At 45.2% G+C, this 288,358-nt stretch overlaps 1 long non-coding RNA gene and 1 pseudogene across 1 annotated transcript; one reads left to right on the forward strand and one right to left on the reverse strand.

Moving 5' to 3' along the window:
* Positions 1 to 14,763: 14,763 nt before the first annotated feature.
* LOC125524517 (uncharacterized) lies at positions 14,764 to 17,823 on the forward strand. The gene is made up of 2 exons (XR_015611692.1): positions 14,764 to 17,093; positions 17,240 to 17,823. It is a non-coding gene; the product is annotated as an uncharacterized LOC125524517 (long non-coding RNA).
* Positions 17,824 to 246,422: 228,599 nt separating this feature from the next.
* Positions 246,423 to 247,007, reverse strand: LOC125518731 (uncharacterized; annotated as a pseudogene).
* Positions 247,008 to 288,358: the final 41,351 nt, after the last annotated feature.

Genomic DNA, 288,358 nt, shown 5'->3' on the forward strand with positions numbered 1-288,358 from the left:
CCCTGGAGACCTACCGACTCCAACTCCAACTCTATATATCTGCTTTCGGGGAGAAAAAAATAAGAGAGAAGATTTCATCGCGTTTTACGATACGGAGCCGCCGCCAAGCCCTAAAACCTCTCGGGAGGGCTGATCTGGTGTCCATTCGGGGCTCCGGAGAGGGGGATTCGTCGTCGTCGTCATCATCAACCATCCTCCATCACCAATTTCATGATGCTCACCGCCATGCGTGAGTAATTCCATCGTAGGCTTGCTGGACGGTGATGGGTTGGATGAGCTTTATCATGTAATCGAGTTAGTTTTGTTAGGGTTTGATCCCTAGTATCCACTATGTTCTGAGATTGATGTTGCTATGACTTTGCTATGCTTAATGCTTATCACTAGGGCCCGAGTGCCATGATTTCAGATCTGAACCTATTATGTTTTCATCAATATATGAGAGTTCTTGATCCTATCTTGCAAGTCTATAGTCACCTATTATGTGTTATGATTCGTTAACCCCGAAGTGACAATAATCAGGATACTTACCGGTGATGACCATAGTTTGAGGAGTTCATGTATTCACTATGTGCTAATGCTTTGTTCCGGTTCTCTATTAAAAGGAAGCCTTAATATCCCTTAGTTTCCATTAGGACCCTGCTACCACGGGAGGGTAGGACAAAAGATGTCATGCAAGTTCTTTTCCATAAGCACGTATGACTATATTCGGAATACATGCCTACATTACATTGATGAATTGGAGCTAGTTCTGTGTCACCCTATGTTATGACTGTTACATGATGAACCACATCCGACATAATTATCCATCACTGATCCGATGCCTATGAGCTTTCCATATAGTGGTTTACGCTTATGTACTTTCCAGTTGCTATTGTTACAATCACTACATAATACCAAAAATATTACTTTGCTTTCATTACTCTTTTGTTACCGTTACCATCACTATCATATTACTTTGCTACTAAACACTTTGCCGCAGATACTAAGTTTCCAGGTGTGGTTGAATTGACAACTCAGCTGCTAATACTTGAGAATATTCTTTGGCTCCCCTTGTGTCGAATCAATAAATTTGGGTTGAATACTCTACCCCCGAAAGTTGTTGCGATCCCCTATACTTGTGGGTTATCAAGACTAATTTCTGGCGCCGTTGCCGGGGAGCATAGCTCTATTCTTTGAGTCACTTGGGATTTATATCTGCTGGACACTATGAAGAATTTGAAAGACGTTAAGACAACAATTTATCCCTCAACTACGAGGGGAGGTAAGGAACTGTCATCTAGCTCTGCACTTGATTCACCTTCTGTTATGAGTAAGCTTGCGACACCTAAACCTGCTTCTGCTATTCGTTCTGATATGTCGCATGTTATTGATGATGCTACTTCTGCTATACATGATACTTATGATGAAACTACCTCTATGCCTGATACTACTATGCAACTTAGTGATTTTCTCGAGGAACGACTTGCTAGGGCTAGAGATATTAAAAATATTGAATCTGATTATGATGATGAAAGTGATGATGAAGAATCACTTGTTATTCCTGAGGGTTATTTATTTGATCAAGAAGCTTCTTTAGCTATTTTAGCTTGCAAAGATATATATGAACTCAAAAGGTTATTAGCTAAATTGAGTAAGCAATCTCTAAATGCTAGAATGAAACCCGACCCTGCTTTTGCTACTTCACCTATCTTTGTTACTGATAAGGATTATGAATTCTCTGTTGATCCTGATATAATTACTTTGGTTGAATCTGATCCTTTTCATGGTTATGAATCTGAAACTGTTGTGGCACATCTTACTAAGTTGAATGATATAGCCACCCTGTTCACTAAAGATGAGAGAACTCGTTACTTTTACATCCTTAAAATATTTTCGTTCTCATTAAAGGGTGATGCTAAGATATGGTTTAATTCTCTTGATCCTGGTTGTGTGCGTAGTCCCTAGGATATGATTTATTACTTCTCTGCTAAATATGTCCCTGCTCATAAGAAACAAGCTGCCTTAAAGGAAATATACAACTTTGTGCAAATTAAAGAAGAGAGTCTCCCACAAGCTTGGGGGAGGCTTCTCAAGTTACTTAATGCTTTGCCTGATCATCCTTTTAAGAAAAATGAAATACTTGATATCTTTTATAATGGACTAACCGATGCTTCCAGAGATTACCTGGATAGTTGTGCTAGTTCTCTTTTCAGGGAAAGAACATCGGATGAAGCTGAAATCTTATTGAACAATATGTTGACAAATGAAAATAATTGGGCACCTCCTGAGCCAGCTCCTGCTCCAATTAATGAGCCTATTCCTAAACCAACTCCGAAGAAGAGAGGTGTTCTATTTCTCAGTCCCGAAGATATGCAAGAGGCAAAGAAATCTATGAAAGAAAAAGGTATTAAAGCTGAAGATGTTAAGAATTTACCTCCTATTAAAGAAATACATGGTCTTAATTTACCGCCTATTGAAGAAACATATGATCTTAATCCTTTATTTATTGAAGAACCTCCAGACCTCGATAACCCGACACAGGTAGTAAAGGTAAATTCTCTCTATAGATATGATAAAGCTGAAATCCCTCTTGCTAAAATTTCTAGTCAATGATTGGATGAGTTTGATAATTTTATGTTTAAGCAAGAAGATTTCAATGCTTATTTTGGTAGACAATTAAAACAAGATGCTGATATGATTAAGTACTTGGGTGATTATATGGCTAATATTAGAGGTGAACTTAAACTTGTTAGCAAACATGCTTCTATGGTTACCACTCAAGTAGAACAAGTACTTAAAGCTCAAAAGGAATTGCTCAATGAGATGAATAGTAAGAAAAATAATTATGCTGTTAAAGTGGCTACTAGAACTGGTAGAATGACTCAGGAACCTTTGTATCCTGAAGGCCACCCTAAGAGAATTGAACAAGATTCTCAGAGAAATAATATTGATGCACCTAGTTCTTCTAAAAGGAAGAAAAAGAAAAAAATGATAGAACTGTGCAAACTTCTAGTGAACCTATTGCTGAACCACCTGATAATCCAAATGATATATCTATGTCTGATGCTGAAACACAACCTGTCAATGAACATGAACCTAATGAAAATGTTAATGATGATGTTCATAATGATGCTCAACCTAGTAATGATAATGATGTAGAAATTGAACCTGCTGTTGATCTTGATAACCCACAATCAAAGAATCAACGTTATGATAAGAAATATTTTGTTGCTAGGAAACATGGTAAAGAAAGAGAACCTTGGGTTCAGAAACCCATGCCTTTTCCTCCCAAACCATCCAAGAAAAAGGATGATGAGGATTTTGAGCGCTTTGCTGAAATGATTAGACCTATCTTTTTGCGTATGCGATTGACTGATATGCTCAAAATGAATCCTTATGCTAAGTACATGAAAGATATTGTTACAAATAAAAGAAAGATACCATAAGCTGAAATTTCCACCATGCTTGCTAATTATACTTTTAAGGGTGGAATACCAAAGAAACTTGGAGATCCAGGAGTACCTACTATACCATGCTCCATTAAAAAAACTATGTTAAAACTGCTTTATGTGATCTTGGAGCCGGTGTTAGTGTTATGCCTCTCTCTTTATATCGTAGACTTGACTTGAATAAGTTGACACCTACTGAAATATCTTTCCAAATGGCTGATAAATCAACTACTATACCTATCGGTATTTGTGAGGATGTGCCTGTTGTGGTTGCAAACGTTACTATTTTAACAGACTTTGTTATTCTTGATATTCCTGAGGACGATAGTGTGCCTATTATTCTTGGAAGACCCTTTTTGAATACTACAGGGGCTGTTATTGATTGCAAAAAAGGCAATGTCACTTTTCATGTTAATGGTAATGAGCATATGGTACACTTTCCGAGGAAACAACCTCAAGTTCATAGTATCAATTCTATCGGAAAAATTCCATCGATTATATTTGGAGGTTTTGAATTTCCTCTTCCTACTATCAAGAAGAAATATGATATACTTATTATTGGGGATGTGCATATCCCCGTTGAGGTAACCTAGTGTTATTCAAAATTTCTCCGGTTTCATGTTAATCGGAATGAGTTTGTTAACAATACTTGATCAACCTTGTTAGTGGATTCCTTTTGATGAGCATGAGATGGATGAAACTAGAAGCACAACCGTCTGTACCCTCTCTATACTTTCTGTTATTTAGTTGAAATAAAGTAAACATAGTATTTTTCTGTCTGTTTCCTGATTATCCATGCAATATAAAAATGTCCCAAAAATAAAAGTCCTCAGAATGACATGCCAATTTAATATGATTTTTTTCGGGAATATTTGAGGATTTATGGTGCAAAAATTACCGTGGGGGGAGCTGCCACCTGGTCACGAGGGTGGAGGGCGCGCCCTACCCCCCTGGGCGTGCCCCCTACCTCGTGGGCCCACGGTGGCCCTCCTCTACTTGTTCCTGCACCCATCCTCTTCTTCTTCCTCCCACAAACACAGAAAACCAACTCAAGCACGAGTTCCAGCCCTCTTTGCTGCCATTTTTGATCTCCTTGCTCACAACACCTCTCACAAAACTGCTTGGGGGAGATTGTTCCTTGAAAATGATGCAGAGACTTTTGAGGGGCTCATCGAGCCAAAGCTTGAAGGAGAAGGCACCGAAGCCTAAGTATAATTTTCCTCGCACCGCGGAGGTTCGGGCGTGTGAATGGCCTTCCGAGGATTTCTTAAGAGCAGCCGGGATTTATGAATATTTTCATGAGTTGGCTCAGACTACAGGCCTTACCGCTTTCCTCCACGACCAATGCGATCAGTATCTCTTGCTCACAAATACCTTTGTGCAAAACTTTCATTTTCATTCTAAGAACTCACCACCTACGGTGGAATTTCATTTATATGATGAGCATAAGGAGATGTCACTTTATGATTTCTGTCGGATTTGTTTAGTCCCTTTTGGGGGCAAGACAGAAGAACCACATCATGATGATGTGGAGGGATTCATTGACACTATCACTGTAGGGGAAACAAGGAAGGTTTCCGATGCACAAATCACTAGCATACATTTTCCTGTTTTACGCTACTTTGCATTATTTGCTAGTCATTGCTTAATTGGTCATGGAAACTGTGGAAACCTGAGTATCCCTGATATTATCATTTTGCATCACGGCTTATACAGTGATAACTCTTTTAGTATGGGTGGCATTATTGCTAGACAGTTAAGTATGAACCGTACTAAGGGTCCCATCTTTGGAGGTATTTATGCTTCACGCCTCGCTGCACATTTTAACATACCTATTAGGCATGCTAAGAAGGAAGAAAAAGTGCTGCCCCGTGTTTATCTAGATTATAAAAGTATGGCGGCACATGATTTCATTGTTAAGAATAGGGAAGGAGAGCTTAAATATCAATTATTCTTTAATAAACATCATCCTGAGACTATTACCTTGCCTGCTCCTTCTTTGTTTGATTTGACTGTAGGCACGTACCTTGTTCCGTTGACGGCTATCCACGCCTACCGGAACCCTGCACCAGCCGAGGAGCCAGAGCCAGAACCACAATTTGATCCTTCACGATAGTCTAATTACCAGTGGGATCCGAAGATGATTGTCAGCCAGTGGCAATCTGAGCCTTCTTCTTCCTCATCACAGTACGACCCCAACAACTATTATTATGGATATCCGCCAGGCCAGCCGTGGCCATAGACCAACTTAGGCCAAAAGCCTAAGCTTGGGGGAGTACGTATTTCCCACCGACATTACATTTATGTTCACACACTCATTGCTAGATGTCGGTGCTCATACTTTTTCATTGTATCATCCATGCTAGTTTATTTCCTTTTATGCTTTCTTCTTGTGTGTTTGATAAACCTTAAGAAAAACCAAAAAAATTAGTAGTAGTTTACTTTTCTCGCTGTAGTAATAATTAAAAAGAAAACCCAAAAATAATTCCTGTTCTTCTTTTGCTTGTTGGGAGCTTTCTCGTGTAAATAGTTTTATTTCTTTTCTTTTCTTTGGGGGTCAGTAGGAGAAGACCATGATGAAATTGTTGAAGTGGATCTTATATGCTTTATTGTTGATTTAACCAAGAGCCCATATTGCTTTGTCTTCTCCTATTTATTGAATGCTCGCAGATTCCAGCTTAGTCCAATGCACGTGCACTCTTATTATTATTCACATCGTTCGGTCGTGCAAGTAAAAGGCAATTATGATGATATATGATTGACTGACTGAGATGAGAAAAGCTGGTATGAACTCGGCCTCTTTTGTTTTTGTAAATATGATGAGTTCATCGTTCTTGATTCAGCTTGTTATGAATAAACATGTTTGCAATGACAATTAGAGATCATAGTTGCTTGTGCCATGCTTGATTAGCTATGAGTTATAATGGTTTACCTTGTGTGCCAACATGCTATTGAGATGGTTATGATGTGGTATGATGGGGTGGTATCCTCCTTTGAATGATTTAAGTGACTTGACTTGGCACATGTTCACGCATGTAGTTGAAACAAATCAACATAGCCTTCACGATATTTATGTTCATGGTGGATTATATCCTACTCATGCTTGCATCCAATGTTTATTAATTTTAATGCATGTACATGGCTGTTGTCGCTCTCTAGTTGGTTGCTTCCCAGTCTTTTGCTAGCCTTCACCTGTACTAAGCGGGAATACTGCTTGTGCATCCAATCCCTTAAACCCCAAAGTTATTCCAGATGAGTCCACTATACCTTCCTATATGCGGTATCTACCTGCCGTTCCAAGTAAATTTGTATGTGCCAAACTCTAAGCCTTCAAATAATCATCCTGTTTTGTATGCTCGAATAGCTCATGTATCAACTAGGGCTATTTGTATCTTCCATGCTAGGCGGGTTATTCTCAAGAGGACTGGACTCCGCTCCTCACTCACGAGAAAATGGCTGGTGACCGGGATGCCCAGTCCCATGCTTTATGCAAACTAAATCAAAATAATTGCAAAACAAAACTCCCACTGGGACTTTTGTTAGTTGGAGGCACTCGTTGTTTCGAGCAAGCCATGGATTGATGTTTGTTGGTGGAGGGGGAGAATAAACTTTACCATTCTGTTTGGGAACCGCATATAATGTGTGTAGCATGGAATATATCGCCATCTCTTGGTTGTTATGTTGACAATGAAAGTATACCGCCCAAAATATTATTCACCTCTATTTCAAAACCGAGCTCTGGAACCTCTATAAATCCCCGCTTCCCTCTGCGAAGGGCCTATCTATTTACTTTTATGCTGAGTCATCATCCTCTTATTAAAAAGCACCAGTTGGAGAGCACTGCTGTCATTTGCATTCATTATTGTTAGTTTACATTGGGTGTGACTATGATTGGATCTCTTTTACCATGAATTACAATGTCTAGTCGGTCCTTGATTTTTAAAGGTGCTCTGCATTTACGTTTTGCAGTCTCAGAAAGGGCTAGCGAGATACCATCTTGTTATATCATATTATGATTGTTTTGAGATAGTGTTGTCATCCGAGATTTATTATTATGGCTTGCTAGTTGATTATGCTATTGATATGGGTAATCATGAGACCTGAGAATTATTGCAAATATGGTTAGTTATAATCTTTGCTGAAAACTTGAATGCTAGCTTGACATATTTACAACAACAAGAGCAAACAGAGTTTGTAAAAGTTTTTCTTTATTTCTTTTAGTTTGTCAACTGAATTGCTTGAGGACAAGCAAGGGTTTAAGCTTGGGGGAGTTGATATGTCTCAGTCGTATCTACTTTTCCAAACACTTTTGCCCTTGTTTTGGACTCTAACTTGTATGATTTGAATGGAACTAACCCGGACTGACGCTGTTTTCAGCAGAACTGCCATGATGTTGTTTTATGTGCAGAAAACAAAAGTTCTCGGAATGACCTGAAACTCCACGGAATATCTTACAATAAATAATAAAAAATCCTCGCCAAAGATGAAGACCAGGGGCCCACACCCTGTCCACGAGGGTGGGGGGCGCCCCCCCTAGGGCGCGCCCCTACCTCGTGGGCCCCCTGGAGACCTCCCGACTCCAACTCCAACTCTATATATCTGCTTTCAGGGAGAAAAGAAACAAGAGAGAAGATTTCATCGCGTTTTACGATACGGAGCCGCCGCCAAGCCCTAAAACCTCTCGGGAGGGCTGATCTGGAGTCCGTTCGGGGCTCTGGAGAGGGGGATTCGTCGCTGTCGTCATCATCAACCATCCTCCATCACCAATTTCATGATGCTCACCGCCGTGCGTGAGTAATTCCATCATAGGCTTGCTGGACGGTGATGGGTTGGATGAGATTTATCATGTAATCGAGTTAGTTTTGTTAGGGTTTGATCCCTAGTATCCACTATGTTCTGAGATTGATGTTGCTATGACTTTGCTATGCTTAATGCTTATCACTAGGGCCCGAGTGCCATGATTTCAGATCTGAACCTATTATGTTTTCATCAATATATGAGAGTTCTTGATCCTATCTTGCAAGTCTATAGTCACCTATTATGAGTTATGATCCGTTAAACCCGAAGTGACAATAATCGGGATACTTACCGGTGATGACCGTAGTTTGAGGAGTTCATGTATTCACTATGTGCTAATGCTTTGTTCCGGTTCTCTATTAAAAGGAGGCCTTAATATCCCTTAGTTTCCATTAGGACCCCGCTGCCACGGGAGGGTAGGACAAAAGATGTCATGCAAGTTCTTTTCCATAAGCACGTATGACTATATTCGGAATACATGCCTACATTACATTGATGAATTGGAGCTAGTTCTGTGTCACCCTATGTTATGACTGTTACATGATGAACCACATCCGGCATAATTATCCATCACTGATCCAATGCCTACGAGCTTTCCATATACTGGTTTACGCTTATTTACTTTCCCGTTGCTATTGTTACAATCACTACATAATACCAAAAATATTACTTTGCTTTCATTACTCTTTTGTTACCGTTACCATCACTATCATATTACTTTTCTACTAAACACTTTGCCGCAGATACTAAGTTTCTAGGTGTGGTTGAATTGACAACTCAGCTGCTAATACTTGAGAATATTCTTTGGCTCCCCTTGTGTCGAATCAATAAATTTGGGTTGAATACTCTACCCTCGAAAGTTGTTGCGATCCCCTATACTTGTGGGTTATCAGCATCGCAACCTCAAACTTTAAGAAATGACAGCTTTGGTTTCTTGCCAAACCATAGTTCATACGGTGTCATCTCAACGGATTTAGATGGTGCCCTATTTAATGTGAATGCAACTGTCTCTAATGCATAACCCCAAAACGATAATGGTAAATCGGTAAGAGACATCATAGATCGCACCTTATCCAATAAAGTATGATTACAATGTTCGGACACACCATTATGTTGTGGTGTTCCAGGTGGCGTGAGTTGCGAAACTATTCCACATTGTTTCAAATGAAAACCAAACTCGTAACTCAAATATTTGCCTCCGCGATCAGATCGTAGAAACTTTATTTTGTTGTTACGACAATTTTCCACTTCACTCTAAAATTCTTTGAACTTTTCAAATGTTTCAGACTTATGTTTCATTAAGTAGATATACCCATATCTGCTCAAATCATGTGTGAAGGTCAGAAAATAATGATACCCGCCGTGAGCCTCAACACTTATCGGATCGCATACATCAGTATGTATTATTTCCAATAAGTCAGTTGCTCGCTCCATTGTTCCGGAGAACGGAGTCTTAGTCATCTTGCCCATGAGGCATGGTTCGCAAGCATCAAGTGAGTCATAATCAAGTGATTCCAAAAGTCCATCAGCATGAAGTTTCTTCATGCGCTTTACACCAATATGACCTAAACGGCAGTGCCACAAATAGGTTGCACTATCATTATTAACTTTGCATCTTTTGGCTTCAGTATTAGGAATATGTGTATCACTACAATCGAGATTTCATAAACCATTCACCATTGGGTGTATGACCACAGAAGGTTTTATTCATGTAAACAGAATAACAATTATTCTTTGATTTAAATGAATAACCGTATTGCAATAAACATGATCCAATCATATTATGCTCAACACAAACACCAAATAACATTTATTTTTAGGTTCCACACTAATCCCGACGGTAAAGGGAGTGTGTGATGGTGATCTTATCAACCTTGGAATCATTTCCAACACATATCGTTACCTCGTCCTCAACTAGTCTTTGTTTATTTTGCAACTCCCGTTTCGAGTTACTACTCTTAGCAATTGAACTAGTATCAAATACCGAGGGGTTTGCTATAAACACTAGTAAAGCACACATCAATAACATGTGTATCAAATATACCTTTGTTCGCTTTGCCATCCTTCTTATCCGCCAAGTATCTAAGGCAGTTCCACTTCCAGTGACAATTTTCTTTGCAGTAGGAGCACTCAGTTTCAGTCTTGGGTCTAGCTTTGGGCTTCTTCATGGGAGTGGAAACTTTCTTGCCATTCTTCTTGAAGTTCCCTTTATTTCCCTTGCCCTTTTACTTTAAACTAGTGGTCTTGTCAACCATCAACCATCAACACTTGATGCTTTTTCTTGATTTCTACCTTCGCCGATTTCAGCATCGCAAAGAGCTTTGGGAATCATTTCCATTATCCCTTGCATATTATAGTTCATCACAAAGTTCTAGTAACTTGGTGATAGTGACTAGAGAACTCTGTCAATCACTATCTTATCGAGAAGATTAACTCCCACTTGATTCAAGTGATTGTAGTACTCAGACATTCTGAGCACATGCTCACTCGTTGAGCTATTCTCCTCCATCTTGTAGGCAAAGTACTGTCAGAGGTCTCATACCTCTTGACACGAGCATGAGTATGAGATACCAATTTCAACTCTTGGAACATCTTATATGCTCTGTGGCATTCAAAACATTTTTGAAGTCCCGGTTCTAAGCCGTAAATCATGGTGCACTAAACTATCAAGTAGTCATCATACCGAGCTTGTCAAACGTTCATAACGTCTACATCTGCTCCTGCAATAGGTCTGTCACCTAGCGGTGCATCAAGGACATAATTCTTCTGTGCAGCAATGAGGATAATCCTCAGATCGCAGACCTAGTCCGCATCATTGCTACTATCATCTTTCAACATAGTTTTTCTCTAGGAACATATATAAAAAAACGGGAGCTACATCATGAGCTATTGATCTACAACATAGTTATGCAAATACTATGAGGACTAAGTTCATGATAAATTAAAGTTCAATTAATCATATTACTTAAGAACTCCCACTTAGATAGGCATCCCTCTAGTCATCTAAATGATAACATGATCCAAATCAACTAAACCATGTCTGATCATCACGTGAGATGGAGTAGTTTTCAATGGTGAACATCATTATGTTGATCATATCTACTATATGATTCATGCTCGACCTTTCGGTCTCCAGTGTTCCGAGGCCATATCTGCATATGCTAGGCTCGGCAAGTTTAACCCGAGTATTCCGCGTGCGCAAAACTGGCTTGCACCCGTTGTATGTGAATGTAGAGCTTATCACACCCGATCATCACGTGGTGTCTCGACATGATGAACTGTCGCAACGGTGCATACTCAGGGAGAACACTTATACCTTGAAATTTAGTGAGAGATCATCTTATAATGCTACCGCCGAACTAAGCTAAATAAGATGCATAAAGGATAAACATCACATGCAATCAAATATGTAAAATGATATGGCCATGATAATCTTGTGCCTTTGATCTCCATCTCCAAAGTACCGTCATGATCTCTATCGTCACCGGCATGGTTCCATGATCTCCATCATCTTGATCTCTATCAACGTGTCATCACATGGTTGTCTCACCAACTGTCGTGGAATTGTCACGGAAGATGTCCTAGTGTGAGGACTTAGTCGTGAGGCCAACGCATCTTTGTAGTAGCTTGAGAGGGGTTGAACGGAATCGAGAGACACAACACAAGACAAGGATTTAGACAGCTTCGGGCCCCGGGAAACATCATCCGGTAATAGCCCTACATGTTGTTTGGGGCTAGATCTCATTATCATCACGAGAGAGTCGCCGCATAAGCTGGCTTCCCCTTTTGTGTCCGGCCCTAGAGATTGTTTCTTGTCGCTTGTCCCTCTTGGGGAGCCCTGCCCCTCCTTATATAAGTTAGAGGGGCGGGTTACAGGTGGAGTCCTATTAGGATTAGGACTAGTCTACCTTCTAATACAAACCAGATACAAGTCCAGGTCTTAACTACTTGTAAGATAAATATTCCTCACGCCTTTCCTCTTAAACCTGCCCACCATAACATGAGCCGACTTTCTGGGCCATGGGCCTTGTCATCCGTCTGTCCCGCCCGCCGAGTTACCAGTGAGTCATAATGTTCAGTCAGGTTGCTTGTAAACCGTCTGGTCAGTGCGGGTCGCCGGTGAATCGCCAAGTCCGGCCGGGTTATACTTCCGGCCGGGTTACACGCGGGGTATATCCCTGACATTAGCCCCCAAGTTCATCTTGGATTTATCCATGGTAAACTTATGCTGCAAAATAAACACAAGAACAAATTTGTCATAGGTTGTGCTCCGGGTTAAGAATTCTTGTAAACTGGCACCTGATCATCCTTAAGTCCTTGTCATTTCCTTCTTCTAGAAAATCCGGGTTAATAGACCAGCTTCATAATCAATTTTCTTGTAGAATAAATATTGTAAATAAAGAATCCATTTGAGTCGGCCTTCAATGCTCTAACTTGACCAAAATGTTGGTCTTTGAAATATTCAACTGATATCCAGTCGGTTTAAAACTGTAGAATTTGCCGAGCTATGACTTCCAAAATCGCCGGTTATAAAACTGATAATTCTAGGTTATGATTGTTGCCAACGCCGGTTCATGATTATTGATGACACCGGATTATGATTGTTGCAGACACCGGGTCAATCTGGTTTATTTAAAACTAAGAATTTGAAGATTTTTCTCCCTTATATCCATATTACCTGTAGCCCCCAAGTCTTGAGCAGAACAAAGTGATGGCTTAAGACTTGCTTCAATATAAATACTACCACTTAAGAAGAAATCCATGTTGTTCATCCCAGTCACTTAGTAAAAACTGAATACTCCATATTATGTAGCCCCCAAGTGCCGGGTTGTCATGCTTGTAGCAACCTGGGACTTGTAATTGCCTTATGCTCATAAAAACTTCAACTAGTGTAGCCCCCAAGGGCCGGGTCATTATGCAATAATGAGCAGGGACTTTATAAATATAATCATGCTTCATTGAAAATAACGTCATATGATGTAACTCCACCATGGGGCTTGAACCCACGTCCACAAGGTTAAGAGCTTTGTGCTTTACCAACTGAGCAGTGGACCCTTGCATATAATGGATTAATACTTGTGTACGTTGAATCATTGATAGGAGCAATTAGTAGCCCCCAAAGGCCGTCTCATTATGATGTGATGAGTCAGGTCTTCAATAAGGCCAAAAAATGACTTTGCATTAGCCCCCAAGTATCATGGTGCATGCTTGCAACGACATGAGACTTGCATATTTGATATAATCTCAACTTAAATAATGTAGCCCCCAAGTGCCGGGTCATAAGCCTGCAGCGACTCGGGACTATTCCTTCAATTGTAGAATAAATCATATCCATTGATAATATAATAGCCATTGCACTAAAGCGACTTCGAAAACCTTAATCATAATACTGGTTACTGATAACCATAATAAAATCCAGCCATGTTGGCTATTTGAAGATTTGAATAATATAATCCAATGATTTGTGAGCGCATGATTCCAATGGCGCAATCCAAATATATACTGGCAACTTATAATCCCAAGCCAGTCCGGGTTAATAAACACTGTATAATTTATCATCATACTGGCGACTTATAGTTGAAAGCCAGGCCGGGTTAATAAACGCCGGTTTATCATAAAATAGTATAAACCTCATCAAAGGAGAAAAAACTTGGCAAATAAAAGCATAAAAAGAACATGCGAGGCTTTTCATGGGCTGCCAGGGCCAAAATCAAGGCTTTTCATGGGCTGCCAGGCCACTGAGTTAAACCATTTCACAAAGCCTTTTAAGATGGACCTCAATCATTAACCAATGGTCGTTTTAACTTTGACAAGTTCAGGGCCTGTGAGATTGACTTGTCAAACGTTCGGCGGGTCATACTAGGTTTACCTGGACGGAGTGGCTTACTTAAAAAGGCAGGATAACCCGGGGTTTTAGGTGAATACACCTGGCTTCCAAGCCTGGCTTGATAGCCTATTACAAGTGTAGACTCTTTGTTCTTTGAGAAGTAAAGAGACCCCAAGCAATATTTTGAGCTGTTCTCAGTGGGTGCCTATGTTTGAGTTGTGCATTTGCAACACTCTCTTTGGCCCTCAAGTGATTTCCCTGGTGGCCTTACGCCGATCAAGAGGTGTAGTTATGGTTCGAATACGACCGAGCCCCCAAGTGATTATTGTGAGCTGTGCTCAAGGGGCACCTATGTTTGAGCTGTGCTTTTGCAACAGACTCTCTTTGGTCCCTTTAATTTTTCCAAAGAACTCGAACTTGCGAGAGATTATTCTTTTGAACCGGAAATTATTAAACCGGATACTGAGAGCTTCAAAGCTTTGTGGGAGACAGCTTTCCCTTGAACAGGATTTTAAACCAGAATCCTTCTTTTTAAGCTGGAAATTTTCCGACGGCCTTTAAATTTGCTCCAATATGGCGGTTTAGGGTCCCGCATTAGATAACTTTGCAAGCCGGAGTAATTGCTCTTTTAAAGAAAGCAATATACAATATAAAAATATACTAAATGGATTTCACCTAATATGTTAGGCCAGAAATTATCCACCGCGGAATTGATCATCACGACGGTGAAGGTATGTGTCCATCGAGCATCACGGCATGAACAAGCACTAGTGCAAACGTGATGTTGGCGCGCACCCCTTACACGACACCATTTTTGTAATAAATAATGGTCTTGTGGAAAACATTATAGACCAGAGTAATTATTCTTTGATAAAAACAATATGTGTCAATAAAATAAATTTGGATGGACATCACTTGATTTGTTTGGATAATCGATGACCCACAAGTGCCATCCGTAGATAACTTTTTCAATACAATTGATCCTTGTATGCTTTCGGGACATGGTCCATGGTCTCGGTCCTTACGCAAGAGTGATATCCACACACTCCAATTGATATGAGACTTTATCAAGTGGACCAGAAAAACTCCCAAGTCGGTCGTTTCTTTGATTGATCTGCTTCTGCCTTTCCTTTACTGAAAAAACAACTTGACCCGGCGGCGGGTCACTTGGCGACTGTAGGGGCGGCGGTGAGGCCGGGTCAACTTGACCCGGCGGCGGTTTAACACCAGGACGACAGCTCATCGACATGGCCGCGGCGAGCCACGGCGTAGAGGTGGACTGGCCCAGAAGCAAGGGGAGGCCGTAGCGGCTCCGGTCGAGCATGCCTCTGGCGGGTCGCGGTCCGGCTCGAGGAGTTGTGGCGGCAGCACGCAGCAAGGGCGGCGGCTCAAAGCAGCAGCTCGGAGGCGGCGTACAGCGAAGGCGGCCCGCGGCGACGGCTCGGCGATTTGAGGCAGGCCCGGGAGGCCCATGGCAGAGGAGGGCAACGCGGAGGCGGGTTGCGACCCGAAGTGCGGTGGCTCAGGGCGCCGAGAGACCGTGGGAGACGTCGACTGCGGCAGCAGCTCGGGGGCGCCGACGGGTCACAGCCCGGCAGTTCAACAACGGCGACTCAGGATAGCGACCGTGCCCGTGGATTGGCTCAGAAACACGGAGGCCCGGAGAAGCAGGGTAACTCAAGGCGACGGAAGAAGATGGCGGGTGGCAGAGCGAACCCGGGTCGTCGTAGCACGGCCAAGGGGCTCACGGCCCGGAGCAGGTCCGGCCGGGCGCGTACAACCATGGAGCGGAAGGAGAGGCGCCGGGCCCCTCGGCGAGGGCCACTCGTGATGAAGACGGGCAGTTCGAGGCGCGATGGAACGACTCGGAGATGACGGCAGGTGGTGACTCTGATGCCTTCCGGCGACTCGGAGCAAGGTCGAGGCGACCACAGAATGTGTATCCTTCTCCGGGTCGTGTCCGCTTTGACCCCTCTTCGTCCGCATCGTCCAGGTCACAGGTGTGGCTGAATCGGCGGTTTACACGCAGCAGAGGAGGCACCCGGCGGTGCGACGGCGGAAACACCGGCTTGCGGCGGACGGCCAGGCCTCTTGAGGCAGTCTGGGACAGCGTCGGTTTATCCAATGGTGACGAGGAGACATCGCCGAGGTGGTTTAGGCAGGCGGCAGAAGCAGAACGAAGCGGAGCCTGGCACGGGTGATGACTCGGCATCGGTGACTTGGCGCGCGCGTGAGCAGCGCGGCAATGGGCGGTTCAACGTGCCACAATGGCTCATTGCGGAGGAGACAAACAGAAACGGCGGCGACTCCCGCAGCAAGGCGACTCGAGGCTGTGCCAGCTCAGAGCGCGGGATGACCTGCGGCGAGGCAGCTCTGAATCAGTTGCAGCGGGTCATGATGGACCAAATTGGCTGTTTGCAGGTGAAACGACGTGACTCGGAACAGAGGCATGTCAGTTTGGAAACAGTGAGGCAACTTGTAGACGAGGCGAATTGAGGGCGCGGCGACTCGTACTGCCGCTCCACTGGTGGATGTGGCGTCTCAATCCTGGGGCAGCTCGGTAGCCTCAATAGTTGTGGTGTTTCAGAGCGACTTGGAGCAGCGGCGATTTGGAAGGCTGCAACAGCGGAAGCAGGGAGCCGCGTCTTGGAGTAGAACAGGCAGAGGCAAACTGCGGGTCAGCGACAGTCTGAGGTAACTCGAAATCAGACGCAACGCCGAGGTGGTGACTCGGAGAGGCGGCTCGCAGCTAGGTGGGCCCGCGACAGATCAGCAGCGAAAAGGGCAAAGGCACTGACGGGTCGAGGAAAAGCCAGACCGGGCGACTTAAAAGCACATCGGCGACGGCGACTCAGCCGAGGTAGAGCAAGGCCGCAACGGCGATTCAGAGACGGAGGTGTAGAATTAATCCGGAGCGCGGCGATTCAGAGACAACGGCGATTCACTGATTCCCTCTTCTTTTCATCGTAGCACGACGATTTGCTCGTGGAAGAAAACGGTTTAGGGACTCATCGGCGGCAGGCGGCTGATACGTCTCCAACGTATGTATAATCTTTGATTGCTCTATGCTATATTATCTATTGTTTTGGACTATATTGAGCTTTATTTTTCATTTTTATATTATTTTAAGACTAACCTATTAACCGGAGCCCCAACCCAGAATTGCTGTTTTTTTTGCCTATTTCAGTGTTTCGAAGAAACAGAATATCAAACAGAGTCCAAACGGAATAAAATCTTCGGGAACGTGATTTTCTCATCAAACGTGATCTAGGAGACTTGGACCCTACTCCAAAGAGTCAAAGAGGAGGTCACGAGGGTGGGGGGCGCGCCCCCCCTAGGGCACGCCCCCTGCCTCGTGGGCCCCTCGGTGCTCCATCGACGTACTTCTTCCTCCTATATATACACACGTACCCCCAAACGATCAGACCAGGAGCGAAAAACCTAATTCCACCGCCGCAACTTTCTGTATCCACGAGATCCCATCTTGGAGCCTGTTCCGGAGCTTCGCCGGAAGAGGGCCGTCATGACGGAGGGCTTCTCCATCATCCTAGCCCCTCCGATGAAGTGTGAGTAGTTTACTTCAGACCTTCGGGTCCATAGTTAGTAGCTAGATGGCTTTTCTTTCTCTTTGAATCTCAATACAAAGTTCTCCCCCTCTCTTCTGGAGATCTATTCGATGTAATCTTCTTTTTGCGGTGTGTTTGTTGAGACCGATGAATTGTAGGTTTATGATCAAGTCTATCTATGAATAATATTTGAATCTTCTCTGAATTCTTTTATGTATGATTGGTTATCTTTGCAAGTCTCTTCGAATTATCCATGTGGTTTGGCCAACTAGATTGGTAGTTCTTGCCATGGGAGAAGTGCTTAGTTTTGGGTTCGATCTTGCGGTGTCCTTTCCCAGTGACAGAAGGGGCAGCAAGGCATGTATTGCATCGTTGCCATCGAGGATAACAAGATGGGGTTTATTTCATATTGCATGAATTTATCTCTCTACATCATGTCATCTTGCTTAAGGCGTTACTCTGTTTTTAACTTAATACTCTAGATGCATGCTGGATAGCGGTCGATGAGTGGAGTAATAGTAGTAGATCCAGAATCGTTTCGGTCTACTTGTCACGGACATGATGCCTATAAACATGATCATGGCTAGATATTCTCATAACTATGCTCAATTCTGTCAATTGCTCAACATAATTTGTTCACCCACCGTAGAATACTTATGCTCTTGAGAGAAGCCACTAGTGAAACCTATGGCCCCCGGGTCTATTCTCATCATATCAATCTCCACCACTTTAATCTTGCTTTGCCTTTTACTTTGCTTTTACTTTTTACTTTGCATCTTTATACCAAAAATACCAAAAATATTATATCTATCAGATCTCACTCTCGTAAGTGACCGTGAAGGGATTGACAACCCCTAATCGCATTGGTTGCGAGTAGCTATCTCTTTGTGCAGGTACGAGGGACTTGAGCGTGGCCTCCTACTGGATTGATACCTTGGTTCTCAAAAACTGAGGGAAATACTTGCTACTCTGCTGCATCATCCCTTCCTCTTCGGGGAAAACCAACGCAAGCTCAAGACGTAGCAAGAAGGATTTCTGGTGCCGTTGTTGGGGAGTCTACGCAAAAAGTCAACATACCAAGTACCCATCACAATCCCTATCTCTCGCATTACATTATTTGCCATTTGCCTCTCGTTTTCCTCTCCCCCACTTCACCATTGCCGTTTTATTCGCCCTCTCTCTCTATCCTCCCTCTCTATTTGCCTCTTTTTGCCCGTTGGCCTTTTTTTGCTCGTGTGTTGGATTGCTTGTTTGTCGCGATGGCTCAAGATACTACCAAATTGTGTGACTTCACCAATACCAATAATAATGATTTCCTTAGCACTCCGATTTCTCCTCTTGCTAATACTGAATCTTGTGAAATTAATACTGCTTTGTTGAATCTTGTTATGAAAGATCAATTCGCCGGCCTTCCTATTGAAGATGCCGCTACTCATCTGAATAGCTTCGTTGATTTATGTGATATGCAAAAGAAAAAAGATGTCGATAATGTGTCGTTAAATTGAAGCTATTTTCTTTTTCGCTTAGAGATCGTGCTAAAGCTTGGTTTTCGTCTTTGCCTAAGAATAGTATTGATTCTTGGAACAAGTGCAAAGATACTTTTATCTCTAAGTATTTCCCTCCCGCTAAGATCATCTCTCTTAGAAACGATATTATGAATTTTAAGCAACTTGATCATGAACATGTTGCACAAGCTTGGGAGAGAATGAAATTAATGATACGTAATTGCCCTACTCATGGTTTGGATTTGTGGATGATTATACAAATTTTTTATGCCGGATTGAATTTTGCTTCTAGAAATCTTTTAGATTCGGCTGCGGGAGGCACTTTTATGGAAATCACTTTAGGAGATGCTACTAAACTCCTAGATAATATTATGGTTAATTATTCTCAATGGCATACTGAAAGATCTTCTAATAAAAAAGTGCATGCGATAGAAGAAATCAATGTTTTGAGTGGAAAGATGGATGAAATTATGAAATTATTTGCTACTAAGAGTGTCTCTTCTGATCCTAATGATATGCCTTTATCTACTTTGATTGAGAATAACAATGAATCTATGGATGTGAATTTTGTTGGTAGGAATAATTTTGGTAACAACGCTTATAGAGGTAATTTTAATCCTAGGCCATATCCTAGTAATCCTTCTAATAATTATGGGAATTCCTACAACAACTCTTATGGGAATTATAATAAGATGACCTCTGAATTTTAGAATAGTGTTAAAGAGTTTATGAATTCACAAAAGAATTTTAATGCTTTGCTTGAAGAGAAATTGCTTAAAGTTGATGATTTGGCTAGAAACGTTGATAGAATTTCTCTTGAGATTGATTCTTTAAAGCGTAGATCTATTCCTCCTAAGCATGATATCAATGAGTCTCTCAAAGCCATGAGAATTTCCATTGATGAGTGCAAGGAAAGAACCGCTAGGATGCGTGCTTCCAAAGATGCCTGCATTAAAGCGTGTTCTTCCAATTCCTATGAAAATCAAGATGAAGATCTAAAAGTTATTGATGTGTCCCCTATTAAATCTTTGTTTTGCAATATTAATCTTGATGAAATTGAATATGATCTTCCTTTACCTAGAAGGCGTTCTAAAAATTCGGAGTATTTAGATCTTTATGATGAAATTGATGAAAGTGGGATTGAAAGAAATAAAAATCTAGATGTTGCTAAACCCACTATATTGGATTTCAAGGAATTTAATTATGAAATTTACTCTTTAATTGATTGTATTTCCTTGTTTCAATCCGTGCTAAATTCTCCACATGCTTATAGTCAAAATAAAGCCTTCACCGAACATATTGTTGATGCCTTGATGCAATCTTATGAAGAAAAACTTGAGTTGAAAGTTTCTATCCCTAGAAAACTCTATGATGAGTGGGAACCAACTATTAAAATTAAAATTAAAGATCATGAGTTTTATGATTTGTGTGATTTGGGTGCTAGTGTCTCCACTATTCCCAAAACTTTGTGTGATTTGCTAGATTTCCGTAATTTTGATGATTGCTCTCTAAACTTGCATCTTGCGGATTCTACTATTAAGAAACCTATGGGAAGAATTAATGATGTTCTTAATTGTTGCAAATAGGAATTATGTGCCCGTAGATTTCATTGTTCTTGATATAGATTGCAATCCTTCTTGCCCTATTATTCTTGGTAGACCTTTCCTTAGAACGGTTGGTGCGATTATTGATATGAAGGAAGGGAATATTAGATTTCAATTTCCATTAAAAAAGGGCATGGAACACTTTCCTAGAAAGAAAATAAAATTATCATATGAAACTATCATGAGAGCCACTTATGGATTGCCTACCAAAGATGGCAATACTTAGATCTATCCTCGCTTTTATGCCTAGCTAGGGGCGTTAAACGATAGCGCTTGTTGGGAGGCAACCCAATTTTATTTTTATTCCTTGCTTTTTGCTCCTTCTTAGTAATAAATAAATTATTTAGCCGCTGTTTTTTTTGTGTTTTTTGTGTTTAATTAGTGTTTGTGCCAAGTAGAACCGTTGGGAAGACTTGGGGAAAGTCTTGTTGAACTTGCTGTAAAAATAGAAACTTTAGCGCTCACGAGAACTGCTGTCATTTTTATTTGAAGATTGATATTTAGTTAATTCTTTCTGTAGATGATTAATAGATAAATTCCTCACGTCCAGAAATTTATTTTAGAATTTTTGGGGTTCCAGATCTTGCTCTAGCTACAGATTACTACAGACTGTTCTGTTTTTGACAGATTCTGTTTTTCGTGTGTTGTTTGCTTATTTTGATGAATCTATGGTTAGTAAAATAGTTTATAATCCATAGAGAAGTTGGAATGAAGTAGGTTTAACACCAATATAAACAAATAATTATTTCATTAAAGTATCTTGAAGTGGTCTTTTGTTTTCTTTCGCTAACGGAGCTCACGAGTTTTCTATTTTGAGTTTTGTGTTGTGAAGTTTTCTAGTTTTGGGTGAATTCTTTTGATGGATCATGGAACAAGGAGTGGCAAGAGCCTATGATTGGGGATTCCCATGTCACCCCTAAGATAATCCAAGGACACCAAAAAGTCAAAGCTTGGGGATCCCCGGAAGGCATCCCCTCTTTCGTCCACTTCCATCGGTAATTTACTTGGAGCTATATTTTTATTCACCAACATGATATGTGTTTTGCTTGGAGCGTCTTGTATTATTTGTGTCTTTGTGTCTTAGTATGCCACAATCATCCTTGCTTTACACACCTTTTGAGAGAGCCATACATGAATTAAAATTTGATAGAATACTCTATGTGCTTCACTTATATCTTTTGAGCTAAGTAGTTTTGCTCTATGTGCTTCACTTATATCTTTTGAGCTAGTTAACTTTGCTCTATGTGCTTCACTTAGATCTTTTAGGGCATGGTGGTGGATTTGTTTTAAAGAAACTATTGATCTCTCATGCTTCACTTAAATTATTTTGAGAATCTCTTAATAGCATGGTAATTTGCTTAATAATATGCTTGGTATTCAAGATTTGTGAAACTTTCTTTTGAGTGTGTTGAATACTAAGAAAAGATTGAAGCATGATAATTGTTTTGAGATATGGAGGTGATAATATTAAAGTCATGCTAGTTGAGTAGTTGTGAATTTAAAGAATACTTGTGTTAAAGTTTGTGATTACCGTAGGATGCACGTATGGTGAACCGTTATGTGATGAAGTTGGAGCGTGATTTATTTATTGATTGTCTTCCTTATGAGTGGCGGTCGGGGACGAGCGATGGTCTTTTCCTACCAATCTATCCCCCTAGGATCATGCGCGTAATACTTTGCTTTGATAACTTCTAGATTTTTGCAATAAGTATATGAGTTCTTTATGACTAATGTTGAGTCCATGGATTATATACACTCTCACCCTTCCACCTTTGCTAGCCTCTCTAATACCGCGCACTTTTCGCCGGTATCATACACCTACCATATACCTTCCTCAAAACAGCCACCATACCTACCTATTATGGCATTTCCATAGCCATTCCGAGATATATTGCCATGCAACTTTCCACCATTCCGTTTATCATGACACATTCATCATTGTCATATTGCATATCCCGGTACACCGCCGGAGGCATTCATATAGAGTCATATTTTGTTCTAAATATCGAGTTGTAATTGTTGAGTTGTAAGAAAAATAAAAGTGTGATGATCATCATTTTTAGAGCATTGTCCCAAGTGAGGAAAGAATGATGGAGACTATGATTCCCCCATAAGTCGGGATGAGACTCCGGACGAAAAATAAATAAAAGAGGCCAAAGAAGCCCAAATGAAAAGAGAAAGAAAAGAGGTCATAAAAAAGAGAAAAGGCCCAAATAAAAAATAAATAAATAAAAAATGAGAGAAAAAGAGAGAAGGGACAATGTTACTATCCTTTTACCACACTTGTGCTTCAAAGTAGCACCATGATTTTCATAGTAGAGAGTCTCTCATGTTATCACTTTCATATACTAGTGGGAATTTTACATTATAGAACTTGGCTTGTATATTCCAATGACGGACTTCCTCAATTGCCCTAGGTCTTCATGAGCAAGCAAGTTGGATGCACACCCACTTAGTTTCTTTTTGAGCTTTCATATACTTATAGCTCTAGTGCATCCGTTGCATGGCAATCCCTACTCACTCACATTGATATCTATTGATGGGGGCATCTCCATAGCCCGTTGATACGCCTAGTTGATGTGAGACTATCTTCCCCTTCTTTTCGTCTTCTCCACAACCACCACTCTATTCCACCGATAGTGCTATATCCATATCTCACGCTCATGTATTGCGTGAAGATTGAAAAAGTTTTGAAAAAGTTAGAGTATGAAACAATTGCTTGGCTTGTCATCGGGGTTGTGCATGATTTAAATACTTTGTGTGGTGAAGATGGAGCATAGCCAGACTATATGATTTTGTAGGGATAACTTTCTTTGGCAATGTTATTTTGAGAAGACATAATTGCTTTGTTAGTATGCTTGAAGTGTTATTATTTTTATGTCAATATAAACTTTTGTCTTGAATCTTTCGAATCTGAATATTCATATCACAATTAAGAAGATTTGCATTGAAATTATGCCAAGTAGCACTCCGCATAAAAAATTCTCTCTTTATCATTTACCTACTCGAGGACGAGCAGGAATTAAGCTTGGGGATGCCTGATACGTCTCCAACGTATCTATAATTTTTGATTGCTCCATGCTATATTATCTACTGTTTTGGACTATATTGGGCTTTATTTTCCACTTTTATATTATTTTGGGACTAACCTATTAACCGGAGGCCAAGCCCAGAATTGATGTTTTTTTTGCCTATTTCAGTGTTTTGAAGAAACAGAATATCAAACGGAGTCCAAACAGAATAAAATCTTCGGGAACGTGATTTTCTCACCGAACGTGATCCAGGAGATTTGGACCCTACTCCAAGGAGTCAAAGAGGAGGTCACGAGGGTGGGGCGCGCCCCCTGCCTCGTGGGCCCCTCGGTGCTCCACCGACGTACTTCTTCCTCCTATATATACACACGTACCCCCAAACGATCAGACCAGGAGACAAAAACCTAATTCCACTGCCGCAACTTTCTGTATCCATGAGATCCCATCTTGGGGCCTATTCTGGAGCTCCGCCGGAAGAGGGCCGTCATGACGGAGGGCTTCTACATCATCCTAGCCCCTCCGATGAAGTGTGAGTAGTTTACTTCAGACCTTCAGGTCCATAGTTAGTAGCTAGATGGCTTCTTCTCTCTCTCTGAATCTCAATACAAAGTTCTCCCCCTCTCTTGTGGAGATCTATTCGATGTAATCTTCTTTTTGTGGTGTGTTTGTTGAGACCGATGAATTGTGGGTTTATGATCAAGTCTATTTATTAATAATATTTGAATCTTCTCTGAATTCTTTTATGTATGATTGGTTATCTTTGCAAGTCTCTTCAAATTATCCGTTTGGTTTGGCCAACTAGATTGGTAGTTCTTGCCATGGGAGAAGTGCTTAGCTTTGGGTTCGATCTTGCGGTGTCCTTTCCCAGTGACAAAAGGGGCAGCAAGGCACGTATTGCATCATTGCCATCGAGGATAACAAGATGGGATTTATTTCATATTGCATGAATTTATCTCTCTACATCATGTCATCTTGGTTAAGGCATTACTCTGTTTTTAACTTAATACTCTAGATGCATGATGGATAGCGGTCGATGAGTGGAGTAATAGTAGTAGATGCAGAATCGTTTCAGTGTACTTGTCACGGACGTGATGCCTATATACATGATCAGGCCTAGATATTCTCATAACTATGCTCAATTCTGTCAATTGCTCAACAGTAATTTGTTCACCCACCGTATAATACTTATGCTCTTGAGAGAAGCCACTAGTGAAACCTATGGCCCCCGGGTCTATTCTCATCATATCAATCTCCATCACTTTAATCTTGCTTTGCTTTTTTACTTTGCTTTTACTTTGCATCTTTATACCAAAAATACCAAAAATATTATATCTATCAGATCTCACTCTCGTAAGTGACCATGAAGGGATTGACAACCCCTAATCGCGTTGGTTGCGAGTAGCTATCGCTTTGTGTAGGTACGAGGGACTTGAGCATGGCCTCCTACTGGATTGATACCTTGGTTCTCAAAAAATGAGGGAAATACTTACGCTACTCTGCCACATCATCCCTTCCTCTTTGGGGAAAACCAACTCAAGCTCAAGACGTAGCAGCGGCTCGCAGTCAAACATTGGACAGAAGCGGCAGCAGTAGCTCGACGCGGGAGATGGCAAGGTGAATCTGGGGCGGTTTAGCGCGGAAGTGGCCAGCGGTTTTTCCATCCTGGTCCGTGTATGCTGATGTATGATACCTTGTACTATTTATTTGCTTGATGGATGTAGTAGCAGCATGATCCTGACGTGGCTTCGGGACTTGATCCATTGTAATAAACAACTGATGTTTTGGCTGTAGTGAAAATACTTTGTTGATCTCGCGATTTGTGCCTCGTATTGACTGATCTTGGTGATACTCCGACCTGCAGTGACAATGCAAATTAACCCGGTCTCGACGGATCATCTGATCGTGTGCGCTGGCGCATAAACGCAGCCCTAATTTTCTCTTGATCTTAAATCTTGTACATGTCACTTTGATTGCTCGTCGATGATGTTATCTTCTGCGCCGGCTCTTTTTCATCCGGCACCTCATGAACTTCTTGATCCCTGATGAAATCCCTCCAAGAACTCAACACCACTATGCGCAGGCCCCACGGTGGGCGCCAACCGTTGTGGAATTGTCACGTCAGATGTCCTAGTGTGAGGACTTAGTTGTGAGGCCAATGCATCTTTGTAGTAGCTTGAGAGGGATTGAACGAAATCGAGAGACGCAACACAAGACAAAGATTTAGACAGCTTCGGGCCCCGGGAAATATCATACGGTAATAGCCCTATATGCTGTTTGGGGCTAGATCTCATTATCATCACGAGAGAGTCGCCGCATAAGCCGGCTCCCCCTTTTGTGTCTGGCCCTAGAGATTGTTTCTTGTCGCTTGTCCCTCTTGGGGAGCCCTGCCCCTCCTTATATAAGTTAGAGGGCCGGGTTACAGGTGGAGTCCTATTAGGATTAGGACTAGTCTACCTTCTAATACAAAACGGATACAAGTCCAGGTCTTAACTCCTTGTAAGATAAATATTCCTCACGCCTTTCCTCTTAAACCGGCCCACCATAACATGAGCCGACTTTCTGGGCCTTGGGCCTTGTCGTCCGTCTGTCCCGCCCGCCGGGTTACCAGTGAGTCATAATGTTCAGTCCGGTTGCTTGTAAACCGTCTGGTCAGTGCGGGTTGCCGGTGAATCGCCAAGTCCGGCCGGGTTATACTTCCGGCCGGGTTACGCCACGGGGTATATCCCCGACACCAACTATTGCTCTTGCAACTATTGCTATCGCATAGCGATAAAGTTAAGCAATTATTTGGCGCTTGCATCTTATGCAATAAAGAGACAACCATAAGGCTTCTGCTAGTTGCCAATAACTTCAACAAAACATGATCATCTCATACAACAACTTATATCTCATCACGTCTTGACCATATCACATCACAACAAGCCCTGTAAAAACAAGTTAGACATCTTCTACTTTGTTGTTGCAAGTTTTACGTGGCTGCTATGGGCTGAGCAAGAACCGTTCTTACCTACGCGTCAAAAACCACAATGCGGTATAGAGATTGCTTTTTGATCTTCAGAAAGAACCCTGTTCATTGAATCCGATTCAACTAAAGTTGGAGAAATAGGCACCCACTAGCGACCTGTGTGCGAAGCATGTCGGTAGAACCAGTCTCGGGTAAGCGTATGCGTAATGTCGGCCTGGGCCGCTTCATCCAACAATACCGCTGAATCAAGAATCAACTAGTGATGACAAGCAATATGTATATACCCACGCCCACAACTCCTTTGTGTTCTACTCGTACATATAACATCTACGCATAAACCTGGCTTGGATGCCACTGTTGGGTAATGCAGTAATTTAAAAAAAATTCCTATGCACATGCAAGATCATGGTGATGCATAGCAATGACAGGGGAGAGTGTTGTCCACGTACCCTCGTAGACCGTAAGCGGAAGCGTTATGACAACACGGTTGATGTAGTCGTACGTCTTCACGATCGACCGATCCTAGTACCAAAACTACGACACCTCCACGATCTGCACACATTCGGCTCGATGACATCCCATTAACTCACGATCCAGCAGAGTGTCGAGGGAGAGATTCGTCAGCACGATGGCGTGATGACGATGATGATGATGCTACCGGAACAGGGCTTCGTCTAAGCACCGCTACGATATGACCGAGGTGGATTATGGTGGAGGGGGGGCACCGCACACGGCTAAGATCAATGATCAACTTGTGTGTCTATGGGGTGCCCCCTGGCCGTGTATATAAAGGATGGAGGGAGTAGGAGGCCGGCCCTCATAGGGCGCGCCCAAAGTGTGGAGTCCTACTAGGACTCCCTAGTCCTAGTAGGATTCCACCTCCCACATGGAATAGGAAAAAGGGAAGGGAGAAGGAGAAGGAAGGAAGGGGGCGCCCCCTTTCCCTAGTCCAATTCAGACCAGTCCATGGGAAAGGGGCGCAGCCACCCTTGAGGCCTTTATCTCCTTTCCCGTATGGCCCATTAAGGCCCAATACAAATTCCCATAATTCCCCGGTACTCCGAAAAATACCCGAATCACTCAGAACCTTTCCGATGTCCGAATATAGCCTTCCAATATATCGATCTTTACGTCTTGACCATTTCGAGACTCCTCGTCATGTCCCCGATCTCATCCGGGATTCCGAACAAACTTCGGTCATCAAATCACATAACTCAAAATACAAATCATCACAGAACGTTAAGCGTGTGGACCCTAGGGGTTCGAGAACTATGTAGACATGACCGACACTCATCTCCGGTCAATAACCAATAGCGGAACCTGGATGCTCATACTGCTTCCGATATATTCTCCGAAGATCTTTATCGGTCAAACCGCATAACAACATACGTTGTTTCCTTTGACATCAGTATGTTACTTGCCCGAGATTCGATCATCGGTATCTCGATACCTAGTTCAATCTCGTTACCGGCAAGTCTCTTTACTCGTTCCGTAATGCATCATCCCGCAACTAACTCATTTGTCACATTGCTTGCAAGGCTTATAGTGATGTGCATTACCGAGAGGGCCCAGAGATACCTCTTTGACAATCGGAATGACAAATCCTAATCTCGATCTATGCCAACTCAACAAACACCATCGGAGACACCTGTAGAGCACCTTTATAATCACCCAGTTATGTTGTGACGTTTGGTAGCACACAAAGTGTTCCTCCAGTATTCGGAGGTTGCATGATCTCATAGTCATAGGAACATGTATAAGTTATGGCGAAAGCAATAGCAACAAACTAAACGATCATCATGCTAAGCTAATGGATGGGTCAAGTCAATCACATCATTCTCTGATGATGTGACCCCGTTAATCAAATGACAACTCATGTCTATGGTTAGGAAACATAACCATCATTGATTCAACGAGCTAGTCAAGTAGAGGCAAACTAGTGACACTCTGTTTGTCTATGTATTCACACATGTACTAAGTTTCCGGTTAATACAATTCTAGCATGAATAATAAACATTTATCATGATATAAGGAAATATAAATAACAAACTTTATTATTGCCTCTAGGGTATATTTCCTTCAGTAACTTGATCTGAAGTTTCATGATCATCATCATTAGCTTCCTCACTAATTGGTGTAGGAATCACTGGAACTAATTTCTGTGATGAACTACTTTCCAATTCGGGAGAAGGTACAATTACCTCATCAAGTTCTAATTTCCTCCCACTCACTTCTTTTGAGAGAAACTCCTTCTATAGAAAGGATCCATTCTTAGCAACGAATATCTTGCCTTCGGATCAGTGATTGTACCCAACAACCTCCTTTGGGTATCCTATGAAGACACATTTCTCTGATTTGGGTTCGAGCTTATCAGGTTGAAGCTTTTTCACATAAGCATCGCAGCCCCAAACTTTAAGAAACGACAGCTTAGGTTTCTTGCCAAACCACAATTCATATGGTGTCGTCTCAACGGATTTAGATGGTGCCCTATTTAACGTGAATGCAGCCGTCTCTACAGCATAACCCCAGAACGATAGCGGTAAATCGGTAAGAGACATTATAGATCGTACCATATCTAATAAAGTATGGTTACGACGTTTGGACACACCATTACGCTGTGGTGTTCTAGGTGGCATGAGTTGCGAAACTATTCCACATTGTTTCAAATGAAGACCAAACTCATAACTCAAATATTCACCTCCACGATCAGATCGTAGAAACTTTATTTTCTTGTTATGATGATTTTCCACTTCACTCTAAAATTCTTTGAACTTCTCAAATGTTTCAGACTTATGTTTCATCAAGTAGATATAACCATATCTGCTCAAATCATCTGTGAAGGTCAGAAAATAACGATACTCTCCGCGAGCCTCAACACTCATCGGACCGCATACATCAGTATGTATTATTTCCAACAAGTCAGTTGCTTGCTCCATTGTTCCGAAGAACGGAGTCTTAGTCATCTTGCCATGAGGCATGGTTCGCAAGCATCAAGTGATTCCAAAAGCCCATTAGCATGGAATTTCTTCATGCGCTTTACACCAATATGACCTAAACGACAGTGCCACAAATAAGTTGCACTATCATTATTAACCTTGCATCTTTTGGCTTCAATATTATGAATATGTGTATCACTACCATCAAGATTCAACAAAAATAGACCACTCATCAAGGGTGCATGACCATAAAAGATATTACTCATATAAATAGAACAACCATTATTCTCTGATTTAAATGAATAACCGTCTCACATCAAACAAGATCCAGATATAATGTTCATGCTCAATGCTGGCACCAAATAACAATTATTTAGGTCTAAAACTAATCCCGACAGTAGATGTAGAGGTAGCGTGCCGACGACGATCACATCGACTTTGGAACCATTCACCACGCGCATCGTCACCTCGTCCTTAGCCAATCTTCATTTAATCTGTAGCCCCTATTTCAAATTGCAAATATGAGCAACAGAACCAGTATCAAATACCCAGGCTCTACTATGAGCATTAGTAAGGTACACATCAATAACATGTATATCAAATATACCTTTCACTTTGCCATCCTTCTTATCTGCCAAATACTTGGGGCAGTTCCGCTTTCAGTGACCAGTCCCTTTGCAGTAGAAGCACTCAGTCTCAGGCTTAGGTCCAGACATGGGCTTCTTCACTTCAGCAGCAACTTGCTTGCCGTTCTTCTTGAAGTTCCCCTTCTCCCCTTTTCCCTTTTTCTTGAAACTAGTGGTCTTATTAACCATCAACACTTGATGCTCCTTCTTGATTTCTACCTCCGCAGCCTTTAGCATCGCGAAGAGATCGGGAATTGTCTTATTAATCCCTTGCATATTATAGTTCATCATGAAGCTTTTGTAGCTTGGTGGAAGTGGTTGAAGAACTCTGTCAATGACACTATCATCAGGAAGATTAACTCCCAATTGAGTCAAGTGGTTGTGTTACCCAGACATTCTGAGTATATGTTCACTGTCAGAACTATTCTCCTCCATCTTGCAGCTACAGAACTTATTGGAGACTTCATATCTCTCAATTCGGGCATTTTCTTGAAATATTACTTCAACTACTAGAACATCTCATATGCTCCATGACGTTCAAAACGTCTTTGAATTCCCGATTCTAAGCCGTAAAGCATGGCACACTGAACTATCGAGTAGTCATCAGCTTTGCTCTGCCAGCCGTTCACAACGTCCGGAGTTGCTCCTGCAGTGGGTCTTGCACCTAGCGGTGCTTCCAGGACGTAATTCTTCTGTGAAACAATGAGGATAATACTCAAGTTACAGATCTAGTCCGTGTAGTTGCTACCATCATCTTTCAACTTAGCTTTCTCTAGGAACGCATTAAAATTCAAGGGAATAGTAGCACGGGCCATTGATCTACAACAACATAGACATGCAAATACTACCAGGTACTAAGTTCATGATAAATTAAAGTTCAATTAATCATATTACTTAAGAACTCCCACTTAGATAGACATCCCTCTAGTCATGTAAATGATCACGTGATCCATATCAACTAAACCATGTCCGATCATCATGTGAGATGGAGTAGTTTTCAATGGTGAACATCACTATGTTGATCATATCTACTATATGATTCACGTTTGACCTTTCGGTCAGAGTGTTCCGAGGCCATATCTGCATATGCTAGGGTCGTCAAGTTTAACCCGAGTATTCTGCACGTGCAAAACTGGCTTGCACCCATTGTATGTGAACGTAGAGCTTATCACACCCGATCATCACGTGGTGTCTTGACATGACGAACTGTAGCAACGGTGCATACTCAGGGAGAACACTTGTACCTTGAAATTTAGTGAGGGATCATCTTATAATGCTACCGCCGAACTAAGCAAAATAAGATGTATAAAGGATAAACATCACATGTAATCAAAATATGTGACATGATATTGCCATCATCATCTTGTGCCTTTGATCTCCATCTCCAAAGCACCGTCATGATCTCCATCATCACCGGCTTGACACCTTGATCTCCATCGTAGCATCGTTGTCATCTCACCAACTATTGCTTCTACAACTATCGCTACCGCTTAGTGATAAAGTAAAGCAATTACATGACGATTGCATTTCATACAATAAAGCAACAACCATAAGGCTCCTGCCAGTTGCCGATAACTTTTAAAAAACATGATCATCTCATACAACAATTTATATCTCATCACGTCTTGACCATATCACATCACAAAATGCCCTGCAAAAACAAGTTAGACGTCCTCTACTTTGTTGTTGCAAGTTTTACGTGGCTGCTACGGGCTTCTAGAAAGAACCGTTCTTACCTACGCATCAAAACCACAACAATTTTTTGTCAAGTGTGCTGTTTTAACCTTCAACAAGGACCGGCCGTAGTCAAAATTGATTCAACTAAAGTTGGAGAAACAGACACCCACCAGCCACCTGTGTGCGGAGCATGTCGGTAGAACCGGTCTCATGAACGTGGTCTTGTAATGTCGGTCCGGGCCGCTTCATCCAACAATACCGCCAAATCAAAGTAAGACATTGGTGGTAAGCAGTATGACTATTATCGCCCACAACTATTTGTGTTCTACTTATGCATATAACATCTACGCATAGACCTGGCTTGGATGCTACTGTTGGGGAACACAGTACTTCAAAATTTTCCTACGATCACTCAAGATCTATCTAGGAGATGCATAGAAACGAGAGGGGAGAGTGTGTCCACGTACCATCATAGACCAAAAGCGGAAGCGTTTAGTAACGCGGTTGATGTAGTCGAACGTCGTCACAATCCAACTGATCCAAGTGCCGAAGGGATGGCACCTCCGTGATCAGCACATGTTTAGCACGATGATGTCCCTCGAGCTCTTGATCCAGTTGAGGACGAGGGAGAGTTTCGTCAGCATGACGGCGTGGCGACGCTGATGATGAAGTTACCGGCGCAGTGGTTCACCTAAGCACTACGACGATATGACCGAGGTGTTGAACTGTGGACAGGGGCACCGCACACGGCTAAAAGATTGTCTGTTATGCCTTTGGGGTGCCCCCCCGCCTCCGTATATGAATGGGGGGAGGAGGAGGTGGCCTGCCTAAGAGAGGGAGAAGGAAAGAGGGGGGCCGGCCCCCTCCCCTAGTCCAATTCGGTTTGGGAAAGGGGGGGGGCGCCCTCTCACGTGGACTTTCTCCTTTCCTCCAATAAGGCCAATAGGCCCAATACTTCTCCCGGGGGGGTTCCGATAACCTCCCGGTACTCCAGAAAAATGCCCGAACCACTCGGAACCATTCCGATGTTCAAATGCAACCTTCCAATATATGAATCTTTACCTCTCGACCATGTCGAGACTCCTCGTCTTGTCCATGATCTCATCTGGGACTCCGAACAAACTTCGGTCATCAGATCACATAACTCATAATACAAATCATCATCGAACGTTAAGCGTGCAGACCCTACGGGTTCGAGAACTATGTAGACATGACCGAGACACATCTCCGGTCAATAACCAATAGCGGAACCTGGATGCTCATATTGGCTCCTACATATTCTACGAAGATCTTTATTGGTCAAACCGCATAACAACATACGTTATTCCCTTTGTCATCGGTATGTTACTTGCCCGAGATTCGATCATCGATATCTTCATACCTAGTTCAATCTCGTTACCGACAAGTCTCTTTACTCGTTCCGTAATGCATCATCCCGTAACTAACTCATTAGTCACATTGCTTGCAAGTCTCATAGTGATGTGCATTACCAAGAGGGCCGAGAGATACCTCTCCGATACACGGAGTGACAAATCCTAATCTTGATCTATGCCAACTCAAAAAACACCATCGGAGACACTTGTAGAGCATCTTTATAATCACACAGTTACGTTATGACGTTTGATAGCGCACAAAGTGTTCTCCGGTATTTGGGAGTTGCACAATATCATAGTCAGAGGAATATGTATAAGTCATGAAGAAAGCAATAGCAATAAAACTAAACGATCATTATGCTAAGCTAATGGATGGGTCTTGTCCATCACATCATTCTCTAATGATGTGATCCCGTGCATCAAATGACGACTGCTACCTCTCGAGCATGCATTGGTTTTCCCTTGAAGAGGAAGGGTGATGCAGCAAAGCAGCGTAAGTATTTCTCTCAGTTTTTTTAGAACCAAGGTATCAATCCAGTAGGAGACCACGCGCGAGTCACCTCGTACCTACACAAACAAATAAGAACCTCGCAACCAACGCGATAAAGGGGTTGTCAATCCCTTCACGGCCACTTGCAAGAGTGAGATCTGATAGAGACAATAATAATAAGATATATTTTTGGGGTATTTTTATGATATAAGTTGAAAGTAAAGATTGCAAAATAAAATAGATTGGAAACTTGTATGATGGAGAATAGACCCGGGGGCCATAGGTTTCACTAGTGGCTTCTCTCAAGATAGCATAAGTATTACGGTGGGTGAACAAATTACTGTCGAGCAATTGATAGAAAAGGGAATAATTATGAGAATATTTAGGCATGATCATGTATATAGGCATCACGTCCGTGACAAGTAGACCGACTCCTCCCTGCATCTACTACTATTACTCCACACATCGACCGCTATCCAGGATGCATCTAGAGTATTAAGTTCATAAGAATGGAGTAACGCTTTAAGCAAGATGACATGATGTAGAGGGATAAACACATGAAATATGATATAAACCCCATCTTTTTATCCTCGATGGCAACAATACAATACGTGTCGTTTCCCCTAGTGTCACTGGGATCGAGCACCACAAGATTGAACCCAAAGCTAAGCACTTCTCCCATTGCAAGAAAGATCAATCTAGTAGGCCAAACCAAACTGATAATTTGAAGAGACTTCCAAAGATAACCAATCATACATAAAAGAATTCAGAGAAGATTCAAATATTGTTCATAGATAATCTCGATCATAAACCCACAATTCATCGGATCTCAACAAACACACCGCAAAAGAAGATTACATCGAATAGATCTCCAAGAAAATCGAGGAGAACTTTGTATTGAGATCCAAAGAGAGAGAAGAAGCCATCTAGCTAATAACTATGCACTACTACAAAAACAGCTATAGCCAACATGGACACTAATGGCGCACTGTACATGTGGTGCGCCATTACTAAATACTAATGGCGCACCATGTGTTGGTGCGCCATTATTGTGCAAATACTAATGGCGCACCACATCCACGGTGCACTATTAGTAATTTTTTTTAATTTTTTCAAAACTATAATGGCGCACCACTCCCACGGTGCGCCACTAGTAATTATGTTTCAATTTTTTTTTTCAAATTTTATTTTTATTTTTATTTTTTAAACTACTAATGGCGCACCGTGGGAGTGGTGCGCCATTACTAGTTGAACTAGTAATGGCTCACCATCCCACGGTGCGCCATTAGTAATTTGGCCCAAACATTCCCCCGAATGCACCCCCCTGACCACCTTTTCAGTTTCAAAAAAATAAAAGAAAATGATAGAAATGTCAAAAAAATAAAAGAAAATAATATTCCCATGTGATATGTGGTCTAGTTGTTAGCAAAATTTACAAACATGAATTTTTGACTTTTTTGCAAAATCTCTCGAGAATTTGTAAAAATGGGCATAACTTTTGCATAGGAACTCGGATGAAAAAGTTTTTATATGAAAAATCATCTACTCCAAAAGTTACATCCGAATTTAACAGAGGGGAACCCCGTTAAACATTTTCAAAATCCTCAAAAACCTAATAGAAAAAAGATACGAGGCTTTTAAGATCTGGAGAGGCCAAAAAATTCAAAAAAATCCAAACTTACTAATGGCGCACCTGCCCATGGTGCGCCATTACTATCTTCCCGCCTTCAAAATTCAAAGTAAATAAAAAAATAAAAAAAGTTACTAATGGCGCACCTGCCCATGGTGCGCCATTAGTATCTTCCCACCTTCAAAATTCAAAATAAATAAAAAAAATAAAAAAATTAGTAATGGCGCACCTGCCCACGGTGCGCCATTACTATGCCGTATATATGGCTGGGCATGTCCTCTCCTCCTTACCTCTTCATTCTTCTCCTCCACTCCACCTCTCCTCCACTCCATCTCCTCCTCTCCTCCACTCCATCTTCCCTTCTCTCCTCCACCATACTACCCTCCTCCTCTCCGGCGACCTCCTCCTCCTCCTCCTCTCTGGCGACCTCCTCCTCCTCTCCGGCGACTGATGAAGCTATGTACCTAGGGTAGGGGCACGGACCCGTCCAAAGAGCCCTACCCAAGGACATCCCTAGAAGAAATCACCTATCAATCGACTTGAAGGTACTCCACTCAACAGGTTCAAGACACTCGACCGAGAAGCTACCACTCGACCAAGAAGCCAATCACTCGACTGCCAGGAGACCTACAGTCATTCCGTAGGCAAACGGTCAGCTGTTAAGTAGTCTTCATGGTCATCATAGCACTTTATTAGAGGCGTTACCAGTAACGCCCAATCTTAAATGTACATTAAACCCTGCATTACTGAGGGCAGGAGGGGGCCGGCGAACTCTATATAAGCCACCCCCTCCTCAATATGGAGGGTTCGCACCCCTGTAATCCATACACGCATAATCCAGTCGACCGCCTCCGGGCTCCGAGACGTAGGGCTATTACTTCCTCCGAGAAGGGCCTGAACTCGTAAACCTCGCGTGTAACAACTTCCCAATAGCTAGGGTCTAGCCTCTCCATACTCACCCCCCTACATCACTGTCAGAGTCGGAACCACGACAGTTGGCGCCCACCTTGGGGCAGGAATCTTAGCGCTTAGTTGGAGAAGTTGCGATCTTTTCCGATCCCTTTGATCATGTTTTCTTGCGGAGTTTTGGTGGAGGACCGCGAGATCCGTCTCGGCGCGCTCACCTTCATCGTCGATGACTCCGCCTGGCTTCAGGAGGCACCACTCGACATCGACGCGCTCCCAGTCCGCGGTGCGACACACTTCCGCGCATGCATTCGTGGCGTCCTCCTGCGGCAGCCATCGACCCAGTATCGGGCGGCCCCTGTGTCGTCTCCGCATCCTGTCTCCCACCAGCGCAAGCGCTCCGGTCGGTCAAGACTTCAGCGGTGGGTGAGGCATGCCGTGGCCCGCCAGTCGGCAGCCCCACAAGTCGCGGCAATCGAGCCCGTCGAATCCCTCTACGGCCTGTTCGACCTGTAGACTGGCTCCATGGAGACCGCATCCGAGTGCGACAGCAGCGACCTAGCGGCTGAGGTTCTGGCGGTCGATGGAACACAGTCCCCCCGGTTTCCCTCGCGCTGATGGAGGCGCGGGTGGGGGCGATCCGTCGCATCCCCACGATGAGTATCTCCCCGAACCTCTCACGTCATTATAGCGAGAGGAGCTTCGCCGCCGGAACATGGACGCGCTCCGCACTCCTATCGTCGGAGAGACCCCCGAGGCCCGGGCCTTGGAGGACGCGCGTTTGGCCAACTTGGCCGAGCGCACTCGACTGGAGAATCTCCAGCGAGCACTCGACGAGCAAGCGTGTCAGCGGGCTCCCGAGTCTAGTCGATGCCAGCTCTTCCCGCCGACGCAGGTAATATCGAACCCCAGTTCAGAATTTGGCCGCCGCGGCCCGTATAGCAGAATCGATTCAGCCCTCCCAGTCGGAGGCTGGCAGGGGCTTGTTACAGATCAGAGCATTGCTCCGGGCGGCGGGAAACCAGAATTCCGCTGTCTCTCAGTCGCGGAATAGGATCCACAGTCGATCTGTCGCAACAGATACAGTCGAGTTGGCTCACAGCCCGAGATCGCCCCCGAGGCGTGAGGGACGTGGTGACCGGCGTGACCAGTACAGGAGGAATGAGCAGTATGATCACCGATTCGACCGTGATGATCGACGTCGAGTGCCAACCCCTCCCCCGAGGAGTGGGTCGTATGCGCCTCGACGGCAAGATGACAGACGCCCTCATAGTGTTGGGCAGAGGATTCCAGTCGTCCCCAGAGACCCAGGCTTTGATGCGAGATCCATCCTCGTTCAAGGTTTGGTTGACAGGAACAGAGCTCACCGAGAAGGCCACAACAGAGATGCGCCTGCCAGCAGCGGAGTACGTGCTTCAGGGCCAGAGTGTTTCAATCAAGCCATCAGAGCCGCAGTGATTCCTCCCAATTTCAGGCTGGCGACTGGAATCAGCAAGTTCACCAGTGAATCTAAGCCTGACACCTGGCTCGAAGATTACCGAGTGGCTGTACAGATTGGCGGTGGCAATGATGAGGTGGCCATGAAGCATTTGCCTCTCATGTTAGAGGGCTCGGCCAGAGCATGGCTAAATCAGTTAGCACCCAGCAGCATTTACACTTGGGAGGACCTCTCTCGAGTGTTTATCACGACCTTTGAAGGAACATGCAAGCGACCTGCAGGCCTTACAGAGTTGCGGTCTTGCGTGCAGAAGCCGAATGAAACTCTGAGGGAATACATCCAGAGGTGGATCATGCTGCATCACTCGGTTGAGAATGTGCCAGACCATCAAGCGGTTTGTGCCTTCAAGGAAGGCGTTAAATACAGAGAGTTGAATCTGAAGTTCGGTCGAACTGGAGAGATGTCTCTGAATCGGATGATGGAGATCGCCACCAAGTACGCTAATGGTGAAGACGAAGACCGACTCCGAAGCGGCAAGCTCAAAGCAGTCGCCCAAGAAACTGGAGGAAACTCCACTCGGAAACAGAAGCGGAAGGCCGAGCCAGCTGCTCCCGGGGAGGCCCTGGCCGTTGCCCAGGGAAACTTCAAGGGAAAACCCAAGGGCACCTGGAAGCCCAAAAAAGTCAAGGATCAGGATGGAAACGATGTTTTGGACCTGTCGTGTCACATCCACACCAAAAAAGATGAAGAGGGTAATTTTATTTACCCAAAACATACCACTCGACAGTGCCGGCTCCTAATCCAGTAGTTTCAAAGCAAGCAGTCCAAGGACAAGGAAAAAGAGTCGGACAGAGTCGAGGACAAAGAAGACAGTGACGATGGATACCCCTAGATCAATTCCACCCTGATGATTTTTGTTGATGTTGAGAGCAAGAGTCGACTGAAAGTCATTAACCGTGAGGTGAACATGGTTGCCCCGGCAACACCCAATTACCTGAAGTGGTCGCAGACTGCCATCACATTCGACCAGTCAGATCACCCGACGCACATTGCTACCCCTGGGAGGCAAGCTTTGGTGGTCGACCCAGTTGTCGAAGGCACTCGACTGACCAAAGTATTGATGGACGGCGACAGTGGCCTGAACATACTGTACTCTGAGACTTTGAAAGGGATGGGCATTCCGATGTCCAGACTTAGTACCAGCAACATGAGCTTCCATGGAGTCATTCCTGGGAAGAAAGCCGAGTCGCTCGGCCAGATTGCTCTTGATGTAGTTTTCGGTGATTCAAAGAATTACCGCAAGGAAAGGTTGACATTCGAAGTTGTGGACTTCCAGAGTGCCTATCATGCCATTTTGGGTAGGCCAGCTTACGCACGCTTGATGGCCCGACCATGTTACGTGTATCTCAAACTGAAGATGCCTGGCCCCAAAGGCATGATCACTGTTACAGGCAATCGGAAGAAGGCGGAAGAATGCTTTCAGAAGGGCTCAAAGATTGCAGATGCTCAGATGGCAGTGGTCGAGCTGCAAGAGTACCAAAAGACTGCCGATCCAAGCGAGTTGCTACGAGCCAAGAAGCCTGCTTCAGAATCAGCTTTTCGGTCGTCCGGTGAAACAAAGACAGTCCACGTTCACCCGACCGAACCTGACGCTGCTCCGACTCACATCTCGACGACGCTCGACTCCAAATAGGAAGAAGCGCTCGTCCAGCTCCTCCGTGAGAACTGGGATATCTTCGAATGGAAACCCTCTGACATGCCTGGAGTTCCCAGAGAGCTGGCTGAGCACCATCTACGAGTCGACCCAAAATTCAAGCCTGTGAAGGAACATCTTCGACGGTCCGCCGTCCAGAAGAAGCAAGCCATTGGCGAGGAAGTGGCTCGGCTCTTAGCAGCAGAGTTCATCCGGGATATTTACCACTCCGAGTGGCTTGCCAATGTCGTCATGGTCCCCAAAAAAGACAAGTCGCTCCGCATGTGCATTGACTTCAAGCATATCAATCGGGCCTGCCCGAAAGATCATTTTCCCCTCCCTCGCATCGACCAAATAGTCGACTCGACTGCGGGGTGCGAGAGACTGTCTTTCCTAGACGCCTATTCCGGGTACCATCAGATCCGTCTGTATGGGCCCGACGAGATCAAAACAGCTTTCATCACTCCATTCGGGTGCTTCTGTTACGTCACCATGCCGTTCGGCCTCAAGAACGCCGGAGCCACGTTCATGAGAATGATTCAGAAGTGTTTACTCACTCAAATCAGTCGGAATGTGGAGGCATACATGGACGATATCATGGTCAAGTCCCGAAAAGGTTCCGACCTGCGGGCTGACCTTGCTGAAACCTTTGCCAATCTCAGGAGGTATGATATCAAGCTCAATCCATCAAAGTGCACATTCGGAGTTCCAGGTGGAAAGTTACTCAGTTTTCTCGTTTCCGAACGAGGGATCGACGCCAATCCTGAGAAAATTGGCACCATACTCCGGATGAAGTGTCCTGTACGCGTGCACGATGTCCAAAAGCTTACAGGCTGCTTGGCCGCTTTAAGTCGATTCATTTCTCGTCTCGGTGAAAAGGCGTTGCCTCTTTACCGACTGATGAAGAAGTCTGACAAATTCGAGTGGACTCCAGAAGCTGATGCAGCGTTTGCAGATCTCAAAGCTCTGCTCTCCACCCAGCCGGTGCTTGCTGCCCCAATCAGCAAAGAACCTTTGCTGCTTTACATTGCAGCCATAGGACAAGTTGTCAGTACAGTACTTACGGTCGAGCGGGAAGAGGAAGGAAAGGCCTTCAGAGTTCAGCGCCCAGTCTATTACGTGTCTGAAGTTTTGACCCCTTCAAAACAAAGATACCCCCATTACCAGAAGCTTGTATATGGGATTTACATGACCACAGAGAAGGTTGCACATTACTTCTCTGACCACTCTATTACAGTCGTCAGCGACGCCCCACTGTCAGAGATTCTGCACAACAGAGATGCAACTGGTCGAGTGGCCAAGTGGGCGATTGAACTCCTTCCCTTAGATATCAAGTTCGAGGCAAAGAAGGCTATCAAGTCCCAAGCAATCGCAGATTTCATCGCCGAGTGGTTTGAACAGCAACTTCCGACTCAAGTTCACTCGGAGCACTGGACCATGTTCTTCGATGGATCTAAGATGCTTAATGGTTCCGGCGCGGGAGTAGTCTTAGTCTCCCCCCGAGGAGATAAACTCAGATATGTTCTCCAGATTCACTTTGATTCCTCCAATAATGAAGCAGAGTATGAAGCACTTTTGTATGGGTTGCGCATGGCCATTTCACTCAGCGTCCGTCGCCTCATGGTCTATGGCGATTCGGATTTAGTGGTTAATCAAGTGATGAAGGAGTGGGACGTCAGAAGTCCGGCTATGACCGGTTACTGCAACGCAGTAAGAAAGCTAGAAAGGAAATTTGAGGGGTTGGAGCTTCATCACATTCCCCGACTGAAAAATCAGGCAGCTGATGATCTGGCAAAGATAGGCTCCAAGAGGGAAGCCATTCCCAGCAACGTGTTCCTGGAACACATCCACTCGCCGTCAGTCCAAGAAGATCCCTTCACAGAAGAAACCCCGCAGCCAAAAAGTGCCACAGATCCGACTGGAGTCGAAGTTCCTGCCGTGGTCGACCTAATCATGGAAGTCTTGGCGATCACTCCCGACTGGACGGTACCATACATCGCGTATATCCTAAGAAAAGAACTCCCGGAGGACGAAGAAGAGGCTCGACAGATCGTCCGTCGATCCAAGGCCTTCACAGTCATAAAAGGACAGTTGTACAGAGAAAGCGCGACTGGAATCGGTCAAAAGTGCATAACACCGGAAGAAGGTCAGATGATCCTTGATGAGATCCACTCGGGGACCTGTGGTCACCATGCGTCCTCTCGGACCATTGTGGCCAAGGCATACGGAGCGGGATTTTACTGGCCAAGAGCAAATGAGATGGCAAAGGAGATAGTCGACAAGTGTGAGGGGTGTCAGTTCTACTCCAACATGTCACGCAAGCCCGCATCAGCCCTGAAGACCATTCCACTCGTCTGTCCCTTCGCTGTCTGGGGACTGGACATGGTCGGTCCTCTGAGAACAGGCAGGAGCGGTTTCACCCATGTGCTTGTGGCAGTCGACAAGTTTACCAAATGGATTGAAGCTAAACCCATCAAGAACCTCGATGCTCGCACTGCTATTAGTTTCGTCAGAGAACTAACATTCAGATATGGAGTCCCTCACAGCATCATCACTGACAATGGGTCAAACTTCGATTCAGACCAGTTCAGAGCTTTTTGCGCCTCTCAAGGCACTCGACTCGACTATGCATCAGTCGCCCATCCCCAGTCGAATGGACAAGCTGAAAGAGCAAATGGTCTGATCCTCAAAGGACTAAAACCTCGACTAATGCGTGATCTCAAGCACGCGGCAGGTGCCTGGGTCGACGAGCTTCCGTTAGTTCTGTGGGGATTAAGGACCACCCCTAACCGGTCGACTGGAAGAACCCCATTCTTTCTTGTTTATGGAGCCGAAGCCGTTCTGCCAAGTGATCTCCTTCACAACGCTCCCCGAGTCGAGCTTTACACCGAAGATGAAGCAGAATAGGCTCGGCAAGATGCAGTAGACCTCCTGGAAGAAGAAAGAGAGATGGCCATGATCAGATCGATCATTTATCAGCAAGACTTGCGTCGATTCCATGCCCGACATGTGAAGAGTCGAGCCTTCCAAGAAGGAGATTTGGTCCTCCGAGTGGATCAACAGAAACCACACAAGCTTGCTCCTACTTGGGAAGGCCCCTTCATCATCACCAGAGTCCTCCACAACGGAGCGTATCACCTCTACAATGTTGATCGCCAGATCGACGAGCCACGAGCTTGGAACGCGGAGCTGCTCCGCCACTTTTACACTTAAGTTCCTTCCTATAAAGATGTAATAAGAGAAACTTCCGCAGTTCATTTTTATCAAAGTCAAGAGTGTTCCAATGATTGCTGTCACTTTTGTTTACATACGAAAACCCCCAGTGGGTGACTTAGCCGCGAATCCGTTTCGCCTAAGTTCAAAAAAAATCCTACCGAGTGGAGAGCAAACCTCCCACTCGGGGGCTTAGCTGCAGTCCAGCACTCGCCTAAGTTCTCCTACGAAGAGACTTAGCTGCAGTCAGCACTCGCCTAAGTTTGAAAAATCCTACCGAGTGGAGAGCAAACCTCCCACTCGGGGGCTTAGCTGCAGTCCAGCACTCGCCTAAGTTCTCCTATGAAGAGACTTAGCTGCAGTCAGCACTCGCCTAAGTTTGAAAAATCCTACCGAGTGGAGAGCAAACCTCCCACTCGGAGGCTTAGCTGCAGTCCAGCACTCGCCTAAGTTCTCCTACGAAGAGACTTAGCTGCAGTCAGCACTCGCCTAAGTTTGAAAAATCCTACCGAGTGGAGAGCAAACCTCCCACTCGGGGCTTAGCTGCAGTCCAGCACTCGCCTAAGTTCTCCTATGAAGAGACTTAGCTGCAGTCAGCACTCGCCTAAGTTTGAAAAATCCTACCGAGTGGAGAGCAAACCTCCCACTCGGGGGCTTAGCTGTAGTCCAGCACTCGCCTAAGTTCTCCTACGAAGAGACTTAGCTGCAGTCAGCACTCGCCTAAGTTTGAAAAATCCTACCGAGTGGAGAGCAAACCTCCCACTCGGAGGCTTAGCTGCAGTCCAGCACTCGCCTAAGTTCTCCTACGAAGAGACTTAGCTGCAGTCAGCACTCGCCTAAGTTTGAAAAATCCTACCGAGTGGAGAGCAAACCTCCCACTCGGGGGCTTAGCTGCAGTCCACCACTCGCCTAAGTTCTCCTACAAAGAGACTTAGCTGCAGTCAACACTCGCCTAAGTTTGAAAAATCCTACCGAGTGGAAAGCAAACCTCCCACTTGGGGGCTTAGCTGCAGTCAGCACTCGCCTAAGTTTGAAAAATCCTACCGAGTGGAGAGCAAACCTCCCACTCGGGGGCTTAGCTGCAGTCCACCACTCGCCTAAGTTCTCCTACAAAGAGACTTAGCTGCAGTCAGCACTCGCCTAAGTTTGAAAAATCCTACCGAGTGGAGAGCAAACCTCCCACTCGGGGGGCTTAGCTGCAGTCCAGCACTCGCCTAAGTTCTCCTACGAAGAGACTTAGCTGCAGTCAGCACTCGCCTAAGTTTGAAATCCTACCGAGCGAGAGCAAACCTCCCGCTCGGAGGCTTAGCTGCAGCCCAGTGCTCGCCTAAGTATGAAACACATCTCATTTCCCAAGGACGACGAGGGGCAGGTCGACTACCACCTCCTCCTAGAGAGCTTCGCCACAAATACAATGTGCGCTCCGTCCCACTCTGTAGTAACAGGTTGTAGATCGACTACTACCTTCTCCTTTGGAGCTGCACCTCAGACACAAAGTTATTTCGAGTGAAGACCAAATTCCACTCGACGGGTCATCCACAAAGAGATTCAACGACAAATCAAGGTCAAATAAAGCCTAAAAGGTCCCAGAGACCTCAGATCAAAGTACTCGAGCCCCCGGCTCGGCAGAGTTTAACTGTTACACTTCCACTCGGCATTCCGAGGCAAATTTAAGGCGGAGTTTAACGGATTACAAAATACACTCGGCATTCCGAGGCAAGTTTTTTCATTCTTCAGGAGGAGGAGGACTGGCAGGGGCGACAAACTCATCCAAGTCGATCCCGTCTGCGATACGGGTAGCAGCAGCAATAAATGTCTCCATGAAGTCCTGGAAGTTGTGCTTCCTCGTGTTGGTGACTTGGATGGCGGCCAGCTTTTCCTCCCGCACCTCCTTGCAATGGACGCGGACCAGAGACAGAGCCACGTCAGCGCCACACCGAGCTGAAGACTTCTTCCACTCCTACACTCGGTCAGGGATTCCATTGAGTCGAGTCATCAGAGACTCGAGATCATTCTGGAGCGTAGACTCTGGCCAAAGCGTCGGGTCGATCCGCGTCATGGCAACCTTCAGTCGAGACAAGTAATCCACGACGCCGTCAACACGAGATTCCAGTCGGAGCAGGTTCATGGCAGCTTCATCTTTCACCGGAGAGTTGATTGGATCCAAACCTGTTTCGATCCGCCCAGTCTCCTCTTCAAAGTTCTGGCAAAGTTCTGCATACACGACCCAAGGATAAGTCAAATTTCGTAAAACTGAGTCAACACAAAAAAAACCAGTCGGAACTGAATGTGCACCTTCGAGCTTGATGTACAACTTCTTGGCAAAACTCCTCAAGTAGCCCTCCAGGTCGTCCCTCCTACGAGCGATGCCTTCCATCTTCTCGCCCAAGAGGAGGTTCTCCTTCTTCCAATTTGCAGCCAACCTGTTGGCTTCATTCAGAGCGGTCTGCAACCTGGTATTCTCTTTTTCCAATTGGTCGACCGAAGCCAGCTTCTGTGTGGCCAGAGCAGTCTTGTCATCAGCCTCCTTACGGGCAGCAGCCAAGTCCTGATCCTTCTTCGCCATAGCTTCTTTCAGTTTTTCTGCAAAAAAATGATGATTGAGTCGGAGAAAGCGAAAAGATACTCAAGCCTAAAAACTAACCAGTCGACAAAGGAGTCTTACCTGCGGCGCCGTCTCTGACCTTCTGCAGCTCTGTCCTGGCCAGCTCCAGATCAAGGTTCATTTGAATTTGCTGCTTCTCCAAGTCAGCCAAGCGGGTTCCAAGATCACAAGATCTCTGAAGTCAAAGGGGAGGAGTTACAATTTCAGTAAAAAAAGCAACAAAGGCAATAAATACTAAGACTACGGTCGACTGCCAGCAGTCCACCATAGTCTCGGGGACTACACCCAGTGGGTGCACTTAGCGTGCCCCCACCGGTTCCTATCCCACCCGACCGACCCCTGAAGTCGAGTCCAAGACAAGTTGCTTCCGAGCAGCTAAGAGACAATAATGGAGTTTCTAAGACTACAGCCGAAGTGAAACATTCGACAGTAGCCTCGGGGACTACACCCAGTGGGTGCACTCAGCGTGCCCCCACAGTAAAAAAAAAGAGAAAGACGTCGACTGCCCGCAGTCGATAGGATACCGTTCCATTCGACTACAACGACTCAATTTAAAGACTACAGTCGACTGCCAGCAGTCCACTGTAGTCTCGGGGACTACACCCAGTGGGTGCACTTAGCGTGCCCCCACTCGTCCAAGAACTGGCAAACACACCCAGTGGGTGTACAAACTTAAAGATCTTTGGAAAGAGATTCTTCAAAGGACATATCGAAATAGACCAAGTGTTGAAGTCGACTGACCTGGACATTGCTCTGAAGAGCCGAGCTTGCGTCATAAGCCGCCTGGCAAGCCTCCCGAGCCACTTTCACCTGTTCCATCATGATTCCAACCTGGCGTACAGCCTCCTTCGCAGCAGCCGCTTGGTCCTCAGGGACGGGGTACGCAGCAAAAAGCAAAGACGGATCCGCAGTCGACGCTGAAGGCCGCACACTCGTCAGAGGAACAGCGAAAGTCACGGAAGCCCGAGTGGGTTCGCCATCGTCCCGAACTACGGCCTCAGGCGCCGGAGTGGATTGCGGAGTCTTGCCAGCCAACGCCTTCTTCTTCCTCTTCACCCTCAGTGGTTCGTTGTCGTCGTCGTCCGGGAGGTCAATAACATGAGGAGGAGCTGCAAGGAAAACATTCAATCGACCAGAGTCGCGATAAAGTTTCAGTCGACTCGAAAGCAGGACGTCAGTGATCGTACCAGGGTTGGAGGTGACAGCGTCCTCCATCTCTTGGTCATTGTTCCTGGCGGAGACCTCAGAAGTTGCGCCACTGCAAATCTTGAAAGTTAGTCAGTTGGCCCAGTGAATCGACCAAGGATCCGTCCACAGTCGACAAAGGAAAGCAAGTGTTATTGTTACCCGGAAATGGTGGGAACAGCTATCTTCATCTTGGGCAAGGCCTTGGGCAGCTTGGATGGCGTCGCTCGTGGGTGCTTGGGAGCCTTCCCGGTCGGCGGAGGAGAAGAAGTCCGAGGGCGTTTCGACGACTGCCCAACAGGAGCAGTCGCCTTGCCACGTTCCTGCGCTGGATCGTGGGTGAGCTTGGATCGCCCCTCCGGGCGGGAGGGTTCAGCCTCCTCCTCCTCTTCGCTGGAGAAGATGTCGTCGCCTTCCTCTCCCTCACCGTCGGACTCCCACTCGCCCTGGTCGTCCCCGCTCTCGCCTCCGCTCCCCTCACCTTCCTCAGTCGACCCTTGTGCCCCGTTGGGCGTCGAGTACATCTCAGTGGTCGCCTGGAAGACAACAGACAGGACGAAAGTCAATCGACTTACCCAAAGAAGACCAATACAGAAGGCCAGATATCCGACACAAAGACATACCTGATCCACTTCATATGAGTTGTCGAGTGGAATTACCCTTCTGGCTCCTCGGGGGTTGTCTTTGTTCCCCGTGATGCTTGACAACCACCCCTCCAGCATCTCGTCGGTGACCTCCTCCGGGTGGATCTGAGTGGTGTCGTCAAGGCCAGAATACAGCCACATCGGGTGGTCTCGCGCCTGGAGCGGTTGGATGTGCCTCTGGAGAAAGACCTCTAACAGGTCCATCCCAGTCACCCCCTCACGGACAAGCTCAACCACTCGACCCGCCAATACCTTGACTTGGGCCCTTTCCTCCGGCGTGACTTTCAGAGAGACAGGCTTCTCGGCTCGGTCGAGGGAAAAAGGAGGAAGACCAGTCGACTGTCCGGGGGTCGCCTGGTCCTGGCAGTAGAACCAGGTCGACTGCCAGCCGCGGACCGACTCTGGGAAGGTGATAGAGGGGAAACAGCTCTTCCCCCTCGTCTGGATCGCCAGGCCCCCGCACAGCTGGATCACTTGCGTCTTCTCATCACTCGACTTGGCCTTTTTAACCGACTGAGAGCGGCAAGTAAAAATATGCTTGAAAAGCCCCCAATGCGGACGGCAACCCAGGAAGGCCTCGCACATGGAAATGAACGCGGCAAGATAAACTATGGAGTTGGGGGTAAAGTGATGGAGCTGCGCTCCGAAGAAATTCAAGAAGCTCCGGAAGAATGGATGGGGAGGCAGAGAAAACCCTCGGTCAATGTGGGTGGCGAGGAGCACGCACTCACCGTCGCGGGGTTGAGGTTCGATCTCCCCCCCGGGAGACGCGCAGCCTCGTGGGGAATGGCTCCTCCCTCGACCATGTCGTCAAGATCTTCCTGCCGGAGCACCGATGGAATCCAGTCGCCCTGAATCCAACCCTTGGGCAGGGCGGTCCGGGAGGAAGATCCGCCTCGTGCAGACCTCTTTCCTTTCCCCGCCGCCACCACCTTCTTCGCGCGCTCCAAAGCAGTGGTCTTGCCCTTCACCATCGTCATCGGCGAGGTCTCACACGGGCTAACGGTGCTAGGGTACGGCCGAAGGTCACGGGAGGGCTGGCGAAGGGAGAGAGGAGGAAGGAAGAAGAAGAGGAGCGCGCGACTTGGAAACCCCGAGCCGGCAACTTATAAGGGGCCGCTCCCGAGTGGCTGACTGGTAGGCCTAGGCAGTCCAGTCAAATCCCGCAGCAAACGCGCGCGCAGTACGTGGCGAAAAAGGCGACGCGAGAATCGAGGAGTTTCCGCTTTATCACTTCCGATTACTGCGGCTGCTCCCGTCCCGCGCGCTTCCCAAAATCCGAATCCCGTGAGATCCGCGGGCCGCAGAACCACTTGCCAAAAACAGAGTATCCCGCTCGCACCAACACTCGGCATGTCGCAAGCAAAGATATTCACTCGACGAAGGGCCTGGAATGGATCAAGGCGATTGAAAGAGGTTGATGACGTCGTCCGTGACAAGTGACCCTAAACGAGGCACTCATACAGCCCCAAAGAACCAGTCGGAAAGGATCCCCAACTCTTTCCCCACTCTAACCTCGATCCATTCGGGGGTTAATGATGAAGCTATGTACCTAGGGTAGGGGCACGGACCCGTCCAAAGAGCCCTACCCAAGGACATCCCTAGAAGAAATCACCTATCAATTGACTTGAAGGTACTCCACTCGACAGGTTCAAGACACTCGACCGAGAAGCTACCACTCGACCAAGAAGCCAATCACTCGACTGCCAGGAGACCTACAGTCATTCCGTAGGCAAACGGTCAGCTGTTAAGTAGCCTTCATGGTCATCATAGCACTTTATTAGAGGCGTTACCAGTAACGCCCAATCTTAAATGTACCTTAAACCCTTCATTACTGAGGGCAGGAGGGGGCCGGCGAACTCTATATAAGCCACCCCCCTCCTCAGTATGGAGGGCTCGCACCCCTGTAATCCATACACGCATAATCCAGTCGACCACCTCCGGGCTCCGAGACGTAGGGCTATTACTTCCTCCGAGAAGGGCCTGAACTCGTAAACCTCGTGTGTAACAACTTCCCAATAGCTAGGGTCTAGCCTCTCCATACTCACCCCCCTACATCACTGTCAGAGTCGGAACCACGACAGCGACCTCGTCCTCCCTCCTCTCCTCCCCTCCCCTCACGGTTTCTCCTCCCTCCTCTCCGGTGAGCTCCTCCTCCGTCCTCTCTGGTGAGCTCCTCCTCCCTCATCTCCGGTGAGCTCCTCCTCCCTCCTCTCCGGTGAGCTCCTCCTCCCTCCTCTCCTCCCATCCCCTCATGGTTTCTCCTTCCTCCTCTCCGATGCTCCGGTGAACTCCTCTTCGGCGACCTCCTACTCCTCTCCGGCGATGTAGGCGAGCGCCTCTCCGATCACCTCCTCCTCCTCCTCTCCGGCGAACTCCTCTCCGGCAAAAGAACACGGCAAAAGAACGTACAAGATCCAAAAAACGGGAAAAAATTTGAAATAATATCGTGCAAAAAAACGAGGAAAAAATGGGCAAAAAAATCGTGATCCAGATCCAAATTCAAAATTCAAAAATAGCAATGGCGCACAGTGGGGGTTAGACGGTGCGCCACTACTATTTTCCCGCCTTCAAAATTCAAAAATACTAATGGCGCACCGTGGTCTATACTAATAGCGCACCGTGGTCTGTACTAATGGCGCACCAGTGGCCTATACTAATGGCGCACCGTGGTGCGCCATTAGTAAAAAATACTAGTGGCGCACCACATTAGTAGGCAAAACTGGTGCGCCACTAGTAGGCCTTTTCCTAGTAGTGATGAACCAGAAGGTCTGAGGTAAACTACTCACACATCATCGGAGAGGCTATGGTGTTGATGTAGAAGCCCTCCGTGATCAATGCCCCTTTCGGTAGAGCGCCGGAAAAGGCCCCAAGATGGGATCTCACTGGTATAGAAGGTTGCGGCGGTGGAATTAGGTTTTCGTGGAGCCCTATGATGTTTTCAGGGTACATAGGTATATATAGGAGGAAGAAGTAGGTCGGTGGAGCCACGAGGGGCCCACGAGGGTGGAGGGCGCGCCCAGGGGGTAGGCGCGCCCCCTGCCTCCTGGCCTCCTCATTGATTGCTTGACGTCCACTCCAAGTCCTCTGGATCACGTTTGTTCCAAAAATCACGCTCCCGATGGTTTCATTCCGTTTGGACTCCGTTTGATATTCTTTTTCTGCGAAACATTGAAATAGGCAAAAAAACAACAATTTGGGCTGGGCCTCCGTTTAATAGGTTAGTCCCAAAAATAATATAAAAGTGTATAAATAAGCCCATTAAACATCTAAAACAGAATATATAATAGCATGGAACAATAAAAAATTATAGATACGTTGGAGACGTATCAAGCATCCCCAAGCTTAATTCCTGCTCGTCCTCGAGTAGGTAAATGATAAAAATAGAAATTTTGATGTGGAATGCTTCCTAAGATATTTCTCAACGTAATTTTTCTTTATTGGGGCATGAATGTTCAGATCTGAAAGATTCAAGATAAAAGTTTAATATTGACATAAAAATAATAATACTTCAAGTATACTAACTAAGCAATCATGTCTTCTCAAAATAACATGGCCAAAGAAAGTTATCCCTACAAAATCATATAGTCTGGCTATGCTCTATCTTCATCACACAAAATATTAAATCATGCACAACCCCAATGACAAGCCAAGCAATTGTTTCATACTTTCGATGTTCTCAAACTTTTTCAACTTTCACGCAATACATGAGCGTGAGCCATGGAAATAGCACTATGTGGAATAGAATGGTGGTTGTGGTGAGGACAAAAAGGAGAAGATAGTCTCACATCAACTACGAGTATCAACAGGCTATGGAGATGCCCATCAATAGATATCAATGTGAGTGAGTAGGGATTGCCATGCAACGGATGCACTAGAGCTATAAGTGTATGAAGGCTCAACAAAAGAAACTAAGTGGGTGTGCATCCAACTTGCTTGCTCACGAAGACCTAGGGCAATTTGAGGAAGCCCATCATTGGAATATACAAGCCAAGTTCTATAATGTAAAATTCCCACTAGTTTATGAAAGTGACAACATAGGAGACTCTCTATCATGAAGCTCATGGTGCTACTTTGAAGCAGAAGTGTTGAAAAAGGATAGTAACACTGTCCCTTCTCCCTTTTCTCTCATTTTTTATTTGTGCCTTTTTTTTTCTTTTGTCCTCTTTTCTTTTCTTTTCGTCCAGAGTCTCATCCCGACTTGTGGGGGAATCATAGTCTCCATCATGCTTTCCTCACTGGGACAATGCTCTAATAATGATGATCATCACACTTCTTTTTACTTACAACTCAAGAATTAAACTCAATACTTAGAACAAAATATGACTCTATGTGAATGCCTCCGGCGGTGTACCGGGATATGCAATGAGTCAAGAGTGACATGTATGACAAATTATGAAAGGTGGCTTTGCCACAAGTACGATGTCAACTGCATGATCATGCATGGAAATATGACAATGATGAAGCGTGTCATAACAAACGGAACAGTGGAAAGTTGCATGGAAATATATCTCAGAATGGCTATGGTAATGCCATAATAGGTAGGTATGGTGGCTATTTTGAGGAAGGTATATGGTGGGTGTATGATACCGGCGAAAAGTGCGCGGTAATAGAGAGACTAGCAAATGTGGAAGGGTGAGGGTGTGTATAATCCATGGACTCAACATTAGTCATAAAGAACTCACATACTTATTGCAAAAATCTATTAGTTACCGAAACAAAGTACTACGCGCATGCTCCTAGGGGGATAGATTGGTAGGAAAAGACCATCACTCGTCCCCGACCGCCACTCATAAGGAAGACAATCAATAAATAAATCATGCCCAGACTTCATCACATAACGGTTCACCATACATGCATGCTACGGCAATCACGAACTTGAACACAAGTATTTCTCAAATTCACAACTACTCAACTAGCATGACTCTAATATCACCATCTCCATATCTCAAAACAATTATCAAGTATCAAACTTCTCATAGTATTCAATGCACTTATATGAAAGTTTTTATTATGCCTAAAAGAAAATTACCACAATGTTCTAAAGGAATCTCAAAATAATATACGTGAAGCATGAGATATCAATTATTTCTATAAAATAAAACCACCACCGTACTCTAAAAGATCTAAGTGAAGCACTAGAGCAAAAACTATATAGCTCAAAAGATACAAGTGAAGCACATAGAGTATTCTAATAAATTCCGATTCATGTGTCTCTCTCTCAAAAGGTGTGTACAGCAAGGATGATTGTGGTAAACTAAAAAGCAAAGACTCAAATAAGACAAGCTGCTCCAAGCAAAACACATATCATGTGGTGAATAAAAATATTGCTCCAAGTAAAGTTACCGATGAACGAAGACAAAAGAGGGGATGCCTTCCGGGACATCCCCAAGCTTAGGCTTTTTGGTATCCTTGGATTTTACCTTGGGGTGCCTTGGGCATCCCCAAGCTTAGGCTCTTGCCACTCCTTGTTCCATAATCCATCAAATCTTTACCCAAAACTTGAAAACTTCACAACACAAAACTTAACAGAAAATCTTGTGAGCTCCTTTAGGGAAAGAAAACAAAACACCACTTCAAGGTACGGTAATTAAATCATTATTTATTTATATTGGTGTTAAAACTACTGTATTCCAACTTTTCTATGGTTTATAAACTCCATTACTAGCCATAGATTCATCAAAATAAGCAAACAACACACGAAAAACAGAATCTGTCAAAAACAGTACAGCCTGTAGTAATATGTATCAAACGCATACTTCTGGAACCCCAAAAATTCCAAAATAAATTTCTTGATGTGAGTAATTTATATATTAATCATATGAAAAAATAATTAACTAAATATCACTCTTCAATAAAAAATTGAAGCAATTCTCGCGAGCGCTAATGTTTCTGTTTTTTTACAGAAAGATCAAAAAGACTTTCCCCAAGTCTTCCCAACGGTTCTACTTGGCACAAACACCAATTAAACACAAAAAACACAACCAAAACAGAGTCTAGATAAATTATTTATTACTAAACAGAATCAAAAAGCAAGGAATAAAAATAAAATTGGGTTGCCTCCCAACAAGCGCTATCGTTTAACGCCCCTAGCTAGGCATAAAAGCGAGGATAGATCTAGGTATTGCCATCTTTGGTAGGCAATTTTCAAGACATCTATAAATCCTAGGAGTTTCTTTCTTTTTATAAATTATTAAACTCCTAGGCATGAAATTGAGAAAATCATTTGTAGCAAAAGGTTCCTTAAGGATAGTGAGAAAGTTGGGGTGTACACTTATGGATTTGAGGTCCGCATTTCCCTTACTAGAAGTTTCACCCTTATTTTTAGGAACATACATCAATTTGGCAATCTTAGAATTAGAAGGAGTATTTTTCACGGAAGAAAAGGTAGACCCTAGGTTGGTAATAATATCCTCAATTTTATCAATTCTAATGGAATCTTGATCTATCTTTTCATTAACCATAGGTTCCTTTTCTTTAAAAAATTTAAGAGCAACTCTTACCTTAGATCTGTATTGGGTAATTTGGTTATGGATCTTTATATCCAAATTTTCAATCAACTCTACGGTGGAAACTTTATTTTCAATAATTTCAAGTCATTGCATCACGTGTTCCAAAGTTAAATAGTTCCATTAACCAAAAGAGGTGGTGGGCCAAACAAATCTATCATAGCATTATAAGAATCAAAAGTATGGCTACCCAAGAAATTTCCTCCGGTAATGGTATGAAGAATATATCTATTCCAAGGAGTGATGCCTACATAAAAATTGCGAAGAAGAACGGAAGTAGATTGCTTCCTAGTAGATCTATTTTGCGCATTGCAAATTCTGTACCAAGCATTGTTGGAGTAATTGGACAGTGATACCCCGAAGACGGCGAGACGATATTTCAAGACATCGGGGCTAGCAAAGCCCCTCAGTCTGCCTGCCGGCTGCCAATTGCGCCAACCAGCCGGCTGCCGACTGCGCCAACCAGCCGGCTGCCGACTGCGTCGACCAGCCGGCTGCCGACTACAGCCCGACCCGACCCCGACAAGACACCGACGAGACGGATGTACCGCGGACAAGACAACCGTACCGCGACGACATCATGTACAGTGTCACTTGTCCCCTGGCACTATTTATGAAGTGACCCAGGGGACAAGCATGACATGCACCATGCCTTACCCATGCCTACCCACATAGCTTACATAGTAAGCTAGCCCACACTATAAAAGGGGCACTCATCCATCCATCCAGGAGGATGGACACTCACGGGCACAAGGCCTAGCATATACGCAAGCTAGCAAGAAAGCTAGCTAGCAACGATCCATCCATTCATACACACATGGAGACAAACACACTCACGGCCACAAGCCATAGCCATGCATGGCCGGCCACTAGCATGCCTCATACAGGCATATACGAGGCCAGATGCCTATGGCACTGACCTCAGATATAGCTCTAGGAGCAACTCTGTACCAGATATACCAGATACACTCAGACATGCAGCAGTAGGAGTATTATCTCTCCGGAGAGCTCCGAAGCTGGGTAAACTACCGCGTGCTACTCGCATACCCGCTCCCGGTCCTATCAGCAGCAGTCTTACCCACACACTAAGCCCTTGTGGCATCTGTCGACTCGCAAGCCCCCCGTGAGAAATACCACGACAGTTGGTGCCCACCGTGGGGCGGTACTTTGCTACCACGCTGCTGCTGGTTTCGCTGTCCGGGCGGGACCCCTTTTTTTTTGGGGAACGTTGCAGAAAACAAAAAATTTCCTACGGTTTCACCAAGATCCATCTATGAGTTCATCTAGCAACGAGTGATTGGATGCATCTACATACCTTTGTAGATCACGAGCGGAAGCGTTCAAAGAACGGGGTTGAGGTAGTCGAACACGACGTGATCCAAATCACCGGAGATCCTAGCACCGAACGGACGGCACCTCCGCGTTCAACACACGTACGGTCAGCGTAACGTCTCCTTCTTCTTGATCCAGCAAGAGGGAAGGAGAGGTTGAGGAAGATGGCTCCAGCAGCAACACGACAGTGTGGTGATGGTGGAGCTGCAGTACTCCGTCAGGGCTTCGCCAAGCACTATGGAGGAGGAGGAGGTGTTGGAGAGGGAGAAGGAGGCAACCAAAGGCCTGGATGAAAAGCCCTCCTTCCCCCAGTATATATAGGAGGGCCAAGGGGGGGGGGCGCCGGCCCTAGGAGATCCAATCTCCTAGGGGGGGCGGCAGCCAAGGGAGGTTTCCCTCCCCCCCAAGGCACCTAGGAGGTGCCTTCCACTAGTGGGACTCTACCCTTTTGTGAACCCTAGGCGCATGGTCCTTTTGGGGCTGGTGCCCTTGGCCCATGCAGGCCAAGGCGCACCCCCTACAGCCCATGTGGCCCCCCGGGGCAGGTGGCCCCACCCGGTGGACCCCCGGGACCCTTCCGGTGGTCCCGGTACAATACCGATAACCCCGAAACTTGTCCCGATGGCCGAAATAGCACTTCCTATATATAATTCTTTACCTCTGGACCATTCCGGAACTCCTCGTGACGTCCGGGATCTCATCCGGGACTCCGAACAACATTCGGGTTACTGCATATACATATCCCTACAACCCTAGCATCACCGAACCTTAAGTGTGTAGACCCTACGGGTTCGGGAGACATGTAGACATGACCGAGATCGCTCTCCGGTCAATAACCAACAGCGGGATCTGGATACCCATGTTGGCTCCCACATGCTCCTCGATGATCTCATCGGATGAACCACGATGTCGAGGATTCAAGCAACCCCGTATATAATTCCCTTTGTCAATCGGTATGCTACTTGCCCGAGATTCGATCGTCGGTATCCCAATACCTCGTTCAATCTCGTTACCGGCAAGTCACTTTACTCGTACCGTAATGCATGATCCCGTGACCAGACACTTGGTCACTTTGAGCTCATAATGATGATGCATTACCGAGTGGGCCCAGTGATACCTCTCCGTCATACGGAGTGACAAATCCCAGTCTTGATCCGTGTCAACCCAACAGACACTTTCGGAGATACCCGTAGTCTACCTTTATAGTCACCCAGTTACGTTGTGACGTTTGGTATACCCAAAGCACTCCTACGGTATCCGGGAGTTACACAATCTCATGGTCTAAGGAAAAGATACTTGACATTGGAAAACTCTAGCAAACGAACTATACGATCTTATGCTATGTTTAGGATTGGGTCTTGTCCATCACATCATTCTCCTAATGATGTGATCTCGTTATCAATGACATCCAATGTCCATAGTCAGGAAACCATGACTATCTGTTGATCAACGAGCTAGTCAACTAGAGGCTTACTAGGGACATGTTGGTGTCTATTATCCACACATGTATTACGATTTCCGGATAATACAATTATAGCATGAATAAAGACAATTATCATGAACAAGGAAATATAATAATAATGCTTTTATTATTGCCTCTAGGGCATATTTCCAACAGTCTCCCACTTGCACTAGAGTCAATAATCTAGTTACATTGTGATGAATCGAACACCCATGGAATTCTAGTGTTGATCATGTTTTGCTCTAGGGAGAGGTTTAGTCAACGGATCCGCTACATTCAGGTCCGTATGTACTTTACAAATCTCTATGTCTCCATCTTGAACATTTTCACGAATGGAGTTGAAGCGACACTTGATGTGCCTTGTCTTCTTGTGAAACCCGGGCTCCTTGGCAAGAGCAATAGCTCCAGTGTTGTCACAGAAGAGCTTGATCGGCCCCGACGCATTGGGTATGACTCCTAGGTCGGTGATGAACTCCTTCACCCAAATTGCTGCATGCGCTGCCTCCGAGGCTGCCATGTACTCCGCTTCACATGTAGATCCCGCCATGACGCTCTGCTTGCAACTGCACCAGCTTACTGCCCCACCATTCAAAATATACACGTATCCGGTTTGTGACTTTGAGTCATCCAGATCTGTGTCGAAGCTAGCGTCGACGTAACCCTTTACGACGAGCTCTTCGTCACCTCCATAAACGAGAAACATTTCCTTAGTCCTTTTCAGGTACTTCAGGATATTCTTGACCGCTGTCCAGTGTTCCTTGCCGGGATTACTTTGGTACCTTCCTACCAAACTTACGGCAAGGTTTACATCAGGTCTGGTACACAGCATGGCATACATAATAGACCCTATGGCTGAGGCATAGGGGATGACACTCATCTCTCCTATATCTTCTGCCGTGGTCGGACATTGAGCTGAGCTCAATTTCACACCTTGTAATACAGGCAAGAACCCCTTCTTAGACTGATCCATATTGAACTTCTTCAATATCTTATCAAGGTATGTGCTTTGTGAAAGACCTATGAGGCGTCTTGATCTATCTCTGTAGATCTTGATGCCTAATATATAAGCAGCTTCTCCAAGGTCCTTCATTGAAAAACTCTTATTCAAGTAGGCCTTGATGCTGTCCAAGAGTTCTATATCATTTCCCATCAAAAGTATGTCATCTACATATAATATGAGAAATGCTACAGAGCTCCCACTCACTTTCTTGTAAACGCAGGCTTCTCCATAAGTCTGCGTAAACCCAAACGCTTTGATCATCTCATCAAAGCGAATGTTCCAACTCCGAGATGCTTGCACCAGCCCATAAATTGAGCGTTGGAGCTTGCACACCTTGTCAGCATTCTTAGGATCGACAAAACCTTCCGGCTGCATCATATACAATTCTTCCTTAAGGAAACCATTAAGGAATGCCGTTTTGACGTCCATTTGCCATATCTCATAATCGTAGAATGCGGCAATTGCTAACATGATTCGGACGGACTTTAGCTTCGCTACCGGTGAGAAAGTCTCATCGTAGTCAACCCCTTGAACTTGTCGATAACCCTTAGCGACAAGCCGAGCTTTATAGATGGTCACATTACCATCCGCGTCTGTCTTCTTCTTAAAGATCCATTTATTTTCTATGGCTCGCCGTTCAACGGGCAAGTCAGTCAAAGTCCATACTTCGTTTTCATACATGGATCCTATCTCGGATTTCATGGCTTCTAGCCATTTGTCGGAATCCGGGCCCGCCATCGCTTCTTCATAGTTTGAAGGTTCACCGTTGTCCAACAACATGATTTCCAAGACAGGGTTGCCGTACCACTCTGGTGCGGAACGTGTCCTTGTGGACCTTCGAATTTCAGTAGGAGCTTGATCAGAAGTATCTTGATCATCATCAATATCTTCCTCTCTAGTTGGTGCAGGCACCTCAGGAACATTTTCTTGAGTTGTGCCATTTTCCGGTTCAAGAGGTAATACTTCATCAAGTTCTACTTTCCTCCCACTTACTTCTTTCGAGAGAAACTCTTTTTCTAGAAAGGACCCATTCTTGGCAACAAAGATCTTGCCTTCGGATCTGAGGTAGAAGGTATACCCAATAGTTTCTTTAGGGTATCATATGAAGACGCATTTTTCCGACTTTGGTTCGAGCTTTTCAGGTTGAAGTTTCCTGACATAAGCATCGCATCCCCAAACTTTTAGAAATGACAGCTTAGGTTTCTTCCCAAACCATAATTCAAACGGTGTCGTCTCAACGGATTTCGACGGAGCCCTATTTAAAGTGAATGCGGCAGTCTCTAAAGCATACCCCCAAAAGGATAGCAGTAAATCGGCAAGAGACATCATAGATCGCACCATATCTAGTAGAGTGCAATTATGACGTTCAGACACACCATTACGCTGAGGTGTTCCAGGCGGCGTGAGCTGTGAAACTATTCCACATTTTCTTAAGTGTGTGCCAAACTCGTGACTCAAGTATTCTCCTCCATGATCTGATCGTAGGAACTTGATTTTCCTGTCACGTTGATTCTCAACCTCACTCTGAAATTCCTTGAACTTTTCAAAGGTTTCAGACTTGTGTTTCATTAAGTAGACATACCCATATCTACTTAAGTCATCAGTGAGGGTGAGAACATAACGATAGCCACCGCGAGCCTCAACACTCATTGGACCGCACACATCAGTATGTATGATTTCCAATAAGTTGGTTGCTCGCTCCATTTTTCTTGAGAACGGAGTCTTGGTCATTTTACCCATGAGGCATGGTTCGCACGTGTCAAATGATTCATAATCAAGAGACTCTAAAAGTCCATCTGCATGGAGCTTCTTCATGCGTTTGACACCTATGTGACCAAGGCGGCAGTGCCACAAGTATGTGGGACTATCATTATCAACCTTACATCTTTTGGTACTCACACTATGAATATGTGTAGCATTACGCTCGAGATTCATTAAGAATAAACCATTCACCATAGGAGCATGACCATAAAACATATCTCTCATATAAATAGAACAACCATTATTCTCGGATTTAAATGAGTAGCCATCTCGAATTAAACGAGATCCCGATACAATGTTCATGCTCAAAGCTGGCACTAAATAACAATTATTAAGGTTTAAAACTAATCCCGAAGGTAAATGTAGAGGTAGCGTGCTGACGGCGATCACATTGACCTTGGAACCATTCCCGACACGCATTGTCACCTCGTCCTTTGCCAGTCTCCGCTTATTCCGCAGCCCCTGCTTTGAGTTACAAATGTGAGCAACTGCACCGGTATCAAATACCGAGGAGCTACTACGGGTACTAGTAAGATACACATCAATTACATGTATATCATATATACCTTTTGTTTTGCCGGCCCTCTTGTTCGATACGTATTTGGGGCAGTTCCGCTTCCAGTGACCACTTCCCTTGCAATAAAAGCACTCAGTCTCGGGCTTGGGTCCATTCTTTGGCTTCTTCCCGGCAGCTTGCTTACCGGGCGCGGCAACTCCCTTGCCGTCCTTCTTGAAGTTCTTTTTACCCTTGCCCTTCTTGAACTTAGTGGTTTTATTGACCATCAATACTTGATGTTCCTTCTTGACTTCTACCTCTGCTGATTTCAGCATAGCAAATACTTCAGGAATGGTCTTTTCCATCCCCTGTATATTGAAGTTCATCACAAAGCTCTTGTAGCTCGGTGGAAGCGACTGGAGGATTCTGTCAATGACCGCATCATCCGGGAGATTAACTCCCAGATGAGTCAAGCGGTTATGTAACCCAGACATAGTGAGTATATGCTCACTGACAGAACTATTTTCCTCCATCTTACAGCTGAAGAATTTGTCGGAGACTTGATATCTCTCGACCCGGGCATGAGCTTGGAAAACCATTTTCAGCTCTTCGAACATCTCATATGCTCCATGTATCTCAAAACGCTTTTGGAGCCCCGGCTCTAGGCTGTAAAGCATGCCGCACTGAACGAGGGAGTAGTCATCGGTACGTGCCTGCCAAGCGTTCATAACGTCTTGTTCTGCAGAGAGAACAAGTGCGTCACCCAACGGTGCTTGTAGGACATAATCTTTCTTGGCAGCTATGAGGATGATCCTCAGGTTCCGGACCCAGTCCGTATAGTTGCCGCCATCGTCTTTCAGCTTGGTTTTCTCTAGGAACGCGTTGAAGTTGAGGACTACGTTGGCCATTTGATCTACAAGACATATTGTAAAGATTTTTAGACTAAGTTCATGATAATTAAGTTCATCTAATCAAATTATTCAATGAACTCCCACTTAGATAGACATCCCTCTTCTAGTCATCTAAGTATAACATGATCCGAGTCAACTAGGCCGTGTCCGATCATCACGTGAGACGGACTAGTCAACTTCGGTGAACATCTTCATGTTGATCGTATCTTCTATACGACTCATGCTCGACCTTTCGGTCTTCTGTGTTCCGAGGCCATGTCTATACACATGCTTGGCTCGTCAAGTCAACCTAAGTGTTTGCATGTGTAAATCTGTCTTACACCCGTTGTATGTGAGCGTTTGAATCAAACACCCGATCATCACGTGGTGCATTGAAACAACGAACTGTCGCAACGGTGCACAGTTAGGGGGAACACTTTCTTGAAATTATTATGAGGGATCATCTTATTTACTACCGTCGTTCTAAGTAAACAAGATGCAAAACATGATAAACATCAAATGCAATCAAATAATAATAGTGACATGATATGGCCAATATCACATAGCTCCTTTGATCTCCATCTTGGGGCTCCATGATCATCTTGTCACCGGCTTGACACCATGATCTCCATCATCATGATCCCCATCATCGTGTCTCCATGAAATTGCTCGCCAATTATTACTTCTACTACTATGGCTAACACGTTTAGCAATAAAGTAAAGTAATTTACATGGCGTTTCTCAATGACACGCAGGTCATACAAAAAATAAAGACAACTCCTATAGCTCCTGCCGGTTGTCATACTCATCGACATGCAAGTCGTGATTCCTATTACAATAGCATGAACAACTCATACATCACAACTTTGGCCATATCATATCACAAAGCACTTGCTGCAAAAACAAGTAAGACGTCCTCTAATTGTTGTTGCAAGTTTTACGTGGCTGAAGTAGGGTTCTAGCAAGAACGTTTTCTTACCTACGTGAAAGCCACAACATGATTTGTCAACTTCTATTTACCCGTCATAAGGACCCTTTTCATCGAATCCGCTCCAACTAAAGTGGGAGAGACAGACACCCGCCAGCCACCTTATGCAACTTGTGCATGTTAGTCGGTGGAACCGGTCTCACGTAAGCGTACGTGTAAGGTTGGTCCGGGCCGCTTCATCCCACAATACCATTGAAGCAAGATAAGACTACTAATGTCAAGAAAGTTGACAACATCTACGCCCACAACAAATTGTGTTCTACTCGCGCAAGAAGAACTACGCATAGACCAAGCTCATGATGCCACTGTTGGGGAACGTTGCAGAAAACAAAAATTTTCCTACGGTTTCACCAAGATCCATCTATGAGTTCATCTAGCAACGAGTGATTGGATGCATCTACATACCTTTGTAGATCGTGAGCGGAAGCGTTCAAAGAACGGGGTTGAGGTAGTCGAACACGATGTGATCCAAATCACCGGAGATCTTAGCACCGAACGGACGGCACCTCCGCGTTCAACACACGTACGGTCAGCGTAACGTCTCCTTCTTCTTGATCCAGCAAGAGGGAAGGAGAGGTTGAGGAAGATGGCTCCAGCAGCAACACGACGGTGTGGTGATGGTGGAGCTGCAGTACTCCGTCAGGGCTTCGCCAAGCACTATGGAGGAGGAGGAGGTGTTGGAGAGGGAGAAGGAGGAAACCAAAGGCCTGGACGAAAAGCCCTCCTTCCCCCACTATATATAGGAGGGCCAAGGGGGGGGGCGCCGGCCCTAGGAGATCCAATCTCCTACGGGGGGCGGCGGCCAAGGGAGGTTTCCCTCCCCCCCCCAAGGCACCTAGGAGGTGCCTTCCACTAGTGGGACTCTACCCTTTTGTGAACCCTAGGCGCATGGGCCTTTTGGGGCTGGTGCCCTTGGCCCATGCAGGCCAAGGCGCACCCCCTACAGCCCATGTGGCCCCCCGGGGCAGGTGGCCCCACCCGGTGGACCCCCGGGACCCTTCTGGTGGTCCCGGTACAATACCGATAACCCCGAAACTTGTCCCGATGGCCGAAATAGCACTTCCTATATATAATTCTTTACCTCCGGACCATTCCGGAACTCCTCGTGACGTCCGGGATCTCATACGGGACTCCGAACAACATTCGGGTTACTGCATATACATATCCCTACAACCCTAGCGTCACCGAACCTTAAGTGTGTAGACCCTACGGGTTCGGGAGACATGTAGACATGACCGAGATCGCTCTCCGGTCAATAACCAACAGCGGGATCTGGATACCCATGTTGGCTCCCACATGCTCCTCGATGATCTCATCGGATGAACCACGATGTCGAGGATTCAAGCAACCCCGTATACAATTCCCTTTGTCAATCGGTATGCTACTTGCCCGAGATTCGATCGTCGGTATCCCAATACCTCGTTCAATCTCGTTACCGACAAGTCACTTTACTCGTACCGTAATGCATGATCCCGTGACCAGACACTTGGTCACTTTGAGCTCATAATGATGATGCATTACCGAGTGGGCCCAGTGATACCTCTCCGTCATACGGAGTGACAAATCCCAGTCTTGATCCGTGTCAACCCAACAGACACTTTCGGAGATACCCGTAGTCTACCTTTATAGTCACCCAGTTACGTTGTGACGTTTGGTATACCCAAAGCACTCCTACGGTATCCGGGAGTTACACGATCTCATGGTCTAAGGAAAAGATACTTGACATTGGAAAACTCTAGCAAACGAACTATACGATCTTATGCTATGTTTAGGATTGGGTCTTGTCCATCACATCATTCTCCTAATGATGTGATCTCGTTATCAATGACATCCAATGTCCATAGTCAGGAAACCATGACTATCTGTTGATCAACGAGCTAGTCAACTAGAGGCTTACTAGGGACATGTTGGTGTCTATTATCCACACATGTATTACGATTTCCGGATAATACAATTATAGCATGAATAAAGACAATTATCATGAACAAGGAAATATAATAATAATGCTTTTATTATTGCCTCTAGGGCATATTTCCAACATTTTTTTCTTCATCACCTCCGCCGCGGCGTCGCGCCGTCCCTCCGGTAGCGCTCGGGGGCTCGACATCGACCCACCCCCGGAGCGGCCGTGAGGGGTGGCGCGTCCTCGTCATCGGCCTCTTCGTCTTCACCACCGCGGCGTCGTGCCGTCTCTTCGATTGCGATCGGGGCCTCGACATTGACATGCCCCCGGAATGGCCGTGAGGGGCGGCGTGACCTCGCCGTCGGCCTCGCCTTCTTCACCACCACCATTGCGACGCCGGCTGTCCGTCCGCGCGCGGGGCCTCGTTTCGGTCAATTGTGGCCATCCACGCGCCGCTCGCGCCTGCTTTCCTCCGTGTTGCGCCTTTCTCCGGCCTCCATATATCATCTACAAGCTAGCTAGATGCATCAGTCAACCATGGTCACGCGTTGCCTATACAGTTGACGCCCAAGACATACTCCATCAAAAATCTCTACGCTGCGTCATGGCCGCGCCTCCCTGTGCGTGCTGCCATCCCTCGGCTTGCCTTGGCCACGCCCGTGCGCTCCGTGCCCACTGCTAGAACGCTGCTGCTCCCTCCATTGCTGCAGCCGATGCCTCATACTACTCTTACTGATGGTGGAGCGGGGCGAGCGCGCTCGGGGAAGTCGGCCAGCTCGTCGGAGCCGTGGAGGTGCGAGGCCGCGGGACGGAGACGGCGCGGAGGCCGGATCGCGGGCGCCAGCCGGCAGGCGCGCGCAGGAGCCGGCTTGGGTAGGAGCTGGACCCGGCAGAGGCGAGGCAAACGCAGGAGGAGGCGCGAAGCAGCCGGCGCAGGGCGATACAGCCGACTGTGGAGGACCCGGCCAGAGTGGCGGGCTGGCGGGCGAGTGCGGAGCAGGGGGCCGGGGGCGCACCGACCCGGAGCTGGCCGGGCGGGCGGCAAGCTGGCAGGCGCAGGGGGCCAGCGCGGCAGGGGAGGCCGGGGCTTGCGGGCAAGGATGCGGAGCCGCGCACAGGCGAATCCGGACCAGCAGGGGGGGCGAGCGCGCTCGGGGAAGTCGGCCAGCTCGTCGGAGCCGCGGAGGGGCGAGGCCGTGGGACGGAGACGGCGCGGAGGCCGGGTCGCGGGCGCCAGCCGTCAGGCGCGCGCAGGAGCCGGCTTGGGTAGGAGCCGGACACGGCAGAGGCGAGGCGGACGCGGGAGGAGGCGCGAAGCAGCCGGCGCAGGGCGATACAGCCGACTGTGGAGGACCCGGCCAGAGTGGCGGGCTGGCGGGCGAGTGCGGAGCAGGGGGCCGGGGGCGCACCGACCCGGAGCTGGCCGGGCGGGCGGCAAGCCGGCAGGCGCAGGGGGCCAGCGCGGCAGGGGAGGCCGGGGCCTGCGGGCGAGGACGCGGAGCCGCGCACAGGCAAATCCGGACCAGTAGGGGTGCGCGCAGACGAAACTCCGACAGCAACGATGCTCGAGCAAGCAACAGTAAGAGAAGTAGGAGGCATCGACTGCAGCAATGGAGGGAGCAGCAGCGTTCTAGCAGCGGGCACGGAGCGCACGGGCGTGGCCAAGGCAAGCCGAGGGATGGCAGCACGCACAGGGAGGCGCGGCCATGACGCAGCATAGAGATTTTTGGTGGAGTATGTCTTGGGCGTCAACTGTATAGGCAACGCGTGACCATGGTTGACTGATGCATCTAGCTAGCGTGTAGATGATATATGGAGGCCAGAGCAAGGCGCAACGCAGAGGAAAGCAGGCGCGAGCGGCGCGTGGATGGCCACAGTCGACCGAAACGAGGCCCCGCACACGGCGCGCGCGCGGACGGGCAGCCGGCGTCGCAACGGTGGTGGTGAAGAAGGCGAGGCCGACAGCGAGGTCACGCCGCCCCTCACGGCCATTCCGGGGGCATGTCAATGTCGAGGCCCCGACCGCAATCGAAGAGATGGCGCGACGCCGCGGTGGTGAAGACGAAGAGGCCAACGGCGAGGACGCGCCACCCCTCACGGCCGCTCCGGGGGCGGGTCGATGTCGAGCCCCCGAGCGCTACCGGTGGGACGGCGCGACGCCGTGGCGGAGGCGATGAAGAAAAAAAAGGGGTCCCGCCCGGACAGCGAAACTAGCAGCAGCGTGGTAGCAAAGTACCGCCCCACGGTTGGCGCCAACTGTCGTGGTATTTCTCACGGGGGGCTTGCGAGTCGACAGATGCCACAAGGGCTTAGTGTGTGGGTAAGACTGCTGCTGATAGGACCGGGAGCGGGTATGCGAGTAGGACGCGGTAGTTTACCCAGCTTCGGAGCTCTCCGGAGAGATAATACTCCTACTGCTGCATGTCTGAGTGTATCTGGTATATCTGGTACAGAGTTGCTCCTAGAACTGTATCTGAGGTCAGTGCATAGGCATCTGGCCTCGTATATGCCTGTATGAGGCATGCTAGTGGCCGGCCATGCATGGCTATGGCTTGTGGCCGTGAGTGTGTTTGTCTCCATGTGTGTATGAATGGATGGATCGTTGCTAGCTAGCTTGCTTGCTAGCTTGCGTATATGCTAGGCCTTGTGCCCGTGAGTGTCCATCCTCCTGGATGGATAGATGAGTGCCCCTTTTATAGTGTGGGTTAGCTTACTATGTAAGCTATGTGGGTAGGCATGGGTAAGGCATGGTGCATGTCATGCTTGTCCCCTGGGTCACTTCATAAATAGTGCCAGGGGACAAGTGACACTGTACATGATGTCGTCGCGGTACGGTTGTCTTGTCCGCGGTACATTCGTCTCGTCGGTGTCTTGTCGGGGTCGGGTCGGGCTGCAGTCGGCAGCCGGCTGGTCGGCGCAGTCGGCAGCTGGCTGGTTGGCGCAGTCGGCAGCCGGCTGGTTGGCGCAGTCGGCAGCCGGCAGGTAGACTGAGGGGCTTTGCTAGCCCCGATGTCTTGAAATATCGTCTCGCCGTCTTCGGGGTATCACTGTCCAATTACTCCGACAAGCATTCTTAGATTTTCACCCACCCTTTGTTTAAAATTAAGAACTTCATTCTCAGGAGTAGATAAAGGACTAGCCATAACAACGAAGCAATCGGAAAAGAGGCGAATGGAAAGAGAGGGCGAATAAAATGGCAAGGGTGAAGTGGGGAGAGGAAAACGAGAGGCAAATGGCAAATAATGTAATGCGAAGGGTAAGAGTTGTGATGGGTACTTGGTATGTCTTGACTTGGCAAAGATCTCCCCAGCAACGGTGCCATAAATCCTTCTTGATACCTCTTGAGCATGCATTCGTTTTCCCTTGAAGAGGAAAGGGTGATGCAGCAAAGCAGCGTAAGTATTTCCCTCAGTTTTTGAGAACCAAGGTATCAATACAGTAGGAGACCACGTGCGAGTCACCATGTACCTACACAAACAAATAAGAACCTCGCAACCAACGTGATAAAGGGGCTGTCAATCCCTTCACGGCCACTTGCAAGAGTGAGATCTGATACAGATAATAATAATAGGATAAATATTTTTGGTATTTTTATGATATAAGTTGAAATTAAAGATTGCAAAATAAAATAGATTGGAAACTTGTATGATGGAGAATAGACCCGGGGGACATAGGTTTCACTAGTGGCTTCTCTCAAGATAGCATAAGTATTACGATGGGTGAACAAATTACTGTCGAGCAATTGATAGAAAAGCGAATAATTATGAGAATATCTAGGAATGATCATGTATATAGGCATCACGTCTGTGACAAGTAGACCAACTCGTGCCTGCATCTACTACTATTACTCCACACATCGACCGCTATCCAGCATGCATCTAGAGTATTAAGTTCATAAGAACGGAGTAACGCTTTAAGCAAGATGACATGATGTAGAGGGATAAAATCATGCAATATGATATAAAACCCATCTTTTTATCCTTGATGGCAACAATATAATACGTGTCGTTTCCCCTACTGTCACTGGGATCGAGCATCGCAAGATTGAAACCAAAGCTAAGCACTTCTCCCATTGCAAGAAAGATCAATCTAGTAGGCCAAACCAAACTGATAAGTCGAAGAGACTTGCAAAGATAACCAATCATACATAAAAGAATTCAGAGAAGATTCAAATATTGTACATAGATAATCTTGATCATAAACCCACAATTCATCGTATCTCGACAAACACATCGCGAAAGAAGATTACATCGAATAGATCTCCAAGAAAATCGAGGAGAACTTTGTATTGAGATCCAAAGAGAGAGAAGAAGCCATCTAGCTAATAACTATGGACCCGAAGGTCTGTGGTAAACTACTCACACATCATCGGAGAGGCTATGTTGTCGATGTAGAAGCCCTCCGTGATCAATGCCCCCTCCGGCGGAGTGCCGGAAAAGGCCCCAAGATGGGATCTCATGGGTACAGAAGGTTGCGGCAGTGGAATTAGGTTTTCGTGGTGCCCTATGATGTTTTCAGGGTACGTAGGTATATATAGGAGGAAGAAGTAGGTCGGTGGAGCCACTTGGGGCCCACGAGGGTGGAGGGCGTGCCCAGGGGGGTAGGCGCGCCCCCAGCCTCCTGGCCTCCTCGTTGATTGCTTGACGTCCACTCCAAGTCCTTTGGATCACGTTTGTTCCAAAAATCATGCTCCCGAAGGTTTCATTCCGTTTGGACTCCATTTGATATTCTTTTTCTGCGCACTGAAATAGGCAAAAAACAACAATTTGGGCTGGGCCTCCGGTTAATATGTTAGTCCCAAAAAATAATATAGAAGTGTATAAATAAGCCCATTAAACATCCAAAACAGAATATATAATAGCATGGAACAATCAAAAATTATAGATACGTTGGAGACGTATCAACAACACATGTCTATGGTCAGGAAACTTAACCATCTTTGATTAACAAGCTAGTCTAGTAGAGGCATACTAGGACACTCTGTTTGTCTATGTATTTAGACATGTACTAAGTTTCCGGTTAATACAGTTCTAGCGTGAATAATAAAAATTTATCTTGATATAAGTAAATATAAATAACAACTTTATTATTGCCTCTAGGGCATATTTTCTTCAGATGCGGCATGGCGTACGGTTAGGTTAGGCTGGTTGGAGGTAGACGACAGGAGAATCGGAGAGGAAGAGAGAAGATTGTAGCGATACCAGGTAGTGTTGGGTTGATTTTAAACTGCGGCGCCGGCGACATTAAAAGTGGGAGCAGCTGGGACGAAGGTGGGCGGCAGAGCCTGGTCAAAGGGCTCGCCTCCCGGTGAGCCTGCGCAGCGGTCTGCTCACACGCCTCCCGGTCAGTCGGCGCAGCGGTCTGCTCGCACGCCTCCCGTGGACTCACACGCGTGCTCGGACGACACCCGCCGATGAGAAGCGGGACTCATGGCGGCACGTAAACGCCCATGGTTTCAATTGTGAAAGCGTTCACCTTAACGTGACAGGTCTTTGTTCTAGAATACCTTGGCTCTTCATTTGTGCAACTTCTCATAAGCAGCTTGTCTCAAATTGAAGAAAAAAGTTAGGTAGGAATATTTGTGCCATATCACGTGACCATGCTCAGTTTCATGAATTTCCGGTCACTTTTTGGATTTTCTAAAATTTAAAATCCAGGATTCGAAACAATATCATAACCTGCATCATGCAATAAATATTCAAGCGATACATCTTTCCTGTTCTATTTCTTAAGAAAGGATTTGGTCAAACATTTTGCTTAGTTAGACTTCAGACAAGTTATATATGTAGAGTAAAAGGATAATGCCTCTGTACCAGTGCATTACCTGATATATTAACTCAAGTACTAGGCACAAACAAACGGGCTCAATTATGTGCTCATCTTGGTGTAGTACTCCTATTAGTATTAGGCAATGGAGTTGACGGGTGACCTTGGGTAGCAGCGACCGAGGGAATTGGACCGTCCTCGGCACGGTAGGTAACGTTGTCTAGTTATGAAAGCATCCCTCCATTGTTGTAGCAACCCAACCTCAGACGGTCAAGTCTCTATGCTTAAGTGCCATCCCTGGATCGGTATGCTGACACACAAAGTACTCGAGGATTTATAACAGAGGTAAATCACATGTATAAAGTAACATAAATACTATTACCTCAATCCATATAACGGAAGTAACAACAAGGTTGTGGATTCCCATCAACACCAACGGCAAAGTTGAGAGTAGAAATCGTAACCCTAACGTATCACTTACTCATCGTAAGATTCCTGCAACATGAGACGTTGCAGCCATGTAGGTCAGTACATTGAATGTACTGGCAATTTCACACTGTAGTGCAATGCTGAATAAAGGCTAACACTACATGCATATTTTGCTAGTGGAGGCTCTAAGTTTAATTTTGCATAAAGCTAATTTTTCCCTACAACTAAGGAATATATTTTTATTTAACTACAAAGTTGGTTGAAAATTATTGAGAAGGTTCCTCCAACTCAATCCCAAGTTAACAGTAACAACCCAACAAATTTATTAAGTAAAGTGATGAGATCAAACCAATAATTCAAGTACCAAATACTCAAGATGTCCGTAACCGGGGACACGGCTAATCATGATTAGTTTATACAATCTGCAGAGGTTTGCGCACTATTCCCCACAAGACTCGATCTCCTCTGTTGAATATCTCGCACTACATGTTGTTTGAGAAACGGATGATCGAGACACAGTCTTTCCGAAGCATTAACTATTTACTCTGGGTAGACAATACCACCTACTTTCCGCCTACATCTGCTAGCCTACCACTGAAAGTGGTCACACAACATACTCAACTATGACAGAGCCCATAATGGCTTGTGGCTGCACACGGAAGTTTCTATCATGAAAAATCTTATGATCCCTTTGAGCCTGGGTGGCATTCCATAGGATGATCTCACGGGTACTCCGGGATATCCTAGGACAACACTGGATTGCTCCAGGTGCCCAAACAACCACTAGGTGCTCCAGGGTGCCTCAACCAATCCACCCAGATTTGTATTAAAGTAGCCACCTTAAGTTAAACCTTAGTTAACAATAACTCTCACATCTTTCATGAATTCTCTCAAAACCAAACCACGTCTACGAGCATAGGATAGCAGTAAGCATAATGTAGTAGTACCCAGGGGTTGAATGCAAGAAAATAGGTTCCTACCTCATCAACTACTTCCCAATACCCACATGTTATCAAATCCTACTCATGCAATGTTTGAGGGTTGAAACTAATGCATAAAAACTGGTATAAAAATATGATCAAAGTGTGAACTTTCCTTGTACTATTGATGAAGATGATCGCACTCATAACTCCTGATAGTTCTACTCGCCACACTCCATTCAATCTATCGTAAGCAAGCAATTGCATACATAAGCACTCATGCAAAAGAATCGAAGAAAAGACTTCGGAAAACTTCGAAAACAAGCAATTAACTCTTGCAACAGAAAACAATTTCTAACATTACCAGAATTAAGTGAATTTGGCCTTACCAGAAAGTTTAGGTCAAGAGCTTCGATTTGCAAAAAGAATCAACTAAATCAGAGTTACAAAACTCGAGTTATGAACAAAAGAAGTTTGAATTCAAATCTTTATGAAAACAAATTTTAAACTTTAAAAAATATGTTTAAGTTATTTTACTGGATAGAGGAGATCATAAAGAAGAAGTGGGCGTTGGTTTCGTTGGATTTCGTTAAACGGGCAAAAAGTTGTGATCGTTTGAAAACCAAGGGCTAATCTGTAAGAAAAGTATTCACAGATGGGTCCCTGGCCGAAATTAAAAAGAAAAAGAAAATCCTACCGAACAAACGTTCGCTAAACAGATCTACATAATGAAAACGTTCACTAAAACTTCCTAAACAGAAAATGTTCGCTAAATAATAAAAAACGGTTTAAAAAAACGAAATGTTTTTTTAAACCAACCAGATCTAATAAAACCTAACTGTTCGATCTAGTCTAATCTATGCCGTTGAATTTAGATCAGAGGAAGGATAAGCTCACGGCGACAGCGATGAACTCCGGCGAGGTGCTTCGGCTTCGGTGGTCGACGGGGAAGGTGCTCCGCTCGTCGGCAGCGTCAGCCAAGGCCACTGGAAGGTGCAGAAGCGCATGGCATTCTCAGCAGCGGTGGGCGGAGTTGAACGGCGGCGAGGTCGAGGCGGAGGCAGCGTCTGGTGGTCGACGTTGTCGGTGTTCTAGGGGTGCTTGAGCTCCGAGGAGTCGTCGGGGAGATCGGGCAGAGCGAGGGGATGTCCGGGTAGTATCAGGGAGGGGTGAGGTGGTCGGGGTGGCGCGGTCGGGCGACAACGGCGCGGCGGTGGTGTTCGGCTCCGGCGAGCAATTGCGGCCGGGCAGAGGGTTTCGATGAGGGGAAAGAGGGGGAAAAGAGGGGGCAAGCTCCGGTATATATAGGAGGAGGGGGGGCTCGACTTGGGGAAGGGGCAAGGCGGCGTGGGGTGGAAGTCGAGTCGGACATGGCGGCACCGACGACTTGTGCGGGAGCCGGACTCCCGTTGGCGCGGGGAAGAAGAACGGGCGGACCCCGCCTGGCAGTGACTGCGAGGGAGGGAGGGAGAGCTCGGTCGACCGAAGCCAAGGGGCTTCGCTTGCGGGAGCTGGCAGTAGGCCGAAAGGCCAGATGGCCCGACTGGCTAGCGCTCGGCCTGGGGTGCGCTGTTTCTTTAAACAATTTTACAGACAAAAATAGTAATAAACAACAAACAATAAAAAGTTATATAAATGCATATTATATATCAAAATTTCCAGAAAAAGATTTTCTACAACATGAACATTTTGCTAGTGTCAAATAAAATCCACAAGATTTTAAATAAAGCAGAGAGTGTTGCTGGTGCAATAAAACCCAATAAAAATCATTTTAAAAATATCATAATAATTTAAAATTTATATCTCTCCAATTTTCTACTGTAGGGAATCATTTTTCCCCAGTTTTCCATATATTTCATTTTTGGAGAAATAATTTGAATAAAACCCAAATAACTCCAAATTGAAAGTAATTTCAAAGGGACTTTAATTTTGATTCTTTTAAACTTCCAACTCATATTTCATATGTTTTGAAGAAGTCATTTATGAAAATCATTGAGTTGCTTAAAGTTTTTGAATTTGATATATTTCCAAATGAAATTCAAATATTTTCAACAACCCTTTTCATTTATTTAAATGGAAGAAGTCGTGTCATCTTCTCTCTAGGGTTTTGCGATGAAATAAATTTGAATTCATGGAGATCAGAAAGCAAAGTGAAAGTTTTGGGAAAGTCATTTTATTCCCTCTCATTTAACTTTCAAAATGTTTTGAATTTCACTCAATTTCACATGAGCAAACACACCACAATCAAACAATCAATCAAAACTATTTATTTATTATAACATTCCAAAATTTAGAATTTTGGGATGTTACAAACCTACCACCCTTAAAATGAATCTTGTCCTCGAGATTCGGAGAGGCTAGAAAGAAATAGGTTAGGTTCAGGGTCTTCTCAAAATCCATCGATTGTCACACGGGGTCTAGGGTGCTACCACCCTTAGAAAGATCGTTATGGTTCCATCAATACTCTTATACTCCATCCTTATTCTTGACAGTGTCAGTCTCCTCGATTCTCGGGAAATTTCCTACTCCAGCTCTTCCGGTAGTGGAACAACCTTTTTACTCAATCCTTGTGGCCTTTTATCTTGGTACGGTTCTTCTATGACTGGGTCTTCTTAGCTGATAGGTCTGGGGCCAATACTAAACAACTATCGATATCTCATGGTGATCAACCATTTGTGGTTTCTCCTGCAGGAAATGGGTCTGGGCTTTATTCTCACCATATGACCTACGATTGGCAACAACTGCCTTATACAAGGGAAAAATGGTCATACCATTCTAAGGTTCAAACAAGGTTTTGATCGTCGTCGCTCTACTATAGGTAAGTCACTCAGATTTACCATCCCATATAGCAGAGGTGAATAATAAGAGTAAGTCGGTATGGTGATCAATCCATCCCGCACCCAAATCATTACCTTGTATATGGTTTAGCTAATCTCGCATTCTAACATTCAGTCATCCTCACAAGCATTGCAGAATTTCTCTTGTCGACGAACTGGGTCCGGATAAATCCATGGATTCTGCAAGCCAAACAAACATCTATCATTCCTTCACAACTCTCAGGTTTTGCGTTACTCCTATAAGATCGTTTGTTGATAAAATCGTAACTTCTTCCAGGGTATTTTCCTTCAGCAAGAGTGTGCTTGCTTCTTGGCAGGTCCTGGGGCCTGTGGGTTATGGCCCATCTCATCACTCGCAAACCTTGAAATCATCATCAGGGGCAACTGATCATTATTCCAACATCCAGCTTCCTAGCATTCTGAAATCCATCCAATTGTACCGTCTCCCTTCCTTCTATTGGTACCAAACTAAGACGTGATTACTCAGACTCATCATGGAGTTACAATTGCTCCATATTACCAATATTATACCTTCTTTATGTTCCAATAGTACTTCATTCCTTCATATTCTTGGGGCATTCCACATATCCAGATAAAACTCGTACTTATTTTGTCCGAAGTCTAATCTGTGGAATATCATAATCCTTTCTAGAGGTCAAGTGTCCTCACAGGGTGCTACCACCCTTAAAATGCACAAATCTTCCATAGACCATATTTCTCATATCCTCAAAATGGTCAAAATCTTTCTTCATAGAGTAACTACTCATGAAATCCAAATCAGTACCAACGATGCTAACTTTATTGATTCTCAGATTTTTACAATCTCCTGCATTTCCATTACATACCTTAACTCAGCACCTCCATATAAAAGAAATGTTCCCTCTACTACTACTATATTTCTTCTGTTGCAAACTCAACTATTTAGCACAAGCCTCATTCTCTTTGGGACAATCCCTGGCAACGTGCCTGCTACCTCTTGAGCATGCATTGGTTTTCCCTTGAAGAGGAAAGGGTGATGCAGCAAAGTAACGTAAGTATTTTCCTCAGTTTTTGAGAACCAAGGTATCAATCCAGTAGGAGGTAACACGCAAGTCCCTAGTACCTGCACAAACAAACAAGAACCTCACAACCAACGCGATAAAGGGGTTGCCAATCCCTTCACGACCACTTGCAAAAGTGAGATCTGATAAAGATAATAAGATAAATATTTTTAGTATTTTTGTTTTATAGATTGGAAAATAAAGATTGCAAGATAAAAGGCGACAGAAATGACAAGTAGATAGGAAAATAATATGATGGAAGATAGACCCGGGGGGCATAGGTTTCACTAGTGGCTTCTCTCAAGATAGCAAATTCTACGGTGGGTGAGCGAATTACTATCGAGCAATTGATAGAAAAGCGCATAGTTATGAGAATATCTAGGCATGATCATGTATATAGGCATCACGTCTGCGATAAGTAGACTGAAACGATTCTGCATCTACTACTATTACTCCACACATCGACCGCTATCCAGCATACATTTAGAGTATTAAGTTCATAAGAACAGAGTAATGCATTAGGCAAGATGACATGATGTAGAGGGATAAACTCAAGCAATATGATATAAACCCCATCTTTTTATGCTGTCACTGGGAAAGGACACCGCAAGATTGAACCCAAAGCTAAGAACTTCTCCCATTGCAAGAAAGATCAATCTAGTAGGCCAAACCAAACTGATAATTCGAAGAGACTTGCAAAGATATTAAATCATGCATAAAAGAATTCAAAGAAGAATCAAATATTGTTCATAGATAATCTTGATCATAAACCCACAATTCATCAGATCTCGACAAACACACCGCAAAAAGAATTACATCAAATAGATCTCCAAGAGAATCGAGGAGAACTTTGTATTGATATCCAAAGAGAGATAAGAATCCGTCTAGCTAATAACTATGGACCCGAAGGTCTGTGGTAAACTACTCACACATCATCGGAGAGGCTATAGTGTTGATGTAGAAGCCCTCCGTGATCAATGCCCCCTCTGGCGGAGCACCGGAAAAGGCCCCAAGATGGGATCTCACGAGTACAGAAGGTTGCGACAGTGGAATTAGGTTTTCGTGGTGCCCTCTGATGTTTTCAGGGTACGCATGTATATATAGGAGGAAGAAGTAGGTCGGTGGAGCCACTTGGGGCCCACGAGGGTGGAGGGCGTGCCCAGGGGGTAGGCGCGCCCCTAGCCTCCTGGCCTCCTTGTTGATTTCTTGACGTCCACTCCAAGTCTCCTGGATCACGTTTGTTCCAAAAATAACTCTCCCGAAGGTTTCAATCTGTTTGGAGTTCCGTTTGATATTCCTTTTCTGCGGAACACGGAAATAGGCAAAAAACAACAATTTGCACTGGGCCTTTGGTTAGTAGGTTAGTCCCAAAAATAATATAAAAAGGTATATTAAAGCCCATTAAACATCCAAAACAGATAATATAATAGCATGGAACAATCAAAAATATAGATACATTGGAGACGTATCAAGCATCCCCAAGCTTAATTCCTGCTCGTCCTCGAGTAGGTAAATGATAAAAACAGAATTTTTGATGCGGAATGCTATCTAGCATAATTATCAATGTAATTTTCTTTATTGTGGCGTGAATGTTCGGATCCGAAAGATTCAAGACAAAAGTTTAATATTGACATAAAATAACAATACTTCAAGCATACTAACAAAGCAATCATGTCTTCTCAAAATAACATGGCCAAAGAAAGTTATCCCTACAAAATCATATAGTCTGGCTATGCTCTATCTTCATCACACAAAGTATTTAATCATGCACAACTCCGATGACAAGCCAAGCAATTGTTTCATACTTTTGATGTTCTCAAACTTTTTCAATCTTCACGCAATACATGAGCATGAGCCATGGATATAGCACTATAGGTGGAATAGAACGGTGGTTGTGGAGAAGACAAAAAGGAGAAGATATTCTCACATCAACTAGGCGTATCAACGGGCTATGGAGATGCCCATCAATAGATATCAATGTGAGTGAGTAGGGATTGGCATGCAACGGATGCACTAGAGCTATAAGTGTATGAAAGCTCAACAAAAGAAACTAAGTGGGTGTGCATCCAACTCGCTTGCTCACGAAGACCTAGGGCATTTTGAGGAAGACCATCATTGGAATATACAAGCCAAGTTCTATAATGTAAAATTCCCAGCAGTATATGAAAGTGACAACATAGGAGACTCTCTATCATGAAGATCATGATTCTACTTTGAAGCACAAGTGTGGTAAAAGGATAGTAACATCATCCCTTCTCTCTTTTTCTCTCATTTTTGGGCCCTTTCCTCTTTTTTATGGCCTTTTTTTCTCCCCTTTTTTTATTTTCGTCCGGAATCTCATCCCGACTTGTGGGGGAAACATAGTCTCCATCATCCTTTCCTCACTTGGGACAATGCTCTAATAATGATGATCATCACACTTTTATTTACTTACAACTCAAAAATTGCAACTCGATACTAGAAAAAAAATATGACTCTATGTGAATGCCTCCGGCGGTGTACCGGGATATGCAATGAATCAAGAGTGACATGTATGAAAGAATTATAAAGGTGGCTTTGCCACAAATACCATGTCAACTACATGATCATGCAAAGCAATATGACAATGATGTAATGTGTCATAACAAACGGAACGGTGGAAAGTTGCATGGTAATATATCTCGTAATGGCTATGGAAATGCCATAATAAGTAGGTATGCTGGCTGTTTTGAGGAAGGTATATGGTGGGTGTATGGTACCGACGAAAGTTGTGCGGTACTAGAGAGGCTAGCAATGGTCGAAGGGTGAGAGTGCGTATAATCCATGGACTCAACATTAGTCATAAAGAACTCACATACTTTTTGCAAAAATCTATTAGTTATCGAAACAAAGTACTATGCGCATGCTTCTACCTTTTGAGCACTGCGTTGGTTTTCCCCAAAGAGTAAGGGATGATGCAGCAAAGTAGCGTAAGTATTTCCCTCAGTTTTTGAGAACCAAGGTATCAATCCAGTAGGAGGCTACACGTGAGTCCCTCGTACCTACACAAAACAAATAAATCCTCGCGACCAACGTGAATAGGGGTTGTCAATCCCTACACGACCACTTACGAGAGTGAGATCTGATAGATATGATAAGATAATATTTTTGGTATTTTTGTGATAAAGATGCAAAGTAGAAAAGCAAAGGAAATAACTAAGTAGTAGGAGATTAATATGATAAAGATAGACCCGGGGGCCATAGGTTTCACTAGTGGCTTCTCTCCAGAGCATAAGTATTCTAGGGTGGGTGAACAATTACTGTTGAGCAATTGATAGAATTGAGCATAGTTATGAGAATATCTAGGTATGATCATGTATATAAGCATCACGTCCGAGACAAATAGACCGACTCCTGCCTGCATCTACTACTATTACTCCACTCATCGACCGCTATCCAGCATGCATCTAGAGTATTAAGTTAAAAACAGAGTAACACCTTAAGCAAGATTAAATGATGTAGAGGGATAAACTGATGCAATATGATGAAAACCCCATCTTGTTATCCTCGATGGCAACAATACAATACGTGCCTTGCTGCCCCTACTGTCACTGGGAAAGGACACCGCAAGATTGAACCCAAAGCTAAGCACTTCTCCCATTGCAAGAAAGATCAATCTAGTAGGCCAAACCAAACTGATAATTCTAAGAGACTTGAAAAGATAACCAATCATACATAAAAGAATTCAGAGAAGATTCAAATATTATTCATAGATAGACTTGATCATAAACCCACAATTCATCGATCTCAACAAACGCACCGCAAGAAGAAGATTACATCGAATAGGTCTCCACAAGAGAGGGGGAGAACATTGTATTGAGATCCAAAAAGAGAGAAGAAGCCATCTAGCTACAAACTATGGACTCGTAGGTCTGAAGTAAAATACTCACACTTCATCGGAGAGGCTATGGTGTTGGTGTAGAAGCCCTCCGTGATCGATGCCCCCTCCGGCGGAGCTCCGGAACAGGCCCCAAGATGGGATCTCGTGGATACATAAAGTTGCGGCGGTGGAATTAGGTTTTGGCTCTATATCTGATCGTTTGGGGGTACGTAGGTATATATAGGAGGAAGGAGTACGTCGGTGGAGCAACAGGGGGCCCACGAGGGTGGAGGGCGCGCCTAGTGGGGGTGGGCGCGCCCCCTACCTCGTGGCCTCCTCTTTTGTGTCTTGATGTAGGGTCCAAGTCTCCCGGGTCTTGTTTGTTGAGAAAATCACGTTCCCGAAGGTTTCATTCCGTTTGGACTCCATTTGATATTCCTTTTCTTCGAAACCCTAAAACAGGCAAAAAACAACAATTCTGGGCTGGGCCTCCGGTTAATAGGTTAGTCCCAAAAATAATATAAAAGTGGATAATAATGCCCAATAATGTCCAAAACAGTAGATAATATAGCATGGAGCAATCAAAAATTATAGATACGTTGGAGACGTATCAAGCATCCCCAAGCTTAATTCCTGCTCGTCCTTGAGTAGGTAAATGATAAAAACAGAATTTTTGATGCGGAGTGCTACTTGGCATAATTTTAATGTAATTCTTCTTAATTGTGGTATGAATATTTAGATCCGAAAGATTCAAGACAAAAGTTTAATATTGACATAAAAATAATAATACTTCAAGCATACTAACAAAGAAATTATGTCTTCTCAAAATAACATGGCCAAAGAAAGTTATCCCTACAAAATCATATAGTCTGGCTATGCTCCACCTTCGCCACACAAAATATTTAAATCATGCACAACCCCGATGACAAGCCAAGCAATTGTTTCATACTTTTGACATTCTCAAAACTTTTTCAATTTTCACACAATACATGAGCATGAGCCATGGATATAGCACTATAGGTGGAATAGAATGGTGGTTGTGGAGAAGACAAAAAGGGAGAAGATAGTCTCACATCAACTAGGCGTATCAACAAGCTATGGAGATGTCCATCAATAGATATCAATGTGAGTGAGTAGGGATTGCCATGCAACAGATGCACTATAGCTATAAGTATATGAAAGCTCAAAAAGAAACTAAATGGGTGTGCATCCAACTTGCTTGCTCATGAAGACCTAGGGAATTTTGAGGAAGCCCATCATTGGAATATACAAGACAAGTTCTATAATGAAAAATTCCCACTAGTATAGAAAGTGATAACATGAGAGACTCTCTACTATGAATATCATGGTGCTACTTTGAAGCACAAGTGTGGTAAAAGGATAGTAACATTGTCCCTTCTCTCTTTTTCTCTCATTTTTTTATTTTTTTATTTGGGCCTTTTCTTTTTTATGGGCTCTTTTCTTTCTCTCTCTTTTTTTCGTCTGAAGTCTCATCCCGACTTGTTGGGGAATCATAGTCTCCATCATCCTTTCCTCACTGGGACAATGCTCTAATAATGATGATCATCACACTTTTATTTTTTCTTACAACTCAACAAGTACAACTCGATACTTAGAACAATATATGACTCTATATGAATGCCTCCGGCGGTGTACCGGGATATGCAATGATGCATGAGTGACACGTATGAAATAATTATGAATGGTGGCTTTGCCACAAATACGATGTCAACTACATGATCATGCTAAGCAATATGACAATGATGGAGTGTGTCATGATAAATGGAACGGTGGAAAGTTGCATGGCAATATATCTCGGAATGGCTATGGAAATGCCATAATAGGTAGGTATGGTGGCTGTTTTGAGGAAGGTATATGGTGGGTGTATGATACCGGCGAAAGGTGTGCGGTATTAGAGAGGCTACCAAAGGTGGAAGGGTGAGAGTGCGTATAATCCATGGACTCAACATTAGTCATAAAGAACTCATATACTTATTGCAAAAATCTACAAGTTATCAAAGCAAAGTATTACGCGCATGCTCCTAGGGGGATAGATTGGTAGGAAAAGACCATCACTCATCCCCGTCCGCCACTCATAAGGAAGACAATCAAAAAATAAATCATGCTCCGACTTCATCACATAACGGTTCACCATACGTGCATGCTATGAGAATCACAAACCCTGACACAAGTATTTCTTAAATTCACAACTACTCAACTAGCACAACTTTAATATCAGCATCTTCATATCTCAAAACAATTATCAAGCATCAAACTTCTCATACTATTCAACACACTCATAAGAAAGATTTATTATTAATCTTGTATACCAAGCATATTAGGATTTTAAGCAAATTACCATGCTATTTAAGACTCTCAAAATAATCTAAGTGAACATGAGAGATCAATAGTTTCTATAAAACAAATCCACCACCGTGCTCTAAAAGATATAAGTGAAGTACTAGAGCAAAACTACATAGCTCAAAAGATATAAGCGAAGCACATAGAGTATTCTAACAAATTCCAAATCATGTATGGCTCTCTCAAAAGGTGTGTACAGCAAGGATGATTGTGGTAAACTAAAAAGTAAAGACTCAAATAATACAAGACGCTCCAAACAAAACACATATCATGTGGCGAATAAAAATATAGCTCCAAGTAAAGTTACCGATAGAAGTAGACGAAAGAGGGGATGCCTTTCGGGGCATCCCTGTCGACATTCTGGGAATGGGGGTCCCCAGACTTGCCTGCCTGCGGCCTGCAGCGTGGCTCAGGCAGGGGCCCAGCGCGGCCCATCTTCATCAGCCCAAGCTCAAGACCCTCGTGAGGGGCCAAGCCTCGCGGGGCGGACGACTGGAAGCTTCCTCAGAGCGGCCTCATCAGGCAGGCTCGCGAGGAGGCAGACACATCAAGGCAGGGGTACCTCGCGAGGAACCTGTGACGCAAGCCATGACGATCGAGACTAGGCAGGCGCCAGGTGGGCGCCGGCCTATGTATTGTCCTTGTTTCCCCTTTGGTGCAAAGGGGGCAAGCACATGCCAAGGAATCAGGCAAATGTTGCCATTCCGGTGCAACGAGACCAAGACCAGCAGAGCGGCATGACGGAGGTCACCGTGGAGCCCAAGACGGCATCATCACTAGTACTTTTGGCAGCCGAAGACCACCTTTGGTCAGGATAACTTGTACTACATGTTCCCCTTCAAAATGGCCAAGTGTTGGCGCCCTTCCCGTTCATTATTTGGGGAGAGGCCCAGGGACTCTATAAATAGAGCTAGCCACCACAGAGTAGAGGGAGACACCCCGAAGAGATCAAGACACCCAGACATATGGAAATCTGGTAGAACCGTAGCACAGAGAGAGGGAGAGGCGACTGCACACACCCTAGCAGTTCATCGCACCAGCTCAAGAACACCTCTCCCGAGGCTGTTCTTCCCTTGTACTATTCATCATCAGCCCCTGAGGCAATCCACCACACCATAGATTGGAGTAGAGTATTACACCACAACGGTGGCCCGAACCAGTATAAACCTCGTGTCTCTTGTGTTGTTCATCATTTTTCATCTTAGTTCACACGAGAGGATCGGACGTAGATCGGTACGGGAGAGATCTCCGCGCGCACCCCAGTGTTCGAACCTCAAGGGTCTGCCGGAACCTGAAATCTGACATTTGGAGCACCAGGTAAGGGTGCGCCGGAGTCCTCCTTCCGTCACGTTCCGCCGCTTCGCCACCCAGATTTCAAGCAACCCGGCTGCCAACGCCGACCGCCGGGCGGCGTGGCCCGCCCACGCCGTGTCGCCGTCTCAGGGCGACCTCAACCTTGCGCCTCAGGCAGCTCGCGCTCCGCAGGGCGCTGTGGGACGCGGGCGACGCGGCCAGACGCCGCCTGCCCTCACGCCATGGCAGGTGCAGGCTGCAGCAAGGGCCTCGAACCACGCCACTGCCACGGCACCATACACCCGGCGGGAGCAGGCGAACTCCAGGGCCGCGCTCACGGTGGCCCGAGAGCTACTACGATGCCGCTTGCTGGAAGGCGGCCGCGACGTGTTGTTGGAGCGAGTGGCCGAGCTCCTAGACGTCGCTGCCTCAGGAGCTCCCCCTTTCTGCGTCCAGCTACCGCCCCAGAGCCGGTCCAGCGTCAACACCTCCGCCAGCACCGAGAGGCTGATCGCGCCGGCCCTTCCCCAGGCCGGCGAAGGGATGCGCACCGCTGCCTTTGGCCTCGGTGGACCACCGTGTCGTCACATACAAGGCGACGCCCCAAGCCAGACTACATGGCATGTGGGGCGCTACAGTGAGGTCCACGAGGTGGTCGCCTCGGAGGCCTATGTACCCCGCATGGTGGATCAAGGGCGTGAGCTGGAAGAAGGTCACGGCTCGTTCCTCGGGCCCAGCTGGGACGAGGAGGCGCCGGAAGTAGAGCTCTTTCAGGAACCCCAAGAGAGCATCGACAATCGCGCCGACAGCAGCAACTATTGGGTACCACTCATCCCTCAGGAGCAAGCGTAGGCTAACCATGGGTCGCAGGAGGTACAGGTCGCCGCAGCGGGTGGCTGCCCCAACGCTGCAGCCTCTTATCCCTCAGGAGGAGGGTGCAGGGGGCTGCAGGAAAGGGGCCGAGATCCGGGCTCACCCTTGCGGCGGTCGGGTCAAGATGTTCTCAGGAGGTAGGCCCTCTGCCGGGGAGGTGCCCCATGGCCTGCCCCCGGCAGAGGACCCATGGTCGTCGGGGGAACCGCTGGCGACCGCTCTACCCCATTGGCGTCGTCCTTGGTTTCTGCTCGCCGTCAATGGCGGCAGAGTGAGGCGCTAGGTGGGGCCCTCGTCTGGCGATATGAAGCAAGGCCAGTACCTGTGAAGAAGGCCTAGTGCCTGTGAAGCTCGCTGCCCCGTGACACTCTCACGTAATAATGAGTGGGGCTGTACACGCCCCGGAGTCTCAGGAGCGCCGGCCTCAGGCCCTGGGGCTCCCGCCCACACCCGGTGGCAGCACTTAGCTCCACGCTGGTGAGAAGACGTCGAAGACTAGACTAGGTGCCGGACGCGGCTTCTTTTTTGCTTTTCTTCTGCCTTTTTGCTTTTTTGCTTCTTCCTTGTCGGCAAGTTTCTTCGGTTTGGATTTAAGTTGGATTTGAGTTTGAAGCTTGCGTGCATTCGGGGAGGGGGTGTTTAGTCTCGTTCGAGCAATCTCTTGCATTCTGGTTTCGGATTTACGCCCCAAGCTAGCGTCAGCTGCCGCCCCCCCCCTCACGAGCCCCTTGTGAGCCGGGCTGGGCCAGGCACGCCTACAGCCGGGGCCACTGTCTCCGCACCCTCTCCGGAGGTGCTCATCACAGGATCAGCAGGTTAGTCGAGGGACGCCGGAGGCGTAGCATCCCCCCGCAGGCCCGCTCAGGGCACGCCAGGGCCGGAAGGTAAACGAATCAACCGAACCATCACCAGGCTAGCGACTAAACTCACGCATAACGTTGTGCTCACCAGAGTACGGATTACAAATCTTTACATGAGGGGCCTCCCCTCCCAAAATGCTCTTACATTCTTCAGGGCCAAGCCCGAGTCTTCTTCATGCAGGATAAACTGCGGAGACATGCGGTCCGTCAGACATACCACTCACCCCGTCTTCTGGGGCATCCTCGGGAGCGTCACTGGCATCACTGACGTCGTCACCCCCGCCACCTGCATTTCCGTCAGCACCAGGCTCATCTGTAACGCCGCCTTCGTCAGCGCCCATGACCACACCATCGTCATCAGATGCGAAGGCCCTGACGAGGGCATCCACGTTGTTCTCGACCCACTGCGCCATGTCGCCCCGGACAGCTATGGGCACAGGCGCGATGGCAGCATCAAAGTCGAAGTGGGGGTACGTCTCCTGCAAATGGCTGAAGACACGGGAGAAGACACGCCTGAGCAGGGCTAGGCTCCTCTCCTCAACAAGCCCGCGGGCTCTCTCGGAACGATCCTCCAAAAGCGTCACCACGTTAGTGAAGAACCTAAGATTGCCTGCGTAGCTGGCCTCGTGCGGCTCCTTAGCGGCAGCCTCGCAAATCTCGCCTAAGGCTGAGTTGGCCCTCTCCCTGAGCGTCTGAAGCATGGGAGCATGCTCGCACTCCAGAACCCTCTGCTGGCGGATCTCGTCCTCGTTCTACCACGCGATGGCCTCGGCGTAATCGACCCTCCGTTGAAGAAGAAGCAGCTCCGCCTGGGAAGAGGACAGCTCCGCCTGTGCCGCACCAAGGGCGGCTGCGGAGGAATCCGCACGCCGCGTCTCTTCAACCAACTTGGCCCTGATGGCCACTGTCCTGCCCTCAGCCTCGGCCCCGATCAGCATCAACCTCGCCTTGTATTCGCGCTCGAGGACCGAGCGAGCTCCCGCCACACAGCGGTTGACCTCTTCCTGGACCCGGGCTTCGCGCGCCGCAACGTCGCCCTCCACCTGGGCCGCCAGGCGCTCCCTCGTCTCCAGCCGCTCCAGGTCAAGGTTGCGCTCGGCGGCCTCGAGCGTCAGCGCCTCCTCGCGCCTCTGGAGCTCCGCCCGGTCGATGGCGACCTCCTGCATTGACCCAAGGGCCGCGTGGCGTAGCTCTATTTGCTGGTCCAGGGAGTTGCTCCGGGCTTGGAGCTCCCATACGCGCTCCTCCGCATCCTTGCGTTGTCGGTCTGCCTCCCGAGCTTCCTCGACGGCCCGGGAGCAGGCCTCCCGCGAAGCCGCTAGCGACGCTTCGGCCTTCGCATTGTCGAGGTCACGTTGATGACACGCAAGGGCAATGGCAACCTTCAGCTTGCGCGTCTCCTCAGCAAGGCGCAGGCCTTCAGCCTCGAGGCACGCATCCTCGGCAGCAAGCTCTGCTCCAACCCAGTTCACCGCGTCCGCCGCCCCCTGGAGGAACTCTTCACGAAGGGCACGACGCTCCCGAGCACGCCTGAGCAAATCTTCCACATCACCCTCTTCCGATGGAGCATGCAGAGGGCCCCGAGGCGGTAAGCGCCCTTTAGGCATGGGGCAGGGGGCTGCCGCCCCAGCCGTCGCCGGATGGACCGCCCTAAGAGTGCAGCCCGGTGTCGATCCACCCATGGAGGAGGAGCCAAGGACAAACCTCAGCCATTCGCCTTCTATGACCAGAGAAGGGGCGTGGGGAAAGCCTGACGCGCCCCAAGAAGACTCACGAAGGAAGGGCATCAGGCGAGCAGGCTCGAGGCACCCTATGGAACAGATCACTCCACCAACCGGTCCAGCGGCGAGGGCGCCACCCGAGCTCGGCGGACCCCGAGCCAGCAAAGGGGGTGAAGCTGCGGGGGCCGGCTCCTGGGTCGACTCGGCGGACTCAGCAAGGCGGGACCTGAAGGGCCACAATCAGCCACAAGGATAACAGAGCAAATGAGCAGGGAAAGGAGAAGGCTTACTCGTCCATGGCAAAGTACTTCCTGCGCTTCAACAAGCGGCAAGGGCGGTCGCTGCCGCATGAGGCCTCCTTCCTCTTGCGAAGGGCCTCGAAGTCTACACGAAACCGACCCAAGCGCCTGGGGTGGGGGTCGGCCTGGGGCGCAGAAGAAGCCTCAGGATTGTCGGTGCCGGAGGAGTCAGCTTTGGGGGCACCGTCGGGCGTCGCCTCGCGAAGAACGACTGGGGGCTCGGGAGCCCCGACCTCAGGAGCCAAAGGCTAAAACCCCGCATCAACCGCCGCCTCAGGGCGGGCCTCGGGTGACGTCGCCTCCGAGGCTTCACGTGGCGCCACCACCTCGACATCAGCCACCTCAGCTCCCATCGGCTCTCTCCCCGCCCTGTCGCTTGAGGAGGGACCGCTGTGGGCAGCGGGGGCAACAACCACGACAACTGGGTTCTCATGTGGCCCCGTGAGGCCAGCCGGGCGCAGCCCCACTCGTCGAAGCTGGGCATCTGCTTCACGAAATCAGCCCTGCCGGAACAAAGGTACAGAAGGACGCCACCGCCCGAAGGCTGCCTGGGGAAGGATCACCAGTCAAGACCCGAAGCACCGTCCGCAGCACTTCGGGCGCCAAATCCTCCTTCTGAAGCCGCATGCGGTCTCCACGCCCTACAAAGTCCCACATCCGGCGAGAGTGGCGCTGGAGAGGAGCAACGCGACACAGAAGGAACTCCCTCACCACCTTGGGCGCTGTCACATTGTGCGCCCTCAAACTTTCGAAGCGGCGCCAGACGAAAGCGAGCCGGGGGCTCGCGAGCGGTTCATGACCCCAGCCTGGGTTGGGAACAGCAGGCAAGGTCGGGTGCGACAGCAAGGGGCTGGGCACCCCGACGTCCACGTACAGCCACCGCTCTCTGAACCTGGCCTGAGAAGGCGGAAGGCCGAAGTCAATCCCTGAAGCAGCCGTCTCAGGCACGGCGAAGAAACTTACACACCCCGAGCACTGAGTGGGATCGCTCAGGCGCAGAGAAAAGAAGTGGCGCAGTAGGGCAACAGAAGGAGGGATGCCTATCATCACCTCGCACATGAAAGCAAAGACAGCCAATAGGGTAATGGACTCCGGCCCGAGGTGCATCATGTGGAACTGATAATGGGAGAGCACATCGTTGAAGAAAGCAGAAAAGGGGGGAATCAGGACCGCCCATAAGGCGTCGGCGAAGAATCGGACCTCCATGACAGTCCTAGAAAGAAAGGCACGGGATGCGTGCCAAACTGTGGTCCGGCCGCACTCGTTGAAGATGGAAGCAAGGGCGGAGTGGACCTTTTCCAAGGCTTCTGGGTTGAGTATGATTGACCGATCGACGGCGGGGGCCTCCGCTGGAGGTGCGCAGGATGAAGGCACGGGCTTCTTCCCCCTTCCCTTCTTCATTGGCGCCATGGCGTTGGGGAAGGGGAAGAGCTCGAGCCGGATTGGCGGCGGAGGTTGGAGCTCGGAGAAGAAGGAAAGGTAGGAGGCGAGCGGGCATCCGAAGGAGGAACAACTGTGTGCAACTACGGGTCCGCTTAGCCGGGCGCGTAGCAAGGCATCATGGGAAGTGCAGACGCCCACGTCCAATCAACCTCCACGCGGCGCCCAAGGCCACAAGCTGTTAGGGCCCACGGTGCTTCGTGCTTGCCCCTTCGCTTCTCTGCTAAGCCAAGCCCGCACGTGCCTTGGGCCCGGGGGCTACTGTCGGCGTTCTGGGAATGGGGGTCCCCAGACTTGCCTGCCTGCGGCCTGCGGCGTGGCTCAGGCAGGGGCCCAGCGCGGCCCATCTTCATCAGCCTAAGCTCAAGACCCTCGCGAGGGGCCAAGCCTCGCGGGGCGGACGACAGGAAGCTTCCTCAAAGCGGCCTCATCAGGCAGGCTCGCGAGGAGGCGGAGAGATCAAGGCAGGAGTACCTCGCGAGGAACCTGTGACGCAAGCCATGACGATCGAGACCAGGCGGACGCCAGGTGGGCGCCGGCCTGCGCAGTGTCCTTGTTTCCCCTTTGGTGCAAAGGGGGCAAGCACAGGCCAAGGCATCAGGCAAAGGTTGCCATTCTGGTGCAACAAGACCAAGACCAGCAGAGCGGCATGACGGAGGTCACCATGGAGCCCAAGACCGCGTCATCACCAGTACTTTTGGCAACTGAAGACCACCTTTGGTCAGGATAACTTGTACTACATGTTCCCCTTGAAAATGGCCAAGTGTTGGCGCCCTTCCCGCTCATTATTTGGGGAGAGGCCCAGGGCCTCTATAAATAGAGCTAGCCACCACAGAGTAGAGGGAGACACCCCGGAGAGATCAAGACATCCCAGACATCTGGAAATCTGCTAGAACCCTCGCAGAGAGAGAGGGAGAGGCGACTGAACACACCCTAGCAGTTCATCGCACCAGCTCAAGAACACCTCTCGCGAGGTTGTTCTTCCCTTGTACTATTCATCATCAGCCCCTGAGGCAATCCACCACACCACACACTGGAGTAGGGTATTACACCACAACGGTGGCCCGAACCAGTATAAACCTCGTGTCTCTTGTGTTGTTCATCATTTTTCATCTTAGTTCGCATGAGAGGATCGGACGTAGATCGGTAGGGGAGAGATCTCCCCGCGCACCCCAGTGTTCGAACCTCAAGGGTCTGCCGGAACCCGAAATCCGACAATCCCCAAGCTTTGGCTTTTAGGTGTCCTTAGATTATCTTGGGGGTGCCATGGGCATCCCCAAGCTTAGGCTGTTGCCACTCCTTGTTCCATAATCCATCAAATCTTTACCCAAAACTTGAAAACTTCACAACACAAAACTTAAAGTAGAAAATCTCGTGAGCTCCATTAGAGAAAGAAAACAAAAGACCACTTCAAGGTACTGTAATGAACTCATTCTTTATTTATATTGGTGTTATACCTACTGTATTCCAACTTCTCTATGGTTTATAAACTATTTTACTAGCCATAGATTCATCAAAATAAGCAAACAACACACGAAAAACAGAATCTATCAAAAACAGAACAGTCTGTAGTAATCTGTAGCTAGCACAAGATCTGGAACCCCAAAAATTCTAAAATAAATCGCTGGACATGAGGAATTTATCTATTAATCATCTGCAAAAAAGAAATAATTAAATAGAAATAAAAATGGCAGCAGTTCTCGTGAGCACTAAAGTTTCTGTTTTTTACAGCAAGTGCAACAAGACTTTCCCCAAGTCTTCCCAACGGTTCTACTTGGCACAAACACTAATTAAACACAAAAAACACAACCAAAACAGAGGCTAGATAAATTATTTATTAAAGAAAAAAAGTCCATTTTACTACCCTGAATAAAGTGGGTGGTTCACTTTACCCCCTGATCTATTTTTCGGCTTCTTTTACCCCCCAAACAAAATCAAACCAGACAAAACACCCCCCCCCCCCCCCCGGCTGGTTTTTCTCCACCCGCTGCTGATGTGGCACTAGTCAACGATGGTTTTGACCTGGGTGGGGCCCCCTTGTCAGGTTTCTCTATCTCTCTCTCTCTCTCTCTCTCACACGCCCGGGGCCTTTGTCACCGCATCGCCGCCATGGCCGACCTCGTCCTCGTGCCCACCACGCTCCCCGGTGCCTAGACCACACGTCCATCTTCTCTGTCGTCGTCCACTACTTTGCCTGCGTCACCGGATCGAAGCCAAGGAGCACCAACGCCATCGCCCATGTCGTCTTCTTCCTCGGACCACCGCCAGCAATCCTCTTTGATTTCAGTCGGCCTACCGCTCCTAAGCTTTCACCGGGCCTACGTGTGCCTCCATGGTGAGCTCACGCGCGAAACCCCTTTTCTCCCTGCTCCAATATGTCGCTCCATCACTCGCTGCCATCGGAGGCGAAGCTCGTCGCCGCCGTTCGCTTCGCCGGCGCGCTCACAGCTGCTGCCGCTCACGTCCGAGCACACCTCTGTGCTCAGCACCTCCGCAGCCGCCTGTACAAGCCCTCAGCCCGTCCAACCGTGCCTCTAGTTTCGAATTCATTGTTTAGCCGTCGTCCCCGTGCTTCGGCCGCCATGGTCGAACCGGCGGAGCTCCGCTCCCGAGCATGCTTGCCCGCTCCCTCCGCAGCCTTAACCGCCCGTCGCCCGTGCTTCTGCCTCTCCGTAGCCACACACACTTGCCCGTGCAGCCCTGCCCGTTGCCGCAGCTGCTGCTCGCCTACCGCTGCTGCGTCCTAGCTCTACTCACCGTTGTCGCTACGCCCGGCCACGCCCAACCGCACTGGCCTGCGCCCGCCACTGGCTGCCACACCCCCCATGCCGCCTCTAGCTCTGGTCGAGCCCGCTGGCGTGCACAGCCAGAGAGGCCGGCTGGCTCTCTACCAGTGGGGCCCGGCCCCAACTTAACTTGGGGGCCTAATCCCCCTTTAGTACTAACCCACCCACCACTAGTCTAGTCTATGATAGTGGGGCCCCATAATTCTTAGACTGAGTTAAATAATCTATTAACTAGAAAGAGAGAGAAACCTGACAAGGGGGCCCCACCCAGGTCAAAACCGCCGTTGACTAGTGCCACATCAGCAGCGGGTGGAGAAAAACCAGCCGGGGGGGTGTTTTGTCCGGTTTGGGTTTGTTTGGGGGGTAAAACAAGCCAAAAAATAGATCCGGGGGTAAAGTGAACCACCCACTTTATTCAGGGTAGTAAAATGGACTTTTTTCTTTATTAAATAACAGCAAGAAAAATATTGGGTTGTCTCCCAATAAGCGCTTTTCTTTAAAGCCTTTTTAGCTAGGCATTGATAATTTTAATGATGCTCACATGAAAGACAAGAATTGAAGCACAAAGAGAGAATCATAAAACATATGACAAACACATCTAATTATAACATACTTCCTATGCATAGGGATCTTATAGGCAAACAAATTATCATGGCAAGCAAAAACTAGCATATGCATGGAAGAGGAAAGAAACAATAGTAATCTCAGCATAACGAGAGGTAATTTAGTAACATGAAAATTTCTACCACCATATTTTCCTCTCTCATAATAATTACATGTAGGATCATAAGAAAATTCAACAAAATAGCTATCACATAAAATATTTTCAACACGATCCACATGCATGCAAAGTTGACACTCTTCCAAAATAGTGGGATTAACATTAACTAAAGTCATGGCCTCTCCAAACCCACTTTTAATAATATTGCAAACACTATTATCAATCTCATATTCATCATGGGGCTTGAATAAATTTTGAACATCAAAAGAAGAATCACCCCAATCATGATCATTGCAACAAGTAGAGGTCATAGCAAAACTGGCATCCCCAAGCTTAGGGTTTTGCATATTATTAGCACAATTTATATCAATAGGATTTATACTATCATCATTGCAATCATACTTTTTATTCAAAGATCCATTGGGAATCACTCCATAAGGTACGTTATCACAATTTTCAGATTCACGAATTTCAAGCAAAACTTCATAAAGATAATCTAGTGCACAAAACTCACTAGCAATTGGTTCATCATAATTGGATCTCTTAAAAATATTAGCAAGCGAATGAGGATCCATAGATCTTAGGTTCTCTGTTTAGCAATAAATAAACAACTATTCCAACCATACGAGCAAACAAGAAACGGGCAAAAGAGGCAAATAGAGAAAGGGAGGGAGGATAGAGAGAGAGAGAGGGCGAATAAAATGGCAAGGGTGAAGTGGGGGAGAGGAAAACGAGAGGCAAATGGCAAATAATGTAATGCGGGAGATAAGGGTATGTGATGGGTACTTGGTATGTTGACTTTTGCGTAGACCTCCCCGGCAACGGCGCCAGAAATCCTTCTTGCTACCTTTTGAGCACTGCGTTGGTTTTCCCCGAAGATGAAGGGATGATGCAGCAAAGTAGCGTAAGTATTTCCCTCAGTTTTTGAGAACCAAGGTATCAATCCAGTAGGAGGCTATGCGCGAGTCCCTCGTACGTACATAAAACAAATAAATCCTCGCAACCAACGCGAATAGGGATTGTCAATCCCTACACGGCCACTTACGAGAGTGAGATCTGATAGATATGATAAGATAATATTTTTGGTATTTTTGTGATAAAGATGCAAAGTAAAATAAAGGCAAAGTAAAAAAGCAAAGGAAATAACTAAGTAGTAGGAGATTAATATGATAAAGATAGACCCGGGGGCCATAGGTTTCACTAGTGGCTTCTCTCGAGAGCATAAGTATTCTACGGTGGGTGAACAAATTACTGTTGGGCAATTGACAGAATTGAGAATAATTATGTGAATATCTAAGTATGATCATGTATATAGGCATCACGTCCGACACAAGTAGACCGACTCCTGTCTGCATCTACTACTATTACTCCACTCATCGACCGCTATCCAGCATGCATCTAGAGTATTAAGTTAAAAACATAGTAACGCCTTAAGCAAGATGACATGATGTAGAGGGATAAACTCATGCAATATGATGAAAACCCCATCTTGTTATCCTCGATGGCAACAATACAATATGTGCCTTGCTGCCCCTACTGTCACTGGGAAAGGACACCGCAAGATTGAACCCAAAGCTAAGCACTTCTCCCATTGCAAGAAAGATCAATCTAGTAGGCCAAACCAAACTGATAATTCGAAGAGACTTGCAAAGATAACCAATCATACATAAAAGAATTCAGAGAAGATTCAAATATTGTTCATAGATAGACTTGATCATAAACCCACAATTCATCGATCTTAACAAACACACCGCAAAAATAAGATTACATCGAAGCAACTGGCCGGGTTGCGAAGTGGGCGATTGATAGATCGAACGCCAAATAAAATAAATAAGAATAAATTGCGTCAAGGTTTAATAGATATAAAAATAAATGCAAAGGAAAAGTAGACCGCAAAGGCAAATATATGAGAAAGAGACCCGGGGGTCGTAGGTTTCACTAGTGTCTTCTCTCGAGAAAAATACCAAACGGTGGGTGAACAAATTACTGTTGGGCAATTCATAGAACTTAAAATAATCATGACGATATCCAGGCAATGATCATTATATAGGCATCACGTCCAAGATTAGTAGACCGACTCCTGCCTGCATCTACAACTATTACTCCACACATCGACCGCTATCCGGCATGCATCTAGTGTATTAATTTCATGGAGCAATGGAGTAATGCAATAAGAATGATGACATGATGTAGAAAAGATCTATCTATGTAGAGATAGACCGCATCATTTTATCCTTAGTAGAAATGATACGTCTCCATCGTATCTACTTTTCCAAACACTTTTGCCCTTCTTTTGGACTCTAACTTGCATGATTTGAATGGAACTAACCTGGACTGACGCTGTTTTCAGCAGAATTGCCATGGTGTTATTTATGTGCAGAAACAAAAGTTCTCGGAATGACCTGAAACTTCATGGAACATCTTTTTGTAAATAATAAAAAATCCCTGCAAAAGATGAAGACCAGGGGCCCACACTCTATCCATGAGGGTGGGGGGCGCGCTCCCTACCTCGTGGGCCCCCTGGAGCTCCACCGACCTCAACTCCAACTCTATATATTTGCTTCCAGGGAGAAATAAATCAGGATAGTAGGTCGCGTTTTTTTTCATGCATGTACATCCATGACAAATTTATGACAGAATCAAGATAGTCATACCTATGCTGTCGTAGAAGTGTTCCATGACATTACCAAAATTATCATCATGGAAGTGTCCACTTCCATGACGATAAATCGCGCGTCACAGAAGTTCTTTCATCAAGGGTGACCGACACATGGCATCCACCGTAACGGAACACCGTTAAGCTATCGGGTCGGGTTTTGGATCCGATAACCCGTTAATAGCCCCGACCAATGGGAAATTTCCATGTGTAAAATTCTTATTAGCCGGACGAAACACGTGTCAGCTCGTCAGTGGGTCAGATAGGCGCCTATGATACGTCGACACGTGGCACGACCCAACAGTGGCCCATTTAGCTTACAAAGCCGGCCCGTTTGACTTGGCCAAAAGTTAACGGGCTGGCCAATGAAAAGCCTGTTAACGGTCTCTTCGCAAATAGCCCATTTTACGACCCGTTAACTCACGGCCCGTTAGGCCCTAAAGGAAATTGGCCCAACAACGTCATGTGGGCCATCGAATATAATACCACCCCATTTCACTTTCGGCCCATGTATGGCCCACGACGTCTTTCGGCCCATATGAGGCCTTCGTATCTTTCGGCCCATTATAGGCCCACGGTGACTCTAGCCCATAATGAACAATAATTTTCTTTATACCCGTTAATGGCCCGTGATTTACATGGGCCGTTTCCAGCCCGTGTTAGCTTTCGGCCTATTGACGGCCCATACGTTCTTGGGCTCCTTTTCGTCCCTCGATTACTTCCAGCCCGTTACTGGCCTGTTCCACTAATGGGCCAAATTCGGCCCATGGCAAGAGTCGGCCCATTACTGGCCTGTTACCCTAATGGGCCAAATTCGGCCCATGGCAAGAGTCGGCCCGTTTCTGGCCTGTTAACCCGTTGCGCCGTTTCCAGCCCATCCTATATTCTGGCCCATTAACGACCCGTTATGCCTATGACAGAATTAAGCCTTTGCTATCCTACGGCCTGTTGACAGCCTGTTACCTTTCTGGGCCGATACCAATTACGCCCGATTATGGCCCATGTAGACCCATTTATCCGATGGCCCGAGGCCCACCGATTACAGGCCCATTTATCGACGGCCCATAGGAGACCCATGGATCCTACGGCCCGTATATGGCCCATGGTAGTTGCGGCCACTAGCAAACCAGGGAAAAAGAAGACTAGGAAATAAATAAGGCCGAAACTAACGCTAGGCTATTAAGGAGATTGCACAGATTACATCCACTCGGCATCAAAGATCGCCACCAGTGCAAATATAGGGAACACCCTACACTATACAAAAATGGCTTGCTGTTTTCTTCAGGCGGTGGCTGCACGTTAAGAATAAATTTTGTATCGCACCAAAACAAATTACAACTATATAACAAAAGGAAGGTTGGCATAAAACTTAACAGTCTAGCAGATAAATGCACCACCAGAAGTTCAGAAGCTCAGTTCATTTGACCTGACTGTTACGTTTTCATGCTGTATTGTCCGATGGAGCACCATAACCCTCGCCTTCATTTCCCGTAGGCTCCTGAACAACATAGCAAATGTCTGATAGGTTGGTTTCAAGACCATGCATATCTTGACGACATTGAGCAATGTTTCTCCTTGTTTCACAAAGGGTCTCTGTTAGGGAATGGACTTGTGTCTGGAGCACAGATACAACATTGCTTTGAGCTTGCATATCTTGATCATGAGGCAGTTTGGACGATATTGCCTTAACAACCAACCCAGTATTACGCAGGAACATGCTTTTGGCACTGTTAGTGGACAGGTACTGACCCACTGCAGCAAGAGTTGACATTGCGGTTATAGTTGCCTCGCCACCTTCAGAAGGTGGCGGTTCCATCATTTTTTCCATAGCTCGCTGAAAAGTTGAGGTTTTACATTAGTAGTACCAGAACAGAAGATATTAAGGAGGCAGCGAAACCAAACAAAATAGCTTTGGTCTATATACAGAACTTATTCTGGTGAACCCATGTAAAATATTAGTTGTATTTTATTGCAAAGTACATAATAAAACCAGGTTCCAAACATATGACCATGTACCATCGCTAATGTATTACCTATTTCTTCGCATTGTATTGAGGGCTAAGGATAAAGAGATGAAGTTTATAATACGGTAAGCATAGTATGATGTCATTCATATCACAAAACAACTGGGAACAGACAAACAGGCAATTGTAACGTTGTGTGGGCAAGTCCAGCACGGAACTAGATTACGGGTCAAGATCAAAGGAACATCACTCCTCTCTTTTAAACCTTGTAAGGTGCAATGATACGCTAAGACAATTGTGTATAAAATTGAAAGGAGTAATAGACATTGGTTGCAAACCATGCAGTTCAAGGCACAAGTCAGAGTAAGTAGTAGTTAAAAGGCATGAGGATTAAGGACTTACAACAGCGGCTTTGACTCGTGTAGTCATGCCCTTCTTCTTGCTGGTGTGATAGTCTTTTAAGATTTCCACAACATTTGGTTCAGGTACTTTTTGGTCCTTGTGGGCTTTCCTCTGCATTTGGAACAAGTCAATATAGATCTGATAATATGGTACAGCGAAAAGAGTGAAACCGCAGCTAATTACAAGAGCCTCGCAGTGTGCAATATAGCAACGAGATCATGTCGTTTGTTGGAATTTCACTTTCGTACGGTTGGCCTTGTTCTTTGAACAGTTCACCTACAACAAGATAGATTTGTGTGGCACATGCGTAAATAGGACTTCAACATGTGATCTGATGACATATATATAATGTACCTGATACTTCGGATCGGACCAGTGTTTAACGAGGCCTCTCCAGTCTTCATCAGATATATTTTCCACTGGAGATGTTTGGGCAAGTTCACTGTTAGCGTTGCCTTCAAAGTGAGTTTTCCTCAAGTTATACCGATACTATCACAGAGCAGACTTGAAAAAATGGGTGCAAGCTTGTCTGGTTGCATCATCTTGGCTATCCAACTTGAACCTCATCTGTTGAAAATTATGGGAGTCTCATTATCAGCAACCTAGAAAGTATTGGACAGAGCAAGATGATATTACTAGTTTCCATACATAACCATACTTATAGATAAATGGTCGAGGAAGATGTTGAACTGGGTTTCGTCTTTGTCATTCCTGTACTGAATCCATGTTGGGAGGATACGTACATGACACCTAACAGAAACCGCTGCCTCTGATACTAACTTGGCTGACTCTATAGCATCACGTGGCCTTTTTAAACCTGCCTCAAAACGGATCTCCATTCTTCCTCCTCTAGATTTAGTTAACCTATCGAGCATTATCCCTGATGTTTGTTTCCTCTTGCGCCTAGGTGCTAGTCCAACAACAAACATAGGAAGTGTTAGCGTACATCAAACTGTGAGACTACATATAAAGAAGCATGCAACTGTAACTTGACTCCAGCAACTACCTTCTTGCTGTTGAAGCTCACAAGGTTCATCTGATATTGCCAACTCGTCTTGTGTCAAGAGTGCTTGGGAAGTAGTGTCAGGTGGCAAGGGAGCTTGGGAACGTGCTGCTAGCTCAGTTGACGCACGAGTACGTCGTGCAGCTGGTAGTACTGTGGTAGGTGTTGCAAGAACTAGGGCTGTCTCTGCTTGTTTGGTGGCAGCTGTTTGTTTCTGTTTGTCTTTTTTTGCAACTCGTGTAGCATGGGATGTCGTCTTTATAGAATTTTCTGCTGGACTTTGACCTTCTATTGCACCATCAGTACCAGCAGAATCTGCAGGATTCATCCGCTTCTCATTCCCTGCCATTCTATGTTTCTTCCTCTTTCTCTATGCCATGGTAAGTCAAGCCGACAAGAAAAACGAATAACAATTTAGTTCTTCAGAACAAATTGATGCGTGATGCAGACGAACTGAACTTTGATGTTAGACAACCACATGATAGGAGGATGTAATATGTATGAAAAACAGGATGGAAGAGATAACCAGAACTATGATGTGTAAACTAATAAGAAGACATTTCACCAAATTAGAAGCAATGCAATGGAAGGTAGACACCATATGATAGATGCTACAAATATCGCTCTGCCAAGTTAACAGTGTCTCATTATAAATGGCGTTTAAACAAATGAGAAGCAGTACAAGAAATAAATCATATGCAAGATGCAAACAACATCACACTGCCATGTTAGAGGTCTCTTGTCATTAGTGCCATTGCATATTCACAGCATTGCATATTCACAGCTTATGATGTGTAAGCTAAGGAGAAGGCATTTCAACAAATTAGAAGCAATGAAAGCTAGACACCATATGAAAGATGCAACGAATATCACTCTACCATGTTAAAACTGTCTCGTCATAAGTGCCATTTCAACAAATTAGTAATACAAGCTAGAAAAGAATGTGAGATGTAACCTATATCACACTCCGAAGTCAAACGTGTCTTATGATAAGTGATTGTTGCAGGTTACACAACAGTAGTAATTTGATGTAAGAACATGGTGTGATAGACAGATATTGTATGTTCTAGAAACAGGAACACATGTCTTATTCAAGTATAATGTGTAAAGTAAGCAGATGGAATTCAACAAAATTAGAAGCAATACAAGCTAGACATCACACATAACAAGCAACCACATATAACAGTGCCAAGTTAGAGGGAGCACCGGTGATGCTGCACTAGGGGAGACATGCTCATCATAAACACAACTTTGTTGAGTGTCTATGCATGTGTTGTCTTGGAAATCATCTTGGGGGTGTGGAGGAGTAGAAACTGTAGAGGCCCTCCATTCGGAAGGAGCACCTTTATCCGCTGCCTTGCTAACATCCTTCCGCTTTATTGATTTTGAATTGTCAAGTAAAATCGACAAGAAAAAGCAATAAAATTATCTCTTCAGAACTCATTCATGCATGATACTAACAATCACTACTTTGATGTAAGGCAAACACATGATACCAGGATGGAATATGTATGAAAAACAGGACGACATGGCATGTTCACAACTGTTTGTGTAAACTAAGCAGAAACCATTCCAGCAAATAAGAAGCAATGCAAGCTAGACACCACATGAAAGATGCAACCAATATGGCTCTGCCAAGTTAAAAGCGTCCCATCATAAATGGAATTTCAACAAATTAGAAGCAGCGCATGCTATAAATCATATGAAAGATGCAACTAATATCGCACTGCATATACTAAAGGTGTCTCCTCATGTTGATTGATGCGGGATACAAAAAAAATAGTTTTATGTAAGGACATGCTTAATAGACAGATGTACTATGTACTAAATACAGGAAGGCATGTCACATTAACAGGTATAATGTATAAGCTAAGCAGACTAGCACATGCAGTTTAACCAGATTGGAAGAATTACAATCTAGACACCATATGCAACATGCAACCACATATCATGCTGCCAAGTTAGAGCAAGCACTTGCGATACTAGTGTAGGGGAAATGCTGTAATCAACTACAGAGCTACGTTCACTATCTTCATCTAGCATTTCTGTTTCTTGAGAATCATGTCGGGAGGCTGACACTGCATTCCTTAAATGAGGAGTAGTCCCCTTGCCTTCCTGCCTCATCATAACTGATTTATGAGGGATACACAAGAACATTAGTTTGATGTAAGAACATGGTTAATACACAGATGTACTAGTATGTACCAAAAACAGAAAGGCACGTCATATTCAAAGGTATAATGTGTAAGCTAAGCCGATGCAAATTAACCAAATTGGAAGCAATACAAGCTAGACATCCGACTGGAGTGGTGAGCATGATCATCTAGGACCTGAGAGCCTGGTGGGAGGCGGGCTGCTTCGCCACCATCGCAACTTTTAGTTGGCTTCCAGGTGATGCCTATCTTTGCTGGGCTTGTCACTGGCTCGGCCAGTGCCCTGACTAGCTATTTGTCTTCTGGTGCTCACGGGATGGTGTTTCATGTAAAAAAATATCTTTCCTTATCTTACCGACTTCGACCTTTCGAATACAAGCTAGACACCATATGGAACATGCAACCACATATGACACCGCGAAGTTAAAGCAAGCACCTGGGATGGTGGTTCATTGCGAGCGAGGTCATCAACTCCAGAGCTATGTTCCCCATCTCCATCTGCTGACACTACACCCTTTAAAGCGTTGAAACGTGTCTTGCCTAGCCGCACACCAAACTGGAGCAACTTCTCTCTTTTCTTTTTGGCTTCTCTCATGGCAGCAGAGTCTGAAATACCCTTGCATAAAAACACAATAGTGAGAGTAAGGGTGAAGTGTGTGCAGAACTAGTGCACTGTAAAAGTAGCAGATAGTAGGTGGCTGAAAAATAAATGACAGGAGACATATGATAGCTCTACAACATTGCATGGCAAACAAAATTAGATTCTACTCTGTATGATTTTTTAATATATGAGCACATGAAATGCAGGTACTCCTCCAGCACACCACCACATGTGGTCATATCTAAGATAACAGTCGACTGGAAATAAATAGGTCAGTCGATTTTTTTTAATGAACCGTTTGATCTATAAGGAACGGGCAGATGGCCTTCGTCTACCTCCCGCCAGTAACTGTTGACGATCTTTCTAGAACCGCCAGCGACCACCGGCCCAGACCCCTGCCTCCGCCGCCCTGCCCTCCCATCGACCTCACACCACTGCCGTGCTTGCCAGCGCCCCCAGGCCATCCCTTTAATCGCGGCCGACCTCCAGATCGGGTGCCAGTAGCTCTAGGCCGCACACGCCCCTAAGATAAACACCAAGGCGCTGCTTCCCTGGCGTAATAGGCGTACTAGTGCCTGTTACGCCGGGGAATGCTTCTGTTAATTGGGAATCAAGTGGCCAGAAATTGAAATTCAGGGGGCGACGGACCTCTAGCTAAGGTGAAATAGTATATGAGGATAAACCTTGTGCATCGCGAGTTACTAGGAACATCTAGTATCAAGAAGAAGCGGTCAACTAGTGTCTTCTTTGGGATGAATACCGTGCAAGCAGAGACGTAAGATTTGCTTGAATAAGGGAAGAGGAGTACCTTTTTCGGTTGCTGGTGTGGTCACCTCCACAAGTCGCGCTGATTTTCTTCTTTTTACTGGGGAAACCGATGTTCTAGAGGGTGCAGGCTTGGATAAACCCATGGCCAAATTATTGATTGTGTTGCCGTGGCCGTATCTCGGCGGAGGGGAAGCAGATCCGAGGCGGTGAAGGACAGCGTAGCAGGAACAGCTCCGGTGCGGTGGAGGGTGGCGAAGTTGGAGCGGCAGCGGTGAGGCGCAAGACGGCGTGGTTGAAGTGGCTCAGGTACGGACGGCTCGGCCTCGGCTTCAACTACTAGCCGTGGAGGGCATTGTGGTTGAGGTTGCGGTGGACGACGACGTCGGGGTATCGGCCCCTGCGTGATGGAGGAGGGCGGCGGTTGATGGTTGGGATGGGGTGGCGGACGGAGGACACCGGGGTTTCGCGGCTGGTGGAGAGGTAGTTTTGGCGCCCCCGGAGTACGAATGGGGAATCGGACGGGTGGGGGGAACCATGTTTCGGTCTGGGACGCGCTTGTTTTTGGCTTTTTTTTGAACAGAAGATGGGACACGCTTGTTTGAAATTTGGGGAAAGTACAAACTTTGCCCCCCTCTTAAATTTCGGACCCACTGCGGGTTGGGGGTAGGATGGTAATCCCAGGTGTCCCAAATAGTGGGCGGGAGCGATTTCGGCCGCACGCATGTGTGCTTAGGTGTCCATTGTGTATGAATGTTTTTCGGATGCGGTTGCATGGCGTCTAGATGAAGCTACAAACCTACCCCGGTTTAGACCTTTGGACGTCGGGCTGGTAGGTTTCACGGGTCGGAGTTATTAGAAAAGTAATTTCCTTGTACTACCAAACATTGGTCTCACGCGGTTTCGGGCGAGTAGAGGCTCTTTTGGCACTTCGTTCGAAATTTTGAAACACAAGCATTCACGTTTAGAGTACTCTTGAACTATGAGGATTGACCTAAATATACAATGTTATATTTGACCTTGTATGTTTGAAAGCCTCATTAAATTATCCGCTTCTTTTTGAAATTTTGACACTTGAAAATCCTATAACTATGATTATTTTGGAATGAAGGAGCTAAATTTGAATCTATTTTGTACACGACTACATATGCTATTATGTACAAAATCAGAGCAAAGATTGGTGCCCCCATAATTTAGGTATGGTTTACAAATGCCATGATATCAAATTCAAATAATTGAATGGACTTCATGTTGAATTCGATTTTTTTAAACCACCTTAAGTTGAATTCAAATGTATGCTAGTTCATAGGTAGTAGCTATTTATAATGTCCATTGTGTAACTTTCGTATGTATAATGTGCTTTACACACACAACATGAACTATACTCACGTTTATATTCGATTGCTAAAGCGATGCATTGTCTGGAGTTCAAAATACTAACTATGTGGATCAATTGTGTCGAATAATAACATAGACATGCTCAAATTCGATAGAATCTAGATGTCTGATGGATCAATGACCGCTCCTTACGCGAATTGCAAATATCATGATCCCATCCTAATATTTGGATACAATTTATATCTTTAATCAATGTGTAGAGCAGTCTTTTACGTGTAGTTTCACTCTCCATCGGTGGTCTCTCACACATGCTCACACACTCTCTCCCGAGGTGTCTTTCTCGCACACATGCTCTAGATATAACCCTCCCTCCCTCTCGTAACCGTTTACAACTGTTTTCACTAACCTTTATCACAAGCACTCTTCCTCTCGCAAACATACACACGCACAATCCTCATCGACCCTTTCTATATACATGGACCTGCCTACGTGTATCATGTACGCACGTTATCTTTACGCCTGTCTCTCACGCATTGTCTCACACCTCTCTTCCTAATCGACGATTATGATTCTAGCAGAGCATTCTGTAGGATGCCCCTTAAAGTTAGGTTGGATGAATAGTAATATCAGAGATAAAGGGGTTACCTTAGTCCGAGAACCTAGGGTTACAAATCCTAGCCGGCTTTGTCAGTGGACACAGAGTCCTTCACAATTCTGCTCTCTTTGTCTTGGACGACTAGTCATCCATGGGTCTTCCTAAATGCGTCATGGGCCGACCAATGTGGCGCAGGACGGAACAGACGAAGGGCCTCACCTCGACCCACCGGACCTCACGCGGTGACACACCCTCTACCCCCACGTCTCATTATCTTCTCACACCCACACATACCAACACAAACACCACACACACAGAAAATTTCTCCTGGTGCCTCTATTCCCTCCCCCTTGCATATACACACTCAAGGGAATGGAATCTCTTGTCGTGACATCATATTCGTCTCTCTCTCTAGACCACTCTCATTTCTCATGCTATCTCTCCCACGCCCCCCCTGCCGGCCCCTCTATCCATGCCTCTCTCGAATACGTAATACACACACATACCTCTCTAGGCCCCGCCAAATTCATCAACTACACATTCACACATGTTACATCACGTACCCCATTGATCTAAAAAGCCCTCTCTTCACGTTTATTTCGCATACAACATTCCTTTTGAATAAAGTGTGGCCAAACAATTATTTTAGAGTTTCTACATATATACAACATTACAAAGTTATATGGAGGAGTACGAACGCTAATTTGCATTGCATGGTTCCCACAATGATATTTATTCCGCACTGTGAATTTGTATATTTTTATACTATATACAAAGTTAATCATAATAAAGAGAAACGGAGAGCATCTCTCTCTCCATCGCATACCCCCTGTACGCCCCTTTCACGTATGCACACAAAACTATCTCCAGGTCCTCTAAAAGTAAGCCCCCAGAAAATTCACGCATGTTTCATCTTTCTCTCGCGATAAATGCAATGACAATCATTGTATTTGAAGCGAAAGCACGATGCGTACATTGGACTTCAGAATCCACTCATTACGGTCACCATTTACGTTTAGTGGTTATTATGCAGTCACGGGCTCACTGTACAACTCTGTATTTGCTCATGACATGACTAGTTGACCAGTTAAACGCCCCATGTGGCACCTCTAGTGTTGCATCACATTATCTCACTACCATCGTGCCCACCTGTCGACTTGTATCTACTCTACATCTACACTCTTATAAAATACATAAAATACACTCTTATAAAAAACAGAGTTGGTGATGATGGTGTGCCTGCCATCCAGCAATATAGGCCGTCCGATTTATATCTGACGAATAGGAAAGAAACTATGGCAATTTTGCAAAAAGGTACCCACACACCTCTCCACATTTGCAAATAAGGCCTTCCCTCGTTCATCCTTTTCTCTCACAAGATAAAGAAGTCATACAAATGCATCTTGATGTTACATGCAACGCACGGGCATCTTGCTAGTAAGAATGAAAACAAACGACAAAAAATATTTGGATGGTGGTTCGAAGTCATGACCGCGGGCACAGCGGACAAGGTGGCCTTGTATTGGTATGCTGAGCCGTCTGTTTTAACACACATGAGCTGGTGTGGTGATTATACACACACGCACGCATGCACACGAACTGCATCCACGCAACACTCACACAAACACATGCACCCACGCACGCACGCAACACTCACACGTACACACGCACGCACGCAACACTCACACGCACAGACGCACGCATGCATGCACACACCAGTACACCACACGACCAACACACACTCTCACGCTCAAGTGCTCAACCTACACGTGCATGCGCACACATCAGGCCCTGACAGACACATACACAACCAGGTGATTCCCGCGCATGGGTTGGAGCCTTGTCGCGCCTGCGTAAATTTGTGTTTATCTGACCTTTTGCCTATGCGAACTGACAGGTGGGACCCACAACGAACGTGGTCAATTTAACTAGTCAACATGGTGCCACACAGACTATTTGGCCGGTCAACAGAATGCAATCCGATGCTGAGCTGTGAGAAAGTGACCGTATAATCACCGCAAAACGTATATAGTGACCGTAATCAGCTTATTCTGAAGTTCGGTGACCGTATTACGCTTTTCTCTCTGTAGGCCCTCCAAAACTACATCTCTACATGTTCTCGCATGTTACATCTAACAACTATGCAATACAGCACTACTACTACACTCTAACACAATAAATCATATGTGTTTTTAGTTTTACTAGATATCATATTGTTACTTATAATTATTCAGTTTGCATACATTAAAATTGCCTTTGAAATGTATGGCCAGTATCATCTACCGCGTGGGAAAAATCCCGCCCTTCCCTGTTTAATCGGGTTTGTATCGATGGATCGTGCGAAACAGCAAAACTATAGTACTATACAGTACAAGTGATAGTTCACTGGGCCGTCATGTCGTCTACTCCTCCGTCGTAAGAGTGGAGCGCTTGCTTTAATAAATCTTCTAGTCCCTTTTGCCGACATGTGGGACATCAAGCTACCGGGTCCACGTGCCATACCGGAATACAGTGCAGAGCAGCCGGGGTGAAGCACCCCAGTCATGGTGCCGGCGTAGTAATGAGCAATGAGGCGTCAAATCACAAAGCTGCACCTTTCCCGCAGTTAAGTTGGAGGGACGAAGCAACCATCATTTCACTCGTTGCTGAATCTGCTTCTCCCTCATCTTCTTCAACTTAACCACGTGTTGCTTCTGCCGTTGTTCTGCCTCATGTGGGACGTGGATCGGCTTGGTAAAGCACTGACACGTGGGACCGCATGTTAGAAAACCGCCAGGACAACGTCCTCCGAAAATAAGAAGCCTAATCCTAGACTTACAAAGGGCTATGTAGCTGCTACGTATACTTTCCATCTAATCTATATATGCCCCCCTGATTTTCACGTGGAGTGGGCCTAATCCTCTCCTTTAATCTAATCAAGTAGTCCCACATCACATCAGTTCGTAACTTTACGTAAACCATTACATGGATGTAGCATTGCTCAAATAAGAAACCTCCCCCGCCATCCGCGCGGCAAAATCACCTCCTTTTTACTAATCTCGATTCTATAATTTTTTAGATCAATATAATTGAGATTTGTATAGATAGCACACAGGAGCAAAACCAAGTGGTAAGGTTAAGGGCATCCACAATATGTAGCCAAATGTGAAAATAGCTTTTGGCATCGTGGGAACCATTGTGGACGGTGTTGCCAAAGCCAAAAAGATGGAACCGAAGCTCCCTGATTGATTGATTGAAGGAATAGAAAAATGCAACATCTCTCCTCTTTCTCCTATGCTTGGACGCATGTAGTACAGTATAGAGCACAGAGTCTACTCCCCTGTCCCTTCTATCACAAATCACAAAGCAGTGAGGCGTCAAATCACAAAAGCACGAACGAAGCAACCATCATTTCACTCTTCGGTGACTCCGCTTCTCCATCGTCTTCTTCGAGAAGCCATCTCACCGCATTAGTTACTCCTAGTAGTACTAGTAAAGGACTTCCTGGATGCAAATATGGCGGTTGTCTCGGCTTGCAGGCGGCACTTGCGAACGACTTAGCGTGGTCGCCCTCAATGGTGTTCTCCGTCGAACGCACTTCGCCAAACCACCAAAAAAATATCGTCGACGTCACCGCAATGGGGAAGGAAGTCAAATATAGTTACTACCTCCATTTTTTTGTACACAAGGCCAGTATATCAAAATTACAATTTGCAAAGGGCCACTAACACTAATCGAGGCAAAATTGATGGGGTTAGCAACCAAGGACATTAATATCCCCAGCATGCATGCGGAAGTGAGAAGGTTGGTTTGCATGGCGCTGCATTAATCAAGCGATGAGGAGTGAGATGGTTAGCTCTTTGGTCTTTGGAGAAAAAATACGCATTAATTGACACATGAAACGAGGATTTGTATCGATTAAATCCCGCGAAGGAAAACCCAGCCTTTCTTTTTTAACACTAGTACTCCTAGTACGTACGTACTTATCCTGTTTGGATCTAGGCCTTGCATTGCCAAACTTCGCCACACATTTTTGCCAAGCTTGCCTAAAGTTTTCAAAATGAGAAGGAGGTACACTTGCGCATGGCTATCGCGGTTGCACCGCACCCTCACACGGTCGCTCCTGCATGCCGCGGTCGCACCGCACCCTCACACAGTCGCTCCTGCACGCCGCAAACCCAACCAAGGGAACGCACCCTCACTGACACATGCTGTCGCATGTGAACACACCAAACTCAGCCATCTTATGGCTGACACATAATTTTCGTTCATAGAGTATGTTTATTCAACCGCATGTTGGGGAGTATCCATACGGCCCGTGCGGTGGTCTGTTGGGGAAGAAGAAGAGGTGAGGAAGAAGGAAAGAAGGGTTAGGAGACGTAGGATATTCATCCAACCGCCTGAAATGGTAGACTGGCCCAAGTCAGGCGACTTGCATAACAAATATATGTTTTTACACAGCAAAAGATCCATAAAACAACAACATAAAGAAAAACTATCATTGCTCGCGGAAAGAGGCGACCTCGTCGTCTTTGGCTGTCGGCGCGAACCAGCCGTTGCTGCCGACGTGTGTCTCCGCACCGTGGTTGTCCTTGATCTCCAGCTACTCGTTCAAGTGGAGCGTGCGGGCGCTCTGCACGGATGAGAGCACAGCCCAGTTCAAGTCGAGGACGTCTGGTTCCGCCTGCAGGAGGGCCTCGATGGCAGCGGCATCCGCGCGCTCTGCGTCGAGTCGAGTCTCCGCCGCCCAGTTCAAGTCCAGGACGTCCGGTTCCGCCTGCAGGAGGGCGTCGATGAGAGCGGCATCCGTGCGCTCTGCGTCGAGTCGAGCCTCTGCCGCCCGGTTCAAGTCTAGGACATCCGGTTCCGCTTGCCGGAGGGCCTCGATGGCAGCGGCATCCGCGCGCTCCGCCTCAAGTTGAGCCTCCGCCGCCCGGTTCACATCCATGACATCCGGTTCCGCCTGCAGGAGAGCCTCGATGGCAGCGTCATGCGCGCGCTCCGCGTCGAGTTGAGCCTCTGCCTCCCGGTCCTCCTTTAGTATCACCATGTTGAACCGCTGGTCTGCCTGCACCATGGGGGACTCGGACGCCAGCACGAAGTCGACGTCCATCGTCTCATACCCATCGGGGGCCTTCTGCGCCGCGACCTCCGCCATGAACATTGGATCGGCTTCCTCCTCCTCCTCGTAGCTTGGCTCCAGAGAACTCGGGGATTGGCCCGCCGCAAAGCGAGCTTGGGAACGGAGGTCTGTGGCGCCGACCGCCCCCGCGATTTCCGCGCGGCGCTCCTGCGTCAGCATCTCGTAGTAAGTGATCTTGCAGCGCACCATGGCTTTCCGGTGAACTAGGAGACGCTTGATGCGGGCTAGGGGATGGGAAAGGTGGGGGAATGAGCTGGAGATTTGGTGTGGTTTTAGGGCAGTGGCTGGCGTAGGCCGAGCGGCGAAGGTTCTGGTGTGAATAGTGGTTCCGGTGACGACCGGTCAATCGGTTTTGACTGTACATCGCTCTTGTCGCATTCGCATTGCAGCCTGGCACGCTGGACAGTGGCTGGCGTAGGCCGAGCAGCGAAGGTTATGGTGTGAATAGTGGTTCCGGTGATGACCGGTCAATCAGTTTTGACTGTACATCGCTCTTGTCGCATTCGCGTTGCAGCCTGGCATGCTGGACCCTCCATGTCACTCACCGAATGGAACGCGCTTCGTCTTGCGTTTTCGCTCGCTTGTGGGACCGCAGTTGAGAGCTAACCGACGTCCCTCCCCTCCCCCGCCCACGTCATTTATTATACCACCACTCCCTCCGTTTTATGTGGAGTAAATAAAAACAGAGGGAGTATACTACGGATGAGGATCCCCTGACGTGGCCGAACCCGTTGAGTAACTGACATGCGGGGCCTGGCAAGCATGGGGTCCACCAGTAAGTGACCGAAAGGGAGGGTAAGGCAGGGATACCTACGCCAGAGGATCCACTTCCACTATACTACTTTGACCAAATGTTAGAGTAATAATATATGACATGCAACTTACACAAATGTTAGAGTAATAATATATGACATGCAACTTACACAAAGGATACGGTCAAATTCGTATGTGAAAGGAGTTTCCAATGATATAATTTTCACATTATACATCTCATGTACTATTAATCTTATCAATAGTCAAATTGAAACCATCTCGAGTACAAATCTAGGAGTACGTACGAATCTAACAATATTGATTGGGCATTGTTGAATGTTGATACCTTTTTGATCAAAGTAGATATACTTTGACTACAGATAAAACTTATATGTAAACTAGAAAGGATAGGAGGGAGTATATTGTACGTTCAAAAATGAAACGAACATTGAATACCCTTTATATATGATTTTCGGATGCTATGATCACCGGTTCAAAATTTTGAATCCACCTGAGGTATCATGTGCCCCCACTCGTTCCCTCTCGATTTCATCTCGGGGTCTGGCGATCAATTGAAAGAGGACTAGGGTGGGTACATGCGAATGATACTCGGCGGAATGTTCAAATGAGGCATGCGGGAGGATGGACTCGACTGGAGGGCGACATGATCGATGGAGAAGAGGATTAGAGAGGAATGAGAAATAAGCAAACACCACATGATTATACTTGAACGGCTCAAATAAACAATAAGTTGTCTCGCTTGGACTACATAGTGAAAGGCCTAATGCGCAACGCAGAGCACTGACGCTCGAATATGGCCGGGAAAACAGGGAAACAGACATGTGGGGCACACCCGTCGGGACGATGTAGCGCAGACTAGTCCAATGGAGGAGCTGGCCCACGACCTCCTCGCCATCGACAACCGTTCATGTGGGTCATTGGGGCCAACAACGGGGCGCAGCTCCAGCACCGCCTCTAGACACGGCGACCGCGGTGAGCGACACACTCATATCGTTGCTAGACACAGTCGGTTTCAGTTTGCCGAGGGTGGCGTTAGTGCTGTGGCACGACCAACGGTATGTTTGGTTTATGCCCAAGGTTGCCCCATCAGAGCATTGGGTAGCCAAAATTTTGGTTGAGGTATTGGTTGCCCATGATTTGGCCGACATTGGCAAGAAAAATGAACTTGAGTTGGCTAGAGTTCATTGGCATGCCAAAGAAATGGCAACCATCCAAACAAAGCCCAATCTTTGGGTCATGACCAAAATTTTGGTTGAGGTATTGGTTGCCCATGATTTGGCCGACATTGGCAAGAAAAATGAACTAGAGTTGGCTAGAGTTCATTGGCATGCCAAAAAAATGGCAACCATCCAAACAAAGACCAATCTTTTGGTCATGAGCAAAATTTTGGCAAGGTGCACTTTGGCCACAATCCAAACACACCCCAACACCCGGCTCGTCGAGGATGCACGGGGCGCCGCGACGCGTCCACGGAGTGGTGTAGCATGGCCAACTGCATCCTCTGGACCTGAGACCATGCTGGGTCGTCTTGCCTTTTCAATGACATGTGGGGATCACATGTGAGCAAAGGGCATATCCAACGTTGCCACGACCGCAGCTGACTACCCTGGCACACCAAAACCCTCGTCCCTCGTGCCGTCGCGCGGTGCGTTCCCAGCCGGCGCCGGCTGCCAGCATTCATGTCGTCCATTCGTATGTCGTCATTAAGAGGCTCGGTGCCCGCGGAACCAACTCCGGCGACTTAATGATGCACCCGGACGCTTGGCCTCACCGGAATGCGCTACTTAAAGCGGCAACGCCCAGCTAACCTCCACACCATAGTGCATCGTCCTCCTACCTGGAACCACATCCGCCATGACCGCAAGCGCGAACGCTCTGTGGGAGAGCTTGTCTTCGGTGATGGAGCTCGAGGTCACCGCCCTCGCTCAAGTCGCCGCACAAGCGGTGGCCACGCTGGTGGCCGACGACGGGAGCACCGTCAGCCACGCGTCCTACTTGCCGCCGTCCAACGTCCGGCACCGCCGAGGTCGGGGACTCCTCCGAGGATGAGTAGGGCATGGGAGGCGGCAGGGCATGGTGTGCCAACTGGCCGGTCCGTCTCCTATGTTCTACTTTTCCTCACCGGAGACCGCACCTTCACTTCATTGGTCTTGAACCCCGCCCCCGTACATGGAGATCACAGATGGAGGACGTCGGTCACCACCGTAGAATAGGTTTAGTGTCGGGTTTGTTTTATTTTTTGTCCTATAAAAGTTCGAAATGTAATGAAAATCTGTCGTGTCTGCATTAATCTCGGCCGGTGTATATGAACTTTCACAATAATATACATATTGTAGGAGTACTAGCAAGATGCCCGTGCGTTGCACAGAAGATCAAGATCTTGTGGGAGAAAAGGATGAACAAGGGAAAGCCTTATCTGCAAATGTGGAGAGGAGTGCGGGTAAATTGTCATAGTTTCCTTCATATCCGTTAGATATAGATCAGACGGCCTATATTGCAGGATCGGACACATCTTTCTACATATACGGGAACCTATGAAAGGGTTAACGTAAATTGCCTCTCTCTCTCCTCCCCTGATTTTCATGGTGGTGGCCCCTCCCTCCCCCCAATCTACAATCAACAGCTCACACGTTTCACATTACGTTAATTACGTAACTGGGATTACGTAGGTGTAGCATAACTCGTCCTAAAAAACCCAACTAAGCCAACCTCCCAGCATATCGCGCGGGAAAAGACCCTGCCGCGCCGTTTTAGTTGAGATTACCGGATTACTAGTAGTATTATCAATGGATCGCGCGAAGCAACATATTTTTTTTGAGGGGGCGAAGCACCTAGTTTAAAAGGAAAAAATGCGGTACACTCAGAGCACTCCAGTCGCGGTCGCATTGCACCCCACACACGTTCGGTCCTGCACACGGCTCACGCAAACGGAACGCGCTTCGGCTTGCCTCTTCACTGACACGTGGGAGTGCACTTGGAGAAACTGACCATGCACCAAACTCCCCCCGCCCACCAAGCGAAAATCCTCCCCCACACCCAAAAATTCTCCCCAAATCCGATTCAACCGCCCTTCCGCCAACTAGCCAATAATATTCCCCAAACCCCCTCCCCCCTGTCCCCCTCCACTCCATTCGCTCCGCCAAAGCCGCCTCCCCGCCGCGCCGATACATCGGCGCCGCGGTTCGGCGTTCCTCTCGCTCCCACAGTACACTCTCGTAGACTGTCGTCCTCTAGCTGCGCCGCCACCTATGGCTACGTTCTTGTGGAGGCACACGAGGGTCAGCACCGCCACCGCTGGCGACGTTCTTGTGGAAACGCACGGCGGTCAGCTTCTCCCACGGTACGCGCATTCTAGACTGAGGCCCCGTTCATGTCGGTGTAGCGCTGAATGTTAGCTGATAGACACTGTTAATCTCACTGTTTGCCGAAGTAGTTTACTGTCAATATGCTCTGCTTAAGAAGCTTCCTTGCCCTATTCTGCACTCAATCTGCTTAGCTAAGATGGCATGCCAAGGCCGATTAGTTGCTAAAATATCCTGCCATATATTTATTGTGACGTAGATTGCCATGGTCTAGTAGCCAATCTGTTAGCTGAAATAGCTCTACACCGTTTTATACTCAATCTTTGTTGCTGCGATGGCCTTCGATAGTTCGATGGCTGTGTGCTCGGCCTCATTGACTGTTGAAACAGCCTGCCATAATTTGGCACTCAAATCTGTTTGCTGAATTAGCTTTACATATATTTCGTTACTTAGATCTGCTCGTCCAAATATCTTGCCATAGCTTTAGACATCGACCTAGGTATTTTTTTTGGACTTCATAAAAAAGCATATATGTTTTTCCTGTAATATCTAGTAGAAGAACTAATTTGTATGTCTAACAGATGGACAAGACTTGGATAACTTCTGCTCGAAGATTCTCCGCTGCATATGTCGAGGGGGTTGAAAACTTCATGAACTTTATCAGAGCTGAGTACGATGGTCTGAAATCAGATGTGCTCTGTCCATGTAGCAGTTGTATGAATTCAGTTACAAGACCCCAGTCAACTGTACAAAATCATCTACACTTGTATGGGATGTCGGTCACATATACTAGGTGGGTTCATCATGGTGAAGCTGTGAACGTCAATGTTATTGACTACGTGGAAGCAGCAGATCACCATCTTGATCTGCGTGATGCTCAGGTGGAAGAGGAGGAGGAGGTAGTGGTGGCGGAGACAGTGAGTTTGACCAACATTGAAACAATGCTACAAAATGCTCGTGCATTCCGTGAACTTTCACCTGCAGAAGAAAAATGGTGGGCCCGCATGTTGGAACAATGCAACGTTGCTGTCACCCCAGGATATAAGCTGTCAGTATTCTTAGCTATGGTCACCTTTCTTCAGGTGAAGACATCTGAGCGGATGACCAACAAATCATTCGATGCGATGTTGGCTGCTTTCCGCGAATCTTTCCCAGATGCGTCTGAGCTGCCACACACCTAAAGTAAAATGAAGAATTTCCTTCGTGCAGTTGGAATTGGATATGATATGATCCATGTTTGTAAGGATAATTGTGTTCTGTTCCGGAAGGATTATGCCAACTTAAGTGAATGCCTGAAATGCAAATCATCAAGATGGGAAGATGGCGATGTTGTGAAGAGGATTCCTCATAATGTTTTGAGACATTTTCCAATTACACCAAGATTGCAGAGGTTGTTTCATGATGCTGAAACAAGAGAGGATGTACTGTGGCATTCTAGGAACCAGGAGTACAGAGATCAGAATGTAATGATCCATCCATCTCATGGTAGTGAGTGGAAAAGCTTCAATGATAAACACAAAGAGTTTGCTGCTGACCCGAGAAACATTAGACTTGGCTTAGCTTCAGATGGATTTAACCCATTTGGCCACCAGAGCACCACATATAGAATGTGGTCAGTGCTTGTTATCCCTTACAACATGCCTCCAATTGTCTGCACCAAAGAATCAAACTACATGATGGCCTTGCTCATCCCAGGTCCAAAAAGTCGTGGAAAGGATTTTGATTTGTTCATGGAGCCTCTTGTGGAGGAACTTCAACAGCTATGGAAGGGTGTCCTCACTTGAGACCTATATAGCAGCCCACCAGCTGATTTCTTTTTGTGTGCTGTTATAATTTGGTGCATCCATGATTATCCGGCTTTGGGCACTATGTCAGGGCGAACGACACATGGTTACAATGCATGTGTTCGCTGTGACAGGAATCCATTGTCATACGCAATACTTAGCAAGATCTGTTACATTGGACACCGCTGTTTCCTTGCCAAGGACAAGCCGCATCCTAGAAAATACCAAAGACATGTGTTCAATGCAAAGCATGAAAACCGTGATGCGCCAAAGAGGCTCACCGCCGATGAGTTGCAAGTGGAATTAGAGAAGGTCAGGCATATTACACCAGGAAACCCTCCTGGTAATGGTAGCGGGAAAAGGAAGCATGGCAGGGTAGAAGAGAGATTATTGTTTACCCGCAGGTCCACTTTGTGGGACTTGGAGTATTGGAAAGATTTGGATCCGCGGCATAATGTTGATGTGATGCACATCGAGAAAAATATATGTGACAGCATTATCGGCACACTTTTTAATATTGAAGGCAAGACGAAAGATACCTTAAAATCTAGGATTGATTTGACACACCTAGGTATCAGAAAGGATTTGCAGGTGCAAGATGAAGGTAAACCACGAGATATGGCACCAGCTGTGTACGTCTTGGACAAGGTAAACAGAAAAGAATTCTGCGAGGTCCTGTCACGTGTGAGATTCCCACATGGATTTTCTCCCAACCCTGGAAGGAGAGTCAGTGCATATGGAAACAAGGTACAAGGGTTGAAAACTCATGACCGCCACATCCTACTTCAAAGGGTTTTTCCTGTTATCCTTAGAGGATTGGGCTGCCCTGACTTATACAGAGCAGTTGCAGAGTTGGGACGATTCTTCAGGGAACTCTGCAGTAGGAATATCAGGATAGATGCTTTGGAGCGTCTTAGAGACAAGATACCAACTATCCTATGCGACCTTGAGAAGATATATCCTCCAACCTTCTTTGATGTGATGGTGCATTTGGCTGTTCATCTACCTGATGAGGCACTACATAGAGGTCCAATAAAGTATGGCTGGATGTACCCTATTGAAAGGCGGCTAGGCACTTTTAAGGGCTATGTTAGGAATAGAGCTAGACCCGAGGGTTCCATTGCAGAGGCCTACATTCCTACAGAAGCGTTGACATTCTGCTCAAAATACATTGAAACAGCTGATCAGCTTAGCAAAGAGGTGGGTGAAGACAATCCCGGGCTCAATGTTATCGATTATTCTGTTCGAGTTATAGGGAAGAGTCGACAAGAGGACAAACCTAAAGATTTGGACAAAATGGTTTGGTATGTGTTGAATAACTGTCCTGAGATACTACCTTATATCAAGTAAGTGCAGTACTGCATCTTATACATCGTAATCTACTAAACTTGCAGCACATTCTTATATATTTAGATGTTTGACGCGATCACTATGTTGTGTAGCATCTACAAAGAGGAGTTACTGCCGCAAAATCCAAGAAACATTGACAAACTGGTTATCGCAGGATTTGCGAAATGGTTCAAGAACCATGTAAGCTTTTGAAGTGCAGTGTCAGTTTTTTTAATATATTGAGTACATAAGATGATCAACTTGTCTATTTTCTAACCGTAGGTTAAGAAGATGCGGGAGGATGGGCAGGCAGTTGATGATGCCCTTTACTCACTAGCAATGGGTCCTGATACTTGGGTAAGACATTATGAATCTTGCGTTGTTGGAGATGTGCGCTACAACACCCTTGCAAGAGACGAAGGCAGGAAGACACAAAACAGTGCCATCATGAGCACGGATACGTATGACAAAGAGATAACTGAAATGTATGCTAACATAACAGACATTATTCAGTTGCAGTATATCTCCAGTTTCGAGGATCATCGGCGTGTGGTTCTGTTGTGCTGTCGTTGGTATAACCTGTTTTCTAGGATCAGAAAACCCAGAGATGATGATTATTTTAAATCCATCAATGTCAAGGTGGCATACCAGACCAACGAGCCATTTATTTTGGCAAATCAACCAACACAAATATTTTTCTTGGAAGACACATTTGCACGTAGCGATGACTGGAGAGTATTGCAAAGGTTTGAGAAGAGGAATTCGTTTAATGAAGTTGCACAACAAGATGATGCTTACACTGCTCTTGATGTACAAGATAACACAGATGTTCCTAATATCTTTGAGAACCATCACGTCAATGACGCCGGCGAAAAGATTGCCTATCGTGCTGTGGACATACAAGAGTTGATCAAGAAGAAGCCAACGTTCGAGGACGTTGAGGACGAAGAAGAAGATGACACCGTGGGGAATTATGATTCAGACTGATACACATGGCGAAGATGTTGACGCTGCTGCTGCGGATGATGATTACATTGCTTTTGTCATATTTTCCTGTCAGAAGACGTTTTTTATCTACTATGTGAAATTGTGTTTGCTATGACAACTGAAACATGATGAACATGTTGTTTAGTATTTTGCTGTGAGAACATCACTTGTTATGTATGCTGATTTGTGTTTGGTGATTGTGTGACAACTAAAACATGATGACATTGTTGTTTAGTTGTACTCATATTTGGCTGTGAAACTTGAATTTGATGACATAGTTTGCTGTTGGACTGCAATTTGCTCGACGTCTTCGAATGAGAACAAAGCTGACCCAACAAGGCCTCTGCTATTTATTTATTTATATGAGCAAAAGGGGATACCCCCTGATTTCCGTTAATAGAAATCATTAGATGTTCACAACACTACGCCCAGCCTGCTACACAGGTTTCATTCATTACTAGTTTCAGCAAAGTGCTGATGTCGTAGCCACTGAATACATCACGAGTGCTACATCCACTGCAAATAAAGAGACAATCATCCTACAGAGCACATCGATTTTGCCCATTATCTTCACAAGATCTTTCATCTCCTCACTGCTGTCAAGGCCGTTCAGCAGCTGTTGCTTGGCCATGATCAGAGGAACTGCATCTTTAACCTTCTGCTCTGCATCTTCCTCTTCTACCATTCCTTCAGTTACTTGTCCAACACCCCAACCTGCTGGTATTGGGATTCCTCGGCTAACCAAATAATCAGCGTAGTTGCATTCCCCCACATCAGCAACTTCCCAGAAATACAAATCACACGAATCTTCCCTTTTCTGCATGAATCAAATTGGTAGATCATCAACCAAACTATTAAAAAAACTCAGCAATTGAAAGCAGCAGAACAACAGTTAAACATATTATTACCCCATGATTCGGGCATTTGTAGAAGACTCGGTCAGGGTTGCGGATTGTGGTTGAGACGCGATGGATGACTCTGCGTGATTTGCAGCAGTGGCACCACACCAACGGCAGCAGGTTGTGATGAGCAATCGACTGCGGTGCACGTGCCGGCAAGGGTGTGATGAGACCCACAGGCGATGGTACGGGTTGCGACTTGGCGCATATCTGGTTGTTGCCTGCTGAAGAGCAGGTGGACGAGCAGCCAGCAGACATGGTTGCTGCGGCCAGAGCTTCTGATGCTAGGCAGAGTAAGTAGAGAAGAGGAGAAGCGAACGTTGGATATGTCAGTTTCCTTGTAGAGTAGCATAGCACCATATATAGTCATATTCTAGGTTTGGATTCGAACCAGCTACAGGAGCACAACTTTCTTTTTTCTAAAACTTGGCAATGTCTCTTTACTGGTACACCAGCTTGTTCTGTATGCCTTCCCAAGTCTTTGATTTTCTTTCCCTTTTTTGCGAGGAAGGAAGGAGGACAAAATTGAGAGTTCCTGGGACTCGTACCCAAGACCTCTCGGTTGAAAACCAAGGGTGCTAGTCACTTATGTGGCGAATGTTCCCTGTGAGGAGGACGGCAGACGAACGCATTTTCCTCGTAGTTTTCTTCCTATATATTAAAAAGTATGCTACTTGGTGTCTACTTAGTCAACAAACCATTGTGCCAGCCTTGACCGTTGGATTGACATTCAACGTCTGTCGCGTTTCTTCAGTCTCTTCTTCCTCGAGCCGCCAAAGCCAAACCAGCACCGGCGGGACTGCCTGCTCCCGCCTCCCACGGCTAGCTGTGATCTGCCCCGGCTCCTGTTCGTTCCCGTCCGAGGCCTCACCATCGTCCTCCGCCTTGGTTCGCTCGCCGCGGCGCCGCCCTCCGGTGTTGTCAACATGGTCAACAACCGAGAGGAATAAGAAGATGACTGTACATGGTGAGGATGACAGGAGGGACCCAGCAGCGCGTGAAGTAATTTTGTTTTTTCAGGACGGAGAAGGGTATCAACTGGGTTGTGCAGGACTCATGGCCCGTCTAGGCCAGGCTTTTATTTCATATGTTTAGCACATGACCAACCCAGTTTGTTTTTTTCCTTTCTGAAAATTGCTAGCCAGCTATTTTGTTTTTGCAGAATAACCAACATAGGCCTACTTGCTTTTCAACGCCCTGCTGGGCCGGAAATCTTTCAAGACGAGGAGGGATGCATTTTGCCCAAAAAATGGGCTATAAGTAATAAGAAATGGGCTATAAGTAATAATAAATGGGCTGTAAAATGAAAAAATACAGCAAATAGACAATTAGTTCCAAAATACTGTTTTCTTTCGGATTTTGATATTTTAAATTTCATTGTTTTTGTGCGGGTAAAATTTCATTGAATTTAAATTAAGGTATATTTAGATTTAAAATTAATTTGAATCTGGCTAGAAATTTCGGGTTGTATGCTATTTGGGACAGATTTGGAGGCTGACTTGTGGGTCTACTAGGTTGACGTGTACTTTGGCTTTGTCAACTTAGTCCACAAACGATTCTAGCAGCAGTGACTGTTGGATGTTAATCCAACGGCCGTGCTGCTTCTTCAATATCTGATCTTCTTGCTCTAGCCGCCCAAACCAGTTCCAGTGGGACTGCCTCCTCCCGCCTCCTGTGGACGGCTATGCTGCCGCACAGGCCGCACCGCCCCACCCTACTTCATTGTTGGCCAGGCCATTCCTCTACTCACCCACACCTCCTGTTATTTTCCGCCGACGACAGCCGGACCAGTAAACCCTCATACTCCCCACCACGTGGGCAACCATTGCCGAGTCTTCCCCGGCTCCGTGTCGTTCCCTTCCTAGGCCTCACCGTCGTCCACCGCCATGGTGCTCTCGGCGCGGCCTGGTCAACTTGGTCAACGAATGACATCCATCGGCCATGGACTGTACACGCAAAATAATTATTCCTCCACCTGATAGCTGGGACCCACCAGAAGGGCCTCTGTATTATGTGAAACAAAGTTCCCCCCGCTGACATGTCGGACCCACCAGCTATATCTTTGCGCGCAAGGAAGTGCCTCCTTATTACGCACAAAAAAATGAATACTCCCTGCTAGCTGGGACCCACCATAGTGGGAGGATGACTTGTGGGCCAACAAAGTTGACGGGGACGGGGGGTTTTGTCAACTTAGTCAATATGAACGATTCTAGCTCCAGTGACCGTACGATGTCCATCCAACGGCCGTAGTGCTTCTTCAACCTCTGGTCTTCTTGCTCCAGCCGCCCAAAGCAGCGCCAGTCGTGCCGCATGCTCCTGCCTCCCGTGGTCGGCTGTGCTGCCGCGGAGGCCTCACCGCCCCTACTATTCCCATCGCTGGCCAGGCCCTGTGGCGAAGGCAGCCTCACACCGCAGCCGAACCAGTGAACCCTCGTACTCCTCTCCGCGCGGGCTTCCACTGCTGCGTCTTCCTCGGCTCCGCGTCGTCCCCTTCCTAGGCCACGCCTTCGTCCACCGCCGTGGTGCTCTCCACGCGGCGTGGTCAATGTGGTCAAGGAATGACTTCCATCGGAAGAGTACTGTACATGGAGAGGCTAACAGCTGGGTCCACGGCCATAGCCCAGTTTTTTTGTGATTTGCCAAGTAAGTCGCTTTGTCAGGCCTGTTGGGCTGCAAATCTTTTAAGACGAGGAGAGCTTTCATTCAGCTGGCCGAGAAAATGGCCCATCAGTAATGAGAAATGGGCTGTACATTTTTAAAACACATCAAACCGGCAATTAGTTTCAAATATCTTTTTTTCATTTCAAGATTTTAAATTACATTAATCTTTATGCGTGGAGAATTTGTTGGATTTTATATTGATATATATATTTACTTTTAAAATCAGTTTGAATGTGAGTCGAAATTTCGGGATTAAAAACAGTTCGGACCGCACCGAAATATGCAAAATTTCGTATAATTTTTTAACCGTGCCCACAATTTGGGCTGCAATGCTAACAAAAAGAATATGGGCTCCAAAAAAACCCTTAAGAATTAGCAAATGGGCTGAAAATTATTAGAAATAATGGCAGATGGGTTGTATGCTGTTTTTCCACAGATTTGAGACTTTCCTAAAAAAAGGTTGACGCAGAAGCAGTGACTGTTGGATGTCCATCCAACGGCCGTCGTGCTTCTTCAATCTCTGCTCTTCCTGCTCCAGCCGCTCAAACAAGCGCCGACGGGACTGCCTGCTCCCTCCTCCCCGCGGCCGGCTGTGCTGCCGCGCAGGCCTCACCGCCTCACCGTACTCCCATCGCTGGCCTAGCCATCCCTCTACCCACCCACACCTGCTGTTATTCTCCGGTGACGGCAGACGAACCAGTAAACCCTCGTACAGTCGTACTCCCCTCCACGTGGGAAACAACTGCCGAGTCTTCCCTGCCTCCGTGTCGTTCCCTTCCTAGGACTCAGTGTCATCCACCGCCCTGGTGCTCTCGACGCAGCCTGGTCAACGTGGTCAATGACCGACATGCATCTGAAGTGGACTGTACGTGGAGAGGCCGACAGCTGGGTCCACGGCCGCACGCAAGGAAATGCCTCCTTATTACGCGCAAAATAATGATTCCTCCACCTGACATCAGGGACCCACCGAAAGGGCCTCTGTATTTCGCGAAAAAAATGTTACCGCCGCTGACAGCTTGATCCCACCAGCTATATCTTCGCACGCAAGGAAGTTCCTCCTTATTACGCACAAAAAAATGAATACTCGCCCTGTTAGCTGGGACCCAGTATAGTGGCAGGCTGACTTGTGGGCCTACTAAGTTGACGGGGACGGAGGGCTTTGTCAACTTAGTCAATATGCACGATTCTAGCTCTAGTGACCGTACGATGTCCATCCAACGGCCGTAGTGCTTCTTCAACCTCTGGTCTTCTTGCTCCAGCCGCCCAAACCAGCGTCGGTCGTGTCTCATGCTCCTGCCTGCCATGGCCGGCTGCGATGCGGCGGAGGCCTCACTACCCCCTACTACTCCCCCCGCTGGCCAGGCCATCTCTCTACTCACCCACACCCCCTATTACTCTGCGGCGACGGCAGCCTCACACCGCAGCGAACTAGTGCCCTCGTACTCCTCTACGCGTGGGCATCCACTGCCGCGTCTTCCCCGGCTCCGCGTCATCCCCTTCCTAGGCCTCGCCGTCGTCCACCGCCCTGGTGCTCTCGGCACGGCGTGGTCAATGTGGTCAAGGAACGGCTTCCATCGGACATGGACTATACGTGGAGAGGCTGACAACTGGGTCCATGGTCGCAGCAAGGAAGTGCCTCCTTATTACGTGCAAAATAATTATTCCTCCACCTGACAGCGGGGACCCACCAGACGGGCCACCGTATTTCGCCCCCCTGACTGCTGGGACCCACTAGCTACATCTTCGCACGCAAGGAAGTGCCTGATAGTCGGGACCCACCTGGTCGAAGCGTACGTAGCGTTGTCATTCTGGTCGCGAACGTGTACGTACATATATACTGGTCGATGTAGAGGCGCACATGTGTCGTAGTAGAGGCGGCCAGGGTGCAAGAAAGAAATACGGCCACGTATGTGTACATACGGGCGGGGTCTCGAACGCCTACTCGCGCATACGTACGGCGAGGGCTCGTTGACATGGTTGGGTCGGAACGGAGAAACAGCGTCGTCGTGTTCATGGGGAGGCAACAGAATGCGTCGTGTTCATGGGGAGGCAACAGAATGCGTCGTGTTCATGGGGAGGCATCGGAATGCGTCGTGTTCATGGGGAGGCAACGGAATGCGTCGTGTTCATCGGGAGGCAACGGAACGCGTGGGAGCCAACCGGCTGGGTCAGAACGGAATGCGTGGTCGTGTTCATCGGGAGGGCTTGGACAGAACAGGCGATGGAAACGAGGCCTGGCGTACCGCACAACGGAGGAAACGGACCTCCTACGTTCGGAACTGGGTCCTGTTGATCGGGAGGGGTCTGGCGTACCGCAAAACGGAGGAAACGGACCTCCTACAGTCGAAACAGGGGTCCTGTTCATTGGGAGGGGTGTGGCGTACCGCAAAACGGACGGAACGGACCTCCTACAGTCGAAACGGGGGTCCTGTTCATCGGGAGGGGTGTGGCGTACCGCAAAACGGGACTTCACGGGATACTGTTCATCTCCACCGTTGACCCCCTCCAGCCTTCACGAGCTACTGTTCATCCACCGTCGACCTCCTCCAGTCTCCACCTGCGACTGTTCATCCACAGGCTCCTGTTCATCCAGCCTCCACCACGCGCTACTCCACCGGCTACTGTTCAACCAGCCCTCTCCACGGGCTCCTGTTCAACCACCCCTCCACGGGCTACTGTTGATCCTGCCCTCCACCGTCTACTGTTCATCCTGCCCTCCACGGGGTGGTACTGTTCATCCAGCCCTCCACGGGGTCCTGTTCATCCAGCCCCAACCGGCTTGATCATTCGGGGTCCTGTTCATCCAGAGGCAACACCACGGGGTCTTGTTCATCCACCCCCACCGGGAACTTTTCATCCAACCCACCCCCCCCCGCAACGCTCACTGTTCATCCAGAGGCAACATCGATCGGCTTCAGTTAGCAGCAGTAGCGAAGGAATCGCTCAATCGGGTTCAGTTAACAGCCATCGATCGATCGCTCAGGTTCAGTAACGCGTAGCCTGTAGTGCAATCGCTCGGGTTCAGTTAGAGCCCAACGCCTCGCTCGGGTTCAGTTAGAGCCAACACCTCGCACACACGCGCGTACGTGTACGAGAGAACGCGCATCGCTCGGCCCCCGACCTCCCACCGTAACCGGGAACTCCCCGAAATTTTCCTCTCCCTCGCTTCTACCACGGTTTTTTCCATCATGGACGACCCAAAGAATGTCATGCAGCTGCGTCTCCGGCCCGCCTAGGACGAAAAGCCCATTTTCGATCATGATTTTTTGTCATAGAAGTAGGAGCCCACCACATCTATGATGATACCGGGTTTTGTCACAATTATCGTCGTAGAAGTGTCATATGTATGACAGAAAAAAATTTCGTTCGGCCCAAAATGTCACGGATGTGTCTTTTTTTGTAGCGCAAGTCCTAAAACCTCTTGGGAGGGCTGATCTGGAGTCCGTTCGGGGCTCCGGAGAGGGGGATTCGTCGCCGTCGTCATCATCAACCATCCTCCATCACCAATTTCATGATGCTCACTGCCGTGCGTGAGTAATTCCATCGTAGGCTTGCTGGACGGTGATGGGTTGGATGAGATTTATCATGTAATCGAGTTAGTTTTGTTAGGGTTTGATCCCTAGTATCCACTATGTTCTGAGATTGATGTTGCTATGAGTTTGCTATGCTTAATGCTTGTCACTAGGGCCCGAGTGCCATGATTTCAGATCTGAACCTATTATGTTATCATCAATATATGTGAGTTCTTGATACTATCTTGCAAGTCTATAGTCACCTACTATGTGTTATGATCCAGCAACCCCGAAGTGACAATAATCGGGACCACTCCCGGTGATGACCGTAGTTTGAGGAGTTCATGTATTCACTACGTGTTAATGCTTTGGTCCGGTACTCTATTAAAAGGAGGCCTTAATATCCCTTAGTTTCCATTAGGACCCCGCTGCCACGGGAGGGTAGGACAAAAGATGTCATGCAAGTTCTTTTCCATAAGCACGTATGACTATATTCGGAATACATGCCTATATTACATTGATGAATTGGAGCTAGTTCTGTGTCACCCTAGGTTATGACTGTTACATGATGAAACGCATCCGGCATAATTCTCTATCACCGATCCATTGCCTACGAGCTTTCCATATATTTGTTCTTCGCTTATTTACTTTTCCGTTGCTATTGCTATCATCACCTCAAAATACCAAAAACATTACTTTTGCTATCATTACCTTTTGCTACCGTTACCACTACTATCATATTAATTTGCTACTAAACACTTTGCTACAGATATTAAGTTTCCAGGTGTGGTTGAATTGACAACTCAGCTGCTAATACTTGAGAATATTCTTTGGCTCCCCTTGTGTCGAATCAATAAATTTGGGTTGAATACTCTACCCTCGAAAACTGTTGCGATCCCATATACTTGTGGGTTATCAAGACTATTTTCTGGCGCCGTTGCCGGGGAGCATAGCTCTATTCTTTGAGTCACCTGGGATTTATATCTTCTTATCATTATGAAAAACTTGAGAGATCCAAAAACCAAGATTTATCCATCAACTACGAGGGGAGGTAAGGAACTGCCATTTAGCTCTGCACTTGATTCACCTTCTGTTTTGAGTAAGCTTGAGACACCTAAACCTGCTTCTACTATTCATTCTGATATGTCGCATGTTATTGATGATGCCACTTCTGCTATGCATGATACTTATGATGAAACTACTTCTATGCTTGATACTACTGTGCCACTTGGTGAATTTATTTATGAACAACTTGCTAGGGTTAGAGAGAATGAAATTTTTGAAACTAATAATATTGAAGATAGTGATGATGAGGACTCTCCTCCTAATAAATATGAATTGCCTGTTGTGCCTAAGGGCTATGTTATGGATGAAGAAATTGCTAAAGCTATTTTTGATCTAAAGAGATTATTAGCTAAAGGAAGCAGCAATCCCTTAATGCTAGAATGAAACCTGACCCTGATTTTGCTACTTCACCTCTCTGTGTTGCTGATAAGGATTATGAATTCTCTGTTGATCCAGATATAATTACTTTGGTTGAATCTGATCCTTTTCATGGCTATGAATCTGAAACTATTGTGGCACATCTTACTAAATTAAATGATATAGCCACCCTGTTCACTAATGATGAGAAATCTCGCTACCTTTATATCCTTAAAATATTTCCGTTCTCATTAAAGGGTGATGCTAAGATATGGTTTAATTCTCTAGATCCTGGTTGTGTACATAGTCCCCAGGATATGATTTATTACTTCTCTGCTAAATATTTCCCTGCGCATAAGAAACAAGCTGATTTGCGGGATATATATAATTTTGTGCAAATTGAAGAAGAGAGTTTCCCACAAGCTTGCAGGAGGCTTCTCCAATTACTTAATGCTTTGCCTGATCACCCTCTTAAGAAAAATGAAATACTTGGGGCCAGTTCTTTTGCTAGCTTTTTTGGGCTTCCAGAATAAGCTGCCCCTACCCAGCTTATTCTAGAAGCCCAACCAAAATTTTCTTTTTAAAAGCCTACTAGTCAAGTCTTAACTACTAGGCTTCTAAAAAAATAAGTTTGGTTCATCTTCTAGAATAAGCTAGGTAGGGGGCAGCTTATTGCAGCTTATTCTAGAAGCCACCAAAAGAACTGGCCCTTGATATCTTTTATAATGGACTAACCGATGCTTCCAGAGATTACCTGGATAGTTGTGCTAGTTCTGTTTTCAAGGAAATAACACCGGATGAAGCTGAAATTCTATTGAATAATATGTTGACAAATGAAAATAATTGGACACTTCCTGAGCCTATTCCTAAACCAACTCCGAAGAAAAGAGGTGTTCTATTTCTCAGTCCTGAAGATATGCAAGAGGCAAAGAAATCTATGAAAGAAAAAGGTATTAAAGCTGAAGATGTTAAGAATTTACCTCCTATTGAAGAAATACACGGTCTTAATTTACCGTGTGTTGAAGAAACATATGATCTTAATCCATTACCTATTAAAGAAATACATGGTCTTGATAACCCGACACAGGTAGTAAAGGTAAACTCTCTCTATAGATATGATAAAGCTGAACTCCCTCTTACTAAGTTTGCTAGCTAATGCTTAGATGAGTTTGATAATTTTATGGTGAAGCAAGAAGATTTTAATGCTTATTTTGGTAGACAATTGAAATACAATTCAAATATGCTTGAACACTTGGGTGATTATATGGCTAATGTCAAAGGTGAACTTAAACTTATTAGTAAACATGCTTCTATAGTTACCACTCAGGTAGAACAAGTACTTAAGGCCCAAAATGATTTGCTCAATGAATTGAATAGTAAGAATAATGATTTTGCTGTTAGAGTGGCTACTAGAACATGTAAAATGACTCAGGAACCTTTGTATCCTAAAGGCCACCCTGAGAGAATTGAGCAAGATTCTGAGAGAAATAATGTAGATGTGCCTAGTCCTTCTAAAAGGAAGAAAAAGAAAAATGATAGGACTTTGCATGCTTCTAGTGAACCTATTGCTGAAACACCTGAGAATCCAAATGATATTTCTATTTCTGATGCTGAAACACAATCTGGTAATGAACCTGAAACTAGTGATAATGTTAATGATAATGTTCATGATGATGCTCAACCTAGCAATGATAATGATGTAGAAATTGAACCTGCTGTTGATCTTGATAACCCACAATCAAAGAATCAACGTTATGATAAGGAAGACTTTGTTGCTAGGAAACATGGTAAAGAAAGAGAACCATGGGTTCAGAAACCCAGGCCTTTTCCTCCCAAACCATCCAAGAAAAGGATGATGAGGATTTTGAGCGCTTTGCTGAAATGATTAGACCTATGTTTTTGCGTATGCGATTAACTGATATGCTTAAAATGAATCCTTATGCTAAGTACATGAAAGAAATTGTTAGTAATAAAAGAAAGATATCGGAAGCTGAAATTTCCACCATGCTTTCTAATTATACTTTTAAGGGTGGATTACCAAAGAAACTTGGAGATCCAGGAGTACCCACTATACCATGCTCCATTAAAAGAAACTATGTTAAAACTGCTTTATGTGATCTTGGAGTCGGTGTTAGTGTTATGCCTCTCTCTTTATATCATAGACTTGATTTGAATAAGTTGACACCTACTGAAATATCTTTGCAAATGGCTGATAAATCAACTGACATACCTGTCGGTATTTGTGAGGATGTGCCTGTTGTGGTTGCAAACGTTACTATTTTAACGGACTTTGTTATTCTTGATATCCCCGAGGACGATAGTATGTCTATTATTCTTGGAAGACCCTTTTTGAATACTGTAGGGGCTGTTATTGATTGCAACAAAGGCAATGTCACTTTTCATGTTAATGGTAATGAGCATACGGTACACTTTCCGAGGAAACAACCTCAAGTTCATAGTATCAACTCTATTGGAAAAATTCCGTCGATTATTATTGGAGGTTTTGAATTTCCTCTACCTACTGTCAAAAAGAAATATGATATTCTTATTATTGGGGATGTGCATATCACCGTTGAGGTAACATAGTGTTATTTGAAATTTCTCCGGTTCCATGTTATTCGGAATGAGTTCGTTAACAAGACTTGATCAACCTTGTTAGTAGATTCCTTTTGATGAGCATGAGATGGATGAAACTAGAAGGCACAACCTTCTGTACCCTCCTTTTACTTTCTGTTATTTATATTAAATAAAATAAAAATAAGTATTTTCCGTCTGTTACCTGATTTATCCATGCAATATAAAAATATCCCGAAAATAAAAGTTCTCCAAATGCCCTGAAATTTAAATATGATTTTTTCTAGAATATTTGAGAATATTTGGCACTGCGAACACAGCACGGGGGGCATCCACCTGGCCACGAGGGTGGAGGGCGCGCCCTACCCCCCTAGGTGCGCCCCCTGCCTCGTGGGCCCATGGTGGCCCTCCTCCATGTAGGATCTAGAAGTAGATGTGTCTAGAGGGGGGGGTGATTAGACACTTAGTGCTAAAGTTGCAATTTTTAGGCCTTTTTGGTTTGAGTGGAGTTTTAGGCACAATTTCAACATACACAATACATATCGAGGAAGCATGCAAAGAGTATATGAGCAGCGGAATGTAAAGCATGCAACTTGCAAGAATGTAAAGGGAAGGGTTTGGAGAATTCAAACGCAATTGGAGACACGGATGTTTTTCCCGTGGTTCGGATAGGTGGTGCTATCCTACATCCATGTTGATGGAGACTTCAACCCACAAAGGGTAACGGTTGCGTGAGTCCACGGAGGGCTCCACCCACAAAGGGTAACGGTTGCGCGTGTCCACGGAGGGCTCCACCCACGAAGGGTCCACGAAGAAGCAACCACCCACAAAGGGTCCACGAAGAAGCAACCTTGTCTATCCCACCATGGCCATCGCCCACACAGGACTTGCCTCACTAGCGGTAGATCTTCACGAAGTAGGCGATCTCCTTGCCCTTACAAACTCCTTGGTTCAACTCCACAATCTTGTCGGAGGCTCCCAAGTGACACCTAGCCAATCTAGGACACACCACTCTCCAAGAAGTAACAAATGGTGTGTAGGTAATGAACTCCTTGCTCTTGTGCTTCAAATGATAGTCTCCCCAACACTCAATTCTCTCTCATAGGATTTGGATTTTGTGGAAAGAAGATTTGAGTGGAAAGCAACTTGGGGAAGGCTAGAGATCAAGATTCATATGGTAGGAATGGAATATCTTGGTCTCAACACATGAGTAGGTGGTTCTCTCTCAGAACATATGAGTTGGAATTGTGTATGTGTTCTGATGGCTCTCTCTACGAATGAAGAGGAGGTGGAGGGGTATATATAGCCTCCACACAAAATCCAACCGTTACACATAGTTTTCCAATCTCGGTGGGACCGAATCAACAAACTCGGTCGGACCGAAAAGGTAAACCTAGTGACCGTTAGAGATTTTCGGTGGGACTGACATGCAACTCGGTAGGACCGATATGGTTAGGGTTTGGGCATAACGTAATCTCGGTGAGACCGATTACACAAACTCGGTGAGACCGAATTTGGTAATTAGCTAACCAGAGAGTTGGTCAGGCAAACTCGGTGGGACCGATTTGCTCTTTCGGTGAGACCGAAAAGTTACAAAAAGGAAACACTGAATTTACATTGCAATCTCGGTGGGACCGATTGCATATCTCGGTGGGACCGAGAATATTGCAATAGGTAACAGAGAGTTTGCAATCCCATCTCGGTGAGACCGAGATCCTTATCGGTAGAACCGAATTGCTAGGGTTTGGCAGTGGCTTATGACAAGTGAAACTCAGTGGCGCCGGATAGAAAGAATCGGTATGACCGAGTTTGGCTTAGGGTTTAGGTCATATGTGGAAGTGGGAAAGTAGCTGAGGATTTTGGAGCGTATCATTAGGCACATGAAGCAAGAGGCTCATTAAGCAACACCTCATCCCTCCTTGATAGTATTGGCTTTTCCTATGGACTCAATGTGATCTTGGATCACTAAAATGTAAAATGAAGAGTCTTGAGCTTTAAGCTTTAGCCAATCCTTTGTCCTTAGCATCTTGAAGGAGTTCCCACAACCTTTAGTCCATGCCACTCCATTGTTGAACTTATCTGAAACATGCTAGATAGAAACGTTAGTCCAACCAGAGATATGTTGTCATCAATTATCAAAACCACCTAGGGAGCACTTGTGCTTTCAATCTCCCCCTTTTTGGTAATTGATGGCAACATACATCAAAGCTTTAGATAAAGATATAAAGAACAACAAGTAAAGCTTGGGAAGGACATGTAACAAGCATAGGCTCCCCCTACATGTATGCACTCATGTAAATATGAAATATAGAGGCATGTGAGAGCATAACCATGATAGAGTAGGCAATGTGTTACATGTATCTTGGCCATATGCTTCAGAGCAAAAGATTATCAAGGAAAATACCTTCATGCTCATGAGTCCTTCTTGCAAACAGTATGTACATAAGCAAGAACTCCTCATACTCATGATTTTGATGCATATACTTACCTTGTGGTCTTGAGTTGGCTTAGGATGAAATGAACCTGCACAAACAAAGTTAGATAACACAGGTACATCCACTAGCCAGAGCAAACAGAAGAAACCACAAGAATACCAAGACTGGGATGACATGTAGAGAGTAAGTACAAGGTAGCACATTGAATTCAACATGTCCCCAAGAATAAAGACATGCAATGAATTTGACTGATTTCTTTCCCTTAGGTGTCTTGCTCCCCCTGAATCTAACATGGGATATTGGGAGAAGATAGGGAACAGAAAATCAGAGCTGAAAGATATGAATAGAACTTAATTCAAATGAGTACATATGAACATGTCTTTCCCCCAAAAAGGCATGTGGCATCTCTCCTCTTGAACATCAAGCATCTGGGATCCTTGAGTATTCTCTCCCCCTGGAGATTTCTTTCTCCCCTTTAATATATGGGATCCTTGAGTATTCTCTCCCCCTTAGTACTTTCTACTTTCTAGGTGATAAGCTTTTGATGTGATCTCTCTCTCCCTGATGATAAGCTTTGATGTGATCTCTCTCTCCCCCTTTGACATCAATTTCCAAGAAGGCCTTTCCTGGAATCCGTCGAATAGGTTTGGTCCTTGAGATTTAGCATAAAGCAGTGAATAAAACTGTGATGCTTGTAGAGGACAAGATTCATTGAGTGGAGCTGGATCAGAAGAAATATAGAATATGTGGCAAACTGTTTTTCCTGTTGCGAAATCGGTGGCACCGAGTGGCATGTTTTGGTAGTACCGAAGGGATTCGGTTGGACCGAAAATGACAATTCGGTGAAACCGAGTTCATCACAGAGAAGAACACTTGTCACCTTAGCTCACTAGTCAAGTAAGATCTCACAAATATTTGCAATGAATTACCTGAAGGATTTGCAAGGAATTAAACGCAGAAAATGCAGAACAAAAACAAAGAGAAAAGATAAGAATTTTTTTTTTGAAAAAGAGAAAGAAAATAAACATGCATGAGACAAATGCAATAACGCAAAGAAAGAACACAAGAGAGATTCATCTAGAGTTGGGCGGTGACATAGTCACCTATGTTAGAGTATATTGACTTAGGAGTCAAGTGAGAACACTTGATCATAGGTCATACTCATCATTTAAGCTCAAAATGGGGTTACCATTTTTCGTTTAAGCATCTTGATGTATTCACATCTTGTTGAGTTGCTTTGACTCATGTCTTGGAGTAAAGCTTCTCTAAGATGGAATAACATACCTTGGGTGGTGGTGTGGTTCTTGCTCATGTAGTTGAACTTGTGTGGGTGCTCAAGGTTGATGTAGCTCATCAAGAGTTGGGAGCACCACTTGGAGTTTGAGTTCATCTACCTACATGGGTTAGTTCTTGCAAGGAAGAGCACTTGTGTATCCAAAAATGACAATCATGAAGCTTAACATAGAATTTGTCAAAGGATATGTTTGAATGGTTTTGTGCTTCCTTGTCTTCAACCACTATTGTGTAGAGTCTTGGTGATGTAGAGATTGCTCAAGATGTGAATGAGTCGCAATCTCATGGAATTAGATTCAACCAAGCACCTACATGGGTTAGACAACATGCAAGGTGCAAATATATCCAAGATATAAGATAGTTATCATAAGAGATATATCATGGATTAGTCATAAGCTCATGTCTTGCATGTATCCAATGGAGTTTCTACTCCAAGTTTGAAGCATCAATGATGTTCAATTATCCTCTCAACCTGCAAAATACTTTCTCATCAAGAGGTTTAGTAAATATATCCGCTAATTGCTTATCGGTGCGAACGTGCTTAAGATTAATGTCACCCTTAGCAACATGATCTCGAATGAAATGATGACGAACTTCAATATGCTTAGTTCGAGAATGTTGTACAGGATTATGACCAATTTTGATAGCACTTTCATTGTCACAAAGTAGTGGAACATGTTTCACATAGATCCCATAATCTTTAAGAGTTTGGGTCATCCAAAGTAATTGAGCACAACGTGAACCAGCGGCAATGTATTCCGCTTCGGCGATGGATAAGGATACCGAGTTTTGTTTCTTGGAAGACCAAGACACAAGAGATCTACCAAGAAATTGACAAGTACCCGAAGTGGACTTTCTATCAACCTTGTCTCCGGCATAATCCGGGTCGGAATAGCCAACAAGATCAAAAGAAGACCTCTTAGGATACCAAATGCCAAAATTTGGTGTATGGATTAAATATCTCACTATCCTTTTCACAGCCTTAAGATGACAATCTTTAGGAGCGGCTTGATATCGTGCACACATGCACACACTTAGCATAATATCGGGACGTGAAGCACATAGGTATAACAATGAACCAATCATAGAGCGATAAACCTTTTGATCAACCGGTTCACCATCTTTGGTCAAATCATTATGTCCACTAGTAGGCATGGGTGTAGACATACCTTTGCATTCTTGCATATTGAACTTCTTGAATAAGTCCTTGGTGTACTTTGTTTGAGAGACAAATGTACCTTCCTTAGTTTGCTTGATTTGCAAACCGAGAAAGAATTTGAGTTCACTCATCATAGACATCTCAAACTTCTCTGACATTAGCTTTCCAAACTTTTCACTAAAGAGAGGGTTAGTTGAACCAAATATGATATCATCAACATAAATTTGGCATACAAATAGTTCTCCATTAACCCTTTTAGTAAAAAGAGTAGAATCAATTTTACCAATTTCAAAACCACTTGTAGTAAGGAACTTGGTCAAGCATTTATACCATGCTCTAGGAGCTTGTTTAAGACCATAAAGAGCTTTGTGAAGTTTGTAAACATGATTTGGTTTCTTAGGATTGACAAAGCCGGGAGGTTGTTTGACATAAACTTCCTCCTCTATTTCACCATTTAGAAAAGCACTTTTAATGTCCATTTGGTACAATGTGATATTATGGTGATTAGCATAGGCAAGTAAGATGCGAATGGACTCAAGTCTAGCAATGGGAGCATATGTCTCACCATAGTCCATACCTTCGACTTGTGTGTATCCTTGGGCGACGAGACGTGCTTTGTTGCGAACCACTTGTCCATCTTCATCTTGCTTGTTGCGAAACACCCATTTGGTACCAATGATGTTGTGGTTGTTGTCAGGCTTCTCAACCATGTCCAAACTTGGTTTCTCTCAAAATTGTGTAGCTCTTCATGCATAGCGTTTATCCAATCCGGATCTTCCAATGCTTCTTCAACCTTCATAGGTTCAATGCTAGAGATGAATGAATAGTTTTCACAAAAGTTAGCTAAACGAGTTTTTGAGCGAGTGATTCTCCCTGTTTGTATATCATTGAGGATTTGCTCGACGGGATGATCTTTGGCAATTCTTGCTCGAACTCATGAGAGCTTTTGCTCGGGTCTTCGTTGAACATCTTCTTCATCTTGTTCTTCTTCTTGGCCTTCTTCATTGTTGACGTCATCGTTCTCTTGTCGTGGTGGAGAAGGAGGTTGTTGATGTTCGTCTTGATGTATTTCCTCGTTTTCTTCATCTTGGTGTGTCCCACTTGTGGATGCTTCCGCGTCGATTCTTGGTTCACCTTGTCGTGAAGTGGAAGCTTCCACTTGGACGGATGAAGTACTCTCCTTCACCTCCGTTGGACGAATTTTGCCAATGGAGAAGTCTTGAATTGCTTCTGAAGGGTCTTTGTCTCCTACATCAATTGGCAATTGCTCTACTTGCGAGCCATTAGATTCATCAAACTTCACATCTACCGTCTCTTCAACTTTCGGGTGAAATTGTTGTAGACACAGTAAGTGTGAGAGTTTGAGCCATAACCAAGTAGAAAACCTTCATGAGATTTAGGAGCAAACTTTGAACGACGATGCTTATCAAGAATGTAGCACTTTGAGCCGAATACTCGAAAGTATCCAACTTGGGGTTTGTTACCGGTGAGAAGCTCGTATGCCGTCTTGCCGAGTAGCTTGTGAAGATATAAGCGATTTGTTGCGTGACAAGCTGTCTCAACCGCTTCTGCCCAAAAGTGTTTCGGCGTCTTGTATTCATCAAGCATCGTTCTTACCATTTCGATGAGCGTCCGGTTCTTCCTCTCAACAAATCCATTTTGTTGAGGTGTGTACGTAGCCGAGAACTCATGTGAAATCCCTTCTTCGTCAAGAAAGGTGTCCACATTTGCGTTCTTGAACTCCGTTCCGTTGTCACTCCGAACCTTCTTGATCTTCGCCTCAAACTGATTTTGGGCCTTCCTAGCAAAGTTTCTGAAGATCTTCTGGACCTGCGACTTGTCATTAAGAAAGAACAGCCACGTAAATCTTGAAAAATCATCAACTATAACTAGACCAAAAGAATTTCCACCGAGACTCTTGTAGGCGTTGGGACCAAAAAGATCCATATGAAGTAGCTCGAGTGGCCTCCTTGTGGTCATGATGTTCTTCACGGGATGTCTTCTTCCAACCTGTTTACCTGCTTGACAAGCACTGCAAAGTCTATCCTTATCAAATATGACATCGTTAACTCCAAGGATATGATTTCCTTTAATAAGCTTGTCAAGGTTTCTCATGCCAACATGACCTAGTCGTCTATGCCACAACCAACCTTTTGAGGATTTAGCAACAAAGCAAGTTTTAGGTTGTGCCTTTTTAGAGAAATCGACAATGTAAAGATCACCTATACACATACCGGTAAAGACCATTTTATGATTGTCTCGACGAAATATTTGGCAATCTACCTCAGTAAATAGGACATTCAAACTGAAATCAGCAAGTCTAGATACTGAAAGTAAGTTGTAGCCAAGAGATTCAACGAGCATGAAATTTTGAATGGAACTATCATGTGAGATGGCCACCTTACCAAGGCCAACCACTTTACCCTTTGAATTATCACCAAAGGTGACATATTTTCGAGGGCCGTCATTTTCAGCAAGCTCACGGAATATCTCTTCATCTGCGGTCATATGATCAGTACATCCACTATCAAGAGCCCATTCCTTTCCTCCTGACGCATATCCCCGAAGATTTGCCGTAAGACCAAAATGTCTCATTGCAACATCAAGATCGAAGTCACTATCATCATCATCATAGTATCCATGTTCATCATGATCTTGTGACTCATCATTTCTTAGAGAGGGTAATTCATTAGATAAATGGTCATCAAAGTGGTCACTTTTATGAATTCTTATAGCTTCGAATATAATGTCACTAATGATTCCAACATCTCCTTTAGCATGCTTAAGATTGGTAAGTTCAAAAAGACAATTACCAAAACTAGGATCACTAGAGTTCATCTTACTCAAGGCAATAGATTTATGGAGAATTCCATCCAAAGTTTTCAAGGAATGATCGGGAAATCGTTCCTCAAGAAATTTCCATATAGTATAGGCACAATTAAGAGTAGGCAAACTAGCAATCAAATTTTTGGGCAATCCTCTAATGATGAGCTCAATAGTTCTAAGATTGCGAATCATGTCAATATCTTCATCTAGGCTAGGATGCAGAGGATCAATATGAGGTGCACAAGGGCTAGCAATATACTTGTTCAAATGATATTGATTGAAGATTACAAGCATCTCATTTTTCCACTCATGAAAATATTCTCCATCAAGAATAGGCACTCTATGTCTAAGACTCCCTAAAGTAGACACATCCATCTTCCTCCAATGGTGATTAAACCAAGGCAATGGAGACCAAAGCTCTGATACCACTTGTAGGATCTAGAAGTAGATGTGTCTAGAGGGGGGGTGATTAGACACTTAGTGCTAAAGTTGAAATTTTTAGGCCTTTTTGGTTTGAGTGGAGTTTTAGGCACAATTTTAACATACACAATACATATCGAGGAAGCATGCAAAGAGTATATGAGCAGCGGATTGTAAAGCATGAAACTTGCAAGAATGTAAAGGGAAGGGTTTGGAGAATTCAAACGCAATTGGAGACACGGATGTTTTTCCCGTGGTTCGGATAGGTGGTGCTATCCTACATCCACGTTGATGGAGACTTCAACCCACAAAGGGTAACGGTTGCGCGAGTCCACGGAGGGCTCCACCCACAAAGGGTAATGGTTGCACGAGTCCACGGAGGGCTCCACCCACGAAGGGTCCACGAAGAAGCAACCACCCACAAAGGGTCCACGAAGAAGCAACCACCCACAAAGGGTCCACGAAGAAGCAACCTTGTCTATCCCACCATGGCCATCGCCCACACATGACTTGCCTCACTAGCGGTAGATCTTCACGAAGTAGGCGATCTCCTTGCCCTTACAAACTCCTTGGTTCAACTCCACAATCTTTTCGGAGGCTCCCAAGTGACACCTAGCCAATCTAGGAGACACCACTCTCCAAGAAGTAACAAATGGTGTGCAGGTAATGAACTCCTTGCTCTTGTGCTTCAAATGATAGTCTCCCCAACACTCAACTCTCTCTCATAGGATTTGGATTTTGTGGAAAGAAGATTTGAGTGGAAAGCAACTTGGGGAAGGCTAGAGATCAAGATTCATATGGTAGGAATGGAATATCTTGGTCTCAACACATGAGTAGGTGGTTCTCTCTCAGAACATATGAGTTGGAATTGTGTATGTGTTCTGATGGCTCTCTCTACGAATGAAGAGGAGGTGGAGGGGTATATATAGCCTCCACACAAAATCCAACCGTTACACACAGTTTTCCAATCTCGGTGGGACCGAATCAACAAACTCGGTCGGACCGAAAAGGTAAACCTAGTGACCATTAGAGATTTTCGGTGGGACTGACATGCAACTCGGTAGGACCGATATGGTTAGGGTTTGGGCATAACGTAATCTCGGTGAGACCGATTACACAAACTCGGTGAGACCGAATTTGGTAATTAGCTAACCAGAGAGTTGGTCAGGCAAACTCGGTGGGACCGATTTGCTCTTTCGGTGAGACCGAAAAGTTACAAAAAGGAAACACTGAATTTACATTGCAATCTCGGTGGGACCAATTGCATATCTCGGTGGGACCAAGAATATTGCAATAGGTAACAGAGAGTTTGCAATCCCATCTCGGTGAGACCAAGATCCCTATCGGTAGAACCGAATTGCTAGGGTTTGGCAGTGGCTTATGACAAGTGAAACTCGGTGGCCCCGGATAGAAAGAATCGGTATGACCGAGTTTGGCTTAGGGTTTAGGTCATATGTGGAAGTGGGAAAGTAGCTGAGGATTTTGGAGCGTATCATTAAGCACATGAAGCAAGAGGCTCATTAAGCAACACCTCATCCCTCCTTGATAGTATTGGCTTTTCCTATGGACTCAATGTGATCTTGGATCACTAAAATGTAAAATGAAGAGTCTTGAGCTTTAAGCTTTAGCCAATCCTTTGTCCTTAGCATCTTGAAGGAGTTCCCACAACCTTTAGTCCATGCCACTCCATTGTTGAACTTATCTGAAACATGCTAGATAGAAACATTAGTCCAACAAGAGATATGTTGTCATCAATTATCAAAACCACCTAGGGAGCACTTGTGCTTTCACTCCACTTATTCCTGCACCCACACACTCCTTCTTCCTCCCAGAAACACGATTATCTAGTTCAAACCGGAGTCCAAGTTCATTTTGCTGCCATTTTCGATCTCCTTTCTCAAAGCACCTCTCACAAAACTGCTTGGGGGTATTGTTCCTTGGTATGTGACTCCTCCATTGGTCCAATTAGTTTTTGTTCTAGTGCTTTATTCATTGCAAATTTGTGCTGCCTAGGTGACCCTGTTCTTGAGCTTGCATGTCAAATTTATATGGTTCCAAGTAGTTTTGATGCATGATATAGGCTCTAGGCACTTGTAGGAGTAGTTGCTATCAATTTTGTTGAGTTTGGTTCACTTTTATTTTTATTTACTAAAAATTTCAGAAATTTTTTAGAGGAAGAAATATGTTTAGGAAAATGTACCAAGGTGGCTCTTCAAGGAAACAAGAACCCAGGCTTGAAATGCGTGATGCTGATGATGAGCCACCAAGGGACGCTCCAATGCGGCCCTGTGAATGGCCTTCAGAGGACTTTATGGATCGAGCGGAAATCAAGGAAGAATTTAACGCATATTTGCGTAACGCTTATCTTGTGAGCTTCGAGGAGGAAAAGTGCGGCCAGTACCACTATCTCACTAGTTCCTTTGTGAGGAGGTTTGAATTTTCATCTTCACGCAATTCTCCAACTATCCTGTTTGATCTTTATGAAAAATCTTATACGATGGACTTAGAGGATTTTACCACTGCTTGCAAACTTCCACAATGAGGTAGTGTTAGGGAACCTCACAAATATGAATTTAGAGGTTTTCTTGCTAGTATAACTGTGGGGGAATCTAGAGATATAACACAAGCTACCATAGGGAGCATTCACTTTCCTGCTATACATTATTTTGCTCTCTTCATAGGTAAATGCATTAATGGTAAAGATGAGGCATGTCACATGTGTGTCCCTGACCTCAGTATTCTTAGAAGTGCTGTGTTAGCAGATAAATCTTATAATTTGGGAGCCATTGTTGCACGTAGGTTGCATCTTAATAGATTTAATGGAGATTTCTTTGGTGGAATTTATGCAACCCGCATAGCTAATTTTCTTGGTATAACCATACATGAAGATGATATTGAGTTGCCTCCTGCTTATTTGGATTATTAGGCTATGGTTCGTCATTAGTTTGTTGAGAGGAATGATCAGTTCCTCCAGTACCGACTAATCTTTGACAGACGACGCACCTATCACGTCACTCTCCCTGCTTCTACTTTCTTTGACTTTCAGGCAAAAAGGGGATATTTTATAACTAGAGAGGAGGCGGAAGAGTATAAGAGGAGAGCTGAGATAGCTCGCCTCCAAGCTGCAGCCCATGATGCAATGACTGCTGCATCGCAGTACGACCCCAACTATTACTATGGATATCCGCCAGGCCAGCCGGGCCATAGACCAACTTAGGCCAAAAGCCTAAGCTTGGGGGAGTACGTGTTTCTCACCGACATTACGTTTATATTCACACGCTCATTGTTAGATGTCGGTGCTCATACTTTTTCATTGTATCATTCATGCTAGTTTATTTCCTTTTTATGCTTTCTTCTTGTGTGCTTACTAAACTTTAAGAAAAATCAAAAAAATAGTTGTAGCTTTTAGCTAGTTTTACTTTCCATGCTTGTAGTAGTAATTAAAAAGAAAACCCAAAAAGATTTCCTATTCTTCTTTTGCTTGTTGGGAGCTTTCCCGTGTAAATAGTTTTATTTCTTTTCTTTTCTTTGGGGGTCGATAGGAGAAGACCATAATTAAACTGTTGAAGTGGCTCTTATATGCATTATTGTTGATCTGACAAAAGAGCCCATATTGCCTTGTCTTCTCCTGTTTATTGAATGCTTGCAGATTCCAGCTTAGTCCAATGCACGTGCACTATTATTATTATCCACATCATTCGGTCATGCAAGTGAAAGGCAATTATGATGATATATGATGGACTGACTGAGATGAGAAAAGCTGGTATGAACTCGACCTCCCTGGTTTTTGTAAATATAATTAGTTCATCGTTCCTGATTCAGCCTATTACGAATAAACATGTTTGCAATGACAATTAGAGATTATAGTTGCTTATGCCATGCTTAATTAGCTAGGAGCTTATAATGGTTTACCTTGCGTGCCAACATGCTATTAAAATGGTTGTGATGTGGTATGATAGGGTGGTATCCTCCTCTGAATGATTTAAGTGACTTGACTTGGCGCATGTTCATGCATGTAGTTGAAACAAAATCAACATAGCCTTCACGATATTTATGTTCATGGTGGATTATATCCTAATCTTGCTTGCATTCGGTGTTGATTAATTTTAATGCATGTTCATGACTGTTGTCGCTCTCTAGTTGGTCGCTTCCCAGTCTTTTTCTAGCCTTCACCTGTACTAAGCAGGAATACTGCTTGTGCATCCAATCCCATAAACCCCAAAGTTATTCCATATGAGTCCACCATACCTACCTATATACGGTATCTACCTGCCGTTCCAAGTAAATTTCTATGTGCCAAACTCTAAACCTTCAAATAAACATCCTGTTTTGTATGCTCGAATAGCTCATGTGTCAACTAGGGTTGTCCGTATCTTCCATGTTAGGCGGGTTATTCTCAAGAGGAGTGGACTCCGCTCCTCACTCACGAGAAAATGGCTGGTCACCGGGATGCCCAGTCCCAGGCTTTGTGCAAATCAAATCAAAATAATTGCAAACAAAAACTCCCCCTGGGACTCTTGTTAGTTGCAGGCACTCGTTGTTTCGAGCAAGCCATGGATTGATGCTTGTTGGTGGAGGGGGGTATAAACTTTACCATTATGTTTGGGAACCACCTATAATGTGTGTAGCATGGAAGATATCGCCATCTCTTGGTTGTTATGTTGATAATGAAAGTATACTGCTCAAAATATTATTCATCTCTATTTTAAACTAAGCTCTGGCACCTCCACAAATCCCTGCTTCCCTTTGCGAAGGGCCTATCTATTTACTTTTATGTTGAGTCATCATCCTCTTATTAAAAAGCACCAGTTGGAGAGCACCGATGTCATTTGCATTCATTACTGTTAGTTTACATTGAATATGACTTGACTGGATCTCTTTTACCATGAATTACAATGTCTAGTCAGTCATTGATCTTTGAAGGTGCTCTGCGTTTATGTTTTGCGTTCTAAGAAAGGGCTAGCGAGATACCATCTTGTTATATCATATTATGATTGTTTTGAGAAAGTGTTGTCATCCGAGATTTATTATTATTGCTCGCTAGTTGAATATGCCATTGATATGAGTAAACATGAGACCTAAGCATTATTGTGAATATGGTTAGTTTATAATCTTTGTTGAAAACTTGAATGCTGGCTTTACATATTTACAGCAACAACAGCAAACAGAGTTTGTAAAAGCTTTTCTTTATCACTTTCAGTTTGTCAACTGAATTGCTTGAGGACAAGCAAAGGTTTAAGCTTGGGGGAGTTGATACGTCTCCATCGTATCTAATTTTCCAAACGCTTTTGCCCTTGTTTTGGACTCTAACTTGCATGATTTGAATGGAACTAACCCGGACTGACGCTGTTTTCAGCAGAATTGCCATGGTGTTATTTAAGTGCAGAAACAAAAGTTCTCGGAATGACCTAAAACTTCATGGAACATCTTTTTGGAAATAATATAAAATCCTTGCAAAAGATGAAGACCAGGGGGACCACACCCTAGCCACGAGGGTGGGGGGCGCGCCTGCCCCTTGGGCGTGCCCCCTACCTCGTGGGCCCCCTGGAGCTTCACGGACCTCAACTCCAACTCTATATATTTGCTTTCGAGGAGAAAAGAAATCAGGGAGAAGGATTCATCACGTTTTACGATACGGAGCCGCCACCAAGCCCTAAAACCTCTCGGGAGGGCTGATCTGGAGTCCGTTCGGGGCTCCGGAGAGGGGGATTCGTCGTCGTCGTCATCATCAACCATCCTCCATCACCAATTTCATGATGCTCACCACCGTGCGTGAGTAATTCCATCGTAGGCTTGCTGGACGGTGATGGGTTGGATGAAATTTATCATGTAATCGAGTTAGTTTTGTTAGGGTTTGATCCCTAGTATCCACTATATTCTGAGATTGATGTTGCTATGACTTTGCTATGCTTAATGCTTGTCACTAGGGCCCGAGTGCCATGATTTCAGATCTAAACCTATTACGTTTTCATCAATATATGTGAGTTCTTGATCCTATCTTGCAAGTCTATAGTCACCTACTATGTGTTATGATCCGGCAACCCCGAAGTGACAATAATCGGGACCACTCCCGGTGATGACCGTAGTTTTAGGAGTTCATGTATTCACTATGTGTTAATGCTTTGGTCCGGTACTCTATTAAAAGGAGGCCTTAATATCCCTTAGTTTCCATTAGGACCCCGCTGCCACGGGAGGGTAGGACACAAGATGTCATGCAAGTTCTTTTCCATAAGCACGTGTGACTATATTCGGAATACATGCCTACATTACATTGATGAATTGGAGCTAGTTCTGTGTCACCCTAGGTTATGACTGTTACATGATGAACCGCATCCGGCATAATTCTCTATCACCGATCCATTGCCTACGAGCTTTCCATATATTGTTCTTCGCTTATTTACTTTTCCATTGCTATTGCTATCATCACTACAAAAATACCAAAAACATTACTTTTGCTATCATTACCTTTTGCTACCGTTACCACTACTATCATATTACTTTTCTACTAAACACTTTGCTGCAGATATTAAGTTTCCAGGTGTGGTTGAATTGACAACTCAGTTGCTAATACTTGAGAATATTCTTTGGCTCCCCTTGTGTCGAATCAATAAATTTGGGTTGAATACTCTACCCTCGAAAACTGTTGTGATCCCCTATACTTGTGGGTTATCGAGCAACGATACATACGTGTCGGTTCCCCTTCTGTCACTGGGATCAAGCACCGTAAGATCGAACCCACTACAAAGCACCTCTTCCCATTGCAAGATAAATTTATCAAGTTGGCCAAGCAAAACGAAAATATCGGAGAAGAAATACGAGGCTATAAGAAATGATGCATATAAGAGATCAAAGAAACTCAAATAACTTCCATGGATATAAAAAGATAGATCTGATCATAAACTCAATGTTCATCGATCCCAACAAACACGCCGCAAAAGAGTTACATCATATGGATCTCCAAGAGACCATTGTATTGAGAATTCAGCGAGAGAGAGGAAGCCATCTAGAAACTAACTATAGACCCTAAGGTCTACAAAGAACTACTCACACATCATCGGAGAGGCACCAATGGAGGTGGTGAACCCCATCCGAGATGGTGTCTAGATTGGATCTGGTGGTTCTGGACTCTGCGGCGGTTGGATCAATATTTCATCGACTCCCCTAGGGTTTTGGGAAAATTGGGGTATTTATAGAGCAAAGAGGCGGTCCGAGGGGCACCCGAGGTGGGCACAACCCACCAGGGTGCACCTGGGCCTCCTGGTGTGCCCTGGTGGGTTGTGCTCTCCTCGGAGCACCCCCCTAGGCGCAACTAGGGCCCATTATGTTCCTTCGGGTCCAAAAAAATCTCTGTAAAGTTTCATTGCGTTTGAACTCCGTTTGATATTGATTTCCTGCGATGTAAAAAGTATGCAGAAAACATCAACTGACACTTGGCACCATGTCAATAGGTTAGTACCAAAAAATGATATAAAATTATTATAAAACATCCAAGATTGATAATATAATAGCATGGAATAATCAAAAATTATAGATACGTTGGAGATGTATCAGCATCCACAAGCTTAACTCCCACTCGCCCTCGAGTAGGGAGGTGATAAAAACAGATTTCTTGATGTGGAATGTTGCCTAACATGTGATATCATATTCTTTTCTTTATAGCATGGAAATTTGGACATTTATGTGATTCAAAGCAATAGTCTAATTTTAAAATGATAATTTAAATACTCAAGCATATCAACAAGCAACCATGTCTTTGAAAATATCAACGCTAAAATAAGTTATCCCTGGCCCATCATGCTCAACCATTGATCCATTCATGAAACACGCTCACATATTAGCTACACCCAATACTCAAGTACGATCATATTGCCTCCTAGTTGGTGCTTTTACAAGAGAAGATGGAGACTCAAATTCAAAAATAAAAAATGCATAAAGTAAAAGAAAGGCCCTTCGCAGAGGGAAGTAGGGATTTGTAGAGGTGCCAGAGCTCAAAGCGAAAAACTTAGAGATAAAAACATTTTGGGAGGTGTATCCATCCCACCAACAAAAACGACTTAGAGTTCCCAACACTTTCCATGCTAGATATATTATAGGCGGTTCCAAAATAGAAATTAAAGTTTATTACTTTTTCCACCATACTTTCACTTTCCATGGCTAGCTGTATCCACGGTTGCCCTCCATACCAACACTTTCCAAGGAATTTATTATTTGACAACATAAAGTAAATTCAATTTTCATTTCGGGACTGGGCATCCTAATACCTTTGCCTTAATCTTGTGCAATGACAAGTGAATAAACACTCATCGTGAGAATAACACATCTAGCATGGAAAATATTAGCCACCCCTCACTGCTCCGCGAGCAAAACAAACACACAAAAGAGAAGTTTATTTTGAAAACTAGAGATGGCACATGCAAATTTGCTTAGAACGGCAAAATAATACCGCATATAGGTAGATATAGTGGAATCATGTGGCAAAACTGGTTTAAAGGATTTTGGATGCACAAGTAGAGATCATACTTAGTGCAAAATGAAGGCTAGCAAAAGATTGAGAAGCGACCAACCAAGAAATGGATAATCTCATAAGCAAGCATTAAGCATAATTAACACCGAATAATGCACCACAAGTAGGATATAATTTCATTGCATGACTATTGACTTTCGTGCTTGCATAGGGAATCACAAACCATAACACCAATATTCTTACTAAAGCATAATTACTCATCAACATAACTCACATATCACATCATCATACCTCAAAACTATTACTAAGAATCAAGTTTATTTTGTCCAATGTTCTTCATTGAAGTTTTTATTATATCCTTCTTGGATATCTATCACTTTGGGACTAATTTTCATGTGTTGCTTTTCATAAGCTCAAACAAATATATGTGAAGATCATGAGCATAATATTTCTTCTTTCTCTCAAATTAATTTAAGTGAAGCAAGAGAGAATTTCTTGAAAATTTTACTAACTCCCAAGTAAATCTAAGTGAAGCAAGAGAGCATTTCTTCAAAAATACTAAAGCACACCATGCTCAAAAAGATATAAGTGAAGCACTAGAGCAAGTCCATAGCTCATAAAATTTTGAGTAAAGCAAAGAGAGCAATTCTAACAAGTCATGACATAATTTTGGCTCTCTCAAATAGGTGTGTACAGCAAGGGATCAAGACTTAAAACATAAAATAAAAAAAGCAAAAACTCATATCATACAAGACACTCCAAGCAAAACACATAGTATGTGATGAATAAAAATATAGCTTCGAGTAAAATACCGATGGTCGTTAGAAGAAAGAGGGGATGCCACTCGGGGGCATCCCCAAGCTTACTTGGTTTCTCATTTTTGGATAATAGCTTGGGATGCCGGGGCGTCTCCAAGCTTGGGCTCTTCTACTCCTTATTCCTTCATCCATCGTAAGATAACCCAAAACTTGAAAACGTCAATCACACAAAACTCAACAAAACCTTCATGAGATCCGTTAGTATAAGAAAATAAATCACTACTATAATTATTGTATCAAACCAATCCATATTTTTTTCTTGCATTATATCTACTTCTTTCCAACTTTTCCATGGCAAAAACTCATCAAAGAATACCATAGAGCCATCAAAACAAGCACACAATGCAAAGAAAACAAAATCTGTCAAAAACAGAACAGTCTGTAGTAATCCGGGTGTTTCGAATACTTCTATAACTCCAAATTCTGAAAAATTAGGAGGTCCTGAGCAATTTGTATATTGATCTTCTGCAAAAAGAATTGGTATTTTAGCATGCTTTGGTAAAAAATGAGAATTGTTTTCGTGAGCACAAAAGTTTCTGTTTTTTCAGCAAGATCAAACAACTATCACCCAAGAAGATCCTAAAGGCTTTACTTGGCAAAAACACTAATTAAAACATAAAAACGACAATCATAACAGTAGCATAATTGTGCAAACACACAAGAACAAAAAGCAAAAAGCAGAAATAAATTTTATTCATTGGGTTGCCTCCCAACAAGTGCTATAGTTTTACGCCCTTAGCTAGGCATACATCAAGGATCTAAGTTTTGTCATCTTTGGTTCGAGATCCATAAGATTCTCTCATGATTGATTCATATGGTGGCCTAATTCTTGTTCTATGGAAATGTTCCACACCCTTCCTCAAAGGAAATTGGAACTTAGTATTGCCTTCTTTCATATCAATCACGACACCGATAGTGCGTAAAAACGGTCTACCAAAAATAATTGGACAAGACGGATTGCAATCAATATCAAAAACAATAAAAATCTATGGGCACATAATTCCTATTTGCAAGAATAAGAACATCATTAATTCTTCCCATAGGCTTTTTAATAATAGAATCTGCCAAGTGCAAATTTAAAGAGCATTCTTCAAAATTAGTAAGACCAAGCACATCACATAAAGATTTCGGAATTGTAGAAACACTAGCACCCAAGTCACACAAAGCAAAACATTCATAATTTTTAATCTTGAATTTGATAGTAGGTTCCCTCTCATCATGCAATTTTCTAGGAATTGAAACTTCTAATTCCAGTTTTTCTTCAAAAGCTTTCATCATAGCATCAACAATATGCCTAGTAAAAGCTTTATTTTGTTCATAAGCATGGGGTGAATTTATCATGGATTGCAACAAAGAAATACAATCAATCAAAGAGCAACTATCGTAATTAAAATCTTTGTGATCCAAAAGAGTGGGCACATCACTAGCTAAAGTTTCGACCTCTTCAAACCCACTTTCATCAATTTTCTCAATAAGATTTTCACCCCCGAAATATTGGGACGCCTTCTACCTAAAGTTGACTCTTCTCCAGTCCCTTTTTCATCAATCTTAACTTTACTAAACAAGGAATCAATAGAAGAAACACCAATCATTTTAATATCTTCATCACTTTTATCTTCTAACGAGATTGGTTAAGCGGCCATTTGATTTACTAAGGTAGCTTGTGCGTCGGATATTCTTCCTAGCAAACTTTCAGGAAAAGCACACTTAGATTGGAGTTTGCAAACTTCTCTACTAATATCGTCAAGTTGTTTTGTGATAGCATCCGGCACAACGGAGTGTTCCTTAAGTTCTTCAGTAAATACTTATTATGATCAAATTGTGTATTCACATATTCCTTAGTACTTTTCTCAATTTCAAGCAAATTATTTGGGTAAGGAACATCATAATATTTTCTTTGAGGCATCATGACTACGCAAACAAGAACGCACACAAAAACAGATCCGGCAAGGAAACGACGAACGAAAAAAGAGGGGCGAATAAAATGGCAAATATTTGTGAAGTGGGGGAGAGGAAAACGATAGGCAAATAGCAAATAATGTAAATTGCGAGGAGATGATATTTGTGAGTAGGAACCTGGTATATGTTGAAGATCCTGCCCAGCAATGGCGCCAGAAATTCCTTTTGATGTCGCTTGAAGCTACATCGGTATTTCCCCAAAGAGGAAGGGATGATGTAGCACAACGGCGGTAGGTATTTCCCTCAGATATGAAATCAAGGTTATCGAACCAGTAGGAGAACCAAGCAACACAACGTAAACATCCCCTGCACACAGATAACAAATCCTCGCAACACAATGTGTTAAAGGGGTTGCCAATCCCTTCCAGGTATGGCGCGTCAAGATAGGCAAACGGACGCGAGATAAAATTGTAGTAGATTGATAGATCATACGCCAAATAAAATAAATAAGAATAAATTTCAGCAAGGTATTTTAGTATTTTTGGTTTAATAGATCTGAAAATAAATGCAAAGGAAAAGTAGACCGCAAAGGAAAATATATGAGAAAGAGACCCGGGTGCCGTAGGTTTCACTAGTGTCTTCTCTCAAGAAAAATACCAAACTGGAAGCGCCGCCGTGCTCCCCTCAGCTTCTCCGCAAGCACTCCAAGACCTTCGGGCATGGAGACGGATGGCCACAGGGCCCGGGCGACGCCTCGCATCGCCTGCCGAACTCGATCGAGCAATTGCAAGAGCTCGGGAAGAAGGTCACCAGTAGAACCGGGCATCTCCTCTGTAGGACGACCTGTTAACATACCTACGGATGTTGCTCTGTTAATCGACGGCACCGTCGAACTTTCTTTCAAAAGGTTCGGTCAAGCACTTACTAAATATGTCGCGCCGAAGCCGCTGATTCTCCTTCACGGAGTCTGACAGCTGGGCACAAACATCTTTTAGCTCGACGCCCAGCCGGGTGTTAGCATCTTGGAGAACGTTCTTCTCCCCCATAACCTTTAATAGCACGCTCTCACCAGCCTTTAGTTGGCGTAGGAGGTGTTGCCTTTCCGGATTCAATCCGGCGCCATCTGCAATTTTATTTGTCAGATTTGCACCAAAGCCGTGCTTCGCCACATACTTATCTTTCGAAATGTATATTACCAGAGGGGGTCTCCTTAGGCTCCCGTATGTCTTTTACATATTGCTCCGTGGCTCTGGCTAGACCATTTTGAGCGGCACGGAGGTGCGCATCTCCCGAATTGAAGGCATCTAGTGCCTCTTGGGAGAAGCAAGCGTCGCGAAGAATTGTCCGGCGACGCCTGTGGTTCACGGCACTTTCCACCTCAGAGTTGGTGGCGGATAACCCGTCCGCATCCTCCGTCGGAGGAACGTCTGGCACACGCCTTGCGTTCGCTTCCACCCCCGGACCAGGCTTTGGAGCCTGGCTGGTGGAGGCGCGATTAGCAGCCTCTCCGGATATAGTCCGGCGAGGTCTCTTTGTCCTGAAAAGGGCACGAGTGTCAAATGTGCCTCGAAGGTATAACGACTGGGATAAAGAGGCGCACCATACCTTCGCGCTGATGCCTCGGTCCGGACTACACCTCTTTTCTGCCCATGGGGCCCTATGGCCCCTGGTTGGTTTGTCGCCGCAGGTTCGGCCTTCTGCCTCAGAAACCTCCCCTGCAAAGTTCGGTTGCAATCAAGAAATTGAACACGCGTGGACGGACCCCTGTTCGGGGTACAGGGACTTCAGTCTCAAGTACCTAGGGTGTTCGGATCAGCCCTGGGTAATCGACCGTAATGGCCACCAAGGCGTTGTCCTCGCTCAATTGATGGAACACTCCATCAATCAGCTCCACAGATATGTCCGGATCCTCTTGAGAGGCCGGGTCGAGAGACCGTCCTGGGTCCTCGGGTTGTGGAGGCGGGCTACGTATGTCCTTAACGGCCCGGCACAGTTCCTGCGTTGAAGTAATCAGACTAAGTATTTAACAATGGGAAAACTAAACGGATGAGCAAGTAAATGCGACCACTTACCCAGCTTGGGGGATTGTGCATAGAGAATCCACCCTATGGGTTGACGCGGAGAAATTCCTCCTCTTATCCCTTGTACAAAGTGGACAAGATCTTTAATAGAGCGGCAACTGAATCTGGCCCTTTACAGCCATAGCGGGTGGCGTCGTCCTCCCCGTTGAAATCCCACATGGGGTGGCTTCTGTACTGAAGTGGCTGCACCCCCCGCATGATGCATTCGGCCATAACTCCGATCATGGTTAGTCCGGAATGGGCCAACAATCTTATTCGGCCCATGAGATAAACGATGTCCCTGTCACTTTCCCTTTGAGGGCTCCGTGGACGCCAGCTTAGGCGCTTCTTTAAAGGAGCACTATCGAACTCTGGGAGGCCGATACGGAAAGGATCCGGCAGCGGGCCGTCTTCTATATAGAACCATTCCGAGGGCCAATCTTCGGATGCCTTCTTTGGGGTTCCGGACAGATATCCGGTCCCGGCGATGCGCCATACTTCGGCTCCACCCACTTGATACATTGACCCTTTCTTGGAACGGGGCACGAGGCAAAATAGCTCCTTCCACAGTCCGAAATGAGCTTCAATACCCAAGAACAGCTCGCAGAGGGCTACAAAGCCCGCGATATGCAATACTGAGGCAGGCGTGAGACGATGTAGCTGGAGGCCGTAGAACTCCAGCAGCCCCCGGAGAAACGGGTGGATAGGAAATCTGAGCCCCCTTATTAAGTAAGGGACAAGGCACACCCTCTCTCCTTTGGATGGATTAGGGGCATTCTCTGCTTGCTCTCCGCCGTTGTAGACAGCAAGACCGGCTCGGACCGGGACCATATAGGCCGGGGGGGAGAAATCCCTTGGTCTGAAGCGTCACTAGCTTGCTATGCGGAGTAGAACATCTCTCCCAATATCCAGGCTTAGGGCTAGAAGGGCGAGAGGAGGAGTTGCGGCGGCTGGCCATGGTGGAATGGGCCTTTGTCGGATGCGCTCTGATGAACACTCATGGAGGGGAGAAGGTGTGGATTGGATCTAAATCCTCATCCCCTTAAAAAGGGAAACTCATTTACGTGGCTAGGGGTGTGAACGTAAAAACACTCAGACTTTTCATATTCGTTTGACACGTGGAAAATGGCCATTATTGGGCATAGAAGCCAAGGAGCGCAACATCTACAAGAAACCGGACTTTATTCAAACAGGTACACGGAATTTGGAGGAGAACCCGCCTTGCAATGCCGAAGACAATCTACGCGCCGGACTCATCGTCATTGAAGCCTGGTTCGGGGGCTACTGAGGGAGTCCTGGATTAGGGGGTGTTCAGATAGCCGAACTATACCTTTAGCCGGACTCCTGGACTATGAAGATACAAGATTGAAGACTCCGTCCCGTATCCGGAAGGTACTTTCCTTGGCGTGGAAGGCAAGCTTGGCGATACGGATGATCAGATCTCCTACCATTGTAACCGACTTTATGTAACCCTAACCCTCTCCGGTGTCTATATAAACCGGAGGGTTTTAGTCTGTAGGACAACATACACATCAACAATCATACCATAGGCTAGCTTCTAGGGTTTAGCCTCTCTGATCTCGTGGTAGATCAACTCTTGTACTACCCATATCATCAATATTAATCAAGCAGGACGTAGGGTTTTACCTCCATCGAGAGGGCCCGAACCTGGGTAAAACTTCGTGTCCCCTGCCTCCTGTTACCATCCGGCCTAGACGCACAGTTCGGGACCCCCTACCCGAGATCCGCCGGTTTTGACACCAATAGTGGGTGAACAAATTACTGTTGGGCAATTGATAGAACTTCAAATAATCATGACAATATCCAGGCAATGATAATTATATAGGCATCACGTCCAAGATTAGTAGACCGACTCCTGCCTGCATCTACTACTATTACTCCACACATCGACCGCTATCCAGCATGCATCTAGTGTATTAAGTTCATGGAGAAACGGAGTAATGAAATAAGAACGATGACATGATGTAGACAAGATCTATCTATATAGAGATAGACCCCATCGTTTTATCCTTAGTAGCAATGATACATACGTGTCGGTTCCCCTTCTGTCACTGGGATCAAGCACCGTAAGATCGAACACACTACAAAGCACCTCTTCCAATTGCAAGATAAATAGATCAAGTTGGCCAAACAAAACCCAAATATCGGAGAAGAAATACGAGGCTATAAGCAATCATGCATATAAGAGATCAAAGAAACTCAAATAACTTTCATGGATATAAAAAGATAGATCTGAACATATACTCAAAGTTCATCGATCCCAACAAACACACCGCACAAGAGTTACATCATATGGATCTCCAAGAGACCATTGTATTGAGAATTCAGCGAGAGAGAGGAAGCCATCTAGCTACTAACTACAGACCCGAAGTTCTACAAACAACTACTCACGCATCATCGGAGAGGCACCAATGGAGGTAGTGAACCCCATCCGAGATGGTGTCTAGATTGGATCTGGTGGTTCTAGACTCTGCGGCGGCTGGATGAATATTTCGTCGACTCCCTAGGGCTTTGGGAATATTGGGTTATTTATAGTGCAAAGAGGTGGTTCGGGGGGCACCCGAGGTGGGCACAACCCACCAGGGCGCCCCTGGGCCTCCTGGCGCGCCTTGGTGGGTTGTGCTCTCCTCGGAGCACCCCCAGGCGCAGCCAGGGCCCATTATGTTTCTTCTGGTCCAAAAAAATCTCCGTAAAGTTTCGTTGCATTTGGACTCCGTTTGATATTGATTTCCTACGATGTAAAAACATGCAGAAAACAACAACTGGCACTTGGCACTATGTCAATAGGTTGGTACCAAAAAATGATATAAAATGACTATAAAATTATTATAAAACATCCAATATTTATAATATACCAGCATGAAACAATAAAAAATTGTAGATACGTTGGAGACGTATCACTCCTTCAACTTTGCATTCTCCTCCACAAGATGCAGATGCTCACAACATGGGTTAGTAGCATTTGCATTATCAATTAAAACCATATGAGGAAAAGTGGCTTTCTCCTTGGTTAGCTTCACTTGGAGTTGATCATGAGACTCTTTGAGGCTAGCATGAGCGCCCTTCAAGGCCTTGTGAGACTCGTCAAGTATATCAAACTCCTCCTTGAGTCTAGCAAGATCAACCCCAAGTTTGGCCTTCTCAGAATTTAGCACACGAGATATAACAAGTGCATGATCAAGATCTTTCTTTAATTTGGCATGATCATCATTGTGTGACCCCTCAAGAGCCAAACGATGATCACGCTCTTCCTCAAGTGCATTAGAGAGGTCCGATATCTCATCGGCATAGTCACGACTATGCCCCTCCATCTTAGAGATGGTTTCTTCATGAGCCTCGATCATGTCATTGGCCTCACCAAGTTGTTCCAAGAGAGTAACGAAGTGCTTCTTGGGTTTCCCCTTGAGCTTACTCATAAAGGACCCAAATTCATTTTCTTCCTACTTCGACCCCTCATTTTCATCAATGCAATCCATCAAGGAAGGATTAGTAATGATGGTAGTTTTGATGTTGAGGGTTACCTTATTGGTGCCTTTAGCCATGAGGCACTTGGCGGTGATGTTCTCATTGGGTGAGTCAAAGAGGGACACCCGTGGAGTTCTTGCAATGGCAACAGAGGCCATGGAAACCGTCTCACCATCTTCATCATCATCATCATCATCCTCATTGTACTCTTCTTGTGCCACCAACCCCTTGGAAGGAGTCTTCTTGGTGAAGTTGTTCTTGTTGGGTAAGGACTTGGCCTTGTCTTTTCGGATGAGCTTGCCAGCATTGTCTTCCCTCTTCTCATATGGGCACTCCGCAACAAAGTGGTTCACATTGCCACAATTATAGCATGTCCTCACACGTTGCTTGCCCTTAGCGCCACTTGAGTTGTTCTTGTTGAAGTTGGGCCTTGAGTTCTTCTTGCTCCAAAATTGCCTTGAAGCGAGAGCCATGTGCTCATGATAAGCATAGTTTGCATGTTCGGGGTTACTCTCCTGTTCTTCCTCTTCATCCTCTTCTTGATCTGAAGTTTAATTATCATTATCATTATCTTCCTCTCTAGTTGGTGTAGGCATGACTGGAACTGATTTCTATGATGAGCTACTTTCCAATTCGAGAGAAGGTACAATTACCTCATCAAGTTCTACTTTCCTCCCACTCACTTCTTTTGAGAGAAACTCCTTGTCGGTGTCAAAACCGGCGGATCTCGGGTAGGGGGTCCCGAACTATGCGTCTAGGCGGATGGTAACAGCAGACGAGGGACACGATGTTTTTACCCAGGTTTGGGCCCTCTCGATGGAGGTAAAACCCTACTCCTGCTTGATTAATATTGATGATATGGGTAGTACAAGAATAGATCTACCACAAGATCAGAGAGGCTAAACCCTACAAGCTAGCCTATGGTATGATTGTTGTGATTGTGTCCTACGGACTAAACCCTCCGGTTTATATAGACACGGAGGAGGCTAGGGTTACACAGAGTCGGTTACAATGGGAGGAGATCTACATATCCGTATTGCCAAGCTTGCCTTTCACGTCAAGGAAAGTCCCATCCGGACACGGGACGAAGTCTTCAATCTTGTATCTTCATAGTCCAAGAGTCCGGCCAATGGTTATAGTCTGGCTGTCCGGATACCCCCTAATCCAGGACTCCCTCAGTAGCCCCTAAACCAGGCTTCAATGACGACGAGTCTGGCACGCAGATTGTCTTCGGCATTGCAAGGCGGGTTCCTCCTCTGAATACTTCATAGAAGATTTTGAACACGAGGATCGTGTCCGCTCTGCAAAACAAGTTCCACATACCACCGTAGAGGGAGAGAGTAACATTTCCACAAATCTAATCTGCTGACGTATTCTGTAGCATGTCATCACACCACAGCCAAGCCTTTATTCGAATCGTTTTTTACTGTCCCACCTCGGCGCGTTTTGCAAGGCGGTTTCCTTGGCACGTCTTGTCAAAGCAGAGATCGTGTCCCCTTATCGCGGGATTCTCATCAATACGGGCATGGGTAACCCAACAGTGCCATTGATTACAGCTCTTGGGGATAAGTGAGTTTTACCAGGCTGGTGGGGACGCATAGTTTCATCCGCCCATATAAAGGGATAAGGATTCACCTTTTCATCCACGCCTTCTTCCTCCTTTGCTCATCCATTTTCGCACACTCGAGCTCCAGCGCCCAAGTCCGCACTTCCCACCTCAACCCTCTCCAACCATGTCCGGAGAGGGAGGCAGGTGGATGGTCTCCTCCGTCACAGAGGGACACATCAAGAAGCTGAGGAGAGCCGGATACCTGCCCGACGACATCGCGCACCGGCTCCTAGATGAGGGGCAGCTCATCCCCACCCCCAGGCCCCACGAGAGGGTAGTGTTCCTTACCCATTTCCTCCGTGGACGGGGATTCCCTCTCCACCCTTTCATCCGGGGGCTCATGTTCTACTACAGCCTGGATTTCCACGACCTGGCCCCGAACTTCATCCTCAACATCTCGGCGTTTATCGTCATGTGCGAGGCCTTCCTCCGCATCGAGCCCCACTTCGGCTTATGGCGGAAGACCTTGAATGTCAAGCCGAAGGTAGTGAGCGGCTGCCAGGTGGAGTGCGGAGGCGCCATGGTGGGAAAGATGCCCAACGTCACATGGCTCGAGGGCTCCTTCGTGGAGACCATAAAGGGGTGGCAATCGGGGAGGTTCTATATCACCGAGCCGCGTGCCCCCGAATGGGTAGCGGCCCCCGAGTTCCGATCTGGCATCCCCATGCGGCTCACCCCCCTGGCAAGAGAAGGGCCTGTCCTGGGGTAGTTCGGGAGAGCTGACCAGACTCCAAACATGTATCCAAAACATGGTGAGCAAGAAGCTCAAACTCGTCAACGTAGTCCAGGTCATGCTCATCCGCCGGATCCTCCCGTGTCAACGACGGGCTTTCAACTTGTGGGAGTTCGACCCGGCCCAGCACCAAAATCTGAACAGGCTCTTCGACACAACACACGAGGATGCCTGGAAGGTGCTATTCAAGGGCGCCGAGGTCCCCCCTCCCACTACCGAGGATCGCGGATTCTGCGCGAAGCGCCAAGCCAGCGCGGTAAGCTGTTTTTACCTCTTACAGGATACTCGTTTTTCATAGTTTGACTCTATGCGGGATCTAAGCTCCCGTACCTTTGACAGGACTGGCAGGAGACGGCTGGACAGATCGACTATCCGGCTCCTTTGCCCGAAGGCCCAGCGGACGCCCGCTTGGCGGAGCTGCTGGTTCCGGCACCTTACGTGGTGCCGGAGAAGAAGGCCACGGGAACTGGAAGAGTTCCCGGCGCCCGGTGGTGTCGGACTCGTCGTCCGATGACTCCGAGGCGCACTCCTCCCATGAAGATGAGGAGGAGGGAAAAGAGGCTTCTTCCCCTCCAGCAGGGGGAGAAAAGAAAAGGAAGGCCGCCCCAACGGGGGAGGCCGGAGGGTCCAAGAAGGGAAGGACCCTTCCTCCTAACTACTCCACCAATGCCACCGACGGCGAAGAGGAGTGGCCGCCCAGGGCCAAGCCCCTGGCGAAGTCATAAGTATTCGGACAACAGAGTGACTCGTAGCGTTCCTTTATTGCACAGCTTCTCCTAACGCCGAATATAATCATGCAGTCCGCCCCGAGCCCAAGTCGACATATCGTCGAGTGGTTCCTTGGATTCGTCGGATGTGAATAGCTTTTCGCTTCCGATCGCTTCCACCCCTCGCCCTACGGATAACGCCGAGGTGCTGTCCCAAAGGGTTCCAGGCCGAGGGGAGGTGGTCCTAGAGGCGCCGCAAGGCGACCTTCCGGACTGCAGGCACAAGGGGAGCAAGGCTCCCAAGGGCTCCAAGTACGGCCCTGGGCCAAACGTCGCACCGGAACCTTCAGTGGTTCCGGACTCCGGCAGGCGCCCCCCCACTAAGAAGGGCAAGCCTACTGCGCCGGTGACCTCCGTCCAACCGGAGGCACCGGATAACTTGCTGGAGGTGCTTAACGGTGCCTCCATCGACGAGAAGCACCGTACTATTATGAGTGCGGTGATCCAAAAAGTTCAGTCCGCCAAGAGCGGGCTGACTGAAGCCTGTGCCAGCCTTCTAACAGGCTTTGAGGTATGTAAAAAATATATGAAAATATTACCGCATAGACAGTAGCCCCTGATGCTCTGTTCGGTGTTCATAAAGAAAAGCCGAATAGAGGATCTAATAATAAACACAGGAATCTAACATAAGTATGTCAATATGGGTATGAAGGTTGCGCTGCTGACCTCTGCCGCACTGACCGCGGAGGTCGATGCATTGAAGCAGAGCCTCGAGCGGTCCGAGAAAGAGCTCGGCCTTGCCAAGAAGCAGCTCGAGGAGAAAGAAGGTAAGTAATACCTTGTGTAAGTATATTAAAAAGATGTGGTTGCGAAAAATGACAGGATCATCGTGGCTATGGCAGGGGCCACGAACGAGGTGGCGACCCTGAAGCAAGCGCTGTCCGAGGCCGAGCGCACCGAGTGAGGGAAACAGGAAGCGCGGGTGGAGGAGGTGCAGCAAGAGCTCCAGGCTCTCGTGAAAAAACACGAGAGTTTGGAGCTTGACTCGAAGACGCGAGAGTCCGAGCTCGCGGCGGCCCTTCAAAGCGCCAAGTCTGCCAAGGCTCAAGCCCAAAAAGCCCTCCAGGAAATTGAGGCGATCAAGAAGATAGCGGCGGGTAAGGCATTCATTATGCAAAGCAAGCATGTGAAAGTGAATTACTTGTTACTTACTCGAGTCCGGAGCTTTCCAGGAGCGTTCGCAAATTTGCCCCGCAGCGTGTTAGATGCCGCCACCTACTACCGGGCCGAGGAAGGGAGCTCGACGGAGAAGGTGTTCTGGTCACAGTATGCTGAGGCCGGACACCCGGAGCCCTTGAGCGACCAGCTGAAGCAATTGGTCGAGCTCCATAAGGTGGCCGAACAGGCCATGAAGGGTCTTATAGTCCGGCTGTGGCCTGGAGAGGCCATGCCTGGGAGCTACTTTGGGCTGGTGAGGCGGCTGGTGGATGCCTATCCGTGGCTTGAAGTCATCAAGCGCTCCGTCTGCATCGAGGGCGCCCGCAGGGCGCTTGCCCGTGTTAAAGTACACTGGGGCAAGATGGATGCTGAGAAGCTGGTGAAGGACGGGCCACCGCAGGGCAAGGAGCATCGCAACCCCGAGATGTACTATGAGGGCGTCCTGAAGGGTGCCCGCCTTGTGGCGGATGAATGTTCCAAGGATGTAATTTTTGAGTGAACTTGCATTTGTGATCCTGTACGCTGAAAACTTTTTCATATGCGCTATGCAACTCTTGTTTGAATTTAAAATATTACCTTCTATATGCCCGTTTATTAAATCTGAGAGATGGCGAGTCGTCGGCTTCTGCCCCCATGCCACGAGTGCTGGGGTGTTCGGGATAAACCTGAGCACTCTTTTTCCCATTCTTGGGTCCCTCGAGGGAGGTGCTCAGCACAACCAACAAGGTAATTGGACTATAATGCGTTATCTCTCTCACTTAGCCAGAGAATTCTATAATTTTAAATTTTGGCGAATCCCATAGTGTTCGGAAGACCGAGTTCGGGGCACTATACACGCCTAGGCCGGACAAAGCCGGATCCTCGCCCTAAGCGACATAAGTCTTTAGGGACTCGAAACCACTCGAACAGCGACCAGCTCTCGCCCTGTCATGACAGTCAGTTTTAGCTTTCTCTACTGAGGTGCTTAGCCCAGCTGAACCGGGGCACAATCGCAGTAGTTCTCCCAGTGCTACCTTAGCCGATATAGTGGAACGTAAGGTACCAAAACATGGGAGCCGGGCAAACCCAACTATTGACCAAAGACATGATTCGGAGCTGATGCATATAATGCTATAAGTTCAGGGTGCCGCACTTGTGAAAGTGTTCGGACTTCTCACACCATATTGTGGGGTACTTAAGCCCCTGGTGTATTGGTCGTACCAAAGTGTACGGTTGGAAGGTGTCATTAATGAACACATATATTAAAGAAAAATGCAAAAAAGACTGAAGCTATGCATTGTTTATTCGAAAAGATGCATTGAAGCAAAACGATACAAGTAGTGCGATAAGCATAAAATGGGACTATTTGACATGTCTCTTAGAAGGGTAAGTTGTGGAATGGTAGTGAAAGCGGGTATTTTGCTCGTTATAGAGACCACCTGGGAGTTCCATGATGCGATGTAGCTTTCGGCCCCCCTGGTCCTTGCATTGTGTGTTCAGCAATTATATTTCCGGACAGGGCTTCCAGAGAGTGAAGTCCTGGAAGAGAGAAAAAATAACAAAGTAGGGAGCCCCTAGTGCGGTTGAGCCGCGTTTCGGGGCGTGCCGTAGTCGTGCCCCTCCCCTGTGCCCATGGTATTTTTAATGCGTAATTGTGTACACGCGGCACGTGTGTCGCCATTTGGATGGGGCTGGGGTAGGGGCCGCATTGCTATGCGAGCTCAGAATGTGCCAGGTGATCCTGTTGCAGATTACTTCGGGCACGCTTCACGGTGTCCAGACGTCTGATCGCCGGACTAGAGAATTGCCTTGATAGGCTGTTTGCACTTCTGCTGCGAGGGCCGCAGTGTGCTCCTCGGTTCGGAGAGAGCGCTCTGTGTTTCCATTGACTGTGATGACCCCCCGAGGTCCTGGCATCTTGAGCTTGAGGTATGCGTAGTGCGGCACCGCATTGAATTTTGCAAATGCGGTTCGTTCGAGCAGTGTGTGATAGCCACTGCGGAACGGGACTATGTCGAAGTTTAACTCCTCGCTTCGGAAATTATCCGGGGATCCGAAGACCACTTCTAGTGTGACTGAGCCTGTGCAATGGGCCTCTACACCTGGTATTACGCCCTTAAAGGTCGTTTTTGTGGGTTTAATCCTTGAGGGATCTGTGCCCATTTTGTGCAATGTGTCCTGATAAAGCAGGTTCAAGCTGCTACCGCCGTCCATAAGGACTCGAGTGAGGTGAAATCCGTCAATGATTGGGTCTAGAACCAATGCGGCAAATCCGCCATGGCGGATACTAGTGGGGTGGTCCCTACGATCGAAAGTGATCGGGCAGGAGGACCATGGGTTGAACTTTGGGGCAACTGGCTCCAACATGTATACGTCCCTTAACGCACGCTTCCGCTCCCTCTTGGGGATGTGGGTTGCGTATATCATGTTCACCGTCCGCACTTGTGGGGGAAACCCCTTCTGTCCTCCGGTGTTCGGCGGTCGGGGCTCCTCGTCGTCGTCGGTATGTAGCCCCTTGTCTTTGTTTTCGGCATTTAACTTGGCGGCCTGCTTGAACACCCAACAATCCCTGTTGGTGTGGTTGGCTGGCTTGTCAGGGATGCCATGTATCTGACACGAGCGATCGAGTATACGGTCCAAACTAGACGGGCCCGGAGTGCTTCTTTTGAATGGCTTTTTCCGTTGACCGGGCATAGAGCCTCTGAATCCGGCATTAAATGTCGTATCCGCGGTATTGTCGCTGTTAATGCGGCGCTTATGCTTGTTGCAACGTGACCTGCCATTGCTGTCCTTGGTATCTGAATTACCAAGGCTCTTTGACATGTTATTGCTATGAGCTAGCCAGCTGTCTTCTCCCACGCAAAAGCGGGTCATGAGTGTCGTGAGGGCTGCCATATATTTCGGCTTTTCCTGTCCAAGGTGCCGGGCAAACCGCTCATCGTGGATGTTATGCTTGAAAGCTGCTAGGGCCTCTGCATCCGAACAGTCGACGATTTGATTTTTCTTAGTTAGGAACCGTGTCCAGAATTGCCTGGCCGATTCCTCTGGCTGTTGAATTATGTGGCTCAAGTCATCGGCATCTGGTGGTCGCACATAGGTGCCCTAGAAGTTGTCGAGGAATGCAGCTTCCAGGTCCTCCCAACAACCTATGGATTCTACTGGCAAGCTGTTGAGCCAATGTCGGGCTGGTCCTTTAAGCTTGAGTGGCAGGTATTTGATGGCGTGTAGATCGTCACCACGGGCCATGTGGATATGAAGGAGATAGTCCTCGATCCATACCGCGGGATCTGTCGTACCATCATATGATTCGATATTCACGGGTTTAAAACCTCTGGGATTTGATGATCCATTACTTCATCTGTGAAGCACAACGGGCGTGCGGCGCCTCTGTACTGGGCTATATCACGAGCATCTCGAATGAGTTTTGTCTGTTGTGTTCAGCCCGGCCGGATTTACTTTTGTTGTATCCGACGTGACGGTTATCGTATCGTGTCGTGGGGGCCCACGCGATCCGTAGATCGATCTTGTTCGCCTTGCTTTGTCCTCCAATATATCTCGCAGGTCTAGCGCATTTCCCTGAGCCTTGGTATTTTTTGAGTGGCGCCGGGGTGTGGCTTGAGTTGTGGTCCGAGGGGCCTCTCTGTCGCGGCCACGAGGTGGCCGGTCAGCCGCGTCATACGGTGGGGATGTAGGTTTAGATGCTTCCTCCTCTAATCGGGGTAGCTTTTGGAGGGGTGTTCGAGTTCATATTCCTCGGCCGTAAGGACTTCAATTCATCTCTCGGCTAGCAAGTCTTGATCAGCTCTAAGTTGTGCTGCTTTTTCTTAAGGCTATTTGCCGTGGCTGTAAGCCGGCGCTTGAAGCGCTCTTGCTCAATGGGATCCTCAGGCATGACCAATTCATTGTCGCCGAGGCATGCCTCGTCTTCGGAGGGAGGTATGTAATTATCATCCTCTTCCTCTCTATCTGCCGCTCTCTCATGAGGGCTGGCTTCTCCATCCTCCTGTGCTAAATCTTGCTGGAGGGGGTTGTCTTCGGCACTGTCCGGGGTGTTATTATCTCCTGTGCCGGAATCACCGTTTTTGCTTTGGCGGGACTTAGAGCGGCGCCGCTGACGCTGGCGCTTAGGTTGCTTCTTGGAGGGGTCATCCTCCCCTGTTCCATCGCCATTGCCTTCTTTGGGTGTGTCCACCATATATATGTCATACGACGAGGTGGCTTTCCAGTGCCCTATAGGCGCTGGTTCCTGTTCGTCTCCTGCATCGTCGTCCATACCGTCGATGTCTTTGGAGTCGAAGTCGAGCATGTCGGTCAAGTCATCGACAGTGGCTATGAAGTGGGTGCTGGGTGGGCGTCGAATTTCTTCATCATCCGCATCCCAATCCCGCTGGTCATAATCCAGCCAGGACTCTCCTGACAAAGAGGGAGACCTTAGTGAATTCAGTATGTCGCCGAAGGGCGAGTGCTGAAAGATATCTGCGGCAGTCAACTCCATGATCGGCAACCAATCAGATTCGATTGGCTGGGGCGCGGATGGTCCAGAGTCCGGAGGAGAGTCCGGTGATGGGGAGCCACAGGCCTCGCGAAGGATAAGGTTGGTATTCGGTTTGATCTCCGTTGAGGCTGCTGCCTCCGCGGTGGGGTCTAACCACCCGCCCTCGAATGGCACAGTTGGCTCCGAATTAAAGGTCGGAGCGGCTGCAGGTGCGGTCTCCAGGACACTGTTCGGTGGCAGAGCTAAATCATGCCCATCACGACAGTGCGGCGCACTCGGCAGGGGCTCGAATCTGTCGAAGATCAAGTCTCCGCGGATATCGGCGGTGTAGTTTACGCTTCCGAACCTGACCTGATGGCCAGGGGCGTAGCTTTCAATCTGCTCCAGATGGCCAAGCAAATTGGGCCGCAGTGCAAAGCCGCCGAATACAAAAATCTGTCCGGGGAGAAAAGTCTCACCCTGGACTGCATCGCTAACGATGATTGAAGGAGCCATCAAGTCTGATGATGACGACACAGAGGAACTCTCAATGAAAGCACCAATGTCGGTGTCAAAACCGGCGGATCTCGGGTAGGGGGTCCCGAACTATGCGTCTAGGAGGATGGTAACAGGAGACGAGGGACACAGTGTTTTTACCCAGGTTCGGGCCCTCTCGATGGAGGTAAAACCCTACTCCTGCTTGATTAATATTGATGATATGGGTAGTACAAGAGTAGATCTAACAAGATCAGAGAAGCTAAACCCTAGAAGCTAGCCTATGGTATGATTGTTGTGATTGTGTCCTACGGACTAAACCCTCCGATTTATATAGACACCGGAGGGGGCTAGGGTTACACAGAGTCGATTATAATGGGAGGAGATCTACATATCTATATTGTCAAGCTTGCCTTCCACGTCAAGGAAAGTCCCATCTGGACATGGGAGGAAGTCTTCAATCTTGTATCTTCATAGTCCAAGAGTCTGGCCAATGGTTATAGTCTGGCTGTCCGGATACCCCCTAATCCAGGACTCCCTCACTCCTTCTCTAGAAAGGATCTATCTTAGCAACAAAGATCTTGCCTTTGGATCTATGATAGAAGGTGTACCCAACAGTTTCTTTTGGGTATCCTATGAAGACACACTTCTCCAATTTGGGTTCAAGATTATCAGGCTAATGCTTTTTCACATAAGCATCGCAACCCCAAACTTTAAGAAACGACATCTTAGGTTTCTTGCCAAACCATAGTTCATACGATGTCGTCTCAACGGATTTAGATGGTGCCATATTTAAAATGAATGCAACCGTCTCTAATGCATAACCCCAAAACGATAGTGGTAAATCGATGAGGGACATCATAGATCGCACCATATCTAATAAACTACGGTTACGACGTTCGGACACACCATTACGCTATGGTGTTCTAGGTGGCGTGAGTTGTGAAACTATTCCACATTGTTTTAAATGAAGGCCAAACTCGTAACTCAAATATTCACCTTAGCGATCAGAACACAGAAACTTTATTTTCTTGTTACGATGATTCTCTACTTCACTCTGAAATTCTTTGAACTTTTCAAATGTTTTAGACTTGTGTTTCATTAAGTAGATATACCCATATCTACTCAAATCATCTGTGAAGGTTAGAAACTAACGATACCCGCCGCGAGCCTCAACACTCATCGGACCGCATACCTCGGTATGTATTATTTCCAATAAGTCAGTGGCTTGATCCATTGTTCCGGAGAATGGAGTCTTAGTCATCTTACCCATGAGGCATGGTTCGCAAGCATCAAATGATTCATAATCACGTGATTCCAAAAGTCCACCCGCATGGAGTTTCTTCATGCGCTTTACACCAATATGACCTAAACGGCAATGCTACAAATATGTTGCACTATCATTATCAACTTTGCATCTTTTGGCATCAATATTATGAATATGTGTATCACCACGATCGAGATTCCACAAAAATAGACCACTCTTCATGGGTGCACGACCATAAAAGATATTACTCATATAAATAGAAAAACAATTATTCTCTGATTTAAATGAATATCTGCCTCGCATAAACAAGATCCAGATATAATGTTCATGCTCAACTTAGCATCAAATAACAATTATTCAGGTCTAAAACTAATCCCAAGGTAGAAGTAGAGGTAGCGTGTCGACGGCGATCACATCGACCTTGGAACCATTCCCGACGCATATTGTCACCTCGTCCTTAGCCAATCTTCGTTTAATCCGTAGCCCATGATTCGAGTTGCAAATATGAGCAACAGAACCAATATCAAATACCCAGGCGCTACTACGACCATTAGTAAGGTACACATCAATAACTTGTATATCAAATATACCTTTGTTCACTTTGCCATTCTTCTTATCCGCCAAATACTTGGGGCAGTTCCACTTCAAGTGACTAGTCCCTTTACAGTAGAAGCACTTAGTTTCAGGCTTGGGTCCAGACTTGGGCTTCTTCCCGGGAGTGACAACTTGTTTGCCATTCTTCTTGAAGTTCCCCTTCTTTCCCTTGCCCTTTTTCTTGAAAATAGTGGTCTTGTTAACCATCAACACTTGATTCTCTTTCTTGATTTCTACCTCCACAGCTTTGAGCATAGCGAAGAGCTCGGGAATTGTCTTATCCATCCCTTGCATATTATAGTTCATCATGAAGCCTTTGTAGCTTGGTGGCAATGATTGAAGAACTCTGTTAATAACACTATTATATGGAAGATTAACTCCCAGCTGAGTCAAGTGGTTATGATACCTAGACATTCTGAGTATGTGTTCACTGACAGAACTGTTCTCCCCCATTTTGCAGTTATAGAACTTGTTGGAGACTTCATATCTCTCAACTCGGGCATTTGCTTGAAATATAAACGTCAATTCTGTGACGACCCGAGACCGACGCTCCAGATGCCTTCCAGTTATTTCGTCATCGCTGTTTTTTTATTTTTGTCTGTTGCATTTCATCATGTCATCATGAGCATCGCATCCACATGTTTTCATAAAACTTGCATCCGTTCGTGGTTGCCCCTTCCTCCTTGTCTCTTCCAAAGCGTTCTCTTCTCTCGTCTTCTCCGTGGCAATGTTGTCAGACCACTTTGTCTTCGTTGACCATTCTCAGTCCAACCGCACACTTGACCACGTCCGCCTAACCCCTCCTTGCATAGTGCATCAAGCCCTCGCGCGCGTCCGAAAGTTGTCCCGAACCTGACTCAGGCAGTCGTGACCGATGGGTCCGGATCAACCTCAAACATCCCTAAAATTATCTTCGGTTTCTTCTTTGACTCCACTAGCCTATTTATCTCGACCGTATGATCCAAATCGGATGAGCCAAACATTCCTCCTTTCTATATACTAGCAAAAGAGCCCATGTGTTGCAACGGGAGAGAAAACATAACACACGCTCTTAACTCAACAACCATCACTCAAGACCACAATAGGTCCATCTTCTTTATTTTTGCGAGGCATCATATTTGTGTTGCCCCTTATCCTCCTTCTCACTCACGTCAGCGATGGCCTCGGTGTTCACACAAAACAACCAAAAAGGTGTGTTGAATATGATTAATCCTAAGGTGTCTCTCTCTCCCTCTCTCTCTCTCTCGCTCGCTCACTTTCTCTCACTCCTGCTATGAGAAATCTGTTGTTTTCCCCTGTGACATTTTTCAGAGGTATGCATGTGTAGTTATCGATGTTTTCTTTTCCGTATATGGTCATAGTGGGGTGTTTATTTGCAATCTAACTCGCCGCCGGTATGAAAAAAAATCTTGCACTATAAATTATAAATTCGTTTCCATAACAATATTTTAAAAATATTTAACAGGTAAAATTAACATCATATTTAGATTCCGCACATTTTTCCAATAAAATTTGATATATAATATGTTAAAATCAAAGTTACGGTTTAAAAGATACAGATAATTTAGAAAATCATTTGGTTTGACTCAAATATATTCCAAAATAATATTTAAAAATACTTAACAGGTAAAAATAATCTCATATTCATATTCTACATATTTTTCTAATCAAATTTCATATATAACATGTTCAAATCGGAGTTATGGTTTAAAAGATATGGATGATTTTAAAAAACATTTGTTTGACTTAAATATGATCCGCGGATGAATTACCTAAAACATCAGGGGGGTTTCGAAGAATGTAAAATAACGGTTCGAGTGTGACTTAAATTCGGATGACGGGTTGATTTGAGGAAAAGTCAGGGACTTTTATGTAAAACACGAAAATAACGATTCATTTCAACTTAAAACAGGACTGCGGGTTGAATTCTCTGAAATAGAGGGACTTTTCTGAAAAATGCCATGACGGATGAAAGAAACCCAATTTGCTTTATTATTAGGTAAAGATATAGTCCATCCCTAGTCCAATTTTGGCAAACCCTAGAACCTAGCCCCCTTGTCCCATCGCGCCGCTGCCGGTCAACCACCCCTCTTCTTCCTCGGGATCTCCTCTTGATCCACCTGCCCAACCAGCGTGTCGCCCTGCATCCTTCCGACCCCCTCACACCCGAGCGCCAGAGGAGAGGAGCTCCTCGAGCACCCGCGCCCGCCGCCCGCAAGACCACGGCCAGGTCGTGCCCTCCTTCTCCTCATTCCCTACTGCTCTCTCTCTCTTCCCTACTGCTCTCTCTCTATATAACATCCCTCTTGCCTCACTTCTCTCTCTCGCTCATAGGACCACGCTGGCGCCCCGCCTCCAACCACTGTCGCCGGTCACCGAGGCCACCCTGGCTCTGATCTGGACCAACCCTTTGCCTCCGGTCGGATCCACTCCTCCTCGCCCGCTTCCTGTCGCACCGTCCTCCGCTTCCTCTTCGGCGACCAGGAGCCACCTCTGTCCCGCGGCCTCCTCTGCTTCTTCCTCGAGCCCTCAACAACTCCAGCGCCCGATGACCTTCGATCCTACGAGCTCCCAAGGCATCAGTCTCCCATCCCCTACGCCCGAGCTCCCCTGACTCGAGGCCGTTGTCCTGGACCGTGCCAAGTCGCCGTCGGCCTTGCATTGACCTCCTCGCATGTGGGCCGTGCCAGCCACTATCGGCGACCACCACCAGAACCTTCTTGCCGACCCGCCGCTTCCATAGCCTGCTCGCCGCTGTTCTGCTTCATGTCGCGCCGCCGTCTCGTTCGTCCTCGACAAACTGCAGCTGCCGCTCGGGTCAACGGTCGTGCGCACTCGACCACACGCGTCTGATCTACCTCCAAGCCAGGTCTTGGGCTGCCTTCCCACGCTGGCCTGCTCCACGCCACTATCCCGCGTGGGCTACTTCCCCTCCAATGGCCCAATTTGGCCCATGGTGAGCGCCCCAGCGCCCAGCAGTTTCGGCCCGAGCCACTGTTTTTTTCGCGGATGAATTTGCTAATTAATCAGAGAACTACAGTTTTTCAGAAAACCCCTTAATGTTCATGCATAAAATAACTTCATAACCATTCATCGGTTTAAAATAATCTATACATGTAAAATGCTTAGAATTTCATCTAGTTTCATCATTTGCAACTTTCATCCATGTTTAAAATGTCTAACTTGTTGTTTGCATTTAATTTGCACAAATGTCATGCTAAAATGATTTATTCAATAACTAAATAACCGTAGCTTCGAATCTAATAATCTTTATATGTAAATGGGGGTAGAAAAATGCATAGATTAACTTGTTGCACATTATTTTCCTGTTTAACAACTCTAAAATATGGTTTAGGGCAGAACCGTACCGAATCCAAACTATGCATGTGGGGATTTACCGGAATTGTTGTTTGTTGTTTCCGGCCTCATTTAAATTTGCCTAAATAGTTAGTTTAGTTATGCTTCACTTCTTGCCATGTTTAACAACATTTAATGTTGTTGGGTACATAAACGAGAGCAAACTAAATACTCGCATGTGGTGTTTCTTCAATATGCAACTCATTGCATATTGAGCTCCACTTAACTTGTAGTATTGTTTGTTGCACTTTTCCTTGCTATGCCATGTTTCATTAAACCCGACATGCATCATATGCTTGGTTGTGCATCATGCCATGTTTAAGCTTGTTGGTTTACCGTGTTGTTTACTTCTTTCCGGTTGTGCTCCTTCTCGATAGTTCCGGTTACATTGTGATTGTGAGGATTCGTTCGACTACGTTGGTTCATCTACTTCATGGATTCGGTCTTCTTCCTAGCGGGATTTCAGGCAAGATGACCATCACCTTGCATCTCACTACTATCTTTGCTATGCTAGTTTTCTCGATGCTATTGCTATGTCGCGCTACCTACCACTTGTTTATCAAGCCTCCCAAATTGTCATGATAGCCTCTAATTTTTTACCCTTCGTAGCAAACCGTTGTTCGGCTATGTTACCGCTTTGCTCAACCCCTCTTATTGTTAGTTGCAGGTTGTTCCATGTTGGGACATGGATATCATAGGATATCACAATATCTCTTATTTAATGAATGCATCTATATACTTGGTAAAGGGTGGAAGGCTTGGCCTTATGCCTTGTGTTTTTTTCCACTCTTGCCACCCTAGTTTCCGTCATACCGGTGTTATGTTCCTTGATTTTGCGTCCCTAACACGGTGTGGGTTATGGGGCCCTCTTGACAGTTTGCTTTGAATAAAACTCTTCCAGCAAGGCCCAACATTGGTTTTATCATTTGCCTAATAAAAACTAAAAACTTGCATAGGGACCGGCTAGCACCTGAGGACTCTTAATCAACCCCCGGGCAAATGCTCCGCATGAGTGTTGGTCCAAACTGGCCGATGTCCGGCGCCCCTTGGGCAACCAGGGTCTCAGCCAACCCGACGTCTTGCCCATCCAGTGTACCCTGAGAACGAGATACGTGCGAATCCTATCAGGCTAGGTCGGTGCATCGGGAGGTCTTGCTGGTTTTGTTTTACCATTGTCGAAATGTCTTGTGCACCGGGATTCCGAGTGTAATCGAAGGGTCCCGCAATGGAGGATTGTCTCCGCGAATCGTGAGCTTGTCATGGGCTAAGTTGGGACACCCCTGCAAGGTTTAAACTTTCGAGAGCCATCCCACGGTTATATGACAGATGGGAATTTGTTAATATCCAGTTGTAGTGAACTTGAAGTAAACTCAATTAAAATACACCAACCACGTGCGTAACCGTGACTGTCTCTTTTTGGGTGCGATCGAGAAGAGAACATGGTTGGGTTATGTTTGAACATAAGTAGTTCAGGATCACTTCTTCATCATTACTAGTTGGCGACCATTTGCGTAGTTTCTCATCTTACTCTTGTACTCATAAGTTAACCACCATACAATTCTTAGCCGCTTGATGCAACCTCACCAGTTATCCTTTTCATACCCATTAATCTTTGCTAGTCTTGATACCCATGGTAATGGGATTGCTGAGTCCTCGTGGCTCACAGATTACTACAACAACAGTTGCAGGTACAGGTAATGCGATGACCTAACGCGACTGCGATGCTTTCTTGTTTGGAGTTCTTCTGCTTCTTCTACCTCGATCAAGGGATAGGTTCCGGTTTGGGGAGCCTGGGATTAGCAGGGTGGATGTCGTTCTTCTTTTTCGTTTGTGTTCATCCGTAGCCGTATCCTGCTCTTCTGTATGATGATTGCTATGTATTGATGAGCTGTTGTATTCATGTTGTAGCTTGTGGCAAGTGTAAGCCTTTATGTTGTATTCTCATCTATTCAGTACATGGTATGTTGTAATGATGTCCACCTTGCTATGCGCTTGAAATGCGATTGTGCCCCCATCATGAGTTCATCACATGATTGGGATGTAATCGCATCTTGGGCTCTACAAGGTTATATCAGAGCCTTACCGACCTTAGGAGCCCCCTTGATTGATCGAACCGCTATCGTTGTTGAGTCTAGAAGAAAACTGTTTTGAGTCTTAGTTAGTAGGAATTATTTTTACTCCTCATCCCCTTCGTCGCTCTGGTGAGGAATCTTGACATAGATGTTTTGACTTCACTCTCCTCTTTTTCACTCAATTTTTTTAGGATCACGCGGGTATTGTTGGATCGTTGCGATATCATTGTGACGGAATACTGTCTTGGTGCCTCCTGGCATTTAGGGGTTGTGGTAGTGTCCTGGGGAGTTGAGCTCCAAGGTGTTTTCGTCACAGTGCTTATCGTTTCAGTTCCGGAATACTAGAGGTCGCCAACATCGAAAACGCTTCTATACTCTTTGTGGTGAGAGTAGTTTGACGACACCCAGTACTTGGGAGAGCGATCAGATGTATTGCCACAGCTAGTATATCAGATGTTTTTGAAGGTCTGAGGTACACGATTTCCGAAGTTTTGTTGGTTATGTGTTGACAGATGGATACAGTTGGAGTGTAGGGCTTGTTAGTTGTGTGATATATTTGTGCCTCCTTATATCCCCAACACCAGATTGCATAACCAGAAAGTTTCTGGAGTTAATAGGTGGGAATTCCAGTATCACATAGGATATCTTTCCAACAGACACATGATACGATATGGGATCTATCATATGTTTGTTTCTGGCTTATTCTGCAAGCCTATCCTTTGTTTTGTTTTGAATTGTGGTATTCGAGTTGCTTCAATGTCAAGTGTTGATTCCATATCTTTCCTAAGCGGTGTTCTCATATTCCTATGTGAGTACTAATCCTTCTTTATCGAGATTGCCATCCCAATTCTATTTCCAACCAGTGCGCTTCTCTCCGAGATGATCCCATCATTCTCCCCATCTGCAAGATCAATTCTAAGTTTTCTCAACGGTGTTTGTTCCATCCGTCCCAAGTTGCCTTTGTTTTTCCCGCCCTCCCACCCTTTTCTTCAAGGACTCATATATCTTAATCAAGTATCCATTTATTCATGTGAAGTCTCTTCATTCTTTTCCTCCATGATCTTACCTGGTGATTCTCATGAAGATGCTAAGGAAGCTACAATTTCATCATTCTTCGTTCTCTTTCTTCTCCGGTGGTCTAAACTCAAGCTTCGTTGTTGATCAAATCTCTTCCTTTTGGTTTACATGCTTTCCATGTTGGAATTTGTTATCCAAGGCTCTCTTATTTATTCACCCCTCTCTATTCATATCCGGAGTGTTGAAGATATCTCGGAAGATTCATGATTCCATTCTTAATCCGTTCGAACTATTTTGAGATTGTTATCTCATTCAAGTCATTTAAATCAACCGATGCAATCTCTCTTTCTAAGCAATCATTCCCAACGGTGTTTTCTTTTGAATGGGCCCTAACCCACAGGTCTTTTCCCAGGATCTTACCTGACTCTTCTAATTTTTCTAGAGTTATTCTCAAATTCTTTCAAAGTTTGACGTAAGAATGAATTATCATCAGTCATATGTCTTTCTCCAAGATCTTTCAAATTCTTTTCATTATTGGTTCGACCTTTCTATTCTTCATTGTTCCGGAGTGTCCCAACTAATCATGGTGGTGTTTCTCGTCGTCTTTCTCAGATTTAAAGACCGAAGGAGAATTTCTCCTAAATCTTGGTCCATTCTCTTGAAGATTCATGGTTCTAGCTTGTTTCCATCCTCTCATAATTGTTTTCTTTTGTGAGAATTCTTTTCATACCCATCCGAAGCATTTCATGAGTTCTTTCCATTTTATTCCTATGAAAGCCATCATTTCGGGTTTGTTCATTCTCAACGTTCAGCTCTCATTCTCAAATTGTTCCGGTGCATCGTTCAAGTATTCTCTAGTCAGCTCGTGATCTATTCGTCCTCATGTATCTAAATTCTCTCAAGTATATTTGTTCATTTTCTAATTCTTCACGGTGTTTCATTATCCTTTCTTTGTTCGTTTTTAACTTCTTACGATGGTTTGTTCAAGATTCATTTTCCTTTGTTATCATATCAATTAATTCATTCTTTCCAAATCCTACCGGTGGTTCATGAAGACCTTCCCAAGTTCTGAGCTATATCTCTCGATATGTTTTCCAACGCAAATAAGTGGTATGCAATCCATTGCTTCTCATCAATTTAATTGGTGGAGGATAAGCATAACATAATTCTTGTTCTTCTTTCATCAAGTTGAGTAATCTCTTCTTTTCAGAGTTTGTCCATCATATCACATTCTCAGTTCGAAGTGTTGTTCATCTTTCTTTCCAGAGTTCCAAGTTTTCTCGGTTATATCATCCCGAAGCCCCAGCTAAATCATTGCAAGGCCTCATCTTGTTCTTCTCGACCTTCCTTTCGTTTGATCATTCTTTTACTATCGGAGTTCTTCATTGAGGCTCTACATGGTGGTTCGCTAAAGATTTAATTCATTCTCGAAATGACCTTCAAGATTCTTGTTGGATGAGCTCAATCATTCTTCATTTTGCATTTGGAAGTGCAATTCTTTCTATATTATCATTTGAGGTAGTGTTATGTCACTCTTGACAATTTCCTTCATGTTTCATGACTCACAAGTTGTCAGGAATGAGATATTTAAAGTTAAACCCATCACTTTCTTCCAGGAAGTTATCTTGGGTTATACTTCACCTAAAGCCTTCCCTAAGGATTGTGCTAATTGTGGTGCTTACCAATGATCCAAGTTTTTTCCTAGCGAAAGAAGTTTTTCATCTCTTCGTTCATCTAAAGAAAGCAATTGTTTTTGTTAGTGGCATAATTTCACCTCAAGTTTTTGGGATGTTTTTCATAAGCCCACAACAAGCTTATTATTTTCTTTGTTGATTTTCCAACAACTACGTTCAATCCTTCTTTTAAGGATGCTCTCTCAAATTCTTTTGAGGTAGAACATGTTGTTTTCTTCTCCATTCTTTTGATTCCATTCTTACATTTGTTCCGGAGGCACTATGATGTTGCTCTCTTCACCCATCATCTCATTTTGCCAAGATCATGTTCTTTCCGTGCTTATCCATTTATCCGGAGTGTTGCGTCCTATTTTCAAGCTCTTTCCATCTTATCAAGTTCCTTCTCTTTCTACCGGAGCGTTTTCCAAATCCTCTTGTATACCTTGCTTCTCTTTTCAACCGGAGTGGTTTAAAATTCTTTTGTGACCCTTGAGCTCTTGATTCATGTGTTTTCAACCTACAAGGTTCTCGTAATGTTCCTTGTTCTTCTTTTCTAACAGAGTGTTTTCAACTTCGTTCATCTCCGTTGTATTCTTTCCTTGGAATTATTTAACTTCTCAAGGTTCGTGGTTTCACACGTTGTCAAAGAAGCAACTTGTTTTACCTCTTCCTCTTCCTCTTCCGTTTCTCCTCGGTGCCATTCCTAGATCTCGGGGCGAGATCTCTTGTAAGTGGAGGAGTGTTGTGATGACCCAAGACCGACGCTCCAGATGCCTTCCAGTTATTTTGTCGTCGTTGTGTGTTTTATTTTTGTTTGTTGCATTTCATCATGTCATCATGAGCATCGCATACGCATGTTTTCATAAAACTTGCATCCGTTCGTGGTTGACCCTTCTTCCTTGTCTCTGCTAGACCGTTCTCTTCTCTCTTGTCTTCTCCTGGCAATGTTGTCAGACCGCTTTGTCTTTGTTGACCATTCTCAGTCCAACTGCACACTTGACCACGTCCACCTAACCTCTCCTTGCACAGTGCATCAACCCCTCGCGCGCGTCCAAAAGTTCTCCCGAACCTGACCCAGGCAGTCATGACCGATGGGTCCGGATCAACCTCAAACATCCCTAAAATATCTTCGGTTTCTTCTTTGACTCCACTAGCCTATTTATCTCGACCGTCCGATCCAAATCGGATGAGCCAAACTATCCTCCTTTCTATATATGTAGTACATCCCTAGTCCAATTTTGGCAAACCATAGAACCTAGCCCCCTTGTCCCATCGCGCCGCTGTCGGTCAACCACCGCACTTCTTCCTCGGGATCTCCTCCTGATCCACCTGCCCAACCAGCGTGCTCGCCCTGCCTCCTTCCGATCCCCTCACACCCGAGCGCCCGAGGAGAGGAGCTCCTCGAGCACCCGCGCTCGCTGCCCGCAAGACCATGGCCAGGTCATGCCCTCCTTCTCCTCCTTCCCTACTACTCTCTCTCTCTTCCCTACTGCTCTCTCTGTGTAACATCCCTCTCGCCTCACTTCTCTCTCGCGCTCACAGGACCATGCCGGCGCCCCACCTCCAACCATGGTCGCCGGTCACCGAGGCCACCCTGGCCCTGATCTAGACCAACCCTTCGCCTCCGGCCGGATCCACTCATCCTCGCCTGCTAACCATCGCGCCATCCTCGGCTTCCTCTTCGGCGACCAGGAGCCACCTCTATCCCGCGGCCTCCTTTGCTTCTTCCTCGAGGCCGCAGCAACTCCAGCGCCCGTTGACCTTCGATCCCGCGAGCTCCCAAGTCATCAGTCTCCCATCCCCTGCGCCCGAGCTCCCCTGACCTGCGGTCATCATCCTAGACCGCGCCAAGTCCCTGTCGGCCTCGCGTTGACCTCCTCTCATGTGGGCCGTGCCAGCCACTGTCGGCGACCACCACCAGAACCTTCTTGCCGACCCGCCGCTTCCATCGCCTACTCGTCGCCGTTCTGCTTCACGCTGTGCGGTCGTCCCGTTCGTCCCCGACGAACTATAGCTGCCGCTCGGGTGAACGGTCGTACGCACTCGACCGCACGCGCCCGATCTACCTCCAAGCCAGACCTTGGGCCGCCTTCCCACGCCGGCCTGCTCCACGCCACTATCCCGCATGGGCTACTTCCCCTCCAACGGCCCGATTTGGCCCATGGTGAGCGCCACAACGCCCAGCAGTTTCAACCCGAGTCACTGTTTTTTTTTCGCGAACGAATTTGCTAATTAATCAGAGAACTGCAGTTTTTTTAGAAAACCCCTTAATGTTCATGCATATAATAACTTCATAACCGTGCATCGGTTTAAAATAATCTATACATGTAAAATGCTTAGAATTTCATCTAGTTTCATCATTTGCAACTTTCATCCATGTTTAAAATATCTAACTTGTTGTTTGCATTTAATTTGCATAAATTTCATGCTAAAATGATTTATTTAATAACTAAATAACTGTAGCTCCGAATCTAATAATCTTTATATGTAAATGGGGTAGAAAAATGCATAGATTAACTTGTTGCACTTTATTTTCCTGTTTAACAACTCTAAAATATGGTTTAGGTCAGAAGAGTACCAAATCCAAATTATGCATGTGGGGATTTACCAGAATTGTTGTTTGTTGTTTCCGTCCTCATTTAAATTTGCCTAAATAGTTAGTTTAATTATGCTTCACTTCTTGCCATGTTTCAAAAGATTTAATGTTCTTGGGTACATAAACAAGAGCGGACTAAATACTCGCATCTAGTGTTTCTTCAATATGCAACTCGTTGCATATTGAGCTCTGCTTAACTTGTAGTATTGCTTGTTGCACTTTGCCTTGCCATGCCATGTTTCATTAAACCGGACATGCATCATATGCTTGGTTGTGCATCATGCCATGTTTAAGCTTGTTGGTTTACCGTGTTGTTTACTTCTTTCCGGTTGTGCTCCTTCTCGATAGTTCCAGTTACGTTGCGATTGTGAGGATTCGTTCGACTATGTTGGTTCGTCTACTTCATGGATTCGGTCTTCTTCCTAGTAGGATTTCAGGCAAGATGACCGTCACCTTGGATCTCACTACTATCTTTGCTATGCTAGTTGTCTCGATGCTATTGCTATGTTACGCTACCTACCACTTGTTTATCAAGCCTCCCAAATTGTCATGATAGCCTCTAACCTTTTTACCCTTCCTAACAAACCGTTGTTTGGCTATGTTACCGCTTTGCTTAGCCCCTCTTATAGCATTATTAGTTGCAGGTGTAGTTGTAGGTTGTTCCATGTTGGGACAAGGATATCATGGGATATCACAATATCTCTTATTTAATTAATGCATCTATATACTTGGTAAAGGGTGGAAGGCTCGGCCTTATGCCTGGTGTTTTGTTCCACTCTTACCGCCCTAGTTTCCGTCATACCGGTGTTATGTTCCTTGATTTTGCGTCCCTAACACGGTGAGGGTTATGGGGCCCTCTTGACAGTTCGTTTTGAATAAAACTCTTCCAGCAAGGCCCAACATTGGTTTTACCATTTTCCTAATAACAACTAAAAACTTGCATAAGGACCGACTAGCACCCGAGGACTCTTAATAAATCCCGGGCCAATGCTCCGCATGAGTGTTGGTCCAAACTGGGCGATGTTCGGCGCCCCTGGGAAACTAGGGTCTCAGCCAACCCGACGTCTTGCCCATCCGGTGTACCCTGAGAACGAGATACGTGCGACTCCTATCAGGCTAGGTCGGTGCATTGGGGGGTCTTGCTGGTTTTGTTTTATCATTGTCGAAATGTCTTGTGCACTAGGATTCCGAGTCTGGTTGGAGGGTCGCGCGATGGATGATTGTCTCCGTGGATCGTGAGCTTGTCATGGGTAAGTTGGGACAACCCTGCAGGGTTTAAACTTTTGAGAGCCGTGCCCACAGTTATTTGGCCAATGGGAATTTTTTAATATCCGGTTGTAGTGAACTTGAAGTAAACTCAATTAAAATACACCAACCGCATGCGTAACCCTGACTGTCTCTTTTCGGGTGCGATCAAGAAGAGAACACGGTTGGGTTATGTTTGAACGTAAGTAGTTCAGGATCACTTCTTGATCATTACTAGTTGGCGACCGTTTGCATAGTTTCTCATCTTACTCTTGTACTCATAAGTTAGCCACCATACAATGCTTAGCCGCTTGCTACAACCTCACCACTTATCATTTTCATACCCATTAAGCTTTGCTAGTCTTGATACCCATGGTAATGGGATTGCCGAGTCCTTATGGCTCACAGATTACTACAACAACAGTTGCAGGTACAGCTAATGCGATGAACTGATGTGAGTGCGATACTTGCTTGTTTGGAGTTCTTCTGCTTCTTCTACTTCGATCAAGGGATAGGTTCTGGGTCGGGGAGACTGGCATTAGCAGGGTTAATGTCGTTCTTCTTTGTTGTTTGTGTTCATCCGTAGCCGGATCCTGCTCCTCTATGATTATTGGTATGTATTGATGAGCTGTTGTATTCATGTTATAGCTTGTGGCGAGTGTAAGCCTTTATCTTGTATTCTCATCTATTCAATACATGGTATGTTGTAATGATGTCCACCTTGCTATGCGCTCGAAATGCGATTTGCCCTGATCATGAGTTGATCACGTGATTGGGATATAATTGCATCTTGGGCACTACAAATTCCTGGAACATCTCATATGGTCCATGACGTTCAAAACGTCTTTGAAGTCCTGATTCTAAGCCGTAGAGCATGGCACACTGAACTATAGAGTAGTCGTCAGACCACGTCTACCAGACGTTCAAAGCGTCAACATTAGCGGGAGGGGGCTTTTCACCTAGCGGTGCATCAAGGACATAATTCTTCTGTGTAGCAATGACGATAATCCTCAAGTTACGGACCCAGTCCGTGTAGTTGCTACCATCATCTTTCAACTTAGCTTTCTCTAGGAACGCATTAAAATTCAAGGGAATGGTAGCACAGGCCATTGATCTCCAACGTAGATATGCAAAAACAATCAGGACCAAGTTCGTGATAAATTAAGTTCAATTAATCATATTACTTAAGAACTCCCACTTAGATAGACATGCCTCGAGTCATCTAAATGATCACGTGATCCATATCAACTAAGCCATGTCTGATCATCACATGAGATGGAGTAGTTTTCAATGGTGAACATCTCTATGTTGATCATATATACTATATGATTCACATTTGACCTTTCGGTCTCCAGTGTTCCGAGGCCATGCCTGTACATGCTAGGCTCGTCAAGTTTAAACCAAGTATTCCGTATGTGCAAAACTATCTTGCACCCGTTGTATGTGAACGTAGATATTATCACACCTGATCATCACTTGGTGTGTCAGCACGACAAACTGTCGCAACGGTGCATACTCAGGGAGAACACTCATACCTTGAAATTTTAGTGCGGGATCATCTTATAATGCTACCGCCGTACTAAGAAAAATAAGATGCATAAAAGATAAAAATCACATGCAATCAAAATATGTGACATGATATGGACATCATCATCTTGTGCCTTTGATCTCCATCTCCAAAGAACTATCATGATCCCATAGTCACCGGCTTGACACCTTGATCTCCATCGTAGTATCGTGGTCGTCTCGCCAACTATTGCTTCTACAACTATCACTAACTCATAGTGATAAAGTAAAGCAATTACATGGCGTTTGCATTTCATACAGTAAAGCGACAACCATAAGGCTCCCACCAGTTGCCGATAACTTTTACAAAACATGTTCATCTCATACAATAACGTATATCACATCATGTACCATATCACATCACAACATGACCTGCAAAAACAAGTTAGACGTCCTCTACTTTGTTGTTGCAAGTTTTACGTGGCTGCTATGGGCTTCTAGCAAGAACCGTTCTTACCTACGCATCAAAACCACAATAGTGATTTATCAAGTTTGTTGTATTAACCTTCAAAAAGGACCGACCGCAGTCAAATTCGATTCAACTAAAGTTCGAGAAATAGACACCTGCCAACCACCTTTATGCAAAACTAGTTGCATGTCTGTCGGTGGAACCGGTCTCATGAACGTGGTCATGTAAGGTTGGTCCAGGCCGCTTCATCCAACAATACCGCTGGATCAAAATAATACATTGGTGGTAAGCAGTATGATGATCACCGCCCACAACTCTTTGTGTTCTACTCGTGCATATCATCTACGCATAGACCTGGCTCTGGTACCACCGTTGGGGAACGTAGCATGCAATTTCCAAAAAATTCCTACGCTCACGCAAGATCTATCTAGGAGATGCATAGCAATGAGAGGGGGATAGTATGTCCACGTACCCTCGTAGACCGAAAGTGGAAGCGTTGGACAATGCGGTTGATGTAGTCGAACTTCTTCTCGTTCCAACCGATCAAGCACCAAACGTACGGCACCTCCGAGTTCTGCACACGTTCAGCTCGATGACGTCCCTCAAACTCTTGATTTAGAGAAGTGTCGAGGAAGAGTTTCGTCAGCACGACGGCATGATGACGGTGATGGTGAAGTGATCCGTGCAGGGCTTCGCCTAAGCACTACGACAAATATGACCAGAGGCATAAACTATGGAGGGGGGCGCCGCACACGGCTAAGAATCAATGTTGTTTGTTCTAGCAGTGCCCCCATATATATAGGTGGGAGAGGGAGGGGAGCAGCAAGGGGCGCCCCAAGTAGGAGGGATCCTACTTGGGCGCCTCCTCCAAGTCGGCCTCCCCCCTTCCATATGCATCGGAGCAGGAAGGAAAGAGAGGGGGGAGGGGAAGGAAAGTGGGAGGCCGAATCCTCCCCTTTCCTTCTCCCTTCCCTCCTTTCCTTTCCCTCCTATTTCGACCTATAGGGGGGCACACCAGCCCCTTTGTGGATGGTGTGTTTCCCCTCTTGGCCCATTAGGCCCATATAGCTTGTCAGGGCTTGCCCAGAACCCCTTCCGGTGACCCGATACATACCCGGTACCCCCAGAACACTTCTGGTGTCCGAATACTATCGTCCTATATATGAATCTTTGCCTCTCGACCATTTTGAGACTCCTTGTCATGTCTGTGATCTCATCCGGGACTCTGAACAACATTCAGTCACCAAATCAGATAACTCATATAATACAAAATCGTCATCGAACGTTAAGCGTGCGAACCCTACGGGTTCGGGAACTATATATGTAGACATGACCGACACACCTCTCCGGTCAATAACCAACAGCGGAACCTAGATGCTCATATTGGTTCCTACATATTCTACGAAGATATTTATCGGTCAAACCGTTCCCTTTGTCATCGGTATGTTACTTGCTCAAGATTCGATCATTGGTATCTTCATACCTAGTTCAATCTCGTTACCGTCAAGTCTCTTTACTCGTTCTGTAATGCATCATCCCACAACTAACTCATTAGTCACATTTCTTGCAAGGCTTATTATGATGTGCATTACCGAGAGGGCCCAGAGATACCTCTCCGATACTCAGAGTGACAAATCCTAATCTCGATCTATGCCAACCCAACAAACACCTTCGGAGATACCTGTAGACCATCTTTATAATCACCCAGTTACATTGTGACGTTTGATAGCACACATGGTATTCCTCCGGTATCCAAGAGTTGCATAATCTCATAGTCAAAGGAATATGTATATGACATGAAGAAAGCTATAGCAATAAAACTGAACGATCAACATGCTAAACTAATGGATGGGTATTGTCCATCACATCATTCTCCTAATGATGTGATCCCGTTCATCAAATGACAACACATGTCTATGGTTAGGAAACTTAACCATAGTTGATTAACGAGCTAGTCAAGTAGAGGCTTACTAGGGACACGGTGTTTTCTCTATGTATCCACACATGTATCAAGTTTCCGGTTAATACAATTCTAGCATGAATAATTAACATTTATCATGATACAAGGAAATATAAAATAACAACTTTATTATTGCCTCTAGGGCATATTTCCTTCAGTCTCCCACTTGCACTAGAGCAATAATCTAGTTCACATCGCCATGTGATTTAACACCAATAGTTCACATCTTTATGTGATTAACACCCATAGTTCACATTGCCATGTGACCAACACCCAAAGGGTTTACTAGAGTCAATAATCTAGTTCACATCGCTATGTGATTTACACCCAAAGCGCACTAAGGTGTGATCATGTTTTGCTTGTGAGAGAAGTTTAGTCAACGGGTCTGCCATATTCAGATCCATATGTATTTTGCAAATTTCTATGTCTACAATGCTCTGCATGGAGCTACTCTAGCTAGTTGCTCCCACTTTCAATATGTATCCAGATCAAGACTCGGAGTCATCCAAATCGGTGTCAAAGCTTGCATCGACGTAACTCTTTACGACGAACTCTTTATCACCTCCATAAGTGAGAAACATTTCCTTAGTCCTCTTTCGGTACCTAAGGATAATTTTGACCGCTGTCCAGTGATCTACTCTTGGATCATTGTTGTACCCCCTTGCCAAACTCATGGCAAGGCACACAACAGGTCTGGTACACAGCATGGCATACTTTATAGAACCTATGACTGAGGCATTGGGAATGACTTTCATTCTCTCTATATATTCTGCCGTGGACGGGTTTTGAGTCTTACTCAACTTCACACCTTGTAACACAGGCAAGAACCTTTTCTTTGACTGATCCACTTTGAACTGCTTCAAAACTTTATCAAGGTATGTGCTTTGTGAAAGTCCTGCCAAGCGTCTTGATCTATCTCTATAGATATTGATGCCCAATATATAAGAAGCTTCACCGAGGTCTTTCATTGAAAAAATTAAAGTATCCTTTTATGCTATCCAGAAATTCTATATCATTCTCGATCAACAATATGTCATCCACATATAATATCAGAAATGCTACAGGGCTCCCACTCACTTTCTTGTAAATACAAGCTTCACCATAAGTCTGTATAAAACCATATGCTTTTATCACCTCATCAAAGCGTATATTCCAACTCTGAGATGCTTGCACCAGTCCATAGATGGATCGCTGGAGTTTCACACTTTGTTAGCACCTTTAGGATCGACAAAACCTTCTGGTTGCATCATATACAATTCTTCTTTAAGAAATCCACTAAGGAATGCAGTTTTGACATTCGTTTGCTAGTTTTCACAAAATGTGGCAATTGCTAACATGATTCGGACAGACTTAAGCACTGCTACGAGTGAGAAAATCTCATCGTAGTGAACACCTTGAACTTGTCGAAAACCTTTTGTGACAAGTTGAGCTTTGTAGATAGTAACACTACCATAAGTGTCTATCTTCCTCTTGAAGATCCATTTATTCTCAATGGCTTGCTGATCATTGGGCAAGTCCACCAAAGTCGACACATTGTTCTCATACATGGATCCTATCTCAGATTTCATGGCCTCAAGCCATCTATCGAAATCTGGGCTCATCATAGCTTCTTCATAGTTTGTAGGTTTGTCATGGTCTAGTAACATGACTTCCAGAACAGGATTACCGTATGAATCTGGTGCGGAACATACTCTGGTTGACCTATGATGTTCGATAGTAACTTGATCTGAAGTTTCATGATCATTATCATTAGCTTCCTCTCTAGTTGGCGTAGGCATCGCGGGAATGGTTTCCTGTGATGAGCTACTTTCTAGTTCGAGAGAAGGTACAATTACCTCATCAAGTTATACTTTCCTCCCACTCAATTCTTCCGAGTGAAACTCCTTCTCTAGAAAGGATCCATTCTTAGCAACAAAGATCTTTCCTTTGGATCTATGATAGAAGGCATACCCAACAATTTCTTTTGGATATCCTATGAAGACACACTTCTCCAATTTAGGTTTGAGCTTATTAGGCTGAAGCTTTTTCACATAAGCATCGCAACCCCAAACTTTAAGAAACGACAGCCTAGGTTTCTTGCCAAACCATAGTTCATACAGTGTCGTCTCAACAGATTTAGACAGTGCCTTATTTAACGTGAATGCAGCTGTCTCTAATGCATAACCCCAAAATGATAGTGGTAAATCAGTAAGAGACATCATAGATCGCACCATATCTAATAAAGTACGGTTACGACATTCGGACACACCATTACGCTGTGGTGTTCCAGGTGGCGTGAGTTGTGAAACTATTCCACATTGTTTTAAATGAAGGCCAAACTCGTAACTCAAATATTCACCTTCGCGATCAAATCGTGGAAACTTTTATTTTCTTGTTACGATGATTCTCCACTTCACTCTGAAATTCCTTGAACTTTTCAAATGTTTCAGACTTGTGTTTCATTAAGTAGATATACCCATATCTGCTCAAATCATCTGTGAAGGTCAGAAAATAATGATACAGGAATTAAAAAACCAAGTTTCTCAATATTTCCAGCCGAGGCACGACGCCCAGATGTTTGAATTCCATTCCCGTTTCTTACATGGGACCTGCAAATTCACCCAAGGACACACATGTGATTTTTCAACCAACTTTGGTGCACTGGAGCATGTGCTTGTAGTTCAAATTTGAATTATGCACATTAAATGCCCGGAAATTCAATTAATGTATAAAAAAGGCCAAACGAACACGGAATAATTCCAAAGTTCAGCATGATACTTCTATTTGGTCTAATCTGCTTGTGTAAAAAAATTAAGGCGGGAGAACGTAGTGTATGTCGTTTCACACACGAAGGTGACACGTTCCCTCTCGGAACCACGAGCCTTCTTGAGAGAAGCTCCGGTTTGCAAGAAGCTTATACGAAAGATTGTCCCCATTCGGCCAAAAAAATTACCACGACATGTTGGTGCCATGTCATGACACCATGCCAAGTTTCATGATTTTCAGGTGTGTTTTGGATTTACATGAATTAAAAAAACCAAGTTTCTCAATCTTTCCGGCCGAGCCACGATGCCCAGATGTTTGAATTCCATTCCCATTTCTTGCATGGGACCTAGGAATTCACTCAAGGACACACATGTGATTTTTCAACCAACTTTAGTGCATTGGAGCATGCGCTTGTAGTTCAAATTTGAATTATGCACATTAAATGCCCAGAAATTCAATTAATATATAAAAAGGCCAAACGAACCAGGAATAATTCCAAATTTTAGCATGATACTTCTATTTGGTCTAATCTGCCTGTGTAAAAAATTAAGGCCGGAGAAGGCAGTGTTTGTCATTTCGCACACAGAGGTGACATGTTCCCTCTCGGAACCACGAGCCTTCTTGAGAGAAGCTCCTGTTTAGAAGAAGCTTATACCAAAGCTTGTACCAATTCGGCGAAAAAAATTACCACAACATGTTGGTGCCATGTCATGACACCATGCCAAGTTTCATGGTTTTTAGGCGTGTTTTGGATTTACATGAATTAAAAAAACAAGTTTCTCAATCTTTCCGGCCGAGCCACGATGCCCAGATGTTTGAATTTCATTCCCATTTCTTGCATGGGACCTAGAAATTCACCCAAGGACACACATGTGATTTTTCAACCAACTTTGGTGCACTGGAGCATGTGCTTGTAGTTCAATTTTGAATTATGCACATTAAATGCCCAGAAAATCAATTAATGTATAAAAAGGCCAAACAAACCCAGATAATTGCAAAATCTAGAATGATACTTCTATTTGGTCTAATATGACTGTGTAAAAAATTAAGGCCAGAGAAGGCAGTGTATGTCGTTTCGCACACGAAGGTGACACGTTCTCTCTCGAAACCACGAGCCTTCTTGAGAGAAGTGTTGGGTTTCGTAGTAATTTCAAAAAATTTCCTACGCACACGCAAGATCATGGTGATGCATAGCAATGAGAGGGGGAGAGTGTGATCTACGTACCCTTTTAGATCGACAACGGAAGCGTTAACTTGGTTGATGTAGTCGTACGTCTCCACGGCCCGACTGATCAAGCACCGAAACTACGGCACCTCCGAGTTCTAGCACACGTTCAGCTCGATGACGATCCCCGGACTCCGATCCAGCAAAGTGTCGGGGAAGAGTTCCGTTAGCACGACGGCGTGGTGACGATCTTGATGTACTACCGTCGCAGGGCTTCGCCTAAGCACCGCTACAATATTATCGAGGACTATGGTGGAAGGGGGCACCGCACACGGCTAAGAATATGATCACGTGGATCAACTTGTGTCTCTAGGGGGTGCCCCTACCTCCGTATATAAAGGTTCAAGGGAGGGGGGCCGTCCGACCAGGAGAGGCGCGCCAGGAGGAGTCCTACTCCCTCTGGGAGTAGGACTCCCCCCTTTCCTAGTTGGAATAGGATTCGTGAGGTGGGAAAAGAGAGAGAGAGAAGGAGGGGGGCGCCGGCCCCCTCTCTCCTTGTCCTATTCGGACTAGGGGTGGAGGGGCGCGTGGCCTAGCCCTGGCTGCCTCTTCTCTTCTTCCACTAAGGCCCACTAAGCCCCATATACCTCCCGGGGGGTTCCGGTAACCTCCCGGTACTCCGGTAAAATCCTGATTTCACCCGGAACACTTCCGATATCCAAACATAGGCTTCCAATATATCAATCTTTATGTCTCGACCATTTCAAGACTCCTCGTCATGTCCGTGATCACATCCGGGACTCCGAACAACCTTCGGTACATCAAAATGCATAAACTCATAATATAACTGTCATCGTAACATTAAGCGTGCGGACCCTACGGGTTCGAGAACGATGTAGACATGACCGAGACACGTCTCCGGTCAATAACCAATAGCGGAACCTGGATGCTCATATTGGCTCCTACACATTCTACGAAGATCTTTTATCGGTCAGACCGCATTACAACATACGTTGTTCCCTTTGTCATCGGTATGTTACTTGCCCGAGATTCGATCGTCGGTATCCCATACCTAGTTCAATCTCATTACCGGCAAGTCTCTTTACTCGTTCCGTAATACATCATCCCGCAACTAACTCATTAGTTGCAATGCTTGCAAGGCTTCAGTGATGTGCATTACCGAGAGGGCCCAGAGATACCTCTCCGACAATCGGAGTGACAAATCCTAATCTCGAAATAGGCCAACCCAACATGTACCTTTGGAGACACCTGTAGAGCTCCTTTATAATCACCCAGTTACGTTGTGACGTTTGGTAGCACACAAAGTGTTCCTCCGGCAAACGGGAGTTGCATAATCTCATAGTCATAGGAACATGTATAAGTCATGAAGAAAGCAATAGCAACATACTAAACGATCGGGTGCTAAGCTAATGGAATGGGTCATGTCAATCAGATCATTCACCTAATGATGTGATCCCGTTAATCAAATAACAACTCTTTTTCCATGGTTAGGAAACATAACCATCTTTGATTAACGAGCTAGTCAAGTAGAGGCATACTAGTGACACTCTGTTTGTCTATGTATTCACACATGTATTATGTTTCCGGTTAATACAATTCTAGCATGAATAATAAACATTTATCATGAAATAAGGAAATAAATAATAACTTTATTATTGCCTCTAGGGCATATTTCCTCCAGTCTCCCACTTGCACTAGAGTCAATAATCTAGTTCACATCGCCGTGTGATTTAATAGCAATAGTTCACATCACCATGTGATTAACACCCATAGTCCACATCGATATGTGACCAACACCCAAAGGGTTTACTAGAGTCAGTAATCTAGTTCACATCGCTATGTGATTAACACCCAAAGAGTACTAAGGTGTGATCATGTTTTGCTTGTGAGATAATTTTAGTCACCGGGTCTGTTATATTCAGATCCGTAAGTATTTTGCAAATATTTATGTCAACAATGCTCTGCACGGAGCTACTCTAGCTAATTGCTCCCACTTTCAATATGTATCTAGATTAAGACTTAGATTCATCTAGATTAGTGTCAAAACTTGCATCAGCGTAACCCTTTACGACGAACCTTTTTTCACTTCCATAATCGAGAAACATATCCTTATTCCACTAAAGATAATTTTGACCGGTGTCCAGTGATCTACTCCTAGATCACTATTGTACTCCCTTGCCAAACTCAATGGTAGGGTATACAATAGATCTGGTACACAGCATGGCATACTTTATAGAACCTATGACCAAGGCATGACATTCATTCTCTTTCTATCTTCTGCCGTGGTCGGGCTTTGAGTCTTACTCAATTTCACACCTTGTAACATAGGCAAGAAACTCTTTCTTTGACTGTTCCATTTTGAACTACTTCAAAATCTTGTCAAGGTATGTATTTATTGAAAAACCTTATCAAACGTCTTGATCTATCTCTATTGATCTTGATGCTCAATATGTAAGCAACTTCACCGAGGTCTTTCTTTGAAAAACTCCTTTCAAACACTCCTTTATGCTTTGCAGAATAATTCTACATTATTTCCGATCAACAATATGCCATTCACATATACTTATCAGAAATGTTGTAGTGCTTCCACTCACTTTCTTGTAAATACAGGCTTCACCGCAAGTCTGTATAAAACTATATGCTTTGATCAACTTATCAAAGCGTATATTCCAACTCCGAGATGCTTACACCAGTCCATAGATGGATCGCTGGAGTTTGCATATTTTGTTAACACCTTTAGGATTGACAAAAACTTCTGGTTGCATCATATACAACTCTTCTTTAAGAAATCCATTAAGGATTGCAGTTTTGTTATCCATTTGCCAGATTTCATAAAATGCGGCAATTGCTAACATGATTCGGACTGATTTAAGCATAGATACGAGTGAGAAACTCTCATCGTAGTCAACACCTTGAACTTGTCGAAAACCTTTTGCGACAATTCTAGCTTTGTAGATAGTAACACTACTATCAGCGTCCGTCTTCCTCTTGAAGATCCATTTATTTTCTATGGCTTGCCGATCATCGGGCAAGTCAACCAAAGTCCATACTTTGTTCTCATACATGGATCCCATCTCAGATTTCATGGCCTCAAGCCATTTTGCGGAATCTGGGCTCATCATTGCTTCCTCATAGTTCGCAAGTTCATCATGGTCTAGTAACATGACTTCTAGAACAGGATTACCGTACCACTCTGGTGCGGATCTCACTCTGGTTTACCTATGAGATTCGGTAGTAACTTGATCTGAAGTTACATGATCATCATCATTAGCTTCCTCACTAATTGGTGTAGTAGTCACAAGAACAGATTTCTGTGATGAACTATTTTCCAATAAGGGAGAAGGTACAATTACCTTATCAAGTTTTCTACTTTCCTCCCACTCACTTCTTTCGAGAAAAACTCCTTCTCTAGAAAGGATCCATTCTTAGCAACAAATGTCTTGCCTTCGGATCTGTGATAGAAGGTGTACCCAACAGTCTCCTTTGGGTATCCTATGAAGACACATTTCTCTGATTTGGATTTGAGCTTATCAGGATGAAACTTTTTCACATAATCATCATTGCCCCAAACTTTAAGAAACGATAACTTTGGTTTCTTGCCAAACCACAGTTCAGATTGTGTCGTCTCAACGGACTTAGATGGTGCCCTTTTTAACGTGAATGCAGCTGTCTTTAATGCATAACCCCAAAACGATAGTGATAAATCGGTAAGAAACATCATAGGTTGCACTATATCCAATAAAGTACGGTTATGACGCTCGGACACACCATTATGCTGAGGTGTTCCATGTGGCATGAGTTTGTGAAACTATTCCACATTGTTTTAATTGAAGACCAAACTCGTAACTCAAATATTTGTCTCCGCGATCAGATCGTAGAAACTTTATTTTCTTGTCACGATGATTTTCCACTTTACTCTGAAATTCTTTGAACTTTTCAAATGTTTCAGACTTATGTCTAATCAAGTAGATATACCCATATCTGCTCAAATCATCTGTGAAGTTCAGAAAATAACGATACTTGCCGTGAGCCTTAACACTCATCAGACCACATACATCAGTATGTATTATTTCCAATAAGTCAGTTGCTCGCTCCGGAGAATGGAGTCTTAGTCATCTTGCCCATGAGGCATGGTTCGCAAGCATCAAGTGATTCATAATCAAGTGATTCAAAAATCCCATCAGCATGGAGTTTCTTCATGCGCTTTACACCAATATGACCTAAACGGTAGTGCTACAAATAAGTTGCACTATCATTATTAACTTTGCATCTTTTGGCTTCAATATTATGAATATGTGTATCACTACAATCGAGATCCACCAAACCATTTTCGTTGGTGTGTATGACCATAGAAGGTTTTATTCATGTAAACAGAACAACAATTGTTCTCTAACTTAAATGAATAACCGTATTGCAATAAACATGATCAAATCATATTCATGCTCAACGCAAACACCAAATAACACTTATTTAGGCTGAACACTAATCTCGAAAGTATAGGGAGTCTGTGGTGATGATCATATCAATCTTGGAACCACTTCCAACACACATCATCACTTCACCCTTAACTAGTCTCTGTTTATTCTGCAACTGCCGTTTCGAGTTACTAATCTTAGCAACTGAACTAGTATCAAATACTGAGGGGTTTCTATAAACACTAGTAAAGTACACATCAATAACATGTATATCAAATATACTTATGTTCACTTTGCCATCCTTCTTATCTGCCAATCACTTGGGGTAGTTCCGCTTCTAGTGACCAGTCCCTTTGCAGTAGAAACACTTAGTCTCAGGCTTAGGACCAGACTTGGGCTTCTTCACTTGAGCAGCAACTTGCTTGCCGTTCTTCTTGAAGTTCCCCTTCTTCCCTTTGCCCTTTTATTGAAACTAGTGGTCTTGTCTACCATCAACACTTGATGCTCTTTCTTGATTTCTACCTTCATCGATTTCATCATCATGAAAAGCTCGGGAGTCGTTTTCATTATCCCTTGCATACTATAGTTCATCACGAAGTTCTACTAACTTGGTGATGGTGACTAGAGAATTCTGTCAATCACTATCTTATCTGGAAGATTAACTCCCACTTGATTCAAGCGATTGTAGTACTCAGACAATCTGAGCACATGCTCACTAGTTGAGCGATTCTCCTCCATCTTTTGGCTATAGAACTTGTTGGAGACTTCATATCTCTCAACTCGGGTATTTGCTTGAAATATTAACTTCAACTCCTGGAACATCTCATATGGTCCATGACGTTCAAAATGTCTTTGAAGTCCCGATTCTAAGCCATTAAGCATGGTGCACTAAACTATCAAGTAGTCATCATATTGAGCTAGCCAAACGTTCATAACGTCTGCATCTGCTCCTGCAATAGGTCCGTCACCTAGAGGTGCATCAAGGACATAATTCTTTTGTGCAGCAATGAGGAAAAACCTCAGATCACGGATCCAATCCGCATCATTGCTACTAACATCTTTCAACACAATTTTCTCTAGGAACATATCAAAATAAACACAGGGAAGCAACAATGCGAGCTATTGATCTACAACATAATTTGCAAAATACTACCAGGACTAAGTTCATGATAAATTTAAGTTCAATTAATCATATTAATTAAGAACTCCCACTTAGATAGACATCCCTCTAATCCTCTAAGTGATTACGTGATCCAAATCAACTAAACCATGTCCGATCATCACGTGAGATGGAGTAGTTTCATTGGTGAACATCACTATGTTGATCATATCTACTATATGATTCACGCTCGACCTTTCAATCTCCGTGTTCCGAGGCCATATCTGTATATGCATGGCTCGTCAAGCATAACCTGAGTATTCTGCGTGTGCAACTGTTTTGCACCCGTTGTATTTGAACGTAGAGCCTATCACACCCTATCATCACGTGGTGTCTCAGCACGAAGAACTTTCGCAACGGTGCATACTCAGGGAGAACACTTCTTGATAATTAGTGAGAGATCATCTTATAATGCTACCGTCAATCAAAGCAAGATAAGATGCATAAAAGATAAACATCACATGATATCAATATAAGTGATATGATATGGCCACCATCATCTTGTGCTTGTGATCTCCATCTTCGAAGCACCGTCATGATCACCATCGTCACCGGCGCGACACCTTGATCTCCATCGTAGCATCGTTGTCGTCTCGCCAATCTTATGCTTCCACGACTATCGCTACCGCTTAGTGATAAAGTAAAGCATTACAACACGATTGCATTGCATACAATAAAGCGACAACCATATGGCTCCTGCCAGTTGCCGGTAACTCGGTTACAAAACATGATCATCTCATACAATAAAATTTAGCATCATGTCTTGACCATATCACATCACAACATGCCCTGCAAAAACAAGTTAGACGTCCTCTACTTTGTTGTTGCATGTTTTACGTGGCTGCTACGGGCTTAAGCAAGAACCAATCTTACCTACGCATCAAAACCACAATGATAGTTTTCAAGTTGGTGCTGTTTTAACCTTCACAAGGACCGGGCGTAGCCACATTCGGTTCAACTAAAGTTGGAGAAACTGTCACCCGCAAGCCACCTATGTGCAAAGCACGTCGGGAGAACCGGTCTCGCGTAAGCGTACGCGTAATGTCGGTCCAGGCCGCTTCGTCCAACAATACCGCCGAATCAAAGTATGACATGCTGGTAAGCAGTATGACTTATATCGCCCACAACTCACTTGTGTTCTACTCGTGCATATAACATCAACATATAAAACCTAGGCTCTGATACCACTGTTGGGTTTCGTAGTAATTTCAAAAAAATTCCTACGCACACGCAAGATCATGGTGATGCATAGCAACGAGAGGGGGAGAGTGTGATCTACGAACCCTTGTAGATCGACAACGGAAGTGTTAACTTGGTTGATGTAGTCATACGTCTCCACGGCCAGACCGATCAAGCACCGAAACTACGGCACCTCCGAGTTCTAGCACACGTTCAGCTCAATGACGATCCCCGGACTCCGATCCAGCAAAGTGTTGGGGAAGAGTTCCGTCAGCACGACGGCGTGGTGACAATCTTGATGTACTACCGTCGCAGGGCTTCGCCTAAGCACCGCTACAATATTATCGAGGACTATGGTGGAAGGGGGCACCGCACACGGCTAAGAATATGATCACGTGGATCAACTTGTGTCTCTAGGGGGTGCCCTTGCCTCCGTATATAAAGGTTCAAGGGAGGGGGCCGGCCGACCAGGAGAGGCGCTCCAGGAGGAGTTCTACTCCCTCTGGGAGTAGGACTCCCCCCCTTTCCTAGTTGGAATAGGATTCGTGAGGTGGGAAAAGAGAGAGAGAAGGAGGGGGCGCCGGCCCCCTCTCTCCTTGTCCTATTCGGACTAGGGGTGGAGGGGGGCGCGGCCTAGCCCTGGCTGCCTCTTATCTTCTTCCACTAAGGCCCACTAAGGCCCATATACCTCCCGGGGGGTTCCGGTAACCTCCCGGTACTCCGGTAAAATCCCGATTTCACGCGGAACACTTCCGATATCCAAACATAGGCTTCCAATATATCAATATTTATGTCTCGACCATTTCGAGACTCCTCGTCATGTCCGTGATCACTTCCGGGACTCCGAACAACCTTCGATACATCAAAATGCATAAACTCATAATATAACTATCATCGTAACCTTAAGCGTGTGGACCCTATGGGTTCGAGAACGATGTAGACATGACCGAGACACGTCTCCGGTCAATAACCAATAGCGGAACCTGGATGCTCGTATTGGCTCCTACACATTCTACGAAGATCTTTTATCGATCAGACCGCATAACAACATACGTTGTTCCCTTTGTCATCGGTATGTTACTTGCCCGAGATTCGATCGTCGGTATCCCATGCCTAGTTCAATCTCGTTACCGGCAAGTCTCTTTATTCGTTCCTTAATACATCATCCCGCAACTAACTCATTAGTTGCAATGCTTGCAAGGCTTCAGTGATGTGCATTACCGAGACGGCCCAGAGATACCTCTCCGACAATCGGAGTGACAAATCCTAATCTCGAAATACGCCAACCCAACATGTACCTTTGGAGACACCTGTAGAGCTCCTTTATAATCACCCAGTTATGTTGTGACGTTTGGTAGCACACAAAGTGTTCCTCCGGCAAACGGGAGTTGCATAATCTCATAGTCATAGGAACATGTATAAGTCATGAAGAAAGCAATAGCAACATACTAAACGATCGGGTGCTAAGCTAATGGAATGGGTCATGTCAATCAGATCATTCACCTAATTATGTGATCCCGTTAATCAAATAACAACTCTTTGTCCATGGTTAGGAAACATAACCATCTTTGATTAACGAGCTAGTCAAGTAGAGGCATACTAGTGACACTCTGTTTGTCTATGTATTCACACATGTATTATGTTTCCGGTTAATACAATTCTAGCATGAATAATAAACATTTATCATGAAATAAGGAAATAAATAATAACTTTATTATTGCCTCTAGGGCATATTTCCTTCAAGAAGTTCCGGTTTGCAAGAAGCTTATACCAAAGCTTGTCCCAATTCGGCCAAAAAATTTACCACGGCATGTTGGTGCCATGTCATGACACCATGCCAAGTTTTATGATTTTTAGGCGTGTTTTGGATTTACATGAATTAAAAAAACAATTCTATCAATCTTTCCGGCCGAGCCACGACGCCCAGATGTTTGAATTTCATTCCCATTTCTTCCATGGGACCTAGAGATTCACCCAAGGACACACATGTGATTTTTCAACCAACTTTGGTGCACTGAAGCATGTGCTTGTAGTTCAAATTTGAACTATGCACATTAAATGACTGGAAATTCAATTAATGTATAAAAAAGTCCAAACAAACCCGAAATAATTCCAAATTTTAACATGACACTCATATAGTTCTATGTTGCCTCTGTAAAAAATCAAGGGGGGAGGCAGTGTATATCGTTTCGCACACAAAGGTGACACGTCCCCCCTCGGGAACCACGAGTCTTCTCGAGAGAAGCTCCGGTTTGCAAGAAGCTTAGACCAAAACTTGTCCAAATGCAGCAATTCTTTTACCACAGCATGTTGGTGCCATGAGATGACACCATGCCAAGTTTCATTCTTTTCAGACGTGTCTTGAATTTCCAAGAATTTAAAAACCAACTTTCTCGATGTTCCCGGCCGAGCCACGACGCCCAGATGTTTGAATTTCATTCCCATTTCTTGCATGGGACCTATAAATTCACCCAAAGACACACATGCTATTTTTCAAGAAACTTTGGTGCACTGGAGCATGTGCTTGTAGTTCAAATTTGAATTATGCACATTAAATGCCTAGAAACTCAATTAATGAATAAAAATGCCAAACGAACCCGAAATAATTCTGAATTTAAACACGACACTCATGTAGTTGCATGTTCACTGTACATAAATGTTCTAGCAATTCAAACACCATCCTTTCCCTCCGTAACACCATTTTGTCTTTCAAAACATAATGAAAAAATCAGGTATACGACAAACAGTTTACTAGAAAGAATCGTGTGGGATGCGTTATAAAATATCTTGGTGCACCGTCTTGTCTGGCTTACGCAGGAAGCTTCGTTGTCTCCAGTCCACCGCCCGCGCTTGAACCACACTTACGCGCCAGTTTCTCACGGCACCGAGCAAAAAATTTCTGCCATAGTGGAAATATCTATCTCCCCGCCCCCTCCCTCCCACCAAAAGCCACATTTCCACTGTTCCTCCTTGCTTTCCAAGTTCAAACATTCACTGCTGCCTACTAGCAGCTCAGCCTCCTTGCCGGCGACCCTTCTTCTTCCAGCGCCGCCTCCTTGCTGGCTACCCTTCTTCTTGTAGCGTCGCCTCCTCGCCGGTGACCCTTCTTCTTGCTGCACGACCTCCTTGCCGCCGACCCTTCTTCTTGTTGTGTGTCCTCATCGATATGATCAAGTAATCCACACCCCACCCACACTATCCTCCCCCTTCCCCGTCCCACATGCCCCGACCGACAGTGTGACACCTTCCGCCGAAATCACTGTCCCCGTCCTCCAAGTAAGCACCGCCCACAGCCATTTTGCATGCAATATAACGTGGAGCTTAGTAGCATCTGGCAACGGAGAACCAAATCGCGGCCGCACGTGCGCACAAGGTGGCTATGGCTACCAGGCGTGTCGACCGCCAGATCTTGGAGGAGCACCTCGTCTTCGAGGCCACCATCGACACCGCCACGCGGTTGCCTACTTTCAAATATAGTTCATGTCGTTTTCTCAAGGCCACCACAAGTGCCTTCTTGTGATTTGTCCTCTGTAATGTTAATATGCAATCTGATGTTCAGTTAATAGTTTGGTCCCCTAAAATGTAATGTTCAGTTAATAGTTTGGTCCTCTGAAATGTAATGTCCAGTTAACAGTTTTGTCCAACAATTGCTACATTTTGTAGTACTGTTCTCAAGCATACTTTGTTTTGTTAACTGTCTTATCTTCTAGTACATGTTTCTATTCTGCAACGCTGTGCTCAGTTAATTGTTTTAGTTCATTTCGTATGTTATCCATTTAACTGTTTGGTTCAATTTTGCAATTTGATTTTCATTTGCTGTGTGTACAATTTTGTATTGTTATGCATGTGAGAAATAAATCGAATTTGGCTATACTCAATACATATTCTACTGATAGTATGGCAACTCTTAGTTAACCTGATCAAGATCTTCCTTATGTGTGTTGCAGGGAAACAATGGGAGACACTGCGGTTTACCATCGAGGTTTGCTCATGCATGGTCCTTTTGCTAATAGCACATTATTGTGTAGTTGTAGGAATCATTCTAATATTTAGGTTTCTTACAATTTGGTCTTGCACATGTAGGTCCTGTTGTCAGAGGCTTAGACCCACTGTTCGACCCTTTTGGCATATGGGGAAATGAGATCTCCATGAATATCAGTCAAGTCAAGAAAATCAGAAAGATTGTTAGGATGATGAAACTTGCGATGAATAACAACAAGTTCTTTGTTTGCACTATGAAGAAGACATCGGTTAACTATATAATGGTACTAACTCTTTTACCTTGTTTTTATCCCTTGCGCCATTTCAAAATTTATAACAATGATTTATGTATATCTGTGTTTTCAGTACTTTTTAAAGCAGTTTGCCGATGATTACCACTCAAACCACCTGCAAGGTCAAGAGGCGAGGAAGGTATTCATTCAGCACCCACGGTATAATATTGAAGTCTTCCTGAAGAGGACGAAGGTTGGGCGGGCAATTATCCATAGCCACTGGCCTAAAGTTGCAAGGACATTCAACATCACCTACGGCTCAATATTTGCCTTTCGCTTCTGCAGTTTCCCAGATGAGATTCATCTGTCTATTTACCGTGTATGATGCTACTTTCCAAAGGTTTTCGATGTTGCATGTGAAACTTGGTGCTGTTGTGTAATGGCGTAACTAAGTGCCGAAGCTGTCTGATGTAATCTGATTATGAAATCCTGGTTGCCGTTATACGGATATGAAATATCTGGTGTGTTTTATAAGAAATATCAATTTTATTACTACGTGGATTATCAATAATAGGCTAATTACCCTACTTATTGTGGTTTTCTATTGCAGACAGTTACTCAGACAGCACCGTAGGCGATGAACTCAAACAACCCACATGGTTTCTAGAAAGTAGGCGTGTTCGATCAACTAACAATCACACATGGCTTCCGGCACAGAACTATTTGCCTTAGGCTACCTTGCACAAATGTTTCCACACAAAAAACTGTGTGTGATATACATATGAACGAAAATGTTTTTCTGGGATTCACCGTGTGGGATGTACATACGAATGGAAACGATTGGGTTTTGATGCCTCGCCAGATTGCACATGAGCTCATTTTTCCCCAGCCTGTGTGCCAGGAGGGCCTATCCCCGACGGTTTCTGGGTCGTGTGGGAAGGACCCCCCTATCGGCCACACTCACCTGGTGACGGTTCCAAACGTCGTCATGGAAAGGGGTTAAAAACTATTTGTATAGAAGGTCTCTGCACTAGTGTCACATCCATTTGTTACAGAAGAATGTTGTTGTGATTAGCATAGGCTAGCAGTATACAAATGGCTTCAAGCCTAGCCACATGAGCAAATATTTCATTGAAGTGAATTCCTTCCACTTGTGTGTAACCTTGAGCAACGAGACAAGCCTTGTTTTTGACAACTTGACCATGCTCATCTTCTTGTTGCGATAGATCCATTTGGTGCCAATAATATTGTGCTTGCGAGGATCGGGACGTTTGACTAGCTCCCAGACATTATTCAGCTCAAACTATTGAAGCTCTTCTTGCATAGCTTGAATCCATTTAGGTTCCATGAAGGCTTCATCAATTTTCTTGGGTTCAGATATAGAGACAAATGCAAAGTGCCCACAGAAGTTTGCTAGTTGTGTTGCTCTTGAATGAGTGAGAGGACCAGGTGCATTGACATTGTCGATGATCTTCTCAATATGTACTTCATTGGCCACGCAAGGATGGGTCGGGCGAAGACTTTGCTCTTGTTGATTATCATCTTTAGCTTCAGCATTGTCTTCATACTAAGAATTGTCTTCATGTTGATTAGGTGCTGAAATGATGATTTCTTCTTCAGCCTGTTCCTCGATGGGTATGATTTCCCCAGCACCCATATGCTTGATAGATTCACTAGGAGAAGCTTCATCTAGCACATTTGGCAGGTCCTCTCTTTACGAGCCATTAGTCTCATCAAACCGCACATCTACAGTTTCAACCACTTTATAGTGAAAGAGATTGAAGACTGTATAGGTGTGTGAATCCTTTCCATAACCAAGCATAAAACCTTCATGTGCTTTTAGTGCAAATTTTGAAGTGTGATGTGGATCCTTGATCCAGCACCTTGCACCAAAGACCTTGAAATAGCTAACGTTTGGCTTCTTACCAGTCAGGAGTTCATAGGGTGTCTTCTTTAAGAAATTATGAAGATAAACTTTGTTGATGATGTGGCAATAAGTATCAATGGCTTCAGGCCAGAACTTTCTTGGTGTCTTGTACTCATCCAGCATCGTGTGTGCCATCTCAATGAGGGTTTTGTTCTTGCGCTCCACGATGCCATTCTGCTAAGGTGTGTATGGAGTAGAGAACTCATGTGTGATGCCCAATGTATCAAGATAAGTGTCGAGGCCAGTGTTCTTGAATTATGTGCCATTGTCACTCCTGATGTGCTTGATCTTGATGCCATAATTGGTCATGGCACCATTGGCGAAGCGTATGAAGACATCCCGCACTTCAGCCTTATAGAGAATTATGTGCACCTAGGTGTATCTTGAATAATCATCAACAATAACGAAGCCATAGAGATGTGCAGTGGTAGTAAGGGTAGAGTAGTGAGTGGGGCCAACTAAGTCCATGTGAAGCAATTCGAAGGGGCGTGATGTAGTCATGATTGCTTCGAGGGATGCTTGGCCCTAGTCATCTTCCTGGCTTCACAAGCACCGCATAGATTATCTTTCTTGAACTTGACGCCCTCGATGCCAATGATATGCTTCTTCTTCACGAGAGTGTTAAGTTCCTCATGCCCGCATGTCCTAGCCTTCGATGCCAGAGCCAACACTCTGAAGCTTTTGCTAGAAGACATACGACAAGCTGTGGTCCTGCGGAGAAATCTACCATATACAGATCACCTCTTCGGGAAGCTTCGAAGACTAGAGATTTGTCAGTTTCCATAAGCACAAGGCCACGATATTTTCCAAATATCACAATCATGTTTAGATCACAAAGGATTGAGACAGACATTAAGTTGTAACCAAGGGATTCAACAAGCATCACTTTATCCATGTGTTGATCCTTTGAGATAGCAACTCTACCTAGACCCAATACCTTGCTTTTACCAGTGTCAGCGAACGTGATGTGGATTTTAGTAGATGGACGTAGGGTTGAATCCATGAGAAGACTTCGATCACCAGTCATGTGGTTAGTGCATCCACTATCCATTATCCACTCAGTAGCTTTCGGAGTCATACCCTAGAGTGCAGTTAGCGGGATAGGCTTCACCAAGAGTATTGTGAAGCACAAACATGTGGCGAACAAGCATGTTATCAAAGTTAAGATTCTTGTCTGGTAAGATAGGATGCTCGTCAAGAAACCCTGGGATGAAATAAATGGTAACACCATTCTGGCAGTTTATCTTGCATCCCACCAGATGGTTTAGGTCCCCAGCATTGGTGTCAGAAGTCTTTGATTTCTGGCTGGAGGCCTTTCCCTGCAAGAGAAGTTAATTCTTCTTAACCACCCACATCTTCAAGGGTGTCTTAGAAGCAGGAAGTCTAAGGGTAACATCTGAGAACTTTGGCTTTGGAGCCCTAGCACAGAGTTTTGTAGGAGGTGAATAATACTCATAAGAATATGCAGAAAAGTTATTTGTTTTGTGGACATAGTAGTTAGAAGAAACATGCTCATTTTCATGAGTCTGATGATGGTTTCCCTGCAAAACATTGGCGTTAGGGTGACCTTGTGAGGTCCTCTGTCTGTATGGAGCCGATGAATGCGCTTTCCTATTTCGGATCCAGATTGGCACTGAAACTGAACTGCTTGGATGAGTCGCCAGGAATAAAATCAACCATCTTAGTATCATCTGCCGATTTAAACTTCAAAAATGGATCATGCTCTGTAGTTGGCTTTTTTAAAGACGTCATATCTGGCGGGTCAACATTATCTTACAAAATGTTAACTCCTCCATTGCACAAACCGACTCAGCATAAGCTGCATCACCTTCTTCGCATTCCAGAGCTATCTTACGGCTCCCATGCAATGTAATGGTTCCCTTGTGACCTGGCATCTTGAGCTGCAGATACACATAACAAGGCCGCGCCATGAACTTGGCATAAGCCGGCCGTCTGTGGCGACCCGACCCAAATGGATCAAGTCTACTGTGCTCCGGTGTCATCCCTGGATCAGTAATGCTGACACCACATAGTACATCAAAGGATTTATAGCAGAGTGGCAATCACACACTTATTACATCATTGTCTCAAAGAGAACTTATTACAATAAATATGGCTTAAGGTCATCTAATAACGATAACAACGGAAGACTCGGAAGATAACTAGGTCCATCAACTCCAACGGCATCACCGAGTTTAGAACCACAACCTAAAAGCACCTTACTCGTCGTCTGAAAAGTCTGCAACATGAAAGTTGCAGCCCGAAAACGGGTCAGCACATGGAATATGCTGGCAATGTAACACATAGAGAGTAAAGGAATGAAACAGCTATACTACATGCATATATGGCTGGTGGAAAGCTCTATGGTTACAGTTTTGCGTAAAGCCAGTTTTTCCCTACTGCAAAGGAATAAATTTATTTAACTATCATGGTAGTTGTTAAACATCGAGAATGGTTGACAGCATTCCGATCCCAATTAAGTGAACAATTAAAACCCAACAACATTAATTAGAAGTAACGTGATGAGATTCACATGATATTCAAGTACTAGATACTCAAGTTGTCCATAACCGGGGACACGGCTAATCATGATCAGTTTGTACACTCTGCAGAGGTTTGCGCACTTTTCCCCACATGACTCGATCGCCCCCGTTTGTTTTCTCGCACTACATGGTGTTTGAGAAACGGATGACCGAGACATAGTCTTTCAGAAGCGCTAGCACCTTACATGTGGGGTAGACCGTACCACCTACAACCCGTACATCTGCTAGTCCACCCCGTAAGAGTTCGCACAACTTAGTCAACTATGCCAGAGCCCACAGTAGCATGTGGCTGCACACGGAAGTTACTAGCATGAATGATCTTATGATCCCTTTGAGCCTGGGTGGCAGTCCGAAATAAAAACAGGCAAGTCCTGATAGACATCAGGTGCCTCAATCCACCCAGATGTGTGTTTAAGTTGCCACCTTAGATAAACCATTAAAATTATCAACTCACATCTGTCATGGATATCACTCACCCAATCCACGTCTACTAGCATAGCATGGCATAATAAGCAAACGTAGAAGTAACTCCCAAAGGTTTCATAATAATACAGGTGATAGGTACTACCTCATCTACTTCCCATCCCACAATTTAATTAGATCCTAATCATGCAATGTGAGAGGATTGATCTAATGCAATAAAACATGGGTTGCAGAAAAGGTATGATCAAAGTGTTACTTGCCTTGCTGATGATCCGCGAGACCTAGGGTTTCGAAGTAACAAGCGGAGCAATCCGGGTGATCTATCGTAGACAAACAACAAGCACACAATAAGTACTCATCTAATGCACAGGTAAAACTCGAACAAGAGAACGAACCCGAAATTTCAACTTAAGAACTGCGGTTGCAAAGAAAGAACGAACCAAACAAAGAAACGGAAAACAAACGGCGGAAGACAACAACTCGGTTCTAGCAAGTTGAAGCTAGGTCAAATTTTACTGTAGCAAAAACCTGTTCAAGTTGATTAGACGGAACGGCGGTTCCGAAACGAAACTCCAGGCGCTTGAATCACCTGATTCCGATAAACGAGCAAGAAGAAAGACTAGAACGAAGATCGGACCTGAGATCACGATCGCGGAATAAATCCGACGAAAAGAAAGAGATGAACGGTTAAACGAACGGACGTCATTAACCGGGAATAATCGGTGATCACGTTCGTTGAGACGAACGGTCCGAAGGAAGAACGAAAACCGATCTAGGGTTTTCGTAAAAGAAACCGAAAAGAAAACGGAAAAGAAACGGAAAAGAATCGGAACTGTTCTTTTAAGAAAGACCGAATCGGGGCAAGGAAAAAGAGAGAGGCGCGGGGCTACCTCCGGCGAGGCGGAACTCCGGCGGAGGCGGGGCAAGGGTGGCGGTGGCGGCGGCGCTAGGCGGCGGCGGCGCTAGGGCGGCGGCTATAGGCGGCGGCGCTATAGGCGGCGGTGGCGGCGGCGCTAGGCGGCGGCGGCGCTAGGGCGGCGGCTATAGGCGGCGGCGCTATAGGCGGCGGTGGCTGCGGCTTGGGAGGAGAGGGGGGGCTTGGGTATTTATACTAGGAGGGGGGGTGTTGCTTGGGGAGGGGGCAAGGGGCAAGGGCGGCGGCGGCCTGGAGTCCTTCCAGGACTCGGCCTGGGGCGGCGCAAGGCAGGCGGCGGCCTGGCCGGCCGGCTGGGCCTTGGCCCAGGCGGGCACTGGCTCTCCTTTTTTTTTAAAAAAAAGTTCCGCGCGCAGAAAAACAAAAGAAAAAGAAACTAAACGAAATCCAAAATACCTAAAGTAAATTTTCTCCGACTCCTAAAAATGAGTCGAACAAAATGAACTTTACTCCAGACCTAGATGCACTTTTCGAAAACACGCATTTTTCCCTATCCAAATAAAATGCAATATAAACACTGGAAAACAAAATTTTGATTTATTCATTAAATCTTCATTTCTCCTAAATTTTGGGAAAGTCATATTATTCCCTCTCTCATATTTGATATAGGAAAAATAATTGAAGATGAAATAAATAAATCAAATGATCCTCTTTTCAAATTTGAGAAAACTCTCAAATATGAAAATAACGAAATCTCCAACTCTCTCCGAAGGTCCTTGAGTTGTGTGAAATTTCTAGGATCAACCAAAATGCAAGAAAATATGCTATGCATGATGATCTAGTGTATAACATTCCAAATTGCAAATTTGGGATGTTACAAACCTACCCCCCTTAAGATGAATCTCGCCCTCGAGATTCGGGTTGGCTAGAAAATAGGTGAGGATGGTCCTTGAGCAAATCTTCTTCTCTTTCCCAGGTGGCTTCATCCTCTGAGTGGTGGTTCCACTGAACTTTGCAAAACTTGATAACCTTGCTGCGGGTAACTCTGCTGGCATAATCGAGAATCTTGACTGGCTTCTCCTCATATGTTAAGTCGTCCTTCAACTGAATCGCTTCGAGTGGCACGGTATCTCTTAGCGGTACCTCCGCCATCTCGGCATGACATTTCTTCAGCTGAGAAACATGGAATACATCATGAACTCCTGACAGTCCCTCCGGTAATTCCAACTTATAAGCGACTTCTCCCATACGTTGCAAGATCTTATACGGTCCAACGAAACGCGGTGCTAACTTTCCCTTAACTCCAAAGAGCTTAACTCCTCGAAGTGGGGATACTCGGAGATAAACTCTGTCTCCGGTTTCGTAGACTGTCTCCTTGCGTTTAGAATTTGCGTAGCTCTTCTGCCTGGACTGGGCTACCTTGAGCCTATCGCGAATCAACTTAACTTTCCGTTCAGACTCCTTAATCAAATCTGGTCCAAAGAATTGACGGTCTCCAACTTCGTCCCATGACAACGGTGTCCTGCACCTCCTTCCGTATAAAGCTTCGAAAGGTGCCATCTTCAAACTGGTTTGGTAACTGTTGTTATAAGAAAACTCCGCATACGGCAAGTTATCGTCCCAGCTAGATCCATAATCTAGTGCACAAGCTCTCAGCATATCTTCCAAAATATGATTGACTCTCTCGGTTTGTCCATCTGTCTGCGGATGAAAAGCTGTGCTGAACTCTAGTCTGGTTCCTAAAGTTTCATGCAACTGATTCCAAAACTTTGAGGTAAATTGGGTTCCTCTATCTGATACGATACTCCTCGGAACTCCATGCAAACAAATGATCCTAGTCATGTATATCTTTGCCAACTTAGCACTGGTGTAAGTGGTCTTAACTGGAATGAAATGTGCTACCTTTGTCAAACGATCAACTACTACCCATATCGAGTCATAGCCTGATTTTGTCCTGGGTAGTCCTGTGATAAAATCCATGCCTATCTTATCCCACTTCCATTCGGGTATCGGCAATGGTTGTAACAATCCTGCTGGCTTCTGATGCTCTGCCTTTACTCTCTGACATACGTCACAAACTGCTACATATGCTGCAATATCCTTCTTCATTCCGGTCCACCAGAATGTTTCCTTCAAATCCAAATACATCTTCGTATTCCCTGGGTGAATCGAATACGGTGAATCATGTGCCTCGTGCAAAATCAACTTCCTGATCTCCGGGTCATTGGGCACATAAACACGGTCCTCAAACCATAAGGTATCGTGCTCATCCTCACGAAATCCCTTTGCTTTTCCTTCGCTCATTTTCTCTTTTATAGCAGCAATCTCCTTGTCAGATTTCTGAGCTTCTCTGATTTTATCCATCAATGTTGACTGAATCTCCAATGTTGCTACATAGCCTCTCGCAACTATTTCCAAACATAGCTCACGGAGGTTTTCTACTAACTCCTTTGGTACTTGTCCCGTCACTAGGGTGTTGACATGGCTCTTACGGCTCAATGCGTCAGCTACTACATTAGCTTTTCCGGGATGGTAATGCAATCTCATGTAATAATCCTTGATGAGCTCCAACCATCTCCTTTGTCTGAGGTTCAACTCCTTCTGCGTGAAAATGTACTTCAAACTCTTGTGATCCGTGTACACCTCACAATGATTTCCAATGAGGAAATGTCTCCACGTCTTCAATGTATGCACTACAGCTGCTAACTCCAAATCATGGGTGGCATAATTCAACTCATGAGGCTTTAGTTGTCGTGAAGCATACGAAACAACTCTTCCTTCCTGCATAAGCACTGCTCCAAGTCCTCGACGTGAAGCGTCGCAATACACCTCATAATCCTTGGTCTGATCTGGCAAAATCAATACTGGTGAGGTAACCAAGCGTTTCTTCAACTCCTGGAAACTAGACTCACATTCCTCAGTCCATTTGAACTTAGTATCCTTCTTCAACAATTCAGTCATAGGCTTTGCAATCTTTGAAAAGTTCTCAATGAATCTACGGTAGTATCCTGCGAGTCCAAGAAAACTCCGGATCTCTCCAACTGCTGTTGGTGCTTCCCATTCGGTTACGGTCTCAACCTTTGTGGGGTCTACTGCTATACCTTCTCTGGATATAACGTGTCCGAGGAATCCAACTTCCTTCAACCAAAACTCACATTTGCTGAATTTGGCGTATAACTGATGTTCCCTTAGTTTCTCCAAAACCAAACGCAAATGTTCCTTATGCTCCTCTTCATTCTTTGAATAAACCAGGATGTCATCAATGAACACTACGACGAACTTATCCAAAAACTCCATAAACACTTTGTTCATCAGGTTCATAAAATAGGCAGGTGCGTTAGTCAATCCAAATGACATAACGGTATACTCATATAGTCCATATCTCATGGTAAATGCTGTCTTAGGTATGTCCTGCTCCCGAATCTTCAATTGATGGTACCCTGATCGCAAATCGATCTTGTAAAACACTTTAGCTCCTTGCAACCGATCAAACAGATCATTAATCATTGGCAGTGGGTACTTATTCTTGATGGTTACTTCATTCAATCCTCGATAATCAACAACCATCCTTAACGATCCATCCTTCTTTTCCACTAGAAGTACGGGTGATCCCCAAGGCGAAGAACTTGGGCGAATGTAACCTTTATCCAATAACTCCTTAATCCGATTCTTAATTTCCACCAAATCCTTTGCTGGCATCCGGTACGGTCGCTTCGATATTGAGCCTGTACCTGGCAATAACTCTATCAAAAACTCAATGTCTCTATCCGGTGGCATGCCTAGCAATTCCTCAGGAAATACATCAGGAAAATCCTTTACCACTGGTACTTCTTCTTGCACAACTCCTGTTAGGCAGTTTACTTGTGTCCTGTTTGGCACATGCCGGGATACATACTTGATCCTTCTTCCTTCTGGTGTGGTAAGCAAAATTGTCTTACTGGCGCAATCGATGTTTCCTCCATACATCGACAGCCAATCCATACCAAGAATCACATCCAGACCTTGAGATTCCAATACTATTAGGTCTGAGGGAAACACATAGTTACCAATCCTTAATGGTAACTGGTCACACCATCGTCTATCCATAAACTCCGCTCCTGGTGAGCTTACTAACATGGGTGACCTAAGGGCTTGGGTTGGCAGGTTATATTTATCCACAAATCCCCTTGATATGTATGAATGCGATGCACCAGTATCAAAAAGAACGAGTGCGGTAAATGACTTAACCAGAAACTTACCGATTACTGCATCAGGCTGATCTTCAAGCTCCTCCACATTAATGTGGTTCACCTGTCCCCTGTTGAAAGGGTTCGGCTTTTTCCCAGAGCTTCCATTGCCATTTCCATTCTGGCCTTCGGGACATTCATTGGCATAATGTCCGGTCTTGGAACACTTGAAACAGGTGACTTGACTCAGGTCTCTCTTGGTTGGGGTCGATGGGGTGGTCCGGTTCTGGTCGTTGCTTCCTCCATTCCCATTACCATTCTTGTGGCCATGATGGTTGTACGAGATACCTCCTCCATGGGTGTGCTGAAACTGAAATCCCGGTTTAGGGGCAAAACGGGGCTTCTGTTGGGCTCCAGAGTTATACTTCCCCTGTCCATACTTCCTCTTATGGTTTTCAATCTGCTGTTGCTTTCCTTCAATCATGATGGCACGATCTACCAACTCCTGGTAGTTGTTGAAACTTGCTACCATCAATTGCATGCTTAGTTCATCATTCAGTCCTTCCAGAAACTTCTCCTGCTTAGCTGCATCCGTAGCAACGTCATCTGGGGCATAACGTGCTAGCTTGCTGAAATCGTCAACGTACTGGCCAACTGTCCTTCCTCCTTGGCGTAAATTGAGAAACTCACGCTTCTTTATGGCCATAGCTCCTGCTGAAACATGGGCAGTGCGGAAAGCTTGCTGAAACTGATCCCATGTGACAGTGTCAATTGGGTAAGTGGCTGTGAAATTCTCCCACCATGCTGTCGCGGGTCCGTCAAGATGGTGAGCGGCAAACTTCACTTTCTCACCATCCGTGCATCCTGCAGTGGTCAACTCCCTTCCTATCTTGCGGAGCCAATCGTCTGCTACTATTGGCTTGGTGCTACTGGAAAACACCGGTGGATTCAGCCTAAGAAAACGGGCTAAGTGGTCAACAGGTGGCGGTGGTGGTGGTGGTTTGTTGTTGTTGTTGTTCTGCTGGTTCTGAACTAACATCTGCATCAATTGATTCTGCTGCTGGATCAACTGAGTGAGCTCCGGTGGAAATCCATTGTCACGTCTCGGAGGCATCTGAGGGTTTAGAAAAGACGAGAATTAAGAATAGAGTGAGGTCTAAAGGGAAAACACTACCCCAATGCACATGAGCAAATGCACACAAAATCACTTCATTCAATCAAACAAGGGCTTACAATCGGTCTAAAACTATCGCAAAAGTGCTCGACTATAATGTTTACAGGGGGGATGCTACTACTATCTGGTGGTCATCTAGAAATTTGAACCGGTGGAAGACTCCATGATATCTGCTCCAGCTTCGTCTTCAAAGTCGGGTTCACTTGGATCCGAATCGGTGTCGTCGATGATAATGTAGTTGTCCGGACATGTGACGTACTTGTCTTCCTTCCTGGATGCTAACTTCCCCTTGAGGTCTTCAATCTCCTGCTTAAGATCGCCATTGTGTCTTGCTAGAGCTACGATCTCGTCCATGTAGTCCTTGCGTGTAGACTTCAGTTCTCCTTCTTGCTCGATGATCCTTGCCTTCGCATTCTTCAACTATATCATATCATTGCACATCTGGTTCTCGTGGCGTCGAATGTGCTGGTTTAACTCCTGGATGAAAGATGCAATGGATCTATCCTTCTTGGTGCTGACTAACTCCCATTGTTCGTCTCGGCGTCCGCAAATCTGGTAGATAGTGTCCTTGAGGTCTTCTTGATAAACTTCTCCAATGCGTCCTATGGTGATATGAGCTGCCATGCTCCTTCCCAGACTCCAGGTTGGTGCATTGAAAACACTATCTATGGGCTTCGTGATTGGCGCGAATGTCCTTCCCGGAACGTGAGCTTGAATCTTCCAGCGCTCCTCTTCAGGCAGAGTGGCGTTGAAGGTTCCCGTGAAGCTTGGTAATCCAATGTTCAGGTACTTGGTGACTTCCTTCAAGTGAAACCCAAAAGGTGTGCCTTCATCCGGTTGGGCGTACTTAATCTTTGGATTTGTCATCCTAAAAGAGTAGAAAAGATGAGGAGTTAGAAAATGAGAAGAGAATGGTGATCTATGGCTTTAACTTAATGGTCGTGTCCTACAGTCAGCGTGTGCTCTGATACCATCTCTGTGGTGACCCGACCCGAATGGATCAAGTCTACTGTGCTCCGGTGTCATCCCTGGATCAGTAATGCTGACACCACATAGTACATCGAAGGATTTATAGCAGAGTGGCAATCACACACTTATTACATCGTTGTCTCAAAGAGAACTTATTACAATAAATATGGCTTAAGGTCATCTAATAACGATAACAGCGGAAGACTCGGAAGATAACTGGGTCCATCAACTCCAATGGCATCACTGATTATAGAACCACGACCTAAAAGCACCTTACTCATCGTCTGAAAAGTCTGCAACATGAAAGTTGTAGCCCGAAACGGGTCAGCACATGGAATATGCTGGCAATGTAACACATAGAGAGTAAAGGAATGAAACAGCTATACTACATGCATATATGGCTGGTGGAAAGCTCTATGGTTACAGTTTTGCGTAAAGCCAGTTTTTCCCTACTGCAAAGGAATAAATTTATTTAACTATCATGGTAGTTGTTAAAAATCGAGAATGGTTGACAGCATTCCGATCCCAATTAAGTGAACAATTAAAACCCAACAACATTAATTAGAAGTAACGTGATGAGATTCACATGATATTCAAGTACTAGATACTCAAGTTGTCCATAACCGGGGACACGGCTAATCATGATCAGTTTGTACACTCTGCAGAGGTTTGCGCACTTTTCCCCACATGACTCGATCGCCCCCGTTTGTTTTCTCGCACTACATGGTGTTTGAGAAATGGATGACCGAGACATAGTCTTTCAGAAGCGCTAGCACCTTACATGTGGGGTAGACCGTACCACCTACAACCCCTACATCTGCTAGTCCACCCCGTAAGAGTTCGCACAACTTAGTCAACTATGCCAGAGCCCATAGTAGCATGTGGCTGCACACGGAAGTTACTAGCATGAATGATCTTATGATCCCTTTGAGCATGGGTGGCGGTCCGAAATAAAAACAGGCAAGTCCTGATAGACATCAGGTGCCTCAATCCACCCAGATGTGTGTTTAAGTTGCCACCTTAGATAAACCATTAAAATTATCAACTCACATCTGTCATGGATATCACTCACCCAATCCACGTCTACTAGCATAGCATGGCATAATAAGCAAACGTAGAAGTAACTCCCAAAGGTTTCATAATAATACAGGTGATAGGTACTACCTCATCTACTTCCCATCCCACAATTTAGTTAGATCCTAATCATGCAATGTGAGAGGATTGATCTAATGCAATAAAACATGGGTTGCAGAAAAGGTATGATCAAAGTGTTACTTGCCTTGCTGATGATCCGCGAGACCTAGGGTTTCGAAGTAACAAGCGGCGCAATCTGGGTGATCTATCGCAGACAAACAACAAGCACACAATAAGTAATCATCTAATGCACAGGTAAAACTCGAACAAGAGAACGAACCAGAAAGTTCAACTTAAGAACTCCGGTTGCAAAGAAAGAACGAACCGAACAAAGAAACGGAAAACAAACGGCGGAAGACAACAACTCGGTTCTAGCAAGTTGAAACTAGGTCAAATTTTACTGTAGCAAAAACCTGTTCAAGTTGATTAGACGGAACGGCGGTTTCGAAATGAAACTCCAGGCACTTGAATCACCTGATTCCGATAAACGAGCGAGAAGAAAGACTAGAACGAAGATCGGACCTGAGATCGCGATCGCGGAATAAATCTGACAAAAAGAAAGAGATGAACGATTAAACGAACGGACGTCGTTAACCGGGAACAATCGGTGATCACGTTCATTGAGACGAACGGTCCGAAGGAAGAACAAAAACCAATCTAGGGTTTTCAGAAAAGAAACCGAAAAGAAAACGGAAAAGAAACGGAAAAGAATCGGAACGGTTCTTTTAAGAAAGACCGAACTGGGGCGAGGAAAAAGAGAGAGGCACAGCGCGGGGCTACCTCCGGCGAGGCGGAACTCCGGCGGCGGCGGGGCAAGGGCGGCGGCGGCGGCTATAGGCGGCGGCGGCGCTAGGCGGCGGCGGCGCTAGGGCGGCGGCGGCTATAGGCGGCGGCGGCGCTATAGGCGGCGGTGGCTGCGGCTTGGGAGGAGAGGGGGGGCTTGGGTATTTATACTAGGAGGGGGGTGTTGCTTGGGGAGGGGGCAAGGGGCAATGGCGGCGGCGGCCTGGAGTCCTTCCAGGACTCAGCCTGGGGCGGCGCAAGGCAGGCGGAGGCCTGGCCGGCCGGCTGGGCCTTGGCCCAGGCGGGCGCTGGCTCTCCTTTTTTAAAAAAAAAGTTCCGCATGCAGAAAAACAAAAGAAAAAGAAACTAAACGAACTCCAAAATACCTAAAGTAAATTTTCTTCAACTCCTAAAAATGAGTCGAACAAAATGAACTTTACTCTGGACCTAGATGCACTTTTCGAAAACACGCATTTTTCCCTATCCAAATAAAATGCAATATAAACACCGGAAAACAAAATTTTGATTTATTCATTAAATCTTCATTTCTCCTAAATTTTGGGAAAGTCATATTATTCCCTCTCTCATATTTGATATAGGAAAAATAATTGAAGATGAAATAAATAAATCAAATGATCCTCTTTTCAAATTTGGGAAAACTCTCAAATATGAAAATAACGAAATCTCCGACTCTCTCCGAAGGTCCTTGAGTTGCGTGAAATTTCTAGGATCAACCAAAATGCAAGAAAATATGCTATGCATGATGATCTAGTGTATAACATTCCAAATTGCAAATTTGGGATGTTACACCGTCCAAACAGAGCGTGATACGGGCTGTGGATTTTGACCACTTAAAAGGTCAATGTCTCTGACCTAGAGTCATGATCATATCCAAAAGCAACTTCCAAAGCTATCTTACCAATTGGATACACCGACTTACCAGGCACCACGCCATGGAAAATAGTGTTTGACGGCTTAAGATTCTTATTAGTCAATCCCATGCGACGGAAAGTTTCGTAATAAAGGATATTGATGTTGCTTCCTCCGTCCATGAGTACCTTGGTAAACTTATACCCTCCGACCTGAGGTGCGACCACCAAAGCCAAGTGACCCAGATTATCAACTCAGGGCGGGTGATCTTCCTGACTCCACATGATGGGCTGCTCAGACCAGCGCAAGTAACAAGGAACCGCCGGCTCAACAGCATTTATTGCCCTCTTAAGAAGCTTCTGGTCACGCTTACATAAGCTAGTGGTGAAAACATGATATTGTCCACTATTCAACTGTTTCGGGTTCCTGTGATAATGATATGTCTCCAACGTATCTATAATTTTTTATTGTTTGATGCTATTATATATTCTGCTTTGGATGTTTAATGGGCTTTATTATACACTTATATATTATTTTTGGGACTAACCTATTAACCCAAGGCCCAGTGCAAATTGCTATTTTTTTTGCCTATTTCAGTGTTTCGTAGAAAAGGAATATCAAACGGAGTCCAAACGGAATGAAACCTTCGGGAGCGTGATTTTTGGAACAAACGTGATCTAGAGGACTTGGAGTGGATGCCAAGAAACAACCGAGGAGGCCACGAGTCAAGGGCGCGCCCTCCCCCTTGTGGCTCAACGGACCTACTTCTTCCTCCTATATATATTCATATTCCCTGAAAACATCTAGGAGCATCACGAAACCCTATTTCCACCGCCGCAACCTTCTGTACCCAAGAGATCCCATCTTGGGGCCTTTTCCGGAGCTCCGCTGAAGGGGGCATCGATCACGGACGGCATCTACATCAAATCCATGGCATCTTCGATGATGTGTGAGTAGTTTACTTCAAACCTTCGGGTCCATAGCTATTAGCTAGATGGCTTCTTCTCCTTCTTTGGATCTTAATACAAAGTTCTCCTCGATCTTCTTGGAGATCTATTCGATGTAACTCTTTTTGCGGTGTGTTTGTCGAGATCCGATGAATTGTGGGTTTATGATCAAGTCTATCTATGAACAATATTTGATTCTTCTCTGAAATCTTTTATGTATGATTGGTTATATTTGCAAGTCTCTTCGAATTATCAGTTTGGTTTGGCCTACAAGATTGATCTTTCTTGCAATGGGAGAAGTGCTTAGCTTTGGGTTCAATCTTGCGGTGCTCGATCCCAGTGACAGAAAGGAAAACGACACGTATTGTATTGTTGCCATTGAGGATAAAAGGATGGGGTTTATATCATAGTGCTTGAGTTTATCCCTCTACATCATGTCATCTTACCTAATGCGTTACTCCGTTCTTATGAACTTAATACTCTAGATGCATGCTGGATAGCGGTCGATGTGTGGAGTAATAGTAGTAGATGCAGGCAGGAGTCGGTCTACTTGTCACGGACGTGATGCCTATATACATGATCATGCCTAGATATTCTCATAATTATTCGCTTTTCTATCAATTGCTCGACAGTAATTTGTTCACCCACCGTAATACTTATGCTATCTTGAGAGAAGCCACTAGTGAAACATATGGCCCTCGGGTCTATTCTTCATTATATTAATCTCCCATCAACAAGTTATTTCTATTACCGTTTATTTTGCAATCTTTACTTCTAATCTTTATTAGAAAAATACCAAAAATATTATCTTATCATCGCTATCAGATCTCACACTCGTAAGTGACCGTGAAGGGATTCACAACCCATTTATCGCATTGGTTGCGAGGTTCTTATTTGTTTGTGTAGGTACGAGGGACTTGCATGTGGCCTCCTACTGGATTGATACCTTGGTTCTCAAAAACTGAGCTAAATACTTACGCTACTTTGCTGCATCACCCTTTCCTCTTCAGGGAAAACCAACGCAGTGCTCAAGAGGTAGCAAAAAGGATTTCTGGCGCCGTTGCCGGGGAGTCTACGCACAAGTCAAGGCATACCAAGTACCCATCACAAACTCTTATCCCTAGGATTACATTATTTGCCATTTGCCTCTCGTTTTCCTCTCCCCCACTTCACCCTTGCCGTTTTATTCGTCCTCTTTTTCCGTTCCCCTTCTCATTTCTAGTTCGTCTCTTTTTGCTTGCTTCTTGTTTGCTTGTGTGTTGGATTGCTTGCTTGTCACGATGGCTCAAGATAATGCTAAATTGTGTGATTTTTTCAATACCAACAATAATGATTTTATTAGCACTCCGGTTGCTCCTCTTACCGATGCTGAATCTTGTGAAATTAATGTTGCTTTGCTGAATTTTGTCATGAAAGATCCATTTTCCTGCCTTCCTAGTGAAGATGTCGCTACCCATCTAAACAACTTTGTTGATTTGTGTGATATGCAAAAGAAGAAAGATGTGGATAATGATATTGTTAAACTGAAGCTATTCTCGTTTTCTCTTAGAGATCATGCTAAAACTTGGTTTTTGTCTTTGCCTAAAAATAGTATCGATTCATGGAACAAGTGCAAAGATGCTTTTATCTCTAAGTATTTTCCTCACGCTAAGATCATCTCTCTTAGAAATGATATTATGAATTTTAAGCAACTTGATCATGAACATGTTGCACAAGCTTGGGAGAGGATGAAATTAATGATACGTAATTGCCCTACTCATGGTTTGAATCTTTGGATGATTATACAAATTTTTTATGCCGGATTGAATTTTGCTTCTAGAAATCTTTTAGATTTGGCCGTGGGAGGCACTTTTATGGAAATCACCTTAGGAGAAGCCACTAAAATCCTAGATAATATTATGGTTAATTATTCTCAATGGCACACTGAAAGATCTACTAGTAAAAAGGTGCATGCTATAGAAGAAATCAATGTTTTGAGTGGAAAGATGGATGAACTTATGAAATTGTTTGCTAATAAGAGTGTTTCTTCTAATCCTAATGATATTCCTTTTTCTACTTTGATTGAGAATAATAATGAATCTATGAATGTGAATTTTGTTGGTAGGAACAATTTTGGTAATAACGCGTATAGAGGTGATTTTAATCCTAGGCTGTTTCCTAGTAATTCCTCTAATAATTATGTAACTCCTACAACAATTCTTATGGAAATTATAATAAGATTCCCTCTGATTTCAAATCTAATATTAAAGGATTTATTAGTTCACAAAAGAGTTTCAATGCTTTGATTAAAGAAAAATTGTCTAAGATTGATGAGTTGGCTAGGAACGTGGATAGAATTTCTCTTGTTGTTGATTCTTTGAAACTTAGATCTATTCCACCTAAGCATGATATCAATGAGTCTCTCAAAGCTATGAGAATTTCCATTAATGAGTGCAAATAAAGAACCGCTAGGATGCGTGCAGAAAAAGATTGCTTTGTGAAAGTGTGTTCTTCTAGTTTTCATGATAATAAGGATGAAGATCTAAAAGTTATTGATGTGTCCCCTATTAAATCTTTGTTTTTCAATATGAATATTGGTAATGATGGGACTGGATATGAGTCAACTTTAGTTAGGAGGCGTCCCAATGATTCGGAGTTTTTAGATCTTGATGCAAAAATTAATAAAAGTGGGATTGGAGAGGTCAAAACTTTACATAGCAATGAACCCACTATCTTGGATTTCAAGGAATTTAATTATGATAGTTGTTCTTTAATAGATTGTATTTCCTTGTTGCAATCCATGCTAAATTCTTTGCATGCTTGTAGTCAAAATAAGGCTTTTACTAAACATATCGTTGATGCTTTAATGGAATCTTATGAAGAAAAACTTGAATTGGAAATTTCTATTCCTAGAAAACTTTATGATGAGTGGTAACCTACTATTAAAATTAAAATTAAAGATCATGAATTCTATGCTTTGTGTGATTTGGGTGCTAGTGTTTCCACGATTCCTAAAACCTTGTGTGATTTGCTAGGTTTCCGTGAATTTGATGATTGTTCTTTAAACATGCATCTTGCAGATTCCACCATTAAGAAACCTATGGGAAGAATTAATCATGTTATTATTGTTGCAAATAGGAATTATGTGCCCGTGGATTTCATTGTTCTCGATATTGATTGCAATCCTACATGTCATATTATTCTCGGTAGACCTTTCCTTAGAACGATTGGTGCAATTATTGATATGAAGGAAGGGAATATTAGATTCCAATTTCCGTTAAGGAAAGGCATGGAACACTTTCCTAGAAAGAAAATTAAATTACCTTATGAATATATTATAAGAGCCACTTATGGATTGCATACCAAAGATGATAATACCTAGATCTATCCTTGCTTTTATGCCTAGCTAGGGGCGTTAAACGATAGCGCTTGTTGGGAGGCAACCCAATTTTATTTTTGTTCCTTGATTATTGATTCTGTTTAGTAATAAATAATTCATCTAGCCTATGTTTATATGTGGTTTTATGCTTTTTAATTAGTGTTGGTGCCAAGTAGAACCTTTGGGAAGACTTGGGGAAAGTCTTTGCGATCATGCTGTAAAAAACAGAAACTTTAGCGCTCACGAGATTTGCTGCCATTTTTTATTGGAGAGCGATATTTAGTTAATTATTTTTGCAGATGTTTAATAGGTAAATTACTCACGTCCAGCAATTTCTTTTAGAATTTTTGGGGTTCCAGAAGTATTCAAAACCTACATATTACTACATATTGTTCTGTTTTTGACAGATTCTATTTTCGTGTGTTGTTTGCTTATTTTGATGAATCTATGGCTAGTAATGGAGTTTATGAACCATAGAAAAGTTGGAATACAGTAGGTTTAACAAAAATATAAATAAATAATGAGTTCATTACAGTACAAGTGGTGTTTTTTTTCTTTCGCAAACGGAGCTCATGAGATTTTCTGTTTAAGTTTTGTGTTGTGAAGTTTTCAAGTTTTGGGTAAAGATTTGATGGATTATGGAACAAGGAGAGGCAAGAGCCTAAGCTTGGGGATGCCCAAGTCACCCCAAGGTAAATTCCAAGGACAACCAAAAGCCTAAGCTTGGGGATGCCCCGGAAGGCATCCCTGTTGGGTTTCGTAGTAATTTCAAAAAATTTCCTACGCACACGCAAGCTCATGGTGATGCATAGCAACGAGAGGGGGAGTATGATCTACATACCTAGTAGATCGACAACGGAAGCGTTTGGTTGATGTAGTCGTACGTCTTCACGATCCGAACGATCAAGCACCGAAACTACGGCACCTCCGAGTTCTAGCACACGTTCAGCTCGATGACGATCCCTGGACTCCGATACAGCAAAGTGTCGGGGAAGAGTTCCGTCAGCACGACGGCGTGGTGACGATCTTGACGTACTACTGCTGCAGGGCTTCGCCTAAGCACCGCTACAATATTATCGAGGACTATGGTGGCTGGGGGCGCCGCACACGGCTAAGGAATAGATCACGTGGAGCAACTTGTGTGTTTCTGGGGTGCCTCTGCCTCAGTATATAAAGGACCAAAGGGGGGAGGCTGGCCGGCCACACAGGGCGCGCCAGGAGAGTCCTACTCCCTCTGGGAGTAGGATCCCCCCCCCCAATCCTAGTTGGAATAGGACTTGTGGAGGGGGGAAAAGAGAGAGAGGGGCCGGCCCCCTCTCCTTGTCCAATTCGGACCAAGGGAGGGGAGGGGCATGCGGCCCATGAGGGGCTGCCTCTTCTCTTTTCCACTAAGGCCTATCATGGCCCATATAGCTCCCGGGGGGTTCCGGTAACCTCCCGGTACTCCGGTAAAATCCTGATTTCACCCGGAACACTTCCGATATCCAAACATAGGCTTCCAATATATCAATATTTATGTCTCGACCATTTTGAGACTCCTCGTCATGTCCATGATCACATCCGGGACTCCGAACAACCTTCGGTACATCAAAATGCATAAACTCATAATATAACTGTCATCGTAACCTTAAGCGTGCGGACCCTACGGGTTCGAGAACAATGTAGACATGACCGAGACACGTCTCCGGTCAATAACCAATAGCGGGACCTGGATGCCCATATTGGCTCCTACATATTCTACGAAGATCTTTATCGGTCAGACCGCATAACAACATACGTCGTTCCCTTTGTCATCGGTATTTACTTGCCCGAGATTCGATCGTCGGTATTCCAATGCCTAGTTCAATCTCGTTGCCGGCAAGTCTCTTTACTCGTTCTGTAATACATCATCCCACAACTAACTCATTTAGTTGCAATGCTTGCAAGGCTTAAGTGATGTGCATTACCGAGAGGGCCCAGAGATACCTCTCCGACAATCGGAGTGACAAAACCTAATCTCGAAATACGCCAACCAACATGTACCTTTGGAGACACCTGTAGTACTCCTTTATAATCACCCAGTTACGTTGTGACGTTTGTTAGTACCCAAAGTGTTCCTCCGGTAAACGGGAGTTGCATAATCTCATAGTTATAGGAACATGTATAAGTCATGAAGAAAGCAATAGCAACATACTAAACGATCGGGTGCTAAGCTAATGGAATGGGACATGTCAATCAGATCATTCTCTCAATGATGTGATCCCGTTAATCAAATAACAACTCATTGTTCATGGTTAGGAAACATAACCATCTTTGATTAACGAGCTAGTCAAGTAGAGGCATACTAGTGACACTTTGTTTGTCTATGTATTCACACATGTATTATGTTTCCGGTTAATACAATTCTAGCATGAATAATAAACATTTATCATGATTATAAGGAAATAAATAATAACTTTATTATTGCCTCTAGGGCATATTTCCTTCAATCCCCTCTTTCGTCTTCGTCCATTGGTAACTTTACTTGGAGCTATATTTTTTATTCACCACATGATATGTGTTTTGCTTGGAGCGTCTTGTATGATTTGAGTATTTGTTTTTTAGTTTACGACAATCATCCTTGTTGTACACACCTTTTGAGAGAGACACACATGAATTGGAATTTACTAGAATAATCTATGTGCTTCACTTATATCTTTTGAGCTAGATAATTTTGCTCTAGTGCTTCGCTTATATCTTTCAGAGCACGGTGGTGGTTCTATTTTATAGAAATAATTGATCTCATGGTTCACCTATATTATTTTGAGAGTCCTTTAGAACAGCATGGTAATTTGCTTTGGTTATAAAATTAGTCCTAATATGATAGGCATCCAAGATAAAAACCTGAAAGTGCATTAAATACTAAGAGAAGTTGGATGCTTGATAGTTGTTTTGAGATATAAAGGTGGTAATATTAGAGGTGCGCTAGTTGAGTAATTTTAAAATTGAGAAATACTTGTGTTGAAGTTTGCAATTCTTGTAGCATGCATGTATGGTAAACGTTGTGTGACAAATTTGAAGCATGAGGTGTTCTTTGATTGCTTTCCTTATGAGTGGCGGTCGGGGACGAGCGATGGTCTTTTCCTACCAATCTATCCCCCTAGGAGCATGCGTGTAGTGCTTGTTTTTGATGACTTATAGATTTTTGCAATAATTATGTGAGTTCTTTATGACTAATGTTGAGTCCATGGATTATACGCACTCTCACCCTTCCATCATTGCTAGCCTCTTCGTTACCGTGCATTGCCCTTTGTCACCTGGAGAGTTGGTGCAAACTTCGCCGGTGTATCCAAACCCCGTGATATGATATGCTCTATCACACATAAGCCTCCTTATATCTTCCTCAAAATAGCCACCATACCTATCTATTATGGCATTTCCAGAGCCATTCCGGGATATATTGCCATGCAACTTTCCACCATTCCGTTTACTATGACACTCCTCATCATTGCCATATTGCCTTGCATGATCATGTAGTTGACATCGTATTTGTGGCAAAGCCACCATGCTTAATTTTTCATACATGTCACTCTTGATTCATCTCATATCTCGGTACACCGCCGGAGGCATTCACATACAGTCATATTTTGTTCTAAGTATCGACTTGTAATTCTTGAGTTGTAAGTAAATAAAAGTGTGATGATCATCATTAGAGCATTGTCCCATGTGAGGAAAGGATGATGGAGACTATGATTCCCCCACAAGTCGGGATGAGACTCCGGACGAAAAAAAGAGAAAAAAACAGGCCATAAAAAAATAAGGCCCAAATAAAAAATGAGAGAAAAAGAGAGAAGGGACAATGTTACTATCCTTTGTCCACACTTGTGCTTCAAAGTAGCACCATGATCCTCATGATAGAGAGTCTCTCATTTTGTCACTTTCATATACTAGTGGGAAATTTTCATTATAGAACTTGGCTTGTATATTCCAATGATGGGCTTCCTCAAATGCCCTAGGTCTTCGTGAGCAAGCAAGTTGGATGCACACCCACTTAGTTTCTTTGATGAGCTTTCATATATTTATAGCTCTAGTGCATCTGTTTCATGTCAATCCCTACTCCTTGCATTGACATCAATCGGTGGGCATCTCCATAGCCCATTGATTAGCCGCGTCAATGTGAGACTTTATTTTTTTTGTCTTCTCACACAACCTCAATCATCATATTCTATTCCACCCATAGTGCTATGTCCATGGCTCGCGCTCATATATTGCGCAAAAGTTGAAAGAGTTTGAAAAGGCTAAGTATGAAATAATTGCTTGGCTTGTCATCGGGGTTGTGCATGATGAGAGCATTTTGTGTGACGAAAATGAAGCATGGCCAAACTATATGATTTTGTAGGGATAAGCTTTCTTTGGCTATGTTATTTTGATAAGACATAATTGCTTGGTTAGCATGCTTGAAGTATTATTATTTTTATGTCAACATTAAACTTCTATCTTGAATCTTTCGGATCTGAACATTCATGCCACAATAAAGAAAATTACATTGAAGAATATGCTAGAAAGCATTCCACATCAAAAATTCTGTTTTTATCATTTACCTACTCGAGGACGAGCAGGAATTAAGCTTGGGGATGCTTGATACGTCTCCACGTATCTATAATTTTTGATTGTTCCATGCTATTATATATTCTGTTTTGGATGTTTAATGGGCTTTATTATACACTTTAATATTATTTTTGGGACTAACCTATTAACCCAAGGCCCAGTGCAAATTGCTATTTTTTTTGCCTATTTTAGTGTTTCGCAGAAAAGGAATATCAAACGGAGTCCAAACGGAATGAAACCTTCGGGAGCGTGATTTTTGGAACAAACGTGATCCAGAGGACTTGGAGTGGATGTCAAGAAACAAGCGAGGAGGCCACGAGGTAGGGGGGCGCGCCCTCCCCCCTCGTGGCCCCCTTGTGGCTCAACCGACCTACTTCTTCCTCCTATATATATTCATATACCCTGAAAACATCCAGGAGCACCACGAACCCTATTTCCACCGCCGCAACCTTCTGTACCCAAGAGATCCCATCTTGGGGCCTTTTCTGGAGCTCCGCCGGAGGGGCATCGATAACGGAGGGCCTCTACATCAACTTCATGGCCTCTCCGATGATGTGTGAGTAGTTTAAATCAGACCTTCGGGTCCATAGCTATTAGCTAGATGGCTTATTCTCTCTATTTGGATCTCAATACAAAGTTCTCATCGGTCTTCTTGGCGGTCTATTCGATGTAACTCTTTTTGCGGTGTGTTTGTCGAGATCCGATGATTGGTGGGTTTATGATCAAGTCTATCTATGAACAATATTTGATTCTTCTCTGAAATATTTTATGTATGATTGGTTATCTTCGCAAGTCTCTTCGAATTATCAGTTTGGTTTGGCCTACTAGATTGATCTTTCTTGCAATGGGAGAAGTGCTTAGCTTTGGGTTCAATCTTGCGGTGCTCGATCCGAGTGACAGAAATGGAAATGACACGTATTGTATTGTTGCCATCAAGGATAAGAAGATGGGGTTTATATCATATTGCTTGAGTTTATCCCTCTACATCATGTCATCTTACCAAATGTGTTACTCTGTTCTTATGAACTTAATACTCCAGATGCATGTTGGATAGCGGTCGATGTGTGGAGTAATAGTAGTAGATGCAGGCAGGAGTCGGTCTACTTGTCACAGATGTGATGCCTATATACATGATCATGCCTAGATATTCTCATAATTATTCGCTTTTCTATCAATTGCTCGACAGTAATTTGTTCACCCACCGTAATACTTATGCTATCTTGAGAGAAGCCACTAGTGAAACCTATGGCCCCCGGGTCTATTCTTCATTATATTAATCTCCCGTCAACAAGTTATTTCTATTACTGTTTATTTTGCAATCTTTACTTTTAATCTTTATCATAAAAATACCAAAAATATTATCTTATCATCTCTATCAGATCTCACTCTCGTAAGTGACCGTGAAGTGATTGACAACCCCTTTATCGCGTTGGTTGTGAGGTTCTTATTTGTTTGTGTAGGTATGAGGGACTTGCGTGTGGCCTCCTACTGGATTGATCCCTTGGTTCTCAAAAACTGAGGGAAATACTTACGCTACTTTGTTGCATCACCCTTTCCTCTTCAAGGGAAAACCAAAGCAGTGCTCAAGAGGTAGCAGATAACCAGACTGTTGCTACTGTTGACTCCCCTGATTACTCTGCTGATTGTAACCACCCTCGTTGCTGTGATTACCTTGATTTCCTTGGAATCCAGAGTTAGAACCGCCACCGCCATAACCCGGTCCGTGAGAGCCGGATCCTGAACCGCCACCTGGCCCATGATTGTCTTTAAAAAGATTGGAATTCTTGTACTCCTTCATAATGTAACAATCCTTCCAGAGGTGCCCGGACGGTCTTTCTCACGTAACATGTCTTGGGCAAGGCTGATTTAACATCTGTTCAAGATTGATACTGGATCCTCTGGTCCATGGGGGCGGTTTACCCTTACGACGCTGACCATTATTCTGTGCGTTGGTGTTAGCCACAAAGTCAAACTATTATCTGCTTTGCGCTTACTGTTGCCTCCCTGGTTCGCCGGGTTATGCTGTTGCCCCTTGGCATTGCTGCTCTTCCTTCCCTTCCCCGGCTTTTCATCATCAGACTCGGGGTCCTTGATACTATCGAAGTCGGCATACTTAACCAGAGCCGCCATGAGTGTCCCCATGTGATTGCAATGGCGTTTGAGCCGCCCCAGTTTCTGCTTCAGGGGCGTGAAACAACAATTGTTCTCCAACATCAACACTGTTGAGTCGGCATTGATGCGATTCGACGAGTGTAGGATTGTTGAGACCCGGCGCACCCAATGGGTTGCCGACCTCACCTTCTTCTTGGACACAGGAGGCTAAATCCACAATTGACATGGGCTGCTTACGTGTATCCTTGAAGTTCTGGATGAACCGGGCCTTTAACTCGGCCCATGACCCGATGGAATTGGCAGAGAGCCCCTTCAACCAAGTGCGGGCCATTCCCTCCAACATCATGGGAAATATTTAGCACATGCAGCCTCACTGACATCTAGCAATTCCATGGCCATCTCATAACTCTCAACCCATGCCTCGGGACTTATATCAGCTGTATAGTTAGGCACCTTGCGAGGACCCTTGAAATCCTTGGGCAGACGCTCATTACGTAGATCAAGTACTAAGCATGGCACGCCCAAATTTCTAAAGGTCACACCTGGCTCCACAGAAGCGGTTGGACGAACCGGAGTAGGTTGACGAGCCGCATGTTGTGCCGCCAGCTCGGCCTCTCGACGTGCTCTTTGTTGATCCACTACGTTTTGAGCATCAGCACCTCCGCCCGCCGGGTTATGTCCACGAGGTGGGTTATGGTTCCGTCCACTGCTTGACATAGCCGGCTCATCAATATGTCTGCTGTAACTTTGGCTCGGGCGAGGGGTGGAGTAAATCATGTCACGACTATAAGAATAAGCCTGCTGCTGAGTCAGTGCTGTCTGAAGAAGCTCTCTAGCCCTCCGTGTTTCAACCGCCGTCGGCGACTCACCATCAACCGAGAGAGCCGCCAATCGTGACGCCGTAGCGATCATGTTATCCGAAGGGTTAGAATAATGACCCGGTGGCGTCGGCACGTGCTTCGGCGGGTCATTGTTCTGACAAGGCGGGTCCGTCACGCATGGCTGAACCGGCATACCCGTCCCAGGTGCTTCGACCCAGTTTACCCCTGCCGGGTTACTGGTTCCTGCTCCTGGCGTGTTAAAGAGATTTCTTGCCTCATAAACCGATGGTAGACGAGTTTGATGTCTCCTCCTCATAACTTAATTTGAAGCGTTCTGATCTAGCATGAGCCGGTAAGACTGTGACTGAATTCGTTGCGCCTGAGCATCCAAAGCAGCCCGCTCCTCAGCCATCCTAATGTTCTCCACATTTAACTCCTCTTTGGCCTGTGTTATCTCGTCACGCAACTTCACGACCGCCGCATTATGCTGATCTTGATCCGCCGGGTTAACCACCGCTGTTAACAGCGCTGTCAGCTTATCCAGTAAGTCGGTTAAAACCAGAGCCAGCGGGCGCTCAGGGCCTCCTACTCCAGCGGCCGCTGCCGCTTACTACAGTCGATGAGTGTTGCACGGGCTGTGTACCGGCCATGAAGATTGCAACCCGGTTCGGCGGCTCACAGGGGTCCGTAATACTGTCGCCATCGGAACAGCCCCCAAGCCGACCCTCCTGTAGTTGATACAATGACTCAGTCTCACCAATGGATGACTCGCATTCAGAATAAACGACGGTCTCACCACCAGATGCCGATCTATCCTCAGGTTCTGCTCCATGGATAAATCCCAAGAAGGCACGATTCATGGTGGACCGAACCCGAGTGGGTCTCGCACGTTGAGCCATCTCGATGATGTCGGTGCAGATGTCTGGCTCAGGGCCCGGTTCACCGATTGCCGATGAAAACGTGAATTCCGCCGAAGGGGACCCGGTACCCGTACTCAATTGAGCCGGCCTCGGGGGCCCAGCCTACGTCGTCTATGTAGAGCTTGCCGCGGCGACTCTTGATCATCCATCCCACGGCGTATCCCTTGATCCCTTCGAAGTTGCCCTCTAAGAACTTGAAACCATCGTGTGATAGCCCCACGGTGGGCGCCAACTGTCGTGGAGTTGTCACGGCAGATATCCTAGTGTGAGGACTTAGTCGTGGAGCCATCGCAATGAGGTTAGCTTAAAAGGGGTTAATAAGGACAAAGGACACGAGGAGTTTATACTGGTTCGGCCCCTTACGGTGAAGGTAAAAGCCTAATCCAGTTGTAGGTGGTATTGCTAGGGTTTCGATGAGCAGGGAGCAAATATGCTAGACCCAGCTCTCGATCTGTTGATTCTTGTCCTAAGTCGTCGCTGGGTCATCCCCTTGTATACACGGGTTGACGCCCTGCGGCCTACAGAGTCCCGGTCGGCTTATACAACGTATCCGGCTCGGTGACCCTTCTTTCCTACCTTACAAAACAAGTATACATACATGGTGGTTTATATCCGTGGGCCTTAAGCCGCCTTCAGGTTTGGGCCCTCTACCAAGCCTATCTATGAACCGCCATATGCTCTTGGGCTTCATTGAGATGAATCGTCATAGGGATAACCCGGCCCCTCCTGGGCGGGTCATACCTAATGGTTATATCCCCAACATCTGGGGTTTGTCTTCTTCCCAGGTGGTGTCATGACGACATTCACGGGAAGCTTCTCAAGACAACTTTTGGGCACCCAAATCTTCTTCAAAGGTGGCCCATTCCTGCAGTTAGTACCAATAAACCTGGCAAACACATCACCATTCTGATTCTTAAACAGCTTATAATTGGCGTCAAAGGATTCATCAATGATAACGGGGTTAGCACAAGTGAAACCAGATAAGGTGGATGGGTCCAATGAAGGGCCCTTTGCAGCAACCCATGTGGTTTTGGGGTACTGCTCAAGCTTCCAGTAAGAACCATCAACATTCATTTTCCTCTCGAACTCAACACCCTCTTTCCTAGGGTTTCGGTTCAGAATATGTTTCTTGAGGACATCACATAATGTCTGATGCCCTTTGAGGCTTTTGTACATGCTTGTTTCAAGCAATGTCTTCAACCTAGAATTCTCATCAGCAATAGTAGTGGTATCCTTAATGGAGGGGTTAGTTACCACATCAGCAGTTGAAGATATTGCAATATCAGAGGCAGTAGAACATTCAGCAATAGAGACAGCATTATCATGCTCAAGACATTTTAAACATGGTGGCACAAAGTCTTCCTGAGCGGAACTGATCTATTGAGCGAGTAGCGAATTGTTCTCCTTTTGAAGATCTTCATGAGACGCTCTTAGTTTCTCGAGGTCTTGCTTCCTTTGAAGATAATCGTAGGAAACCTTCTCATGAGTGGCTGAGAGGGTTTCATGGCGACTTTCATGTTCCTCATACTTAACACGACGATTTTTTATGTCTTCGATTAAGGACTGAGTTCGATTCATTTCCTCGTCCAACAGGTCATCGCTTTTCTCTAGCAACTTTTGAAAGTGTTCCATAGCAGTTTGTTGTTCAGTTGCAATTTTAGCAAGTGTTTTATAGCTAGGTTTGGATTCACGCTCAGAGTCATCTTCACTGGAGGTTTGAAAGTAAGCATCGCATGAGTTTACCTTGGCACCTCGTGCCATGAAGCAGTAGGTCGAAGGAGAGTCGTCCTCATCATCGGCTTCAGCATCAGTGACGTGACCATTGTCTTCGGTGTTGAAGATGGACTTGGCGACGAATGCTGAGGCTAGAGCCAGGCTTGCCATGCCTGAATCAGACTCCTACTCAGACTCCACCTCCACCTCCTCAGAAGCAGACTCCTTCTCTAAATCCATCTCCTTGCCAATGAATGCACGAGCCTTGCCAGATGAGCTCTTCTTGTGATACGAAGACTTTGATGAAGACTTTGAAGATTTCTTCTTCTTCTTGTCGTCAGAATCATATTCCTTGCTCTTCTTCTTTTTCTTCTTAGATTCCTTATCCCATTGAGGACAATCAGATATGTAGTGGCCTGGCTTCTTTCATTTGTGGCATGTTCTCTTTTTGTAGTCACGAGAGGAAGCCTCATCATTTCTTGAGATGGATCTTGAAGACTTTCCGAAGCGATTCTTCTTGGATAACTTTTGGAACTTTCTCACAAGCATTGCTAGCTCTTTGCTAATGTCTTTAGGATCACCAGAACTGCAGTCAGATTCTTCTTCAGATGAGGAAACAACTTTTGCCTTCAAAGCACGGGATCGCCCATAGTTGGGGCCGTAGATATCTCTCTTCTTAGATAGCAGAAACTCATGTGTGTTGAGCCTCTCAAGTATGTCAAACGGATCAAGATCTTTGAAGTCAGGGTGTTCTTGAATCATCAGGGCCAAAGTGTCAAATGAGCTGTCAAGTGATCTCAGTAGCTTCTTCACAATTTCATGCTTGGTGATCTTAGTGGCACCAAGAGCGCGAAGCTCATTGGTGATATCTGTGAGGCGATCAAACGTGAGCTAGACATTCTCATTGTCGTTTCTCTTGAAGTGGTTGAAGAGATTGCGAAGAACATCAATCCTTGAGTCTCTCTGAGTTGAGACGTCTTCATTGACCATGGACAGCCAGTCCCAGACTAGCTTCATAGTTTCCAGAGCACTCACACAGCCATATTGTCCTTTGGTCAGATGACCATAGATGATGTTCTTGGTAGTTGAGTCTAGTTGCGCGAACCTCTTGACATCAGCAGCGATGACACCTTCACCGACCTTGGGAACGCCTATCCTGATGACATACCAGAGGTCGATGTCAATGGCTTCAAGATGCATGCGCATCTTATTCTTCCAATAGGGGTAATCAGTGCCATCGAAGACTGGGCACATAGCAGAGACCTTGATTATCCTTGCAGTCAACATAGCCAAAACTCCAGGTGGTTAAACCGAATCACACAGAACAAGGAAGCACCTTGCTCTGATACCAATTGAAAGTGCTAGTTATCGACTAGAGGGGGGTGAATAGGCGATTTTTATGGAAGTATTCAAAACACGAGGTCTTTGAAGACAAACAACTAATTGAGCCTATATGATATGCAGCGAAAGATGAACTACAGTAGACATGCCATAGTCAAGTAAGCAGTATAGAGAAAGCACGAAGACTAATAGCAGCTATGTAGTGCGGATCGGAATGGAAGACAGTATGAAGACAAACATGTAATAGTCTTCACATAGTGAAGTCAAACAAAATAGGCAAGCGAGCAATGACTTCACGAAGACAAACTGAAATATAAAGAAGGTAGGGGATAGAACCAGTACCTTGGTGAAGACAAGGATTTGGTAGACCAGTTCTAGTTGCTGTGACAACTGTACATCTGGTTGGGAGGAGGCTGAATTGAATTTAGAAGACTGTGTCTTCACCTTATTCCCCTTGAGCTAAGGACACCCAGTCCTCGCCCAATCACTCTGGTAAGTCTTCAAGGTAAACTTCTAAACCTTCACAGACTCCATTCACTGGCGATCCACAATGACTCTTGGATCCTCAGAACATGACACATAACCGTGTGGAGCATGCATAGTCCTCAAGTGTAACAAGTCTTCAGGTCACATGGATAGAAAGACTTCAGTGATGCCTAACACTCTTTGTCTCTGGGTGCTTTGGTCTTTGTTCTCGCAAGGATCTGTCTCTCAAAGGCTTCGGAGGTGGGTTGCTCTCAAACGACAAAAGTTGTGCACTAACTCTGAGCAGCCACCAATTTATGGTGTTGGGGGGTGGGCTATTTATAGCTAGGAGGCAACCTGACATGATATGTCTGAAATGACACTAGGTCACTAAGGAACCAACACGTGTCCAACGGTCAACTTTAAAACACACACGGCGGCTTGGCTTGGGCTACAAGCAAAGCTGACTTATCCAACTCTGGATAAGATTTGCTCTCATTACCTTCGCTCGAAGACATAGAATTTTGGTTCAGCATCACTTCAGTCATCTGACTTCGTTCATTTGGAACCCACTTAACAGTATGGTGGTTCCTATGACTCAAGAAAGAAGAAAAGGAAACTACGAAAGAAACTATGTCTTCGCACTCCATAGTCTTCAAGTGAATGTCTTCATCGTCATTATCTTCATCGTGAATGTCTTCATGAACCACCATTGTCTTCAATGTCTTCATACATATTTAGGGGTCATCTCTGCTAGGTAAACCGAATCAATGAGGGACTACTACCTATGTTATCCTGCAATTCTCACAACACATTAGTCCCTCAACCATGTTTGTCGTCAATACTCCAAAACCAACTAAGGGTGGCACTAGATGCACTTACAATATGTCAGGTTCAACATCTGACCTAAGAAATTGATGAACTACATTTTGAGCAATTCCATTTATCTCTCTTGAAATATGATACATCTATGATTGAAGATCTGAAGAGTAGAAGAAGTCAACTAAAGTTTTTCCTGATAGTCCAAGGAGTACATGCCTCTGAAATTCTCCCATTCGCCGCAACCGAACCCAAGGAAAGGTAATCTGTGAGAAACATGGTTTGGATAATGTGAAGAGGCGTGTTGGTGATGGATGTGGATGCCTCAAGCTGCATGTTTACTTCATTTTGATCCAGCGACAAAGAAACATAAACTCCAACAGTAGTAGTTGTTGATCCTTGAGATAAACCAGGAACATTTTTACATTTAAAAGCTACAGCAGAATAAAATTTGGGCCCTGGAATGCAAAGATCAGATTTAAGTGTTTGACCATACAAAGGAATTTGGATAGTAGGTGTTTAAAGAAGGGTTGGAGCATGGGCTGAAATATCCAACGATAAAGAAAGATAAACTCCAACACTAGTAGTTGTTGGTCCCTGAGATAAACCAGGAACATTTTTACATTTGAAAGTTGCATTAGAATAAAATTTGGACCCTGCAATGTAAAGATCATATTTAAGTGTTTGACCCTGCAAAGGAATTTGGATACTAGGATTTTAAAGAAGGATTGGAGCATGAGGCTGGAAGTGCAGACAATTATTACTAAGACCACAAGGCTCAAGAGACAAAACATTTGCTATAATATTAAGATGGCACTAGTTGGAAAACCCTCATAGGAATAGTTGGTCAGTGGCACAACATAAACATTGGACGCTAACGCTATTTCCGTCAAGTACTAATGGCGTCAGCTCAGAGCATTTAACTGATGTGTGATACGTCTCCAACGTATCTATAATTTTTGATTGTTCCATGTTGTTATATTATCATTCTTGGATGTTTTATAATCATTTTATATCATTTTTTGGTACTAACCTATTGACATAGTGCCAAGTGCCATTTGTTGTTTTTTGCATGTTTTTTACATCACTGGAAATCAATACCAAACGGAGTCCGAACGCAACAAAACTTTTTGTGGATTTGTTTTCGACCAGAAGACATCCAGTGGGACGAAGAAGCACCTGGGGCTGCTCCAAGGGGAGCACAACCTACCAGGGCGCGCCTGGAGGCCCAGGTGCACCCTGGTGGGTTGTACCCACCTCGGGTGCCGCCCTGGACCGCCTCTTTACTCTATAAATACCCCAATATTCCAGAAACCCTAGGGGAGTCGACGAAAATCAATTCCAGCCGTCGCAGAGTCCAGAACCACCAGATCCAACCTAGACACAATCACAGAGGGGTTCACCACTTCCATTGGTGCCTCTCTGATGATGCGTGAGTAGTTCTTTGTAGACCTTCGGGTCCATAGTTAGTAGCTAGATGGCTTCCTCTCTCTCATTTGATTCTCAATACAATGGTGTAACACCCTCGATGCGGCTATATCTCCCACGTGTCGAAGCATGACTTAGAGGCATAACCGCATTGAAAGCAATGTCGCAAGTGAGGTAATCTTCACACAACCCATGTAATACAATAGGGGAAAAATATACATAGTTGGCTTACAATCGCCACTTCACACAAGTACATGAATATAGCATTACATCATCCAAATACAAACAGGGCCCGACTACGGAGCCAAAATAAAAGAAGAACCCCAAAAGCGACACGGTCCCCGATCAACCCCAACTGGGCTCCACTACTGAACAACTGGAACGAAACAACACAAAGGACAAGATCTTCATCGAGCTCCTCCTTGAGCTCGGTTGCGTCATCTGCCCGGTTCAACGGCACCTGCAAGCTGGTTTTGGAAGTATCTGTGAGCCACGGGGACTCAGCAATCTCGCACCCTCGCGATCAAGACTATTTAAGCTTATGGGTAAGGGTAAAAGGTATGAGGTGGAGCTGCAGCAAGCGACTAGCATATATGGTGGCTAACATACGCATTTGAGAGCGAGAAGAGAAGGCAAAGCACGGTCGAGAAACTATGATCGGGAAGTGATCCTAGAACAACCTACGTCAAGCATAACTCCAACACCGTGTTCACTTCCCGGACTCCGCCGGAAAGAGACCATCACGGTTACACACACGGTTGATGCATTTTAATTAAGGTCAACTTTAGGTTTTCTACAACCGGACGTTAAAAAATTCCCATCTGCCCATAACCGCGGGCACGGCTTTCAAAAGTTCAAATCCCTGCAGGGGTGTCCCAACTTAGCCCATGACAAGCTCTCACGGTCAATGAAGGATATTCCTTCTAGCGGGAAGACCCGATCAGACTCGGAATCCCGGTTACAAGACATTTCGACAATGGTAAAACAAGTCCAGCAACACCGCCCGAATGTGCCGACAAATCCCGATAGGAGCTGCACATATCTCGTTCTCAGGGCACACTCAGATTGTCTGAACTTCCGGTAGGCCAGCCCAGAGTTGCCCCTGGTGGCCACCGGCGGCTGACAGTTTGGACCAACACTCAGAGGAGCACTGGCCCGGGGGGGTTAAAATAAAGATGACCCTTGGGCGCGCGACCCCCAAGGGAAAAGAAAAGGCTAGGAGGTGAATGGTAAAACCAATGTTGGGCATTGCTGGAAGAGTTTTATTCAAGGCGAACTGTCAAGGGGTTCCCATTATTACCCAACCGCGTAAGGAACACAAAATCCGGGAACATAACACCGATATGACGGAAACTAGGGCAGCAAGTGTGGAACAAAACACTAGGCAAAAGGCCGAGCCTTCCACCCTTTACCAAGTATATAGGTGCATTAATTAAATACGAGGTATAGTGATATCCCAACAAGTAAACATGTCCCAACAAGGAACAACATCTCCATGTTCCAACAAGGAACAAACTTCAATCTTCACCTACAACTAACAACGCTATAAGAGGGGCTGAGCAAAGCGGTAACATAGCCAAACAACGGTTTGCTAGGACAAGGTGGGTTAGACGCTTGGTTCAACAACATGGGAGGCATGATAAGCAAGTGGTAGGTATCGCAGCAAAGGCATAACAAAAGAGCGAGCAACTAGAAAGCAAAGATAGAAGTGATTTCGAGGGTATGATCATCTTGCCTGAAATCCCGCAAGGAAGAAGAACGAGTCCATGAAGAAGACAAACGGACGTAGACGAATGGGTCCTCACAAACGCGACGTTACCGGAACCAACCCGAAGAAGCAAACACCGGAAAGAAGCACACAACATAGTAAACAACCAACACATGAACATGGGATGATATGCGGGATGCGGTATGTGATGCATATGCATGATTTGACAAGGAATGCATGAACCTGGCCTCAACTTGGAAATCCAAGAGTTCCACTGGAAAGGTGAGGTGATTTTGGTTGAAATCGATATAAAGATCACCGGAATCGGATGCACGGTTTGGAAATGGCAAGCAAAACAAATATGGCACCGGTCTGCGATATACAGCAAGTAGCCATCTAAATGCAACAAGATAATTATGCTACAGCACTCAAACATGACAACAAAATACATGGCAGGGATGCACTCAAGATGCTTGACAAAAGATGAACACTGAGCTACGGCTAATTCATCCATTAACAGGTTCAAACAAGCATGGCAAAAGTGCAATTGGTAACCAGATTTCAGACTTAGTAAAATTAACACTTGTCTGGAATTTCAGATCAGGTAGCACACTTTGGAGCATGAAAACTATATGTTACAGGGCCTGAACATGGCAAAGCAAGGCATGGCATGGAGCTACTCAAAGATCTTAACAAAAGTCCCTTAGTGACCTTGAGCCAAAAGGGATCAGAAAATACATTTGCAAGCATGTGAACATGGAAAAAACATAATCAGATCACAGACTGGGGGAAAGTCAACGGGATCTCGTGGTGCGGGACGGCGCGGTGCAGATCTGGGGGTGGCGTTTGGATCGGGGGCGGGTGGATCTCGTCCCGATCCAAACGGATCTGAGTCGGAGCAGCGCCTGAGAAGAACGCCGGCGACGGGGCATCTCCGGCGAGCGGCGCCGGCGGTGGTGCACGGCACCCGAGGCAGCCAGGCGCGGTGGCGCCGGCGTCGGCGAGCAGCGCGCCGGCGAGAGCAGCAGCTAGGGCGGCAGGGCGAAGGATGCGGCGGTGGCGCGCCGAAGCGCGAGGCAAGGCGGCGGCCGGCAGCGAGCAAGCAAGGCGGCCGGCGAGCGGGGCACAGCACGCGGCGGCAGATCGGGCGGGCATGCGGTGGCGAACGGGCATGGGGCGGCGGCCCAGATCTGGCCCGGGGCGGGCCGGCCTCGGGCCGCGGTGGGCGCGGAGGAGAGATAAGGCGGCGGCGCTGACGTGGTGAGACCGGATAGGTCCGGCGCGGCGGCGCGGACATGTCCGGCGTGGGAAGAATTGTCCGGTCGCGAGGAGAGGGAGAGGGTTAGGGTTTCACCCATGAATTTCGGAGTGGAACACATATATATAGGTAGAGGGAGCTAGGAGAGTCCAAATGAGGTGCGGTTTTCGGCCACGTGATCGTGATCGAACGCTCTAGATGATGGAGAGGGTTTAGGTGGGTTTTGGGCCAAATTGGAAGGGTGTAGGGCTGCAACACACACGAGGCCTTTTCGGTCCCTCGGTTAACCGTTGGAGTATCAAACGAAGTCCAAATGATACGAAACTTGACAGGCGGTCTACCGGTAGTAACCCAAGGCCGCATGACAAGTCTCAGTTCAATCCGAAAATTTTTAACACCCACACACGAAAAGAGGTAGAAAGGGACACCGGATGACATAGGAGCGCCGGATTGCAAAACGGACAACGGGGAAAATGCTCGGATGCATGAGACGAACATGTATGCAAATGAAATGCACATGATGACATGATATGCAATGCATGACACGCAAGCAATGACAAGGCAACAACAACGAATAACTAGAGGACACCTGGCACATCGGTCTTGGGGCGTTACAAATGGTCACTTGGAGATCCATATGATGTAACTCTTTTACGGTGTGTTTGTTGGGATCAGATGAACTTTGAGTTTATGATCAGATCTATCTTTTTATCCATGAAAGTTATTTGAGTTTCTTTGATCTCTTATATGAATGATTTCATATAGCCTCGTATTTTGCTACCTCTTGAGCATGCGTTGGTTTTCCCTTGAAGAGGAAAGGGTGATTCAGCAAAGTAGCGTAAGTATTTCCCTCAGTTTTTGAGAACCAAGGTATCAATCCAGTAGGAGACCACGCGCGAGTCACCTCGTACCTACACAAACAAATAAGAACCTCGCAACCAATGCGATAAAGTGAGATCTAATAGAGATAATAATAATAATAATAATAAGATAAATATTTTTGGTATTTTCATGATATAAATTGAAAGTGCAGATTTCAAAATAAAATAGATTGGAAACTTGTATGATGGAGAATAGACCCGGGGGCCATAGGTTTCACTAGTGGCTTCTCTCAAGATAGCATAAGTATTACGGTGGGTGAACAAATTACTGTCGAGCAATTGATAGAAAAGCGAATAATTATGAGAATATCTAGGCATGATCATGTATATAGGCATCACATCCATGACAAGTAGACCAACTCCTGCCTGCATCTACTACTATTACTCCACACATCGACCGCTATCCAGCATGCATCTAGAGTATTAAGTTCACAAGAACAGAGTAACGCTTTAAGCAAGATGACATGATGTAGAGGGATAAACTCATGCAATATGATATAAACCCCATCTTTTTATCATCGATGGAAACAATATACGTGTCGTTTCCCCTACTATCACTGGGATCAACCACCGCAAGATTTAACCCAAAGCTAAGAACTTCTCCCATTGCACGAAAGATCAATCTAGTAGGCCAAACCAAACTGATAATTCGAAGAGACTTGCAGAGATAACCAATCATACTTAAAAGAATTCAGAGAAGATTCAAATATTGTTCATAGATAATCTTGATCATAAACCTACAATTCATAGGATCTCGACAAACACACCGCAAAAGAAGATTACATCGAATAGATCTCCAAGAGAATCGAGGAGAACTTTGTATTGAGATCCAAAGAGAGAGAAGAAGCCATCTAGCTAATAACTATGGACCCGAAGGTCTGAGGTAAACTACTCACACATCATCGGAGAGGCTATGGTGTTGATGTATAAGCCCTCCTTGATCAATGCCCCCTCCGGTGGAGCACTGGAAAAGCCCCCAGATGGGATCTCACGGGTACAGAAGGTTGCGGTGGTGGAATTAGGTTTTCGTGGTGCCCTATGATGTTTTCAGGGTACGTAGGTATATATAGGAGGAAGAAGTAGGTCGGTGGAGCCACGTGGGGCCCACGAGGGTGGAGGGTGTGCCAGGGGGTAGGTGCGCCCCTGCCTCGTGGCCTCTTTGTTGATTGCTTGACGTCCACTCCAAGTCCCCTGGATCACGTTTGTTCCAAAAATCACGCTCCCGAAGGTTTCATTCCGTTTGGACTCCGTTTGATATTATTTTTCTGTGAAACACTGAAATAGGCAGAAAAACAACAATTTGGGTTGGGCCTCCGGTTAATAGGTTAGTCCCAAAAATAATATAAATGTGTATAAATAAGCCCATTAAACATCCAAAATAGAATATATAATAGCATGGAACAATCAAAAATTATAGATACTTTGGAGACGTATCAAGCATCCCCAAGCTTAATTCCCGCTCGTCCTCGAGTAGGTAAATGATAAAAACAGTATTTTTTATGTGGAATGCTTTCTAGAATATTCTTCAATTTATTTTTCTCTATTGTGGCATGAATGTTCATATCCGAAAGATTCAAGATAAAATTTTATTGTTGACATAAAAATAGTAATACTCCAAGTATGCTAATCAAGAAATTATGTCTTATCAAAATACCATAGCCAAAGAAAACTTATCCCTACAAAGTCATATAGTTTGGCCATGCTTCATTTTCGTCACACAAAATGCTCTCATCATGCACAACCCCGATGACAAGCCAAGCAATTGTTTCATACTTAGCCTTTTCAAACTCTTTCAACTTTTACGCAATATATGAGCGCGAGCCATGGACATAGCACTATGGGTGGAATAGAATATGATGATTGAGGTTGTCTGAGAAGACAAAAAGGGAGAAAGTCGCACATTGACGCGGCTAATCAATGGGCTATGGAGATGCCCACTGATTGATGTCAATGCAAGGAGTAGGGATTGCCATGCAACAGATGCACTAGAGCTATAAATATATGAAAGCTCATCAAAGAAACTAAGTGGGTGTGCATCCAACTCACTTGCTCACGAAGACCTAGGGCATTTGAGGAAGCCCATCATTGGAATATACAAGCCAAGTTCCATAATGAAAAATTCCCACTAGTATATGGAAGTGACAAAATAAGAGACTCTCTATCATGAAGATCATGCTGCTACTTTGAAGCACAAGTTTGGAAAAAGGATAGTAACATTGTCCCTTCTCTCTTTTTCTCTCATTTTTTCATTTGGGCCTTCTTTTTTTGGCCTCTTTTTTTCGTCCGGAGTCTCATCTCGACTTGTGGGGGAATCATAGTCTCCATCATCCTTTCGTCACATGGGACAATGCTCTAATGATTATCATCACACTTTTATTTTCTTACAACTCAAGAATTACAACTCGATACTTAGAACAAAATATGACTCTATGTGAATGCCTCCGGCGGTGTACCGGGATTGCTATGAATCAAGAGTGACATGTATGAAAAATTAAGCATGGTGGCCTTGCCACAAATACGATGTCAACTACATGATCATGCAAAGCAATATGACAATGATGATGCGTGTCATAATAAATGGAACGGTGGAAAGTTGCATGGCAATATATCTCGGAATGGCTATGGAAATGCCATAATAGGTAGGTATGGTAGCTATTTTGAGGAAGATATAAGGAGGCTTATGTGTGATAGAGCGTATCATATCACGGGGTTTGGATGCACCAGCGAAGTTTGCACCAACTCTCAAGGTGAGAAAGGGCAATGCACGATGCCAAGGAGGCTAGCAATGATGGAAGGGTGAGAGTGTGTATAATCCATGGACTCAACATTAGTCATAAATAACTCACACACTTATTGCAGAAATCTACAAGTCATCAAAACCAAGCACTACGCGCATGCTCCTAGGGGGATAGATTGGTAGGAAAAGACCATCGCTCGTCCCCGACCGCCACTCATAAGGAAAGCAATCAAAGAACACCGCATGCTTCAAATTTATCACATAACGTTTACCATACGTGCATGCAATGGGACTTTCCAACTTCAACACAAGTATTCATCAATTTCACAATTACTCAACTAACACACCTCTAATATTACCATCTTTATATCTCAAAACAATCTATCAAGCATCCAACTTCTCTTAGCATTTAAAATTTATAACCAAAGTGAATTACCATGCTGTTCTAAAGGACTCTCAAAATGATATAAGTGAAGCATGAGAGATCAATTATTTCTATAAAATAGAACCACCGCCATGCTCTAAAAGATATAAGCGAAGCACTAGAGAAAAAATTATCCAACTCAAAAGATATAAGTGAAGCACATAGAGTATTCTAATAAATTCCAATTCATGTGTGTGTCTCTCCCAATAGGTGTGTACATCAAGGATGATTGTGGTAAACTAAAAGGCAAAGACTCAAATCATACAAGACCTCCAAGCAAAACACATATCATGTGGCGAATAAAAATATAGCTCCAAGTAAAGTTACCGATGGACGAAGACGAAAGAGGGGGTGCCTTCCGGGGCATCCCCAAGCTTAGTCTTTTGGTTGTCCTTGAATTTTACCTTGGGGTGCCTTGGGCATCCCCAAGCTTCCATAATCCATCAAATCTTTACCCAAAACTTGAAAACTTCACAACACAAAACTTAAAAGAAAATCTTCGTGAGCTCCGTTAGTAAAAGAAAACAAACCACCACTTCAAGGTACTGTAATGAACTCATTATTTATTTATATTGGTGTTAAACCTACTGTATTCCAACTTTTCTATGGTTCATAAACTCTATTACTAGCCATAGATTCATCAAAATAAGCAAACAACACACGAAAAACAGAATCTGTCAAAACCAGAACAGTCTGTAGTAATCTGTAGGTTTCGAATACTTATGGAACCCCAAAAATTCTAAAATAAATTTCTGGACGTGAGGAATTTATCTATTAATCATCTGAAAAAATAATTAACTAAATATCACTCTCCAGTAAAAAATGGCAGCAATTCTTGTGAGCGCTAAAGTTTCTGTTTTTTACAGCAAGATCAAAAAGACTTTTCCCAAGTCTTCCCAACGGTTCTACTTGGCACAAACACTAATTAAACACAAAAAACACAACCAAAACAGAGGCTAGATAAATTATTTATTACTAAACAGGAACAAAAAGCAAGGAATAAAAATAAAATTGGGTTGCCTCCCAACAAGCGCTATCGTTTAACGCCCCTAGCTAGGCATAAAAGCAAGGATAGATCTAGGTATTGCCATCTTTGGTAGGAAATTCTTCAGTAAGACACCTATAACTCCTAGGAGTTTCTTTCTTTTTATTAATTATCAAACTCCTAGGCACGAAATCGAGAAAATCATTTGTACCAAAAGGTTCCTTAAGGATAGCGAGAAAGTTGGGGTGAACACTTATGGATTTGAGGTCCGCATTTCCCTTACTAGAAGTTTCACCCTTATTTTTAGGAACATACATCAATTTGGCAATCTTAGCATTAGAAGGAGTGTTCTTCATGGAAGAAAAGGCAGACCCTAGGTTGGTAATAATATCCACAATTTTATCAATTCTAGTGAATCTTGATCTATCTTTTCATTAACCATAGGTTCCTTTTCTTTAAAAAAATTAAGAGCAACTCCTACCTTAGATCCGTATTGGCTAATTTGGTTATGGATCTTTCTATCCAAATTTTCAATCAGCTCTACGATGGCAACTTCATTTTTAATAATTTCAAGTCGTTGCATCACATGTTCCAAAGTTAAAATAGTTCCATTAACCAAAAGAGGTGGTGGGCCAAACAAATCTATCATAGCATTATAAGAATCAAAACTATGGCTAACCAAGAAATTTCCTCCGGTAATGTTATCAAGAATATATCTATTCCAAGGAGTGATGCCTACATAAAAATTGCGAAGAAGAACGGAAGTAGATTGCTTCCTAGTAGATCTATTTTGCACATTGCAAATTCTGTAACAAGCATCTTTTAGATTTTCTCCCTCCCTTTGTTTAAAATAAAGAACTTCATTCTAGGGAGACAAAGAAGTAGATAAAGGACTAGCCATAACGACGAAGCAAGTAGAAAAGAGGCGAACGGAAAGAGAGGGCGAATAAAACTGGAAGGGTGAAGTGGGGGGGGAACGAGAGGCAAATGGAAAATAATGTAATGTGAAGGAGAAGAGTTGTGATGTGTACTTGGTATGTCTTGACTTAGCGTAGATCTCCCCGGCAATGGCGCCAGAAATCCTTCTTGCTACCTCTTAAGCATGTGTTGGTTTTCCCTTGAAGAGGAAAGGGTGATGCAGCAAAGCAGCGTAAGTATTTCCCTCAGTTTTTTAGAACCAAGGTATCAATCCAGTAGGAGACTACGCGCGAGTCACCTCATACCTACACAAACAAATAAGAACCTCGCAACCAACGTGATAAAGGGGTTGTCAATCCCTTCACGGCCACTTGCAAGAGTGAGATCTGGTCGAGATAATAATAATAAGATAAATTTTGGTATTTTTATGATATAAATTGAAAGTAAAGATTGCAAAATAAAATAGATTGGAAACTTGTATGATGGAGAATAGACCCGGGGGCCATAGATTTCACTAGTGGCTTCTCTCAATATAGCATAACACTACAAAAAAATACACTTCCCTAATGATACGTGTTTGTCACAGTAGGTCGCATTTTCTATCATGCATGTACATCCATGATGATTTTATGACAGAATCAACATAGTCATACCTGTGCTGTCGTAGAAGTGTTCCATGACATTACCAAAATTATCATCACGGAAGTGTCCACTTCCATGACGATAAATCGTGTGTCACAGAAGTGCTTTTGTCAAGGGTGACCGACACGTGGCATCCACCTTAACGGAACACCATTAAGCTATCGGGTCGGGTTTTGGATCCGATAACCCGTTAACAGCCCCGACCAATGGGGATTTTCCACGTGTAAAATCATCATTGGCTGGAGGAGACACATGTCATGTCCGCGTTGGCACATGTGTCACTCATCTAATGGGCGAGACACGCCTATGATATGTTGACACGTGGACCGGCCCATCAAGTTTAAATGGGCCGGCCCAACTGAAGGCCCACAAGATTTTGCGGACCATAATGGGCCGGCCCAGCTAAAGGCCCACGAGATTTTCCGGACCATAATGGGCTGGCCCAGCTAAAGGCCCACAAGATTTTGCGGGCCATAATGGGCCGGCCCAGGTAAAGGCCCACAAGATTTTTGTGTGCCATAATGGGGCGGCCCAGGTAAAGGCCCACAAGATTCTTGCGGATCATAATGGGCCGGCCCAGCTAAAGGCCCACAAGATTTCACCGACATTAATGGGCCGGCCCAGCTGTAGGCCCACAAGATTTTGAGGACCCTAGTAGGCCGGCCCATTAACTGGCTGCCATGTTTTGGGTCAAATGCCGACCCATATTTGATCCGGTCCATTAATGGCCTACCACGCTCCGGGCCTAATAGTGGCCCATATGAGATCCGTCCCGTTAAAAGCCTACCACGTTCTGGGCCAAATTACGGCCCAGTTCAGGTCCGGCCCTTTAAGAGGCTTTGGGCTCAATTATGGCCCATATCAGATTCGGCCCGTCAACTGGACACTATACTTTTGGGCCCACTTGCTAAAGGCCCACTTAGTAATTCGGCCTGATATTAGTTTTGGCATGTTAAGGGCCCATTTAACATTTCGGCCCTATATTAATTTCAGCTTGTTAAAAGCCCGTCATATAGTTGGGCCTAACTATGGCCCGGTTTGCATCCGGCCTGCTCGCAGCCGATATCTGATTGAACCAAACAAGGACCGAGACAATTTTGGTGTGTTAAAAGCCCGTGATTTGATTCGCACAATCATGGGTCGGGGTTCATTTCGGGCTGCTGCCGGCCCGTGAGCTGTTCGGCACGTTTCAGGCCCAACCTACATCGTGATTGCATGACGGCCCGATTATGTACCGTAATTTTACGGTTTGGCCGGATTACTGCGAAGACAGGATATATATATACAGTAAAATAACTACAGCATCATGAATAAGAAAAAACCTAGACTATACAATAAAGAAATTACGGCATATTACATCCACTGGGCATCAAAGTTCGCCACTATGATAATAAAGCACAAGCAGACAGCAGATTACATACACTGGGCATCAAAGATCGCCACCAGTGCAAATAAACACGCCGATAAAATAATATACAAAACTGACAGCACTTCAATAGATTTCAAGAAAGGTTAGCCCTGCTGGGGAGTTGCAGCGCAAGCAGCTGAGCAAGATGATGAGACTGCGCTTGTTCAACACTTATATCTTCCTCACTCTGAAAGATAAACAAGCAGACAGATGACAGGTTTTGCACGTAAAAGTATTAGTGCTGACAATTCATCACATTTCTTGCTGACGAATAAATTGACACAGTTTAAAATTGCATTAACACAATATGGTATTGTTTAGGTCAAGATATGGCAGGAAATGACATTGTGAAGGAGTTGGCAGCTTCACGACACCACTGGATTACAGATCAAGAAATCATAAGTATCAATGGTTAGTGTGCTATCAATTTATACCATTTCAGATTGGAAAATAAAGAGACGGTTTAAATAATAGTAGAATGATATGACATTGTTCATAGTTAAGACATTGCAGAATATGACATTGTGCTGTAGTGGGTAGGTTCACCACACCACTGGATTACGGATGAAGAATAGAAGCATACATGCAGTGCAAAAGAAGATCATTTGCTCTGTATAGTTTAATTTACATGGTATGAAGAAGGAACTTGGTTGTACAACTGAAAACTTAAATTGAGAAAGGACAAACTTTTGTTTATGAACTACATAATAAACTTTAAACAAGCAATTTGATGCAAACACCAAAAATAAACAGCTGTTGCAGTCATGCCTAACCAAATATATACAACAAAGTTTGAAGGCTTGAGATGGACAAACTCACATTATTGGTGAAGACAGGCTCTATAAAGGCCTTGTCCATGCTGATGGGGGGCAATTCAAGAAGTTTACCACATAATCTTCTTCAAAAGCATTGCCTTTATTCTACATTTTGTTAAGAGTAAATATAGATGTGATAATATATGAAAAAATGGAGAATATTTAAGATAAGATGAAGAGTGATGCTACATAACCAAGTATCTATAAATGCAAGTGCAACGATATAGGCAAAAGGTACAGCCAAGAGCAATGCACGGCTAAACTTCTTCAGTACCAACATTATGGTAAGAGTAAATATAGATCTGATGTGTAGAAAATGGAGGGCAAAGGAAAATAAGCTGCAGAGTGATGGTACATGAACAACTACCTGTCATTATAAGTACACTGATAAAGGACGGCATGTACTTACAAGAACAATGCAGAGCTAAAAAATTGGCATTGGATATATTCTACACTAATGTAACCATTCATACAGATCAGATAATTTGGAGCGAACAATTGATAAGCAAGCTATCATGCATACTGCTGTCACATAATGAACCAGGTATGTATGCAAGTACAATGATACAGGACAACAGGTACTAACAAGAGCAAAGCAGCAGGCAGCATATTTGCGATATCCTGTCGTTCTTGTCAAACCGGAATTCTTCTTCGAGCAGATTTCCTGCAAAAAAGATCCGTAAGGCACATGCGAAAAAGTAGAAGTTCAAATTGTCATGTGATTTCATAGACAGTACCTCATCCTGGGAATGAGACCGGTGCATAACAAGGTTTTTCCATTCAATGTCTTCTAAATTTAGCACAGGAGACTTCATCGGAAATTCGTTTATAGACTTGCCATCAAAGTGTGATTTCCTCAGGTAACACCGATACTGCTGCAATGCTTCCTTGAAAACCACAAGCAAGCTTTGCTCGTCATGACTATCCAGATGGACCCTCGCCTAGTTACAACAATTTAATGTAAATCATTGATGTGTTCAATCAGCAGAAAACAGGAAAATAATAACCATGAATAATAGCACTTACACGTAAGTTGGACAGGAAGATCTGAAATGGTGTTTTTCTTCACAATGATCTTCCCATGATGGGAATATATGCACGTAGTTCCTAACAACATTGAAAGCATTGTCTTTTAAACTAGGAATAAATGGAATGGGGTTCCAATCTGCAGGAATTGGCCGTCTCTGCAGTTCGGATAGGTCTTCGGCTGGTGGACTTGCTGTACTTTTTGCTGGAGTGGGATTTTTCTGTGGTACAGCTGGTGCTATGGCAAATGAAATCGGTATACCTTTTGCTGGAGTGCAGGTCCTGTGTGGTGGGGCTAGTGGTGTGGCCAGTGAAGTATGGGTACAGTCTGCTGGGGTCGGTCCTACGTTTTGTGTCACTGGTTGTACATCCAATATAAGTGGGGTGTTGTCTGATTTCTCCGGCACCACCACGTTTTTCAAGGACTTTGCTAGTGCTCCTTTAGGTTCGGCAATCACCCTCTTCCTTTTTGATGTCTGATGCACAAGAACAACATTTGAGTGGAAAAACATGGTATGATGACAGATGGAATATGTATTGATAATGGATGGGCATGGCATCTCGACATATATGATTAGTAAACTAAGAAGATGGCGGTGCAACAAAGTAGAAGAAATGCAAGACAACATATGCAAGATACCCGCAATAAATAAAACATTACCAAATTAGAACAGGCACCTTGATGGGTGAACAGGACAGGCCATCTGCCTTTGACTCCTCAAGGTTAGAATAGTCATTAGGATCATATTCTGAACAAGAATCAACAGGTGGGGAGCGTATGAGTTTCATTGCATCCAGAATGGCACTCAATGCCTTGGTGCCAATTTTGTAAGTCATTGCAGTGTTTAGCTTCAAGAGGGGACTGCTGCTAGTGCGACACAAAGCAGCTACACAGATCATAGTGTAGATATAATGGGAAAACCTTAAGCATCAGAGTAAAATTAGCAAAGTGGAACTTGCTGGAATATATGTGCTAGTATTGCCGGTACGGCTAGAAAGGCTTAGGATATCAGCTCTCTTCAAGTGAAGGTGCGGTACTGTTAATATCACTGTAACTCTCAAAGGCGACACAGCTCCCCGCATTTCCTTGCTATTCTTATAGGATTCAAGTGGGCAGGTCACTACAAATCATATTCCTATGTTTACAAGATCCTACGAATCAAAGAGGCTCAAAGTGTCCATCACAACCGACCGTATAGACCTCTACACTGCAAATGTCCCTGCTCATCTTCTGTACAAGCAACATACTGTACTACTATCATACTGCCTCCGTTCCAAAATATAAGTCTTGGTAGAGATTTTCACTATGGATCACATATAGATGTATCCAAATACATTTTAGAGTGTAGATTCACTCATTTTGCTCCATATGTAGTCCATGGTGGAATTTATACAAAGACTTGTATTTAGGAATGGAGAGAGTACATATTAAAGAAGAACGGAAGAGGAACATGGTAAAGAAGAGCAAGCAGATTTTGGATAATAAAATGTTGCTTGCGCAGTGCCCACACATGATGAACCAGAGCGCATTAAGAATGGAACTCCCAGCTGTCTCTCGACCATTTCAGGCGGTTGGATGAAGATCCCACGTCTCCTAACCCTTCTTCTTCCTCGTCTCTGATTCTTCCCATATAGAACACCGCACGGGCCGCCAGCCGGACCACCGGCCCCCACTGCATGTGTTCCTCCGCCACCCCACCCCCACCCCCGCCCCAACCCCCACCCGCATCGAGTTTCCTTCGTTCGGCGAGGCCCCACAACCACCTGAGCCCCTTCGATCGCACCGGCGAACTCCGTCGAGCTCTGAAAAATCAACTGACCCAATTTTGAAATTTAGTCTACTGTTATTTAACTAGTGTGGAATATAAAAGGGGAAAACCATAAGCATTGGGAGCATAGTGTTGAGCGTGCCATGGAAGATCTAAAGGTGCAAACCGGACAAAGGCAACTTCGCAACCAAGACAAGAAATCAGAGTAAAGCAGTGGCGATCTATTTTCTTGCTGCGATAAATAAGTTGAGCAGATACAAAAGAGTACCGCCTCTAGTGCGGCGTCGTGTACGCATCTACTAAGAATTTGACGGTGCTGCGGTAGCGATGGCTGTCGGTGGCGTGGAAGCAGATCTAGGAGGGTAGATGGTGGCGGCGGGGCGCGGTGGAAGAGATGGTCGTAGGAGCGGCGCCGGCAAGGTGGACGACGGCGGGGATGAAGCCAGAGGACGAGATGCAAGGATCCCGGTCCGATGCCGTGGATGAGAGAGGTCGATCTCTTATAATAGACGGCGGCGTCAGGGTATCAGCTCCGGAATGGTGGAGGAGGACGGTGGTGGATGGGGTGGCAGACGGCGGCAGACGGAGGAGGGTGGGGTGGAGAGGGTGTTTTGGCGCCCACGGAGTACGAATGGGGAAAAGGGAGGTAGAGAGGAAGGGGGAACCATGTATTCAGGGCGCGCTTGTCTCAAATGCGAGGAAATTTACAAACTTAGCCCCCGTTTCAAATTTCTACTACATCACAGCAACATTAGTCGGTTGGGGATAGGATGGTAATCTCACATACACCGAATATTTGCCGACAAGAGTTTGTTTTTGGCGCCCACCGTGTATGAATATGAATCGGGGAGGGAGTCGATTTCGGCCGAGGACACACTGTGTGTTGGCACCCACCGTGTATGAATCCGGGTGAGAGGCGGTTACGTCACATTTGGGTGAAATTACAAACCTACCCCTATCGAAACCTATAGAAATCCAGCAGATAGGCTTTGCCTGGCAGGGATAGGCAGTAGTGATTTCCATCTCGCAGATTTTGGTTTCGGGCGGTTACTGCGACTTTCCCCACTTCATTCAAATTTTGCAGAGTGCATGTTTACCATGCCAACTCAATTCGAATCACATTTTTCGGGCAGGATCCATTTTCAATTGGAATTACATTCTATATACATCATTTTTTTATATGTACTTTCAAAAGCACAACAAAGAATTATGCTCCTTTATATGTATAATATGATTTACAAATACAATGATCTCGAAATCTTAAGGTTGAATTCGAAAAAATTTAACCAAATTATGTTGTACTAAAATGTATGGATCAGTAATATCTACATATTAAATAACATAGATGTGCGTGAATTCATATGAGTATGCATGTTTGATAGAACAATTTTGGTTCGAGTATGGATTACATGTATCATCATCTCAAATTCAAATATTTGAATCCCTTTTTTGTTCACTCCTTTCACGCCCATCTCTCTTGCATGCATGCTCCTTCAGGTAGCTATCACTCTCTTTTCTCCAGCTCACCCACACGCTCACTTCATGTTTCTCCTATCCTCGCAAACATGGTCTCTCGACGTCTCCCTTGAGAAGTGTCACACTCTCCCTATCATTATACATTACACGGTTTTCATTATCTCTCACGTCTCTACTGTTCTCTGGTATCACTCGGTACCTAAGCTTTCTTTTTCACTGCCACACACACAATCTCCACTCGTCTTTCACTTTGTCTTTCTCTCTATGCGATTCTCTCACACACCCTATATGTCTCTACATATGACTCATACCACTAAAATTACTCTCTCTCCTGTAGACACAACATTTGTTGCGGTCTCCTTTTTGTCTCCATCCCAGACTGACATTATTCATTTGTTTACCGATCAGACAACCCCGACTACCGTCTCCTCTCTCTCACACACAGACACACACACAACTCCTGCTTCCACTCCCCTTCCCGACTACCGTCTCTCTCTCACACACACAAAACTCTCGCTTTCACACCCCGACTCGTATTTCTCTCACAAACATTTATCGACTAGCTAGCCTCTAGATAGGTTTATACACCCGCACACTCGTGCTTCCACCATCGCATACATGTCTCTCTCCCGCTCCTTGTATCTATGTAGATTTTTCTTCCCTTCATGAGACACGCCCTCTCGATCATGCACACACACACTATTGCCTCATTTTAAGCTGATACCAATCGCACACACACTCCTTGTGTATTTGTCACACATGCACTCCATCCTCCTCCACTCTCCCTCTCTCTCACACACACATGGGATTTTTGCAACAACTAGCAAGATGCCCATGCGTTGCACAGAACATCAAGATGCATTTGTATGAGTAGTTTATCTTGTGGGGGAAAAGGATGAATGACGGAAGGCCTTATTTGCAAATGTCGAGAGGGGTGTGCGTATCTTTTTGCAAAATTGCCATAGTTTCCTTCCTATCCGTCAGATATAGATCGGACGGCCTATATTGCAGGATGGCAGGCACACGATCATCACCGACAATGCTTTTTATAAGAGTAGGGATAAAAAATAGAGTTGGTGATGATGGTGGGCCTGCCATCCTACAATGTAGGTCGTCCGATTTATATTTGACGGATAGGAAGGAAAATATGGCAATTTACCCGCACTCTTCACCACATTTGCAGATAAGGCCTTCCCTCGTTCATCCTTTTCTCCCACAAGATCTTGATGTTCCGTGCAACGCATGGGCATCTTGCTAGTAAGAGTAGAAATTAGACATATACCACTTCTCGAATCTTGAAACCAACAACATTCCTCCCTTATCTCATCAAAACCGCCAAAGGAATATATTTTGAGTGAAACATAACATATTTTTAGTGATATACGTATTTCAAAACTAGACTTTTTTTCTATCAAATCGGTGAATATGTATTAATCTACTTTGATCGTGTGCAACGCATTGGCACATTGCTAGTAGTTATTATAATTTTTTGGACACCAGACAAACGGTGGAGTACATATACGAAGAGAAAAGGCGCACGCACGCAGTCGGCCTCTCGCTGTCTCGCACACATGAGTGTTACGTAAAGGCGACGTTAACAAATAAACCCTAAAACCCTAGGCGCACGATTGTTGCATTCGCGGGTACCAAGTACGTGGTGGAGCACCTTTGTAGGAATAGTCAGCTTGTGTGATAATTTGATCCGTAGGAGTTGATGGTCGGGACCACAGGTGAACGACTTGGAGCGCGGTGGCTCGCCAGTTGCCACAGATCGAGTAGCCACGTTTAAAATATCATTTTTAGCGGGGTTAAGAGTTCCGTTTTTCAATGGCGCGTTATAAGTAGTAAGTAGTTTTTAGAACGATTGGTATGGAGCAAAAATGGAATTCATAGTACTACGTACCTCCTTGGCGTATGGTCGTATGGTTTTTTTTGTGATGGAGGTTGTATGGGTTTATGTTGCGCGATGTTGAACCTGGTAGTTCTAGGGCAAATACTATGGTTTAGATTTAGATTCTGGTTTCCAGTAATGAAAATCGGAAGAGGAAACCCTTATTTGCTTAAAAAAACTACTACCTCCATTCTGGTTTACTAGTCCCCATCGTACTTTGGGTCAAAGTTTGTCCATGAATTTTACTTGTAAAATGTGAATGGAAAATGAGATTTTGTTATACCCAAACAAAAAAGGAGTGGAGGGAGTGATTGCTCTGACACGGACGCGACCTCTCATAGCGCAGGCATTGAACCGGCGCGCCGGCCAAGAGGGCCGCACTCGCTGCAGGCCCGGCTGAGCACGCCTCCTCGCCGCGTGCAACCAGCTTAAGACTGCCCCGCCTGCCTTCATTGAATCCGCGCGTGTGCCGGCAACACGTCCTTCCGCGAGCTGGCAGGCATTTTAGAACACAAAAAATGACTAGAATATAATTAATTTACGCATGGTCTTGACTTGTTGTGCTCGCACTGGTAGCAGGAACTAGTAGAGGATTTTCTTTATTTATAACTCTCCTCACATTTTTTTAGCTTTGAAGTGAATCATGGTTGTGGACATTATGTATGAATTTGCAGATATCTGTGAACATGAGTTTGATGTGGAAGTTGAACTTGGAATGTCGGGCTTGCGCGTGAACTATACCATGTCCAATGCTTCGTCTGTTATTGTTTGGAAAGTAATTGCTGTTATTACATGACCCGAAAAAAACATTTTGTGCCACATCAGTAGATGCACGGACATCACAACAGGCATGCTAACTGGATAAACATTTGAACCTAGCTATTATGAAGGAAATTTTGTATTGACAACAGTTTTAGATAGCAGGATACGCCTAGCCTACTCTGCCTCTGCTAGCTTATTTCTCGCTTCTTCCATCTCTTCTTTGGCTTGGGTGAAGAGAGCATCTGATTGCTCTTTTCGCTTCTTCAGGAACTCAGCTACATTCTCAAGGGCTGCTGCACGCTTTCTTTCAGCCTTTACTAATACCATGAGGACACGAGCAGCTCACGACTCCACCTGGCTTGTGTGTAATCCAACATCATCTGGGAATTTGCACCTTGTGTCTAATCCAGCATCATTAGGGAAATGGCACCTTGTGTGTAATCCAGCCTCATTTTGGAAACATGATCTCGAAGTTGACCATACTTCCCTCCTCGCAGGAACGGCATCCTGACATGAAGTTACTTCTTTTTTAGATCAATACTCAGAGCAACCTAGATCCATTTAGTAGAAGCCAAATAAACAGAACTCGGAGAAGTGAATTCAAAAGAAAAAATAAAAACATACTACAAGGTGAGATCACCCACTTCCTACATCAAGCTAAAAACGAAAGCATTAGGACGATTAAGACTCTTCTTATTACACATCGAAGAACACCACGCTTAAGAGAAACAGAAACTACAACATATACACATCGAAGAACACGAGGCTACATGAAAGTAATTGAAAGGGTGTTACTTACCAAAGCTTGTTTTACAGGTTCGGTGCAGCTCCTCTTTAAATTGCCACGCTCCTTGAAGATGTCCCGAATATCCCGTGTTTGGTCTTCATTGCTCCTTTGCATGTTCGCACTCGTGGTTTTAAAATCTCAACATGGCAAGAAAAATATACTACTAGTAATACTCACGCATCTTGTGAGCAACATTAAAGCACTCGTATGCCATGTTCGAGCATCTCCAATAGAATCGCAACGCGCGGCGCTTTAAAAAAGCGTTTACAGTGTTGAGATCGAGAAGTAGATACTAGAGAGTAGAGGATAGTTCTCAGCATAGATAGATAAAAAAAGAAAATTCAACTACTCCGCGTCATCCGACTCCTCCTCGGTGATGTCCTCCTCCGACGTCTGACTGTAGGCGTGAAGATACCGATCGTCGTCGGATTCCCAGGGCGACGCTGCTCCTAGCCTCATGTTGAATTGAGCGTCCGCTTTTCGCCTACACTTGTCCTCGCGATAGGAGGCTCGCTCCGCCCTCCTATTATCCCTCTCCGCCCTCCTTTGCGCATAGAACTCGCGCTCGTTGATGATGTCCTACGGGAAGTGTTGGCGCCACAGCGCCATGGCTTCCTCGTCCATCTCGGCGATGCCGAGACGGTGCTCCCGCCTCCGGTTGTCGCGACGATCCTCGTCGGTGCTAAGCCGCGGGAGAGGCGCGAGCTCCTGCGCCCACTCCCGCGTTGGCACGTTGGGGAAGTTCAATGTTCTATGAGGCCACCGGAGGCGCCACACCGCCGCGTCATATGCGCGGGCGGCCTCGTTGGCGGTGTCGAAATTGCCGAGGCCGAGGCGCATCCCGTGGAACCGGATCTCGGCGGAGAAGCCGCGGGAGGGGCACGCGCGGATGCCACGGTATCCCCAAGTTTCCCAGCGACGCGGCGGCATGGTGGCGCGGCGGCGCCGAGGAGAAAAAGAGCGGGGAGAGAGCGGTGGCGAGGCACAGAGCGGGGAGAGAGCGGTGGCAAGGCACAGAGCGGTGGGAGGGCGTTGGATTTTGATAACCCACAAGTATAGGGGATCGCAACAGTTTTTGAGGGTAAAGTATTCAACCCAAATTTATTGATTCAACACAAGGGGAGCCAAAGAATACTCTCAAGTATTAGCAGCTGAGTTGTCAATTCAGCCACACCTGGAAACTTAATATCTGCAGCAAAGTGTTTAGTAGCAAAGTAATATGATAGTAGTGATAACGGTAGCAAAAGGTAACAGTAGTAAAAGCAATGTTTTTGGTATTTTGTAGTGATGATAGCAATAGCAACGGGAAAGTAAATAAGCGAAGAACAATATATGGAAAGCTCGTAGGCAATGGATCGGTGATGGAGAATTATGCTGGATGCGGTTCATCGTGTAACAGTCATAACCTAGGGTGACACAGAACTAGCTCCAGTTCATTGATATAATGTAGGCATGTATTCTGAATATAGTCATACGTGCTTATGGAAAAGAACTTGCATGACATCTTTTGTCCTACCCTCCCGTGGCAGCGGGGTCCTTACGGAAACTAAGGGATATTAAGGCCTCCTTTTAATAGAGTACCGGAACAAAGCATTAACACATAGTGAATACATGAACTCCTCAAACTATGGTCATCACCGGTAAGTATCCCGATTATTGTCACTTCGGGGTTAACGGATCATAACACATAATAGGTGACTATAGACTTGCAAGATAGGATCAAGAACACTCATATATTGATGAAAACATAATAGGTTCAGATCTGAAATCATGGCACTCGGGCCCTAGTGACAAGCATACATCAATCTCAGAACATAGTGGATACTAGGGATCAAACCCTAACAAAACTAACTTGATTACATGATAGATCCCATCCAACCCATCACCGTCCAGCAAGCCTACGATGGAATTACTCACGCACGGCGGTGAGCATCATGAAATTGGTGATGGAGGATGGTTGATGATGACGATGGCGACAGATTCCCCTCTCCGAAGCCCCGAACGGACTCTAGATCAGCCCTCCCGAGAGGTTTTAGGGCTTGGCGGCGGCTTCGTATCGTAAAACGCGATGAAATCTTCACTTTGATTTTTTCTCCCCGAAACTCAATATATGGAGTTGGAGTTGGAGTCGGAGAGGCAACAGGGGGCCCACGAGGTAGGGGGCGCACCCTAGGGGGCAGGCGCGCCCCCCGCCCTCGTGGAGAGGTGGTGGGCCCCCTGGCCTTCATCTTTTGCAGGTATTTTTCATATTTTTTGAAAAGTTGCTCCGTGAAGTTTCAGGTCATTCCGAGAACGTTTGTTCCTCCACATAAATAACACCATGGTAATTCTGCTGAAAACAGCGTCAGTCCGGGTTAGTTCCATTCAAATCATGCAAGTTAGAGTCCAAAACAAGGGTAAAAGTGTTTGGAAAAGTAGATACGTTGGAGACGTATCAACTCCCCCAAGCTTACACCTTTGCTTGTCCTCAAGCAATTTTCAGTTGACAAACTGAAAGTGATAAAGAAAAACTTCTACAAACTATGTTTGCTCTTGTTGTTGTAAATATGTAAAGGCAGCATTCAAGTTTTCAGCAAAGATTATAACTAACCACATTCACAATAACGCATAGGTCTCAAGTTTACTCATATCAATAGCATAATCAACTAGCGAGTTATAATAATAAATCTCGGATGACAACACTTTCTCAAAACAATCATAATATGATGTAACAAGGTGGTATCTCGCTATCCCTTTCTGAGACCGCAAAACATAAATGCAGAGCACCTTTAAAGACCAAGGACTGACTAGACATTGTAATTCATGGTAAAAGAGATCCAGTCAAGTCATACTCAATGTAAACTAACAGTAATGAATACAAATGACAGTGGTGCTCTCCAACTGGTGCTTTTTAATAAGAGGATGATGACTCAGCATAAAAGTAAATAGATAGGCCCTTCATAGAGGGAAGTAGGGATTTGTAGAGGTGCCAGAGCTCGGTTTTGAAACAGAGGTGAATAATATTTTGAGAGGTATACTTTCATTGTCAACATAACAACTAAGAGATGGCGATATCTTCCATGCTACACACACCATAGGCGGTTCCCAAACAGAATGGTAAAGTTTATACTCCCCCTTCCACCAACAAGCATCAATCCATGGCTTGCTCGAAACAACGAGTGCCTCCAACTAACAAGAGTCCCAGGGGGAGTTTTGTTTGCAATTATTTTGATTTAGTTTGCATAAAGCATGGGACTGGGCATCCCGGTGACCAGCCATTTATCTCGTGAGTGAGGAGCGGAGTCCACTCCTCTTGAGAATAACCCGCCTAACATGGAAGATACGGACAGCCCTAGTTGATACATGAGCCATTCGAGCATACAAAACAGGATGTTTATTTGAAGGTTTAGAGTTTGACACATACAAATTTACTTGGAACGGAAGGTAGATACCGTATATAGGTAGGTATAGTGGACTCGTATGGAATAACTTTGGGGTTTATGGAGTTTGGATGCACAAGTAGTATTCCCGCTTAGTACAGGTGAAGGCTAGCAAAAGACTGGGAGGCGACAAGCTAGAGAGCGACAACAGTCATGAACATGCATTAAAATTAATCAACACCGAATGCAAGCATGAGTAGGATATAATCCACCATGAACATAAATATCGTGAAGGCTATGTTGATTTTGTTTCAACTACATGCGTGAACATGCGCCAAGTCAAGCCACTTAAATCATTCAGAGGAGGATGCCACCCTATCATACCACATCATAACCATCTCAATAGCATGTTGGCATGCAAGGTAAACCATTATAACTCATAGCTAAGCAAGCATGGCACAAGAAACTATGATCTCTAGTTGTCATTGCAAACATGTTTATTCATAATAGGCTGAATCAGGAACGATGAACTAATCATATTTACAAAAACAAAAGAGGTCGAGTTCATACCAGCTTTTCTCATCTCAGTCAGTCCATCATATATCGTCATAATTGCCTTTCACTTGCACGACCGAATAGTGTGAATAATAATAATAGTGCACATGCATTGGACTAAGCTGGAATCTGCAGGCATTCAATAAAAAGGAGAAGACAAGGCAATATGGGCTCTTTTGTCAGATAAATAATAATGCATATAAGAGCCACTCCAACAATTTAATCATGGTCTTCTCCTATCGACCCCCAAAGAAAAGAAAAGAAATAAAACTACTTACACGGGAAAGCTCCCAACAAGCAAAAGAAGAACAGGAAATCTCTTTGGGTTTTCTTTTTAATTACTACTACAAGCATGGAAAGCAAACTAATTAAAAGCTACAACTAATTTTTTTGGTTTTTCTTAAGGTTTATTAAGCACACAAGAAGAAAGCATAAAAAGGAAATTAAACTAGCATGGATGATACAATGAAAAAGTATGAGCACCGAAATCTAGCAATGAGTGTGTGAACATAAATGTAATGTCGGTGAGAAATACGTACTCCCCCAAGCTTAGGCTTTTGGCCTAAGTTGGTCTATGGCCACGGCTGGCCTGGAAGATATCCATAATAGTAGTTGGGGTTGTACTGAGATGAAGAAGAGGAAGACTCCGATTGCCACTGTCTGACAATCATCTCCGGATCCCACTGGTAATTAGACTGTCGAGAAGGATCAACTTGTGGTTCCGGCTCTGGCTCCTCGGCTGGTGCAGGGTTCCGGTAGGCGTGAATAGCCTTCAACGGAACAAGGTACGTGCCTGAAGATAAATCAAACAAAGAAGGAGTAGGCAGGGTAATAGTCTCAGGATGATGTTTATTAAAGAACAATTGATATTTAAGCCCTCCTTCCCTATTCTTAACAATAAAATCATGTGTCACCATACTTTTATAATCTAGATAAACATGAGGCAGCACCTTTTCTTCCTTCTCAAAATGCCTAATAGGTATGTTAAAATGTGCAGCTAGGCGTGAAGCATAGATGCCTCCAAAGATGGGGCGCTTGGTACGGTTCAGACTTAACCGTTTGGCAATAATACCGCCCATACTAAAAGTGTTATCACTGTATAAACTGTGGAGCAGAATAATAATATCAGGGATACTAAGGTTTCCACAGTTTCTGCGTCCAATTAAGCAATGACTAGCAAATAATGCAAAGTAACGTAAAACAGGAAAATGTATGCTAGTGATTCGTGCATCGGAAACCTTCCTTGTTTCCCCTACAGTGATAGTATCAATAAACCCCTCCACATCATCATGATGTGGTTCTTCTGTCTTGCCCTCAAAAGGGACTAAACAAATCCGACAAAAATCATAAAGTGACATCTCCTTATGCTCATCATATAAATGAAACTCCACCGTAGGTGGCGAGTTCCTAGAATGGAAATGAAAGTTTTGCACAAAGGTATTTGTGAGTAAGAGATACTGATTGCATTGGTCGTGTAGGAAAGCGGTGAGGCCTTCATTTTTAGCCAATTCATGAAAATCTTCATAAATACCGTCTGATCTCAAGAAATCATCGGAAGGCCATTCACACGCCCGAACCTCCGCGGTGCGAGGCAGATTATACTTAGGCTTTGGTGCCTTTTCCTTCGAGCTTTGGCTCGATGAGCCCCTCAATAGTCTCCTCATCATTTTCTGAAAAATTCTGAAATTTTTAGTAACTTCAAAATAAAAGTAAACCAAACTCAATAATATTGATAGCAACTACTTCTACAAGTGCCTAGGGCCTATATCATGCATCAAAACTACTTTTGACCATATAAATTTGACATGCAAGCTCAAGAACAGGGTCACCTAAGCAGCAAAAAATTTCAATGAATAAAGCACTAGAACAAAAACTAATTGGACCAATGGAGGAGTCACATACCAAGGGACGATCTCCCCAAGCAGTTTTGTGAGAGGTGCTTTGAGCAAGGAGATCGAAAATGGCAGCAAAACGAGCTTGGACTCGGGTTTGAGCTGGTTGTTCGTGTTTGGGGGAGGAAGAAGGAGTGTGTGGGTGAAAGGATAAGTGGAGGAGGGCCACCGTGGGCCCACGAGGCAGGGGGCGCGCCCAGGGGGGTAGGGCGCGCCCTCCACCCTCGTGGGCAGGTGGTTGGCCCCCCTGCTGTGTTCTCAGTGCCAAATATTCTCAAATATTCTAGAAAAAATCATATTTAAATTTCAAGGCATTTGGAGAACTTTTATTTTTGGGGTATTTTTATATTGCATGGATAATCAGATAACAGACAGAAAAATATTTATTTTTATTTTATTTAATATAAATAACAGAAAGTAAAACTGGGGTACAAAAGGTTGTGCTCTCTAGTTTCATCCATCTCATGATCATCAAAAGGAATCCACTAACAAGGTTGATCAAGTCTTGTTAACGAACTCATTCCGAATAACATGGAACCGGAGAAATTTCGAATAACACTATGTTACCTCAACGGGGATATGCACATCCCCAATAATAAGAATATCATATTTCTTCTTGACAGTAGGAAGAGGGAAATCAAAACCTCCAAATATAATCGATGGAATTTTTCCAATAGAGTTGATACTATGGACTTGAGGTTGTTTCCTCGGAAAGTGTACCGTGTGCTCATTACCATTAACATGAAAAGTGACATTGCCTTTAGTGCAATCAATAACAGCCACTGCAGTATTCAAAAGGGGTCTTCCAAGAATAATAGACATATTATCGTCCTCGGGAATATCAAGAATAACAAAGTCCGTTAAAATAGTAACGTTTGCAACTACAACAGGCACATCCTCACAAATACCGACAGGTATAGCAGTTGATTTATCAGCCATTTGCAAAGATATTTTAGTAGGTGTCAACTTATTCAAATCAAGTCTACAATATAAAGAGAGAGGCATAACACTAACACCGGCTCCAAGATCACATAAAGCAGTTTTAACATAGTTTCTTTTAATGGAGCATGGTATAGTGGGTACTCCTGGATCTCCAAGTTTCTTTGGCTTAAAAGTATAATTAGCAAGCATGGTGGAAATTTCAGCTTTCGGTATTTTTCTTTTATTAGTAATGATATCTTTCATATACTTAGCATAAGGATTGGTTTTGAGCATATCAGTTAATCGCATACGCAAAAAGATAGGTCTAATCATTTCAGCAAAGCGCTCAAAACCCTCATCATCCTTTTTCTTAGATGGTTTGGGAGGAAAAGGCATGGGTTTCTGAACCCAAGGCTCTCTTTCTTTACCATGTTTCCTAGCAACAAAGTCTTTATTATCATAACGTTGATTCTTTGATTGTTGGTTATCAAGATCAACGGCAGGTTCAATTTCTACATCATTATCATTACTAGGTTGAGCATCATTATGAACATTATCATTAACATTATTACCAGTTTCAGGTTCATTACCAGATTGTGTTTCAGCATCAGAAATAGAAATATCATTTGGATTCTCAGGCGTTTCAACAATAGGTTCACTAGAAGCATGCAAAGTCCTATCATTTTTCTTTTTCTTCTTTTTAGAAGGACTAGGTACATCTATATTATTTCTCTGAGAATCTTGCTCAATTCTCTTAGGGTGGCCTTCAGGATACAAAGGTTCTTGAGTCATTCTACCAGTTCTAGTAGCCACTCTAACAGCATAATCATTATCTTTACTATTCAATTCATTGAGCAAATCATTTTGAGCTTTAAGTACTTGTTCTACTTGAGTGGTAACCATAGAAGCATGTTTAGTAATAAGTTTAAGTTCACCTTTGACATTAGCCATATAATCACCCAAGTGTTCAAGCATATTTGAATTGTATTTCAATTGTCTACCAAAATAAGCATTGAAATCTTCTTGCTTAGCCATAAATTTATCAAACTCATCTAAGCATGGGCTAGCAAATTTAGTAAATGGGATTTCAGCTTTATCATATCTATAGAGAGAATTTACCTTTACTACCTGTGTCGGGTTATCAAGACCATGAGTTTCTTCAATAGGTAAAGGATTAAGATCATATGTTTCTTCAACAGGCAGTAAATTAAGACCGTGTAGTTCTTCAATAGGAGGTAAATTCTTAACATCTTCAGCTTTAATACCTTTTTCTTTCATAGATTTCTTTGCCTCTTGCATATCTTCAGGACTGAGAAATAGAATACCCCTCTTCTTCGGAGTTGGTTTAGGAATATGCTCAGGAATTGGCTCCGGAGGTGTCCAATTATTTTCATTTGTCAACATATTATTCAATAGAATTTCAGCTTCATCCGGTGCTCTTTCCCTGAAAACAAAACCAACACAACTATCCAGGTAATCTCTGGAGGCATCGGTTAGTCCATTATAGAAGATATCAAGTATTTCATTTTTCTTAAGAGGATGATCAGGCAAAGCATTAAGTAATTGGAGAAGCCTCCCCCAAGCTTATGGGAGACTCTCTTCTTCAATTTGCACAAAATTATATATATATATCCCTTAAAGCAGCTTGTTTCTTATGAGCAGGGAAATATTTAGAAGAGAAGTAATAAATCATATCCTGGGGACTACGCACACAACCAGGATCAAGAGAATTAAACCATATCTTAGCATCACCCTTTAATGGGAACAGAAATATTTTAAGGATATAAAAGTAACGAGTTCTCTCATCTTTAGTGAACAGGGTGGCTATATCATTCAACTTAGTAAGATGTGCCACAACAGTTTTAGATTCATAACCATGAAAAGGATCAGATTCAACAAAAGTAATTATATCATGATCAACAGAGAATTCATAATCCTTATCAGTAACAAAGATAGGTGAAGTAGCAAAAGCAGGGTCAAGTTTCATTCTAGCATTTAGAGATTGCTTACTCCATTTGGCTAATAACCTTTTGAGTTCATTTCTATTTTTGCAAGCTAAAATAGCGAAAGAATCTTCTTGATCAAAAACATAACCCTTAGGAATTACAAGTGATTCTTCATCATCACTTTCATCAGTATCATCAGATTCAATATTTTCAATTTCTCTAGCCCTAGCAATTTGTTCATCAAGGAAATCACTAAGTGGCACAGTAGTATCAGGCATAGAGGTAGTTTCATCATAAGTATCATGCATAGCAGAAGTGGCATCATCAATAACATGCGACATATCAGAACGAATAGCAGAAGCTGGTGTAGGCGTTGCAAGCTTACTCAAAACAGAAGGCGAATCAAGTGCAAAGCTAGATGGCAGTTCCTTACCTCCCCTCGTAGTTGAGGGATAGCTCTTGGTTTTTGGATCTCTTAAGTTCTTAATAATGATAAGCAGATATAAGGTAGAAGTTAATGCACTGCGCCTAAGTGTTTTGGGATTATTTGGTTTTCGTAAGAGGACTTACACATCTAGACGGAGGGATTACAATGGTGAGGAATAAACCAGTTAAATCTTTGGTCAACATTTAGCACAAATTACAATGGTGAGGAATAAACCAGGACGGAGTAGTAGTTTAGAAGCCCAAATAAATGAGTGAGGCTCCTTATTGTTACTCTCCACTGTGACTAGTCTTGTGGGAAAAGTTGGGGAAGCCGCCAAAAGAACTGGCCCTAGGAGTAGTAGCTAGGGATCGAGTGTGCGAGATGAACCGGAGAAAGTAAATGCAAAGAGATGAAATGCAAAAAAGATGGAGGGATGTGATGGTTGCTTGTTCGTTTATTTTACCAGGCCACTTATTACTGCGAGTGGTTGGGTTTTGTGATATGACGGCTTTACTGCCGCGCCACGAGGGGGTGAGAGGTGAGACTCCCGTGCAGCGCCGCCCTCTACACTTGTACTACATCGGTCGTGGTTTATTAGTCCCCCATTGAATTTGACTGAAGATTTAACTGACAAAATGTTAGTGCATGTCAACAAAAACTATATCGTTGGATTCGTATTTGAACATAGTTTTGAATGATATAACTTTAGGTGACATGCATCAGCATTTATCATACTATATATAATGTTAGTTCAATTTTTGGTCGCACTAATCTATAGTAGTAAGGTGCCCGTGCGTTGCACCGAAGAGTGAAATGCATTGATCGGGGAGTTGTTTATTTTGACAAAGGATGTGGGGGGTCATCTCATGTGTAACGGGTATCGATAGGTTTCTTCGGATATTATTTCATCTCTAGAGCCCACAAACATCTGGGTGAAATAGATAAAAAGGTATCTTTTGCAAACAAAAGTGTTCAACAGTTCAACCTGCATCCAAAACTTGTGAAGAAATAACACTTATTGTGCTTTGCAAGAAATGATCTTTAAGAATTAGTTTTTGAGTATCGATTGTTATACATGTTGGCTACAGATGACATGGCACTTTCTTATAGTCAACAGTTGGCTATACTATTAAGTAATATTAACCATGCCCTTATACACCTAGACGGAGGGATTAAATCAAGATGACTTGCAAGCGGGCAGAGGAGATGTAAGAAATGGTTCATCGTAAGTCTTTCACCAGTATTGTAGTAAAAATGCATACATGCAAGATTCTAGACTAAACCATAAACGGATACACTTTTATTCATGTGCAATACTCCAATAGAGCAAGATCCTGCATGGAAGTCTCCACATGCTTAGACAGCGGATTACATTGAGCGAAGACTAATGATCAACATTTAACTTGATAATGCGTATGTCCAGGTGAACCTCCTTGGAGTCCCTGTGCACCGCGTCGGCGGGTAAAGGATGACATGGGCTTTCCATGTCCACATTGGCGGGATAGTCCCAGCTCCCCAGAGTCCAAGTCCGTTCGATGAGGCCGGTGTCGCCGCCCACGCGACCCGGAGGGGTAGTAACACTGACCACGCACCTGTACATCGGCCTTGTGTCAGTGTCAGCGTCAGTGGCGTCGCCCCTGATGCACATTACAGAGACGGGGCGGCGGCCTGCACGGGCCTTGCCGGTGCCCATGATCAAGAGGAAGACGCTGCCGTCCTCCTCCGAGACTAGAAGGCGGCGGTGATCCTCCAGCGACTCCGGCATGGTGAACGGGTAGCACGTCTCGTACTTGATGTTCTCCGCCAAGGGCCAGCAGTGACCGCTGCATGCATCCGTGAGGTGATGCACCATGTCTGCCGGCGAGCCATAAAACGGCATCGGGCACTCATAGCAGTGGACGAAGGGCTCCTTGGAGGCATCAACCAGGCCATCCATGAAACGGGAGTGGCTGTAGGGGACGTTGCGCCAGTTGAATATATGAGAAAGTTACTATGAGATTTAATCTGAATAAGCACAAAATAAATCATGACTGGCTATAATAGAGATGAAACTAATCATGTGGACTAGCATAGTAGTAGGATACAGAGTAGAAACATGAATTCTACCACGATTTCGAACAGGAAGGATAGAAACACATACGGTGCAACGGGAGCAGCACCGTTGGCGTTGAGGTTGTCGCCCATGTCCAAACACCACATAGACACTGTCTTTGAGCATGGTTCGTAGTCGTTCCATGCTCGATCATTGAAGTTTGTAACTATTTTAGATTAGAATATACTACTCCTCCGGTGCTAGTAGTAGAGCAGAGTCCTACTATACTACTCTACTCAAGCAAGTTAGGGCATAGCACTGTAGGGAGTACCAGTACTGTGATCACTCAAGCAAGTTGTCTGGCATCGACATGACCCTACGCTGCTGGTATGTGTCTCGTAAGTCAAGCGGCATGCTGTAGTCATCATCACCTGTCCACTTCCCACAGCACATATTCGCTTCTCCATCTTTGTCCGCACATAATCTCATCCAATCTTCCATCGCTGCTAAGGCGCCTCCCCCCCTCGTCCGATACCCAAGCACTAACAATGGCAGAACCGAGCAGCGTCCGCCGAAAGAGTGGCTGGAATTCGCTCCCCAGAGAGGTAATCAAGCTCATTGTTTCACGTGTGGACAATCTCAGTACCATGCCGCTCACCGCGTGCTTGTTGGGGCTGTACCGTTTACTCAAAGCCCTCAGGACGGAGCTTCTTAAGCCAGCTCCTTGCTTGCTGATGCCACCTGATCTTCAGAAACAGCGTGTCACGCAGCATAACGATCGTAGGGTGGCGAGCATCAACCCCCTTGACTGCGATCCAATCCCCGTCAGCCTCAACTACATGAACGGTATGTACTGGGTCGGCATGAACACGTCTTTGATGGTGCTCGTCGACGGTCACGGCAGCTGGATGCTCATGGAGGTCTACACCCGGCGATTGATCCCCCTTCCTTCGATTAACACTGTACTGCTTTGGCACCGCGGCCCAGAATACTCGAAATCTTACAGTATCCAACATTATACCAAGTTTGATTTGCTCAAGGTTGTAATCTGCCAAGTGCCCACAAGATCTGCGAATTATAAAGACTTCAGGCTAATTGCGTTCTTCAACCGGGGTCTCGTCTATCTAACAGGTCACTACGGTAAGTGGATAAATCTGCACGTCCATCACAGGATCATACATCCTCCATAGTTCTCTGATGCCATTGAACACAAGGGCTTCATTTACGTTGTCGACTCCTTCTATGGTTGGACGTATTGCTGGCCTACTCCAGTTATCACTACAAACGGCTATTACAGCAGTATGTTACTTTCCTATGATATCATGATGGCTTGCTTATATTACTGTCAACATTTGCTGAAAAAATATTCATGCTCATAACATGCTGTTCTTAAGATTGACTAAATCAAGAGCCCTTTTTTATTTGACTCCAACTTGATATGATGTTGTAGGCCGCCTGGTGTCCCTACCCTTCCTAATCCGAGAACATTTCAAAGAAAAGCGGCATGGCAGTTGCAGGTGGTTCCTGGCTCGATCAGACGACGGCGAAAGATTGATGATTGTTCGCACGTACCGGACGTGTTGTTTCGCGGAATACAATCACTGCAAGGTCTTTGAGCAGGATCCCAGCTTCTCTGGGCCTTCAGGAATTTCTGACTGGAGGCTGGTAAGTAGCCTTGGTACACGCTCTCTGTTTGTCGGACTGAATTATCCGATTAACCAGGAGATAACCGAGTGCAAGGATCATGATGGCAGCGCAGTTTCGTTCATTAGGCAAAACTGTGTGTACACAGCGTACCATGCATCTCTGCATGCACCATACCCTGATATGTGCCGCCACGCTCTGCAGCCCAAAGTAGGAGAGAGGGTCGCAAGTATCAGACTTGGACCTGCTGGCTGGAGTTTCCCCCGTCAGGCACCCATCTGGTTCAAGCCGTCAGCCAATCTCCATAGCTTAATAAATAGTAACGTCTAACTGAGCCAATTAGTTAGATGCGTATACTTGGTGTAGTAGGATCTTTATTTAGTTTGATGCATACACTTGTTCTTTTTTGGTAGCCCTTTTGTAATGATGGCTGATGTTTGGTTTGGAAGAGAGAGTTGTGTCTTCACTCTTCTGGCCTGCTTACTGCTTCTGTTGCACCCCCAGCCCTGGTTGCTGCTGCTGCTATTTTCAATGTACAATCAGTAGTATATTTCGTCTGTTGGTTGAATAAATGTGTTGTTAGAACGACAAACACAATGTTTTGGAAGTCGTTGCATGGTTTGATCCTTTAGTGCCCCGTACCGTACGTAGCGCATACTATTTTTCATACGGAACACATTTTCCACTTGTTGATAACATGCAGCCCACTGATGAAGGCCCAATAGAGAAGCCCATAATTAACTGGAAGGGAGGCTCTCACATGAATCCGTACCAGGTACATGCTCATGGTCCCCTAAACATAAATAAATAAATAAATAAAGCTAAATGCTCATGCACCAGTTCTTTGGGAAAATAGGTAGCCCGGTATTTCTTTTGGAAGAATACCCAAGCTAGGCCTATTTGTTTTCTCTGAATTACTGGGCTGCAAATCTTTCAAGACGAGGAGGGATGCATTCCGGCCTGGCTTAAGAGTATGGTCAATGTCTGTTAAAAGTAATATCAAAAGGGGTTGAAAATTCCAAAAAAAATTATAGCAAATGGGATATAAGTTTCTTTTTTTGTTTTTGTTCTTCACTGATATCTTATACATATTTCATTGGATTTAACATGACATAGTACTAATTTATTTTTAAATTTGTTTTAGTATGGCTATTAATTTTTGGATTAAGAATATTTCATTCCCCAGCAAAAATTTGCGAATTTTCAAAATTTCCCACATATTTAGTTAATTTTTTGACCCTGGTACTCACCAGAAAATGGCCAGCAATTCTAAAAATGGAAAACGGCTGCAATAAATTCCATATGAATTATAAAATGAGTAAAAAATTATAAAAATAATAGCAAATGGGTTGTACACGCCACAGATTTCGAGGCTGACTTGTTGACGCAAGGCTTTGTCAGCGAACACACGATTCTAGCAGTACTGACTGTTGGATGTCCATCCAACGGCCGATGTGCTTCTTCAATCTCTGATCTTCCTGCTCCAGCCGCCTAAACTAGTGCCGGTGGGATTGCCTGCTCCCTCCTCTTGTGGCCTGCTGTGATGCCACGCAGGCTTCCCCGGCCCACTCTACTCCCTCCGCTGGCCTGGCCGCACGCAATCAACTGCCTCCTTATTACGTGAAAAAAAAATGATTCCTCCCACTGACATCTGGGGCGCACCGGTTGGGAGGCTGACCTGTGGGCCTACTAAGTTGACACGTACGCAGGGCTTGTCAACTTAGTCAACAAACGATTCTAGTAGCAGTAACCGTTGGATTTGAATCGAACGGTCCTGCTGCTTCTTTAATCGCTGCTCTTCTTGCACCAGCCGCCCAAACCAGCGCCGGGGAGACCGCCTGCTCCTGCCTCCAGTGGTCGGATGTGCTGCCGTTGAGGCCTCATCGCCCCCTACTACTCCCACCGCTAGCCAGGACCTGCGGCGACGACAGCCTCACATCGCAGCCGAACTAGTGAACCCTCGTACTCCTCTCCGCGTGGGCATCCACTGCCGCGTCTTCCCCGGCTCCGCGCCGTCCCCTTCCTAGGCCTCGCCGTCGTCCACTGCCTTGGTGCTTTCGGCGCGGTGTGGTCAACGACATTCCATCGGAAGAGTACTGTATGTGGAGAGGCTGACAGCTGGGTCCACGGCCACAGCCCAGTTTTTTTGTGATTTGCCAAGTAAGTCGCCTTGTCAGGCCTGTTGGGCTGCAAATCTTTCAAGATGAGGAGAGCTTTCATTCGGCTGGCCGAGAAAATGGCCCATCAGTAATGAGAAATGGGTTGTACATTTTTAAAACACATCAAACCGACAATTAGTTTCAAATATCTTTTTTTCATTTCGAGATTTTAAATTACATTAATTTTTATGCATGGAGAATTTGTTGGATTTTATATTGATATAAATTTATTTTTAAAATCAGTTTGAATGTGAGTTGAAATTTCGGGATTAAAAACAGTTCGGACCGCATCGAAATATGCAAAATTTCGTATAATTTTTTAACCGTGGCCACAATATGGGCTGTAATGCTAACAAAAAGAATATGGGCTCCAAAAAACCTTAATAATTAGCAAATGGGCTGTAAATTATTAGAACTAATGGCATATGGGTTGTATGATGTTTTCCACAGATTTGAGGCTTTCCTAAAAAAAGGTTGACGCACAAGCAGTGACTATTAGATGGCCATCCAACGGCCGTTGTGCTTCTTCAAACTCTGCTCTTCCTGCTCCACCCGCTCAAACAAGCGCCGGCGGGACTGCCTGCTCCCTCCTCCCCGCGGTCGGCTCTGCTGCCGCGCAGGCCTCACCGCCCCATTGTACTCCCATCGCTGGCCTAGCCATCCCTCTACACACCCACACCTGCTGTTATTCTCCGGCGACGGCAGACGAACCAGTAAACCCTCGTACAGTCGTACTCCCCTCCGCGTGGGAAACAACTGCCGAGTCTTCCCTGCCTCCGTGTCGTTCCCTTCCTAGGACTCGCCGTCGTCCACTGCCCTGGTGCTCTCGGCACGGCCTGGTCAACATGGTCAACGACCGACATGCATCTAAAGTGGACTGTACGTGGAGAGGCCGACAGCTGGGTCCACGGCCGCACGCAAGGAAATGCCTCCTTATTACGCGCAAAATAATGATTCCTCCACCTAACATCAGGGACCCACCGAAAGGGCCTCTGTATTTCGCGAAAAAATGTTACCGCCGCTGACACCTCGGACCCACCAGCTATATCTTCGCACGCAAGGAAGTGCCTCCTTATTACGCACAAAAAAAATGAGTACTCCCCCTGTTAGCTGGGACCCAGTATAGTGGTAGGATGACTTGTGGGCCTACTAAGTTGACGGGGACGAAGGGCTTTGTCAACTTAGTCAATATGCACGATTCTAGCTCCAGTGACCGTACGATGTCCATCCAACGGTCGTAGTGCTTCTTCAACCTCTGGTCTTCTTGCTCCGTCCGCCCAAACCAGCGTCGGTCGTGCCTCGTGCTCCTGCCTCTCGTGGCCGGCTGCGATGCGGCAGAGGCCTCACCGCCCCCTACTACTCCCACCGCTGGCCAGGCCATCCCTCTACTCACCCACACCCCTGTTATTCTGCGGCGATGGCAGCCTCACACCGCAGCGAACCAGTGAACCCTCGTACTCCTCTACGCGTCGGCATCCACTGCCGCGTCTTCCCCGGCTCCGTGTCGTCCCCTTCCTAGGCCTCGCTGTCGTCCACCACCCTGGTGCTCTCGGTGCAGCGTGGTCAACGTGGTCAAGGAATGGCTTCCATCGGACGTGGACTGTACGTGGAGAGGCTGACAGCTGGGTCCACGGCCGCAACAAGGAAGTGCCTCCTTATTACATGCAAAATAATTATTCCTCCACCTGACAGCAGGGACCCACCGGACGGGCCACCATATTTCGCGAAAAAAACGTTTCCTCCCTGACTGTTGGGGCCCACCAGCTACATCTTCGCATGCAAGGAAGTGCCTGACAGTCGGGACCCACCTGGTCGAAGCGTATGTAGCGTTGTCATTCTGGTCGCGAACGTGTACGTACATATATATTGGTGGATGTAGAGGCGCGCACGTGTCGTACTAGAGGCACACACGTAGCATGTACACGTACGTACAGCGGCCAGGGTGCAAGAAAGAAAATACGGCCACGTATGTGTACATACGGGCGGGGTCTCGAACGCCTACTCGCGCATACGTATGGCTAGGGCTCGTGTACATGGCTGGGTCGGAACGGAGAAACTGCGTCGTCATCGTGTTCATGGGGAGGCAACGGAATGCGTCGTGTTCATGGGGAGGCAACGGAATGCGTCGTGTTCATCGGGAGGCAACGGAATGCGTCGTGTTCATCGGGAGGTAACAGAACGCGTGGGAGCCAACCGACTGGGTCGGAACGGAATGCGTGGTCATGTTCATCGGGAGGGCTTGGACGGAACAGAAGATGGAAACGAGGCCTGGCGTACCGCAAAACGGAGGAAACTGACCTCCTCGTTCACAACGGGGTCCTGTTGATCTGGAGGGGTGTGGCGTATCGCAAAACAGAGGAAACAGACCTCCTATGGTCGAAACGGGGGTCCTGTTGATCGGGAGGGGTGTGGCGTACCGCAGAACAGACGAAACGGACCTCCTACGGTCGAAACGGGGGTCCTGTTCATCGGGAGGGGTGTGGCGTACCGCAAAACGGGACTCCACGGGATACTGTTCATCTCCACCGTCGACCTCCTCCAGCCTCCACGGGCTACCGTCGACCTCCTCCAGCCTCCACGGGCTACCGTCGACCTCCTCCAGCCTCCACGGGCTCCTGTTCATCCAGCCTCCACCGCGCGCTACTCCACCGGCTACTGTTCAACCACCCCTCCACGGGCACCCCTCCACCGTCTACTGTTCATCCAGCCCTCCACACCACGGGGTCCTGTTCAACCACCCCTCCACGGGCACCCCTCCATCGTCTACTGTTCATCCAGCCCTCCAAACCATGGGGTCCTGTTCATCCAGAGGCAACGCCACCGCTCACTGTTCATCCAACCCCCCCCTCGCAACGCTCACTGTTCATCCAATTGATCGGCTTCAGTTAGCAGCAGTGGCGAAGGAATCGCTCGATCAGGTTTAGTTAACAGCCATCAATCGATCGCTCGGGTTCAGTAACGCGTAGCCTGCAGTGCAATCGCTCGGGTTCAGTTAGAGCCCAACGCCTTGCTCGGGTTCATTTAGAGTCAACGCCTCGCACACACGCACGTACGTGTATGAGAGAAACGCGCATCGCTCGGATCCCGACCTCCCACTGTAACCGGGAACTCCCCGAAATTTTCCTCCCCCTCGCTTCTACCACGGTTTTTTCCATCATGGATGGCCCAAAGAATGTCATGCAGCTGCGTCTCCGGCCCAACCAGGACGAAAAGCCCATTTTCTGTCATGATTTTTGTCATAGAAGTAGGAGCCCACCACATCTATGATGATACCGGGTTTTGTCACAATTATCGTCATAGAAGTGTCATATGTATGACAGAAAAAAATTCGTTCGGCCCAAAATGTCACGGATGTGTCTTTTTTGTAGTGTAAGTATTACGGTGGGTGAACAAATTACTGTCGAGCAATTGATAGAAAGCAAATAATTATGAGAATATCTAGGCATGCTCATGTATATAGGCATCACGTCCGTGACAAGTAGACCGACTCCTGCCTGCATCTACTACTATTACTCCACACATCGACCTCTATACAACATCCATCTAGAGTATTAAGTTCATAAAAACATAGTAGCGCTTTAAGCAAGATGACATGATGTAGAGGGGTAAACTCATGCAATATGATATAAACCCCATCTTTTTATCCTCGATGGCAACAATACAATACGTGCCGTTTCCCCTACTGTCATTGGGATCGAGCACCGCAAGATTGAACCCAAAGCTAAGCACTTCTCCCATTGCAAGAAAGATCAATCTAGTAGGCCAAAGCAAACTAATAATTCGAAGAGACTTGCAAAGATAACCAATCATACATAAAAGAATGTAGAGAAGATTCAAATATTGTTCATAGATAATCTTGATAATAAACCCACAATTCATCGTATCTCGACAAACACACCGCAAAAGAAGATTACATCGAATAGATCCCCAAAACAATCAAGGAGAACTTTGTATTGAGATCCAAATAGAGAGAAGAAGCCATCTAGCTAATAACTATGGACCCGAAGGTCTGAGGTAAACTACTCACACATCATCGCAGAGGCTATGGTGTTGATGTAGAAGCCCTCCGTGATCAATGCCCCCTCCGGTGGAGCGCCGGAAAAGGCCCCAAGATGGGATCTCACGGGTACAGAAGGTTGCGGCGGTGGAATTAGGTTTTCGTGGTGCCCTATGATGTTTTCAGGGTATGTAGGTATATATAGGAGGAAGAAGTAGGTCGGCGGAGCCACGAGGGGCCCACGAGGGTGGAGGGCGCGCCCCCTACCTCGTGGCCTCTTCATTTATTGCTTGACGTCCACTCCAAGTCCTCTGGATCACGTTTGTTCCAAAAATCACGCTCCCGAAGGTTTCATTCCGTTTGGACTCCGTTTGATATTCTTTTTCTGCGAAACACTGAAATAGGCAAAAAAACACAACAATTTGGGCTGGGTCTCCGGTTAATAGGTTAGTCCCAAAAATAATGTAAAAGTGTATAAATAAGCCCATTAAACATCCAAAACAGAATATATATAATAGCATGGAACAATCAAAAATTATAGATACGTTGGAGACGTATCATATTTCTTCTCTGATATTTGGGTTTTGTTTGGCCAACTTGATCTATTTATCTTGCAATGGGAAGAGGTGCTTTGTAGTGGGTTCGATCTTACGGTGCTTGATCCCAGTGACAGAAGGGGAACCGACACGTATGTATCATTGCTACTAAGGATAAAACGGTGGGGTCTATTTCTACATAAATAGATCTTGTCTACATCATGTCATCATTCTTATTGCATTACTCTGTTTCTCCATGAACTTAATACACTAGATGCATGTTGGATAGCGATCGATGTGTGGAGTAATAGTAGTAGATGCAGGCAGGAGTCGGTCTAATAATCTTGGATGTGATGCCTATGTAATGATCATTGCCTAGATATCGTCATGATTATTTGAAGTTCTATCAATTTCCCAACAGTAATTTGTTTACCCACCGTTTGCTAATTTTCTCGAGAGAAGCCACTAGTGAAACCTACGGCCCCTGGGTCTCTTTCTCATATTATTTGACTTTGCGATCTATTTTATTTGCCTTCTATTTTCAGATCTATTAAACCAAAAATACCTTGCTGCAATTTATTTTATTTGGCATTCAATCTATCAATATTTACTACTCTCTCACGTCCGTTTGCCAATTTCTGGCGCCGCTACCCGAAAGGGATTGACAACCCCTTTTACACGTCGGGTCGCGAGTATTTTTTATTTGTGTGTAGGTGATGTTTACGTATTGTTGCTTGGTTCTCCTACTAGTTCAATAACCTTGGTCTCATCACTGAGGGAAATACCTGCCGCCGTTGTGCTGCATCATCCCTTCCTCTTTGGGGAAATACCGACGTAGTTTCAAGCCACATCAATATGGTATAGTTAGTGGCATTCAAAATCTAGCAGACATCTGTAGTGCGTGGAGCCCACCAGTCTAGCCAGTCAGGAAGTAGTATAATCGCTGGAAAAGGAACACGTAGGTAGTACTTGTGATACTATAGGCGTGAAACGAAGTTTGGTTTGAAATTAGTGGCATCGGCCCATGTGTTAGCGCCACAATTTAATGAAGCTCGAAACATCGACCTAATGCCCTGCAAGACACACAAGATATGTAGCACTTTCATGGAAGTATCTCAATTAGTCCTCGTGCAATCGAAGAGCATAAGAGAGTATTTATATTAGCGCTTCAGTCACACATAAGGTGTCATAGTTCTTATGTGAAGTAACTACCCGTGATTCTGTAAATATTGTTACTATCTTGGTGGACAAATAAATCAGTGATAAGAACGATAGGCTTGTAGTAACAATGATAAAAAAACTTGAAAGTAAATAACATAGACTTGAAAATAGAGTTGTTTTTATTGCAATGGAGAAATTAGGCACGGAGAGATTTCAGGTAATACCAGTTACCTTGTATCGTGTTCGTAGTGTTTTATATGTTTGCTCTGTAGGCGGATCACCCTAAGGTCATGGAACTCCTCCTAGAAGGATTACATCCCACTTTATGGTCCTACTTCGCTATTGCTACGCATGGTCTTCTCTACAATTAAGGTCCTCAGATCGAAACCAAGCAGTAATTATAATGGATCGCCATTATTTCATATTGTCTTTGGTCCTCATAGATGTCTTCACCTGTCACATCAGAGGTCACAGATTTCCCAAGCAATATGTGTTAACCGTGTAGTTCTTGAGATCATGTTGCCTCGGCCATTAAATTGGACAACACACATAGAGTTCACCAAAGTATAACAACATACTAGACAGATCATAAGACTATGATACGTCTCCAACATATTTATAATTTTCTATTGTTCCATGCTATTATATTATTTGTTTTAGTGTTTTATATGCATTAATATGCTATTTTATATTATTTTTGGGACTAACCTATTAACCTAGATCCCAATGCCAGTTTCTGTTTTTCTTCATTGTTTTTGAGTTTTATAGAAAAGGAAGATCAAACGGAGTCCAAACGGAATAAAGCTTTCGCGATGATTTTTCTTGGACTAGAAGACACCTGTAGGACTTGAAGAGGGGGTTAGAGGAGTCCCGAGGGGCCCACAAGCCCTCAGGGCACGCCCTAGGGGGCGCCCCTGGCTTGTGGGAACCTCGGGAGTCCCCCAACCCTAATCTTTGCACTATAAATTCCCAAATATTCCCAAACCATCAGAGGCATCCACCAAAATACTTTTTCGCCACCGCAAGCCTCTGTTCCCATGAGATCCCATCTTAGGACCTTTTCCGGCACCCTGCTGGAGGGGGGTTCGTGTTGGGGAACACAGTATTTCAAAATTTTACCTACGATCACGCAAGACCTATCTAGGAGATGCATAACAACGAGAGGGGAGAGTGCATCTACGTACCCTCATAGACCAAAAGCGGAAGCGTTTAGTAACGCGGTTGATGTAGTCGAATGTCTTCGCGATCCAACCGATCAACTACCAAATGCACGGCACCTCCACGATCTGCACACGTTCAGCTCGGTGACGTCCCTCAAACTCTTGATCCAGTTGAGGACGAGGGAGAATTTCATCAGCACGACGGCGTGGTGACGGCGATGATGAAGTTACTGGCGCAGGGCTTCGCCTAAGCACTACGACGATATGACTGAGGTGTGAAACTGTGGAGGGGGTACCGCACACGGCTAAAAGATCAACTTGTGTGTCTATGGGGTGCCCCCCTCCCATGTATATAAAGGGGGAGGGTGTAGGAGGCCGGCCAAGGGTGGCACGCCCAAGGGGGGGTCCTACTCCAAGTAGGATTCGCCCCCCTCCCCTTTCCTACTTCCACAAGGAGAAGGGGGAAGGAGTAGGAGAAGAGAAGGAAAAGGGGGCCAACCCCCCTAGCCCTAGTCAAATTCGGTTTGGGCTAGGGGGCGCGCGCCACTCCTTGGCCTGTCTCCTCTCTTCCACCATTAGGCACATGAGGCCCAATAACTTCCCGGGGGGTTCTGGTAACCCCTGGTACTCTGAAGCTCATCTGAAACAACCCGAACCATTCCGGTGTCCGAATGTAACCTTCCAATATAGGAATCTTTATGTCTTGACCATTTTGAGACTCCTCTTCATGTCCGTGATATCATGCGGGACTCCGAACAACCTTCGGTCATCAAATCACATAAACTCATAATACAAATTGTCATCGAACGTTAAGCGTGCGGACCCTACGGGTTTGAGAACTATGTAGACATGACCGAGACACATCTCTGGTTAATAACCAATACCGGAACCTAGATGCTCATATTGGTTCCTACATATTCTACGAAGATCTTTATCGGTCAAACCGCATAACAACATACGTTGTTCCCTTTGTCATCGGTATGTTACTTGCCCGAGATTCGATCATCGGTATCATCATACCTAGTTCAATCTCGTTACCGGCAAGTCTCTTTACTCGTTCTGTAATGCATCATCCCTCAACTAACTCATTAGTCACATTGCTTGCAAGGCTTATAGTGATGTGTATTACCGGGAGGGCCCAGAGATACCTCTCCGACAATCAGAGTGACAAATCCTAATCTCGACCATGCCAACTCAACAAACACCATTGGAGACACCTGTAGAGCATCTTTATAATCACCCAATTACGTTGTGATGTTTGATAGCACACTAAGTGTTCCTCCGGTATTCGGGAGTTGCATAATCTCATAGTCATAGGAACATGTATAAGTCATGAAGAAAGCAATAGCAATAAACTAAATGATCATAGTGCTAAGCTAACGGATGGGTCATGTCCATCACATCATTCTCTAATGATGTGATCTTGTTCATTAAATGATAACACATGTTTATGGCTAGGAAACTTAACCATCTTTGATTAACGATCTAGTCAAGTAGAGGCATACTAGGGACACTCTGTTTTCTATGTATTCACACATGTACTAAGTTTCCGGTTAATACAATTCTAGCATGAATAATAAACATTTATCATGATATAAGGAAATATAAATAACAACTTTATTATTGCCTCTAGGGCATATTTCCTTCAATCTCCCACTTGCACTAGAGTCAATAATCTAGATTACATAGTAATGATTCTAACACCCATGGAGTCTTGGTGCTGATCATGTTTTGCTCGTGAGAGAGGCTTACTCAACGGGTCTGCAACATTCAGATCTGTATGTATCTTGCAAATCTCTATGTCTCCCTCCTTGACTTGATCGCGGATGGAATTGAAGCGTCTCTTGATGTGCTTGGTTCTCTTGTGAAATATGGATTCCTTTGCCAAGGCAATTGCACCAGTATTGTCACAAAAGATTTTCATTGGACCCAATACACTAGGTATTACACCTAGATAGGATATGAACTCCTTCATCCAGACTCCTTCACTGGCTGCTTCCAAAGCAGCTATGTTTTCCGCTTCACACATAGATCCTTCCACGACGCTCTGCTTAGAACTGCATCAACTGACAGCTCCACCATTCAATAAAAATATGTATCCGGTTTGTGACTTAGAGTCATCCGGATGAGTGTCAAAGCTTGCATCGACGTAACCGTTTACGATGAGCTCTTTGTCACCTCCATAAATGAGAAACATATCCTTAGTCCTTTTCAGGTATTTCAGGATGTTCTTGACCATTGTCTAGTGATCCACTCCTGGATTACTTTGGTACCTCCCTGCTAGACTAATAGCAAGGCACACATCGGTCTGGTACACAGCATTGCATACATGATAGAACCTATGGCTGAGGCATAGGGAATGACTTTCATTTTCTCTCTATCTTCTGCATTGGTCGGGCATTGAGTCTGACTGAACTTCACACCTTGTAACACAGGCAAGAACCCATTCTTTGCCTGATCCATTTTGAACTTCTTCAAAACTTTATCAAGGTATGTGCTTTGAGGAAGTCCAATTAAGCGTCTTGATCTATCTGTATAGATCTTGATGCCCAACATATAAGAAGCTTCACCGAGGTCTTTCATTGCAAAATTCTTATTCAAGTATCCTTTTAGGCTATCCAGAAGTTCAGTATCATTTCCGATCAGCAATATGTCATCCACATATAATATCAGAAATGCTACGGAGCTCCCACTCACTTTCTTGTAAATACAGGCTTCTCCAAAAGTCTGTATAAAACCATATGCTTTGATCACACTATCAAAGCATATATTCCAACTTCGAGAGGCTTGCACCAGTCCATAAATGGATCGCTGGAGCTTGCACACTTTGTTAGCACCTTTAGGATCGACAAAACCTTCTAGTTGCATCATATACAACTCTTCTTTGAGATGTCCATTAAGGAATGCAGTTTTGACATCCATTTGCCAAATTTCATAATCATAAAATGCGGCAATTGCTAACATGATTCAGACAGACTTAAGCATCGCTATGGGTGAGAATGTCTCATTGTAGTCAACTCCTTTGAAAGGATCGATATGGTTGACTAGAGGGGGGTGAATAGGCAACTAACAATTTTTAGCTTTTCTTTAGCAATTTAAACTTTGCATCAAAGTAGGTTGTCTAGATATGCAACTAGATGAGCAACCTATATGATGCAACACGAATAGGAACACAAGCAAGCAAGATATATGAAACAAATAAGCTACACAAGTAAAGGCACGAGATAACCAAGAGTGGAGACGGTGGAGACGAGGATGTGTTGCCGAAGTTCCTTCCCTTTGAGAGGAAGTACGTCTCCGTTGGAGCGGTGTGGAAGCACAATGCTCCCCAAGAAGCCACTAGGGCCACCGTAATCTCCTCACGCCCTCACACAATGCGAGATGCCGTGATTCCACTATTGGTGCCCTTGGAGGTGGCAACCGAACCTTTACAAATGAGGTTGGGGCAATCTCCACAACTCAATTGGAGGATCCCAACGACACCATGAAGCTTCACCACAATGGACTATGGCTTCGCGGTGACCTCAACCGTCTAGGATGCTCAAACACCCAAGAGTTACAAGATCCGCAAGGGATTAGTAGGGGGAATCAAATATCTCTTGGTGGAAGTGTAGATCGGGGCCTTCTCAACCACTCCCGAGCAAATCAACAAGTTTGGTTGGCTAGGGAGTGAGATCGGGCGAAAATGGAGCTTGGAGCAATAATGGAGATTTTAATGGTGAAAGAGGTGAGTCAACGGGGAAGAAGGAGACCCCTTATAGTGTGTGGAAAAGATCCAACCGTTACCCACCAACCAGCCCGCGGCCAGCGGTACTACCGCGCCTGGCCAGCGGTACTACCGCAAGGCCGCGCAGTACTACTGCTTGCAACCAAGCGGTACTACCGCACGGCAGTGCGGTACTACCGTACCAACCCACAGTACTGCCGCGACCCCGGCACAGAAACAGACGCAAAACTGGGGGTGGTACTTCCGCACGCGCGGTACTACCGCGCCCCCCATGCGGTACTACCGCAAGGCAAAAGTCCCAGCCAGGGGGAAGGGGAACTTCCGTGCCTACTTCCGCAAAAAAACGGAAGTAGCAAAAACCCGACACAGTAGTATTGCCGAGGGGCGGTACTACTGCTTGACCGCATAGCGTGGTACTACCGCATGGCGAAAGCGGTACTACCGCGGCAGGTGCGGATGTAAAAAATTACATCCGCTCCTACTACCGCGAAGGGGCGGCACTAGCCTGGTGGGCAGCGGTAGTGCGGCTCCAGGGGAGCGGTACTACCGTGGGCACCAGCGGTACTACCGCGCCACCGCGCGGTACTACCGTGGATGCCTACGGTACTACCGTTGATCCAGGAGCAGTACTACCGCAACCACAACAGCAGCCAGTCACAGGAGGCAGGAAAACGGAGGAAGCTCCAAGGAAGAAGGAGGGGATAAAAAGGAGACATGTACATGATGATTCCACCCAAACCTTTCCAACGCGGACCCCCTCTTAATAGTACGGCTTTCCTATGACTCAAATCCACCAAAAAGAAACATAGAAAAGACGCCGTCTTCGTCAGTCTCCGAGGGGCACCCAATCGTCTTTTGCCTAGCAAAGAAGTGTCTGGAATACTCATGGCACACAATTAGCCGCAAATGCGTTGTCATCAATCACAAAAACACTTAGGGATAAATATGTCCTTACAATCTCCCCCTTTTTGGTGGATTGATGACAAAACGGGATTTGCACAAAGAAAATACTATTAAGTAAATGCAAACCCCTCCTCTCTATCACTAGACAAGATAGTACAAACATAAGATAATTAAGATAGATAGAGTGCATGTCTTACACCATATGGAGGATAGGTCGAAGGCACAAACCAAACAAAAGCAAACGAGGCAAACGAGGTCCAAACGACAAAGCAAACAAACACACCAAGCACGACACAACGCAAATCCCTACACTCTCTCCCCCTTTGGCATCGAGACGCCAAAAAGGCAGAGAGGACACCTACACACACGGGGTGGCTCAGGCAGAGAACTCGTCCCACTGCTCCTCATGCTCCTCGTTAGACTCAGCGGCGGGGATAGGCTCCTCGAGGTCATCCTCTGAACTGGTCCACTTGTAGCCCTGCTTTGGCATCCAGGCAGCCTCAGGTGTGATGACATCCTCAGACCCGCCAGACACATCCTCTCCAAAGAGCCTCATCACCTTCTTGTCACGGCGGTGACTCTCCTTGTCAGTCACGTGAGCCTTGTACTGTCCCTTCGCCTGCATGCAGAAGAGAGTCTTCATCTTGTCCTTCAGCTTCTTGGCCCATGACGGCTCAGAGGAAGAAGTGGTGGACCTAGCAGCACGGTCCTCAGCAGCAGTCTCAGCAGCAGCAGCCTCCCCCTCACCAGCAGCCCTCCTAGCAGAAGATGCCTCAGCACGGGTAGTGGTGTTGGCCCAGTTGGGCTTGACACGGAGGCTGATGGACTCATGGCGAATCCAGTCTGGAGCAAGGAACTCATCACCTGGATACGTCTTCTCCCAAGTGGTGGAGAGCAGCAGAAACAGGTACGATCCATAGATAGGTACCTTGTGAGTGAACACCACAAACCGAAGCTCACACCACATGATGTGTGAGACATCAAGTGGCTGAGTCTGAGAAGAACGTGCCTCTGCACACAATAGCAACATGTCCACTAGATATGCATGTACCTTGTCCTTATCGCCAATGCGTGGGAACAGAGTGTTGCGGAAGATGCGATGCATGATATCCAGAAAGGAGTTCAACACCCAAGATGACTTGCCATTGGGGAGTACCTTCTCAACAAGGAAGGGCTGAAGCTGGTTCTTGTTGGCAGACTCAGAGTTGGCATGGGGGCGAACGCCAACGGGGGTGTGAAGCCCGTCATCAGGAATGTGCAGCAGATCCATGAACTCTTTCCATGTAGCAGACAGCTGACGGCCATTGGTCATCCAGGTCATCCTCCGCTCCTCCCCGGGATGAAAGTACACTGAGGCAAAGAACTGACAGATGAGCTCAGGGTCATAGTCAAGGTGAAAGGAGATCACCGGCTCAATAGCAAACTGCTCCACCAAGTCCAGAGCCTCTCCAAAACAGTCACAAAACTTGTCCTTCCGCAGGTGATGCATGTCTATCCACTTGACATCCACAAAGGTATTCTGCTTGTTCTTGATCACATCCAGATAGATGAGAGCCTGTTGCTTGGTCCAGAACAACTCGGTGCCTCTGAGGATAGCCCGAGGATTCACATAGGGATTGATCTTCCGGCGCTCGACATACTCAGTGGTTGAAATCTCGTCCATGCCCTTAGCCGGTTCCTTTTGCTTGCTGGCAGTGGTCTTGACATTGCTCTTGGGGGCATTGGAGCCCTCTGGGGCTTCATCTTGGGGGTTGCGCAGACGCTTGGAGCCAGTGTCACGACTGGGATTGGAATGGCGAGGGCCACCACCTGAGACACAGAACGCAGAAACACCCACAACAGCCAAGAGAGATTAATGCAAAGACCACAACAAAGCAAGGGAAACAAGCAGAAAGCACACATGATAAATTCCTAGAGAGATATTTCATCCCTACGGTAGTACTGCCAAGAGCTGCGGAGCTAAGATAGTAGTACGTCTCTTAGACACGGTAGTACCGTGCAAGATCACGATAGTACCGGGTGTAGGAGCGGTAGTACGACCTTAGCGCCGCGGCCGGCGTGGTAGTACCGCGTCTGCAGAGCGGTAGTACCGCATGGTACGGTAGTACCGCACGGTACGGTAGTACCGCACCTGACGGGCGGTAGTACCGCAAGAGCGGTAGTACCGCACATCGGGCACGGTAGTACCGCACCGCGTCAGATCTGAACTGGTTCAAATCTGAAAAAGCCCGCGAAACCACGGCGGTACTACGGTTGGACAAAGCTACCACAAGACAGCATATCAAGTATGTTTCCTACGCATCACGACTCTCCTACATCCTACTCTTGCATAGATTTGGCCTAAAATCTCAAGAACGACAAGTTTCTCCCCAAAAACCTAGAAGCAAGAGAACAGCCAAGAAAAAGAGGGATTTGGGGAAAACCTTGGTCCATGGCAAGAGGAAGTGGTGGGGAACGATCCCACCGGTCGGAATCCGAGGAGAGTGGCCGGAGACGGAGATCCGGCGAGGGCCTCCGGCACCGTTCTTGAGAGAGAGAGACGTGGAGAGAGAGACAATGAATGGGTATGGGGAGTTGGAACTCCCTTGCCCAAGTCATAACCCCCACGCGCCCTTGACGGCATGGTAGTACCGTGCCCAGACACGGTAGTACCGCACGGCGCGGTACTTCCGAAGTACTGCACCAGAGCGGTAGTACCGTGCTGTGGCGCGGTAGTACCGTGCCTCCCAAAGCGGTAGTACCGCGCTCAGACGCGGTAGTACCGTGGGCTCAAGAAGATGCACGTTTCGAGCGCGAAAAACTGGATCTTTGCACAAACCACTCCGAGCCAACACGACACCACAAGACCACGCAACACACAAAACCAGAAAGGCACATGACAAACGAACCAACCACGAGACACCACCTCTCCAAAAGAGAGGGCGGTGGCCGTAGCCACCTATGTTTGAGTCAATTGGTATGGCACCGCGAAGAATTATCCTTGGGTCCATGACCAAAACTCGTCTTTGAAGCACAAGTACCATCAAACATGGCTAATGTGAAAGACTTGATTGATTTATGCATAATGGGGGAGGGAGAGTTCATTGAGAGAACATCACTCCCCCTATGTCCATGCCTACATCTAAATAGGACAACACATTGAGTATGGTGGGGTGTGAAAGGGTTCAAACAACATTGCTCGAATCGATGATATTTAGCTCATGCCTTAACTCGCGAAATCTTGCTTCATCCAAGGGCTTCGTGAAGATATCTGCAAGGTTATCATGAGTGTTGACGTAGTTGAGCTCGATCTCTCCTCGCCTAATGTGATCCCGGATGAAGTGATACCGGATCTCAATATGCTTCGTCTTGAAGTGTTGCACCGGGTTGAGAGAGATCTTGATGGCACTTTCATTGTCACACCAAAGAGGCACTTTGTCACAAGTGACACCGTAATCCTTTAAAGTTTGCCTCATCCATAAGAGTTGTGCACAACAACTACCGGTCGCCACATACTCCGCTTCGGTGGACGAGAGAGACACACAACTTTGCTTTTTGGAAGACCAACTTACCAAAGAGCAACCAAGGAATTGGCACCCTCCGGAAGTGGACTTCCTATCCACTTTGTCCCCCGCCCAATCGGAATCGGAGTACCCTACAAGCTTGAAGTTTGATCTTCTTGGGTACCATAAGCCAAAGTTTGGGGTATGAGCCAAATATCGAAAGATTCGTTTGACCGCCACATAGTGACTTTCCTTAGGTGCGGCTTGAAACCGTGCACAAATTCCCACACTCAACATGATGTCCGATCTAGATGCACAAAGGTAAAGCAAGGATCCAATCATGGAACGATATACCTTTTGATCCACCACTTTACCATTGGGATCTAAGTCAAGTTGGCACTTGGTGGGCATTGGAGTGGAGGCCGGCTTGACGTCACTAAGCTTGAATCTCTTGAGCATGTCTTGAGTGTATTTGGATTGATTGATGAAGGTTCCTTCTCTTCTTTGCTTCACTTCGAACCCTAGAAAGAACTTCAACTCTCCCATGGAGGACATCTCGAACTTTGAGGTCATGAGAGCGGCAAATTCCTCATTGAAAGCTTTGTTAGGAGAACCAAAGATAATATCATCAACATATAATTGGCACACAAACAACTCCCCTTTGACCTTCTTAGTAAAAAGAGTGGGGTCGATTAGCCCAACTTCAAAACCATGGTCTTGTAACAACTCGGTAAGGTGGTCATACCACGCACGTGGGGCTTGTTTAAGGCCATAGAGTGCCTTATCGAGTTGATACACATGATCGGGAAAGTAGGGATCCTCGAACCCGGGGGGTTGCTTGACGTAAACCAATTCATTAATGGGACCATTAAGAAAAGCACTCTTCACATCCATTTGTTGTAGCTTAAAGTTATGATGAGAAGCATATGCAATCAACATGCGAATGGATTCAAGACGAGCAACGGGAGCAAAGGTTCCACCGTAGTCGATACCCTCGACTTGGGAGTAGCCTTGTGCTAACAAACGAGCCTTGTTGCGAATGATAATCCCATGGGCATCTTGCTTGTTCTTGAATATCCACTTGGTTCCAATGACATTGTGGTTCCCCGTTGGCCTTGGCACCAATCTCCACACTTTGTTGCGCTCGAAGTTGTTGAGTTCTTTGTGCATGGCATTGAGCCAATCCGGATCTTCTAGCGCCTCATAGACCTTGTGGGGTTCCACACAAGAGACAAATGCATGATGCTCACAATAATTTGCTAATTGTCTACGAGTGCTTACCCCCTTTCTTAAGCTTCCAAGCACATTCGTCATGAGATGATCCTTGGTGCAGAGCTTGGAAGCAACCTTGGCGGCACGACGCTCTAATTCCTCCTCGTTGATGAGTTGAGGAGCGGTTACTTGATCATCTTGAGCGCCGTCATGAACTTGTTCTTGATCTTGAACTTGCTCGGGGGAGAGAACTTGACCTTGGGCATCACTTGGTGTGTGAACACCGTCTTGAGTATGATCTTGCCCTTGGTCTTGTTCATGAGGTTGAGGGTCTTCACTTTGTTCTTCGGAAGCATGTGGGCCTTGGGTTAGTGATGGCTCCACTTGAGTGGAGCATTGTCCTTCTCCTTCGGCCACAAGGGGTTCCTCAATGGGTAGGATGAAACCAACACCCATTCTTCTTATGGCTTGAGGAGGAATTTCATCACCTACATCACAAGTGCCACTTTGCTCCACTTGGGAGCCGTTATTCTCATCAAACTCCACGTTGCACGTCTCGTCAATAAGTCCCGTGGATTTATTGAGGACACGGTAAGCATGAGAGTTTGTAGCATAACCAACAAATATGCCCTCATAAGCTCTAGCCTCAAATTTAGACAACCGAACACCTTTCTTGAGAATGAAACACTTACACTCGAATACCCGGAAGTACTTGAGGTTGGGCTTGTTATCGGTGAGTATCTCATATGGAGTCTTGTTCAAGCCCTTGCGGAGGTAGAGCTGATTTGATGCATGACACGCGGTGTTGATGGCTTCAGCCTAAAAGTTGTACGGAGACTTGAACTCCGCCATCATGGTCCTTGCCGCATCCATCAACGCCCGGTTCTTCCTCTCCGCAACACCGTTTTGTTGAGGGGTGTAGGGTGCGGAATATTGATGCTTGATTCCCTCGTCACTAAGAAACTCATCCAAGGTGTAGTTCTTGAACTCGGTGCCATTGTCACTTCTTATTGTCAAGATCTTTGCATTGTGTTGACGTTGTGCTTCATTTGCAAAGTCAATGACGGTTTGTTGGGTCTCGCTCTTCCTCTTGAAGAAATACACCCACGTGTACCTTGAGTAGTCATCCACAATCACCAAGCGGTACTTCCTACCTCCAAGACTATCGAAGGATGGAGGCCCAAAGAGATCCATGTGAAGGAGCTCCAAAGGCCTCTTTGAATAAATGATAGTCGTGGGAGGGTGAGCCTTCTCATGTAGCTTTCCTTCGATACAGGCATTGCAAGCACGATCTTTAGCAAAACTAACATTCGTTAGTCCACGGACATGGTCCCCCTTGAGGAGACTTTGCAAAGATCTCATATTTACATGGGCTAAACGACGATGCCAAAGCCATCCCCCATCAACTTTAGCCATTAGGCATGTCGCGGTCTTAGTGGGTCGCTCCAAAAAGTTAATCACATATAGACCGTTCTCGACATGCCCAACAAAGGCTACTTTAAGAGTCTTGCTCCACAAGAGGGCCACGGTATCGATACCAAAGAAAGTGGCAAAGCCCATGATAGAAAGTTGACGAATGGAAAGTAAATTGTATGCAAGGGACTCAACAAGCATGACCTTCTCGATCGTGAGATCATGAGAGATGACCACCTTGCCAAGTCCCAATACCTTAGAAGATGAGGCGTCACCCCACTCGATATTGGTGGGCATAGATGGAACCTTGTGCACGTCCACCACCAAGTCCTTGCTTCCGGTCATATGATTTGTAGCTCCGCTATCGAGCAACCATGATCCCCCACCGGAAGCAAACACCTACAAGAGATCAATGCTTGGTTTTAGGTACCCATTTTGTAATGGGTCCTTTGATGTTAGTAACAAGGGTTTTTGGAACCCAAATAGACCATTCAATGTATTCATGAAGAGAACCAACAAATTTGGCATAAACATGCCCATCACTAGCACGGCATAACACATAAGAAGGGTTAAAATCGCTGGCTTTGTTGAGAGGGGTGGCATTGCCCTTCTTGACATTGTTCTTCTTCTTCTCCTCGGGGGCACTCTCTCCCTCCCTCACAAAGGTTTGCATGAGGGGAGGAGGTCGTTTGGTCTTGTCATTCTTCTTCTTGTTCTTGGAGTCGGGCACGTACCCAACCCCTTCCTTGGCCACACCTCCCTTTTGGTTGATCAAGAGGTCGTTGAGGTTCTTCTTGCCTTGTATGCAAGTCGCAAGACCTCTCTCAAGTTGCTCCTTCAACTTCGCATTTTCCTCAACAAGATGTATATGCTCACAACACGGGTTAGTAGCATTTGCATTATCAATTAAAACCATATGAGGAAAAGTTGCTTTCTCCTTAGTTAGCTTCACTTGGAGTTGATCATGAGACTCCTTGAGACTAGCGTGAATACCCTTCAAGGCCTTGTGGGCCTTGTCAAGTATATCAAACTCCTCTTTGAGTCTAGCAAGATCAACCCCGAGTTTGGCCTTCTCGGAATTTAGCACACGAGAAACAATGAGGGCATGATCATAATCTTTCTTTAACTTAGCATGATCAACGTTGTGTGACTCCTCAAGAGCCAAACGAAGACCACGCTCTTCCTCAAGAGCATTGAAAAGATCTGAAATCTCATCGGCATAGTCACGACTATGCCCTTCCATCTTAGAGATGGTGTCTTCGTGAGCCTCGATCATGTCATTGGCCTCACCCAGTTGTTCCAAGAGAGCAACAAAGTGCTTCTTGGATTTTCCCTTGAGTTTGCCCATAAAGGCCTCAAACTCGTTAGCCTCCACATTAGCTCCCTCAAGTTCATTAATGCTATCCGTTGGGGAAGGATGATTAATGATGGTAGTTTTGATGTTGGAGGTTACCTTGTTGGTGGCTTTAGCCATGAGGCACTTGGCGGTGATGCTCTCGTTGGGTGAGTCGAAGAGAGACACCCGTGACGTTGTTGCAATGGCAACGGAGGCCATGGCAACCGACTCACCATCTTCATCATCATCATCATCCTCATTGTACTCTTCTTGCACAACCAAAGCCTTGGGAGGAGTCTTCTTGGTGAAGTTGTTCTTGTTGGGGAACGACTTGGCCTTGTCCTTTCGGATGAGTTTGCCACCATTGTCTTCCCTCTTCTCATATGGGCATTCCGCAATGAAATGACTCACGTTGCCGCAATTGTAGCAAGTCCTTACACGTTGCTTGCCCCTTGTGCCACTCAAGTTGTTTTTGCTAAAATTGGGCCTCGAGTTTTTCTTGCTCCAAAATTGCCTTGAAGCAAGTGCCATGTGTTCATGATATGCATACTTCGTATCTTCGGGGTTGCTCTCCTCTTCTTCCTCTTCTTCTTCTTCCACGGTGAGCTTGGCCTTCAATGCAAGGTTAGGCTTCTTTGCCCGTTGAGAACGGAGCACCGCATTGTCGGCGGTCTTGTCCAAAATGTTCATGGCCACAAACTCATCCAACACTTTGCTTGAGGTCAAAGTGTGGAAGTCCGGTCTTTGACGAATGACGGAGGACATGGCCTTCTGGTAGGGCATCATTGCCTTGAGGAATTTGCGCTTGATCCAATTGTCATCCGTGTCCTTGCTCCTGTGATCTCATAGTGAGACCGCGAGTTTGGTTACTCTCCGATAAAGCTCATGAGGTTCTTCATCTTCCTTCATTGCAAACTCATCGGCCTCATCTTGTACCACTTCATAGTTGGAGCGTTGAATGCTTGCACTTCCCCGGTAGAGAGACACGACACAATGCCATGCATCTTTGGCCAAGACAAAGGGACGAAGATGAGGTAGGTCTTCGGGTGGAATTTCATCTTGAATGATGAAGAGAGCATTCTCATTGAATTGATTGTCCGCGGCTTCTCGAGGAGTGAAGTTGCTTGAATCATGTGGATAGAAACCTTCTTCAATGATTCTCCAAAGGTTAGTGTTCACATGATTTAAATGACGTTTAAAGCGGTAAACCCAAGAATAAAAATCTTCATTTTTCACAATCTTAGGGGGAGGACCGGCATGATTCAAATGAGTGGAAGGAACTGGTCCACCATAAACAAGTGGTGGTTCCACATGGGCAAAGATGCTGGTGCCATTCTTGCCACTAGAAGAAGGAGCCTTTTCACTACTAGCTTCCCCCTTGTCGGGGATAGCATCCTACACCTTGATGGTGGGATCACCCACTTTCAACGGTGCGGTGGATAGTTTAAGCCCCTCAAAAAATTTAGTAAACATGCTTTCAACTTCGGTCGTCATGGAGGTTTTCAATGTCTCCAAGGCCACATTGAACTCCTCACGAGAGACCAAAGTTCCCCCATCGCCCGTAGACGAGATAGGATTCACACCGGAGTGTTCCTCCGCACCGTCTACGGTATCAACCATACTCTTGGGACGGTAAAGTCCTTAATAAAGAGACGAGGCTCTGATACCAATTAAAAGGATCGATATGGTTGACTAGAGGGGGGTGAATAGGCAACTAACAATTTTTAGCTTTTCTTTAGCAATTTAAACTTTGCATCAAAGTAGGTTGTCTAGATATGCAACTAGATGAGCAACCTATATGATGCAACACGAATAGGAACACAAGCAAGCAAGATATATGAAACAAATAAGCTACACAAGTAAAGGCACGAGATAACCAAGAGTGGAGACGGTGGAGATGAGGATGTGTTGCTGAAGTTCCTTCCCTTTGAGAGGAAGTACGTCTCCGTTGGAGCAGTGTGGAGGCACAATGCTCCCCAAGAAGCCACTAGGGCCACCGTAATCTCCTCACGCCCTCACACAATGCGAGATGCCGTGATTCCACTATTGGTGCCCTTGGAGGCGGCGACCGAACCTTTACAAACGAGGTTGGGGCAATCTCCACAACTCAATTGGAGGCTCCCAACGACACCACGAAGCTTCACCACAATGGACTATGGCTTCGCGGTGACCTCAACCGTCTAGGATGCTCAAACACCCAAGAGTAACAAGATCCGCAAGGGATTAGTAGGGGGAATCAAATATCTCTTGGTGGAAGTGTAGATCGGGGCCTTCTCAACCACTCCCGAGCAAATCAACAAGTTTGGTTGGCTAGGGAGTGAGATCGGGCGAAAATGGAGCTTGGAGCAATAATGGAGATTTTAATGGTGAAAGAGGTGAGTCAACGGGGAAGAAGGAGACCCCTTATATAGTGTGTGGAAAAGATCCAACCGTTACCCACCAACCAGCCCGCGGCCAGCGGTACTACCGCGCCTGGCTAGCGGTACTACCGCAAGGACGCGTGGTACTACTGCTTGCAACCAAGCGGTACTACCGCACGGCAGTGCGGTACTACCGTACCGACCCACGGTACTGCCGCAACCCCAGCACAGAAACAGACGCAAAGCTGGGGGCGGTACTTCCGCACGCGCGGTACTACCGCGCCCCCCATGCGGTACTACTGCAAGGCAAAAGTCCCAGCCAGGGGGAAGGGGAACTTCCGTGCCTACTTCCGCAAAAAAACGGAAGTAGCAAAAACCCGACACAGTAGTACTGCCGAGGGGCGGTACTACTGCCTGACCGCATAGCGCGGTACTACCGCACGGCGAAAGCGGTACTACCGCGGCAGGTGCGGATGTAAAAAATTACATCCGCTCCTACTACCGCGAAGGGGTGGCACTAGCCTGGTGGGCAGCGGTAGTGCGGCTCCAGGGGAGTGGTACTACCGTGGGCACCAGCGTTACTACCGCGCCACCGCGCGGTACTACCGTGGATGCCTACGGTACTACCGTTGATCCAGGAGCAGTACTACCGCAACCACAACAGCAGCCAGTCACAGGAGGCAGGAAAACGGAGGAAGCTCCAAGGAAGAAGGAGGGGATAAAAAGGAGACGTGTACGTGATGATTCCACCCAAACCTTTCCAACGCGGACCCCCTCTTAATAGTACGGCTTTCCTACGACTCAAATCCACCAAAAAGAAACGTAGAAAAGACGTCGTCTTCGTCAGTCTTCGAGGGGCACCCAATCATCTTGTGCCTAGCAAAGAAGTGTCTGGAATACTCATGGCACACGATTAGTCCGCAAATGCGTTGTCATCAATCACCAAAACACTTAGGGATAAATATGTCCTTACATCCTTGAACTTGTCGAAAACCTTTCGCAACAAGTCGAGCTTTTTAGACAGTAATATTACCGCCAGCGTCAGTCTTCTTCTTGAAAATCCATTTATTCTCTATGGCTTGCCGATCATCGGGAAAGTCAACCAAAGTCCACACTTTGTTCTCATACATGGATCCCATCTCAGATTTCATGGCCTCAAGCCATTGTGCGGAATTTGGGCTCATCATCGCTTCCTCATAGTTCATAGGTTCGTCATGGTCAAGTAACATGACCTCCAGAACAGGATTACCATACCACTCTGGTGCGGATCTTACTATGGTTGACCTACGAGGTTCGGTAGTAACTTGATCAGAAGTTTCATGATCATCATCATTAGCTTCCTCACTAATTGGTGTAGGAATCACTGGAACTGATTGCTGTGATGAACTACTTTCCAATAAGGGAGAAGGTACAGTTACCTCATGAAGTTCTACTTTCCTCCCACTCACTTCTTTCGAGAGAAACTCCTCTAGAAAGGATCCATTCTTAGCAACGAATATCTTGCCTTCGGATCTGTGATAGAAGGTGTACCCAACAGTCTCCTTTGGGTATCCTATGAGGACACATTTCTCCGATTTGGGTTCGAGCTTATCAGGTTGAAGCTTTTTCACATAAGCATCGCAGCCCCAAACTTTAAGAAATGACAACATGGGTTTCTTGCCAAACCACAGTTCATATGGTGTCGTCTCAACAGATTTCGATGGTGCCCTATTTAACGTGAACGTAGCCGTCTCTAAAGCATAACTCCAAAATGATAGCGGTAAATCAGTAAGAGACATCATAGATCGCATCATATCTAATAAAGTGCGGTTATGACGTTCGGACACACCATTACAATGTGGTGTTCCAGGTGGCGTCAGTTGCGAAACTATTCCGCATTGTTTCAAATGAAGACCAAACTCATAACTCAAATATTCACCTCTACGATTAGATCATAGAAACTTAATTTTCTTGTTACGATGATTTTCCACTTGACTCTGAAATTGTTTGAACTTTTCAAATGTTTCAGACTTACGTTTCATCAAGTAGATGTACCCATATCTACTCAAATCATCTGTGAAGGTCGGAAAATAACGATACCCGCCTCGAGCATCAACACTCATCGGACCGCGCGCATACATCAGTATGTATTATTTCCGATAAGTCCGTTGCTCGCTCCATTGTTCCGAAGAACGGAGTCTTAGTCATCTTGCCCATGAGGCACGGTTCGCAACTATCAAGTGATTCATAATCAAGTGATTCCAAAAGCCCATCAGCATGGAGTTCCTTCATGCGCTTCACACCAATATGACCTAAACGGCAGTGCCACAAATAAGTTGCACTATCATTATTAAACTTATATCTTTTGGCTTCAATACTATGAATATGTGTGTCACTACTACCAAGACTCAATAAAAATAGACCACTCATCAAGGGTGCATGACCATAAAAGACATTACTCATATAAATAGAACAACCATTATTCTCTGATTTAAATGAATAACCGTCTCGCATCAAACAAGATCCAGATATAATGTTCATGCTTAACGCTGGCACCAAATAACAATTATTCAGGTCTAAAACTAATCCCGATGGTAGATGTAGAGGTAGCGTGCCGGTCGTGATCACATTGACTTTGGAACCATTTCCCACGCGCATCGTCTTGCTACCTCTTGTGCACTGCGTTGGTTTTCCCCGAAGAGGAAGGGATGATGCAGCAAAGTAGCGTAAGTATTTCCCTCAGTTTTTGAGAACCAAGGTATCAATCCAGTAGGAGGCTACACGTGAGTCCCTCGTACCTGCACAAAACAAATAAATCCTCACAACCAACACAAATAGGGGTTGTCAATCCCTATAAGGCCACTTACGAGAGTGAGATCTGATAGATATGATAAGATAATATTTTTGGTATTTTTATGATAAAGATGCAAAGTAAAATAAAGGCAAAGTAAATAGCAAAGGAAATAACTAAGTAGTAGGAGATTAATATGGTAAAGATAGACCCGGGGGCCATAGGTTTCACTAGTGGCTTCTCTCGAGAGCATAAGTATTCTACGATGGGTGAACAAATTACTGTTGAGCAATTGATAGAATTGAGCATAGTTATGAGAATATCTAGGTATGATCATGTATATAGGCATCAAGTCCGAGACAAGTAGACCGACTCCTGCCTGCATCTACTACTATTAATCCACTCATCGACCGCTATCCAGCATGCATCTAGAGTATTAAGTTAAAAATAGAGTAACGCCTTAAGCAAGATGAAATGATGTAGAGGGATAGACTCATGCAATATGAAGAAAACCACATCTTGTTATCCTCGATGGCAACAATACAATACGTGCCTTGCTGCCCCTACTGTCACTAGGAAAGGACACCGCAAGATTGAACCCAAAGCTAAGCACTTCTCCCATTGCAAGAAAGATCAATCTAGTAGGCCAAACCAAACTGATAATTCGAAGAGACTTGCAAAGATAACCAATCATACATAAAAGAATTCAGAGAAGATTCAAATATTATTCATAGATAGACTTGATCATAAACCCACAATTCATCGGTCTCAACAAACACACCGCAAAAAGAAGATTACATCGAATAGTTCTCCACAAGAGAGGGGGAGAACATTGTATTGAGATCCAAAAAGAGAGAAGAATCCATCTAGCTACTAACTATGGACCTGTAGGTCTGAGGTAAACTACTCACACTTCATCGGAGAGGCTATGGTGTTGATGTAGAAGCCCTCCGTGATCGATGCCCCATCCGGCAGAGCTCCAGAACAGGCCCCAAGATGGGATCTCGTGGATACAGAAAGTTACGGCGGTGGAATTAGGGTTTTGGCTCTGTATCTGATCATTTGGGGGTACGTAGGTATATATAGGAGGAAGGAGTACGTCGGTGGAGCAACAGGGGGCCCACGAGGGTGGAGGGCGTGCCTGGTGGGTTGGGCGCGCCCCCCTACCTCGTGGCCTCCTCTTTTCTTTCTTGACGTAGGGTCCAAGTCTCCCGGGTCTTGTTCATTGAGAAAATCACGTTCCCGAAGGTTTCATTCCGTTTGGACTCCGTTTGATATTCCTTTTCTTCGAAACCCTAAAACAGGCAAAAAAACAGCGATTCTGGGCTGGGCCTCCGGTTAATAGGTTAGTCCAAAAATAATATAAAAGTGGATAATAAAGCCCAATAATGTCCAAAACATTAGATAATATAGCATGGAGCAATCAAAAATTATAGATACGTTGGAGACGTATCACGTCACCTCATCCTTAGCCAATCTTCACTTAATTTGTAGCCACTGTTTCGAGTTGCAAATATGAGCAACAAAACGAGTATCAAATACCCAGGCGCTACTGCGAGCATTAGTAAGGTACACATCAATAACATGTATATCAAATATACCTTTCACTTTGCCATCCTTCTTCACTGCTAAATACTTGGGGCAGTTCTGCTTCCAGTGACCAGTTCCTTTGCAGTAAAAGCACTCAGTCTCAGGCATAGGTCCAGACTTGGGTTTCTTCACTTGAGCAGCAACTGGCTTGCTGTTCTTCTTGAAGTTCCCCTTCTTCCATTTACCCTTATTCTTGAAACTGGTGGTCTTGTTGACCATCAACACTTGATGCTCCTTCTTGATTTCTACCTTCGCAGCCTTTAGCATTGCGAAGAGCTCAGGAATCGTCTTATCCATCCCTTGCATATTATAGTTCATCACGACGCTCTTGTAGCTTGGTGGCAGTGATTGAAGAACTCTGTCAATGACACTATCATTAGGAAGATTAACTCCCACTTGAGTCAAGTGGTTGTGGTACCCAGACATTCTGAGTATATGTTCATTGACAGAACTATTCTCCTCCATCTTGCAGCTATAGAACTTATTGGAGACTTCATATCTCTCAATCCAGGCATTTGCTTGAAATATTAACTTCGACTACTCGAACATCTCATATGCCCCATGACGTTCAAAACACCGTTGAAGTCCCGATTCTAAGTCGTAAAGCATGGCACACTGAACTATCGAGTAGTCATCAGCTTTGGTCTGCCAGACGTTCATAACATCTGGAGTTGCTCCTGTAGCGGGCTTTGCACCTAGTGGTGCTTCCAGGACGTAATTCTTCTGTGCAGCAATGAGGATAATCCTCAAGTTACGGACCCAGTCCGTGTAGTTGCTACCATCATCTTTTAACTTAGCTTTCTCTAGGAACGCATTAAAATTCAAAGGAACAGTAGCACGGGCCATTTATCTACAACAACATAGACATGCAAAATACTATCAGGTACTAAGTTCATGATAAATTGAAGTTCAATTAATCATATTACTTAAGAACTCCCACTTAGATAGACATCCCTCTAGTCATCTAAATGATCACGTGATTCATATCAACTAAACCATGTCTGATCATCACGTGAGATGGAGAAGTTTTCAATGGTGAACATCACTATGTTGATCATATCTACTATATGATTCACGCTCGACCTTTCGGTCTCAGTGTTTTGAGGCCATATCTGCATATGCTAGGCTCGTCAAGTTTAACCTGAGTATTCTGCTTGTGCAAAACTGACTTGCACCCGTTGTATGTGAACATAGAGCTTATCGCACCCGATCATCATGTGGTGTCTCGGCACGACAAACTGTAGGAATGGTGCATACTCAGGGAGAACACTTATACCTTGAAATTTAGTGAGAGATCATCTTATAATGCTACCGCCGTACTAAGCAAATTAGATGCATAAAGGATAAACATCCCATGCAATCAATATAAGTGATATGATATGGCCATCATCATCTTGTGCTTTTGATCTCCATCTCCAAAGCACCGTCATAATCACCATCGTCACCGGCTTGACACCTTGATCTCCATCGTAGCATCGTTGTCGTCTCGCCAACTATTGCTTCTACGACTATCGCTACCGCTTAGTGATAAAGTAAAGCAATTACATGGTGATTGCATTTCATACAATAAAGCGACAATCATATGGCTCCTGCCAGTTGCCGATAACTTTTACAAAACATGATCATCTCATACAACAATTTATATCATCACGTCTTGACCATATCACATCACAACGTGCCCTGCAAAAACAAGTTAGAC

This window comes from Triticum urartu, chromosome 7A (assembly GCF_056163025.1).
Source record: "Triticum urartu cultivar PI428250 chromosome 7A, HENAU_Tu73, whole genome shotgun sequence".
Taxonomy (NCBI): domain Eukaryota; kingdom Viridiplantae; phylum Streptophyta; class Magnoliopsida; order Poales; family Poaceae; genus Triticum; species Triticum urartu.